At 43.8% G+C, this 288,358-nt stretch overlaps 5 protein-coding genes and 1 long non-coding RNA gene across 11 annotated transcripts; 2 read left to right on the top strand and 4 right to left on the bottom strand.

The window, feature by feature from the left end:
• Positions 1-55,735: 55,735 nt before the first annotated feature.
• On the bottom strand, positions 55,736-105,865 carry sec13 (SEC13 homolog, nuclear pore and COPII coat complex component). 4 transcript variants are annotated; one of them, XM_069939897.1, is made up of 10 exons: positions 105,765-105,856; positions 98,593-98,728; positions 86,866-86,910; positions 78,649-78,764; positions 76,801-76,952; positions 66,917-67,050; positions 65,851-65,984; positions 63,906-64,026; positions 57,827-57,973; positions 55,736-55,918 (listed from the first exon to the last, which is right to left on the bottom strand). In XM_069939897.1, the coding sequence occupies exons 2-10, from the start codon at positions 98,683-98,685 to the stop codon at positions 55,808-55,810; spliced, it is 1,053 nt and encodes a 350-aa protein (XP_069795998.1). In that variant the 5' UTR covers positions 98,686-98,728; positions 105,765-105,856; the 3' UTR covers positions 55,736-55,807. The 4 variants fall into 4 exon arrangements, with proteins under 4 accessions (XP_069795998.1, XP_069796000.1, XP_069795999.1 ...); XM_069939899.1 differs by lacking the exon at positions 98,593-98,728 and adding an exon at positions 83,090-83,232 and having other exon boundaries at positions 105,765-105,783; XM_069939898.1 differs by lacking the exon at positions 105,765-105,856 and adding an exon at positions 83,090-83,232 and having other exon boundaries at positions 98,593-98,611.
• Positions 105,866-126,079: 20,214 nt separating this feature from the next.
• On the top strand, positions 126,080-203,402 carry LOC138764243 (cullin-associated NEDD8-dissociated protein 1-like). Its single transcript, XM_069939894.1, has 15 exons — positions 126,080-126,265; positions 142,242-142,385; positions 148,725-148,879; positions 156,679-156,802; positions 163,188-163,444; positions 166,488-166,593; positions 167,592-167,740; positions 169,222-169,514; positions 173,015-173,156; positions 182,727-184,232; positions 188,943-189,038; positions 195,719-195,888; positions 197,984-198,148; positions 198,409-198,516; positions 201,189-203,402. Exons 1-15 carry the CDS (start codon positions 126,198-126,200, stop codon positions 201,414-201,416), a joined length of 3,711 nt encoding a protein of 1,236 aa, XP_069795995.1. The 5' UTR covers positions 126,080-126,197; the 3' UTR covers positions 201,417-203,402.
• On the top strand, positions 126,272-138,728 carry LOC138764245 (uncharacterized). The gene is made up of 2 exons (XR_011358085.1): positions 126,272-131,678; positions 136,721-138,728. It is a non-coding gene; the product is annotated as an uncharacterized lncRNA (long non-coding RNA).
• Positions 203,403-211,250: 7,848 nt separating the features above from the next.
• Positions 211,251-241,377, bottom strand: ccdc174 (coiled-coil domain containing 174). Its single transcript, XM_069939895.1, has 11 exons — positions 241,218-241,377; positions 238,574-238,678; positions 235,369-235,469; positions 234,658-234,716; positions 233,652-233,820; positions 232,893-232,988; positions 223,746-223,882; positions 217,364-217,458; positions 214,234-214,378; positions 213,165-213,329; positions 211,251-212,288 (listed from the first exon to the last, which is right to left on the bottom strand). The coding sequence occupies exons 1-11, from the start codon at positions 241,257-241,259 to the stop codon at positions 212,032-212,034; spliced, it is 1,371 nt and encodes a 456-aa protein (XP_069795996.1). The 5' UTR covers positions 241,260-241,377; the 3' UTR covers positions 211,251-212,031.
• Positions 241,378-261,066: 19,689 nt separating this feature from the next.
• tatdn2 (TatD DNase domain containing 2) lies at positions 261,067-285,133 on the bottom strand. Of its 3 annotated transcripts, none has more exons than XM_069939891.1 (7): positions 284,975-285,133; positions 277,949-278,330; positions 275,104-275,625; positions 272,667-273,545; positions 268,068-268,195; positions 266,975-267,158; positions 261,067-261,339 (listed from the first exon to the last, which is right to left on the bottom strand). In XM_069939891.1, the coding sequence occupies exons 1-7, from the start codon at positions 284,977-284,979 to the stop codon at positions 261,199-261,201; spliced, it is 2,241 nt and encodes a 746-aa protein (XP_069795992.1). In that variant the 5' UTR covers positions 284,980-285,133; the 3' UTR covers positions 261,067-261,198. The 3 variants fall into 3 exon arrangements, with proteins under 3 accessions (XP_069795992.1, XP_069795994.1, XP_069795993.1); XM_069939893.1 differs by having other exon boundaries at positions 261,067-261,305; XM_069939892.1 differs by having other exon boundaries at positions 275,104-275,619.
• On the bottom strand, positions 285,022-287,571 carry LOC138765368 (uncharacterized). The gene is made up of 3 exons (XM_069942409.1): positions 287,461-287,571; positions 285,173-286,639; positions 285,022-285,123 (listed from the first exon to the last, which is right to left on the bottom strand). Exons 1-3 carry the CDS (start codon positions 287,569-287,571, stop codon positions 285,022-285,024), a joined length of 1,680 nt encoding a protein of 559 aa, XP_069798510.1.
• Positions 287,572-288,358: the final 787 nt, after the last annotated feature.

The following is a 288,358-nucleotide window of genomic DNA, read 5'->3' as shown; positions in this document are numbered from 1 at the left end:
GCCAATGCACAGGACCTGGAAAGGCTACAGAGAGTTGTGAACTCAGCCAGCGTAATCGAGGGCATCAGTCTTCATTTCATTAAGGACATCTATACAAGAGGCGCTATCTCAAGAAAGCCTTCTTCCCAGTCCTACCATAAGTAAGGAGGTACAGGAACCTGAAGACGAACACCTATTAGCACAAAAACAGCTTCTTCCCCCTCTGCCATCAGATTTCTGAATAGACAATGAACCACAGACACTACCTCACTTTTTCAAGTTTTTTACACTTTTTTTTAAACTGTTTATTTATAGCAATGTTGTACCTGTAATACCGCTGCAAAGCAACAAATTCAGCGGCACGTCATTGTCAGTAAGTTCTGATTCTACATTAAATATGTAAATATAATAATTTTATGCAGAAATTCAACTGTGGTTGGAACGATGGGCCATCCCCATGACGAGTTGCCAGCTGGGTTTCTGACAGCGTGGTTGGTCTGGAAGCCAGCGAAATGCAGTGAGAGCAATCAACATCTGGCAGTGCAGCAAAATAAACAACAACTGGCAGACACCACAGAAACTATCCAACATCTGGGAGCATAGTGCACTGAGTAGCTTACCGCCAACTACCCTCAGTGTAAAACACTCCCAGTGTTGAGGTTCTCTAATTCACGTCCTTGGTTTTGACTCTCCCTGCTATTTGCAGGCTATCCCCTTCTCATTGCAAAATCCTGAAAAGACTTCCATAGAATAAAGAGCAAGGTCATTATGCAGGTGAATGGACCTGCAATGGCAGAACCACCCAGGTGTGAAATTACACAGATTGAATCACAACACACACGGTGCAGACCAATGGAATTCTCCTCAAACTCTGCTGTGATACAGCAGATTACTTTAAAGCACTGGAACCCCATACTTGGGATAGAACTCGATTGGGTCTCTGGAACTGAATACACAGTGAAGAAGTTTTTAATGCTCACTTAAAATAAATCTAAAAAATAAAACAAAAAATAAAGTCACGTTGCAGCTTTTTTGTCCCAGAAATGATCCTTCCCAACAGAAACTTCCCAAGCAAGCAATTGGTGGCCTTCACTTGGAATCTGGAGTTTAGAAGAGTTGGAAAGGAAAGTAAAACATAGCTGAGATCCAATGGAGATGATCAGGGTGGTGACCAGGGCAGTGAACCAGCGAGGGGCTGAAGAACCCATACAGGCTGCAACCGGTGGCGAAGTGAGGTCGAAGGAGCCACCCACGGTGTGGGCTGCTGGGGACCTGCTCGTGGGAACCAGATATCGGAACCAATATTCGAGAGGCAGCTGAGGGCCTTGGGTGCTGAAGGCTTCCTGATCGTATCGGGAGTTTGGATCTGGAGCTCGGGTGGCAGATAGTTTGAACAGGGGTCCGTGCAGCTGTTGAGGCTGCGGAAGCGCTGGAGGCAAATCCACGGGCACTCAGTGTCTCTGAAGGGACTCTCCATCTCCTATTGTTAGGTGTGCCGGGCAATGCTCATGGCGACTCTTAGTTTGCATTACAAAAGTTGAAGTATATAATGTATATTTCATTTTTGAATATTATTACATGACAATAAAAGGAACCTTTGAGATACGCAGAATCACCAGGACATTATGTTACTTACCATGCGTAACACTACCAGTCTGCTGTCGTAAAAAATAAAGAATTAAAATGCGTGCTCCAGCCAAGTAGTACTCCATTTGTGTCAAATCATTCCTTTCCCCAAAGCCCTGAATAATTAAAACTTCATCGGAAAATTATGCAGACAGTCAGTGCCCTGGAGAACATGATAACCTAATCCTGACCTGTTATCTGTCTGATCTACTTAACAAGGTAACTTCCGCATTAAGAATACCAAGGAAAGAATACTGACATAATCAAATCTGCAGTTTTCATTGTATTTTGATAAAATGTGAAGACATTTTGGAAAACAGTCGCGATGCCTTCGAGAGATTTTGCATGGAGACAGGCCCTTCAACCTGGTGAGTCTGCACTGACTACCAGCCGTTCAATTCAACGAGAATGCCATTTTATTCTTCCCACATGTCCATCAGTTGCATCCACACCCACGCACATTGGGGACAATTTAAGTGGCCAGTTAACTCACCAATGCCTTTGGGATAAGCAATCAACAGCTGGCAGGTACCACAGAAACTATCCATCATCTGGGAGCAAAGCACAGTGAGTGGCTTACTGCCAATTACCCTCAGTGTAAAACACTCCCAGTATTGAGATTCTCCATCTTACACTTCATGTCCTGGATTCTGATTCACCCTGCTATTTGCAGGCTGCACCCTTCCCATCCCAAATTCCTGAAAAGACTTCCATAGACTAGCAAGATCATTATGCAGGTGAATGGGCCTGCCATGGCAGAACCACCCAGGTGTGGAATTCCACACCTGAGTGTTAAAATGGCAGATGGAATTTAATGCCGACAAGTGTCAGCTGTTGCATTTTGGAAGGACAAGGTAAGACATACACAGTAAGTGGTAGGACATTGAGGAGTGCAGAGGGATCTAGGAATACAGATACAGAATTCCCTGGAAGTGGCATCATGGGTGGAATAGGGTTGTAAAGAGAGCTTTTGGCACATTAACCTTCATGAATTAAAGTATTGAGAATCGGATTTGGGACATTATAGTAAAGTTGAATATAACATTGTTGAGGCCAAATTTAGAGTATTGTGTGCTGCTATGGACACTTAACTACATGAAAGAGACCAATAAATTTGAAAGAGTGAAGAGGTTTACTAGGATGTTGCCAGGACTTGAGGAATTGAGTTACATTTGAACAAGTTAGGACTTTATTCCCTGCAGCACAGAAAAATGAGAGGAGATCTGATAGAGGTTGACAAAATTTTGAAGGGTATAGACATAAATGTAGATGGGCTTTTTCCACTGAGGTTTGGTGAGATACAAACCAGAGGACATGGGTTAAAGGTGAAAGGTGAGAAGTTTAGGGGGAACATGAGGGGAATTTTTTTCACACAGAGAAATGTAGGAATGTGGAGCAAGCTGTCAGCAAAAGTGGTGAATGAGGGATAATTTTTACATTTCAGAAACATTTGGACGGGTACATGGATGGGAGGGGTTTGGACTGAGTGCAGGTCAATGGGATGACCTGAATAATAATTCGGCACAGACTAGAATGCCCGAAGGGCCTGTTTTTCTATGCTGTAATGTTCTATATGGAAACCCAGGAACCTGGAGGAAACCCATGTGGTCACAGGGAGAACATGCAAACTCCACACAGACAGCGCTGCTGGTCAGGATTGTACCCAGTTGGATAAAGCTGTGAAGCACCAGCTCTACTAAGTGATGACATTCTTGCACTGGGGACTGATCATCTAGAAATCAGAAACTGATGTAATGAATAAACTGCCCATAATCTACCAGGACCTAAACACATACCTGCATCTCGGTTCTGAAGTCCAGCACTGCTGCAGGCCCTTCCTACACTGCTGCTTTCGCTGGTGTCTGCACCATGTAGAACCCACCAGGGCCACGTGAGCTTCCACAAGTTTCCCACCGGTCTGCCTGCTGAGCCCACACTGGGCAAAACCTGGTGCAAATATAGCAGCCCTACTCAAATAAATGGGATGAAAAGACTGACAGAAAAATGGTAAGCAGAGCTTTAGATGAGATTTAATTCAACTCGTTTGAAGGTATGCATGCAAGGTTTTTTTTGAAGTCTGAGTCCAGTCCCTTTCACGTAGAAAAGACCACAACAGCATTAGTAGATGACCCCTGCAGACTCACATGCGAAGTGTTGCTTCCCTTGGAAGGAGTGTTTGGGGCTCTGAATGGAGGTGAGGAAGGAGGTGTGTGCGTAAGTGGAGCAAATGGCGAGTTCTTTGTTTCCGGGGAGTTTAAAAGTGAAGCGGAGCGGAGCCAGGACTCAGCAGCCAGTGAGCGTTGGGAGCTTTGAATCGGCTCGTGTGCGAGTGGCCCAGTGGAGAGTTCAAGGCTTTGGCGCAAGAGGCTTCAGCAAGCAGAGGCTGAGGAATTGCTAAAGGGAAAGGTAGGATCATACAGTACCTTAGCGATGGTAGTAGAGACGAAAGTTAGGGCAGCATAATGCTCCTCCTGTCGGATCTTGAAATTCCAGGAATTTGATGATTGAGTCCACCTGAGGGAAGAGCAGTCAACACCAGCTCCTGAGAGTCCATATTAAGGACCTGGAGATGGATGAATTGAGGATGATGCAGGAGGCCAAGCAAGTCATAGGTAAGACTTTTGAGCAGAGTGCAAGATTCACTTGGTAGATGGGTGAAGACAGAGAGGTAAGGGGAGAAAGAAGTCAGTGCGGGGTCCCCCAGTGGCCGTTTCCCTCAGCAACAAGTATACCCATATTTATATTGCTGTGGGGGAGGACCTATCTGGACAAGGTACCTGCACAGTGTTCGGCCCTGAGCATCAGAAGGAAAGGGTGAAGTCAGGTAAAGCCATAGTTGTGGGGGAATCAATAATTAGGGGTAAGGTTAGGACAGTGGTTCCCAACCTTTTACTTTCCACTCACATCCCACTTTAAGTAATCCCTATGCCATAAGTGCTCTGTGATTAGTCAGGGATTGCTTAAGGTGGGATGTGAGTGGGAAGGGAAGGTTGAGAATCACTGCTCTAGACCCAATTGTTACTGAAATATTTTGCTGGAGAAAAATTGTCGTTGGCCCATTTCCTTTGGAGTTATGAAACTGTGCACTTAACTAATCAATTTGGAATGATTAAAACAGTGGTTTTCAAACTTTTTCTTTCCACCCACATACCACCTTAAGCAATCCCTTATTAATCTCTGTTGGCATGGGGAATACTTAAAAATGGTATGTGAGTGAAAAGTAAAAGGTTCAGCCCCACTGGGTTAGGAGATTCTGTGGCCACAAAAGAGACGCCAGGAAAGTATGTTGCCTCTTGGGTGCTTGGGTCCAGGGTTGCAAAACTCTCTTAATGGGGATGATGTGCGACTTGAACCATGGGTACAAACGATATAGGCAGGAATGGGGTAGAAGTCCTGCAAAGTAAGTTTAGGGAGTTCTTAAAGAAGCTGAAGAACAGGACCTCCAAGATGGTAATGTCTGGATTATTCCCGGCGCCATAACTAGGGAGGGTCAGAACAGGAAGATCGTGCAAATGTGTGGACGAGGAGGTGGTGCAGGGGGCAGGGTCTCAAGTTCTTGGATCATTGAAACCTTTTCTGGGGAAGGGGGGGTTACCATTATCAGTGGGATGGGTTGCACCTGAACTAGAAGGGAACCAATATCTTGGCAGGGAGGCCTGCTAATTCTATTGGGGGGGGGGGGGGGGGTGTTTAAACTTGACTCGCAGTGGGGTGAGAACCAAAGTGAAGAGGCAGTTGCTGCACAAGCGCAGACAACTGATAGATAAATCTGTGTGGAAGGACAGGCAAATAGGGTAAAATTGCAGCCATGGGGTGAGTTGCAATGCAACAGGGACGCAGAGCCATAAATGGAACAAAATACAGGGTTAAAGGTTCTGCATTTAAACACACGCAGCATGAGAAATAAAGTGAATGACCTTGTACAGCTACAGATTGGCAGGTATGGATGTCATTGGGAGCTGATACGCAGTGTTTTGAAAAGATAGGCAGGTAAACAAGGTTTCCGTAACTGCTGGTAAGGAACAACATTAAATCTTTAGAAAGAGTTGACATAGGATCTGAAGATACAAAATCATCGTGGGTGGAGTTAAGAAATAGCAAGGGTAAAAGGACACTGTTGGCAGTTATATACAGACCTACAAACAGTGGCCTTTATGTGGACCACAAATTACAAGAGTCAATCGAAAAGGCGAGTCAGTAGGGCAGTAGGGTAGTTATACGGGACTTTAACATGCAAGTGGATTGGGAAAACCAGGTTGGGACTGGATCCCAAGAGTGATAATTTGTCGAAAGCCTATAAGATGGCATTTTCAGAACTTGCTGATGAGTCCCCTGGGGGATCAGCTGCACTGGACTGGGGCTGTGTAATGCACCAGTGGTAATTCGAGAGCTACAGTGAAGGAGCCATTAGGAGGCAATGATGACAATACGACAGAGTTCAGTTTTATATTTAACAAGGAGAAACAGATGTTGGTATTTCAGTGAGTAACCTAAATTACAGTGGGACGAGAGAGGAACTGGCCAAAGTAGACAGGAAGGGGGCACGAATGGGGAAGATGGCAGAGCAGCAATGGATGGAGTTTCTGCAAGAAATGATGAAGGTGCAGGATAAATACAGACTAAAAAAAAGAGGAAATACTCAAATGGAAAAATGTAACAAGGGAAGTCACAACCAAAAGGGAAGGCATTCAAGGAAGCAAAAAAAAATAGTGGAAAGATAGAGGACTGGGAAGTCTTAAAACACTTGCTGAACTAAAAAAAAAATGAGAAAAACTGAAGTATGAAAGTAGACTAGAAAATTATATCAAAAAAAGGATAAAAGAGCTTCTTCAAGTATATAAAGAGAGGTGAGTGTAGGTGTAGGACCACTAGGAACTGACGCTGGAGAAATAATAATGGGAGATGAGGAGAGGGCAGAGAATCTAAATGAGTATTTTGCACCAGTCTTCACTGTGGAAGACACTAGTAGTGTACCAGACGTCCAAGGGTATCAGAGAAGGGACTTGAATGCAGTTACTGTTTCAAGAGAGAAGGTGCTCAGAAAGCTGAGTAGCTAAGAATCCCGGACCAAACAGATTTCACCCTCGGTAGCAGTAGAGATTGTGGAAACATTGGAAGTCATCTTTTAGGAATCAATCGGTTCTGGCATGGTCCAGGAGGACTGGGTGGGGGGAAAATCACATATATCACTCTACTGTTCAAGAAAGGAGGAAGGCAGCAGAAGGGAAATTGTAGACCGGTCAGCCTGACATCAGTGGTTGGGAGACAATTGTCAAGGAGTTTACAGAGGCCTTGGAGGCATGTGACAAGGGATAATCTTGTTTGATAAACCGGTTGGAATTGTTTGAGGAAGTGACAAGCAGCAAGATAAGAGAGATGCAGTGGATGTGGTGCATTTGGATCTTCAGAAGGCCTTTGACAAGGCGCCACACATGAGGAGCAGAGCCTGTGCTATAGCGGGAAATATACTTGTATCATTATAGCATGGACTGATGGCAGGAAGCAGAGAATCAGAATGCAGGGATCATATTCTGGTTGGCTGCCATTTGCTCATGGTGTCCCACAGGGGTCGGTGTTGGGGCCGCTTCTTTTTATGTTGCATATTAATAATTTAGATTATGGAATGAATGGCTTTGTGGCCAAATTTCCAAGTGATACACAGCAGGTAGTATTAAGGAAACAGGGAGGCCGCAGAAAGACTTAGACAGTTTAAGAACATGGTCAGAGAGGTGGCAAATGAAATACAATGTCGGAAAGTGTACGGTCATGCACTTTGGCAGAAGTAAATAGGCAGATTATTTTTTTTTAAATGGGGAGAGAATGGAAAATTCCCAGATGCAAAGGGACCTGAGTGTCGTCTGAAGGCAACCCTACAGGATGAATTCGTGGTGAAGAAGGCAAATACCATTCATTTCAAGAGGAATTGAATACAAGAACAGGAATGTAATGCTGAGGATTATGGATCTAAAGGCTACTGAAACCGTTCTGTGAGTTCAACCAGCCGGCTGCCTGAAACAAAAGTGCCCTCCAATGTGCTCCAGTCCACATGGAAAAGTTCAAGGATGTCCAGTAGCGTCCAAGTGTGTAACCAGCAATGGCCGCTGGCTCGAAATGCAGTGTGACATTTGCACACTATGTCGCAAATAGCAATGGAGAGAGAAAGAAATCACAGGCCAAGCACGCAGATGTAATATGAAATGTAAATATTAAAGCCTTAAGATGTTTTTGAGGTTTCTTTTTAATGAATGAACACCTGGTACTCTGTGAGAGAGACCTTTGCACGTGAGCTGCTAATAAATCCCAACTTTTCACTTGAATGCAACAATGATAACCAACTTGACAGAGAGAAGATTCCACATCTTTCTCGTTAAAACAAAAACCAAGGTCAAGATAATGATTATCTCCAGATGGGTAAGGGGGAGGGAAAAAATCCTTTCCTCTCCAACAAGTCACCAACTTTTAAAAAATTTTAATTTGGACATATCGTGCGGTAACAGAACCTTCCAGCCCATGAGCCCATGCCACCCAAAGACCCCAATTAACCCAAAGGAAACCCACGCAGACAAAGGGAGAACGGACAAACTCCCTATAGACAGCACTGGATTCAGACCCACGTTGCTGGAGCTGTATTAGCGTCGCATTCAGACTTGAATGCTCAAAAAATCCATCCAGCACAAAGTTGACCACTCGATTTATACTCTCTGCTTCCTTGAACATTCCCTCTTCCGGCCACCGTGACACTGTGGCTCCTGTCTGCACAGTATGTACAATCAGATGATGATGAACTTAAAAGCAGATGGTTCTCTCCAATCTCACCAAGACCCACAAAACAAGAACAACCTCAAAAGTGAATGCCAGGCCAATAATTTTAGAGAGAATAATGATGATGGACCAGTTCCATTTCACTCTCAAATTCTTTATATCAACTGCAGAATTTTAGGTAGGGACCAACTTTTGTGGGCCTGGTTGAATTTCTTCTAGAGTTAATCCCATCACCCACTGGTTGGTTACATGACTGGTGGATCGGAATGTTCCTTTTGCAATTCTGAACACAAGAGAGATTTGCAACGATGCTGCTGGTTTTGGACACATCAGTATAACAAGCCAATGACATCTTCATTCTCCATCACGAGATCAATTTTGGCCTGTCTTGGCGAAGGGTTTCGTGGACAATTCCCACTACCATCCCGATGCTGTTGAACCCACTGAGCCCCTCTGAGAGATTGTTATTAGCTCACGATTCCACCATCCTCAGTCCCTTGTGTCTCCTAAAATTTGACCCAGATGTTCTACTTTACCCCAGAAGCAGATCAGTAGCTCAGCAGTGGAAGATTTGATTGTTGTATTGATTGGTCCTTGGTGTTTGGCTTCCAGGTTCCCTGCACAGGCCAGGAATGCAGAGGGATGTGCCAAGATGAAACCTCAACCTGGCAATCCTGAAATTCACCAAGTAACCCCATCACAACACCGAAGCTCATTCATCAGAATGAGGGGCAGTTTCTGGCCATCTGGCCCGTTGAGCCTGCTCTGCCATCCAATGAGATCCTGGCTGTGGACTCGGCTCCACTTACCTGCCTGTTCTCCATAACTCCCCCGCTGTTCAAAAATCTATCTGCATCTTAAATACATTTCATAAGTCAGCTTCCTTAGGCAGAGAATTCACAGATCCATACTCTCTGAGAATCCTGAAATCTGAGGATGTGATCAGAGTTGTAACCTCACCTACCAGGAGAAACAACCTCCCAGTTTTGATCTTATCTATTCCTTTCATAATTTTATAGTTTCTGTAAAATTCCCCTTATCCTAAACTCCAACGGGTATCGTCCCAGCCCTGACTAAGTGCACCCACTCCAACGCTTGGAAGGCAGGTGCATACATCTGCCTCCCTCTAAAAGTTCCTAAATCGCTCATTTCCCAGCCCAGGAGATCTACCACCAATGGTAGCAGCCGCATCATTCTGGCCCAACATGCTACTGGGTCAAAGTCCTCGCGCCCACTTTAAATGCCGGGCATATCTTCAGCACAAGGAGGCAAATCCCCACCCACTTACCATCCATGTAAACAAAAGCAATACACTCCTTGTCAGTGCATCCCATCTGAATATAGCCTCAAACTCTGTCCTCAAACCAAACAGGAACAGTATAAGCTCACGTTAGACCTGACCAAAGCCTGTTAATCAAATAAGCGATTTGAAAAGGCAGTTACTGCATTTTGCTGGATTGAAAGATACTAGATCACAAACTTGTCCCTGACAACGTGGGTCCAAATCCAGCGCTATCTATCGGGAGTTTGTGCATTCTCCCTTTGTCCCCAACATCCTGAAGCTGACCAAACAGTAAACTCAAGAAATTGGATCTGCCATTGGAGTTACTGAACCCAATTTTAGCTCCAGATTCCAGCTCCTATATCTCCAGTTTCCTGCTTCACTGCAAAGTCTCTTCTTTCTTTTTAGAATTTTTTTTATATTTTAATAGAGCTTATAATACAATAAATGAGAGAATATAGTTGCGCATAATTAATAAAACAATCAGTATATCAAAAACAAATGCAAATTGTAAAACATCCATAATTTGTAATCCAGCTAGTATTTTTTTATAAAACTAATAATGAAAAAGATTAAAAATGAAAATAATAAAAAAGACGAGAAAACAAAAAGAAAAACCTCAGTACCCTCCACAACCACGTTGCCAGGTGTTATATATGATCAGTATTAAAAGAAAAACAAAGGGAGAAAAAAAATGAAAAAGAATATGGAAGAGACACAAATCAGACAATTCAATTACATTGAAATAAAATTATAATAAGATAGTGAGTCATAAGTCTGAATTATTAACTGAATAATGAATCTTTTCCATATTCAAACAGGACATGATGTCACGCAACCACTGATCATGAGTAGGTGGGGCGGCATCCTTCCATTTAAGTAAAATCTTAAATAGCGTGACTCTGAACCAGAACAAAGAAGGATCATTCCTTCCCGTTGTACCAATGGGAGCCAGCAAAAGATATGGTACCAAATCTATGTTAAAAATTGTCAACAAAGTGCGTAAAGCCATTCTCCAGTATTTTTCTCAACTCGGACATTCAGAACTTATGAATTAATGGTGCTTCACTGCTCTTACTCCTGTCTTACCAGGGAGTCATATCAGAGTAAAAGTGAGACAATTTAACGTTAGACAAATGGGCACTATGTGCCACCTTAAATTGTAATGAACAACGACGGGCACATAACGAAGAGCTATTAACCAACTTAAGAACTGTATCCCAATCCACATCTGATACAGTCAAATTTAAATCCTGTTTCCAAGCATTTTTCATTTTAAATAATGACGTCTAATTTAAACATAACCATTTCTTATAAATAATAGATTTTAAACCTTTACAGGAGGCATTATGCTTAAAAAAAAAACTCATCCACAAAATTTGATTCAGATTCACTTGGGAAATCAGAAAACTGTGATTCAAGAAAATGCCGAACTTGCAAATATCTAAAAAAAAATTAAGATTTGGCAGGTTAAATTTAGCAAGAAGCTTCTCAAGTGATAAAAAATATCCATCAATGAACAGATCCTTGAAACTTTGAATACCCTCTCTGGACCATCTCTGAAAAATAGCATTGTGTAAAGAAGGTCGAAGATTAGGGCTTGAAAGAGAGAAATGATGAAATGCAAAATGTTTTCTAAACTGCCCAAGTTCTCACTGAAAGTTTAGCAATGGGATTCTCTATGAATTTAGTTGAAAGTGGAAGTGAAGCACCGAGAAGCACGACACTGGAAAAATCTGGAGGGATTTCAGCTTCATTGAATCGTACAATGGGCAGTCAGAAAGATTATAACTGTGAAGAGAAGACCAAATCGTAAGACTTCTTGTAATGATTGCCCAATAATAAAATTTAAAGTTAGGCAGAGCCATTCCACCATCTCTCTTAGATCTCTGCAGAAGAACTTTATTAAGGCGACGATGTAAGATGATATGGCCGAATCAAGTCAAAAAATGATTTAGGAACAAAACTTGGAACAGATTGAAAGAGATAAAAATTTAGGTAAGATATTCATTTTAATAGAATTTATACGGCCAACTAAGATTGTTGACAAAGGTGACCACTGAATCAGGGAATGCTTCACTTGTTTGAAATATCACAAGATAATTCTCCTTAAACAGATATTTATGATTCTTTACCAAAATAGGTAAATTGATTTTTTAACGATCTTAAAAGGAAAACCACCTTATATTGGTGAAGGAGAATTAAACGGAAGAAGTTCACTTTAATGCAAATTCAATTTATATCCTGAAATTGGACTGAATTGAGATCCCCCAGCGATTGTTTTTCATTGCTTAAAACTTTAGTGCCACGTCACTGCTCAGCTGCATGCAAGTTCCACTGCATCACTTCAGATAATATCAGGCAGTACAAGATTAATGTAGCAACCAGATGAATATACAACTGGAATTATTCACAGAGACAAGAGATGAGCATCAAATGCCGACGTAGTATGAGAGCTCTAGAAATAGATGGACCAACAGACCTCAACCTCTCCAATTAAATGGATGCGTTCTTGTTGATGATGTGAATAGAATGATCTGCAATCGATAAATCACTCATACTGGCTTAAAATATAATTTCAAGGATGTTGCCATGGCTGGAACATTAGGAATGGAGACGAGGCCATTAAGAAGACAGGGGTAGGCAAAACTATGAGGGGCAAATAACTGTTATTTTCAGAGCCAAGGTGGCACCCCATTGTGAAACTTTGAGAAGGGACACCTTAGACCAGAGACTAGGAGGAGAAGTAGGCCATTCAGCCTGTTGAGTCCGGTCTACCATTCTATCATGAGCTGATTGATCCATTCTCCCACTCAGCCCTCCTCACTTGCCTTCTCCCCATAACCTTTGACTATTCAGAGACCTATCAATCTCTGCCTTAAATACACCCTATGACCTGGACTCCACAGCACCTGTGGAGGAAAATAGAGGCAAATTCCAGAGGTTCACCACTCTCAGGCTAAAGAATTTCCTCTTCCTCTCTGTTTTAAATGGGCACGCTTCAATCCTGAAGTTGTGCCTCTTGTCCGAGAATGCCCTCCCATGGGAAACAACTTTGTCACATCTACTTTGTCCAGGTCTTTCAACATTCAAAATGCGTCTATAACACTTCCCCACCCACCCTGCCCCCCCCCCCCAAATTCTTCCAAACTCCAAGGAGAACAGTCCAAGAGCCATTAAACATTCCACAAATGCTAATCCCTTCATTCTGTTTCAAAGAGTTTAAACAGAGAGATAAAATCAGAAACAAAATGTATTATTTTTCTAACCCTCTGACAGCTTTTGAAATGGAGTGTATAAACAGCCCCTGTCACCAACCAACCAGACAAACCATTCAACCCTGGAAATGAGATAACGTGGTCCATTCCTTAGGATTCCATTTTTCCCCCAATTATACTGGAAAGAGTTGGCTTGCCATATGATAATGAGAGATACGGAGAGCCTGGACAAAATGAATGATCAAGTTATTAGAGCAAATTAATAATTTTGCAATACTGAATTCATAATGATTCCAAAACTAACGAAAGATACAAATTCCAAGAAATTTTCTATTTCTGCAAAAGCTCCAGAATTAGTCTGTAGTTAAGGTAGTTGGTTTCTAATTTTGTTTTAGACAAATATTGCTTTTAAATATTCCATGGGATTTGCCAGTCAAGAAAACATATATCATTTCCTCTATGCTGATTTACATTGGCTTCAATCAGAACCATCCGCAGACCTCCTTCATGGACTAGCTGCCTCCTTCTGTATATAAAGGAGAGACAAATATACATTTGAAGCATCGTCCTCAAACTGCTTGTAACTGGTGCACAGTGAGGCCCATAATGGGAAATGCACACAACTTTATCCATCATTTAATCCTGGGCAGAGTGAACACCAAGGAAGAGCATAGCAAAGCAGGAGTTATTTGAAAAAAACTGCAGACCAGGTTAAGCGCTCACTTCAACGCAAGGTGGTGCCCAAAGTGCAAAAAATAATGGGTTCTCACAATGCAAATTGACAAATCATTACCAGAAGCCACACATATAACAATTCAAAATAATCCAAAGGGAATGTTATCACATGGAATTCAGAAGTCATAAAGTTATATTTGGGACCCTTGGACAGGCCCTAGTTAATAAGTATATTTCTGGATTCCAGGAATTAAAAGACAATGAAGAAAGGGTGGTTCAGAACCAAATGTTTAGAACTATCAATAGATGAGATGTTTTTTCTATATTATTTGGCATAAAGTCAAATGAGCAGAGAGTTCTCACAATCTCCCAACACTTTACTCATTTTTAATCAGTCCAGGATTCACCACCTCAAAATAGGCACTCATTCACCAATCTCTGACAAAATAAACTACCCATCCCCAATTCTGTTTCCATTAGCTAATGTCAGAAGTGGGAGAAAGTCAAATGTGGGATTGTCTAATAATTCTTTTAACAGGATTTTTCCTGCACCAACTGGATGCATCTAGACAGATCAATTAGTCATAGGGTCTCTGAGACACCAGGCTTTGTAGGAAAGCGAATATTCCGACTGCACACAATTAGTTTGCTCAGGCTTGTGACAGACATGTTGTCCGAGCACATCCTTCAGTTAAAGGCTGCTTGTAAACTACCAAGAAAACTTTCAAGCTCCTGTCAGTGGCGGGCTAATCCCCCCTGAACTGTAAGAAATTGGTCTTGGTTATATGGACAAAGCAATCCGAACTGCCTGGTGTGACATAATGGACTGCCGGAGGCAGAGAGAAAGAAAAACGTGTGTATGACTAGGTTAACTTGGATGAGGTTAGGTTGCGTTCAGGTTTGCTTCTAATTTATACTTGATTTCAGCAATAATGGAAGTCATAAATGACAGTGCAGCCAACATCTAGAGTGCTGGTTCCTTTTTTCAGGTCTTACCACAATTACTTTATTTAATTTCCAGTTCAAACTCAGACAAATAAGGTGAATTCTTATAAGGTGAGGTGGGTGTGACATGAGAACACTCCCCCCCACTCCAACCAGCGAGCATGCTATTGGCTGAGCCAAGTTAATACCAGTGAACCTTTGCACAGGTTGCACCCAACGAGAAGACAGCTTGCCACCATTCGTCGACAGAAGTTTATTCCATTCCTGAATTAAATTTCATCAAAGTCTGGCTGTGATCAAATAAGCACTTGTCGAGATCAGAATGTAATTTTTCTTCTGGCCAACTGAAGCCCTAACTTGTCCACATCAATGTGCTTTCTATCATTATTCGGAAGTTTGCCAAGCATCCATACTCCACGTCTGCTGGTAGTGAGGTGCTGTAGACACACTGGCTCCTGCATTTAACCATAGCCTCCCACATACTGCACCCTGCTTCAATTTGTGACCAAAGAAACGAATGACAAAGTGGCAATCACCCAGTGCTAAATATTCTTGATTCAACTCACCGTTGTTAGCCTCCCAGATACTTAGAGAATATTTCTCTTCTCCAATTCTGCTGTAGTGTGAAGTTTCAACCTCGCTCCACTTAGACCTGTTCCATTCACTTTAATGGGAATGACATTTCCATTCACCACACGAAGATTAATAGGATAAAAGTTACATATTAAAATACAACAATAATGGAGAGCAGCTTCTGGCCAGTGAGCAACTTTCCACCAGACTCCCAGCCCATCCTGCTGTCAGCCTGCGGAAATCTCCACCGATCTGACCTCCGAGGATCTCAGAAGAAGAGCCAGGAGAGGTCAGCAGAGGAGGAATGTGGACGGACCCACAGGCCTCCGAGGCTCGGCGGGGAGCCAGAAGGAGGAGGAGAACTTAGAACTTGCGGTGCCAATGCAGTCAGGACGTGAATGGACCACTGGCTCTTCGCAGGTGTGGCCTGAACGGGGCAACGGGGGTGGGGTGGGCGGAGATGCTCCTGAGCATCCCCTGGTGGCGAGCTCTGGGGGGGGGGGTGGGGTGCAGGGTGGGAGCCATTTATTCTACTGCAGCAGTCAGAGTGGGAGAGATTCAGAAAGGGATGTGGAGGAGATCATACAAAATTCTACAACCCCCCCCCCCAAAAAAAAGTAAGGTCCTAGGAACAGCAAAAAAAATAAGTATTGGAATAATGATTAATTAGCACATGATTATGGTTCTCTCCATTTGGAAGGATCAAAGGGGCTGGACGGGGGACACGGTGCTGCAGTCACCTCTGTCCTTGCCACCGGCTCCCAGCTACTCCGGTGCGCGGATTGGAAGTTTGCACTGAACTGGGGGAACGAGCCCTCAACGGCGCCCACCCAGCAGCCCCCCTCTCTCCCGGTCCGGGATGGGGGGGACACTTTAATCAGATTGGCTGCAACTGATCCCAGTTCCGTCCCCGGGAGCATGTCTAGCGTGGCTTCCCCATCCAGCCGGGTCCCCTGCGAAACTCCGAGGAGACGGGCGCACACGTGTGTGCGAGACCTGGCCCCCCAACAACACGGCGGCTCGCTGCGTGCAATGACCGGGAGCGTCCTCGCCCATTCCCGGGCTCGTTGGCCGCGGGAACAGGGCTGACTCCAGATGCCACCTCGTTGTATGATGAAAAGAGAACAATGCACCCAAAATAAAGGGAAGGGGGAGAAAAATTCCAGCGAGAGCCCTGCCAGAATCGCTCACTGGCCAGAGCCTGACCGCAAGATGCGTGCACAGAGCTCCGACAGCCTAGTGCCATGACAGACAGCTTGAGATCGGTCCATCCCGACGGATGCATGAAAACGCAGCCTTGCTTTACCTTCGTCGTGCAGTTTCTGCAGGCAGGCAGCAAGGTTCTTCCTCCAGCCCGGCATCTCCGCTCGGTGCCCCGATGGTTCGCTGGGGAGGAGCGACTGGCTCGCCGAGCTCTCGCTGCAGCCCAGGGCGGCCGTGGAGTCAGCGCCGCTCGCCGATTACCATCCTCTGTGCTGATCCTCGCTGTCCCCCTCGGCTCGTCATCAGGCACCGCGCCGGTCAGCTTCCCACCTGCAGTTTTCAACTCCCCCCACCCCCCCCCCCCCCACGCCGCCTGTTCACAGATATCAGAGAGGGACCCCCCACCACCACCCCTCCCTCCCCGAGCCCAAAATTACCCTCCTGCACTCAACAAACCACGAACCCCCCCCTTCCAAAAAAATACAGACGCCAGTCCCCCCTCCCATCCCATTATGGGTGAGGAGCGACCCTCCCCTCATCAAGGGAGGCCCTCTCTGTCCACCGTGGCAGAACTTCCCAGTCGCCTTTAACCTCCTGCTGGGGAGAATCCCTAGATTCTGCAGGGATGACCTTCCCCATAAGAATGATAGGAGGACCTCTTACTCCCTCCCAAGTCATGGGAGATCCTCTGCTACCCACCATCATACATCACAAGTGGGGGATTAACCAAGAGGCTGAGTAGGCAGAAACCTGGGGGAAGGTCAAGGGAGGGGAGGCAGGACCACTGGTGAACCAATGTAACCCCTTGTCAATAGGGGCTCTGGTTAGTCCTATCAATCAAGGCTCCAAGAGACCCAACCAGACTCCGGAAACCTGGGGCGCTTGGTCTTTTAAAAAGTGACTGGGGCGAACATCTCAGAACACCAAAGAGTGGAGCGGCCAGTTGCATGGCTGCCAGAAATACCCAGAAACCCCGTGGCGAGACTGCACTTCTTCTCTGCTGAAGGAGCCGAGGGCACAATTGCGACTTGGAAGTGACTTCAGGAGTGGGCACGGTGTTCTCCAGTGCCCCGATTGGCAGTGGTGGGAGCAGAGCTCCACTTTTGTGGGGGGGAGGGGGTTGCGCTGGCCTCATCAACGCAGAGGTGAGGATCTGCATCCCAAAGAGCAGCCGCCAGCTTGTGGGGGGGGGGGGCGGGGAGGGGAAACTGGGGTGAGCTCTGGGGAATTCCACGGGTGGATGCATGGGGGCCCTGCCCTTCATCCATGCAAAATTTTGCACCAAAGCTTAGCCTGCAGGTGGGTGGGGGGCAGAATAACTCATTTGGGGGGGAGCATGGCCCATGGATTCCCCCCCCCCCCATAACACCGGCCATGAACTGGTGTATTCCCAGCACATACCCATGGATAAATTTAGATTATGTGAGGGCATCACACCCAAAGGTTAATCAATGGAACAATTTCATTTTATTCTATTTAACGAAGGGTGGAGACTTGGGCCGGGGGTAGTAGATCGGTGGGGGGCTCAAGGGCTCAGGTGGCAGTTAACCCCCGTAGATCATCCTATTCCCTGACAATGACTTCCCCATCCCCGTCCTCGGTGAGAGACCCACTGCCTAACTCTCTACCAATTGTAAATAACTAACAATGCAGGGGTTAGAACCTGAAACAAGGAAATTCAGCCTCTGGCCCAAAACTGGGTTCTCCTTCCACAGATGCTGCTTGCCTGGCTGAGTTCTTCCAGCAGTGTCTGTTTTTCTAATACTTCTCCAAAACCATTGGAGTCCTCCAAATCTTTGCCACAGCACCTTTCCCCCTCTCCAAGCCAACCATCTCAGGGGATTAGCCCATCGGTTGAGGGAGATTTTCCTGTACTCCATCCCATCCACTAAGAAAGACCTTCCATTGTTCCAACCTATCTCTTCCTCACTTTCTCAATCTACCCCACTGTGGCCAGTGATCCCCTCCCATCCTGCGACCAAACCATGGGAACAGTTCTTCCCCTTGTCCTGTTATGGAAGGCCATCCAATCCTTCGTCAAGCCCACAAGAGATTCTCTCAGCCACATCCGTTCTCCGCGTACTGCACAAGGTACAAGATTCATACCTCTGCTGAGCACAGCTGCATAAATGTATTAGGGCATAATGAACCTTTGTGCCTGCATTAACAACATCTCTCCTGGCTTCCTAGTTGGGGGTGTTTCTCCACTTTGTCCCAACCCCGTTGCTTGTAAATGTTAACATGTTCCAGATTAAGTTTTATCGCATGGGATCACTGGATCTGGATTTATATTACTCCCAAATTAAATCATTCTAATGAGTCGCAGATCTGGAAGTTTGTTTTCCCTGTCTGACCTGCTGAGATCCCCAGTTATTTTATCCTTTTTTTTTTAATTTTGATTCATGTGACTGGCAAAGGGAGTCAAGACATTTTGTTGGGGTCTTCTCTGGAGTCACCTTAAACAAGAGGCTATTACAGCAGATGAGATTCATGTTTGTTGCCATAAAATAGACAACATGAATCTCATCTGCTGTAGTAACCTCTTGATATATTGTCAAAATAGACAATATCCTATTCATTATATCAGCAGTTATTATGTTAGGTACTTTAAATGCATTTAATATCCAATTAAGCATATTGTATCACAACATCCAGAAATGAAGCTCTTTTTGCAATGATGCTATACATATTGTACAAAACAACACTATTGCTGAGATGTGTGACAATCTAAATAGAAGAGGGAAATTAAATAGACTTTGGCAATTCCTAAAATGAACACCATGCCATCAAATGTCGCAAGTCTGCAGCAGTAGGGAGTTAAAGCCATGGTTCTGTAAGACTGGATCCAGCTTAGACAGGAGAACTGATGAGCTGAGGGTTTCGACGGTGACCTGCTGAAACACGAGTTGTCGAAAAGCATAATTCCCCTGAATTTAAAAAAAAATTAGCTTGTTGTTGCCCACAAGGCTAGCAAATGATGAACATCCAGGTAATAATTGTTCAGGGTTGGTGAAAACACGGCCCAACCTTCAGGAAGGGAAGGGGAGAAATGTGAAGTGGAGTTCTCAGCTCCTGACGTAACTCCATCATTCAACTTGGTACATGCAGGTTGTTGATCCCGTAATATCCTGAATTTACAAAAATGAGCCGGTCTAATTTATTTTTCCTTCAGTTGACTCCTTTGGGAGATTAGTTGCAAATGTGCTCCCGGCCTTCCTTTGAAAGGTTTGACTCTAATTTAAGATTCTTTCCCAATATCCCCACCCCTCCCGCAAAGCTCTGCTCAAAGTTTACTGGCTCCCTCTTTTGTGAAACAAGCAAGTTATGAATTCTTCCATATTTCTCTCCAACCGACTACATAAAAAAACATAGGCAGTATTTATGAAGTGAAAAGTAAACAAGTGCGGTAGACCATGGAGACCCTGTTGAGAATGGACACTGCAACAGAGAAGTTACGTTATTGCTTCCTTTAATCCCCTTAAATGCCTCAGGAAAGATGTTGAAACCTGTTGGAGACAGACAAGTGTTTGAGATTTGAAAGAACGGGTTAAAGAAAAATCAACTGGATTCACAGTGGCAGGCGTTACAAGAGTTGAAAAAAAACAAGATGAAGCACTTGGACAGGAAGCTTGGAATAAATCAGCTGTTGTCACTCACAGAACAAATACACAACTGTAATCCTATGCAGAATTAAAAAGGATTTAACAAAAAAGGGAACCTGAGAAGGAGATTTTGATAGTAAATTCATACCGTAGTCAATATTTTCAACTTTTTTCTTCAGAAAGAACTAAATTGTGTGATGGCATGCCAATTTCTCAGCCTGGTTTCTGCTGCCCTTTGTAATACTGTATTATTGTTGCTTTAATGATATTTAATACACTTCCTATTCTGCCTTGCTGTCCTACATATGCTGGCTTGGTTGGTCAGTACAAAGCTCTGGAGTTGATTGACTTGAGTGGCTATCTACCACATGCTATCTCAGAGAAGCACGCAGCTTTGAGAGGGATCTTCACTTCTTTCTGTGATCCCACCCTCAGTCGACAGAAATATTTCTAACTTGAAAGCATGGAAAAAGCCCCACTGAGACCTATTGACCGTCAATTACTAATCTATACTGTGATGCACCATCAATAAAAGACAGACATTATGTAAAACTAATAGGCCTTTATTCATAATAGAATGGAGGGATGCCCATGATGGTCGACTGTCCTGAACTGGGGAGGGGGCTGTGGAACAATCACCTTTATTCAGGAGTCTGTGGGAGGGGCCACAGGTACAATCAGCCAATGGGCATGCCCGACAGATAAAGGTACAGTGTGTAGTGCAAATAAAAGCTCTCACGACTGGAGAGAGGACAAGCATTTTTATTAGCTTATAACTATAGGTAGAGCCTCATAGTGGTCTCTGGAAGGGTTCTGGGTTGAGGCAGGAAACCAGGGTTACATGTGAGCAGATGGGGGTGGAGTCAACCGTCAGCACAACATATTACCAGTGAATCCCAGTTCACTGCATTTACCCCTCCCTGTAAAATTTAAGGTCTGTGAATGAAGACAGAGAACATGGGTTCAGAAATAAAGTTGAAAAATATACAGTTATTTACAAATTCACAGATTTAAGCTGTCTGGGGATCTGGAGATCCTGGTGGAGTGCCTTAGCACTCCTTGGGTCTCCTGGTCCCCTTGAGAGGGAGGAGAGGAGGGCTGGGTCTCCAGTTCAATGGTGGGGGGGGATGGACCTTCCTCCTGAACCGGATCCCGTGAGGCCCTGACTGGGGGTGGCGAGAATGAGCTCTGTGGCTCGCAGGGCACTTGAGGCAACAGACCCTCTGTTCCGGCAGGTGCCAGGTCCCTGATGGAGATGGTGTCCTCTCTGCCATTCGGGTACTCCACATAGGTGTAGGTGGGATTGGCATGGAGCAGTTTCACCCTTTCCACCAGGGGGTTGGTCTTGCTTCTCCTCACGCGCTTCCTGAGAAGGACTGGACCAGGAGTGGCGAGCCAGGTTGGGAATGTAGTTCCCGATGCCGACTTTCTTTTGAAATTGAATAGTGCTCATAAGGAGTAACAATGGTCTCAGTACATAGTAGTGACCGGATGGAACGGAGCACCATGGGGAGGACATCCTGCCAGCATGAGTCTGGAAGGTCCTTTGACTTCAATCAAGAGGGGGAAATTAGTGGCTTTTAAGAGGGGGAGAATCTAATCAGCGTATTGAGGGATCCACTGGGCATGATCTGAGAAAAACTCCAGGCATCCCCTCGAAGCATATGTGGTCCTGGGAATAGGGAGCTCTAACAGGAGGCACATCCTATCAGGGTCAGGGCCATTGATGCCATTTTCCACCAGATAGCCAAGGATAGGCAGTCGTTTAGTCCTAAACACGCACTTGTCAGAGTTATAAGTGAGGTTCAGGGCTCTTGCCGTATGGAAAAAACTCTGGAGGTTGGCGTCATGGTCTTCCAAGGTGTGGCCACAGATGGTGACGTTATTGAGGTAGGAGAAGGTAGCCTTCAACCCATACTCGTCCACCATTCTGTCCTTCTGCCTCTGGAAGATAGAAATCCCCATTAGTGATACTGAATGGGACTCTCCAGAATTGATAGATACAACCGTTAGCCTCAAATGCCGTATATGGATGGTCCTCGGATCAGATTGGCAGCTGGTGATAAGCAGCTTTCAAATCGATGGTCGAATCAACCTGATACTGTGCAATATCATTCACCATGTCTGCAATTCAAGGGAAGGTGTATGCATTCAGGAGTGTGTACCGATTAATAGTTTGGCTATAGTATACTAGCCTGGACTTGTTTGCCCCTTTTACCACTACCACTTGCACAGTCCATGGGCTGGTGTTAGGTTCAATGATACCTTCATCGAGCAGACATTGTGTCTCAGACTTTATGAAATCTTGGTCTGCTGTGCTGTACCTTCTGCCCTTGGTAGCAATAGGTTTGCAGTCCAAGGACAGATTTGGGAAGAGAGGAGGGAAGTCAATATTCAGTGTGGAGAGGCTGCATGTGGGTTCTGATTTTAGGGGCCCTCCATTCCAAATCATTACAGGGGGGAGGGGAACCAGAATACTCCAAGGTCACGCTTTTAAGGTAACACAGGAAGTCCAGACCCAACAACACCGGACGGAGCACACAATTTTCAAGTACATACAGGCGAATCTTACAGAATTCCCCCTCTTCAAATGACAGATGTACTAGACAACGTTGTTGAACATACGTAGAGTGCGAAAGAGACATGAGAAATATGAAGTAATTGGAAGGATAAGTCTTCAGGTTGTATTTTTGTACAGTCCGTGAGTCTAAGAAGCTTTCAGTAGAGCCTGTCTCGATTAGGCATTTAAATGTCTGATTACCTTCACAGTCACTAGAGTTGCTGAGCTGGTGAGGTCTGTCCTGATTTAGGACCATCAAGGCTAGGTCCCCAGAGACTCTATACTCCTCACTCAAGTGGCCCCCACCATCCTGGGTTGCCCTGCATGGGTAAGATGGCATCAAGCTGTGGTACGGCAAGATGGCTGCCCTCCTTTCTCTGACGATTACAGCACTGTTTGAATTTGAGTCGCAGCAAGATGGCTGCCAAACCATTTCATGCTCTTTCCTCACTGCCACCCTCCATCAGTGTGTAGTGTAGCAAGTGGGCTCGGTTGAATTCGGGAAAGACGAGTTGGAGCTGGAATCAGATCTGGGAGCGGTGCAGGCCGCGGACTTCCCCTCGCCCAATGTCCTTTCTTGCCACAGTTGGAACACACCGTGTCTTTAGCTGGCCAACGAGATTGGGGATGCTGGCTATTGCCACAGAAAAAGCACTCCCTAGCATGGGACGCGGCAGCTATTAGGACTGGGGTAGCGGGAGCAGCTGGTGCTTGGAAGGGGTCACCTGGGTGAGTGAGCTCGCTGACTTCGAGGTCTTCATTCTCGAGCTTGGCCTGTTCAGCTTGACATGGCTAGCCAGGTCCTTCTTTCCTGACTCAAGCGGTCGCTGCCTCATGTACCTCGAGCGGACCCCCGTGACTAGAGTGTCCCGGATCTGTTCTGCCTCACGAACGTGACTCATAGCTACTTCGTACCTGCACTTCTTGACAAGTGTCCACAGATCCAATAGGACGTTATCGATAGTCTCTCCTGGCCGTTGGTGATGTAGAGCGAGTCATTGCCTCACTAGGAACTCGTTTTGCGACTTCAGTTACCGAGTCTTCAATGCCTTGATGGCAGCGTCATATGTAGTGCAGTCTCTGATGGCTGTGTACCCTCTCATTCCTACACTCGAAATTAGTGTGGACTTCCTGAGTTCATCGGTGTGGAAGACGTCTCTGGTTGCATTCAGGTAGGCCTGGAAGCAATCTAGCCAGTACCTGAACTCCTCAGTCATGGCGGGGGACAGAGGGTCTAACAGCACCAAACCAGGCTTGAGTAGAGCTTCCATCTTCTTGGGAATAAGGTAATAAAATTGTAGCACAAATAAAATCTCTCATGACTGGAGGGAGAACAGAAACACTTTTATTAGCTTTTAACTATGGGTAGGGTTTCACAGTGATCTTCAGAAAGGTTCTAGGTTTTGGCTGGAAACCAGGATTATATGTGAGCAGATGGGGTCGGAACCAGCCATCAGCGCAACATCCTACCAGTGAATCCCAGTTGACTGCACACTGGTTTACCACATACTGATTTCAAAGTTCATATTGATTGTCAGAGTACATGCATGACATCACATATGGGCCAGGCAGAATTTCTACAATGCAAAAAAAAACTGTACTCAAGAAAAAAATATGTATTCAAAAGAGAGAAATATAAACAAGAAGGAAGTGCAAGCAAACTGTGTGATACAGAAAATAACTATTCAGTAATAAATTATGTGCAGAGTCCTTAAATGAATCTCTGAGTCTGTTATTTAGGAGTCTGATGGTGGAGGACTGTTCCTAAACCTAGTACAAGTCTTGTGGAACCTATACCTCTTTTGTGACGGCAGCAGCAAGAACAGGGTGGTGTGGATCCTTAATGATTGCTGCTGCTCCCCGACGGCAGCAGTCCATGCACATTTTCCCAACGGTGGGTAGCGTTTTGCCTGCAATGGACTGGGCTGTATCCACTACCTTTTGCGGGGCTTTCTGTTCAGAGGTATTGGTGCCCCCTGTACCAGGCCACCGCACATCTGCTGAAGATTGCCAAGGTTTTATTATTGAACTGTGCTGGAGAGTGAGGCTCGAGGTGGCAGGATTGTCATCGGGTGTCAGTCTGACATATCCTGAGAGTTTTACAGTTCCTGTGGTGCTTATGGGCTATTAAGCAGAACTGAAATGAAATAATAAAATCATTGCATTTATGCAATTGCTTAATAAACCAAATAATGAAATTCTTGCATTTATCTAATTGCCCAATGAGTCTTTGAAAAGTCATAACATGCTTTGCAGTTTTCTTAATTCATCCTTTGAAAAACATGCTGTGTGCCTGAGGATCATTTTTAATTCTTCATTTAATCCCATGTGTGGATGAACTGGTAGGATGCTGAAATGAACCTTACCTACCAGAAATAACCTTTATTTAATGCTCACGTCGTACTTGGCAAGTTCATTGCCCTTCAAGTGCTGAGTGCTGCAAAGAAACTACAAGCAACCTCCATGACTGATGACTGGAGAAGGGAAAAACTCAGCCATGCTTTCAATTAATGATTTCTGTTCAATGACCCCAAACTTCTCTGTTGGAAGAAAATGCATAAGCCAATGGCGCTCAAGGTCCATTCTGAACAACTGAGGTAAAGGATTCTCTGGAAAATATTTGTCAGAGGTATTGTCACACCTACATCTGCACAAACATACCGTGTAAAATGGTGAATAAATGAACACCAACAAACAGCTTTTTTGGAAGGAATATGACGGTAGCAGTGAGCCTACCTCACTGACAAAAGGCAAAGGAGGAAAAACCCAACACCCAACCCCATCCCACCAATTTTCCCCTGCAACCGCTGCAATCGTGTCTGCCTGTCCCGCATCGGACTTGTCAGCCACAAACGAGCCTGCAGCTGACGTGGACTTTTTACCCCCTCCATAAATCTTCGTCCGCGAAGCCAAGCCAAAGAAAGATGACGGTAGCAAAGAAAACCGGCTCAACATTTTTTTTATAACACTGCAAACAGAGCTGACTATTTATCACATTGGTGGTTTGTGATGAGTTTTCAGTGTTTTACAGTTGTAAACAAAAATGCAAAGATTTCCCATTTTAGTTTTATTGGGATAACATTACAAAGCCCAGAGAAACTGATAAACTGTGATCCAGTTGTATGGAAATCTTGATGGTTTGTCACCAGATTCGAGAGGGCCCCAGATGCTGAAGGCTGCCTGAATGTGTTGGAGGTTTGTATCCAGGGCCAGTGCTACCATTAGGCCAACTAGACAGCCACCTCGGGTGCAGACCTCAGAGGGGCGTTTTTGAAGAGAGCATATTGTGGCCCACACTTCAAGTAGGCCAAGGGGAGTATTCGGAGTCAGCGTCAGGAGCTCCAGTGAAGGCCAAGGGGAGGATTCAGAGTCAGCATCAGGAACTCCGGTTCAGGCTGAGGGGAGGGTTCAGAGTCGGGTGTCGGGAGCTCCAGTGTAGGCCGAGGGGAGGGTTCGGAGTTGAGCGTCGGGATCTCCGGTCCCTGGAGCCAGGAGCTCCCAACACCCAACTCCAAACCCTCCCCTCAGCTTCAAGGGCTCTGTTGTATGCCTGTAGGCCAACTGTCAAGGGGAAGGTTTGGCCTTTGGAGTAGGGCATCTGGAGCTCAGAACAGGTACTGGCTGGTTTCTAATAGAAGAATTATAATCAATATTCATAGATGAGAAATAAAAATAAATAAATTTTTAAAAGAAATCAACTCAGCAATTACTCCATACTATTTTTTCATTATTTTAATGATTTTGTTTATCCTAGCTGTCAAAGTTTAATCAAACATGAGAACTTTGAACTTCTGTGTGTAAAGCTATGCTGAAATTATCTAGTTCCATTTTGCTCAGGGTTCTCTCTGAATGAATTGTAAGTTCACTGTTGTTGTTGTGTACTATGGAGATACTATTCTTCCAGGCAGTTCTTAGACACATAATCAGATTTATTATTGCTACAATAATCTCTAGTTGATGCTGCCTCACTGTGGTACCATTAATAGAGCGACTACCTCCCAACTCCAGAGACCTGGCTTCTGCCCTGAACTCTGGCCCCATCTGTGTGCAGTTTGCACATTCTCCCTGTGACCACGTGACTGTCCTCTGGAGGCTTCAATTTCCTCTCGAATCTCAAAGATGTGGGCAGGTAGATTATTGGCCATTGCTGAGATGTGTAAGTGAGTTGTAGAATCTGAGAGGAAATTATAGGAATGTGGGAAAATTTTAAAAAAAGGGAATAGCATAGATTTGTAAAAATGTTTACAGGAAAGTCAGAGCAAACTTGATGGCCCAAGGGGCCATTTTCAAACTACATCGTTCTTGTGGAAGAAAAGGGACACTGGAAGCTATTTCGACTTAAAGGTGTTGAAGTTAAAGGTTTTATGTAGTGTTGCCCTTGGCAGAGGAATGCATTCTATTGAGTGCCCTTTAGTTCAAAATAATTTGTGTACCAAAGTGGTCTCTTTAGTAGTAGAGAAAGATAATCAAAGATTGATGTATTACTTATTCTTACAAATTAAAATAAATTTAGCAGTTTCTAGTTTTGTGCTTTTCATTTTTTCTACAAAACATCTGTATTTGAAAATCAATGTTGGCTATTTTTTTGGGGGGTGTAAGTAGTTGGCCTTGCCTAGGGCACAAAAATAGTATGGCTCCGGCCCTGTTTGTACCTGGAACTTGGGTTGACAATGGGATTGAACAGGTGCAGCTGCAGAGGCTTCAGGAGAGCTGGAGGCGAACCCATGGACACACGATGTCTCTGAAGGGACCCTCTTCTGCTTCTCTTTATCTTGTACTTTAGGGGGCGCCAGGTGACTCCGATGGCGACTCTTTGCCTTCTGGCAGTGCAGTGAACTGGGATTCACTGGTAGGGTGTTGTGGTGATGGCTGGCTCCACACCCATCTGCCCACCTGTAACCTGGCTCCCAGCTCCGCCCCCATCAGTTCACATCACCCTGATTTCCCGCCGAAACCCAGAACCCTTCCGCAGACTATGAGGAAACCTTACCCATAGTTGTAAGCTAATAAAAGCTTATGTTCTCCTTCCAGTCGTGAGAGCTTTTATTAACGCTACAATTTTATTAGCTTCTTCCCTAAATGATGGAAGTGCTACTCAAGCCTGGTTAGCTGCTGTTAGACCCTCTGTCCCCCGACGTGGCTGACGAGTTCACGTACTGGCGAGACTGCTTCCAGGCCTACCTGAACGCGACCAGAGACGTCTTCCACACCGATGAACTCAGGAGGTCCTCACTCGTTTCTAGGTTAGGAACAAAAGGGTATGCAGTCATCAGGGACTGCTCTACATATGACGCTGCTCTCAAGGCATTGAAGGATTGGTACCTGAAAAACAAGGTCCTAGCGAGGCACCGACTCCCTCTATATCGCCAACAACCAGAAGAGATCATCAATGACAACCTGCTGGATCTGTGGACACTTTCATGAGGAAGAACAGATCCAGGACACTCTAGTCGCGGGGGTCCGCTCGAGGTACAGGAAGCAGCCACTGCTCGAGTCGGGAAAGAAGGACCTGGCTAGCCACATCAAGCTGTCCAAATCGCTGGAACAGGCTAGTCTCAAGAACGACATACTCGAAGCTAGAGAGCTCGCTCACCAAGGTGACCCCTTCCAAGGACCGGCTGCTCCCGCTACCCCAGTCCTAATGGCTGCCACTCCATGTGCTAGTAGCACTCCTATGCTAGAGAGGGCTTTTTTTGAACCAGGAGCCAGCATGCCTGATCTCGTTGCCCAGCTAAAGACTCAGAGTGTTCCAGCTGTGGCAAGAAAGGATATTGGTCGAGGGTTTGCAGCGCGAGGGGAACCCTGGAGAAGTCTGCAGCCTGCACCACTCCCGGATCTGATTCCAGCCCCAAGCTATCTGCCCCAAGTTCACCCGTACTCACTTGCTGCACTGCACACCGACGGACGGTGGCTCAGTAGCCATCTTGCCGCGACCCAAATTCAAACTTGGCGCCATTGTCATCAGAGAAAGGAGGGTGGTCATCTTGTTGCACCACGAGGTCGATGCCATCTTACCCACACAGGGCAATACAGGATGGTGGGGATCACTCGAGTGAGGAGCATGGAATCTCTGGGGACTTAGCCCCGATGGTCCGAGATCAGGACAGACCTTACCAGCTCAGCAACTTCATAGTGACTGTGAAGGCAAATAGACATTCCACTAAATGCCTAATCGACACAGGCTCTACTGTAAGCTTCGTAGACTCACAGACTGTGCAAGAGTACAATCTAAAGGGGTATCCTTCCAATTATCGCGTATTTCTCGCATCTTATTCGCATTCTATGCATGTTCAACAACATCGTATAGCACATTTGTCGTTTGAAGGGGGGGAATTCTGTAAGATTCGCCTGTATGTACTTGATGAACTGTGTGCTCCGGTGTTGTTGGGTCTAGACTTCTTGTGTCACCTTAATAGTGTGACCTTGGTGTATTCTGGTCCCCTCCCCGCTGTAACAGTTCAGAACAGAAGGCCCCTATAATCAGAACACACATGCAGCCTCTCCACACTGAATATCAACCCCCCCCCACCTCTCTTCCCAAATCCGTCCTCAGACAGAAAACCCATTGCTACCAAGAGCAGGAGGTACAGTGCCGAGAGTTTATAAAGTCTGAGACACAATGTCTGCTCGACGAAGGTATCATTGAACCTAGCACAAGCCCGTGGAGAGTGCAAGTGGTAGTGGTAAAGGGGGAAAACAAGTCCAGGTTAATAATGGACTATAGCCAAGCTATTAATTGGTACACACTCCCTCAAATTTCGGACATGATGAATGATATGGAACAGTATTGGGTCTATCACTGCCTATCACCAGCTGCCAATCTTTTCTGAGGACCGTCCATAAATGGCATTTGAGGCTAACGGACATCTCTATCAATTCCGGAGGATCCCTTTCAGTATCACTAATGGGGTTTCTATCTTCCAGAGGCAGATGGACAGAATGATGGACAAGTATGGGTTGAAGGCTACCTTCCCCAAGCTCGATCATGTCACCATCTGTGACCACACCTTGGAACCCCATGACACCAACCTCCAGAGTTTTCTCCACGTGGCGAAAGCCCTGAACCTCACTTGTAACTCAGACAAGTGCATGTTCAGGACTAAACATCTGGCTATCCTTGGCTACTTGGTGGACAATGGCGTCATTGGCCTCGATCCTGATAGGATGCGCCCTCTGTTGCCAGGATCATGAAGGCTTTGAGGAGATGCCTGGGGTTTTTCTCATATTATACTCAGTGGATCCCACAATATACTGATAATGTTCACCTTCTCTTAAAAGCCACTAACTTCTGAGCTGAAGCCCAAACAACTTTTAACTACCTCCGAAATAACATTGCGAAAGCTGCCATGCACACGGTGGATGAGAATGTACTTTTCCAAGTGTAAAGCGTCAATCAGGTGGGCAGGCCAGTTCCATTCTTCTCTCAGCTATTACAAGGCCACGAGCTCTGGAACCCATGTGTGGAAAAGGAGGCTCAAGACATTGTAGAAGCCGTGAGGCTGGTAGGAAATTTATGCTCCTCACTGACCAGTGCTCGGTCGCACTCATGTTTAATAATGCCAAGAGGGGAAAAATCAAGAATGACAAGATTGCTAGGTGGAGGATTGAGCTCTCCACCTACAATTATGACATTCCCTATCAGCCAGGAGCTCGTAATGACCCTCCAGATGCCTTATCCAGAGGAAGCTGTGCCTCTGCACACACTGGCCAACTGTGGTCTCTGTATAATGAGCTCTGCCATCCAGGGGTCATCTGCATGGCTCATTATGTCAAGGCGCGCAATCTGCCCTACTCCATGGAAGACATCAGGGAAATGACCAGGCTTTGCCAGGTGTGTGTGGAGTGCAAGCCGCACTTCTACCGCCCCCCCGCAAAGGCACACCTGATCAAGTCATCCAGGCCCTTCGAACGGCTCAGTGTTGATTTTAAGGGACCTCTCCCCTCCATGAAAGGGAACATTTTCTTCCTCTCTATCTTTGATGAGTACTCCCACTTCCTGTTTGCCATTCCATGTTCAGACACGTCCACCGTCAGTCATAAAGGTCCTAGACTCCATTTTCGCCCTGTTCGGGTATCCCAGTCATATTCATAGTGACCAGGGCTCATCCTTTATGAGTGATGAGCTAGGTCACTACCTGCTGGTGAGGGGCTACAAATCCCGGGGGAATGGGCAGGTTGAAAAGGAGAACACCATGGTCTAGAACCCTGTCAAACTGGGCCTGAATTCAAAAGACCTTCCAGACTCACTCTGGTAGGAAGTCCTCCCCATGGCACTCCGTTCTATGTACTCACTATGTACCATGATCATCACTACTCCTCATGAGCTCCTATTCAATTTCGAAAGAAGGTCAGCGTCGGGAACTACACTCCCAACCTGGCTCGCCAGTCCTGGTCCAGTCCTTCTCAGGAAGCACGTGAGGAAAAGCAAGACCAACCCCCTGGTGGAAAGGGTGAAACTGCTCCACACCAATCCCATGTACACTTACGTGGAGTACCCAGATGACAGGGAGGACACCATCTCCATCAGGGACCTGGCACCTGCCGGAACAGAGGGTCCATTGCCCCAAGTGCCCTGCAAGCCACAGAGCTCATTCTCACCACCATCAGTCAGGGCCTCACAGGATCCGGTTCAGGAGCTAAGTGCATCCCCTTCCACCTTTGAGCTGGAGACCCAGCCCGCCTCTTCTCCCTCACAAGGGGACCAGGAGACCCAAGGAGCCCAAGGTGCTAAGGTGCTCCACCAGGATCTCCAAACCCCCAGACCACTTAAATCTGTAAATTTGTAAATAACTGTATATTTTTCATATTTTTTTCTGAACCCATGTTTTCTGTCTTCATTCACCGACCCTAAATTCTACAGGAAGGGGTAAATGCAGTGAACTAGGATTCACCGATTGTGTGTTGGGCTGAAGGCTGGCCCCGCCTCCCAGCTCTGCCCCATCTGCTCACTTGTAACCCTGGTTTCCCACCTCAACTCAGAACCCTTACGAAGACCACTGTGAAACCCTACCCATAGTTATAAGCTAATAAAAGTGCTTGTTCTCCCTCCAGTTGTGAGAGCTTTTATTCGTGCTATAGGCAGGCAAAAGTTAAATATATAATGTACCTTACTTTATTAATGTATCATTATGTGTCAATAAAAGGAACCTTCAGACATGTTGTGTTCCCTTTAACACAATAGAACTCTTTAAACTCACCTGTTTAAATGGAAAATTTATAATACTACTGTGTAAAATCTAAAAAAAAAGTTAAAATTGTGTTGGAACATCAACAGGAATAGTGTGGAGAAGTTGCAGTCCCATTACCACCCAAGTCCCAAGCGAGTGGGATGATTAGGTATCAGTTGTCGTGCAGGATCCTGCTGGTAGGTGCCTCTATGATACAAGTTCCCAATCTATCAACTGGCCTAAATATATCCAAAGACATTTTAGTTTCTTTGACTTTTGTAGGCCTACATTCATGAAAAGAATCTTGCTCTTTAACACCTGTTGGTTAATTAAACCTGACAGCAACACTCTGTGGGTCCAAACTGGAGCTTCCCGAAGCCAATTATTTGCACTCTCCCAAACATTCCTAGAGTGACATCTTTTCTTTGGCTTGGCTTCGCAGACGAAGATTTATGGAGGGGTAGAATTGCCACGTCAGTTGCAGGGTCGTTTGTGGCTGACAAGTCCGATTAGGGACAGGCAGACACGGTTGCAGCGGTTGCAGGGGAAAATTGGTGGGTTGGGGTTGGGTGTTGGGTTTTTTCTCCTTTGTCTTTTGTCAGTGAGGTGGGCTCTGCGGTGTTCTACAAAGGAGGTTGCTGCCCGCCAAACTGTGAGGCGCCAAGATGCACGGTTTGAGGCGATATCAGCCCACTGGCGGTGGTCAATGTGGCAGACACCAAGAGATTTCTTTAGGCAGTCCTTGTACCTCTTCTTTGGTGCACCTCTGTCGCCATATAACACGATCTTGGGAAGGCGATGGTCCTCCATTCTGGAGACGTGACCTACCCAGCGCAGTTGGATCTTCAACAGCGTGGATTCGATGCTGTCGGCCTCTGCCATCTCGAGTACTTCGATGTTAGGGATGAAGTCGCTCCAATGAATGTTGAGGATGGAGCGGAGACAACGCTGGTGGAAGCGTTCTAGGAGCCGTAGGTGATGCCGGTAGAGGACCCATGATTCGGAGCCGAACAGGAGTGTGGGTATGACAATGGCTCTGTATACACTTATCTTTGTGAGGTTTTTCAGTTGGTTGTTTTTCCAGACTCTTTCGTGTAGTCTTCCAAAGGCGCTATTGGCCTTGGCGAGTCTGTTGTCTATCTCATTGTCGATCCTTGCATCCGATGAAATGGTGCAGCCGAGATAGGTAAACTGGTTGACCAGTTTACCTAGAGTGACATGATGTTTTTTTAAATCACAACAATGTAGCAGGATTCAAGCCCATTCAGCCAATGAATCCAATGAATGGCCAATTACACCTCATTAACTTACCAACCCTCTATGTGCCTTCAGCGTTATCCATTGTCTAAGGCACCCAGGGGGCCACACACATTTAAGTAAAAGCTTTGGGTTTTTTTTCACCTCTCATTACTTAAATATGTTTCACATGTGGTCGGTAGGAGAGAAGTTCAGAAGAAGCCCAAAACCTGATCAAGAAAGGGGGCCTTTAAAGTTTGAGCAAAGTCCTAAGGTGGCCATAGCCAAAAAGAAAAGTTGAGAATGGCTGGTCTAAGGTGCGGCTAAACATAAACGAGAAACAACACATCATATTCCTCTAGTTTAGCCTGAATCTAACGTTGCATTTTGTGATTTTATGTTACCCCTCCCCCAACTGCTTCCATCTCTTCTTCACCACCTCCTGAACTTCTTTTCTCTCTAAGTTTGCTATCTTCCCCTTGTGGTGGAACATGGTATTGCGCGCACGTTCCCCACGGAGCTGGGCAGGCTGACCCACCTGCGGAACCGGTAGCCCTTACCCCAAGACGCCTAATAAAGGCCGAGAGCCCTAGCCTCTTCCATTATACCTGCCCTTGGGCTTGAGCCAGCAGCATGGTGAGGCAGGCTTGGACCTTTAGATCAATAAAGCCTTTGGCCCTTACTTCGTGTCTGTGAGTGGTCATTGTCACATTTGTGGCCCGAAATGTGAAGTTAAGGAAACATTAAACACAAGTTTATCAGGTAAACTTCTGAGTGTCTTTATTCTCCCGTTTCCTTTGTTCTCCTGCTTGTGTTCTTATCTCTCTCTCATACCACGTGACTTCCGGTACATCTCATACATATTCATTATCATGACATCCCTCCTTTAATCAGAAATAAACTTTACCTTCACTTACCAATATCCCTCGGAAACATACAAACATCGTAACTAATAGTAATACTATAACTCAACTACATAAAATTTACTTCCTACAGCATTCATACATGCACTTTATGATATAAGATTAAATACTGTCCCAAAGTTCTTATTAAAACTATGGCACAAAGTCTTCGTATCGTTTGGGCACTTTCCGGTTTCGTTTCGGCCTGTCTGCGATATTGTCGTCGCTTCTCGGTTGTTCACTCTCGGCGTCGGAAATACTGCTCGCCACGGCTTCGGGTGTTTCTGGCGCTCTAGTCACTTCATCAGGAGTGCTGGTAACTGCCTCTGGAACATCATCAGGTCTCTCAGTTTCAACATCTCGTATTGGCCTTTCAACCTCTTCGCTCGATGTATCCCTGGACTGGTACCTTTTTACACCTGATACATTTCTCTTATACAGGACTCCAGTCAGAGACTTGACTGTCACCATACTGCCACTTCTGGATACGACAGTATAGGGTTGATGGTAATAAGGTGTGTCTAGCTTACCACCAGTTTCATGCCTCACTAGAACATTATCTCCTGGCATGATGTCTGAGTACTTGGCTCCACGTTTCGAATCTGTGTACAGCTTTGCTGCACCTTTCTTTTCAGCATCGTGGTCCCTCATCTCCTGGTCGTCTCGGATTTCCTTTATTTCTGGCATTTTTGTGCGGATTTTTCTCCCAAAAAATGCTTCTGCAGGACTTTTTCCAGTGGTTGCATGAGGCGTTGCTCGATAGACAGCCACATAAGATAGCAGTGCTTCTCGCCAATTTTCTCCTTCTGCGTGTGCAATCCTCAATCGTTTTTCAATGGACTGATTTTGTCTCTCTACTTCTCCATTGGCTTGCGGCCATTTCGGAGTTACTTTATGATGGTGGATACCTGTGGTCCTCATGTATTCCGCAAATGTCTCTGAAATGAATTGTGGACCATTGTCAGAGTATAATGTAACAGGTAATCCACATCTTGCGAATATCTCTGCTAACGCTTGTATTGTTTTTTCAGTGGTTGTGGACTTCAACACCACGTACTCATAGCATCTGCTGTAGTAATCTATCACTACCATAATTGATTCACCCGTCGGTAAAAGTCCAAGAAAATCAACAGCTACGTCGATCCATGGTCCTGTCGGAAGTTGCGTACTCCGGATCGGTTCTGGCGGATTACTCCTACTTGTGATTTGACATCCGTGACAAGTTTTAACAAATTTCTCGGCGCCTTTATCACAACCTGGCCACCATACCTTGGTTCTGAGGTTTTGCTTGGTACCAACAATACCTAGGTGTCCTTCATGCGCTAAGGATACGATCCTCGGTCTCAATCTTTGCGGTATCACCAATCTGCAACCTCTTAATACACACTGTCCGATGCAACAAAGTTCATCTCTAATGGGAATGTAAGCCTTGTGAGTACACTTGTCCCATTGTCCACTGTATGCATTCTCTTACTTCCATGAGTTTTGGATCACGTTCGGATTCTCTTTCGACATCCTTCGTAGTCACAGCTTTCGGTGTCGCCTGAATAGCTACGAAGCGTACAAAACTCTCTGTTTCTGTTCCCAATTCTGACTTGGATTGTGGACATCCATCCTTCACCAATCTGGACAGCGGATCTGCAATGTTTGCTTTCCCTGCAATGTGGATTACTTTATATTTGTAGGGTTGTAGTCTGAGTACCCATCTCTCTATTCTGGCACATGGTTTGGATCTAGGTGCATAGATCACCTCTAATGGCTTATGATCTGTGATGAGTTCAAATTCAATGCCGTATAAATATGCATGGAACCTCTCACAGGCCCATACAAGTCCGAGTGCTTCTTTCTCTGTCTGAGAGTATCTTCTTTCCACATCAGATAACGATCTGCTGGCATAGGCAATGATTCTTGGTCCTCCATCATGCATCTGGACCAACACGGCTCCTAAACCAACCGGGCTGGCATCCGCTATGACTTTGGTTGATGCCGCCGGATCGTAATATCCAAGAGTTTTTGCATCTGTCAGGCTTTGCTTTAGCGCTGTGAACGCTTTCTTCTGCTCAGATCCAAAATGAAATGGTACACCTTTCCTGGTTAGTTTCCTTAGTGGTTCTGCCACTGTAGCGAAATTAGGAATGAACTTTGCACAAAAATTGACCAATCCCAGGAAACTCCTCACCTCTGTTGCGTTCTGAGGTGCACGTGCCTCTTCAATAGCTTTCACCTTGGCCTCTGCAGGGTTTAGTCCTTCCCGTGTAAGTCTACGTCCCATGAAGTCCATTTCTGACACACCGAACTGGCACTTGTTTCCATTCACGGTAAGGCCTGCCTCCTGTAGCCTAGATAGTACACACCTCAACCGTTTGTCATGCTCTTCCTTCGTTGGTGCATGGACTATGATGTCGTCAGAAATGTTGGCAACTCCAGGAATGCCTTGAATCACTCGATGGATTTCATACTGGTAGATCTCCAAAGCTGCATTAATTCCAAATGATAGTCTCTTGTAACGATACAATCCACAGTGAGTCACAAATGTTGTCACATCTCGGGAACCTGGATCCAGCTCTAATTGATGATAGCCCCATTTCAGATCAATTTTTGAGAATACCTTGCTGGTAGTTAGTTCTTGAAGTATTTCCTCCACTGTTGGTATAGGGTGTCGTTCTCTAATTATAGCTTCATTGGCCATTCTCATGTCAACACATAGTCTTATGTCACCCTTTGGTTTGGGCACAATCACTACGGGACTGACCCATTGTGTCGAATGTTCCACCGGTTCAATAATGTCTTGTTCGATCAATTCTTTAATTTTGGCTTCGACTTTCCCACGAAGTCCAAACGGAGTTCGGCGCATTGGTTGTGCCTTGGGTTTGACCGTTTTGTCTACCGCTAGCTTCAATTGTTGACCTTTCAGCTTTCCTACTCCTTGGAAGACTGCGGGGAATTCTTGCTTCATATCCTCGTATGACTGAATTGAATTGACACAAGCTCCAATATGAAGTATTGCCAGGTCTTGCGCTGTGCTTCTACTCAGCAATGGTTCTCCCCTCTCTTCTATGACCATAAACTCTGCTTCGGTGTACTTATCCCCAGCTTCAACAGTTGCAGTAAAACGTCCAATGGTCTGCAATGGCTTGGTTGCTGTGTATGGATACAGTTTCTTGGAACACTTCTTTGAGGTACAGATGATCTTTTTCCTTTTCAACTTCTCCCATAAATGTCGATCAATCACATTACTGTCACTGCCTGAGTCTACAATGACCTGAAATGTCACTCCACCAATGATCACTGGGACCTTCTCATGACGTACTTCATTCAACGTAAATTGGTAACAACTCTGTTCCTCCTGGGTATCATCATCGTCACCGTCTATCTGGCGAATGGTATCTTTCTTTCCAGGATACTTTCCTTTCCCCCAGACTTGGCCTTTGGAAGTTGTACTCTTCCTCTTCTGGTCTGCATTGGACTTGCTTTTGCATTTCTTTGCAAAGTGGTCCTTACCTCCACACTTTCTGCAAACTTTGCCTTTGGCCGGGCAATATGGGTCTTTTTCAAAGTGACCTCGGTTTCCACATCTATAACACTCCACGTCATGTGTCGACGTATATCTTGGCTGGTTATGGCGATGTGAGAGCCTCTTAATTTGCTGGCTTGAGTTGTCTTTCAGGGTCATGGTATGAAATTGCCCTTCAACAGCCTCTAATGCAGCAGCAATGGTTAAAGCATCGGTGAGTTCCAACTCACTCCCTCTTTCCAGTAGACGTCTTCTGAGTTTATCTGATCTGCAGTGCTGTACGACTTGATCCAATAATTGGTTGTCCAAATCAGCTGGCATGTAATTGCATCCAACAGCTAGCTGGCGTAGTCTCGTCACGTACTGAGCAATTGTCTGGCCATCTTCTTGTCTCGTTCTCCGAAACAACTGGCGTTGAAATGTAGCATTCGGTGTCACTACATAGTGTGCATTTAATGCATCTACCGCTTTCTGGTACTCATCCTTTCTTCCAGTATTCAAAAGTGTCTTAAATGTTTCCCGAACTGAGGGTCCTGCAGTGAAAAGAAGTAACGCCCTTCTCTGTGCTTTTTGTTCAACTGTACCGGTATCTAGAAATAGGCCACGACTGTTGGCGTAGGATTCAAATTCTTCCAGCCATGCCTTCCACTTCACACTTACAGTACTTGCATCACCAGTCGGGTCAAAATGAGCAATTCCACTATGTGTTAAAAAGTCACTGACTGCACCAGCCATGAGGAAATATTCCAGCCCCAAAAGTACTAAGCAAAGAGAAAATTCTTATCACCTTGAAGTTGTCTGTAAACCTCTGTAATCTTGTTTAGTCTTTAATTTTCTTCAAGCTTCTTTCATCCTCGTCGCCAATGTCACATTTGTGGCCCGAAATGTGAAGTTAAGGAAACATTAAACACAAGTTTATCAGGTAAACTTCTCCGTAGTCTTTTTATTTTCCCGTTTCCTTTGTTCTCCTGCTTGTGCTCTTATCTCTCTCTCATACCATGTGACTTCCGGTACATCTCATACATATTCATTATCATGACAGTCATTGACGGCACTACACCCCTCACCCCCTTCATAATGGTTTCACCTCCCACACCTTCTGCCCTATATATCCTCTGGGGCCCTCGGCCAGCTTCTTTCCCTCTTTACACATGTAGGTTATTTCATCTTTGTATCTTATTCTTGATAGAGGGTTTTGTCTCGAAATATTGACTGACCATTTCTACCCACAAATGCTGTCTGACCTTTTAAGTTCCTCCAGCAATTCTTAGTTCAAGATTCCAGCATCTGCAGATTTTATTTCTCTTTACTGATATGAGAAGATAAGGACCTGCAATAAAATTATACCTTCAAAATAAAAGTATGCAAATAATAAGGAAAATCATTTGGCATGGAACTTACCAAAAGGAATGGCAAGGGTCCTGCCTCATGGTTAAGGTGACTGAGGACAGATCGCCATGGACACCTGCATACCTGTAACACCTCACAGCTGAAGAGTGAATGAGTGAGAACCAATCCTCAGGGGTTTCAAGTGAACAAATCAGAGCTTTGGAGATTCAGAGGGGAATAAATACAATACAATAAGAAGAAAAAATCCGTAACCACAGGAAATAAGGTTATTGATATCAAACAACTCTTCAAATGTTTGAATTAAACCAGGATATAATAAAATGTTTGTGCAAAACCTTCTCTCCCTGTCCATTTCTTCATCCATGCCCATCTTGATGAATCTTCCTCATCTTCACTACCTGATGGGACCCGAAATTGACAAAGTTTTGTCAGGGTTCATAGGACTCAGAACTCAGACTCAGTTACCCAAGATAAGGGATTCAAGAACAAGAGGGCACAACTTCAGGATTGAAGGGTGCCCATTTAAAACAGAGATGGAAGGAATTTCTATAGTCAGAGAGTGGAGACGTAGAGTTAAAGAGAAACACCTCTTGTGGTTAGAATATCCTGTGACTCTACTTGGGTGTGCTCAGATTCGCAGACCAGATCAGAAGCTGCGAGTGAACTATTTAAGAAGGGAGTTCTCGCAGGACAGGAGGAGGGCTGAAAATCATTCCCATCACTCTTCGCTGATTAAAATTTGGGTTGAATTTCCCTTTTAAAAAAGTTAAAAGACAGTGAACTGCAGCACGTTCTGGAATATACAAACATACACAATGTGGTTCCAGGCTGCAAGGTCACAACATCTGCTTTGCATCCAGCTTTCCCAGTGGATAAACAGTTGTGTCCCTGACATGGTGATTGTTCAGTGATTGTACGGTGTTGGTTGGCAAAAAGAGATAAGTGGCCATAAGATGAGGCTGCTCCCCACAGTGTTCCACCGTGTCAGAGGAGTGTCTCTTGGTTCAGAATACACTGCAGTACCAAGAGGGGTCTTCAACCCAAATGGACTTTTTGCATCACATTATCCCATCCTTTTTCCAAACATACTCTTCGCGCCTCTCTCACTGGGAAGTTCATAGTTCAGATTTATTGTCACAGGACATACATGACTCTGACATGGACAGAGTAGATGGAGAAAGGTTGTTTCCCCATGGTGGGAGAGTCTAGGGCAAGAGGGCACAACTTCAGGATTGAAGGGTGTCCACTCAGGACAGAGATGCAGAGGAATTTCTTAATTCAGAGGGTGTTAAGTCTATGGAATTTGTTGAGAAAGCCAAGACATAAAGGCAGAGATTGATAGGTTCTTGATGAGTCAGGGCATGAAAGGTAATGGGGATACAGCTGGTCTGTGGGGCTGAATTGGAAAATGGATCATCTGGTGATGAAATGGTGGGAGACTTGATGGGCTGAATAGCCAATTTCTGCTCCTATACCTTATGGTCTTATGGTTATATAACATCACATGCAACCCTGAGGTTCTTTTTCCTGTGGAACAGGCAAAATTTATACTTCTCAGTAGTGAAAAATGCAAAAAAAAACTGTTTGCACGGCTAGTGTAGCGGTTAGCATGACACTGTTACAGCTCCAGCAACCGGGAACAGAGTTCAAATCCTGCTGGTCTGTAAGGAGTTGGTACGTTCTCTCTGTGTCTGCGTGGATTTCCTCCGGGGGCTCCAGTTTCCTCCCATCAATCAAAACGTACCGGGGGGTTGTAGGTCAATTGGGTGGCATGGGTTTGTAGGCCAGAAGGGCCTGATACCATGCTGTTTGCCTAAATTTAACATTTTTTTCAATTGAAAAGATACATATGCAAAAGAGAGAAATGTAAACAATGAAGGAAGTGCCAACAAACTGACCATGCAATACAGAAATTAAATATTCAGTCATAAATAATGTGCAAAGTCAGAGCGTGAGATCACACACTCCAGATTCAAGGACAATTTCTCTCCCACCATTATTCGACTCCTGAATGGACCTCACAACAAGAGTAAAATAATGTTGCCATTGTTCTGTCTCTGTAACTCTGCACTTCTATCTGGTCTCTTACTTGTCTGCAATGTCTAGTTCAACTGCTTGCAAAACAAATTTATCACTGCATCTTGGCAAATGAGAGTAACAATTTGAACTTAAATTTAATACCATCAGTGATTCATCGATTCTTTTCCTTGTGTGCTTACTCTCAAAGGCATCTAAGTATTTCACCACAGTTATTCCCCATAGCAGAAAATCCCACGACACCATGGACAAAAAAGGTTCTCAGGATTCCATGTAAGATGTTATGACAGAGTTATAAGAGATATACAGCACAGAACTGCCTTTCAGCCCACAATGTCTGACCCAAACCTTTCCCTGCCATGGAGCCACAACCATCTATTTTTCCTATATGTTGGTCATGATTAGGAGGCAAGAGGATTTAGAGACTGTGGCATCTAGGGGTAGGAAGAAGGGATAAGGAAAGGAAACCATCTATCCAAAAGGAGATAACTGGCAATCTCCTATGCCGACTGAACAATGGGCTGTCAGATGGAAAGGCCATCAGACCAGGACTGCGCAATAGCATGGTAGCAGGGAGCGAATACTGAAAGAACAAGATTATTATCACCAGAAATTAAGATTTGCTATTTGCAATGAGAAAGGTAGACATACTTTCTCCCTTTTAGCTTCTGAATGAAGGGATAAGGAGGAATATGCCTTCTTAATATTGAGGGCTTGTGCATTTCTGTTTCTTTATTAGAGATTTCCAGCACTTACGGTGTTTTTGAATTTCATTCCTCGGCACATCTCTCCGTGTCAGGCTCTTTCTGGGAGTAGGACGGGGGCTGCGGCCTACGACTTGAGCATGTTGATGCCAATCTTGTTCTTCACCTGAGGATAACCTTAAGGACTGACAGGCAAAACTAATGGTGACTCTTTCTGTGCTTACCGGCAGACAGAAGAAATGTTTTTGTAATATTACACTTTCTGTTTTATTACATGACAATAAAAGGATCTTGAATACCTTAAATAAGCCTTGACTGTGGACCACCAATGATGAGAGGGACTGTTGGTGGGCTCAAGCCCTTTCCTAGACCACCAATAATATTTTCAGAATTTTTTTTGTGGTCAAATTTACAACCTTAATTTACGTATTACTTGCTTATTATATTGGTAGTATTTGCCCTTGCTGAGGACAACCTGTAACAACCTGCAGACCACCAGAACCCTGCAAATTACAGGTTTTTTAAAATATTTTTTTATTTTTCACACTATAAACTATATCAACCAAATATATGTACAAACATTTCTCATTAAATTTACACAGTGGTCTTTTCTCCCTTTTTTCCCCCCTTTCCCTTCCTCCCCTCCAAAACCCATAAATATTCAACATATACAATACAATAAAACCATATCCTCACACAAAGGAAAATAAACCAGAAAAATGCGTCATCTATTTATTACACACTGGATCTAGTCGTTTTCTCTTCTTATCATTTTCATTCTCATTTTAGGGGATGGAGGTCACAGGCAAGCTCTCTCTGATATGTTCCATGTACGGTTCCCAAATTTGTTCAAACATTGTAACTTTATTTTTTAAATTATATGTTATTTTTCCCAATGGAATACATTTATTCATTTTCAGGCTCTCTTCCATTTTCCAAGTTGACATTATACATTTTTTTGCTATTGCTAAGGCTATCATAATGAATTTTTTTGCACTTTATCCAATTTGAGGCCTAATTCTCTACTTCTTATGTTACTTAAAAGAAATATCTCTGTTTTTTTTGGTATGTTATTTTTGTGATTTTATTTAGTATCTGATTTAATTCTTCCCAAAACGTATTTACGTTCGTACATGCCCAAGTTGCATGTAATATTGTTCCCATTTCCTTCTTACAGTGAAAACATCTATCCGATAATGTTGGATCCCATTCTTTTAACTTTTGAGGCGTGATATATAACCTGTGTAACCAATTATACTGTATCATACATAACCGTGTGCTTATTGCATTCTTCATAGTTCCAGAACATAACTTTTCCCATATTTAATTTTTTATCGTTTATGTTTAGATCCTTTTCCCATTTCTGCTTAGGTTTATAGTTTATTTCATTTTCCTTCTCTTGCAGCTTAATGTACATGTTGGTTATAAATCTTTTGATTATCATTGTGTCTGTAATCACGTATTCAAAGCTGCTTCCTTCAGGTAATCTCAAGCTGTTTCCCAATTTATCCTTTAAATAAGCTTTCAGTTGATGATATGCAAACATTGTACCATGAGTTATTCCATATTTGTACTTCAACTGTTCAAATGTTAATAAATTATTTCCCAAAAAAACAGTTTTCTATTCTTTTGATTCCTTTTCTCTCCCATTCTCTAAAGGGAAGGTTATCTATTGTAAAAGGGATTAACGGATTTTGCGTCAATAGTAATTTTGATATTTGATCATTCGTTTTTTTCCTTTCTAAATGGATATTCTTCCATGTATTAAGTAAATGATGCAATACTGGTGAGTTTTTATATTGCACCAGCTCTCTTCTTTTTTTCCCCTTTACTCCCTTCCTTCCCTTCTCTTTTCCCTCTTTAGTTCTTTACATGTACATTATTTTTACATCTTTATCGCCTGTATACATCTGTATACTTTATCGCCGTTCTTCATTCTTGTTACATCTCTTCATCTCTTCTCTTGTCCTGCAAACGTTCTGCGAATTCTTGAGCTTTCTCTGGATCCGAGAACAATCTGTTTTGCTCCCTGGGTATAAATATTTTAAGCACGGCTGGATATCTTAATATGAATTTGTAACCTTTTTTCCATAAAGATGATTTCGCTGCATTAAATTCCTTCCTCCTCTTTAACAGTTCAAAACTTATGTCTTGGTAAAAAAATATTTTTTGACCCTTGTATTCCAATGGTTTATTATCTTCTCTAATTTTATTCCTTGCCCGTTCCAGTATATTTTCTCTTGTCGTATATCTCAAAACTTTTACGAAGGTGGATTTTGGTTTTTGATGTGTCTGTGGTTTCAGAGCTAATGCTCTGTATGCCCTTTCTATTTCCATTTCTTCCTTCAGGATCCATCCTTTTATAAATTCCTTCATGTCTGTGCCTTCTTCACCCTCCCTTTTTATGTTGTTTCGCCTACTATAATTTTCTAACATATCAATTTTCTGAGATAACAACTCTTGTGTCTCTTTAATTTTTTTTGTCACTTTCTTCCAATTTTTCTCTTAAGTCATTTACTTCCATTTCTACCGCCGTTTCCCACTCTTCCACATTCTCTACTCTTTTCCCTATTTCTGCCATTACCAGTTCTAACCTTTACATTTTATCTTCTGTCCTTTTTATTTTCTTTTTAATTGCATTAAATTCTAATGACAACCATTCTTTTACTGATCTCATTTGTTCTTCAAAAAAATACTTTATCTATATTCTGTTCATCAGTTTTACCTTTTATTTCTCTTTGTCCATCAGTTTTACCTTCTATTTCTCTCTGAAGATCTTGGTTTTCTTCTTCCTCTTCTTCTGTGTCTGTAACTGTGTTTGTGTCTTTTTCTTCTCTTTTTTGTCTGTGTCTCTTCTGTTTTTCCTGATGAGCTGCTTGTATCTCTTTGTCGGGCCTCTTCTTGCCGGGCCTCTTGTTACTGGACCGCCCCTCCTGGGATGCTTGTCTGTTGTGCTTCCTGACATTGGCCTTCTTGTCAGTCTTCCCTCCGTCTTATCTTCCACGTCTGTTTCATCACTCCCTCTTCTGCTGTCTTCCTTATCCTCCAGCTGAGAGTCCTGGTGTCGGGCGTCCCTCAGCTGCTTGCTCTGTTACAGCCCACTCCTCTGCTGGGCCCCCCTCCCGCCGGTGTCCTCTTTCTCTTTTGATTGCGCACTTTTGTTTGGCTCCGAGAGCCATTTTTGTAGTGCACCGGTTGGTGGGTTGCGACTCCGTAGGGCAGGCACTGTCCTCAAGGGTCGGGCACTCCTCATCACCACAACGTGCTGTTCCTTCATAAGGCCTTCTTCTTTCTTCTCCGGTGACTTTTTTTACTTCTTTTTCCCAATTGTTCTTACTTTCTCCTTCTTGGAAGCCATCTTCTTTCTCTTCTCTGTATCTTTATCTTCTATTTCTTATATTCTATTTTTGTTATGCTTTGCTTTTTCCTAACTTTTTTCCTATTTTCCCAGAGAGGGCTGGTTTTCCCGACCGACCACTACTCCATCACGTGACTCCTCGCAGATTACAGGTTGAGGAATACTTCTACGTGACATTTCAGTTTAATTTGAGGTCATTCGATTCTTCTGCCACAATCTAAAAGCTCAGCTGCTTTGACAACTCACTTTGTCAGGTGTATGAGCTTGAGCTCAACAAGCTTGGATCCGTGTCCTGCTGCACCACCTGAAAGCCCTGTTCCGCTGCCTGAAATGGGAACACTTCATGTCAATGAGTTCTGGACCTTCTTCCTCCTGGATACTCGAGTTGATGGGAATGGGAAATCACTGCCACTGTCAGGAAATGATGAGAATGGGAAATCACTGCCATTGTTGGGAAGTGATAGGAATGGGAAGTTACTGCCACCATCGGGAAGTGATGGGAATGGAAAATCACTGCCACCGTTGGGAAGTGATGGGAATGGGAAATCACTGCAACCATCGGGAAGTGATGGGAATGGGAAATCACTGCCACCGTTGGGAAGGAGGGCGATGAGCCTGAAGATACCCACTCAACGTTGCAAAAACATTGTTTTCCTCCGCCATCTGATTTCAGAATGAACCATAAACCTGAGACCAACTGTTACCTCACCTTTTCTCTTTTTGGCACTAGTAATTTATTTTTTTTTTCAATCTTGTATTTACAGAATTATAAATTATAGTAATTTTGCTCCTTGTTCTGCACAATACTGCTACTGCAAAACAAATTTCATGACACATCAGACAATCAGATATAATAAACCTGATTCTGATCTATTGTAGCACCTAATTGGCTAATTGGTCCAAAACCTATTGGAAAAATAACATGGATTAACAACTCACTCCCTTATTAATGCACAACTGGCAAATGAATTACATTATAAATATGGATTATTGATAAGTTTACGCCATCCTCTGCATGATGTGTAAAGTAAGATCATCGTTGATGTAATAAATAGTAGTTACAACACCAAACCTTCTGGCCTTCATGTAGATGCAATCACGAAGAAGGCTCACCAGCACCTACACCACGTGAGGAGTTTGAGGGCTTTTGGTATGTCACCAAAGACCCTTGCAAATTTCTACAGGTGTACCATGGAGAATATTCTTCCTGGTTCCATCACTGTCTGGTATGGAGGTGTCAAAGCACGGGACAGGAAAAGGCTTCAGAAACTTGTGAACTCGGCCAGTGCCATCATGGGCATCACTCCATTAATGACATCTCCAAGAGGCGGTGTCTTAAAAAAGCAGCCTCTGTCCTCAAGGACCCTCACCACCCAGGCTGTGCCCTCTTCTCACTGCTACCATCAGAAAGGAGCTACGGGAGCCAAAGTCAAACATCCATCAGTACAACAACAGCCTCCTCCCCTCTCTGCCCTCAGATTTCTAAATGGACAATGAACCACAGATACGACCTCGCTTTCTCTTCTTTTGCACTCATTTATGTGTTGTTAAATGTAATTTATGGCCATAGGAGCACCTGGGATTCTGCCACAGAACAAGGAATTTCGTGACATATTCATAACAATAAATTCTGAAATTCTGGGAAGGGAAATATTGCACTGCTCCCTCAATCCTGCGAGCAACAACTTGACAGAGTTTTGAAAATTAAATATTTGACAATTTTACTGTTTCATAATTCAATCTTTTCCTCCCTTTTTATTCCCCTTCCTCTGTCTAATTTGATTCTAATTCACTCTCATCGTTCTTCATCATTCTCTAAGACCCATTGTTCAAGGAGATAGCTGTTGCTTTCACTATTTACCCTTCTATTTGCTACTTATAGGCAGAAAGGGCAGAAGCCTCAAGTCGGGCACATCTAGGCTCAAGACCTTAGATGGCTATCAGGTTCTTGAACCTCTCCTAACTACTCTAACCACAAAAGACTTTCTGAACTATTGCATTATTTAATTTTAATTTAGATACAGCACAGTAACAGGCTCTTCTGGCCATGAGCCTGATAACATCTACATGAGCAATTAATTTACTAACCCAGTACGTCTTTGGGATGTGGGAGGAAACTGGAGAACCCGGGGGAAACCCACGCAGACATGGGGAGAACGTACAAACTCCTTATAGACAGCACCAAATTTGAACCCTGGTCGTGCACTACAACTCCCAGATTTGGAGGGTATGGAGGGCTATGACTGGGTGCAGTCACTGGACAAGGCAGAAAAATGGTTCGGCACAGACTAGAAGAGCCAAAGCGTCCTGTTTCTGTGGTGTAATGTTCTATGGTTGGCGCTGTAATAGCAGGGTACCAGTCATTCTCAACCCCCCCACCAGGACTCTGCTCAAAGTTCATGGGCCCCCTTCCCTGTAAAGTAGTCATTTTGGTTTCTTCTGTACTTCTCGTCTATCGACTACATAAAATACAAAAAGATATTTGTGTTAAGTGAGGTTAAAAGAAAACAAGGCTTTTATTTAAATGTTCGCCCCCAAGGGTCCATTGGGCTCCCTTTGGGAATGGCTGGGTTACATGAACCATGCCAGCCTCATACTGAACATTTTTTCTTGCACTAACTATAATTATTATTAATCTTTTAGAGATATATTCACTTTCTGTACTGGGGTTTTTGGGGTATTTATACTAGTTTTAACAGAAGTATTTGGGCTGCATCAGTGCAATATGGACATTATACTGACGGGGAAGGGACCAATAAACTTTGAGCAGAGACTTAAGGTTGGAGGGGGATATAGCCAATAAAAGATTGAGAATGGCTGGTCTAGAGACACTCAACAGGTTTGACAGCAGCAGCAGTGAAAGGAAAAATAGATAATGTTTCAGGCAGAGGCTCAGTCAGAACTGGGAAAGATTCAGAAGAATTAATTTTAAGATAGTGAAAAGGTGGAGAAATTAGAGGAAACATCTGAGAGAGAGAGAGAGAGAGAGAGAGAGAGAGAGAGAGAGAGAGCATTGTTGCTTTGGCGAAGAGCCATCTACTCTAATAGGCTAGTTAGAAGGTGATGACACAAAGAAATGAGTGGCCAATAGCACAGGAGTAAGGCACGTCAGGCAGATGATGTAGTGTTAACGGAGAGATCAAAAGATCAAGATTCCTTTATTGTCATGTAATAGCACAGAACATGTAATATTACACTTCTGCCTTCCTTAAGGCAAATTGTTGCCCTTCGTGTTGCCCAGCACCCCTTACAGTAAGAGAGAAAGAGAAGCAAAAGAGAGTCTATTCAGAGTCATTTATGTTTCTTTTACACATAAATGATGTTATTTTTCTCGTAGTAAATTTTCACACTTACCTTCCAGAGTGGCTGGTCACACAGAATGACCTGTGTATGGATATTGCCACGTGTTTAGACAAAGTACTGTAGGTGTGGTACTTATGTAGGCTGGACGTGGGCTGACGTTGTCAGTGACGTCATTCAGCTGCGCTCCAGACTGAAGAGAAAAATGGCTCTAGATCCACAGATCACTCCAAAGATTCAACATAGTGGTTGACTGCTGCTGGTAAGTAAATGTCTCCTTGCTTCACAGTTAAATTACCCGCGTTGCAATGTCGCGAGCCAAACCTGTTATCGCACGTCATCGTTGTGTTGTATACATTTAGCCCATTATTAGCGGACCACCTGCAGTTCAGTTTATTCTGCAGGCAGACCACAAAAATGTCGCGGGGTGCTGCGGGTAAAACTTTGGAACGGGACTAGGTCACTCATTTCCATTCCGATCTTCTTACACAGACTGCGTTCTGGAAATTTGGGAATAAGTTCCCAGAACGCAGTGGCTGTGTTAAAAAACATAACTGAGCGTCCGTGGATTCACCTCCAGCGCTCCCACAGCCTTTGCAGCTGTGCTTACCCCTGCTCATCGGCAATCCAGATCCAACCTCTGACGTGATCAGAAAACCTTCAGCGCCCCAAGCCCTGCAGGAACCCTTCTTGCCTTCAGCGCCCTCTCGAATTCAGCTCCGATATCTGGTTCCCATGAGCGAGTCTCCAGCAGCCTGTGTAGGTCCTCAGCCACTGAGCCCATTGCTGGTCCATTGCCGTGGTCACTTTCCCTGAGCCAACAACACGAATAGATGATTTCCAGCAACAGTGGGCAGGTGTGATGCAGGCAGAGAGAGCAAGAAACTTCCATTTAAACAATTCGATTTTGAGCCTGGAAGTTTTCAATGTGCCCAGTTGGTAAGGCACTGCCCTTTCAGCTGTCATTGGGCATTGATGTAACTGTGCAGGGGGGCACAGTCAGAAAGGTCGGGGGGGGGGGGGGCTCCCACATTGAATACAGGAGCTCCGAGAAACACCTGGAACAGAAGGGCTGATGAAAATGAAAGGCTATCAAGCTGAAACATTTCTCTTTTGGTTGTTTCTGTAATTCCTTTAATACATAATGTTGATGGTTTCCCCTATCGTGCAGTATCTTATACAAATTCATAAATAATTCATCAACCTTATCTGTACTTTGATACTCAATTGGTAAAAACAATCATTCATGTGACAACTAAGTCAACAAAAATGAGGATAATTAATCAAGTGAATTGCGTCTGTCAAACTATAATCGTATATAACATAACATAACAATTACAGCACGGAAACAGGCCATTAGGCCCTTCTAGTCCGCACCGAACCAAACACCCCTTTCTAGTCCCACCTCCCTGCACAATGCCCATAACCCTCCATCTTCTTCTCATCCATATACCTGTCCAACCTTTTCTTAAATAATACAATTGACTCTGCCGCCACTATTTCTCTCGGAAGATCATTCCACACGGCTACCACTCTCTGAGTAAAGAAGTTCCCCCTCATGTTACCTCTAAACCTCTGCCCCTTAATTCTTAACTCATGTCCTCTTGTTTTAATCTTTCCTCCTCTTAACGGAAATAGTCTATCCACATTCATTCTGTCTATCCCTTTCATAATCTTAAATACTTCTATCAAATCCCCTCTCAACCTTCTACGCTCCAAAGAATAAAGACCCAATCTGTCCAATCTCTCCCCATACTCCAGATGCTTAAACCCAGGCAACATTCTGGTAAACCTTCTCTGCACTCTCTCCACTCTGTTTATATCCTTCCTATAATTAGGCGACCAGAACTGCACACAGAACTCCAAATTAGGCCGCACCAACGTCTTATACAATCTCAACATCACCTCCCAACTCCTATATTCCATGCAATGATTGATAAAGGCCAGCATACTAAAAGCCTTCTTCACCACCCTATTCACGTGAGTTTCTATCTTCAGGGAACGATGTACCGTTACTCCTAAATCTTTCTGCTCTTCTGTATTCCTCAATGCTCTCCCATTTACCACGTATGTCCTATTCTGATTCTTCTTACCAAAATGAAGCACCTCACACTTATCAGCATTAAATTCCATCTGCCATTTTTCAGCCCACTTTTCTAAGCAGTCCAAATCCCTCTGCAATCCTTGAAAACCTTCTTCATTTCCTTTAAAGAATTCCATTTCAGTTGTAATGTGGATTAAACATCTAAACATTGTAAAACCTGAAGGCAAACACATTTTACATCTATTCACACCATCATTTAGCACCTTATATTTCCTTCCTGTATTGTATAATTCATGCCTGCTTTTAGCCAAATCTCAATTTGTTTTGAAGTACTTTTTTCCAAGGTAGTGTGTCAAAGGGTATAGATAAACTCTCATGTTCTCACCTTCTCTTTTCGGATCTAATTCTGACATTAAATTCTTGATTGAATCAAAAACACAATCATTTCCGTCAAATGTATTCACCCAGACACTGCACATTGGGGAAACATTCCCCCTGGTATGTATGTTACTTAGGACTAAATGTTAATATCCCTTATTGCACTCCTGAGATTTGCTGCCTAGACCCTGCCGGGTAACCAAGTGAGTGGTGGCATCTTCTGGGTTATCAAGTGGGCTCCCTCCTACCTCAGTGTTTCACTGTTCGACTCATGACACCTCCGGAGGGTGCAGCAGTGAATTCCAGGCTCACCCCCTCGATGCCCCTCACTCACTTGGGTGTCAAGGTGAAAGTCTTTCTCCTCATCCAGAGTCACTGACTACACTTTTCAGCAGCTCTGGAGAGATATTGGACTGCTTAGTTTTCCTCGCCCTCCCAACTCCTGGAGTGGCCTTGATGTCGATGTGGCTACAAATCCTCTGCAGCCGACTTCAACCGGTCAGACCCGTGACTTCCGGCCTTGACTTCTGGAATGAAACACAGACACTATCCTTGCGGTAACAACAGAAATGATGGAGGAACTCAGCCAGGTTTGTTGCATCCATAGGAGGTAAAGATATATTACCAACGCTTGAGTTCTGAGTCCTCCCTCAAAGTATGGCAAGAGACCGGCTTCTGTGTTAAAGATTGGGGGAAGAGTGCAGACCAAGAAAAAACAGGATGTCAATTGGATACGAAAATGGGATGGGACAGGACAGGAAAGAGGAAAGGTGACAATTGATTTTGAATCTGTGAAAGGAGTCAAAGGGAAGAGAGAGAGCAAGCACTCTAGAAGAAAGGGGACATGATTTCTTATGGAAACTGGAAATGTCGTTGTTAATGCCATCTGGAATATGAGGTGTTGTTCTTCCAATGTGTGGGTGGCCTCAGTCTGGCAGTGCATGAGACCATGGACAGACTTGTCAGCAAGGGAATGGGGCCATGAATCGAAATGGGTGACCACAGGGAGATCCACGCCATTGCCACAGAGAGATCTGAGGTTCTCAACAATGTGATGTTTTTCTGATACAATGTGTTTGTCTTTACTTTTACATTCATGTTAAGACCTCTCAACCAGCTTCCAGAATTCCAGGGTTCATGAATGATCCCATCCCACTCTCTCGAACAACCCATTCTCTATCTTTTTTTTTGGCTATGGCTCTCTGACAACTTTGCTCAAAGTTTATAGGCCCCCTCCCCGGGAAGCATTCAAGTTTAGTTGGTTTCTTCCATAATTCTCTCTCACTGATGCAAAAGAAAATTATGATATTAGTCCTGGTCCCGTGAAATGTGCTGTGGCCCCCAGGGAAGCCCATATGGTCCCTGTTGAGAATGGCTGCTTTAAATAGCAATCTTTCCTAAATCATAGTTGTAGACTCATATTAATTGATGCATCTGGGAACTATATGTAAATCAGCTATGGCAGCTGAGCACTTCCACAACCACTTCAAGGCCATCCTGAAGTTACCCCGTTGTTTGTTCAACCTCCGCATCACTTAACCAAAGTATCTTGTACTTCTGTGAAATCAGTACAACTTAAGGTACAGGAACAGGGCTCATCTACAGTTCAGAACAGGTAGCTTCCTGAAGCAGCCTGGTGCTCAATGAGACATAATATTTGGACCTGCTCATTAGAGAGTTAATAAGATTCAGAGGGGTAACATTTTTCACAGTGGGAGTTGAGTATATGGAACAGGATGCTGAAGGAGATGGTTGAAGCAGGTACGATTATAACATTAAAGAATCGTTTGGACAGAAACATGGAGCAGATGTTCTAAACCCTTTTTATTTGGCTATAGCCTCTCTCCCCCGCCCCCCCCTCTCGGTTTACAGGTCCCCTTCCCTGTGAAGCAGTCCAGTTTAGTTGATTTCTTCTGCATTTCCTTTAAAATATTTTATGCTTTCAGTCTGTGTCACCCACACCCCCCCCCCACCCCACCCTCCGACATTGTTAAGCAATGAGCACAAATAAGAAAATATAGAGGAAGACCAGATTAAATAATGACACCTAGAGGGTTCAGAGGAGATGATTCCCAGAATGAAAGGGCTGTCATATGAGGTACATTTAACAGCTCTTGGCCTGTACTTGTTGGAATTTAGAATGAGGGAGGAATCACATTGCTGTGGCTCCGGGGGGGGGCATATGGCCCCCAATGAGAATAGCTGGTGTAGAGGGAAATGGGGCAAATGGAGTCAGGTGGGACCAGTGCTGCTGGGCCATTTATGGCTGGCATGGGAAAGTTAGGCCAAAGGGCCTGTTTCAACGTTCTATGACTATGTTAATAGACATGCAGCTATTCCATGCAAATTCAGCAACTGGAAGATGGATGCTTGTGTAATTAGTGACATTCTGCTGCTGTTAGTTTTCCAGAGTGAATAAGTTGACCAATTTGGCATTCAATAAATTATTAAATTCCACACATTGTGAAGCAATGAGCACAAATAGGAAGAGAAAGTACAGAGATTAAATAACACCACCTAGACGGTTCAGAAGAGGTTCACAAAGATGATTCCTGGAATGAAAGGGCTATTATATAAGGAGGCATTTGACAGCTCTTGGCCTGTACTCGGAATTTAGGAGAATGAGGGAGGAATCGCATTGAAACACTTTGAAGGTTGAAAGGCGTGGTCAGAGTAGATGTAGAAATGTTGTTTCTCATGGTGGGAGGGTCTTGGACAAGAGGGCACAACTTTAGGATTGAAGGGTGTCTACTTAGAACAGAGACGTGGAAGAATATCTTTAGCCGGAGGGTGGTAAATCTGTAGAATATGTTGCCACAGGCGATTGTGTAGGTCAAGTCATTGGGTGTATTTAAGGCAGAGATTGATAGGCTCCAGATTAGCCAGGGCAGTGGAGGGTGAGTGGGAAAATGGATCAGCTCATTATCAAATGGCAGGGCTGAATAGTCTATTTTCTGCTCCTTTGGCTTGTGTACAATACCCAGTCTTTGCCCCAAGTACAGTACAGAAGAGTCAGGGGCATGCCCAAGATTGTTATGAAGAAAACTGCAAAAACTTGTCTTTTCAGTCTTGAAATCGGCATTTTCTCACCAAATTTTAATAAATTAAGCTACAGTCATCAAACTTGTAAAACTCTTTAAAGAGCAGGCAAAATATGGAATAGAAGAGATAACTGAAGCCCGTACTTCAGCCCGTATATGGCAGTTGTTGCATACACCCATATTATCTACTCTATAAAGAAAGCACAGGACAGAGACTGATTTAAAGGGTACCAAAGGGCAACTTTTTCCCCACTCAGAGGCCGATAGATTATGTAGAAGAGTTGCCTGAGAAAGTGGGAGAAGTTAGCACAATTCCAACATTGGATGTGGGTGGAATCCAAACTGTTGGGACTAGCCAAGGTGGGCAATGTGACCAGCACAAAGGAATTGAGAAAGGTCCGATTTCTGTGCTGTACAAATTCGGGGCTCTTTATAAAAAAAAACACATTCTGGGAGAATTTTGAAATGTACACAATAGGAGCAAAGGTAAGCAGGCTTTTTCCACTGAGGTTAGGAGCGATAACAACCGGAGGACTCGGGTTAAATGTGAAAGAGGAACATTAGGGAGAATTTCTTCACACAGAGTGGTGGGAATGTAGAACGGGCTGCCAGCTGCAGTGGTTTAATTTTACTTTTTAAGAAAAATTTGGATGGGAGGGGCGCGGATAAATATGAAACAAGACCAGGTCGGGGGGGGGGGGGGGGGGTGGTTAGACAGAGTAACAGTTTGCACAGACATGTTCTTTAGTTCTGTTTACACTCGCAACTTGGTGTGTCCAACTTTCACCTTCCTTCAATCAGCCCTTACTCCTGCAGGAACTCACCCCCCCCCCCGCCCCCGCAAGCAGAGAACTTTCTGTTAAAATCTATTTTTGCTCCAACTTTATTCCAACAGTTAGTGCTGGTTTGCATTCCGATGGGCCACAATCCAGCATATAATAAAACTTAAAATGTTACCTACTCATAAGGAGTAACAGTTGTTTCACAATTACAAGTTTCCAGAGCATCTTAGGATAGATCATCAAACTGAAAAGGAAAAGCAAGAAAAACGCAACATCAAGCAATAATATTGTATCATTTTATTCAACACTTCTCTGTAAATCAAAGTGCCACAGGAAACAAGTAGTAAGAATTTAAAACAAATGGCTTAATTTCTAGTCTTTGTAATGAGTTTTATTTTTCTAAATCATCCCATACTATACAACCCCTGTAGTTTACAGTCTGAATTGCATTTAGCAAAAATATTTATGAAAATGGGCCTCAGCCAATTCACACAGAGACTTAAATACTGTGTTCAGGCCAGTCTGCAGGGGACAAATGGGCTTTGAAATGGAAGTGTTGCAGTGACAGCTGGAGTGCATGTTAATCCAAACAGGATGAGAAAGGGTGAATTCCCTTCTGTGGGACTGCCTGCATAAAAGGCGAGGAAACTTGGAAGGCTTCATCAGCCACTCGTCCCACTAAATCCGGAGTTTCAATCCTGGGACAGAATCAAAACCATTTTGAAATGCAACAATGGGGAAGAGGTTTGGCTGAAAGGCAGCTTTTCGAGCAGCCATTCTCTGTTATGGCCTCCCTCTCAAATTTTCGGCACCCCTTTCCCTGTGAAGCAGTTATGTTTTAGTTTCTTCTCACCTACCCACGACATTTAAAACAAAAAGAAAGATATTTATGTTACCTGAGCTGAAAACAAGGCTTTTACCCCCCCACCACGAGGTTGTTGGGCCCCCGTGGAGAATGGCATTTTTAGAAGATAATGTGTCAATGCAAGGAGTCTCCTCCTCCACGCTTTTAAAGAAGACATTCACAACTCTACAAATGCTGCTCTGAAATTAGTTGGCAGATTGTGGACTGAATAATTTGATGAAAAGTACTTGCTCTCCCAGCAAGTTTGTTGGAAAAGAGATAGCTTGCACAGTTCCATTCTGCTGTCCAAGAGCATTTCTTTAAATTCCTCCAACGTTCTGTGGCTGAAGGAATGCTATCACACGATCATAGCATTCTGTGCCTATCCTCATGTCTGCACCGATAACATCTTTTATTTGAGCACTTCAGACACAGCATTCATTGCACAACACCTTATGATCATTCCAAGTGCCACCAGTTGGCCAAAGAGCACTTCCTTTTAAAAGCCTTCATGACTACCCCGAGAATCGCCCTTAACTTTGCAATTTTAAAGGGTCCTCCTTGCCCACTGAGGACAATAGTCCTTGGAGCAGTATAGTTTTCCCCCACCCATAATCAGTACAAAGATCCGGACATGAAACACTTGTTCCCAGTTTTCTTGGAATCCATTTTATTTTGTCAAATATACAACATGGGATCCTACTCCTGCAGTGCAGCTTTGCCATTCACTGCTCATTCTGTTGGCCCTCTGTGACACCTGACACTGACCCTTGACCCTTGTTCACGTCACTGATGCAAACCCACTGGCCTTCCACGGATTCCTTCCAGAGACTGACCTGCAAAAACAAATTGGGAAAGGCAAAGCTTAAAATGTTGGCTCACTATGCCTGCCAGCTTTTAACTCCTACTTTGAAGGGCTCAGGACCTAAACGTTGGTTAAATATCTTTATCTCTTATGGACGCTGCGAGACCTGCTAAGTTCCTCCAGCATTTCTGTGTTTTTACTAACAACTCATCATTGCCTAGTTTGGGAAAAGGTTACTGCTACCCACAAAAGTAGAAAGAACCACTACCTTTGAGAGCCAAAAATTGAAATAAACATAAATATAGACAAATATTGGGCAGTACGGTTAGCACCCTGCTATTACTGATCCAGCGACCCAGGTTTGAATCCAGTGCTGCCTGCAAGGAGTTTGGATGTTCTCCCCATGTCGCATGGATTTCCTGTTTCTCCCCACCCTCCAAACCATACGTGAGTTGTAGGATAATTGGGGCATTTGGGTGGCACAGGCTTGTGGGCTGGAAGGGTCCGTATGCTGTTTGTTTAAATTAAAATTAAAAGTAAAACATCAAATAGACAGAAGAGGCGCATGATGTGAAAGAGAAGACAGTGAGGTGTCTCCCTGGTCAGTGCTTATCATCTATTCTTCAAAATGTGGTTAACAAGCAATTTCCTTACCTACCCCATCTTTACTTATACATAAACCGGATTTTTTTTCATCTGTGAAAGACTAAAGTAGTTACAATGCTCTATGGAAAGCCTTCAATACAGAGCAGGAAAAATGTTTTTGTGAAGAGGTAGAAAGCTAAATATAGCACACATTTTACAGATGAAAAGGTCCCCAATAACAAAAAAATGTGTATTTTTGGAGTAGATCGCAGGTCTAATTGTCATTGAGTACTCAAAAGTATCCCAATTCGATGAATTGTAGAGTTATAGACTGTCAAGAATAAATATCAGAGTTGAGTTTCAATTCAGGCACTAAAGATATATATGATACATAAAAATGTCAGGTCACTCAGGCAGACACATTATGTACTTGTAATCTAAGATCAAAGAAACAATTTAGTTTGGATCATGAACCACAATCTTCAAATTGGATTCCAAAAGTCAAATCAGTTCACAGTCCAATTTTAAAGCATACACAATCAATCCATAAATTCTCAGAGATGCACCAGCAGTGAATCCAAAGGACAAACATTCTGGATAAATCGTGACACTATTCTCTGAAGGGAATGATAACGAGATGAGCATACAAAATTCTGAAAGCTTAACAGGTTAGATGTCTATCCAAGTTCCAGGTGACAGTTCGAGAATAGGGGTAGGCCATTTAAGATGAAGATGAGGAGAAATTTCTTCATGCTTACTGAACTGTTGGAATACACCATTTGAAGGGTTGAGGAGGCTATATTATTCATTCAAAGCAGAGATTGAGAGATTTACGGACATTAAAGGAGTCAAAGGGTGTGAGGATAAAAATGGCTCCGAGAAAGGTCAGGGTGAAAGGGGCCATTCCTGTTTTTTTTTTAATATACAGATACATGATCCTTTATCTGGAACCCTTGGGGGACAGTGTGTTCCGGATTTCGGAAAGCCAGATTTAACCCCACCCCCTTCCACTCACGCTGCCGGTCTTTCTCCCTCCACCCTTGCCCGCCCGATACGCACTTCTGGTCTCTTCCGCCCCCTCACCCACCCGACTCGAGCTGCCAGACTCCCCCCCCCCCCCCTCGACCAACGCTACCGGTCACCCCTCCCCGACAGCCCGATTCGCGCTGCTGGTCTCCCCTCCCCGACCACCCGACTCGCGCTGCCGGTCTCTCCCCCCACCCCTCCTCGTCCGCCCGATTCGCGCTGCCGGTCCCTCTTGCAGTTTCCGGATTTTAGATGTCCGGAAAGAGGATCGTGTGCCTGTATCAAAATCCATTTGGTTAAATGCACGTCAAATCCAAGCAACTGTTACCTTGTTGTCACCTCCAGAGACAGCCAAGATGTTCCCAGTGATGGACCAGCTGACGTGCCACACGACGTCATTGAATTTGTGCAACAATTTGTGTGTCCAAGCGTTCCCAGCAGGGTCGTCACAAATCCAGATAAAAACTCTACCATCCTGCGAGAATTAGAATAGTAATAATGGAACCATGGAGATAGATGGAGGCTATTCAGCCAACCCTGACTGTGCTGACGATGAAAGAGCTTGCCTCCTTCCTCTTCCCACAAGCCACACAAATTTAAGTACACATCCAGTTACTTTTCACACACAGGGAGAATGTTGCACCTCAAAGCTATTTAACGTTTAAAAGAAAAATTCCACCTCCCATCACTTACTTTTGGCAATTATGCTTTATCTATAACTTTCCAGACCCCCATACTGGGAATATATTAATTCAGGCATCAAACCATTTACTCTCTCAGTCAAAAATTTGAACATATAAATCTAAATCCACCACAATGATCTTATTTCAATACCCCTGCTGGCAAATTATTAAGTACATGAAAGACAAATCGACATGAGTAAAAATTAGTATGAAGTAACAGCTCCAAGATTTAAAGTACAACATTAATATTTGAGACTAAAACCTGACTATCTCAGTATTGATGCATGGAATCCAATTCCAAATTATTACTTATGCATTCGTCTCTCTAACCAAAGGTACAAATCACATGTTGATAAATACATTCTGGTCAGTAACTACAAAAAGTGTCATGATACAAGTGTTATCTATCTGTGGGTGTGTTTATAAAATATGGCAAAGACCATAGAATGCAAGTGATTTTTAGATAACTGAGCACTTCATTGGTAACTAACAATCGACTAATTACTGTACACAATAAAGCTACTCATCCTATCAGGTCCATGCTGTCTCCCAGAGCAATCCCATCATTCCCATTCCCCCTCTCCTGCTTAGGCCTTGAATTTATTCTCTCTCAATTTCCCCAAGGGTGTTTCAGAATCAGGATTTATTGTCATGAACACGTCACAAAATTTGTTGTTTTGCGGCAGCGTCACAGGTACAAATAAATTACTTTTAGAAATAAATAAATCAGCGCAAAAAAAAAGAGAAAATGAGGGTGTGTTTCTTGTCCATTCAGAAATCTGATGCCAAAGGGGATGAAGCAGTCCTTGTGCGGGTGGGTGTTCATTCTCAGGTTCCTGCATCTTCTTCCCGATGGTAGCAGTTTGAAAAGGGCATAGCCTGGGTGGTGAGGGTCCTTGAGGATAAAGGCTCCTTTCTTGCAGAAACTATCTATTGTAGATGTTCTTAATGGAGTAAAGACTGGTGCCCATGATGGCAATAGCCAAGTTCCAAACTCACTGTAGGTTTTCCCTGTCCTGTGCATTGCCACCTCCATACCAAACAGTGATGAAACCAGTCAGAATGGCCTCCACAGTACACCTGTAGAAATTTGAGTCTTTGGTGACATCCTCAAACTCCTCATGAAATATAGCCGATGCCAAGCCTTCGTCGTGATTGCATTGACGTGGAGGCTCCAGGACACATCTTCAGAGATGTTGACCACAGAACTTGAAGTTCTTAACCCTTTCCACTTCTGCCCCCTTAATGAGAATTGGTTCACATTCTTCTGATTTCCACAATCAGCTCCTTAGTTTTGTTCATGTTAAGTGCAAGGTTGTTGTGGCATCACTCTACTAGCTGATCTATCTCACTCCTTAACTTTTTCTCATTGCTATCTGTGATTCTGCTGAAGACTATGGTGTCATAGGCAAATTTGGAGATAGCATTTGAATTAAATTGTGTCTAGCTACAGAGTTATGGGTGTATTGCGAGTAGATCAGTGGGCTAAGCACAGATCCTTGAGGAGAGCCTGTGCGGCTTGTCAGTGAGGAGACGTTTGTGACTATGGTCTTCTATGAGGAAGTCCAGAATCCAGTTGCAGAGGGGAGTGCGTAGGCCTAGCTATTGGACCTTGCTGAGAGTATGATGGTGTTGAAAGCGGAGCTGTTGTCGATAAAGAGTAGCCTGATGCATGTGTTGCTGTTGTCTAGGTGGTCCACAGATGACTGGAGAGCTAGTGCAATTGGATCTGCTGTGGAGCGATTCTGACAGAAGGTGAATTGCTTTCAACCAGAAGCCTTGGATGAATCAGAAGATCCGCAACCTGCTGAGGGCGAGATCGAAGCTGTTCCAGAGATCCACAAGAAGACCAGATTCGACCTGCTGAAGGCCATCTTAGAAACAAAGAGGTAATTCTGAGGGAAGCTGGAGACAGAGTCAGGTACTCGCACTGGCAGGCCTACAGGCTATTACATCCTACAAGGCGAGGCCAAGCACCATAAATGGCTGTGATGCTTCACTATCCGATGATCTGAACACCTTTTATGTTTGCTTTGAGAAGGATAACTCAATATTACCTATGAGAATCCCTGCAGAAGCTGACAACCCTCTGATATCAGTTTCTGAGGCCCCCCCCCAGTTACAGGTCCTGACGACGTACCAGGCAGGGTACTGAAAATCTGTGCCGCTTTAGTTGCCCATTCAGAGCCAGCTCTTCAGCGCTTGACGTCCTGTTTTGCGGAAACTGCCAAAATGTCTGGCCTGGAAGTCAGCCTGAAGAAAACTGAGGTCCTCCATCAGCCAGCTCCCCACCATGACTACCAGCCCCCCCCCCCCACATCTCCATCGGGCACACAAAACTCAAAACGGTCAACCAGTTTACCTATCTCGGCTGCACCATTTCATCAGATGCAAGGATCGACAACGAGATAGACAACAGACTCGCCAAGGCAAATAGCGTCTTTGGAAGACTACACAAAAGAGTCTGGAAAAACAACCAACTGAAAAACCTCACCAAGATAAGCGTATACAGAGCCGTTGTCATACCCACACTCCTGTTCGGCTCCAAATCATGGGTCCTCTACCGGCATCACCTACGGCTCCTAGAACGCTTCCACCAGCGTTGTCTCCGCTCCATCCTCAACATTCATTGGAGCGCTTTCATCCCTAACGTCAAAGTACTCGAGATGGCAGAGGTCGACAGCATCGAGTCCACGCTGGTGAAGATCCAGCTGCACTGGGTGGGTCACGTCTCCAGAATGGAGGACCATCGCCTTCCCAAGATCGTGTTATATGGCGAGCTCTCCACTGGCCACCGTGACAGAGGTGCACCAAAGAAGAGGTACAAGGACTGCCTAAAGAAATCTCTTGGTGCCTGCCCCATTGACCACCGCCAGTGGGCTGATCTCGCCTCCAACCGTGCATCTTGGCGCCTCACAGTTTGGCGGGCAGCAACCTCCTTTGAAGAAGACTGCAGAGCCCACCTCACTGACAAAAGGCAAAGGAGGAAAAACCCAACACCCAACCCCAACCCACCAATTTTCCCCTGCAACCGCTGCAACCGTGTCTGCCTATCCCGCATCGGACTTGTCAGCCACAAACGAGCCTGCAGCTGACGTGGACATTTACCCCCTCCATAAATCTTCGTCCGCGAAGCCAAGCCAAAGAAAGAACTAGAGGGAGTGTTCATGGACATTTTCAATCTCTCACTGCTGCAGTCGGAGGTTCCCACCTGCTTCAAAAGGGCATCTACCATTCCGGTGCCCAAGGAGAGTAGAGCGAGCTTCCTCAATGACTATCACTCAGTAGCACTAACATCCACTGTGATGAAATGATTTGAGAGGTTGATCGTGACCAGAATTAACTCGTAGCTATGAAAAGATCTGGACCCACTGTTTCAGCAGGCCAATTAACATGCCAGCATGTCTTTGTGTTGTGAAAGTAAACCAGAGCACTGAGTCATTCATGACTAGTCACTTAGATCAGCTAGTTAAATGGTATCACAACAACTTTGTACTTAACATCAGTAAAACGATTGTGGATTTCAGGAGGGGGAAAGCCAGAACACAAACTAGCCCCTTATCGAGGGATCAGCAGTGGAGAGAGTAAGAAACTTCAGATTCCTGAGTGTTAACTTCTCTGGAAGCCTATCCTGGGGCCAACATGTTATAAAAAAAATTATTTTTCACACTATGAACCATATTGACCAAAATACACATAAACATTTCCCTCTTGAATATGCGCAGTGTCATTTTCCCCCCTCCCTTCCCTCCCTCTTTCACCCCACCCACTCAACGTTCAACGTATACAATACAATAAACCCATCAAACAATGTCATCACACAATGAAAATAAACAAGAAATTTGTGTCGTCTACTTTTACACACTGGGTCAGTTCATTTCGTCTTCTTCTCCTTCTGTCCTTTTAGGTGGTGGAGGTCCGCGGTAGGACCTCTCTATTGTGTTCCATGTACGGTTCCCAAATTTGTTCGAATACTGTGATGTTATTTCTTAAATTATATGTTATTTTTTCCAATGGAATACATTTATCCATTTCTATGTACCATGGGGGCCAACATGTTGATGAAATGATGAAGAAAGCTCGCCAGCAACTATACTTCATGAGGGGGTTGAGGACATTTGCTATGTCACCAAAGACTCAAGCAAATTTCTACAGGTGAACCATGGAGAGCATTCTGACCAGTTCCATCACTATGGAGATCCCAATGCACAGGAAAGGAACAGGCTACAGAGAGTTGTGAACTCGGCATTAGTCTCTCCTTTCAGGACATCTATAAGAGGCAGTGCCTCAAGGAAGCAGCATCTATCATCAAGGACCCTCTCCACCCACCCAGGTCATGTCCTTTTCCTCATTACTACCATCAGAAAGGAGATACAGGAGCATGAAGAATCACACATTCAATGTTACAAAAACAGCCTCTTCTCCTCCGCCATTAGATTTCTGACTAGCCATTAACCTATGGACACTAAATCTTTTTTCCACTACTTTTTAAAAAAATCTTTTATTTATGTAATTGCAATTTTATAATAATTTTTGCACCTTGTTCTGCACCAGACTGCTGCTACAAAACAACACATTTCATGACACAAGTTCATGAAAATAAACCTGATCCTGATTCATCTATGCTCAGTAAATATTCAAACAAGGACATACAATTACTTGCGTGATCAATATACTCATGGGATTTTAATTAAGCATATGGATCTAAATATTTTACTGGAGCACACACTGCCTTCACAGCATGAACTGGTATCCTGCAAAGAAGCACATTTTGTTTCACAGGCTCTTTCATATCTGATTTGCCTCAAGTTGTGAAAGTACACCTTTCCATTGAAAACCTCCCAGATACTGTGGCCTCAGCAGTGTTTGTTCATCGAATTATCACCGGTCTGGATCTCATACTGTTTGAAGAGAGATTCACGATTCCTTTATTGCCATGTGATACTACAGAAAATGTAATATTACACATTTTCCTTCAGCCAAGAGTTGCCATTAGTATTGCCTGCTGCCCCTTGCAGTAAGGGAGAAGGAGTAGCAAAGGACAGTTCCTACGGAGACACTGAGTATCCAAGGACACACCTTTCAATGTGGCTATACCTCCAGCTCCAAACATAAAATATCCTGCAGTAGATGCTATCTTATCAAACAGGCAAGCAGAGCACTTAGCATGCTTGTTTTCATCTGTCAAACCACGGAGAAGAGGAGTTAGGACTGTACAAAAGGTTGGCAAGATTGCACTTGAAGGATTCTCTACAGTTCTGGTTTCTGGCTGCAGGGTGGTAGATACGTGGAATTAGCTGCCAGGGGAAATACAGAGGTGGGTATAATTACAATGTTTAAAAGATATTTGGAATGTTCGTGAAGAAGAATGGTTCAGAGGGATATGGGCCAAGTGATGGCAAATGGGACCAACAGTTAGGCACCTTGGTTTGAAGGGCCTGTTTCCATGCTGTATAAAACTCTGTATAGTGTCTAGCTAAGGGGTGGCCAACCTTTTAATTTTTAAGTTAGACATACAGCACAGGAACAGGCCATTTTGGCCCATGAGTATGTACCGGGGGTGTAGGTTAATTGGGTGGCACAGATTCGTGGGCTGAAATGGCCTGTTATCGTGCTTTATGTCTAAATTAAAAATTTGGCCACCTCTGGTCTAGCTGTTCTCGGACAGTCCAAGTGGAATTGATTCACCATTATGCTTGTACATCTCAGATATGCTGTGCTTACCTGGGAGCAACTGGCAATTGTACTCGTGGGAAGCCCAATAGATGGAGCCCAGGCAACATCTCGAACCCAGTCGCTGTGGGCTTCAAGCTTTTGATCCTCTTTCCACTGACCTTCCTCCTCTCTGTGATAGACAAGCAGTACATTTTAAAATATTACCGGAGGCACAAGTTCAGAGAGAAAATATGTTGCATTAAATTTTCTGGGAGAATTCATGGATGTACACACTGCATCAAAGAGCCCAACATGCTTCACTTGGTGAAATGAGGACTGGGAAACATTCACAGGGGATCAAAACATTGTCACGGAGGTTGGTTTTCAGGAGGGGTTTAAGGGGGTAAGGAAGCAAGGGTTCAGGTCTAGATGATTGAAAACATAGCTTCCAATGTCGAGCAATGAATGGGATAACAAATAGATGCAATTTAATGCTCCATTTAACCAGCTAAACTGCTCTGAGAAAAGAATGTAACTAGGTGCATTTATCACAATATACAAGTTATGCTAAAGGGAAATATTACACAAGGCCAGCACACTTTGACAGAGTATGATTCACTGCTGGTTGGGGACACTAAATCTATCACTGATGTACCGAGATACTTTAGGATGCAACTCCATAGCTCACTGAAAATGTATACACAATTGGATAGGGGAGTGAAGAGTCATTTGGTACGTTTGCCTTCATAGACCATGGGATTCAACACAAGTGTTGGGACATTATGTTGTAGCTGTACAAAGCACCGGTTCCACTGCAGTTAGAGTATTGTGCACAGTTCTGGTGGTCACACCACAGAAAGGTTTTGATTGCATCAGAGAGCATGCAGAAGAGACTCACCATGACATTGCTTGAATATTAACTGCAATTATAAAGGGAGATTGCAAAGAATGGGGTTATTTTCATCAGAACAAAGGAGGCTGAACGACTTATAAGTGACATAAATAGGAGAGATAGTCAAGTTTGTTTTCACCCAGGGAAGGGCAGTAGTGGTTAGCTATTACAATGCTAACAAACCAGATTCTAATTTTGTGCTGTTTGTAAGGAGTTTGTACATTTTCCCTGTGACTGTGTGAGTTATCCCCCGGGTACTTCGCTTCCTCCCACCCTCCAAAATGTAAGGGGTTGTAGGCTAATTTGGGTGTAATTGGGCAGCATGGATGTAAATGGCCAGAATCAGCTTCTACCTTACTGTCAATAAAATTTAAAAACATTTAACATTTAAGGGCCCCAGGTTCACGGTGAGAGTAGAGATACTTAAAGGAGGGCAGAAGGGTAGGTTTTACACCAGAGGGTTGTGCTTATTTAGAACAAACTGCCAGAGGAGGTGGTGGTGATGCAATGACCAAGTTTAACAAGTATTTGGAGAAGAAAAAGTCAAGGGATGCGTTAAAATGGGATTGTATACAGTCATCATAATTTGCATAGACGGATTGAAGGACCCTTTACTGTGCTCTACAGTTCAATAACAGGCAAAGTAGCTGAAAATCCACTTATGAGATGGTGCTCTCAGTCGATCGGATCCCATGCACAATAATTTCTTTTGCCTTTAGTCACTGTAAAAAAAACATTAAACTGCAGACTACAAAACCTGGACACTTTTCCAACATGGCTTAGGAAGTGACAGTGCCCTGATGGCCTGAATCACACTGATCAGTGGTTCTGAGGTTTGATCTCTGCTTGTGCCAAGTCAGATTGCTTCTCCAGTCCTCACAAAACAAAATTAAGGAACGCTTCATCCTTTTAATTTGCTCTGAATTCTTAATTTTAATAATTACCCAGTGTTGGCAGTTTATATATTCTGAGCACATTCTCCTCTCCCTCCCCCCCCCCACCCCCAACCACACAACTCTCTGTTGCCCTCTAACAGAACAAATTCCACATTGTGCAAGGCTCCATCGAGACAACCAGAAAGGAGTTCATTCGCGGATGATGCAAATTTGCAAGACAACTTACTTCCAAATTTTGACTAGATTGTCGCAGCCTCCTGACACAAATCTCTTGACGTAGTTTGGCTTCTGTCCCGAGGGTTGGTCTATAAGACTCCCTGGTAAAACTGCAGGGGCCCAACTGACAGCATTGCAACCGATCTACAGGAGGAGAAAAGCAAAGAGCCATATACCAAATCAGGGTCTTACTGCTCACTGAAACTTAAACCAGAGCTCAGAACCAAAATGACATGCAGAATAATTAACTAAGTGATAATACCACTAAACATGGCCTGAACAGAGATCGGAGACAAATGTACACCCACCCAAAACAAATACCAAAGAACATCTGTTTACGGTGGATGGAGGGAAGTTTAGGGGAGATGTCAGAGGCAAGGTTTATATTTTTATAAATGCAGAGAGTGGTGGGTGTTTGGATAGTGGTGGAGGCTAGTACAATAGTAACATTCAAAAGACCCTTACATGGATTTAAGAAAAATGGAGGGCTATGGGTGTGAGGTCAGGAAAATTAGATTGTTGTGGAGTAGGTTCTGAAAGAGAAAATGGCGGTACTGCCACTGATGCAGACCTGGGAGAGTGGAGACACAACGTTGCACCAAAGGTTCATTCGCCTGGACCTGATGCCAATGGCTCTGCACAGGCTTTAAATGGCCTGTGATAGGAGCCAACGGTGTTTGTAAGTAAAATTCTGCAACTGTGGGCAAAACCACAGACACTGGGTGACTCTGAAGGGAATCTCATTTGCTTCTCTTTCTCTCATACTGTCTGTTTTCCAACAGGCAGAAGGCAATTTTATGTTATATGTTCTATACTATTACATGACAATAAAGGAATCTTGAATCCTGGATGGGCACAGAATCGTGGGCTGGGTGCTATAATGTTCTAATTATATCTGGGCACCTTAATGCTGCAGATATATGATGCATTGCATTTAGGTGTAGAAATGATCATATTGTACTTTCCTGTGGTTGGGTCATGGGTTTGCTCGCAAGAGGAATAGAGTCAATAGATTTCTCCAACATTGATTTTTAGATCAGTCAGTCAAATGGGAAAATAAGGAATATGTTTCTTACCGTGTGTGCATTGCTAATTTTCTTCATTTCCCATTGACCATCTCCTGTGTACGAAAGCACTGAGATTGCACCGTCTGAGCTACCACATGCAAGAATCAACCCAAACTCCTGGGGTGCCCAGCATAAGGAGTTGACTGCAACAAGAAAGCCTGACTTAGCTCTGGATGATACGCAAGAAAATACGAGCAGGAAGACACTTGGCTCCTCAGCCTGCCCTGCCATTCAATAGGATCATGGCTAATTTGCCCAGGTATTTCCCTTTCTGGATGTCCTCTTTAAGAGATTTATAGAGATTCTGCATGAATATATGCACTGCACTCACATGAGTTGTTTTGATTACAAATTTAAAACTGTGGCACACAGGGACAAATAAACGAAAAAAGGTGTCTTTGTCCCAAACATATGGAGGGCACTTTAGATCATGTAGCTGAGTGGTGTCACAACAACAACCTCGCACCCAACATTAGCAAAACCGGGGAGCTGATGTTGACTTCAGAAGGAGGAAGTTAGGAGAACTTGAACCAGTCCTCATCGAGGGGTCAGCAGTGGAAAGGCGAAAGATCTTCAAATTCCTTTGTGTCAACATCAATGAAGATCTATCCTTGGCCATCGTGTCAATGTAATCACGAAGAAGGCTTGACAGTGTTTGAGGAGATTTGGTATATCACCAAATACTCTTGAAAATTTCTACAGGTTTACTGTGGAGAGCATTCTGACTGGTTACATCACTGTCTGGTATGGAGGTGCCAATGCACAGACAGGAAGAGCCTACAGAGGGTTGCAAACTCAGCCAGTGCCATCATGGGCATTAGCCTTCACTCCATTAAGGACAACTTTGAGAGTCAGTATCTCAAGGAATCAGCCTCTATCAGCAAGGCCCTCTTCTCACTGCTACCATCAGGAAGGAGGTAAAAGAGCCTATAGATGCACACCCAATGGTATAAAAACAGCATCTTCCCCTTCACCATCAGATTTCTGAATGGACAATGAAACCAGCCCCTATCTCACTTTTTTTCTCTTTTCACACTAATTATTTATTTTTAAATATTGCATTTACTGAACTGTAATTTATAGCAATTGAGAATGGCATTGAGAATGGCTGATCCACACAACAATGTGTAAAACTGTCACGATATGTCTGGTTTACAAATGCAGGGATGAAAATATGTTTATGTAATGGCTGAGCAAGTATCTGGTACTGAATGTATGTGGATTTTCAAATCAACAACTTATTGAGCCTTTGTAATCCATTCATCAAAATAATTTTAGAGTTCACTTTGAATTTGCGCCCTCCGCCCACCCACCCTGCCAGAAACTAATAGGATATTAACAGAAATCCTTCATGGAAGTATTGCAATACATGTGCAGCCGTTTGATAAAGTTGAGAAGCATTATTTTTTAATTTGAAAATATTAAGTAAGGAAGAAGCAGCAATTGGAATTCATTGGAATGTTGATGCAGGAGTAGCAACATTAGAGAAGGACCATCAGCTTTTCAAGTCGCTTCTACCATTCAATTACGCCATGCTGATCTGAAACCCTTATCTGATAGGGTTTACAAGAATCTGATTCAAGAGTTCGGTTACAGATCAGCATCGAAGATTTCTGGCTTGATGAGATTAATAGCAGCACTGACGTAGACCAGGGAGGGCAGAGACATAGCGCAGCTCCGAAGGTTTCAACTGCCCTGTCCCAATGCAGCTGGGTCTGTACGGAATTTAAACAACCTGTTAAGGGAGCTGATGATATGGAGGAGCGGAGCAGAGCAGCGCACCAGAAATGGGGAGAACCTGCTGAGAAGGAGAAACAGAGGAAACAACCGTAAAGGATGGTGACCATGGCACCAAACCACTGTGGGGCTCAGCAGCTGGAGGGCCCCGTAGGGAAGATGACCACAGCAACAGAACAATGAGGATTTCAGCAGTTGAGAGACCCTACACAGGCTGCAGGTGACGCAGTTGGAGGACCCGTTCGGGCTGCTGGCGACTGGCTCATGGGAACCAGATATCGGAGCTGGGATTCAAGAGTGTGCTGAGGGCAAGAAGGGTCTCGGGCACTGAAGGCTCTCTGATTGTGTCGGAGGTTTGGATCTGGAGCTCGAGTTGCTAATGGATTGAACTGAGTAGCTGCAGAGATGGCAGAATGCTGGTGTCCAGAGACATCAGTGATTCTGATGGGACTCTTTATAGCTTCTCTTTCGCTCGTACCATAAGAGGCACCAGGCGACATAGCAGGCAGGGAATTTCATGTAATATTACATGTTCTGCACTATTACATAACAATAAAGGAATTTTGAGTATTGAAATCGCTGAAAAATCCAAATCCTTTCAGCGAAAGAATCCTGAACCTCTATTACTTTTGTGTAAAGAAAGGCTTCCAATCACAGCTCTGAGTGCACTTTTAAAAGGGTGCCACTTAGCTCTGGATCACAGCAAGTAGGAAAACTTGTATTCCCCAGCCTAGCTGAATCATTTTGGAACAGATATGTACAGAATTATGACTGCTAAGTCAGAGCTGCAAAGACACAAGGATAGAATTGTGCCCATTCCAATGTGGAATAATTTCCTGCAGTCCGAACATCATTCACTCACACAGTTTAGTGACAACAGAACATGTACAAAGCATAAAGACAGATTCATCTATTAATGAAACAAAAATATTTTTTTTGCTACACCCTTCAGTGTCACACTTTATATCAAAATGGGATACAAATCCACATTATGAAGGTATATTCTTGTAACTACCCAATGGTTTCTTAAATTTAAAGCAGAATGTCCTTTGTCAGCTGAAACTCTTGTAATTACTTTTCCAAAGAGGTCTTGATTGCTTTTTTTGAACACCCCGTGGTCAGTACATTAGATATTGGGTTCATGCCTGGTGTCAGTTTTTCCCCCACCCATTTTGGGAATGATTAAAGAGCATAATGTGCTTTGCATATAGACACATTAATACTTTACAAAGGGCTTAGTGACCTGTACACTGAGAACTTCTTCTCTGTTGGAACAAGGAAGTAAAACTTTGATAATGAGTTTATTGATAGAAACATTATGCAGTGCAATGTACAAATGCACCAAAATTCTTACTTGCTGCAGCTAAACATGTATTCATTAAAAATCACTTTCTGCAAAAGTATATCTTAAATTGAAAAGAGATCATCGATATCAAAGATGGATAGATAATCAATATTCACAGTTACTATATTGCAAGAAAGTGCATAGTCCCTAATTTAGTGTAATGGTGGGGGAGGGGGGGGGTTTCAAGAGCCTGATAACTGTTAGAGAGAAACTGTCCTTGATACTGGTCTTCAGGCTTCTGCCCCTTCTACCCGAAGGTAGGATTATGAAGAGGTTGTGATGGGGGTCCTTCGGGAGGTTGAGGATCAGGTGATGCCACTTTGCTACCTTCAGCAGGTTTTTGCATTCCTGAGCATCTCAAATGATGAAGAACCTAGACACTGCAAACAAAAAGAACCTCATTTCTTTAGCAGCTGAGTCAGGGAGGGCAAGAAGGATCAATGGGGAGTGGAGGAAAAAAAAATTCACACAATGAGTGGGAATGGAACCCAATATCTGAAAAGGTATTGAAGGCAGAAACTCTCATTACTCCAAATACCTGAGTGAGCACTTGAACAATAATATCCTAGACTTAGGGACCAACAGCAGGAAAATGGATTAATAGAAACTGCATTTTTTGCCATTTTGGACTGAACAGCCATCAATTTCTATGACTGTGATACCTTTGACAATTCAACAGGATTCCTAAAAAGGGAGATGTTATTAAGATGGGTAACCAGGAAGGAAAAACCACATTTCAATTACTTTTAAATTACTGCAGCTTTAATGAAATGCATGAATACGATTTAAGATGGAAGTGATATCCTTTATAAAGTGAATGTGAGGAATTGCAATGCACATAAATGAAATTAAGCCTCAGGTTGTTAAATATAGATTTAATTATCCTTAAAATCTCACTTAGACCCTCATTCAACAAAGTGCAAGAATTTGGGGACAATTTACAATGAGATTAGCTTGAAATCGTGACAAATGAAGAAATTTCTCTTGGTTCAACTGGAAATGACTGCAAACGGCACAATTTGTGAAGGAGCGTTGAAACAGCAATTTCAGGATTTTGCAAAAGTTCTAAGCTCCTGTCAATTTCAGAATTGTTATGGTGAAAACTGACATTTTCCACCTTCAGCTCTGAGAAAGTCTAGGCCAATGGATCATCTGAAACATTCAAAACACTTTTCATTCATTTGGATCAATGATTTACATATCGATCAGGAGCTTCGTTATCCACAAGCAGTAGAGCTGTACTCTGTATGCATGTGAGTATGACTCTGTGTGTGTGTGTGTGTGTGTGTGTGTGTGTGTGTGTGTGTGTGTGTGTGTGTGTGTGTGTGTGTGTGGCGCAGGCACGCTATTTCACACCCTATCTCCAAAACAATTAATCCATTGTCCATAGTGATTTAGAAAAGGAAATTGTATACTGCGTACCGAAACTGATGCCACTGCTCCACTCTCTCCCCACAGCGCTCCTCTGCAGGGCTCTAGCGCCCATTCCTGCAACCAATGGCTACATACAGGCTTTAAAAGGCCTTTAAAGGAGCGGACAATGGTTTATTTTAAAACTCTGCGATGGGGGCACTTGATTTCAGTAGGCAGCTTCAAGGGGCTGCAAACTCCTCCAGGGAAAGCAGAGGTCAGGTGCAGGGCACAAAAAAACAGAGACCACCTCTGTTTGAGAAGGATAATCAGAGGAGACAACCCCTATGGGACAGTGGCCATGGTGGCGGTGATGACCACTTAGGTGGCGGGCTGTTGGCAACTTGAGGCGAAGAACCCAAGCAGGCTGCGAGGAACTACGGTCAAAGGACTCACACGAAGCTGTGGACTGTTGGAGAATGGCTAAAGGAGTACCCAGTATCAGAATTGGGATGCAAGAGGGTGCCGAAGGTCCTGAAAGCTTTCTGATCATGTCGTAGGTTTGGATCTGGTTCTTGGGTTGCTGGAGGTTTGGACTGGTCTGTGTGGCTATGGAGTCTGCAGGAGCACTGGAGGCTAATCCATGGACGCTCGGTGATTCGGGGGGGGGGGGGGGGTGACGGGACATTATTTTGATTCTCTTTCTCTGACAGAAAGCAGTGCTGGACAATTTCAGAAGATCGCGTATCTTTGTCTAGACTAAAGTCAATTTTGTGTAACATTCTTTGGCTTGGCTTCGCGGACGAAGATTTATGGAGGGGGTAAAAAGTCCACGTCAGCTGCAGACTCGTTTGTGACTGACAAGTCCGATGCGGGACAGGCAGACACGATTGCAGTGGTTGCAGGGGAAAATTGGTTGGTTGGGGATGGGTGTTGGGTTTTTCCTCCTTTGCCTTTTGTCAGTGAGGTAGGCTCTGCGGTCTTCTTCAAAGGAGGTTGCTGCCCGCCAAACTGTGAGGCGCCAAGATGCACGGTTTGAGGCGATATCAGCCCACTGGCGGTGGTCAATGTGGCAGGCACCAAGAGATTTCTTTAGGCAGTCCTTGTACCTTTTCTTTGGTGCACCTCTGTCACGGTGGCCAGTGGAGAGCTCGCCATATAACACGATCTTGGGAAGGCGATGGTCCTCCATTCTGGAGACGTGACCCATCCAGCGCAGCTGGATCTTCAGCAGCGTGGACTCGATGCTGTCGACCTCTGCCATCTCGAGTACTTCGACGTTAGGGATGTAAGCACTCCAATGGATGTTGAGGATGGAGCGGAGACAACGCTGGTGGAAGCGTTCTAGGAGCCGTAGGTGGTGCCGGTAGAGGACCCATGATTCGGAGCCGAACAGGAGTGTGGGTATGACAACGGCTCTGTATACGCTTATCTTTGTGAGTTCTTTTAATTACATGATAATAAAGGAATCTTGATCATTTATTAATTTACAAAATAATCCAACTGATGGATGAATTTTGAAATACTCAGAGGGCAGAGATTGAAAATGAGTGAGCGATAATAAAGAGAAAGTGGAAATTATGACATTTAATTGTACATTAAATGACCTCCTTTGAAGAAGGAGCAACCTCCTTTGAAGAAGACCGCAGAGCCCACCTCACTGACAAAAGGCAAAGGAGGAAAAACCCAACACCCAACCCCAACCAACCAATTTTCCCCTGCAACCGCTGCAATCGTGTCTGCCTGTCCCGCATCGGACTTGTCAGCCACAAACGAGCCTGCAGCTGACGTGGACTTTTTACCCCCTCCATAAATCTTCGTCCGCGAAGCCAAGCCAAAGAAAAGAAATGACATCACCTCTGAGATCATTGACGTGAGAGCAGAAATGGTTTAGAGACAATGGATGATTTTGTTTGGAGATAAGGTGTGAAATAGCTTGGATACAAGGGACCACAGATCTTGGAAAATGGAGTAAAAGTCAAACTGCTGGAGAAACTCAGTGGGTCAAGCAGCATATGTGGGGGGGGGGTAGGTCAGTTTCGAGTCGAGACCCTGTGTCAAGAGTGTAGAGAGGATACAGCCAGTATAAAAAGGTGAGGAAGGAGCAAGGATATAGATTGTTGGCTGATTTAGGTGGATAGCAAGATTTATTCTCCAAAAGTAACATGGTTGCTGGATCCTTAATTTTTTTTGTTCTGAAACATCTCTTCAGTTGTGTCAACAACTGCTTTCAAAATCAGATCCCTTCATCCATCTTCAGCACATACGTTGCATAACCATGCTGTGCCATAGCCTAAATCATCCATTTTTAACCTTTCTTTGGCTAAGGACTCCCTCCCCCCACCTCCCCAGGAGCCTGCTCAAAATTTATAGCCACCCCCACCCCCTCTTCCCTGTGAAGCAGTCATATACTTCATCTCCCACTACATTAAAAAAAAATTTAAGTTACACCACGTGAGAAGAAAACAATGCTTTTTCTTAAATGTGCTATGGCTCAGGGGTGGGCGATAAGGCCCACGAGAATGGCTGGCCTAGATTATAAAAGCCCTTCAAGACCAATTTGCAGCAGGTTAATCTGGCCACAGTTATTTTAGGACATAAACTCCCAATTTTGGTTAATGTTTAATGGAGCTTCCAATCTCTCTCTCTCCAGAGACGCTGCCTGGCGTGCTGTGAATTTTCCCATAATTTTTCAAAATCCCACAAGACTTTGCTTTTGTGTCACATATACAACGTAACAGAGAATTTTAACATTGCAGCTAGACTCCATCAGCAGGAGTAGGAAATAATGATTCTTGGTGACTTGAAAGATGAAAATGGAGACTGGGATGGAAAACAGCAAATGAACAATGACAGACCTTCAGAAAGGAGAGAATACATGTGAGCAGAGCATGCTCTCTTTAGAGGAAATATCAAAAGCTACAGCTTTTGATATATAAAGAAAATATTATATTAGAAAGGACAAAGCAGATTTACGTCAAATGTCAGGTGCAGATTTCCACAGAGAAAATATTAAAAAGTCAAGGTGGGGTTAAATGAGTAGGAATTAAAAAAAATATTTGTTAGCTAAAAAAAGAAAGGTAATTAATGGGATATGCTGCTAATTGGGGGCAAATCAAAAAAGCGACAAGTTAGGGAATGAGTCCTTTAACCTCAGCGTGAATTCAAATACAATGTCACAAAGAACGAGCAAATAGATTTTATGAGTGGATAAAAATAGGAAGGAGTTTCCAAATAAACTGCCACTCAAAGCTAATGCCTTTTGGTGCAGATGCACCCAAGGTTAGCATCTCTCAAACCTGCTCAAAAAATAAAGTTGGTGCAAGATGCAAGGTTCCAAATATGAAGGGAACAGAGGGATATGTGACTAGTGTAATAAGCGGTAGAAGAAACGCAGTGGGACAGCTGGGCCTGCGCCTGTTCCTATCTATGCTTTCATGTACATTATATTTCAAAAGAGGAGCGAAGGATCAACTTGCCAATCACAAGCCATATATCCTATTATTAATAGGGACAAGAAAAAACCTTCCCTGTAGAGGATTGGATTAAAATAAGGTACCTTTGCCTGTAATTGAACGATAAAATAATAGTGGATTGATAAAGTGCAGCTGGTATTGCAAATAATGACTTCTGAAAAGGCATTTTAAAGTATTATATAGGAAATATTCAGAAAGTAGAAGCTACTGCTGAGCAGATTCTACTTTTCAGGTATCAAATATAACGGGGAGAAGGCAGGGGAGTAGGACTGAGTGGGAGAGTGGATCAGCTTGATGGAATGGTGGAGCAGTCTCAATGGGCCAAATGTCCTATTTCCGCTCCTATATAATATGGTCTTATATACCCTGCAGCCCAACACGACAGTAATGGAGTTGCAGAAGATTGGAGTGAACGTGGGAAGCAGGCTGGACTAAGGGAGACATCCATTTGCCCTTCTCTACTCTTTGATTTTGTATTGATGAGGAGAAATTTCTTCAGCCAGAGGGTGACGAATCAGTGGAATTCATTGCCACAACAGCTGTGGATACCATTAGTGGATATATTTAAAATATAGGTTGATTAGCAAGGGAGACAAAGATTATGGAGAGAAGGCAGGAGAATGGGGTTGAGAGGAAGAAATGATTTGAAGGGCAGAGCAGACTTGATGGGCCAAATGGCCTAAATGGATATATTTAAGACAGAGATTGATTGGCTCTTGATTAGCCAGACCATCAAAGGTTATGGACAAAAGGTCATGCAGTGGGGGTGCATGGGAAAATCCATCAGCTCATGAAAAAATGGTGGGGCAAACTTGATGGGCTGAACAGCCTATTTCTGCTCCTATGCCTTTTTGTCTGTAAATAAATTACAATGTTAGATATGTACTTGTGTTGCTAATAGGAAACAGAGTTACGATGATCGGATTATATTTCTAAATGGAGGAAATATGCACATGGATCATTATCAGGACTAATTCTTTTCCTGAGAGACCTGGACACTGAAATAGGGTGAACGATTTGCAAAATATGTGGATAATGCAAATGGAATGAATTAAAACATGATCGGCACAGGAGCTGACTTTAGAATCACAGGCAAATTAGTTAAATGGATAGAAGCTCAGAAAAGTTAAGGGTTAAATCATGCATTCTGGGTGGAATAACATGAAGAAGTGGTACGCTGGGAAAGGCAGAGGAAGTAAAGGTGTGCAAGCTTGATGGTGGCAGGGCAAATTGATAAGGTTAAACAAATCGTGAGGAAGTCATCCTAACCCCAAACAAATCACTGGTTAAGCTTCAAATGGAATACTGCGTACAGTTTTGAACACCATAATTTCAGGCAGATATCAAAGCCTTGGCCACTGTATAGAAGAGATTTATTTGGGAAGAAAGGGAAGAAATATAATTGGGTCTCCCACAGCAAAGATTAACAAGACACTTAACAGAAGCAATCAATGTCATAAAGCATTTTTGATAGTTTATTTTTGTTTGCTCAGTTTCCCCTGAAAAGTGGGTTGATAACCAGAAGTCATAGCATTAAAGTAATAGGGAGAAGACGAATGAAAATGAAAGAATATTGTTTCACACACAGGTAGATCAGTATGTCAGATCCAAATTCAAAGTCATTCTGATGAGATCATGGTATGCTTTACCTTGCTTCTAGTTATAAATATTCCTGTGAAACAGAACAGACAAGATGAAGATGCAAATATAGCAGAATCTATCAGATATTTACCAGAGTAAGGAACATATCTACAAAAACCCAATAGGAATTTCAATTTATATTTAATATCTGAGAAACTCTGTGTGGAAAATTTAGTAAGCTTACTGAATAGTTTATGTTTAACTGAAGACAGCTAAAAAAAACCCAATCAATTGGAATAAATTTTGGTCCAAAAGAGAATGTCCTCTTTCCTGTTAGAAAAAAGAAATCCAGAAAAGATTTCTGTAAAATACATAACTGTAAATAAGCAAAGGGAAATCCTTACCAGAAGAATCGTGTCCTGTGTATTCATACATCTTGTCCCAAGTCCCATTCTCTTCCTTCCAGATGATGATCTTCCGGTCATAGGAACAAGACGCCAAGATGTTTCCATACATTGGATGAGCCCAGCCCACCTGCCACACAGGTCCTTCATGGCTGAACAAGGATTTGTTTTGCTTTAGTATGCAATGAACTATTTATTTCTTCCCTATAATGTGGCTGTATAAGTTAACCGTTTCATGCCAAACCTCAGCTAGTACATAGATTGAGGCCTTGAAAGTAGCATTCATATTGGAAGCTTAGGATCTTCCTCAGGAAAGGGAGGCTCTGCAAATAGCTGTTACCCTGGGTACTTGTAGCAATTATTATGTCACCTTAAGCCAGATCAGGTAAGAATGGTAGATTTGCTTTCCTGAAGGATATGAATAACCCAGAAGTTTTCATGTCAATTAGGTAGTTTCACAGTCATGATTACTGAGACCAGTTTTTCTCCTGTAGATATAACTTCTTTGAATTACATCCCCCCCGCTGTCAGATGCACAGACACTAACCCAGTAGGTCACCACTGTGCAATTATACCCCCATGGCAATTTTCTGACTTCAAAGTGAACCAAATCCAATCATATTGCACTAGTGCAAGCATTTTCATAGTTTTGGGGTTGTTGTATCTTGAGGCATTCAGCTGTACAGTTACCTGGTTGGAAAGAAAGTACACTGCTCAGGGTCACTGAAGAGGGTCCCTGTTGAGTGCAAGGGAGGGTGGAAATTCTGAGTGGGTACAAAAAATGTTTTTTTAAGCACGGAGAGATAGAAAAATATACTAATCATAAAGCCGTGGGCTGAAAACTCAGCATTTGGAATCTAGTGGGAAATACCTTCTCAGCAGGAATATTTGTTTAGATTTATTTAATGATGACACATTACCCACTTAAGAATTATATTCTCTCAGAGATCCTGGGTTTTTGGAAAACTCCTTCTTAAAAGGCAATGGAAACAAAGACCTTGAATATTCTTCGGAGTTTGATAGATTCTTGATAAGCAAGAAGACGAAATGCTGTCAGGTGTTGATGCGAAGAGGAATTGGGGTTATAATTAGATCAGTTATGATCATACTAAGTGGAAGAGTAGGTTTGAGGAGCCAAGGTGTCCTAAAATGCATCTAAACACACACTGCTAGAGGTACTCAGGGTGCATTTGGCTTCAGTAGTCTCCATTATGTCTCAGTATGTATGTACATACATACGATCAACAGCGAGCCACTCAAATTGGAATGAGGCTGACGCAATGTGAGCCAAATGGCAACTTCTTCAGTTAGTTTGCCAGTTTATGCTACATTGCTTCACCTGACATTTAAGCAGAACTGAGCTAATGCAGATATCCCTGGAGGCAATGTATGGTAGTCTGGCTCAATTTAATTTCTTTTGTGGAATAAATGTTTGCTGCTATCCAGAAGTCTTACTAAAACAATGTGATGCAAACTGTAGCGGTTTAGTTTTTGAAAGAGGATTAAAATGCAGCACTGGTCATGCGGAGGCAGCAAGAAGAATGCTCTTTTTTTAAAATAAAAACTTCTGAACCAGGGAAGCCAAGCCAAGAAAAGTATATTTCTCTTTCTTAATCAAGTTTATTGTCACATGTACCAAAGTAAAGTGAGAATGTTCATTTTGCGAGCATTCTGGCTAGTCAATCCATACATAGTACAGCAGTTAAAAAGCTGTACAAAGTAGAGTTACAGACAGATCAGTTAGAACATTATTTCACTAGTGAGAGGTTTGTTCGATAAAACTTAACAGTAAAACTTCAAGCTTTTCCAATCCTTCACATGATAATATTGAAATAAAATACCTCTTACCCCCTCAAATCAGCAACAAGAATTTGACCTCCATTTTTAACATCAAATATCTTTACCGATCGATCAGAGGAGCAGGTTGCAAGTCGAGTGCCATAGTAATCCATCTGAGCATCATGCTGGACATAAACAGGTGGAGAAAGCTTTTACTGTATCTACACAGCGTGCGGCAATTGCTCAGCTTTGAATTCATTTGTTGTCAAAACACATATCTAGTAACGGTCAAACATACACCACCTCCACACCTGGCTGTTTCAAAAAGGGAGCTGAGGAAAAGGTTAATGTTGAGAATTTATAGGGTTGTGGGAGAGGGTAGGGGCTCGGGACCAGATGGATTCCTCTTACAAAAAGGCCTGATGAACTTGATGGGCTCCTAGACTCCAATCATAGAATTAACCAAACTGATTTGAAGTGATTGTGACAAATCAGAAACATACAAGTTAAATATAAGGAAATGTCTCCAGCTAGAGAGTGTAACAGTGAAGCAAGTGTCTAATTTCCTTGGTTTCATTTATTAAATTTGAAAGATTAGAGCAACAGAAGTTACCTGTTCTTCAAAAGAAACTTGGACACTTCATGGCTTGTATACTATTGCACTCTCCCCAATATCCTAGTTTCCTTACAGAGGGAGGCCACATTGTGTCATATATTCAACACCATCATACCCTCAGTTAAGTTCAACAAGCCCCAAAACCTGGGCCTCTGCACTCCCCTCTGTAACTGGATCCTCGACCTCCTCATTGGAAGACCAGTCAGTACAAACCAGCAACATCTCCTCATTGACGATCAACACAGACGCACCTCAAGGACTCCCTATATTCCCTATACACCCATTACTGTGTGGCTAGGCACTATTCAAATGCAGCCTACAAATTTGCCGATGACATCAGGGTCGTCGGCAGAATCACAGACAGCAATGAAGAGGCTACAGGAGGGAGATAAATCAGCTAATCGAGTGGTGCCACAACAACAATCTTGCACTCAATGTTAACAAAACCAAGAAGCTGATTGTGGAGTTCCATGAAGGGAAAATCAGGAGAACACAAACCAGTCCTAATCAAGGGATAAGAACTGGAAGGGTTAAGAACTAGACATTCCTGGATGTCAACATCCCTGAGGATATACAGTATCTTGGGGCATCCATGTCAAAGGCTTGCCAGTGGCAAGTTTGGTATGTCACCAAAGACTCTTGCAAATTTCCACATGTCAGAGCATTCCGACTGGTTGCATCGCTGTCAGGTATGGAGGAGCTAATGCACAAGCCAGGAAAAAACTAGTTTCATTCATCAAGTTCTAACTGGCTCCTTTACAAGTTGCAGTCACTACATCTACCTTGAATATTGAACAGTTAGTTACAAGTATCGATCAATAAATTTCAGATTTGAGTGCGAAACACAAAACTCCAACCAGTCTAGCTAGGTTTTGAGTAATACCAATAAATGGATCCTGGAAATGTTGGAAAGGAGTTCTTGACTGCCTCAGAGGTGATGGCTAAAGTCTTCCCAATGTTTAGTTGGAACAAATTTGTACTCATCCAGTCGGCGATGTTGGGAACATTTGATAAGTTGAAAGGCTACATCGTTTTCGTGCACGTGGTAACTGATCCAGTGAATTTGGCCATTACCATCACAGGCATTAGTCTCCACTCCATCAAGGACATCTACAAGAGCCAGTGTCTTAAGAAAACAACGTCTATCCTCAAAGACCCCCACCACCCTCTTCTTACAGAAGAGGTACAGGAAGAAGGTACAGGAGCCTGAAGAAGAATACCCAGCAGCACAAGGATAGCTTCTTCCCCTCTACCATCAGATTTCTGAATGGATAATAAGCCGCAGACACTCTCTCTTATTTTTGGGCTAATTTATTTCAATTAAAATGTAATTTTATAGTAATATTTGCACTGTAAGCTGTCGCAAAATCAACTAATTTCCAGACATGTTCATGACATTAAGTTATGATTCGGATTCTATAATTTTGGTTCCATCATATACAAGATCTTGTCGAGGAATCCTGCGATATCTCTCTGAGCATAGGTGGGGCATAGTTAGTGCCACTGTCTGCGCAATGCCACTACAGCACCTGCAACCCAGGTTCGAATCTGGCGATTTCTGTGAGGAGGTTGTACATTCTCCCAGTATCTGCATGGGTCTTCAGGGTGCTTCGGTTTCCTCCTATGTTCCAAAGACGGACAGGATCGGTCAGTTAATTGGTCACACAAGTATATTTGGGTGGTGCGGGCTCATGAGCCAAAAGGGCCTGCTACTGTGCTGTATCTCTAAATTTAAAAATTGATAGGCCCCCAGTTCTGATGAAGATTCTGGACTCAGTTTTTCCTTCCACAGATGTTGCCTGGTTTGAATTTACTGGGGTTTTCTTTTGTGTTCCAGACTGTGGTAAAAATTTATTTCAGCCTTTGACAAAATTGACCACTCCATCATCTCCCAAAGCCACGAGAAATGGTTTCTCTTTTCCCATCTGCATGGTTATCCATTACTATAGTTAAGAAAGAGCAGACCAAGCCTACTCTTGGCATCAGAATCAGGAAACACTGGATCAGTTATCACGTGCACGAAAACGATGTAGCCTTTCAACTTATCAGGTGTTCCCAACATCGCCGACAGGATGAGTACAAATTTGTTCCAACTAAACATTGGGAAGACTTTAGCCATCACCTCTGAGGCAGTCAAGAACTCCTTTCCAACATTTCCAGGATCCATTTATTGGTATTATTCAAAACCTAGCTAGACTGTTTGGAGCTTTGTGTTTCTCACTCAAATCTGAAATTTATTGATCGAATACTTGTAACTAACTGATCAACATTCAAGGTCGATGTAGTGTCTGCAACTTGTAAAGGAGCCAGTTAGAACTTGATGAATGAAACTGGTGGAGATGGGGAACATCACACAGATGATATGCATACCAATGCGACCAAACAGGTGATTGAGCAAGGAACAATTTTGAAGACTGAGGATATAATCCATCTCTGCATCACGATGGCTCTCGACATTACTTTGAATTGAATACAGTATTCCAAGTGCAGGCAACATTTACCGAACAATGATGAAACCACCAAATAAATTTATATTCTCCTTCAATTTTGTCAGGGTTCACGAACACATTTCATAATCAGTGAACCGGTGCGGACTCGAAAGGCCAACATGGCCTGTTTCCGCTCCGTAAATGGTTATAAGCAAAGAAATCTCGATTGCAAGATCTGACTGACAGTGTTTGACTGTTCATCTGATCAACACTGCCATCCTCTGGTCTCTGTCTGTCACAAAGAAAAGCACCCCAGTTGCTCCCATACCTGCTTAAGGATTCCTCTTCCTCAGCAGCCTCTGCACAATCCAACAGCACCCCCCCCCCCCCGGCCCTTTGCTATTAATCACTCCACAACCCTCCCCCATCCCTTGCTCTCAGGGCTGCTCACCAAGCCTGTGGGTGGCATCTAACCTCTGTACTTCCTTTCTGCACTAACCCCAAATCCTTTGACTCCCTAAATGTGCATTCTTTGAATTTTTGTCTTGGATATTACTCAGCAACTGAGTATATTCTGCACTGCCGTCTAGCTCCTCCTGCCAAGCCAATTCGTATTCAGGTCCCATGTGATCTAGCCCTCAATGCAAAGAATTAAACACATCTAAAATACAAAAATGGACTATCTCATCATTTTCCGTTTTATTACTTTTTATTACTGATGCCAAAGATCTCTTTACAATGGGGTGACATCTCTGACCAGCCGAAGGTGACAGGTCTGAAATATTAACTGAAAATCTCAAAGAATGTTGAAAATCTGAAATAAAAATAGAAAATGGTGGAAATAATTAGCAAATCTGTACAGAGAGAAACAGTCAACGCTTCAGGTCACCAATCCATCACCAGAACTACCTGATCTGCTGAATCCTTGTTGCATTATTCTATTTTAATATCAGCCTGAAATGTTCAATCTGTTTCTCTGTCCACAATTATGTTTTAATCTGCTGAACATTCCCATAATTTTCTGCTTTATTTTAGTTTTCCAGGATATGCAGTATTTTGCTTTTGGCCTCATCACTAATGATGACCACAAAAACCCATTCGGTTTTCTAATATTCTTCACGATAGTTGCTCTGACTCCATGCGACTCCAAACCCACCAATCTGCTTGCTTCAGAACTGGCCCAGCAAGGTCCTCAAAGGTAATTGAGAACCTTGCCAGCCATATCCCCAAAGGTAATTGAGAACCTTGCCAGCCATATCCCCATGAGCAAGTTAGAAAAGATGCAAAGGGAGCAGGTTTCTTTCTAATGAGATTGCACCAGTTTAAATAAAATTTGCATGACAATGGATAAATATTAAAATCAAATAATAATTTATAAGATTACATCCTGCAACTAATTCCCAAGACTTCAGTGTCCTTTGTGGATACATCATTACAAAAATATCCAATTAATTTCATTTTGTACCTTGTACATGGACTTCTTTCTGCACTTAGATCTCACAGGAATGCACAGGCAACTGGACATACTTGTTTTCACTTGTTCATAATTAGAGAGCATTGTTATGTTTCTCTTTCTCTCTGTCCCTATCTCTCTCTTCCCAATTCTATCTGTAATATCAAATTAAATTTGTGATCATTTGATTTCCCTTGTTGCATTGATCTAGCTAAGATTATCTTGTTGGTGGAACAAAGAAAATAATTGCTTTATTAATTTTGTTTTGCATAATGGGATTCTATACTGTGAGGCAGAGAAATGAGAAACTGCATTGCAGTATCTAGGAAATACAGTAAATGGCCTGCTGCAAGAAATAATTGCTTTGAAGGTTGATGTGTATTTGGGAATAAGTGAATTTGCAGTATAGGCTCTCCATCTCTTACCCTGACGTGCCAGTCAGAAGAGAACACATTTCTCTGTCATGCTCAGAATTGCCTTTTGGGAAATGGTAAACAGTCACTGGGATTCAGCCATTATCAGTCTTTTATTTTTTGGCTATGGCCCCCTCTCCTGTGAAGCAGTCAAGTTTAGTTGTTTTCTTCCATACTTCTCTCCTACCGACTACATAAAAAAACATAAAATATTTCATGATTTCAGTCCGTGACCCTCCTTAAACGTGCTGTGGCCTCTGGGTGAGGGTGAGGAAATGGCTGTATAATGGACACCTTGGGGCATTTACCCTAAAGTATTCATGACACTAGGAATGTCCAAACTTTATCCATGATTTTTAAAATCAAAATAGAGCCTTATCCTATAATTTCTCTGCTTGGCTTTTGCGTGAACCAGATATAGCTCTGTCCGCAACTCAAGGAAAAGTTTTAGCTTTTACTACACTGATGGCCAGATGAGCAATTTTACTGAAATAGAAGGATGATTCTTCACCTACCCAGGCAGAGTGATTACATGATGTAATCCCTTACTTAAGCTAGGAGAAAATTAGATACAATATTAAAGATTGAAAATTTCAATTTGTAAAATTGTAGAGCCCATTCTTGGAATACTATTACAATTGGAAGAATTAAGAACTCTGAATAACCTGGGTGTTGCTGTCAGATGCCTGGAGGTCACTATCTGATTCCAAACTTCCCTTTGTATAACTAATGGTAACCTTAATTAGAGGGAGAGGGTAGGTTTGGTTTAGTTTTATAGGTTTTTTATCTTCTCTCTTTGTTTTATTTTTTTTAAAACCCAAATAATTTGGTAAATGGGTTTAATTATGTACATTAATATGTTAATTGTTTTGTTTTTCATACGAATGGGCGCTGTTATATTATTCTTTCTGATTTTCTTTATTGTATATGAGGTGACTAGTTATATATCTCATTGAATTTTGTATGCAAGTTTATATATTAAACTCAATAAAAATATTTTAAAAAGTATTCATTATAACAAAGTATTCAACTATAACAAGTTTAAACAGAAAGGTAAAACTGCAATTAAACAGCAAGGATGACGTCAACGCTTGAAAGGTACAATCAACACTCTCCAAGGATGTATAAAATTATTGTCTAAACTTATTTCCAGAATCCATTTTGATGGCTTTCCCTGGAAAATTATACAGTATCATCATGGTAGAAGGCAAGGAACATTTTTCTCACTTCCTATTTTCTGATCACGATTAGCAAAATAAAATGAAACTAAAACAAAACGGCAGCACTGCTGCTGTTACAGTCCCGGGAGAACAGTGACACAGGGCTGCTCAGAAAGGTTCAACCGCCAACGGAGCAGTGCACCAGAAGCAGAGAGAACACCCCCACCTCCCGTGAAAAGGAGAAGAGGAGACAACCCTACAGGATGGTGACCACAGCAACAGACCAGCAAGGGAATCAGCGGCTGAGGGACACCCACACATGCTGCGGGCAACTTGTGTTCGGGAGACTCCATGGGCTGTGGCCTACGAGTAGTGGGATCACACAGTAGGTGTCAGAAATAGTGGAGGAGGATGTGTTAGATGCAGAGGTTGGTGGGGTGGTAGGTGAAGACAAGAGGAATCCTGTCCTTGTTATGTGTGGGGTCAGAGGAGGCCAAGACGGATGTACAGGTAATGGGGGATATGTGAGTGAGTGCCAAGTTGATGGTGGTAGAGGGGAAGCCACATTGTTTGAAGAAGGTGGACATCTCTAATGATCTGGCTTGGATGTCCTCACCCTGGGTGCAGATGCGACGGAGACAGAGGAACTGTGAGAATGGAATGGAATCCTTACAGGGGACAAAGTGGGAAGAGGTGTAGTCGAGGTAGCTGTGGGAGTTGGTGGGTTTTTAGAAGATGCCTATCGAGAGTTTGTCTCCCAAGATGGAGACAGAGAGATCAAGGAGAGTGTTGCTAGAAATGGACCAAGTGAATATGAGGTCGGGTTGGAAGTTGGCAGCAAACTGGATGAAGTCAATGAGCTCATCATAAGTACATGGGGCAGCACCAAAATGGTCATTGACATAGCAGAAGAGTTGAGGGGCCTTGCCTGTGGATTGCTCCACGTAAACAATAAAAAAGATAGGCATAGCTGGAGTCCATGCAGGTACCCCTTTGAAATTATTGGGGGTGAGGACATTCTGCCAGCTGGAGGAGGAGGGCAGTGGAGGAGGAGGACTGGTTAGGTCTATTGTCCAGAAAGAAACAAAAGGCTTTGAAGCCATCTTTTGCTCCACTTGCGCCCACACTTCCTCCCTCACCACCCACAGTCCTTCCAAGTAAAGCAACATTTTACTTGTGAATCTATTGCATCGGTGCTCCTGTTGTCTCCTTTACATCAGAGAGACTGGATGCAGACTGGGAGATTGCTTTGTTGAGCACCTTAGCTTGTCCGCCACAATACCGTGAATCTCCCAGTGGCCATCCCTTTCAATTCCCCATCCCATTTCCTTGCTGACATGTCTGTCGATGGTCTCAAACTACCAGACTGAGACAACCCCCAAATTGGAGGAACAACACCTCATCTTCCAACTGGGCACCCTCCAAATGGATGGCATTAACATCAACTTCTCTGACTTCCGCAAAAACTCCCCCACTTCCCTCCCCCCCCCAGTTCTGTCTCACCCTTCCCTGTCTCTTTTCACACAGACATGATAAATTCTCACCTCTCCTCTTATCCAATTAACTCCTTTTGTTGGTCTGGATTCCCCTCTAGCCAGCATTGTCTGAATTCTGAGATTTCCTGCTTCTGCCTCATTTCTTGAAGGGTTCAGGCCCAAAGCGTTGGCAGTATATCTGCTTTGTATAAATACTGAAAGACTGGCTGAGTTCCTCCATCAATTCAGTGAGTTTTTACTGCAATCACAGTGTCTGCACAATTTCATATTTCATTCAGTATGCAAGCCGAGGTGGGGAGCTTGAGTAGATTATGGTCTCATTAAACGTGGCTTGTCATTTTAAAATGGTGGGTGTGTTGTGGGTGGAACAAAGACATTGTGAGTGCAGTTCAATGTTGGCAGAGTCTTGCCCAATGCTGCATTCAGCCACACTGAAGTGTCCAAACAGGGCCTGAGGCCAGCAGTTTTGGGGCAACAGATGTATATGCTATAAAGTTCTATGTTTCCATTAAACCAGCCCACAACTACACTTCATCTCTATTCCCCATAGATTTATCTCCATTCCTCACAGATTCAAACATTCAAACTTGCATAGTCTTTGATGGAAATTTCAGTCCAAAAACTGAATGATATTCTCTTCAAATTTAATCAATCGCCAGTAGTAATTAAGAAAGTTTCTGTACTTTGGGAGTTAACATATGAATGAGCAATCCACTTACAATCATATCCTCATGGGATGTATCCACTGTGTTAATCACGGAAACCTGCAAATAGATCAGAAAACCATAACAGTACTTAAAAATGTGACCACTTCAGCTTATGTTTACAAAAAAAGCTTTGGCCCGTTCTCAGTGCCATTATCAAATAATTCCAGAAATGTGGCTCTGCCCCATTTTCAAGAACGATTTTAATGCCAGGGAGATGGTAGTCTCGCCAATAAGGCTCCCCCCAATCTCAACTGATTTTACATGCATCTTTATAATCTGCAGAAGAAAAAACTCATCCCCATGTCAAATTGAACCCAGATCCTCTTGATGAAAGTACCCCTACTTTGTATCTGAAGCTACCTGCAATGCAAAAATAACCACAAAATAAGGTTTACCAAAATCTCTTCAACAATAATTGTTCCCCACAGATACAAACTGATCAACTTTTCTTTTAAAATACATTTACTCCTCCCATTGAACTGGACATCGCTGGGAAAAAAATCAGCATTTGTTGCTTTTGTCCAACTGTCCTTAAAAAAAAACTGGAGATGAGTCACATTTCTAATGCAGTAATGCTTCTCATCCCCTTGACGGGCAGGAACTTGGACTCGGTGGTAAATTCGCAAGCCAGGATGGATGTGACTTTGAGTGGGGGTGGGGGAGAGATCTTTAAGTGATGGAGCTTCCATGAACTTGCTACTCTTAGCAGCAGTAGCAACATTGGGGAAATACGTCAGAGGGGCCTAGGTGAGCAAAGGTAGTGGATTTTGTAGGACCACACACTATAGCAATAATGCACCAATGATGGAGAGAGAACATATAGTGGATGATATGCCAATCAACCAGGCTGATGGGGAAAGATCACAGAAGCCAAGGAACGGAAGGAAAAGCGTGGTGATACCCTGGATCACATTAGCATGGAAGTCTTGGCAGCCTTGGAGAGTATTAAAGTGGACATTTGCCTAGCACCTAATGAAGTGCCACCTTGCAAGAAGCAAGGAGAGAAATGCCCTTAACTGAGATATTTACATAATCTTTGGCCTCAGGTGAGGTGCCAGAAGAATGGAGGGTGATTAATGTTGCGCGTTATTTAAAAGGGGCAGCAAGAACAAGTCAGCCAACTATAGGCCAGCGAGTTCTTGAGGAGTCACGTGATGGAGTAGTGGCCGGTCAGGGAATTCCAGCCCTCTCCGGAAAAAAAAACGCACAAAACACAAAGGTACAAGAATAAAAATTAAAACAAAGTAAAAGTAAAGGTGAGAAGAAAATGGCAGCGAAGAGAGAAAAGTCGAAAGCAACGGGAAGAAAAGGTGAAAGAACGTCAGAAGAAGAAGGTGAAGGCCTTACCTGTCCGAGGAGGCCCGCCGCGGAGAGAGAAGCCCGCTCCCTAAGGTCAGTGGAAGTCCCGAGCTCGGGACTACAAAAATGGCTCGCGGAGCCGAGTAAAAGTGCGCAACCGCACATGAAAAAAAAACACACTGACGGGAGGGGGGAACAGCTGCGGAGTCGATCTCCACAGCTGAGAGTGGCAGCTGCAACACAGCAACAGGAAGAGAACATAGAAAACAACGAGAACAAGAAAGAAGAGAGCAAAAAGAAAACAAGGAAACAACAGATGGCTAACCCAGAGGAAGAAGAAGAAGAAGAACATAGAGAAATGGAAGAAGAAGGGAAAGGCAGGACAATGGATATATCTTTTTTTAAAGAATATATGGAATCAGTGAAAGAGTGGCAATTACAAGAATTTAATGAGATAAAAAGTGCAGAAGAAAAAATGAATAAAATAGAAATGGTCATATCAGAGATAGGAAAAAGAGTGGATAATGTGGAAGAACGAGAAATAATTGTAGAAATGGAAGTAGAGGACTTAAAAGAGAAATTAGAAGAATCTAATAAAAAGGTTAAAGAGGCACATGAGCTGTTAGCTCAGAAGATAGATATAATGGAAAACTATAATAGAAGAAATAATATAAAGATAGTGGGCCTTAAGGAAGATGAAGAAGGCAAGAATATGAGAGAATTTATAAAAGATTGGATCCCCAGGGTCCTAGGAAGACCAGAATTACAGGAAGAAATGGAAATAGAGAGGGCACATAGAACACTAGCCCCGAAACCACAACCGCAGCAAAAACCAAGATTCATTTTAGTAAAATTCTTAAGATATACAACAAGAGAAAATATATTGGAGAAAGCAATGAAGAAAATAAGAGAAGACAAAAAGCCACTGGAATACAAAGGTCAAAAATTTTTTTTCTATCCAGACATAAGTTTTGAACTCCTGAAGAAGAGGAAGGAGTTCAATACAGCAAAAACGATCCTATGGAAAAAAGGATATAAATTTATGTTAAAGTACCCAGCGGTACTTAAAATAGTTATCCAGGGCAACAAAACAGACTATTCTCGGATCCAGAGGAAGCACGAAAATTTGCAGAACAACTACAAAACAAGCAGAGAGATGAAGACATGTAATGAGAGTAAAAATGACCTCGAACTATATGTATGTGTGTATATGGGTATATATAAAAAGTTTATGCAAGATATTTTTTTGAAGATAGCAGACACGCAAGGGAACATATTAATAGGAGGGGATTTCAACCTTAATTTGGATTTAAATATGGATAAAACTGGGAAAAAAATTAACAGAAAGAACAAAGTCACTAAATTTATAATTAAATTGATGCAAGAAATGCAACTTTTGGATATCTTCTTTGGCTTGGCTTCGCGGACAAAGATTTATGGAGGAGGTAAAAAGTCCACGTCAGCTGCAGGCTCGTTTGTGGCTGACAAGTCCGATGCGGGACAGGCAGACACGGTTGCAGCGGTTGCAGGGGAAAATTGGTTGGTTGGGAAACAACACCCAAAGGAAAAGGAATATTCATATTATTCGGGTAGACATAAAACATACTCAAGAATAGACCTATTCCTGTTATCAGCTCGTATGCAAGACAGAGTAAGAAAAACAGAATATAAAGCTACAATATTATCGGACCACTCACCCCTGATATTGACAATAGAGTTAGAGGACATCCCTCCAAGAATGTATAGATGGAGATTAAACTCCATGCTACTTAAAAGGCAGGATTTTAGAGGATTCATTGAAAGACAAATTAAAATGTACTTTGAAATAAATACGGCCAGCGAGTTCTTAACACCAGTGGTAGGAAAATTACTGGAGGTGATTCAGAGGGGATCTATCAGCATTTGGATTACCAGGGACTGATTGGAGGTAGCATGGATTTGTGTGAAACAGATCATGTCTTACAAATCTGATGAGTATTTTGAACAGGTGGCAAAGAGAATTAATGAGGCAGGACAGTGAATGATGAGCCTATGGACTTTGGCAAGACCTTTGACAAGGTTCCACATGGCACGTTAGTCTAGAAGGTTAAATCATGGGATCCAAAGTGAGCAGACCCATTAGATTAAAAATCGGGCTCAGTAGAAGGAGGCAGATGGTAGTAGATAGATGTTTCTGATTGGAGGACTGCAACAATGGTGTGTCACAGGGAAGCATACTGGGTCCACAACTGAGTTGCAGTTGATATCCACTGAAAGGCTGTCTCCCCCTGATCATCCACACTGCGATCTAAATTTGTAACATTATCAAACCTGGATATATCATTTATCATTGATATAACTGATCCCTGCACCGCTCCCCAGCCCCCCCCCCCCCCCCCACCGATTGTCAGCCAAAGTGCCCAAATCCAAAAATGTTTATTTTTACTTACCAATTTCTGTCCATTAACTGGATAGTATTGGGGAGGATGATCTGCCAGAGGACAACTATATGGACCAGGTCGCTAGTACTGAGCATGGCTCTGTGTAGCAGAGAGGCTGAAGAGGCACGCAACAGCGATAGGAGATTCCATTGTGAGGAGAATAGACAAGAGATTTTGTGAGCCTGATAAAGATGATGTGTTGCTTCCCTGGTGCCAGGGTACAGGATGTCACAAACTGAATCAAGAACATTCTGAGGGGAGAGAGCAAACATCCAGAAAGAAGTCTTGGGGAAATGTTGGTACCAATGACAGAGGTAAGATAAGTCAGGAGGTCCTGAAGAGGTAATACAGGGAATGAGGAAGGAAGCTGAGAAGCAAGTCCTCCAAGGTGGTCATCTCAGGATTACTGCCTGTGCCATGTGTTAGTGAGGGCAAAAATTGTGAGATCAGGCAGATAAATGCATGGCTGAGAAACTAGTGCCGGGGACAGGGCTTCAGATTCTTGGATCTTTGGGGTATTTTTTGGGGAAGGGGGGGAAACAGCAGAGAAGATAGTGTGCAGCCAGAATGACAGGCAGGTGACGAGTCAAAATAATAGCCGAGGGATACAGAGACACAGTACATTCAAAAATTGGTGTAAAGGTATTCTACTTAAATGCACGCAGCATTAGAAACAAGGTGGATGATCTTGCTGTACAGCTACAAAGTTGGAGGGTACGATGTTGTGGTCATTACTGAGTCATGGCTAAAGGATGGGTGTCATTGGGAGCTTAATGTCAAAGGATACACAGTGCATCTCAAGGATAGGTAGAGCGAGTGGTGTGACTCTGCAGGTAAGCACCAATCATTAGAAAGAAGGGACATAGGATCAGAAGAGGCAAAGTCCTTATTGGTTGAGTGAAGGAATGGTGAAGGTAAAAGGTCACCAATGGCAGTTATATAAAGACCCCCCCAACAGGACCGGGATGCTGATTACAAAATATAACTGGAAATAGATAAGACACATCAGAAGGAAAGTGTTATGATAAATTATGGGGGATTTTAACATGAAAGTAGATTGGGAAAGTCAGGTCGGTACGGGATCTCAGGAGAGGGAGTTTGTGCAATGGCTGTGGGATGGCTTTTTGGAGCAGCTTGTTGATGAGCCCACCAGGGGATCAGCTGTACTGGATTGGGTGCTGTGTATTGAACCTGAGGTGATGAGAGAGCTTAAGGTAAAGGAACCCTTAGGAGGCAGTGACCACAACACGATTGAGTTCACTGTGAAATTTGAAAAGGAGAAGGTGTGGCGCTATTTCAGTGAAGAAAAGGAAATTAGAGTTGATGAGAGAGGAACTGACCAAAGTCGAGTGGAGAAACACACGAATGGGGAAAACTGCAGATCAGCAATAGCTGGAGTTTATGCACAAATGAGAAAAATGCAGGACAGGCACATTCCAAAAAGAAAGAAAATTGGGAATGGAGAAATGAGACAAATGTGGCTGATGAGCCAAAGCAAAAGAGAGGGAATACAAGGAAGCAAAAATTAGTGGGAAGGTAGAGGACTGGGAAACTTTTAAAAACTTGGAGACAAGGTGATTGGGAAGGAAAAGATGAAATATGAAAGGAGGTTTGCAAGTAGTATCAAAGAGGATACAGAAAGTTTTTTTATAGAGTAAAAGAGTGACTAAACCAGGCATAGAACCAATAGAAAAATTATGCTGGAGAAATTGTAATGGGAGTCAACAAGATGGCAGAGGAAATGAATGAATATTATGGATCTGTCTTCATTCACTGTTGAAGATAATTAGTAGCATACCAAAATATCATGGCTCTCTTGGAAGTGTGTGCAGTCAAGATCATGAGAGATAAGGCATTTGGGAAGTGAAATGGACTAAGGGTAGACAAGTTTCCCTTACCGGTTAAAATGTACCCTTGGGTTCGAAAGGAGGGAGCTGTAAAGATTGTGCAGGCATTGATAACGATCTTCCAGTAATCAATGGAGTCTGGCATGCTTCTGAACTGGAGGATCGCGAATGTAGCTCCACTGTTTAAAAAGGGAGCGAGGCAACAAAAGGGAAATTATAGTCCTATTGGGTTGGGAAGCTGTTGGAGACGATCAATCAAGGATGAGATGACGGAATATCTGGCAGTGCATGAAAAGATAGGCCCAAGTCAGCATGGTTTCCTGAAAGGAAAATCATGCCTGACAAACCTTTTGAGGAGATCGTAAGTAGGATACACAGGGAAGATGCAGTCAATGTTGGGTATCTGGGCTTTCAAAAGATCTTCAACAAGGTGCCACACATAAGGCTGATAAACAAGATGAGAGCTCATGGAATTACAGGAAGGATACCAGCATGGGTAGAGCATTGACTGATCAGCAAGAAATAGAGAGTAGGAATAAAGGGATCCTATTCTGGTTGGCTACCAGTTACTAGTGGTACTCAGCAGGGGTCAGTGTTGGGGACACTTCTTTTTATGTTGTATTTGGATTTTGGAATAGATCGCTTGTGTCTAAATTTACAGATGATACCAAAATAGATGGTAGGGGAGGTAATGCTGAGGATATCAAATGACTGCAGACTTGGATAGATTAGGGGAACAGGCAAAGCGGTGGCAGATAAAATACACTGCCGGAAAGTTTACGGACATGCACTTTATTATAACAAATAGATGGGTAGACTATTATTTAGATGAGAGGAAAATTCAACATTCTGGAGCACAAAGGGCTACCCTAAAGGTTGACTTCCAGGTTAATTTGGTGGTGAATAAGGCAAATGCAATGCTGGCATTCATTTCAAGAGTGATGGTGTAGTTGGCCAAGCAACCACACGGTTATTTGGGCCAAATCACTGCCCCAGTCATCCGACTCAAAATAGCGCACATGTCACTTCTGAAAGCTGGTGCAGAGTCACTGGAAGTGGGTGTTCCCCTGCGCATAGTGTGAGGAATTCAAATAATAAAATCAGTTACTGGTTTACCCTCACACCATTTGGATGTCCCTTTATTCCGTAGCTCTACCGTGGTGACCCCGATGGTTCCAACGTTTTTGGAACCCAATTTGAACACAACAGAATGGAGAATACTGCTACCACTCCAGTTGCAACGGCTGCAACCAACGCTGTGGGTGAGCATTTGCCGTCCTTCTGGGAAAATCAGCCTAGGAACTGGTTGCAACTGGCCGAGTCATAGTTCTACATCAGAGGCATTGTCTCAGACGACACCAAGTTCTGGAATGTCTTCAGCGCCTTGGATCCCGCCATAACAGCCAAAGTAAACTCCTTCGTGGAGAATGCTCCCATGGAGCGCAAATATGAACAATTCCAGCGTTTCCTATTCGATTCCCTGGAATGCAGCCAGCATGAGCGCACCATTCACATCCTAAATATGCAGGGCCTGGTCGATAGAAACCCTACCGAGCTCATGGGCAATATGATGGCCTTAGCGGACAGACACACACATTGCTTCCTCTTGGAAGCCCTGTTCCTTTCCAAACTGCCGGTACATTTCCTTGGTGGCTTCCGACATGGATTTCAGCGCCCCACACCTGATACCCAAGGAGGCAGACAGGCTTTTCTGTACCCCATAACAGAGCTCCATCCATGTGCAGCCTGTCTATGCCATCTCAGCAACTCCACCAGGCCCCCCAGCAATAACCATGGCCCAACCACAGCGCGAAGGACACCCACAAACAGAACAAATACTGTTTCTATCACTGTAGATGAGGACGAAACGCCTGGCAGTGCAACCCCTGCCCCCCCACCACGTGCTCCTAACCCACCACAAACCAAACACGGCGAAGGGAAACGGGCAGGCCGGCCACCGATAATGGCCTCAGCAATTGGCGCTCATGAAGGCCTACTGTACCTCAGGGACCAACGAACAAAGAGGAACTTTCTAGTCAACACAAGCGCAGAGATAAACCTCATCCCACCAATGTATTTTGAGACCAAACACAACCCTAATGACCTCCCACTGCAAGCAGCCAGTGGCTCCTCCAGCCCGAGCTACAGCACCCACCTGGTCACAATCCACACAGCGGACACGGTTTTCCAGTGGAAGTGCACAATCGCGGCCATGGGACAAGCCTTACTCCAAGCAGATTTCCTCCGGGCACATGAACGTTTGGTGGACATGACAGGATGCTGGTTGGTGAACACTACCACTTTTCAGTGTACCCCTCACCCTGCGGCAGCGCCCTTTTCTGCCGTTAGGAATCCACACTTTGGACCAAAATGACTATGCCTACCTATTGGCCAAGTACCTGGCCCTACTGGCACCCAATTTCCACGACTCAAACCGCCACATGGCATGGAGCACCACAGTGAGACTGCCAGGCCTCCAGTGCACGCACAGGCTCAGCATCTCCCACAAGACAAACTCCAGCAAGCCAAGATTGAGTTCACAACCATGGAGGAGCTGGGTATCATCTGCTTTCAAACAGCCCCTGGGCCTCCCGACTCCATATGGTACAGAAGAGCTTGGTGGCTGTTGCTCGTGCAGTGACTACAGGCAGATGAACACAACTGTCCCAGAGAGATACCCTGTCCCACATGTCCAGAACTTCGCCATGAGGCTCCAAGGCTCCTACGTCTTTTCGAAGGTAGACCCTGTCAAAGGGTAACACCAGATCCCAGCGCATTCCAGTGACGTCCCGAAAACTGCCATCATCACACCCTTCGGCCTTTTCTAGTTCCTCCAGATGCCCTTCAGACTGAAGACCACAGCCAGATATTCAGGCGGCTGATGGACATGGTCAGTGGGGACTTCAACTTCATCTTCATCTACCTGGATGACACCCTCATCACCAGCCCTGATGCCAGTACACACCTGACTTGCCTTTTCGACAGGTTGCAGCAGTTTGGACTCAGTGAACCCAGCCAAGAGCTAATTCGGCCTTGAGACAATAGATTTCCTGGGATACCATATCACCCCAGAGGGAGCCACACCGCTGCCGGACAAGGTAGAGGCCATCCAGAACTTTCCCAAGCTGAACACAATCAAAAGCCTGAAGGAGTTCCTGGGGATGGTGAACTTTTATCATTGCTTCCTGCCAGGAGTGGCCACCCTCATGCAGTCCCTGTTTGACCTCATCAAGCTCAGCGACAAGACGCTCCAGTGGAAACCGAACACCACAGAAGCATTCCATACCACGAAAGTGGCACTAGCGCAGGCCACAGTCCTGGCCCATCCAGACTCAATCTCCACCCGGCCCTTACAATGGACGCGTCAAGACAGTGAAGTCGGCGCGGTCTGGAGTAATGGGTCGATGAGCAGTGGCACCCCTTGGTAAACACCTCCTGAAGGCATTTCCACCACCACCTGAAGGCAGCACTGAAAGCTCGACTCCAAGGCCCGAAATGGATGGACGATCTCCCATGGGAGCTCTTAGGCATCCGCACAGCACCAAAGGAAGATCTACCAGTCTCGTCTGCTGAAATGGTGTACGGATTTCCACTTACCACTCCCAGCGACATTCACTTCAACCCCCTCAGCCCACAGTCCAGCGCCCGAGACATCCTCCAGAGTTGAGGGTGCAAGCGGGTAAACAGGCACCTCCAACACGGCTCTCCACCCTGCCACATCCCGCAGACCTACAGTCCACTATGTCTTCAGCATTCAACCACGAGCTGTTGGCCCTGTACCTGGTGATACACTTCCAGTATGTTAGAAGGAAGGGTCTTCACCGCCTACACACAGACCACAAACCACTCACCTATGCACTCAGCAAGGTCTCAGACCCATAGTCGCCGAGTCAACAGTGTCACCTCTCCTACATTTCAGAGTACACAACGGACATATGCCACACCGCAAGTTGTTCCAATTTGGTGGCCACAATCTCCGCCACCTCAGGAGGGCTCGATGTCACCCATCTGCCAAGGACCTGATGGAGGAAGCAGACGTCCAGGCCTACCAGATGGCCATCACCACTCTGAATGTCAGCGATTTCTGCCACTCACCAGGAGGCCCGTCTCTACTGTGTGACATATCCGCCAGTTTCCCCAGACCCATCCTACCCACAACCTGGCGACGGCGGGTTTTCGACTAGATCCACATTCTGTCCCACCCCCCCGCAAGGTCCACAGTCCACCTGAAAGCTCAACTCCAAGGCCCGAATTGATGGTCAAACTCCCATGGGAGCTCTTAGGCATCTGCACAGCACCAAAGGAAGATCTACCAGTCTCGTCTGCTGAAATGGTGTACGGATTTCCACTTACCACTCCCAGCGACATTCACTTCAACCCCCTCGGCCCACAGGCCAGTGCCCTAGACATCTTCCAGAGATTGAGGGTGCAAGCGGGTAAACAAGCGCGGTTCTCCAGCCTACCACATCCTGCAGATCTACAGTCCACCAACTACGTCTTCGTGCAAAGAGGACAGCAAGGAACACCCTACAGTATCCCTACGAAGGCCCATTCAAAGTGTTGCAATGGGACGGCGTCGTTTTTACACTGGACTTTGGCGGGTGACAGGACAGGTTCATTGTCAACCAACTCAAGGCAGCACACCTGGACTTAGGCCTGCCGGCCCCGGACCCCCAGGTCAAACGCAGAGGCTGTCCGCCCAGAGACTGAACGGTAACCTGCTCAGAGGGCAGCAACAATTCTGAGGGTGGGGGGAAATGGTGTAGCGGGCCGAGCAACTGTGAAGTTAGATGGGCTGAATCGCCACCCCAGTTGTCCAACTCAAAATGGTGTGGGTCCCCCTTCACTCCTGAGGAGAAGCCCACAGTTGATGCTATGTGTTTCCCAGGGGAACTCCCCGCTTCCAGGTGGCGCACCGCTGGCCAGGGAGTGACGTCACTTCCAGAAGCCGGCGCACACATCATCGGAAGTGGGTATTCCCCTGCGCGCAGCACAAGGAATTCAAATAATAAAGTCAGTTACTGGTTCACCCTCGCACCATATGGACGTCTCTTTATTCCGTAGCAGACAATACAATAACAACAAAGACGCAGTGGCATTGGAGAGGGTTCAGAGATGATTTACTAGAATGATTCTAAGAACGAAAGGGTTAGTACATGAGAAAGGATTATCAGCACTTTGACTGTACTTGTGGAGTACAGAAGGAAGGGGGGGGTGGTGGGGGGAGGAACCTCAGAGGAAGTTTGATTGCTGAAAGGCCTGGACAGAGTAGGTGTGGCAAGGATGTTTCTAGGGGATTCTAGGACAAGGGGGCATCATTTCAGGATAAAAGTGCATCGATTCAAAAATGCAGATGTGGGTAAATGTCTTTAGTTAGAGAGTTGTGTGTCTGTGGAACTTGTTGCCACAGGTGGCTGTGGAAATGAGGTTGTTTGGTGCATTAAAGGCAGAGATTGACAGATATTTGATTAGCCAGGGCATCAAGGATTTTGGAGAGAAAGGCAGGAAATGGGGCTGAGTGGGTGGACAGATCAGCTCATGATTCGAATGGCAGAGCAGACTCAATGGACCAACTTCTGCTCCTATATCTTGTGAACTAACCCTCAATTCCTATCAGTATACTAATTTTGTTTAATAACCTCGTGTAGCTTTCTGAACATCCCATTATGTAACTGATTCAACCATTTCTATTCTGCTGGTGTAACCACACCAAAAAAAAGCCAGGGTGGGGTAGTGTGAGAGCTTGAGAGTGGGACTCAGAATTGAAATGGTTAGCTAAAGGGAGGTCACTTTTGTTGTGGACAGAGAGGAGGTGCTGGGTGATGCGATCTCCTAATCTGCGACCGGTCTCTCCGATGTCACGGAGGGAGTGGTCCCTATGAAAAGCTGAGAGGGGAGGAGTAGGAAGGAACACCACCTCATTTTTTGTCTGGGCACCCTCCAACCCAAAGGCATGAACATTGAGTTCACTGCATTCCCCTAATCAGCTTGCCTTTTCCACCCTCCCCCCCCCCTTCACTATTTATTCCAGTTCCTACTTCCTTTCTCTCTCTCCGCCCAGCCTAGACTCCTCCCCCCTTCCTGCAGTGACCCCCCCTCCCACCGCCATCATCTCCCACCCTCACCACCCCTCCCACCACTTCCCTTCGGACACCTCTCATGTTCCCTCACACCTTGATGAAGGGCTCAAGCCCAAAAGTTTGGTGATGTTTCTTCAGCTTTGCGACAAAAAAGGCACTGTTTGATCTGTTGAGTTTCTCTAGCATTTGTGTGTTTTTTCAGTAATTCTTGGAAGTTTTTGTCTTCTTTCTTGAAGACAAATATTTAAAAATTGTTAAATTTCCCAAAAAAATTCCTTCATCTCTAATATAATTTCCCGTCCAGTTTGAAACAGATTCACATGAATGTTAATTCATTTGAAACCCTGCACATTTAATTTCCTATTACACTAAACCCAGCATTTTGTTTTATTATTATACTATCTGCTGCACTTGTCTGGATAGCATGAAAAACTCTACCTTGGTTTGTGATAATAAACAATTCACTTCAAAACTCATTTTTGATATTTCTAAGACAGCCATACAACTTGTCTTTATGTTTTTCTTAACAACTCTTTTTAAAATGTAAACATACAGCACAGTAACAGGTACTTCCAGACCACAAGCTCATACCATCCAAATACACCAACTGACAAACCCCATACGTTTTGGAAGGTAGGAGGAAACCAGAGAAGACTGAGGGAACCCATGCAGGTCACTGGGAGAACATGTGACTTCTTTATACATAGCTGAGATTTTAACCCAGATTCCTGGCTCTGTAAAACATTGTGAGCTGCTAAAAAAAATTAGACATACAGCACGGAAAACAGGCCATTTCGGCCCACAAGTCCATGCTGTCCAATTTACATCCAATTAACCTACACCCCCAGTACATTTTGAACACTGAGAGGAGCCCCCAGGGAAAACCCATGCAGACATGGGAGAAAGTACAAACTCCTTACACACAGCATGGGATTTGAACCTCATTCCCGATCGCTGGTGCAGTAAAGGCACTGTACTAACTGCTAACTGTGACACCCCGTATGCTAACCGTTCAATGGATGAACCTGCTTTTGTACCTTTTCCAGCTTAATTACATCAATTCCATTGCTGGGCAACCAGAACTGCACACAATAGTCTTGGTGTACTCTCAACAACATCTTATACAGTTGTAACATGATGACCTAACTCTTGCACTCATTAGCTTGACCAACATGCACCCACATTCTTCACCATGCTATCTACCTGTGTTCACGTTCAGAGAACTATGTAATTTCTCACCAACATCCCTGTGTTCTATAATACTCTCCGGGATTTCTACAATTCACTGTGCAAGTCCTGGTCAGGATCAATTTACCAAATTGCATACTTTGCACTGGTGAAAGTTCCACCTGACATTTCTTGGCCCAGTTTCCCCAATTGATCTAGATCCTGTTGCAATCTTACATAGTCCTCATCACAGACCTGCTGAGTTTTGCCAGCATCTGTTTTTACTTCGATCTGCAGACTTTCCTGATCACTGTCTGCTATACCACTAATTCTGGAGTCACCCGCAAACTTACATTCTCATCCATATCTTTAATATGCATGACAAAGAGTGGACCCAGCACTGATCCCTAAAGTACACCAATAAACAGAAGACTCCAATCTAAAAAAGCAATCCTCTGTGACCACCCTGACACCTACCAAACAAATTACATATCCAACTGAATGGAGTGAAACATACATCTCTATTTCTTCTTGTCCCTAGCCCTGTCTGTCTCTTTCCCTTTTCTGGTCTCCTTCCGCTAGCATGCATTCACAGAGCTGCCTTTTCCCCCAATCAATTCTCACCTTTCCGCTCCTGTTCTCCTATCTGCTGGTCTGTGTTCTTCCCCCTTTCTCCCCAGCCTTTTAATCAGGCCTGCTTTTTGTTCATACCTTGAAGGGCTTCGGCCCAAAATGTTGGTTATGTGTCTTTACATCTTATGGACGATGCAGGACCTGCTGAGTTCCTCTGGCGTTTGTCTTTTTGCTAAATGTATCCAACTGACCTAACCCAACCTACCATATGTCAAGGGACTTTCAAAGTCAAAGTGGACAATGGTTCACCTTGGTCACCTCTTAAAAAAAAATTCATGAGACCATAAGACACAGGAGCAGAAATAGGCTATTCAAGTCCGCCCTGCCATTTAATCGTGAGCTGATCTATTTTCCCCACTCAGTCCTGCTGCCTGACCTTCTGCCCATGACCTTTGATACCTTGGCTAATCAAGAAGCCAATCAATCTCTGCCTTAAATACACCCAATGATGTGGCCTCTACAACTGCCCGTGGCAACAAATACCACAGATGCACCACCCTCTGATTAAAGATACAATTTCCTACAGTACAAGAGATCATTCTGCTTTTTGAGCCTGTGCCAGATCCTGAAGAGAACTATTCAACTATGGTCTTTCCCCCACCAGCATGCAAAATTTTTACTTTTCTTGTGCATGATCTTGCCTTTAAAGTAAATCTAGCAGAGAGGGGTTAAATCCCTTTTACCTAGTACTCTGATTCTATAACCAGTTTGCACTAGACTGAGTTGTGCTTAGTAAGGGTCTACACAGAAGTTAGCAGTTTGATCCTGAGCATCAATGCTTTCTGTGTAAAGTTTATTTGGCCCCCTGTAACTGTGAGCTTCCTGTATGCTCCAATTACCGAATTCCCCTCTCCCCACTTCATCCCAAAGGGGTAATTGCTTGACTGGCTAGATGGTCATTGTAAATTGCTCAGATTGTAAATCGAGGACAAAAACAGGATGAGTGTAGGATAGGTTCTTGGAGACAGCAGACACTGGAGTCCGAAGCCAAAAACAATCTACTGGAGGGACTCAGCACGAGAAAAAGAATGGTCAATGTTTTGAGCTGAAACTGGTTTCACCAGATTACAGAGCCAACAATTGGGACTGGGCTTTGAATCCTGCACTGTATGTAAGGAGTTTGTATGTTCTCCCAATATCTGCATGGGTTTCCTCCCACAATCAAAAATGTACTAGGAGTTGTAGGTCAATTGCTGTATGTCAAAAAAAATTTTAATTAAAATTTTAAAAATTTAAAATGGCAACATTTTTTTTCTTTCACTGATGCTATTCAACCTGCTGAGTTGCCCCAGCAAATTGTATTTGGTTAACAATTAGTACACTTGGCTCAGGAGCCAGTTTCTCCCCTGTACACCCAAATAGTTTAGCATGTACTTAGATACTCCATATATAAAAATAAGTCTTCAAACAGCCAAGAATCTGTGTATATGGTGAAAAACTTAACAGTTTGCTTGAAATCCTTTCTTGAAAAAGCCAATTGACAGAAATGTTTCTTTTAAAAAAAAATCTGAGATTGACAAATTAGCATAGCAAAACTATTACAGCTACTGGGGTTAGAATCTCGCACTGCTTGGAAGCAGTTTGTACATTCTCCCGTGTCTGCATGGGTTTTCCCTGGGGCTCCGGTTTTCTCCCACCATTCAAAACATATAGGGGTTGTAGGTCAATTGGGTGGCAAGGGCTTGTGGGCCAAAAGGGCCCCTTACCATGCTGTATGTCTAATTTAAAAAAAAATTTAAATTAAATGGCATCAAATTACAGATCTTGGGCAAAAGCAGGCAATTGGTCAAGCATGAACTGCATCCAAAATATTACACTCCCTTGACTTCACCTACCACCTGACCAGTCACCACATCCAACATAGTACCCTCTGTGTTGTCACCTACCACCTGACCAGTCTCCAGAACCAACATATTACCTCCTTGTCCTTATCTACTACCCAACCAGCCTTGACAGTCAACATATTACCCTCCGTCTCCTCACCTACCACCTGACCAGTCTCCACAGCCAACATATTACTTTCCATGTCCTCACCTACCACCCCACAGTCTCCACATTCAACATATTACCCCCATGTCCTCACCTACCACCTGACCAGTCTCCACAGCCAACATATTACCTCCTTTTCCTCACCTACCACCCTACAGTCTCCACAGCTAACATATTACCCTCATGCCCTTACCTACCACCTGACCAGTCTCCACAGCCAACATATTATCTCCTTGTCCTCACCTACCACCTGACCAGTCTCCACAGCCAACATATTACCCTCATGCCCTCACCTACCACCCTACAGTCTCCACAGCCAACATATTACCTCCTTGTCCTCACCTACCACCCCATAGTCTCCACAGCTAACATATTACCCTCATGTCCTCACCTACCACCTGACCAGTCTCCACAGCCAACATATTACCCTCATGCCCTCACCTACCACCTGACCAGTCTCCACAGCCAACATATTACCCTCATGCCCTCACCTACCACCCTACAGTCTCCATAGCTAACATATTACCCTCATGCTCTCACCTACCACCTGACCAGTCTCCACAGACAACATATTACCTCCTTGTCCTCACCTACCACCCCACAGTCTCCACTGCCAACATATTACCCTCATGCCCTCACCTACCACCCTACAGTCTCCACAGCCAACATATTACCTCCTTGTCCTCACCTACCACCCCACGGTCTCCACAGCTAACATATTACCCTCATGTCCTCACCTACCACCTGACCAGTCTCCACAGCCAACATATTACCCTCATGCCCTCACCTACCACCTGACCAGTCTCCACAGCCAACATATTACCCTCATGCCCTCACCTACCACCCTACAGTCTCCATAGCTAACATATTACCCTCATGCTCTCACCTACCACCTGACCAGTCTCCACAGACAACATATTACCTCCTTGTCCTCACCTACCACCCCACAGTCTCCACTGCCAACATATTACCCTCATGCCCTCACCTACCACCCTACAGTCTCCACAGCCAACATATTACCTCCTTGTCCTCACCTACCACCCCACGGTCTCCACAGCTAACATATTACCCTCATGTCCTCACCTACCACCTGACCAGTCTCCACAGCCAACATATTACCCTCATGCCCTCACCTACCACCTGACCAGTCTCCACAGCCAACATATTACCCTCATGCCCTCACCTACCACCCTACAGTCTCCATAGCTAACATATTACCCTCATGCTCTCACCTACCACCTGACCAGTCTCCACAGACAACATATTACCTCCTTGTCCTCACCTACCACCCCACAGTCTCCACTGCCAACATATTACCCTCATGCCCTCACCTACCACCCTACAGTCTCCACAGCCAACATATTACCTCCTTGTCCTCACCTACCACCCCACGGTCTCCACAGCTAACATATTACCCTCATGTCCTCACCTACCACCTGACCAGTCTCCACAGCCAACATATTACCCTCATGCCCTCACCTACCACCTGACCAGTCTCCACAGCCAACATATTACCCTCATGCCCTCACCTACCACCCTACAGTCTCCATAGCTAACATATTACCCTCATGCTCTCACCTACCACCTGACCAGTCTCCACAGACAACATATTACCTCCTTGTCCTCACCTACCACCCCACAGTCTCCACTGCCAACATATTACCCTCATGCCCTCACCTACCACCCTACAGTCTCCACAGCCAACATATTACCTCCTTGTCCTCACCTACCACCCCACGGTCTCCACAGCTAACATATTACCCTCATGTCCTCACCTACCACCTGACCAGTCTCCACAGCCAACATATTACCCTCATGCCCTCACCTACCACCTGACCAGTCTCCACAGCCAACATATTACCCTCATGCCCTCACCTACCACCCTACAGTCTCCACAGCTAACATATTACCCTCATGCCCTTACCTACCACCTGACCAGTCTCCACAGCCAACATATTATCTCCTTGTCCTCACCTACCACCTGACCAGTCTCCACAGCCAACATATTACCCTCATGCCCTCACCTACCACCCTACAGTCTCCACAGCCAACATATTACCTCCTTGTCCTCACCTACCACCCCATAGTCTCCACAGCTAACATATTACCCTCATGTCCTCACCTACCACCTGACCAGTCTCCACAGCCAACATATTACCCTCATGCCCTCACCTACCACCTGACCAGTCTCCACAGCCAACATATTACCCTCATGCCCTCACCTACCACCCTACAGTCTCCATAGCTAACATATTACCCTCATGCTCTCACCTACCACCTGACCAGTCTCCACAGACAACATATTACCTCCTTGTCCTCACCTACCACCCCACAGTCTCCACTGCCAACATATTACCCTCATGCCCTCACCTACCACCCTACAGTCTCCACAGCCAACATATTACCTCCTTGTCCTCACCTACCACCCCACGGTCTCCACAGCTAACATATTACCCTCATGTCCTCACCTACCACCTGACCAGTCTCCACAGCCAACATATTACCCTCATGCCCTCACCTACCACCTGACCAGTCTCCACAGCCAACATATTACCCTCATGCCCTCACCTACCACCCTACAGTCTCCATAGCTAACATATTACCCTCATGCTCTCACCTACCACCTGACCAGTCTCCACAGACAACATATTACCTCCTTGTCCTCACCTACCACCCCACAGTCTCCACTGCCAACATATTACCCTCATGCCCTCACCTACCACCCTACAGTCTCCACAGCCAACATATTACCTCCTTGTCCTCACCTACCACCCCACGGTCTCCACAGCTAACATATTACCCTCATGTCCTCACCTACCACCTGACCAGTCTCCACAGCCAACATATTACCCTCATGCCCTCACCTACCACCTGACCAGTCTCCACAGCCAACATATTACCCTCATGCCCTCACCTACCACCCTACAGTCTCCATAGCTAACATATTACCCTCATGCTCTCACCTACCACCTGACCAGTCTCCACAGACAACATATTACCTCCTTGTCCTCACCTACCACCCCACAGTCTCCACTGCCAACATATTACCCTCATGCCCTCACCTACCACCCTACAGTCTCCACAGCCAACATATTACCTCCTTGTCCTCACCTACCACCCCACGGTCTCCACAGCTAACATATTACCCTCATGCCCTCACCTACCACCTGACCAGTCTCCACAGCCAACAAATCATCGTCCTTTGCTCTCAAGCTCTGAACAAGCATGAAGCTGAGCGACCAATCCGTTAGGAGTCAGACGTGTGTGTGAGAGTTGAATCCCAGATTTGAAGGAGCCCCGATGGGCGGCCCCGCTCCACTGCCCTTTCGACGTCCACAACCCAGTGCCTGGTTGGGGCCTTCCCCGCCAGAGCCGGGGCTCGCCTGTCCCTCCTCCACTGGGCACGAATCGCATGCGGCGCCCGCTGCACTCCTGAGCCCCTCCATCGGATGATCGGAGCGCCCGGACCCACTCACCATGTCTCCCGGTGGCGCTCCGTTCAGACGTGGCAAGCCCGTCACCAACGTCCCGCGCTAAACCTGGCCGACTCCGAACAAAGGCCCGGGACAAAGGTTCCGGGGGAGGGGAGGGGGGAAGGGCTGCAGCGCACCAGGAACACCAGTGCTTGGGGAACACACCCCACCCCTTACACCTGGAGCACACCCCATCCCCCAACCCGCTCTGAGAGGACACCAGTTACTCAGAACCCCAGGATAACATCAGCCCCGAATTCTCTTCACCCATGCTCACCCCACACCTGGACAGCCAAAGGGAACATCACTTCTTCCTTTATTTAAGAGGACCAAACATCTTCCTTCTAAAAAAGCAGCCTCTATCCTCAAAGACCCCCACCAGCCAGGCCATGCCCTCTTCACGCTGCTACCACCCGGAAGGAGCTACAGGAACCTGAAGACTCAGTGGCTCAAGGACAGCTTCTTCGCCGCTGCCATCAGATTCCTGAATGATCAATGAACTAAAGACGCTGCCTTACTTTTTGGCAACCTGTGGTGATATGTTTCTGTAGTTACTGGTTATTGCCCTGCAGCACCATTATTTCTTTATATATATATCATTCTTGTAAAATGGTTCATAATATGAATGTTTACACTGTAATGTTGCTGCAAAACACAGAATTTTATGACTTGTTTGTCAGAAACACAAATTCTCACAAATGAGTCTCTTTAAGATCGGTGACACGACAAGCTTTATTCACAAGTCTGCAGAGTTGGACTCAACCGGCTTCTCGCCAAGCCAAGCCCCGATACATACAGTGCGTTGTTTTTTATACAATTTGCTTGTCCTTCGGCATCTCCACTACACTGCTTTAATTGGTTAGTTTTTGCAGAATCATCCTGATTACTGTTAGTCACGCACACCACGATCATTCATGACCTCTGCTCACACCAAATTCTGTTTTTCACTCTTTATCAATCTTTGGCTCCTGCATGTCTCTCTGTAGTTAAATCTGTTGCAAGTCTGTTGTAACATTTTCCAGCTAAACTCTAGTGGTTAGCCCCCTTTTATGACTAATCATCACATTTTAACTTAAACCCTTTTTAACCCAAATTCTCTATCTATAACAATCCACCCCTTTCTTTCTTTAAAATGTGTGTACTATTGCTGAATGGGGATCTTAACCCAGGGAAGAGAACCATCTTCTGATAGATCAATCTCGTGCTGGACTAAAATCCTCACCGGGTCTCCCGGGGCCCCTGGCTGCATGGTCTGCTGGACCATCGAAGTCACGAGGCTGCGCAGACAGGGAATGAGGCAGGGCAAAACAAGCAGGAGGAACAAAACACCCCCGATGACCCACAACAAGCTGCGCCACCAGGTTCCTCCAAACCAATTGTCCAGCCAAGTCAATTTTGTGAGAGGATGCCAGGTCTGGACTGGTACATGGGACAAAGTGCGAATATTATCAGCAATCCTGCGAACGGCCTGGCCATTATCAAAGCAGCAGTTTGTCAAATTAAGCTTCCCACACACACCCCCTTCTGTGGCCAGCAAATAGTTCAGGGCCAGACGGTTCTGATAGATGGCAGAGCACATCTGACCCTGCTGGAATGCGAGCAATTGCAGGGCCAAGGCCGTCTGGTTTGTAACAATCTCAAGGACCGCCTGCAAGCGAATAATGCGATTCAGCATATAAATAGGAGTACGGTAGCCCCAGGATCCATCTTGGGCCAATGTAGCGGGACCGTAATACTTAATTATCTGTTCCGGAGGCCAATCATCTCCCCACTGTCCCAAGTGCACCGTGCTGGAGCGGGGCCGACGGTGCAGTGCATCAAAAACCTTCACCCCCAATCTATGACCGTGATCGTGGGGTAGAAGGAAAAACTCTGGGCGGATTATTCCCAGGAAACAAGTTCCACTCCACTGCTGGGGGAGGTGGGTATACGCCTTATCACCACACATCCAGAATAACCCATTGGGGGAGACTCCATATCCTCGTTCCCAAACCCTTTTAAGGGTGGGGTTTGACTGGTATGGACCTGTGATGGTGGGGCTGCTGCAATTCCAAAGCTGAGAACTGCCATTGGACAGGGGCAGGCAATCGGTTTTAGAAACAGTGGATAGGAACCAGGTCAGGGGTTTAGGAAACCAAGTGAAATTACTGGGCGAATGGCGGATCCGTACAGCCTTGCAGGGACTTTTTCCTACCGGGTACTTGCCAGCTCGTGAGAGGCAATAAAAACCAGAGGGGATGTTGGAAAGAGACCAACTCTCCCTTGGCCTTATTCGGTCAGTGGTCCAAATCCGGGAGATCATGGTCCATGAGTCGAGGGACTCTCCCCACCAAGGCCATTGCTCGGACATCCAGGGCCCTCCGCAGACCCAACAATTGGTTACATTAAAAGTTCCTGCAATTCTAGTTGCAAGATCTACAAAAAGGTTGTCTCCCCCAACTGCGTGGCCGGATCTTTCATGGCCAGCTGGATGGACCCGAACCAAGTCCGGAGGCCCCAAAGGGGCAGGCACTCCCGAGGGTGGGGTGGGACTCTCTGCCGGAACAGTGCGCTGGTGTATGCAGAACCAGAGTCCATCAGGGCATGGTGGGCCGGACTCACCCTCCCAGGGCCAACCGTTAAGAGGGAAAGGAGTGCGATTAGGAATCTGTATATAATAACTCACACTACTTCCCTCGTGCTCCGTACAAGGGGTATATGGATGTTGGGTGTTGTTGTCTGCCTAGCATTTCTTAGAAACTGAGGTATGGGAAATGAAACTACCCTCCTGTCTTTCCCAAGTGCGGTCCTGAAAAAGGACTACTGTGTCTCTGCACCTCTTACACTTCAGACCTGACAAAGACAGAGGCAAACCAAGAAAAACCAAAGCATATAACAATAACATTGTCAATCAAGTCCTCCTGCGAAGTCGCAAAGTAAGAGGACTGTCCCCAGGAACACGTCCAATCTGAGTCCGTGTCAGGGTCCTGAGGCGCCTCTACAGGTCCCTTAAATCTGGATGCGTGCGTCCACCCCCTCTTGTTTGTACTGCAGCCTCTGTAGTCAAGAGAACTTGGAATGGACCTTCCCACTGTGGCTGGAGTCTTTCAGTTTTCCAGGTCTTGATGAGGATCCAGTCTCCCGGTTCCACCTTGTGTAGAGAGAAGTCTAAGGGCAGTGTTTGTGTCAATAGTCCCCTCTTCCGTAAATCTGTAAGAGAGCGTGACAGTGCCTGTAAATAGTTCCTAACAAAAATATCCCCTTCCCCCAAGGTGGGACACCCCTCAACTTTACTCCAGAAGGGAAGCCCAAACATCATCTCATGAGGGGACACCCCCACATCCCTGCATGGGACAGTACAAATTTTCAATAAGGCCAGGGGCAGACACTTCATCCAAGGCATTTTAGTCTCCACCATTAATTTTGTCAATTGCGTCTTTAGGGTTCCATTCATACGCTCAACCCTCCCTGAGCTTTGCGGATGCCAAGGGGTATGCAGTTTCCAAGAGACTTGCAGGGCATCACAAATCAATTGGTGAACTTTGGAGCAAAAGTGTGGACACCTGTCCGAGTCTATAGAATCCATTATGCCATATCTGGGGATCACATGCTCTAGGAGGAGGCGAGCTACCGTGGAGGCAGTAGCATTCACTGTTGGGAAGGCTTCCACCCATTGGGTAAAGTGATCTACCATCACCAACAGATACTTCCACCTTTGGACCTGAGGTAACTCCGTGAAGTCGATCTGGATTCTTTGGAAGGGGCGTATTGCCAACGGTTGACCTCCCACGGTGCCCGTCCTCATTACCTTCTTATTAATTCTTGTGCAGATGTGGCAGTTCTGCACCTCCCCTTATGTGTAGATCCCCTTACACACATAGTCTCGAAGCACTGTGTCGCACAAGGCCTGGGTGCCCCAGTGGCTCTGATGATGCAGGTGTTTTAAAATATTGCGAGTTATTTCCTTATTTAGAACCATTCTTCCATCTGGGGTCTTCCATGTTCCATCCGGCAGTCGGCATGCGCCCAGCTGAGCCATGTCCGTTTCTTCCTTAGCAGTGAAAATAGGAGCCTTTTCTATACCTGGTCTTACTGGGATTAAGGTCAGCAAGCGGACTTCCCGTTGCATGGCCGCCCTTTTGGCCTCTTCATCAGCCCGTCTGTTCCCAATCGCGGTCGGGGTATCTCCTCTCTGATGGCCTGGTATGTAGACCACTGCTATTTCCTGGGGTAATGTCAGGGCTTCCAGGGTCAGAGTAATCATCTGTTCGTGTGCCAACTCCTTCCCTCTTGATGTAATCAGACCGCGCTCCTTCCAGATCTTACCAAAGGTATGCACTACCCCGTATGCGTATTTGGAATCAGTGTAAATTGTCCCAGTTTTCTCTGCCAGTACTCTGAGGGCCCTCTGCAAGGCATATAGTTCATAGGACTGTGCCGACCAGCTTCCGGGTAGCCTCGCAGATTCTACCACTTCCCAAGCATCTCCTTCTATTATGGCATACCCGCTTCTCCTCATTCCGTCAACATATCTGGCGGAGCCGTCAATGTAGAATTCATATCCCTCTCCCAGGGGGGTATCGAGAAGATCCTCTCGGGTCTTGGTCTGGAGATCTGTCAACTCGACACAGTCGTGCTCCACTTCTTCCCCTGTTTCACCGCCGTATAAAAACTGAGCTGGGTTGCAACTATTATTCTTAGCAAACTGTAGGTCTTCTCCGACTATTAAAATGGTCTCGTACTTTAATATGCGGGAATCAGTCAGCCATCGATGGGCGGTTTGTGCTAATAGAACACTCACAGAGTGGGGGGTGTACACAGTCATCCTTCCTCCAAAGGTGAGTTTGCGTGCCTCCTCCACCAACAGAGCAGCAGCCGCTACTCCCTGGATGCACGTCGGCCATCCACGAGACACTGGGTCCATCATTTTGAACAGGAAGGCCACTGGGTGTCGCTGGCCGCCTTTTTCCTGCGTCAGAACCCCCACAGCTGTTCCTTGATTATGGGTGACGAATAGCTGGAAGGGTTGCTTCAAAGAGGGCAGAGTGAGTACCGGGGTCCGCGTCAGGCGACACTTCAGGTCCTCAAACCATCCCTTCTCCTCCTGGGTCCATTTCAATGGATGTTCATCCTCATTTGTCAGCTTTTCATACATAAACTTCACCAACGCCGAGTAGTCCTCTATCCATAACCTGCAGTAACCTAAGAGCCCCAGGAATTGTCTTATTTCCTTCTTATTACGGGGTAACAGCATTCTGGTGATTCCCGCAATCCTTTCAGGGGTAATCCGTTTCTGTCCTTTACTTATCTGGTGCCCCAGGTACACCACAGTCCTCTCAACGAACTGCAACTTGTTCCTGGATACTCGCAGACCCTTTTTCCCTAGATAGTTCAAGAGTCTAATTGTATCTCCCCTCATTTCTTGTTCCTTGGGCCATGATAACAACAGATCATCCACATACTGCATCAATTGGGAGTCATCGGATCCTGGATAGTCCGCCAAGATCTGTTCTAGCATTTGTCCAAACAGGTTCGGAGATTCAGTGAACCCTTGGGGCAATACGGTCCACTGAAGCTGCCTCCGTCTACCTGTCCATGGATTCTCCAATTCAAACGCGAACATATCTCTACTTCCCTCTTCTAGTGGGCATGTCCAGAAGGCATCCTTCTGGTCAATAACACTAAACCACTCATGGTCCGGGAGAATCCGACTCATGATGGTATAGGGATTTGGCACCACCGGGTGGCGGGTCTGAACAATAGCATTCAAACTTCTCAGATCCTGAACTAGACGATAGGATCCATCCGGTTTCTTCACTGGGAGTATGGGGGTGTTATAGGGTGACATACATTCCTCCAATAGTCCGTCCCGTATCAGGGTCTCGATTACCGACTGTAGCCCCTTCCTCCCTTCCAAAGAAATAGGATACTGACGTTTCCTTACCGGCTGATGACCTGGTATTAATGTGACATGTAAAGGTGGGATGTCCAGACCTCCTCGATTTCCCTTCTTATACCAGACTCTCTCGTCAATCTGCCGTTCGTCTTCCTCCTTCAGAACACAGAGGTGGACCCGCACTTCTCTGTCCACGGGGAGAGCACCCAGACCTAGGAGAGCCTATATATCTCTTCCTAAGAGGTTAAATCCGGCCGACGGTAACAACAAGAGGTCCTGTACCCCTTCTCTCCCTTCCAGCCTTACTGTCACTTGGGGAATTATCGATACAGTCCTGGGAGCCCCTTCTATCCCAGAAATTTTCAAATTGCTTTTTACAGGCTCGGTCCCAGTTGGCACAGTTATTACACTACTTCGTTCTGCTCCCGTGTTCATCATAAACACCACCTCTTCTCCCTGGGGCCCAATTTTCAGTTTTACCAAGGGTTCCCTCTTATACTTGGTCCCCAACACCCAGAACCCCTGACCCCCCTAATCTTCTTCCATGAGTTCGAGGGTCCGCACTTCCCTCCTATATCGGGGGCATTCCCTCTTGAAGTGTCCTTCCTCAGTACAGTAATAGCACTTAGCGGGTCTCCTGGGTCTCCCCTCTCTTGGATTTCTTGGGTTGCTTAGAGGGGGGTTTTGTCTCCTTTCCTCTCTGGACCCGGCATTTACCTATCGGATAGTCTGTACCATATTCTTCGCTGCCCTCTTTTGACCTTCCTCTTCCCTCCGCACATATACCCTTTGTGCCTTTTTTTAACAGGTCGCTCAAGGGTTTTTCATTCCAGTCCTCCTCCTTTTCTAATTTCTTCCTAATGTCCTGCCATGATTTGGACACAAATTCGATTCGAATAAGCTGTTCACCCATTGGTGTACTAGGGTCCACACCCGCATACTGTTGGACATTCTTTCTCACCCTCTCCAAGAAATCAGTAGGGGACTCATCTTTCCCCTGGTGGTTCCCAAATGCCTTGGCGAAATTGTGACCCTTTGGCACAGCCTCCCGTATCCCTTTAATCGTCCACTCTCTGTAGTGTCTCATATTTGTCAATCCCTCGGGTGTTCGTTTGTCCCACCTGGGTTCATTCAGGTTAGTTTTTGCAGAATCATCCTGATTACTGTTAGTCACGCACACCACGATCATTCATGACCTCTGCTCACACCAAATTCTGTTTTTCACTCTTTATCAATCTTTGGCTCCTGCATGTCTCTCTGTAGTTAAATCTGTTGCAAGTCTGTTGTAACATTTTCCAGCTAAACTCTAGTGGTTAGCCCCCTTTTATGACTAATCATCACATTTTAACTTAAACCCTTTTTAACCCAAATTCTCTATCTATAACATTGTTCATGACAATAAATTCCAATTCTTCCACCTGCCTGAATGTTAGAAGATTGAACACTACAGTACAGGCCCTTCAGCCATCGATGTTCTGTCAACACATACATTTCTTTTAAAAAGTGCTAAACGCTCTCTACCTCTTTACCCTCTAATTTTCTTCCATCCATGTCCCTGTCTAAGCCTGGTCAATGACACATCCTTGCAGTGAACTGGGATTCACTGGTAGGGTGTTGTGATGACTGGCCCCACCTTCCGGCTCTGCCCCCATCTGCCCCACATCTAACCCTGGTTTCCCTCCTAAACCCAGAACCCTTCTGAACACTACTGTTGAACCCTACCCTTAGTTATAAGCTAATAAAAGCATTTGTTCTCCATCCAGTCATGAGAATTTTTATTCATGCTACAATATTATTAGCTTATTCCCTAAACAAAGGAAGTGCTACTCAAGCCAGGTATGCTACTGATAGATCCTCTGTTCCCTGATGCAGATGAGGAGTTCTCGTACTGGCTGGACTGCTTCCACGCCTACCTGATCGCGACCAGAGACATCTTCCATACCAACGAACTCAGGAGGTCCACACTCATTTCAAGGGTAGGAACGAAAGGGTATGCACTCATCAGGGACTGCTCTACATATGACACTGCTATCGAGGCGTTGAAGGCTCTGTACATGAAGTCGTAAAACGAGGAAGCACCAGGAAAGGAGGCGCTGGGAACCCCCATTAAAATAGAAAGAGCCTTTAAAGCCCCAATCCCTAAACTGGGACAAGGATCCCGGTTGATCCTTATAAAGTTAAAATATTTTCAAGATCGTAAAAATATATTAGGGGCTGCAGCAAAAGGGGCAATTCAGAGGGGAGCTCCCTTGGAGAACAGGGGTTCGAAAATGTTCTTTTATCCAGATATTAGTGCAGCTCTGTTCAAGAAGCGGAAAGACCTTGAACCAGTTTAGCAATCAGCAAAGCAAAGGTGCTATGCTTGTGTTCTATGTCATCCCACTACCCTGAAAATTATGTTGCCGGGGGGGAAAGGAAACTTTTTACAGAAAAAGAGAAAGTGCATCCGTTTATAAGTCTCCTGCCGAAACTAAATGGAGGACCAAGTGGAAAAGAATAAAAGGAGCAATAAAACTTTAAAAAATTATTAAAACTGATAGACTGGGAGGACTGGATTTCTGTGTTATATAAAGAATGGGCTTTTGGCTGCTTTCTGATTTTTTAAAAAATGATGATAAAAGATGTTATATGTAACAGTCTGGAGGAGGGTTCTGGGACTTGACGGGTGGAGGGTACTGAGGGTGAGAATGGAGAGTCAAGGTGACCACATGGTAAGGGGTTATGGTGGCAAGAGGAGGAGAGTGACCACCAGAGGTGTGAGCGGAGGGCAGCTGAGACTCGTGTATGATGTGTATGAGTTATGTGTTCCTTTTTATTATTTGGAGGGATATTGTTATGAGTGGGGGTGTATGTTGTGGGCAAATGGGTTTGTGGCTTCCTTTTTGTTTCCCCAGGGCCTATCGCGGCTTAGATGGAGTGGAGCAATGGGAAGATAGTAAGAGATTTGGTCTGCGGGTGGGTGGGGGGGGGTGCGGGGTGCGGGGTGGAGATGGAGGGAAAACATGTAGGGAGGGAGCCCCGGTGTAATGGCTAAAAGTGTAAAGTATGCTACTTTTAACGTTAACAGCTGAAACAGACAGGTGAAACAAAAAAGGGTCTTGGCACACATTAAAAAGATGGGAATAGATCTGGTCTTCTTCTAAGAGGCACATTTAATTGAGCGGTAGCATCAGAAGCTAAAAAGGAGATGGGTGGGTCAGGACATATCCTTCTCGTTTGGATCCAAGACAAGGGGGGGAGAGTGCAGGTGCAGAGGGTGATTACTGACAAAACGGGAAGATTCGTTATGGTACACGGTCAGATATATTCAGAACCCTGGACCCTAGTGAATATCTTTGCCCCCAATTCTAGTGGGGAAGAGTGTTCCAGTGCAGGTGCAGAGGGTGATTACTGACAAAACGGGAAGATTCGTTATGGTACACGGTCAGATATATTCAGAATCCTGGACCCTAGTGAATGTCTATGCCCCCAATTCTAGTGGGGAAGAGTGTTCCAGTGCAGGTAGAGAGGGTGATTACTGACAAAACGGGAAGATTCGTTATGGTACATGGTCAGATATATTCAGAACCCTGGACCCAAGTGAATGTCTATGCCCCCAATTCTAGTGGGGAAGCGTGTTCCAGTGCAGGTGCAGAGGGTGATTACTGACAAAACGGGAAGATTCGTTATGGTACACGGTCAGATATATTCAGAACCCTGGACCCTAGTGAATGTCTATGCCCCCATTTCTAGTGGGGAAGCGTGTTCCAGTGCAGGTGCAGAGGGTGATTACTGACAAAACGGGAAGATTCGTTATGGTACACGGTCAGATATATTCAGAACCCTGGACCCTAGTGAATGTCTATGCCCCCATTTCTAGTGGGGAAGCGTGTTCCAGTGCAGGTGCAGAGGATGATTACTGACAAAACGGGAAGATTCGTTATGGTACACTGTCAGATATATTCAGAACCCTGGACCCTAGTGAATGTCTATGCCCCCAATTCTAGTGGGGAAGAGTGTTCCAGTGCAGGTGCAGAGGGTGATTATTGACAAAACGGGAAGATTCGTTTTGGTACACGGTCAGATATATTCAGAACCCTGGACCCTAGTGAATGTCTATGCCCCCAATTCTAGTGGGGAAGAGTGTTCCAGTGCAGGTGCAGAGGGTGATTACTGACAAAACGGGAAGATTCATTATGGTGCACTGTCAGATATATTCAGAACCCTGGACCCTAGTGAATGTCTATGCCCCCAATTCTAGTGGGGAAGAGTGTTCCAGTGCAGGTGCAGAGGGTGATTACTGACAAAACGGGAAGATTCGTTATGGTACACGGTCAGATATATTCAGAACCCTGGACCCGAGTGAATGTCTATGCCCCCAATTCTAGTGGGGAAGAGTGTTCCAGTGCAGGTGCAGAGGGTGATTACAGACAAAACAGGAAGATTCATTATGGTGCACTGTCAAATATATTCAGAACCCTGGACCCTAGTGAATGTCTATGCCCCCAATTCTAGTGGGGAAGCGTGTTCCAGTGCAGGTGCAGAGGGTGATTACTGACAAAACAGGAAGATTCATTATGGTGCACTGTCAAATATATTCAGAACCCTGGACCCTAGTGAATGTCTATGCCCCCAATTCTAGTGGGGAAGCGTGTTCCAGTGCAGGTGCAGAGGGTGATTACAGACAAAACGGGAAGATTCGTTATGGTACACGGTCAGATATATTCAGAACCCTGGACCCTAGTGAATGTCTATGCCCCCATTTCTAGTGGGGAAGCGTGTTCCAGTGCAGGTGCAGAGGGTGATTACTGACAAAATGGGAAGATTCGTTATGGTACATGGTCAGATATATTCAGAACCCTGGACCCTAGTGAATGTCTATGCCCCCAATTCTAGTGGGGAAGCGTGTTCCAGTGCAGGTGCAGAGGGTGATTACTGACAAAACGGGAAGATTCGTTATGGTACACGGTCAGATATATTCAGAACCCTGGACCCTAGTGAATGTCTATGCCCCCATTTCTAGTGGGGAAGCGTGTTCCAGTGCAGGTGCAGAGGGTGATTACTGACAAAACGGGAAGATTCGTTATGGTACACGGTCAGATATATTCAGAATCCTGGACCCTATTGAATGTCTATGCCCCCAATTCTAGTGGGGAAGTGTGTTCCAGTGCAGGTGCAGAGGGTGATTACTGACAAAACGGGAAGATTCGTTATGGTACACGGTCAGATATATTCAGAACCCTGGACCCTAGTGAATGTCTATGCCCCCAATTGTAGTGGGGAAGCGTGTTCCAGTGCAGGTGCAGAGGGTGATTACAGACAAAACGGGAAGATTCGTTATGGTACACGGTCAGATATATTCAGGACCCTGGACCCTAGTGAATGTCTATGCCCCCAATTCTAGTGGGGAAGAGTGTTCCAGTGCAGGTACAGAGGGTGATTACTGACAAAACGGGAAGATTCGTTATGGTACATGGTCAGATATATTCAGAACCCTGGACCCTAGTGAATGTCTATACCCCCAATTCTAGTGGGGAAGAGTGTTCCAGTGCAGGTGCAGAGGATGATTACTGACAAAACGGGAAGATCCGTTATGGTACACGGTCAGATATATTCAGAATCCTGGACCCTAGTGAATGTCTATGCCCCAATTCTAGTGGGGAAGAGTGTTCCAGTGCAGGTACAGAGGGTGATTACTGACAAAACGGGAAGATTCGTTATGGTACACGGTCAGATATATTCAGAACCCTGGACCCTAGTGAATGTCTTTTCCCCCAATTCTAGTGGGGAAGAGTGTTCCAGTGCAGGTGCAGAGGGAGATTACAGACACAACAGGAAGATTCATTATGGCGCACTGTCAAATATATTCAGAACCCTGGACCCTAGTGAATGTCTTTTCCCCCAATTCTAGTGGGGAAGAGTGTTCCACTGCAGGTGCAGAGGGTGATTACTGATAAAACGGGAAGATTCGTTATGGTACACTGTCAGATATATTCAGAACCCTGGACCCTAGTGAATGTCTTTTCCCCCAGTTATGATGCTGAACAATTTATACAGGACATTTCCCTACGATTGGCAAAGGGGTCCGAAAATATTCTAATAATGGGGGGGTCAACTTTAATCTATGTCTGAATCTGGTGCTGGATAAATCCACAAAACGAATAACTAGGACTAGAGCGGCAAACGCCACCATTGACTGCATGAGAGAGTTGAATTTGATAGATGCATGGCAGGGAAAGCATCCAAGAGAGAGGGATTACTCATTTTACTCAAAGCAACATGATTCCTACTCTTGAATAGACCATTTTCTCTTCAGCCCATATAGAGAGTTGGATCATGGAAGCTGAGTATGGGGCAAGGCTTCTCTTGGACCACTCGCCCCTGGTTTTGACTATAGAAATGCCAGATAAGCAGGACACAGCATGCAGGTGGTGTCTTAACACTATTGTTGAAAAAGCTAGAGTTTTGTAGTTTCATAAGAGCCAAAATAAGCTTGTTTTGTGAGGCCAACTGCCCCTCTATTCCAGATAAATTCCTTCTGTGGGACACCCTTAAGGTATACTTGAGGGGCCAGGTAATTGGGTACACAAAGAGAGTCAAGAAAAGTTAAGAAGGAGGTGGAGGGATTTGAAAAGGACATTACCCAATAAGAGAAAGATTTTCAGAAATCAATGCAATACAAACAGTGAATGGCCAGATCTCGTATAAACCAAAGGAAATTAATGAGACCTTCAGAGAATTTTATGAAGGACTGTATAAATCTGAATTGACTGTGGATTCTAATCAAATGTATGAGTTTCTGGCCAGATTAGATCTCCCAAATTTAAGCCTGGAGGAGCAGGAGGGATTAGACATTCCTCTTACAGAGGAAGAGCTGGGGAAAGCACTGAGTGCTGGCAAACTGACAAGTCTCTGGGGGAGGTTGGATTCCCACCTGAGTTCTATTGAGAATTTAAATATTTACTAATGCCTCTGTATATGGAGGTGATAGACCAGGAAAAGGAAATATGGACCCTCCCAGAATCTTTCACAATGGCAATTGTTATGGCGATCTTAAAGAATGGTAAAAATTCAGTTTTGCCTTCTTCTTATAGACCAATTTCCCTGCTGAATACTGATTATAATATCCTTGCCAAGGCCCTAGCAAACAAATTGGCATTGCCTTTACCAAAATTAATAAACAAAGACCAGACAGGCTTTGTGCTGGAGAGGCAAGCAGCGGATAATGTTGGCAGACTGTTGGTGTAATGCATCTGGCACAAATCAGAAATGAGAAGGGTTGGCTATTTCCTTGTATGCAGAGAAGGCTTTTGATAGACTGGATTGGGAATTTTTATTTAAAGTGCTGAATAAAATGAGGTTATGGCCAACTTTTCAAAATTGGATTAGGGCGCTCTACCATGCGCCCAAGGCAAAGGTTCCAACCAATGGACAAATCTCTTCAGCTTTCCCACTTACTAGATCTAGTAAACAAGGGTGCCTGCTGTCACTGGCTCTCCTTGTGCTAGTGATGGAACCACTGGCTGAGGCCATTTGCCAGGATCCAGACATTAAAGGTTATAGAGTTGGCCAGGAGGAGCACAAAATCAACTTATTTGTTGATGACGTATTGATATATCTGACAGACCCTGCAACTTTTTTGCCTCGACTGCACATGGTATTGGAGGACTGTTACAAGCAGGGGAAATTAATGTCATTTGAGCAACTCAAAAATAAATATGATTTGCCAGTTCAGACATTCCATTGCTATCTTCAAATAAGATCTTTTTTACAGGATGTATTGGGACTGAGTATGTCCCTACCTCGAAGGGGGAGTGGAAATAAATTCATTTCTGCAATGTATTTTCTGCTCCAGTCGATGGACCCAAACCGGGCCTGCATAGATTGAGAGAAAGATGGGAGTCGGACTTGGGTATTGTAATTAATGAGGGATGCTGGTCTGACTTATGCCGAGATAGCATGACCACGGTGATCAATCCAAGGTACAGGTTGGTGCAATATAATTTCTTGCACCCGCTGTATTTAATGCCGCAGAAAATAAACAGGTCAAAACCAGAAGTCTTGGACCAATGTTTCAGATGTGCCATGGCGATTGGGACATTCGTGCACGCAACCTGGTCATGTGCCAAGGTGAGGCCCTTTTGGGAAGAACTAGGCCAAGTCCTAGAGAAAATCATAGGTAAACGATTCCCACAGGACCCAGAATTGTCCCTGTTGGGAAACATAATGGACATAAGGCCTACAATGAAGCTGTCCAAATTTCAAATCCAATTTGCATTAATCATATTGGCAGTGGCCAGGAAGTGCATTGCGGCGACTGGGAAGTCTGACTCTAGTCTTAGTATCAAATGATGGAAAAAGGAAATGAAGAACTGCATTCCCCTGGAGAAAATAACATAACAGTAGGATCTGGCACCCATATATGCACTCTATAGGTGATTGGTTTCCCCATTCCTTGCTGCAGCTTCCTCTCCTTTGCACTGATCCCAAGGAAAGTCAGGAATGAATATCAGCCCAGAGGTTGCCCCTACAAACCCTGCCCCTTATTTATTATTTATTTTCCTGGTGTTAAAGTTTTGTTGTTGTTGGTTGAAGTTTGAGTGAGTCATCTTGTATTATATGTGGGAGGAGGTCGGTTGGTAGAAATATGGGCTTGTATATATAGTCATAAAGAGAATGAATATATGTATATTTCAATGTGAACTGCCATTGTTGGCAGGACACTGTATATGGTTGTACAAGCTTGTGTGAAAATATAAATAAAATATTTTTAAAAAGCTATAATCAAACCTAGCACCAGACTGTGGAGAGCACAAGTGGTAGTGGTAAAGGGGGAAAAAAAGTCCAGGCTAGTAATTGACTATAGCCAAACTATTAATTGATACACACTCCTGGAAGCATACCCCCTCCATCGTATTTTAGACACGGTGAATTATATTGTGCAGTATCGAGTCTATTCAACCATTAATTTGAAAGCTGCTTATCACCAGTTGCCAATCTGTTCCGAGGACCATCCATATACGCTATTTGAGGTTAATGGTCGCCTCTATCAATTCCAGAGGGTCCCTTTCAGTATCACAAATGAGGTTTCTATTTTCCGGAGGCAGATGGACAGAATGGTGGACAAGTATGGGTTGAAGGCGACCTTCCCCTACCTCGATAACATCACCATCTGTGGCCACACCTTGGAAGACCATGATGCCAACCTCCAGAGTTTTCGCCACGTGGCGAAAGCCCTGAACCTCACTTGTAACTCAGACAAGTGCATGTTCAGGACTAAACACCTGTCTATCCTTGGCTACATGGTGGAGAATGACATCATTGGCCTCGATCCTGAAAGGATGCGCCTCCTGTTAGAGCTCCCCATCCCCAGGACCACAAAAGCATTGAGGAGATGCCTGGGGTTTTTCTCATATTACGCCCAGTGGATCCCTCAATACACTGATATGGTTCGCCCTCTCTTAAAAGCCATTAATTTTCCCCTCTTGTCTGAAGCCCAAAAGGCTTTTAACTACCTCTGGAACCACACTGCGAAAGCCGCCATGGTCGAGAATGTACTTTTCCAAGTGGAAAGCAATGCTTTGGACATAACCTTGGCTGCTACCCTCAACCAGGTGGGCAGGACCGTTGCATTTTTTTCACGGATATTACAAGGCCATGAGCTCTGGAACCCATCAGTGGAAAAGGAGGATCAAGCCATTGTAGAAGCCATGAGGCACTGGAGACACTACCTGGCTGGTAGAAGATTTATGCTCCTCACTGATCAATAATGTCAAGAGGGGAAAAATCAAAAATGACAGGTTTGCTAGGTGGAGGATTGAGCTCTCCATCTACAATTATGACATTCCCTATCAGCCAGGAGCCCTTAATGACCCTCCAGATGCCTTATCCAGAGGAAGCTGTGCCTCTGCACACATGGACCAACTTTGGTCTCTATAATGAGCTCTGCCATGCAGGAGTTACCCGCATGGCTCATTTTGTCAAGGCACACAATCTGCCCTATTCTATGGGATGGCTCAGTGTTGATGTTAAGGGACCTCTCCCCTCCATGAACAGGAACACCTTCTTCCTCTCTGACATTGACAAGTACTCCCACTTCCTGTTCACCATTCCATGCCCAGACAAATGCACCTTATCAGTTATGAAGGCCCTAGACTTCATTTTTACTCTGTTTGGGTATCCCAGCTATATTCATAGCGACCAGGGCTCATCCTTTATGAATGACGGGCTATGTCAATACCTGCTGGTGAGGGGCATTGCATCAAGCAGGACTATTAGCTACAACCCCCAGGGAATGGGCAGGTTGAAAAGGAGAACGCCATGGTCTGGAAGGCTGACAAACTGGCCCTGAAGTAAAAAAGGCCTTCCAGACTCACGCTGGCAGGATGTCCTTCCCGTCATGCTCCACTCTATCCGGTCACTACTATGTATCACGACCAATGCTACTCCTCATGTGCTTCTATTCACTTTCGAAAGAAGGTCAGCGTCGGGAACTACACTCCCAACCTGGCTTACCACTCCTGGTCCAGTCCTTCTCAGGAAGCACATGAGGAGAAGCAAGACCGACCCCCTGGTGGAAAGGGTGAAACTGCAACATGCCAATCTCACATACACCTATGTGGAGTACCCGAAGAGCAGGGAGGACACCATCTCCATCAGGGACCTGGCACCCGCCAAAACAGAGGGTCTGTTGCCTCAGGTGCCCCGTAAGCAACAGAGCTCATTCTTGCCACCCCTAGTCAGAGCCTCGGGCAATCCGGTTCAGGAGGGAAATGCATCCCCCTCCACCATTGAGCCGGAGATCCAGCCCACCTCTCCTCCCTCATAAGGGGACCAGGAGACCCAAGGAATCTAAGGCCTCCCCCGGTGCTAAGGCGCTCTACCACAATCTCTTGACCACCAGACTGCATAAATCTGTAAATTTGTAAATAGCTGTATATTTTTTGACATTTTTTTCTGAACCCATGTTCTCTGTCTTCATTCACAGACCCTAAATTCTACAGGAAGGGGTAAATGCAGTGAAATGGGATTCAGAGGTAGTGTGATGTGCTGTGGCTGACCCCGCCTCCTGGTTCCGCCTACATCTACTCACATGTAACCCTGGTTTCCCGGCTCTGCCCCTATCTATGCATATATAATCCAGCTCCCGGCTCTGCCCCCATCTCCCCATCTATAACAGGGGTGGCCAAACCGTGGCTCGCGAGCCACATGCGGCTCTTTGACCTTTAACATGCGGCTCGTTGCCGGTCTCCCCTCCTCGCCTGTCCGACTCATGCTGCCAGTCTCCCACCCTCGCCTGCCCGACTTGCGCTGCCGGTCTCCCCCCCTCACCCGTCTGACTCGCGCTGCCGGTCTCCCACCCTCGCCTGCCCGACTTACGCTGCTGGTCTCTTCCCCTCGCCCGCCCGACTTGTGTCTTTAATAGCCTGATATTTGTAGCATTGTATTTTAGTCATAAAAAAAGTGATTATAATAAGACTAATTTTGTAAGGTGAAAATCTGATTAAAATCTCTCTTTTTTTTGGTTTACTTTTATTACCTATTTGTGTCTTTGTGATAACTGAAACTAATACAAATTAACAGTTTAAAAACTGCATGCATGAATAAATATTATTGCATTTAATATGCATTTCTTAACATTTATATATTTTTGTTACAAAATGTATATGTAACAATAAAAACGTATGTGTGAATTTTGTTCTTGTCCTGCGGCTCTCAAGCATCTGAGCTTTATCGTTTGTGGCTCTTACATTAAGCAAGTTTCGCCACCTGTATAGAATCTATAACATGGTTTCCCAGCTCTGCCCCATCTGCTCACATATCACCCTGGTTTCCCGGCTCCGCCCCCAACTGCCCACATATCACCTGGCTCCCAGCTCCATTTGCCCACATATTACCCGGCTCCTAGCTCCGCCCCCATATACCCTGGCTCCCGGCTCCGCCCCCATCTGCCCACCTATAACCTGGCTCTCAGCTCCACCCCCATCTGCCCACCTATAACGTGGCTCCCGGCTCCACCACCACCTGCCCACATATAACCCGGCTCCCAGCTCTGCCCCCACCTGTCCATATATAACCCGGCTACCAGCTCTGCCCCCATCTGGCCACATATAACCTGGCTTCTCCCCAATCTGCGCACGTATAACCCGCCTCCGCCCCCATCTGCCCATCTATAACCTGGTTTCCTGGCTCTGCCCCCATCTCCCCACTTATAACCTGGCTCCCAGCTCCACCCCCATCTACCCACATACAACCTGGCTCCCAGCTCTGCCCCCGTCTGCCCACCTATAACCCGGCTCCACCCCCATCTAAGCACATATAACCCGCCTCCACCCCCTTCTGCCCATCTATAACCTGTATCCCCCATCTGCCTCCTATAACCCAGCTCTGCCCCCATCTGCGTACCTATAACCTGGCTCCAACCTCATCTATAATCTGTTTCCCGGCTCCGCCCCCCCATCTGCTCACCTATAGCCTGGCTCCCAGCTCTGCCCCCCATCTGCCCACCTATAACCTGGTTCCCAGCTCTGCCCCCATCTGCCCACCTATAACCCGGCTCCACCCCCAACTGCGCACATATAAACCACCTCCGCCCCATCTGCCCACCTCTAACCCTGGTCTCCCGCTGAAGCCCCGAACCCTTCTGAAGGCTGCTGTGAGACCCTACCCATAGTTCTTTATCTTCTTCTTTGGCTTGGCTTCGCGGACGAAGATTTATGGAGGGGGTAAAGGTCCACGTCAGCTGCAGGCTCGATTGTGGCTGACAAGTCCGATGCGGGACAGGCAGACATGGTTGCAGCGGTTGCAGGGGAAAATTGGTTGGTTGGGGTTGGGTTTTTTCTCCTTTGTCTTTTGTCAGTGAGGTGGGCTCTGCAGTCTTCTTCAAAGGAGGTTGCTGCCCGCCGAACTGTGAGGCGCCAAGATGCACGGTTTGAGGCGATATCATCCCACTGGCGGTGGTCAATGTGGCAGGCACCAAGAGATTTCTTTAGGCAGTCCTTGTTCCTCTTCTTTGGTGCACCTCTGTCACGGTGGCCAGTGGAGAGCTCGCCATATATCACGATCTTGGGAAGGCGATGGTCTTCCATTCTGGAGACGTGACCCACCCAGCGCAGCTGGATCTTCAGCAGCGTGGATTCGATGCTGTCGGCCTCTGCCATCTCGAGTACTTCGATGTTAGGGATGAAGTCGCTCCAATGAATGTTGATGATGGAGCGGAGACAACGCTGGTGGAAGCGTTCTAGGAGCCGTAGGTGATGCCGGTAGAGGACCCATGATTCGGAGCCGAACAGGAGTGTGGGTATGACAACGGCTCTGTATACGCTAATCTTTGTGAGGTTTTTCAGTTGGTTGTTTTTCCAGACTCTTTTGTGTAGTCTTCCAAAGGCGCTATTTGCCTTGGAGAGTCTGTTGTCTATCTCGTTGTCAATCCTTTCATCTGATTAAATGGTGCAGCCGAGATAGGTAAACTGGTTGACCGTTTTGAGTTTTGTGTGCCCGATGGAGATGTGGGGGTGCTGGTAGTCATGGTGGGGAGCTGGCTGATGGAGGACCTCCGTTTTCTTCAGGCTGACTTCCAGGCCAAACATTTTGGCAGTTTCCGCAAAACAGGACATCAAGCGCTGAAGAGCTGGCTCTGAATGGGCAACTAAAGTGGCATCGTCTGCAAAGAGTAGTTCACGGACAAGTTTCTCTTGTGTCTTGGTGTGAGCTTGCAGGCGCCTCAGATTGAAGAGACTGCCATCCGTGCGGTACCGGATGTAAACAGCGTTTTCATTGTTGAGGTCTTTCATGGCTTGGTTCAGCATCATGCTGAAGAAGATTGAAAAGAGGGTTGGTGCGAGAACACAGCCTTGCTTCACGCCATTGTTAATGGAGAAGGGTTCAGAGAGCTCATTGCTGTATCTGACCCGACCTTGTGAGGAACTTTGGGGGGCATCCAAGGCGCTCTAGTATTTGCCAAAGCCCTTTCCTGCTCACGGTGTCGAAGGCTTTGGTGAGGTCAACAAAGGTGATGTAGAGTCCTTTGTTTTGTTCTCTGCACTTTTCTTGGAGCTGTCTGAGGGCAAAGACCATGTCAGTGGTTCCTCTGTTTGCGCGAAAGCCGCACTGTGATTCTGGGAGAATATTCTCGGCGACACTAGGTATTAGTCTATTTAGGAGAATCCTAGGGAAGATTTTGCCTGCTACCCATAGTTATAAGCCAATAAAAGCGCTTGTTCTCCCTCCAGTCGTGAGAGTTTTGATTCGCGCTCCAATGCTTCACCTGCACTCCCCTTAAGCTGTCGGTATGGGAGGCCGTGCAGCGTGTGTTATTTACACACGAAACGCCCTCACGCACTTCTCAACCTCCCGTTACCCCGCCGTGGGGCGGCTCTCCCCGCGCCTGCGCAGGGATCTCGGAAGCCACCAGCAGAGGCCGCTGTGGCCTGTCAGAGAGAGAGAGAGAGAGAGAGAGAGGCCAAGGGTCAGGAGACGTCACGCGGAGCGCGGCCGAGAGCGAGCGCCATCTTTTCCCATGGAAGAGCGGCGAGGGGCGGCCAGTGCAGCAGCCCAGAGCCAAGGCCCGTACACCAGCAACTATGACCAACGTGTCCTACCACATCTCCAACCTGCTGGAGAAGATGACCTCCAGCGACAAGGACTTCAGGTGAGGCCCCCCAAGAGATGGGGCTGGATGCCCGGGCCTTGCCGGCGTGGAGCCCCCCGCCCCAAACGGCCCCTGGCCTCGGGCTGTTCTACCTCGCTCCTCCCCTAGCGTGGCGGTCCTGGGCTGCCCGTGGTTGGGGGGAAGGGGGGGGGGTGGTAGAGAAGAGCCGGCACCCCGCCACCAGCGTGCGGCGGCCGGGCAGCTGGTGCCCAGCAAGACCCCACGGTGCTGCCGAGGAGGGGGATAAGATGACCTACAGCCATGGGATTCTTTCCCCTGCCCAGGCAGGAGTTCTGCTCATCACTAGGGAAAAACATTCAAGAAAGGGTACGAAAAGAGACATTTAAACCAAGCATAACATGTAAACCAACTGCAATACAGAAAAAATACTTAATCATGTGTAAAGTATGAATCTCTTCTATAAGACCCAGCTATTCCTGAACCTGGTCTTGCGGCCTATACATCAGGATATACAGCACCTATACCCCTCATTGGCAGCAGTGAGAACAGAGCATTTCCTGAGTAGGTCCTTGATTGCTGCTGCTCGCTGACGGCAGATGTTCTTGATGGTGGGGAGAGGCTTTGGCTGTGATGTACTGGACTGTGCCCACCAGCTTTTGCAGGTCCTTCCACTCATGTATTGGTGCCTTCCCCCCTCCCTCCCCGTGATGCAGCCAGCCAGCAGACTTTCCACCACACATCCATGGAAGTTTATCAAGGTTTTCGACAATGGGGTGGAGAACACACAGAGAGGCACTTTAATGTTTCATGTGGACGATTTTTTTGTGGGGCCCAGCTCTTGTCTTTTTCATCACTGTAGAATTTCAACTGTAAGGTGATGGTTTGGGCTGCTCATTCTTTGCACTGGGTTGCGGTCCCAGACCAGTTGTTTATTAGGCACATGGGACTTACTCTCCATTTTTTTTGGCTTTGAATAAATGATACTGGTCACAACATCACTGATATACAGTCCAACACAACATCACTGGAGGCCATTAATTGCTGGATTAATTCAGATTGTCCAAAGAATCAAATGACTGGTTTTGCTTGCACAATTCCTGGTATTTGGCTGGAAGGTAATAATCAAGGTACTCCCTGACTTGCAACCATAATTGGGACCAAAGGATCAGTCATATCCTGAAATGGACATGTCAGAATTTTGCCCACCGAAGTCTTAAAGCAAACTTTTAATTAAATATTGTATTTGACAAACTACAACAGGAATATAGCCATGTAAGAGCCAAAATGTGCAAATTTACTTTGTTAATCAGCGCCATAGGCTGGTTGTGGCCCTCTTGATTTTTTGTACACGCGTGAATCTTTGGTTGGCGCATGCGCAGTGGGTTTGCGTATTCGAGTTCAGTTAACACATGCACGAGAGTTAAGCGCCCTGATGATATTGAATTTGCACCTCTTAGTCCTATTTCTTGAGTTCAGACAGTATACTCTATAGTCCTGTAAAATGTCAAGATGGAAGCCAGTCGTTTTGGCCTCCTTAGCAAGTATAGGCACTGCTGCACCTTCCTGACTAATGAGATGTTGTGGGTCCATCAAAGGTCATTGTTATATGCAAACCAAAGAATTTTGTGTTCTCCATGGAGGAAAACATTAATATTCAATGAGGAGTGGTTGACATTCATCTTCCTGAAGTCCACAATCCTTTCCTTTGTCTTGTCTGTGTTGAGGCATGGGCAGTTCTCACACCTATTTGACAAGCCTCCCAAACTCCTCTCTGTAAGGGATGATTGTGAATCTGGCGGTGCAGCCGTGAGTCAGGAGTATGAACAGTAGTGGGCTGAGCACACAGCCCTGAGGTGCATTAGTGCTCAGAGTGATGTCATTTTACATTTTATTGAAAGATAATGGAAGAAAAAAACCTGGGGTTCTCGGGTGTCTTGTGAATCAAAGAATTACAAACTCAATTCTCTCTTGATCTTTACTGTTCCATTGATCAGTTTTGATATTTTTTACATTTGAGCTATATTCATTTGGCCCAAATTGCTTTCTCTAACAAATTAAACTTGGAATTTAATTTGAAAAAAAGTTCATGGCTTTAGAATGGCACCAAAAGCTTCATTATTAATTTTGAAGTGTAATTATTGTGGTGAGAAAGTCTGATAGTAAATTTTCGTAGTTTTTTCCCCCCCTGTCTTTGAAAGATGGCCTTGCCACTTACATTCTTGATTTGAAATTGAGAAGATGGTTGTGAGTCGCCAGCTTGAATTGCTTGTTACCTTGTGGTAAATTCCATGGGTTTATTGAATATGGATACGAGAATTTGGAGTCGGTGACAAGGTGAAGGTGGGATAAAATGTGGTGGCTTCCCCATATATCTGCTCCTGGTAGAAGTAGTCATGTGGATGGTGCTATTGAAGGAATCTTGGAAGGTAACTAATGTGAGTATTTTGTCTGAGATGATGTTGACCTTTCGAAGTCTTAGACTTGTTCTCATCCAGGTAGGTGGAAAGTCTTCAGTCACATTCCAAACATGCCTTGAAGACGATGGAATGGTTTGGAGAATTGACTGTTGAGTAAAATTGTGGACTACCTATCCTCTCATGCAACTTGTATTCACAAAATTTATCTTGCACAGCTCGCCCAGAGACCTTGCAAGCCCGGCTGGTAATCATGTGGTCCCATACCTGCCATGAGCGCCCCCCCCCCTCCCCATTGGCCATCCACAATGGGGAGATTGCCAATAATGTTTAGGGTCTGAGCGAATGGGTGAGGGGTCAGTATGAGGTCATAGAGACCCAAGAATACTCTGCCAAGGGGTTGGCTGGGCTGGCGGGCAGCTACCGCCATTGGTCGGGGGAGTATTTAACTGCACAGTTACTCAGGCTGTGGGACGAGGGGGACTCTATATTTGCCTTTTCCACCTAAAGGCTGGCATTCTGGGCAGCTTGTCCACATAGGATTCAGTTAACAAGTCCCTCCATTTTGGCCGAATCCCTGTCCTGGCCACACTCCAGTTGCATTACCTGGGCATCGGTTCCCTGCAGGAGCATAATTTTCAACAGCTGTACAAGCTGAGAGAGCTGGCCACGCTGGAAGAGAGCGCACTGCTGCCGACGCGCAGCCTGGCCATACTGCACCTGGACAACAACCCGCTGTGCTGCGACTGATGCCTGTGATGGCAGGTGCCGCAGACCAGCCTGGCTCTCAGCTTCGACCAGCAGCCGCTGGTGTGCGCATCGCCGGCTGACCTGTGGCACCGTGCTCCACCGTTCGCTGACCTGCCACAAACCCTGGATCTGGGAGTGATTGCTGCAGTGGGTTTCGGAAGCCGGTGTACTTCAGGTGCCAGGTGGATGGGGCAGGCTGATCATGTTATATCCAGATTCAAGTTAAATTGGAGTTTCACTGTACTCTTAGCAAAACTATATGGGATACTGAAGTTATGATAAATTAAAGTTTAATTTTTTTCCACTTTTAAACATTTATGTAAACACTTTTTAGCCTATATCACATATAATTTATTAGAGGATCAGGGTCATCCACGTCACTGTTCTCAACTTGCTCGTAGTGTTCTACTGGAAGAGTTTCAGGTCGAATCGCCTCCATTGATGAACTGTCACTCTGTAATGCCTGAAGGACCTGGCTGAGGCTCTTCTTGGGAAGGTGATGGCTTCTTCAAGAATATGTCCAGTGTTGTTTACCTAGTTTACTTTGACTTTTCTTTGTAAATTTCTTTATATGTAGCAAACACTGCATGAGCATTTCTCTATCAGTTTAAAGCATTCAGCAAGCTGTTGCGGTCTGCAAAGAATTTGGCTAACCCCTTAACAGTGAACCTCTTCTGCACCTGTTCTTTTCCTTCTGCAGTTTCCTTTCCCCTTCCTGCTGCTTCAGTTCTGGTTATGTCTCGTTCTCCAATCGGGATTTCTGACTGAACTCCATTATAACCCTATCAGAATTTAAAACTACTAATTTGGCCAACTCGGACCTGATTCCTTCTGGCTATCATTACAGGGAATCAACACAGGCATTTATGACATTTGTTTAAAGGGACTGCAAGCAAGCATGACATCTTGGTGTCAGACAACAGCCCAGATAAACGGGACTCTCCCAGAAGATACAGGTACACACTGGATGTGTGCTTGTCCCCTACCTCACCATGGGTTAGCATGGTGACAGGCATCCTGGACTTTGTGCTTAGGGACCGCCCAAATGTGCAAGCCAAGAGAGGGCTCTGGCACCGCTTGGATGGCCTTGCTCTGCCTGCTTGCAGTGGTAAAAGTACACATATTTGCCAGCTAAGCCAGAGAAACCAGACGATTTTCTTTCTCTTCTCTCCCCTCTAATATTGGGGAGCAGCTTCCACAGCACCCAATTCCATTGGGAACAAAATGACTCTGTTTAGTGGGGGTGGGGAACGGCTGGTGAGGCATTGTCATTGAGTTTGATTTTGTGCTTGTCCATCATAAGGAAGGCATTTGACTATATTGATCCACTTTGTTGCATTATTTTAAAACATTTTTTCTCTTTTTTTATATCTATATCTCTCTCTAGTTAGAACATGTACATAGAGTTTACTGTATGGAAACCAGTTATTGATTGCAGAGTGATGTGACTTTCGATGGGTGGAAAGTTGTATGTAGATTGTGGAGAAATACGTGGCCTCTCTGCCTGTCTGGAATATTGTGGGTGGTCATGCTGAAACTTATTCGGAAGTCATGTCACCTGTCGATCAAGGTTGGACTCCAGACACCCATTAGTGCACACCTTGTGGTTGTGATATAGAGAATTTAGGTTAAAAAGACTTAAGTTAAAATGTGATGATTAATCATAAACAGGGAAGCCAGAACGGACAGAGAGTTTACTAGCAGTCAAGGACAGAAGGAGCTGCTGAATATGTTTTTTTTAAACCTATCTTTTCATGGTCATAGTGAGAGACATGCAGGAGACAAAGGATTGATAAGAAGTGTGAGAAACAGAATTCAGTGAATGTAGAGTTCACAGCGTATGTAACGAACGTGATAATTAATAATGCAGTTATACTTAGAATGTTTTTGTAATACTAACCAATTAAAACAGTATTAATAAGAAGGGGAAGGGCAAATAATAAAGGTATAAAAATCAATGCACTGTATGTATCGGGGCTTAACTGGTGAGAAACCAGTTGAGTCCAACTCTGCAGACTTGTAAATAAAGCTTGTCGTGTCATCAGTTTTAAAGAGACTCATGTGTGAGAAGTTTTATTTCTGACAAATGGGGGCTCGTCCGGGATCTACACTCCGGCCGTGAGGGGAGGCGAGAAGAGGGACATCGGAGGCGGTGCACCCCGCTGAGTTCAGCGGCTCCTAGTCCCTTGCTCGTCGCTTCGGGCGGCTTGAGCGAGTGGTATCCGGACAGGGTGACACGACAAGACGGAGAGGAGAAGGGTGACGGTTCAATCCCCGGGAAGACACCGGTAAGTGACGACTTACGATTGTGGTGTGGGGATTGGGTAACAGGATACACCTGTTTGGATAAAAACCTAACGGAATAGATTAAGTATAGATCTTTTGTCGTTGTGTGAGGACCCTGTCGCGGGACTCTAGGATAGACCCCAGGGAAACCTCGGCGGTAACCGAAGGAGGGACAGCACCTCCGACGAAGTGCCGAGAAGAGAGGGGTCAACCCCAGGAAAACCTCAGCGGTAACCGAAGGAGGGACAGCACCTCCGACGAGGCGTCTGAGAGGAAGGGAGTAGGGTCCAGAGCGAGAGGGTCCTCAGCAACGATAAACAGATCTAGGTGGGAAAATGGGAGGATCAAAATCTAAGGGCTCGTCTGAAAATTCAGGACAATTCCTGGGAGTACCCCTTGACAGCCCTTTGGGGAGAATGTTTGAAAATTGGGATAGTAATAGATATCGGGACAAAAACAAGAAAAAGATGGTCCAATATTGTCTCCTTTGGTCAAAACAACCTATTAAAGGTTCCTCGGTCTGGTGGCCGAAATTTGGATCTGATGAGGATTGGGTTAGACAAGCATTAAACATATATGTAAATTCGAGACCAAAGGTGAATCAAGGAGAGTCAGCATATGCATTTTGTTGGGTTCCCTGGCCAGGATCCTTAACAGAATGTTTTAAATTGAGAGTGGCAGGAGAAAAGAAATGGGAACCTCTGGACAACCTTCCCCCTCCTTATATTCCCCCGGTGCCTACTGCGCCCGAGGAAAGCTTATTACCGGAGGGGAAAGGTGATGAATCTGATTGCCCCGAAGGGGGCCGGGATAAAAAGGATGAATTAAGGGAGTCGGACCCTAAACTTCCACCGGTAAACCGACCCTGGACAAGATCCCAGACTGGTCCAGGACCATCAAAGTTTTCAATAAACCTAAATCCCCTGAGAGAAGTTCCTATGGGAGGACCGGGAGGGGGAACGGGATATGTGAATGTTCCCCTAACTAGTACAGAGGTGCGGGGATTTAAGAAAGAAATGAAAAAGTTATTGGAAGATCCTATAGGACTGGCTGAACAGCTTGACCAATTCTTGGGACCAAACACATATACGTGGGAAGAGATGCAGGCAATAATGGGAACATTATTTTCACCCCAGGAGAGGCAGATGATTCGACGGGCTGCCCTCCTCATGTGGGAATATGAACAACCTGGGGACCCTAGACCCCATGAACAAAAATATCCCCTAAATGAACCCAGGTGGGACAAACGAACACCCGAGGGATTGGCAAGTATGAGACAATATAGAGAGTGGACAATTAAAGGGATACGGGAGGCTGTGCCAAAGGGTCACAATTTTACCAAGGCATTTGGGAACCACCAGGGGAAAGACGAGTCCCCTACTGATTTTTTGGAGAGGGTGAGAAAGAATGTCCAACAGTATGCTGGTGTGGACCCTAGTACACCAATGGGTGAACAGCTTATTCGAATTGAATTTGTTTCCAAATCATGGCAAGACATTAGAAAGAAACTAGAAAAGGAGGAGGACTGGAGTGAAAAACCCCTAAGTGAACTGTTAAAAAAGGCACAAAAAGTATATGTGCAGAGAGAAGAAGATCAAAAGAAGGTGACAAAGGTTATGGTACAGACTATCCGACAGATGAATGCTGAATCCAGAGGGGAAAGAAAACAAAACCTTCCTCTAAACAATCCAAAATATCCAAGAGAGGGAAGACCCCGGAGATTCGTTAAGTGCTATTACTGCAATGAGGAAGGACACTTTAAGAGGGAATGCCCCCGATACAAGAGGGAATTGCGTGCCCTCGAACTTATGGAAGAAGATTAGGGGTGTCAGGGGTTCCAAATGTTAGGGACCAAATATAAGAGGGAACCCCTGGTAAAACTAAAAATTGGTCCCAAGGGAGAAGAGGTGGTGTTTATGGTGGACACAGGAGCGGAACGAAGTAGTGTAATAACTGTGCCAATCGGAACTGAGCCTATAAAAAGTAATTTGACAATTTCTGGGATAGAAGGAGCTCCCAGAATGGTATCAATAATTCCCCAAGTAACAGTGAAACTGGAAGAAAGAGAAGGGGTACAAGACCTCTTGTTATTACCTTCGGCTGGATTTAACCTCCTAGGAAGGGACTTACAGGCTCTCCTAGGTTTGGGTGCTCTCCCTGTGGACGGAGAAGTGCGAGTCCACCTCTGCGCTTTAAAGGAAGAGGATGAACGGCAGATTGACGAGAGAGTCTGGTATAAGGAGGGAAATCGAGGAGGTCTGGACATCCCACCTTTACATGTCACATTAATACCAGGTCATCAGCCGGTAAGGAAACGTCAGTATCCTATTTCTTTGGAAGGGAGAAAAGGGCTACAGCCGGTAATTGAGACTTTAATACGAGACGGACTATTAGAAGAATGCATGTCACCTTATAACACCCCTATACTCCCAGTAAAAAAGTCAGATGGATCCTATCGCCTAGTTCAGGATCTAAGAAGTTTGAATGCTATTGTTCAAACCCGCCACCCAGTGGTGCCTAATCCCTATACTATTATGAGTCGGATTCCCCCAGACCATGAGTGGTTTAGTGTTATCGACTTGAAGGATGCCTTCTGGACTTGTCCGTTAGAAGAGGAAAGTAGAGATATGTTTGCGTTTGAATGGGAAAATCCATGGACAGGTAGACGGAGACAGTTTCGGTGGACTGTATTGCCCCAAGGGTTCACTGAATCTCCAAACCTGTTTGGACAAATGCTAGAACAAATCCTGATGGACTATCCACAATCTGATGATTCCCAACTAATGCAGTATGTGGATGATTTACTATTATCAGGACCCAAGGAACAAGAAATGAGGAGAGAGACCATTAGACTCTTGAATTATCTGGGGAAAAAGGGTCTACGAGTGTCCAGAAACAAGTTACAGTTTGTTGAGAAAACTGTGATATATCTGGGACACCAGATAAGTAAAGGACAGAAACGGATTACCCCTGAACGAATTGCGGGAATCACTAGAATGCCTTTACCCCGTAATAAGAAGGAAATAAGACAATTCCTGGGACTCTTAGGATACTGTAGGTTATGGATAGAGGACTACTCAGTTTTGGTGAAGTTTATGTATGATAAACTGACAAATGAAAATGACTATCCATTGAAATGGACCCAGGAGGAGGAGGGATGGTTCGAGGACTTGAAACATCGCCTAACACGAGCCCCAGTGCTCACTCTGCCCTCTTTAAAACAGCCCTTCCAGCTATTTGTCACTCATAACCAAGGAACAGCTGTGGGAGTTTTAACACAAGAAAAAGGCGGTCAGCGACACCCAGTAGCTTTCCTTTCCAAAATGATGGACCCAGTGTCTCGCGGATGGCCGACGTGTATCCAGGGAGTAGCGGCTGCTGCTCTGTTGGTAGAGGAAGCACGTAAACTTACTTTTGGAGGAAAGATGACTGTGTACACCTCCCATTCTGTGAGTTTTATTAACACAAACTGCCCATCGATGGCTGACTGATTCTCGCATATTAAAGTATGAAACCATTTTAATGGTTGGAGAAGATTTACAGTTTGCAAAAATTAATAGCTGCAACCCAGCTCAATTTTTATACGGCAGTGAAACAGAGAAAGAGGTGGAGCATGACTGTGTCGAGTTGACAGATCTTCAGACCAAGACCCGAGAAGACCTTTGCGATACTCCGCTGGGAGAAGGATATGAATTCTCCATTGATGGCTCCGCCAGATGTGTTGACGGAATGAGAAGAAATGGGTATGCTATAATAGAAGGAAATACTTGGAAAGTAGTAGAATCCACGAGACTACCCGGAAGCTGGTCAGCACAATCCTGTGAACTATATGCCTTGCAGAGAGCCCTCAAAATACTGGCAAAGAAAATTGGAACGATTTACACAGATTCCAAATACGCATACGGAGTAGTGCATACCTTTGGTAAGATCTGGAAGGAGCGTGGTCTAATTACATCAAGAGGAAAGGAATTGGCACACGAACAGATGATTACTCTGACTCTAGAAGCCTTAACATTACCCCAAGAAATAGCAGTGGTCTACATACCAAGCCATCAAAGGGGAGATAACCCGACAGCAATTGGAAACAGACTGGCTGATGAAGAAGCCAAAAGAGCAGCCATGCAACAAGAAGTCCGTTTGCTGACTTTAATCCCAATAAGGCAAGGCATAAAGACAGCTCCCATTTTCACTGCTAAAGAAGAAAAGAACATGGATCAGCTGGGCGCAAGCCAGTTACCTGATGGAACATGGAAAACACCAGATGGAAGAATTGTTCTAAATAAAGAAATAACTCGCAATATTTTAAAACACCTGCATCAACAGAGCCACTGGGGCACCCAAGCCTTATGTGACACAGTGCTTCGAGAATATGTGTGTAAGGGAATCTACACCTTGGCCCAACAAGAGGTGCAAAATTGTTACCTATGCACAAAAATTAATAAGAAGATAATGAGGACAGGGACCATGGGAGGTCAACCATTAACCATACGCCCTTTTCAACGTATCCAGATCGACTTCACAGAGTTACCTCAAGTTCAAAGATGGAAATATCTGTTGGTGATAATGGATCACTTTACCCGATGGGTAGAAGCCTTCCCAACAATAAATACTACAGCCTCTACAGTAGCTCGCCTCCTCCTAGAGCAGATAATCCCCAGATATGGTATAATGGATTCTATAGACTCAGACAGGGGTCCACATTTTTCTTCAAAAATCCAACAATTGATTTGTGATGCATTACAGGTCTCTTGGAAATTACATACCCCTTGGCATCCACAGAGCTCAGGGAAGGTCGAGCGTATGAATGGAACACTAAAAATCCAATTGACAAAGTTAATGGTGGAAACTAAAATGCCTTGGATAAAGTGACTGCCCCTAGCCTTATTGAGAATTCGTACTGCCCCACGAAAAGATGTAGGGCTGTCCCCTTATGAAATGATGTTTGGGCTTCCCTTCTGGAGTACAGTTGAGGGGTGTCCCACCTTGGGGGAAGGGGATATATTTGTTAGGAACTATTTACAGGCACTGTCACGCTCTCTTACAGATTTACGAAAGAGAGGACTATTGGCACAAACACCGCCTCTAGACTTTTCTTTACACAAAGTGGAACCAGGAGACTGGATTCTTATCAAGACCTGGAAGACTGAAAAACTCCAGCCCCAGTGGGAAGGTCCATACCAAGTTCTCTTAACTACAGAAGCTGCAGCACGAACAAGAGAGAAGGGGTGGACACACGCATCCAGATTTAAGGGACCTGTAGAGGCGCCACAGGACCCTGATACGAACTCAGATTGGACTTGTATTCCTGGAGAAAAACCTCTTACCTTACGATTTCGCAAAGAGACTTAATTCACAATGTTATTGTTATGTTCTTTGATTTTTCTTAGTTTGCCTATGTCTTTATCAGGTGTGAGATGTAAGAAATGCAGAGATACAGTGGTCCTGTTTTAGGACCACATTTGGGGAAGAAAGGAAGGTAATTTCATTTCCCATACCTCAGTTCCTGAGAAATGTTGGGCAGAAAATACCACCCAACATCCATATACCCCTTGTGTGGAAAAAGAAGGAAATAATATGGGTCATTATATACAGATTCCTAATACCACTCCTTTCCCTCTTAACGGTTGGAAAGGTGACTCAAGCCCACCATGCCCTGATGGACTCTGGTTTTGCATACACCAACGTACTGTTCCAATGAGAAGTTACACTCCACACTCGAAATTGCCTGTCCCTTTAAGACAGCCGGACTTAGTTCGAGTCCATCCAAATAACCATGTAAGTTTCGGTAATGTAATTGAGGGAGATAACCTTTTTGTAGATCTGGCAACTAAAATTGCAGGAACTTTTAATGTAACTAATTGTTGGGTCTGCGGGGGTCCACGGATGTCAGAACAATGGCCTTGGTGGGGAGAACCTCTCAATTCATTGACCATGATTTCCCGCATTTGGACAACTAACCGAACGAGATCAAGAGAAACCTGGTCTCTCTCTAATGTCCCCTCTGGTTTTTATTGTCTCTCACGAGCCGGCAAATACCCAGTAGGAGAAAGTCCCTGCAAGGCTGTATGGATTCGCATTTCGCCTGGTGTTTTCACTTGGTTTCCTAAACCTCAGACTTGGTTCTTATCCACTGTTTTTAAAACCGTCTAGCCCTAGACTATCTCCTAGCCACGGAAGGATGTGTATGTGGCAAACTTAATTTGACTAACTGCTGCTTACAGATTGATGATAATGGAAAAGCCATTCGTAAAATCGCTGATAATATTCGTACATTGTCCCATGTACCGGTTCAAACCTGGCATCCTTTCCCACAATTTAATTGGATGGACAAATGGTTTGGAGGAACCTGGTGGCGTACCTTCTTGTGGGTCATCGGAGGTATTTTATTCCTCCTACTTATTTTGCCCTGTATTATTCCCTGTCTACGCAGCCTGGTGATTTCCATGGTCGAACAAGCTATGCAACCAGGGGGGATGGGAGACCCTGTAAGACTTTTATTTCAACGTGAGATTAATGTATCATAAAACATTTCTCTTCCCTAGCTTAGAATCCCCATTCATATCTATACATATATTCAACACATTTTAAAGAGAGAAAGGGGTGGATTGTGATATAGAGAATTTAGGTTAAAAAGACTTAAGTTAAAATGTGATGATTAATCATAAACAGGGAAGCCAGAACGGACAGAGAGTTTACTAGCAGTCAAGGACAGAAGGAGCTGCTGAATATGTTTTTTTTAAACCTATCTTTTCATGGTCATAGTGAGAGACATGCAGGAGACAAAGGATTGATAAGAAGTGTGAGAAACAGAATTCAGTGAATGTAGAGTTCACAGCGTACGTAACGAACGTGATAATTAATAATGCAGTTATACTTAGAATGTTTTTGTAATACTAACCAATTAAAACAGTATTAATAAGAAGGGGAAGGGCAAATAATAAAGGTATAAAAATCAATGCACTGTATGTATCGGGGCTTAACTGGTGAGAAACCAGTTGAGTCCAACTCTGCAGACTTGTAAATAAAGCTTGTCGTGTCATCAGTTTTAAAGAGACTCATGTGTGAGAAGTTTTATTTCTGACAGTGGTTGGCTTGTTTAAATTACCTAGGGTGATTATTGGCTAGGCATCCAGATCAGAGCACATTCTTTCTCTCTGCCTTGTGGTCCAGACCCTGGACCTCGCTCCACGCCAGTAGACTACTATGGACATTGCTGGGAAGCTATAGGTAAGGTGTGCACTACATTTAGGCTGAGCTGTAGTACTGCGATTGTGCCTTCAGAGAGCCATACCCCGATGGTAAAAGGAATCAGGAGTGTTTGAAAGTGTGTCTGTCGAGTGTGTACATGTGCGTGAGCGAGTAGAAGATAGGCAGCCACTGGTATCGGAGTCCAACCTGCATCCGATGTGAATGTCTTTATACTTGTTTAGTAGTAATTAAATATTATTTGATATTTTTCCCTGTTTGTCTCCTATGTGTTCGATTAAAATTATCTGTAGTTTTAACACTTGTGTCCAGACTCATCTCTCTTTGAACCCACCAAAGCTGATACTCTTCCAAACACAACAATGTCCAGTTGGTTAATTTGGTGCTGTGTTTCTGCATTGTTTATAAACCTGTCCTAAATCTTTGCAATGGGTTGTGAACCCACAATGGTATGATTTGGTGGCATTTTAGCCATTGGCGATTTCTCATGGTATCCCCCTTAATGTTCCAAAATGGTTTCCAAGCAGTCATTTTTTAAAGAAGCAGTGATTTGCATAGATGAGAGTGGCAATCATGTTGCCCACTCAAAAATATTTTCAGTTACCTGTGATGATTGAAGGAGAAATGTTGACTGTGATAGAAATAGACTTCCTCTTGCAGCAGAGCCATGTGATTCTTTTATGGAGTTATGTACCTGAACTCCATTTAATATTTTGCCGAAGGGAATTGGTCATTAATACATTGCTGTTTGTGTTTCCTACAAGCAAATTAGCTTGTTGGGTTTTCAACATTCAATTATGTATCAAAAGTAACTAGGATGCTGTGAAAGCCATTGTGTGGATGGAATGCTTCTGTTCCCATTCCAATGTAGTTATGTCTGAACTGTCTAAAATTTCCCACAAAGCTACTCAAGAATCAGACTGCAATTTGAAGAACTGGGTTGGTCAATAAAACTGGCTATACCAAAGATACGCACATGCTGATAGTGGATTTTAAAAAGTATCTTGCTGGCTTTTGCATTAGCAGATCATATTTGAGGACTGAATGCAGCTTGAGTGTAGAGGTAGACACAGCACTTGCCCCTATTCCATAATTGGACCTTTGGTCTAAAGAGTCTGGATATGACTTGGGTGCTTTTGATACAGGCAAGAGGGTGTCATTCACTCCTTGTGTTAAGTGTAAATAGTTCAATTTTCCAATTATAGATAACAGTGAAAATTCAATTTTCATTGTTAGTTTTCAATCAGCTCATCAGGACAAGCTCTGTTCTTACTGCTGCCATCAGGAAAGAGGTATAGATGCCACAAGACTCACCACCAGGATCAGGAAAAGTTGCTTCCCTTCCACCATTAGACTCCCAAACTACAAACTCAATCAGAGACTCATTTAAGGACTTAGCACATTATTTATTATTGAATATGTTTTGTATTGCACAGTCAGTTTCTTTGCTCTTTCTTAGTTTAGATTTATCTCAAGTACAATTTTTTGAACTACTGAGAAGTTGAAATTCTGCCTGACCCACAGGAATAAGAATATCCAGGTTGAATGTGAGGTCATGTATGTACCTCTGACAATAAATCTGAACTTTGAATTTACAGCCTATTGAACATGCTGTACTAGTGCATTGTTTGCTATGCTGTGGTGCATTAAAGTTAATTCATTCTGATAATTGAATTTAATTCAGCATTAAGCTCCCTGACAATGAAGTTTTGCTTGAATTGAAACACATCCTCAATGAATTATTGCCAGAAGAACTTGGCATTTTGTACTTTAATGTGTCTTATTTTTGAATGTAAGTTGAATCTCTGGTTTGGTTTGATTAAAATTGTTGATGTTGTGAATAAAAGTTGTCTGTTAAATGCAGCAGGTTTTGGATCTTTAGTATAATGTTAAAACTATATTTTATCTAGATGTGGTTTAATAAGTTAGTTGTGAGCTGTTTCACAGTCACACACAGGTCTCAGCACATTTACAGATACTGTACTCAGAGGAGTGGTCATTCTCAGAGTCACAGCATCTTAAACAGACAGCTAATGGATTTCAAATGGGTCTTAATTATTCAAGAATTGCTGAAGGAAGCCATCTTTTTTACTGAAAGCCACTTAAGCCTCTTGAACAGAGATGAAGTCAGAGGTTGTTATGGATGTGGAATGGTTTTGAAAAAGGAACAGAATTTTGATAGAAATAAAACTGATGGTCATGCGGTTTCCAAGAATTGAGACTCACCTTGGTGATGATGTAACAGTCACATGATTTGGAGAAATATATTACCGAATGTAGAGATTTTGAGTTTAGTTTAGCGAGTACAGAAGTCAAAACCCCTGTGACACGGGGGTTGAAACTTTGTGAAAGACAGGGTTGAGTTACAGTAACCAGAATTGGTGATGTGTATTACTCCTGGGAAAGGGGGACATACACAGAATCAGTGGCTTTTGAAATAAGATCATTTTGCTGCTCTTCAGAAAAGAGGACAGATTTCTACCGGGTCTTTTTTGTATGGCCACTTCGTTTAACCCTTGACTGGTTTTTAACTTCATCGTGGAAGAAGATAACCACATTTTCTTAACCCTTGTCTGGGTTTGTGAATTCAATGTGGAAGAAAATAGCCACGTTGTGAGTAAAGAGGCCTGAAGATATAATGTTTAAAAGTGCTTTATAATTATTTCTGAACTGAGAAGCGGAACTTTAGTTATATACACGCACTCCCCAACACATTTACATTTGTACATAGTGGGATTAAATTTAGAATTAAGTAAGTTTAGCAGTAAGTAAGAAATGTTATTTTGTTAAGTTTAATTAAAAAAACTTATTTTGAATTTACCATTGCTGTTTCTGTGTTAGTGCTAACAAAATCCCTTTCATCCCAAAAATAATTAAAAGGGTTGTTAGTTCATAACATTAACAACAATATGTGGCTAATGTTCCTTGCAGGATTTTTTTCTCCTGCAAAGGAAACAGTCTGGGGCTTTTGACCCATCCATAATTCTTGGATATAGAGGAAATATTCACCCAAAAATGCTATACAAACTCAGTTTGCATGTAGCTTCCTATTGTAGAATTATTTTGTAGGGTTGTTTTGATAAAATAGCAGTAAATGGCAGCAGGCTTGAAGCCATTTATGATATGAATATTAAAGGTATTTTTGTCAGCGATCTGTGGATTTGTAAACTTGTTGTTTTGGCCTCTGTTAATAAAATGTGTTTCTTTCTATCATGGTAGAAGTGGGATCTCTGTGCTGGAGGCCATTCAATTTTATTAAAAAGTCAACATCGACTCCTTATCCATACAATCAATGCTGCATAATTCCTTTTCAACCATATTGTGTTTTTCTAATATGTTGCCTGCTTTTTGTCTTTCAGGTTCATGGCCACCAATGACCTGATGGTAGAGTTACAGAAAGACTCCATCAAGTTGGATGATGACAGCGAGAAGAAGGTGGTTAAGATGCTGCTTAAGCTGTTAGAAGATAAAAATGGAGAGGTGCAAAACCTAGCTGTGAAGTGGTAAGAACAGTCGCATAATAATTTTTACATTTGTTACGTGTATCACCTTCACCTCATTTCCTTTTCCTGCTCATATTGTGTGGAAAGGTGCACTTTTGTATAACACAATTAAAATGTTACAGAGCAGCCATGGCCTTTCCCCTCAGAGACTAGAGTGATATTGAAACAAGTTAAGCAATAATGAAGTTAAATGAACGTAGCCAAGCGGCAAGTATTGTTGCTGACATTAAATTATTGCACCACTGTTGGTAATGCAATATTAATAAAATTTAACAATTTTTGGTTATTACTATATTAAAATTCTAAAGAACATTATATCAAAACCTGTGCTGTTCAAAGCCGTGTTATACAAAGTAACACATTTCTGCAGTGCTTCATGGATATTTTTCACAGCACTATGAGCTAGAAGCTTCAAGGAAGCAGGCATATATTTATAAATCTGATTTTAATTATAGCCTTATTATCTTATCTAAGAGTGTGGTTCTAAATAAGACCAATTTCCAAATAGTAAATTGAGCCACACAGCTATTGGATCAAACCACAGAAAAACTGTCTTCTCAGACAAGATTATACCCCTAAGGGTCTATGAATATTCCTGACTTTATCATTCAGGAGTGATGGAACTTTGGTCCAAATGCTGTGTTGACTTAATGATTAAAATAAACAAAAGAATGGGCTCATTGGAGAAACAGTTTATTACTCTGCACCCTCTCCATTGCAATCACTTCTTTCAGGTAGTGTGGTGACCCAGAACTGCATGCAGTTTTCTGGCTGGAGGCCTGACTGATATTTGTATCATAACCTCTCTGTTCTTTATGAGCAATGTTAATGAAGGCAGGTATCCATCCATATGCCTACTTAACCACTTCAAATATCCTGGAACACATTATAGCAAGCTTCCTCTTCCTTAGTATTTCTTGCGGTCGTACCGTTTATTGTATGAATCCTATCCTTAAGGCTATCCCTCGTAGTCGAGGATGATGGCCTTCGTTCCGTTGATCCACCGAGCGAAGACGCCGTTGCGTGTATTTGTTTAACGTGGACTTAATGTTGCATTCCAAAAAGCACGTGATACTTCACAAACCAACCAACGAAATCCAATGGCATGGAAGCTGCGACGATAGGAGCTGATGGATTTGTGGCAGCCTTCGTCTGTCTTCACAGCTGTTGAGTTCAGAGTAACTTCATCCACCTGTTCCACCGTTGAGGTCTTGGTTGGATTGTTCTTTGTCAGGAACCTTACCGCCATGGGTGACCCTACTAGGAACATAGCTCCAGACAGCATCGCTCTTGGGATCCCAGGACAAGCTTCGGCACCACAGCAAGGTGACAATCCATGGAGAAGCAAAGTATATCACCTTGCACTTAACAGGAATAAATTCTATTTGTTTTTTTTCTGCCAATCTTACTAACTGGTCAATATTGAGAACCTGAAAGCTGCTGTCACTATCCACAGCACTGAAATCTTTGTCATGTACAAGTTTAATCATCTTACTACTTGCATTCATTTCCAAACTGTTGATGTGCACAACAAACAAGAAGAGTGCCAGCACCCTTCCCTGCAATACACCACTGGCCATGAGCTTCCAATCCCAAAGTCGATCCTTGACCATTATGTGTACCTCATCGTTAAGCCGATTTTTACATCTGATTTGTCAGATTGCCTTTAATACCCTGGAATCATGCCTCTTGAATCAATCTTATACTGGTCCTTCTCAATTACATTTTTGAAGACCATTGCATTGCCACTCATTGACATACTCCCCTCTTTGAAGGATCAAGTCTGGTTTCTCAGTTCCTCCCCAAAACAAGGCTAGGTTAACTGTCCCTGATCAGTCCCTGCCTCTCCTTATCCCGTCGTTTTGAATTTTGTCCGATATTTCCCTACATGATGTTAGACTTACAGGCCTGTAATTCCCTGGCTTATTCACAGTGTTCTTGAAGATATCACATTTGTTGTTTCAGCCATTTAGCATTGCTTCTGTGGCCATAAGACGTGAAAATTGAACATTTCTGTTGGAAAGCTCAGGACTCAGCTGTCTCTGAAGGCAGACTTCTGGTGAAATTCACTGTTGTCTTTAATATGCAAGCATTGCTTTTGGCTATTTGAGAAAAAAAGTTTTTGAATATCAAGACCTTAGACCTGAAATAAAACTCATAATCTACCATCCAGCAGTGACATTAATCTCATCTGTGTCTGAGACTTGTTCTTTCTGCAGCAGGTACCTCAATGAACTGGAGAGTTACCACCAAATCTCTTTGTTGGCAGGCCATGATGTCCTGAGTCATGGGGGGGGGGGGGGGTTCAAATGGTCATGCAACGCAGAAAAAGGCTCTTCAACCCGCCATGACCTTTTTGCCCATTTTTTAAAAATTCTATATACCTGCCTAAAAATTGCCTGTTTAAGTTCTGTCTAAATGTCTCTTAAATTTAGTGATTTTCTCTGATTCCACTGCTACTTCTGGCATTGAGTTCCAGATATCAAACACTGTGCTTTTAAAATAAAATATTGTATTCCCTTCAAAATTCTTTCCTCGTGTTCAAGTCGAGTCACCTTTATTTGTTGTTTATACCATACACACACAGTAAAGACGATAGTGTTTCTCCAGGACCACAGAGCATATTTACTTAAATATAGGTTGTAATAGAAGTTCAACACATTTAAAATATTAAGGCTTGTACATTAACATTCCATGGTACCCAATCCCCAAATGTTCTGGGAGTTCAGGAGTCTGATGGCTTGGGTGGGAGGGGGGGGTGGGGGAGAGAGAAGCTCTTGCCCAATTTGGAAGTAAGGGCCCGAGTGCTGCAGTATCTCCAACCAGATGGCAGAAGGGAAAAGAGTTTACTTGAGGGGTGTGTGTATCAATGTTTATTGCCTTTTCATGCAACAAGTGTTGTAGATGTCCTTCATGGTAAGAAGAGAGCCCCAGATGATCTTCTTTGCTGATTTCACTATCCTCTGCCTTAGACCTGTACCGAGGAGGTACAGCTTCCAAACCAGGTGGTGATGCAGTTGCATAGGATGCATTCGATACATTCGCCATAGAATGTGGTGAGGATGGAGGGTGGGAGATGATCTTTCCTCAGTCTTCACAGGAAGTAGAGGCGCTGCTGGGCTTTCTTGATTAAGAAGCTTGTTAGGGGACCAGGTGACGTTCTCCACTAAGTGCACTCCAAGGAACTTGATACTCTTGATGACCTCACGGGTGGAGCCGTCAATGGTCAGCAGAACATAGTTTCTTTCCCCCCTCCCCCCCTGCCCTCTTGAAGTCAGCAACTCTCTTTTTTTGACGTTCAGATACAGGTTGTTGGCTGTGTATTTTCTCATTAGCGACTGCACTTCATCTCTGTATGCAGACTCGTCATTCTTACCGATCAGGCCCACCATGGTTGTGTCATCAATGAACTGTGTTTAGCTGCACAGTTGTGGGTCAGCAGAGTGGAGAGCAGTGGATTCAACACACATGCTCAATGTGATAACCTTGGAGATGCTGTTACCAATCTGGACTGCCTGAGGTCTGCCTGACAGGAAGTCAAGAATCCAATTGCAGAGGAAGGTGTTTAGACCCAGTAGGCTCAACTTCCTTATCAGGTACTGTGGTATGATTGTGTTGAATGCTGAGCTGAAGTCGATGAACAGGATTCAAACATACAAATCCTTGTTTTCCATGTGGGTGAAGGCAAGATGGAGGGCAGTGGCGATGGCATTGTCTGAAGAGCGATTGGGTATGTAGGCAAATTGCAGGGGGTCTTGAGACGGGCAGCAGATGCTTGATGAGCCCTCTGACGAGCCTCTCATAGCACTTCATGACGATGGGTGTGAGTGCGACAGAGCGGTAGTCATTGAGGTAGGACACAGGTGTCTTCTTTGGCAAGGGGACAATGATGGTGGCTTTGAAGCACATTGGGACCACGGCGCTTCTAAGGGAGATGTTAAAGTTGTCAGTGAGGACATCTGCGAGCTGAGTCTCACGACCCCTGAGCATTCTGCCAGGAATCTTAGCCGGTCTAGCAGCTTTCTGTGGATTGACCTTGCTTAGCTCTCTTTTCATGTTGGCTGCTGCAAGACACAGCACCTGGTCATTTGGAGGAAGCAGTCTTCTTTGATGCAATATCGTTTTTTCGCCTCAAAGTGTGTGTAGAAGTTGTTCATTGTGTCTGGGAGGGAGGCATCACCAGCACAGGCAGATGGTGTAGTCCTGTTGTTGATGTCTTGGATGTCTTTCCACATGCGTTGCTTGTCTTTGCTGTCCAGGAAGTGACTGTGAATGCACACACTTTGCTTCCCTAATAGCCTTGGACAGCTTGGCGTGGCTTTCGCAAATACTACCTTGTCATCTGCTCTGAAGGCTGCGTCTTGGTTCCTGAGCAGCACGTGTACCTCTGTTGTCATCCATGGCTTCTGATTGGAGTGAATTATGATGGTCTTGGGCACAGTGATGTCATCCAAACACTTACTGATGTAGCTGTTCTTGATATATTTACCAGAGGAAAAAAAGATTCTGATTCTCTACCGTATCTCTGTCTCTTGTAATCTCCAGCAGCTCACCCCTCTTCCTTCGCTCCAGGAAAAATAGCTTCACCTGTCCAATCTCTCCTTTTAAAGTCCTTCAATCCTGGTGAATCCCCTTTGCATTCTCTTTAATGCAGCTATACCCTTCCTACAGTATATCAATTAGAACTGACCTTAGTGCAGCCTAACCAGTGTTTTGTGAAATTGCAAAATGATATCCCAAATTTTATATTCTCTGCCCCAAACCGAAGTTAACTTGTATGTCTAGTGCCAGATGTCCTAAATATTCTATTCCAAACTCTATCATGGGAGATAATCACTAGGTGTCTGAGAGGGAAAGGTTCAAGGATGTTCTCAAAGCCTTCTTGAGGTGGTGGGGGGTGGGGAGGGGGTTGTGAGAGAAAGGGGAAATGCAACTGCCCACTGGTTTCTGGAAATATCTAACACAGTTGTTCAAAGTGGAGAACAAATGTTCAGGATTACACTGAGAACCTTAACTCTGTGTTGACAATGGAAAGAAAGCATCACCTCACATTCTGCCCACTGGCCTAACCTATCAGGCACCTCCTGTCTCATCTGCACTCTACGATTGCCAAAAATAAGAGTAAGGGTCATGGCAAAACTGGAGTTCCATTTAAAAACTTCCTAACACTTGCTACAGAAGGGATGTAATGATCTTTAAAAGAATGAGTCAAGATTTACCGGTTTGAGGCCTTCAATTATGAGAAGGTTAAACTTGTATTATTTCCTTTTGAAAGTAAAGTAACAGATGTTTTGTTGACACTTTTTTTGCCATTTTGGAAGTCTGTGACAAGGGTTTGTTGTCAGGTGATAGCCAATGGTGTAGTGCTAGGATGTGGGGGCATGTTTTAAAAATTAAGAGCCGGATGCAATGGAGACGGGTCACATTAGCCAGTGAATAACATAAGTTTGTGGGACTAAATATTTTCTTGTTCTGAACTTTCTTTGCTATTGAACACTATTGTTGCCATGTCTGGTAGTTAACAGTGATAATTTAGTCTAGACGTGAGGACATTTGGAAGATGTTCAAATTTTTTGGCAGAGAAGAGGCAGAGAAAGTAACAATGTCAGGATAAAAAGATCATAGGATTTTCAGTACAATTCCAATTATCCAAAATGGTTGGGTCTGGGCCCATGTCAGATAAACATTCTTTTCAGAGAACTGGTCATTTTTTTAAAACAGCCTAGTAACAGCAAATCAATGTTTAAACAAGATCAAATAACAAGGGAATCTTTTTAAGCCTTAAAGTAATGCTTAATTCTTACCAAAAAAACACTGGCCGCAACACTGATCCCCAGGGAGGGTTCCTGGGCCAGCAGGTTTTGTCTCCCTGGTCACCGTAGCTCCTGATGCCAGGGTGTGGGTGTGGAGTAGTAGGCCAAGGGGAGGGTTTGGCATCAGGAGCTCCATTGTGCAAAGGAGTGAGGAAGGGGATAGGAGGGAATGCCACTGAGCCAGAGGTCCCGCTCCTGCCCGAGAGGCTACTGTCCTTGATCACGCCAGGGACTGGTAGACAGTGGCACGCAGTTTGAGAGGGAGAGTTGGAGAGAAAAGTCAACAGGGGAAGGTGAAGAAGAAATGAAAAGAGAGAGGGGAGGGAGTTACCTGAAACGAGGGCAATTGTCATACTAATTTCATGTCAGGTGAATTTTTTTCAACCTGTGAGGACGGTTCAGCTCTGAAAAAAATATGGATAAATGAGGATTTCTGATTTGTTTTAAAATTTTCAGATAAATGAGGATTTTGGAGAATCCAATTTTGGATAGTCAGAGTTGTACTGTATTTTATTTGTTCCCACAGTTTGGGCCCTCTTGTCAGCAAGGTTAAGGAGTACCAGGTAGAAACGATTGTGGACACATTGTGTACCAACATGCTGTCTGACAAAGAGCAGCTACGGGACATATCCAGCATTGGCCTGAAGACTGTCATTGCAGAGCTACCTCCTGCTTCAAGTGGTAAGAGGATTCTTTATATCTCCTAAACCTTGTTCTTACTTTGTGCTTTTATTGTTATCATGTTGAGAGAAGCAGAGGTGCCTTCACAGATTTCACTCAAGACAAAAATTGAGAACAAAGAACATTTATTTTACAACAGTGCAAAGTTGGGTGCTTCCCCTTTACCCTGGGAATACACACACATACTGGGGCTTACCTAACTTTTTATACATTCCATTTCAGTATAGAGGTACCCTCCCCCTTAACATTCTTCTGCCTCCTGGATTGGTTTGGCATTAGGTAATTCTGCCTACGTGCAGTTATTTGTTTTCCAGGGAGTATCATGTCTTTGTCCTTATTCATAAATCTCAACCCCCAGGAACTTACTAATTCTCTATTCAGGACTTGCTAATTCTATCTATTTGCTATATATAAGACCCTTATTCTATTATACTTGCGTAACCCTTCCTCACACTCCATTCTTACTCCACCCTTACTCAACCCATTCCTACTTAGCACTTGCTTAATTTCCTATATTCCATTATCCCTTTGCCCCATCCTAATTCATTCCTATTTAACACTTGCTTAACTTGTATTCCATTATCTCTCACAATGTCGTGGTGAAATTTTGGGCTCTTGTGGGATTGTTTGAGCCTATATTGGAGTTATGATGATAAATTACTTTGGCAAGCTCAAGGCATAAAATTCCTGTGGATTTAAGAACCAGTTTATGAATAGTTTTAACATGTTTTGTTGCCTGATGTGAGTTGTTGAGTGGGGGAGTTGTCCAGAATAGGGGCTGTGGTTTTGGTTTATTAAGGCACAAACCATGGTTTGGTACTTCTGAGAGCATACTTGTTATAAATGGGCCTTGTCATTGAATATCAACTTGAACATAAACAGGATTGCTGCAAAATTCAATCCTTTTGACATGGATGACCATCGAGCATAGGAATTGTGCCCTCCCTGTAACTTCCCTTTGGCCTCTTTATTGAGTTTTGTCATTAAGTGGTTGATCTGGAATTATCCTGAGCCCCACTTTCTGTATGTTTCTCCTCTGAACAAAATGTTCACTTCAGCCTTGAAAATATTTAATCATTCAATGTTCCTTTATTGTCATGTAATAATACAAAAAAATGTATTATACACGACGTACATCAACTTTTGCCTGCTGTAAAGGGAAGCAGAGTCGCCATGAGCATCGCCTGAGGCCCCAACAATAAGAGAAATTGAAGCCAGTGAAAGTCCCTTCAGAGGTAATGAGTATGGATTCACCTCCAGCACCTCCTATTTATAGATTTCTCTATTTTAAAAAAAATTAAGCATAGTGATTTTAAAAAAAACTTTCCATTTCCCCCTCCCCCCAACAACCCGATAGAAAAAAGAAAGAAAACATCTGGATAATATTTATGAAAACATAAAACTATCAAATAAAATCTAACATAGCTTAATTTTGTTAATTTTAGAGGTTAAAACCTTGTGTTTATGATTTATGGTTTGTTTGTACTTTCCCTTTAAGGATTAATTGTTTTTGTAGAGTTACCATATGTCGTAATATCCGAGCAGACCGGGAGTTCTCTTCTCATTCTTGGAATGACCATAGAAGAGACGAGAACTCTCGAGAAACTTTTCTTTGAGTTTATCATTATTATTCATTATTAATCATTTATTATCATTTTAATTCATTTATATTTGAAGTTGAGTATCGTTATCATTTAAATATTCTTTGTTTTACTCGTCGTTATGAAGTGTGAAGGTATGAAAATGTTTATTTGCTTTTATCAATGGAAAATCAAAGCTATTTACAGCTGTAATTATGAAGTTTGATTTATTTGGATAAATAAGATACAATTCGGAATATCGAGGCTTACCTCTCTTGGAAGGTGACATTGAGATTGATAAATATTAGAAGCTGGGAAGTGTCACCTACAATTATTATTCATGTAACCATTTTACAATTACAGTGCGGAAACAGGCCATCTCGGCTCCTCTAATTTGGCTGGAAGAAAGAAGTTAAGATTTAAAGAAAGCCTTAGAAAATTCTGGAAGCTTCTATGAGAACATCTCTGGAATTGTACAGTTAGAGCATGTCTGTCTGACTTCAGGCACCTGTGACCTTGAGATAAAACAGAGCCAGAAATTGGCAGGAAGCCTAGATTCTGTGTTCCATAAAACAACTGATATCGCAGCCAGTTTGTGAATACTACAGAACTAAGGAATACTCTTAAAGGGACCATGCAAAATAAAAACGTGTTTACCGTTCCAAGAAGACAGGAGGCTGCAGTGTGAAGAATTCAAGATGGAAAAGTCTCGTCGGGCTAGAGATCTCCAGCAAACAACTCCTCTCACAGAGCTGTCTGATGGTGAGTTGAGCCAGCAAGGCGGACTGACAACACTTGACAGAAGGTTGGGGTCAGTGACCAGAGAAGAAGTGGCTTCAACTACCAAGCAGGAAGGAGACTCCATTCAAGTACTACAGACCTCAATGGCTGGTTTAGAGGTTAGTGGAACTGGAACAGATGAATGTACATTGGAAAACCCCATTGGTGCTGTACTGAATGAAATGCTAAAGATAGAGACATAATCAGTAGTATCTGAATGTTCAGATATGAATCCTGATGATAGTATTTCCAGGTTATGAGTGTAGGAAGGTCTTCAAAGACATCTAGAGTAAGCACAGCTTTGCATGCTTCAAGCATATCGGCTCTCCATGCTAAAGTGCAAGAAGACTTGGCTACTGTCTGTGCGCAACACGAGTTGTTTGTGAAAAAACATGCTTTAGAAGATATGGAAGCTGAAATTAAAAATCAGCAACTAATGAAAGAAGCTGAAATGAAGATTCAGCAAGAAGAACAAAAAAAGATAATTGAAGAGAGAAAAGAAAAGGCGAGAGCTTGAGGAACAACATACTATGAAGATGGCCAGAGTAAAACCATTAGCTCAGGCTTCTGCAAGATCTATCACTCAGCCTGAAGTACCCAGGTCAATGGGTACTGTAACCACAAGAAACAAGTATACTTGAGCAAGGAGCCACGGGTGGCCCTGCTTGTGCTCGAATGTCAATGAGCTACACTGTGGAAAGGGCTAGTGACATTCAATCTTTTCCGAGCACACAATTTATTGATTTTCCTGAAAGTAGAGCATTTCAACCAGGTTCAACCATGCAAGTTGAACATATTCAACAACTGACATCTCAACCACGTGCTGCTAAAGAGCCAGCGATAAGTCAAGGAACCCGATCAGTGTGATCACTTGCATATCAAGGTCCAACACCAATGGCACCAGTTAAGTTCAGCAAACTCCACTGACAACAAGACAACCAGTCACAAGCCATGGTGGACGAGACAATATATTCTAATTCATAACGAAACAAAATGAAATTTCTGATATGTTAGTGCAGCAACAAGCTTCATATGGTTTACCCAAGAAAGAAATTCCAATTTTTAATGGTGATCCATTACAATATCTGATGTTCATTGTTACAAGATCAAACCAGCAACCACAAAGAAGGCACATCACACAGGGGTAAAGATGAACAATTACTTTATTAACAAAAATTCACCTTCAAAAATCTCTATAACTGTATAAAACTAATAAATTCCCCAGCCTAAATATAACATATGGAATTAAAGTCTAAGTTATATTTACAACCAGCCCACAGAAAAACTTAGACACAAAACACACAAGACTCACAAAATTTCGATCTCAACTGAAGCAAAGATCATAAACAAAATTAGACAAAAAAGATCTTTGAGAGGGAAAGAACACAAAATTCGAAGTTGTGTTGCTGCAGAGAGAGGAACCACTGGCTTGGTCCGGATCCTTCTGGCTGCCTTCAGAATGTTCATCCTTTTTGAAATCCCAACATTCTAAACTGTCCTCCAGACCATGACTCATGCTCTGGGCCTCGTTCCCCTCCACACCACCACCCAGTGGTAGTTTGTCTTCCAAGTCCAGAAATTTCTAGATCATTTTCTGCACATGCTCAGTCCGTCTCCCACTCTGCCAGCAGTTCACCTTCACCATGGCTCTCTAAGGCAAAGTCATTTTTTAACATAAAACCACACAACACATAGGCCAATACACAACACAGAACTCTAACATCATGATTTCCTTTGAATATCACATTAAAAATAATACTAGAAATGCTAAAGGAGTAGTATACTGGAGGACAGGTGAAGGAATTAGTCAAAAATTGCCAATATATGGATCCAGACCAAGGTTTCAAAAGAATGATTGCATTATCATTATGGCAATGAGCAGAAAATTTCAACAAGATTCTTTCTTTGTCAGCAATAAATTCAGGGCACAAAGGCTTTACCTTTGTAGCATATGCATTCATTCTGAGAGAATGTTGTAATGCAGTGGGAAGTGTATATTTGCAAGAGCTGAATTTGCTTGCTAATATGATGATTATTGTCAATAAATTACCTTACAAGTTGAAAGACTTATGGAGAACTAAAGTTGCAGAGCTTAAGATGCTTTCCGGAAGGAATGCTACCTTTGAGGATGTTGTACAATTTTTAGAATGGCATTTGCATGTTTACATCATACCAGGATTTGGAAATATTAAGGATACTTCAATAATTCCTAAGGATGTAAAGAAGTCTAAATCATCATTTCAACAAAGCAAAGGGAAGTACCTTTGTTACTGCTGTGTCAGATACAACCACAAGAAAGAATAAGGAAACAGTGAAAAAAGAGGATCAGATTGCTCAGGAAAGCTGTTGGTATTGCAAAGAACAACATGCTTTAGAAAAATGTTCACACATGGAGAAAAAAATCGTATGATGAGAAATTAATCTTTTTAAAGAAGAATGGAATATGTTTTGGTTGCTTGTGCAAAGGACGCATCAGCAAAACTTGTAACAAGCGACTTAAAGCATCCCGAGTTATTGCATATTCAACGAAGTAAAGTTAAGAAGAATGTCAAACAATCTGAATCCAAAACTAAAAGACACAGTCACAGAGAGAGCTTCAGCTTTGGTTCAGACAAACAGGTACTGGGACCAGTGACATGTTTTGAGATTGAGAAATATTAGAAGCTAGGAAGTGTCACCTACAGTCGGAAGGTTGGGCGATTACAACTTAATTCCTGCAATTTTTAAATATGATTCCTAATTTTTTTTTAAATTTCAAATTTGTTACATAAATTATGTAATCTTTTCAGTCTGCCATCAACCCATTCCCAAATACACATCTGATTTCCAAGTTATTGCCGCACATTTTCGGTATTTATTTAACTTCAATTTCAATTCTGCGTCAAAATATTTGCAAATTAAAAAAATTTGGATCTTGAGGAAACTTCTGTGTCCCTTTCCAAAAATAAACCCAGTTCTGTCCAAAAGGGTCTTAATTTTGAAAATTCCCACGTAGAATGTAGAAAAGTGCCTATTTCTTTATTGCATCTAAAACATTTATCAGAAAAATTAAAATTGAATCCATTTAATTTCTGTGGAGTTAAGATATAGTTGATGTAAAAAATTATATTGTACCATTCTATACCAGACATTAAATTGTATTAAGTCAATACTATCCTGATAAAGTTCTAACCACATTTTCTCTTGAGTATTTATTTTTAAATCTTTCTCCCATCTTTGTCATGACTCATGGTTTATAACATTCCTTTTTACAAAATTGTATACTTAATTGAAATAAACTTTTTTAATATTTATATCTGTGATTAATTGTTCCAAATAACTTTGTTCAGGTAATCTCATATCTGGACCTAAATTTTCTCCTAAATATACCTTTAACTGGTAGTCAGAGAATATTGTATTGTTTTGTATTCCATACTTACTTTTCAATTGCTCAAATGTCATTGAAGTTGAACCTTGAAAACTATCTTTTATGGTCTTAATTCCTTTGATAAACCAAATATCAAAAAGTCTTAATATTTATTGTAAAAAGAATAAGTTGATTCTAACTAAATATCATTCCTGGTATTTGAAAATTTCTTATTCCCATGTCTAAATGTATTTTATTCCATATTTTAAAAAGATGTTTTAACAAAGGAATATCTCTATTTCCAATAAAAAGCTTGTCATTCCATTTATATATAAAATTCTCTGATTTTTTTTTTGTCCCCTATTTTATTCATTTCTTTATAAATCCATGCTGGCTCCTCTCCCTCTTGGAAAAAAAGTAGAGAGAAATCTCAATTGTGCTGCGTTGTAATAATTTTTAAAATGTGGTCATTGTCGTCCTCCTAATTCAAATTTCCATGTTAATTTTTCTAATGCAACTCTTGCCATTTTTCCTTTCCAAATAAATTCCCTTACATAGTTATTTAGTTCTTGAAAAAAGTTTGATTGTATAAACATAGGTAGCGTTTGAAATAAATACTATACTCTGGGGAATATATTCATTTTTATACAATTAACCCTTCCTATTAATGTTATAGGTAGTTCCTTTCATTTCTGGAAATCTACTTTCTTAGCAATGGTGTACAATTCAATTTAAATAAATTATTTAAATGCTACACCATATTCTTTTAATCTTAAATGCATTTACTTAACGATTTCACTATTTTAAAATGGAGATTAATGTTTCCTTTACCATCCTAATTACTTTCTCATTCTGCGATCTAAAATTGATTCACAAGCAAGAAGATCCAGCTCCTTCTCTGATGCAGCATTATTTCATTATTCTCCATTAATATTTTCCTTTTCTATTTCATCTCGCAAAGTGGAGGTAATTTTGTTTCCTTGTGTAATAGTCCATATACTAATTTTTAGTCTATTCACTTAACCCATCAATATTCGAGCTCAAAATTTGTATAACCACTTATCCTTGTATCGTTAGCAAATTTGGCTACAATGGAGCAAAATCATTCAACTGCTTTACTGAGAATAAGGTTGAGGCCCCATTAGTATGTTCCTGTGACACCCTCCAATATAACAACATAAAAATGGCCCACTTGGTTTCCAATAAACGTAGAACATTACAACACAGTACAGGCCCTTCAGCCCATGATGTGCTGACTGACAGAAACCTCTCAAGAAGTTAAGCCTTCTCTAATTTACACCCACAACCTTCTATTTTTCTTGCATCCATGTGCCTGTCAAAGAGTATTTTAAAATTTCCTGTTGTACCAGCCGAAGGATGGGAAAATTAATCTGGTTTAGTTGTTGTTGAAGGACACCAGCTGAGACCTTGTCACTGTCATGTGCTTACCTTTGTTGGAGGCTGCCGCTGATAACGTAAGCGATGTGACGGGTGGGGATAATAGCGTGCATGCGCAGATGCATTAAGCGTCAGAATAAGGATGATGAATCTTAGATGTGGAGGAGAGCGAGAGTGTCAGGATCACCTGTGTGGCAGTGAGCCAATGAGAAGGTCATCGGAGTTTAGCTGAGTGGGGTGTTGTGTCTAGTGAATAATAAAGAAAGTTGACTTCATGGTGTGCTGAAGGAAACGTGTGAGTGTATTCTTTATTTGTAAGCTGTGTGTATCAGTGCTGTTACACCCTTCATCCTTTGCAAGTAACATGTGGTACTTGCTGAGGGCAAAGAGCTTAGAGCTATTATTACTATTATTACTGGCCAATGCTTGTGATGCTGGGAGGAATTTCAAGCCTGCCAACAAAAAAACTGATATAACTGGCAGACTGAAAACAGAGAGAGAGAAAAGTGTTAATTGATCACTTTGTTGTTTTATTGCTATGTCTATGAGAAGTGGGAAGTTGCACAAAAATTGTTCAATTACAGATAAGATGCCTTCTTGCTTTGTAGCTCCCTGACCAGGGAAAAGAGTGAAATTGAATCAACCACTTGTGTTCAGCTGTATGCCACAGACAATGTGCATTTACTTTATTCTAGGTTTAGCTCTATCTGCCAATGTGTGCAAGAAGATCACTGGGCGCCTAACGAGTGCTATTGCGAAGCAGGAAGATGTATCTGTCCAGCTGGAAGCCTTGGATATCCTATCTGATATGTTGAGCAGGTAAAGTTGTTGGCACGATGAACAAATGAGCTCAAGTTAGTGTGAAAGAATAATTGAATGGTTTTGCATTGGAGGAGGTGTTCTCCTACTTATGGGCTAGCAAAATTATTTTCCTTTGCCTATCCTTTTCAAAGTCCAGCATGACTGATTTCACCAAATGTACAGTGCCAAACCATATTTGAAAGGAAGCTTTCTCTCTTCCCAGTAAATTTTATATCTGTCTCTCTTGGACTTTGTACCATTTGCTAACTGCTCCCCTGTTGTTAATTTAAGCATGTATGATTTTATGCACCTCTATCACATCATAGAATAACTAAAGCCTCAACATTGTAGCTCAAATCCCTCATCACTAGAGCTAATCCAATAACTTTTCTTTGGCACCCTCTCTACGTCCTTAAATTAGAGAACAGAATTGGACGCAATCCTCCTAGCCTTATTTTATCAATGTTCAACTTAATCTTCCCTTTATGAAGCTCAAGACCCCAACATTGCTTCATTTCATGCCCTAACACTTTCAAAGATGTATATCCTGGGTCCCTCTTCTGCCCCTTGTTATTTATTCCATATTGTCTCTTGGTCTTTCTGCCAAAGTAGATCATTTCACAAGTACCATTTTGTCTGCCAGTCTGTCCATGTCCTCTTTGTAGCCTATTACTACCACCTTGGCTCTTCACACCTCTTAGATGGTTCAAGACAATGGGTCTTTAACAAATCCCTGCTGGCTGGTCATGTTTCAGTACAAACTTTTCCATGCATCCTTTTAATTTTAAGAACATAAAATGTGACAATAAACTTAAGCCATTTGATTTTATGTGATCATTGTTTCCAAATTCGTTGGGTTAAATTGACAATCCTGTGAACACCCTTTTTGAATTAGAATATCAGGTGTGTCATTTTCCAGTCATATATGTTCCAGGTGACTCATTTTTACTACCATACAACTTGCATTTCTTTGCACTGCTTCATATCCATTTTTTAAACTCCATCCATTTTTCTCCATTACCTTGACTTCTAATGAGATATTGGTGGAATCCTCAGCCTTGGTAAAATCACTCAAGAGCCTGACCTTTGCCTCTATACATTGATCGGTCTCTTGGTCTTTAACTGGGCACACCTCCTTTACTTTCTGCTTACTATTCAACCACAGAGAGCAGATTTGAAACTGCCATTCTCTTCTGTTCCCTCTTATTTTTCCCTTTACCTCCACTCTTGACTTGGTTTATTAAGCATGATTATCCTTTAAATTATTGACTGGCATACATCATGCATCTTTTGCTTGGCCTCTGTCTTTTCTCCAATCTGTTTTGCACATCAGATACTGCATGGTAGAGCATGCCCTATGCAAAACGTTAGGAGTATCAGACTTATTGTGAGTAATGCTTTGTCTGTCGATGTCATTGCAATGATATATTTTATAATAGCAAACAGTGACACTAGATGTCATGTTTTGTTGTAACAATTAGTAAAATAATGCAGTGATACAAGATTGTTGCTATTAGGAATAATGTATTTACCAGAATGCACCAATCTTGGAGATGTAATCAAAGCATGGATATCAGGATTAATTTTCTTTCTGATACATGGCATGTAAAATATTCTGCAAAGAATATTAGTCTGAATAATGTATGGCTTATGTATTGTATATTGTACATACGGGTGAGCTATTCCAAGGCTTAGTTCTATAATTACCTATTGGAGCTCAGGATACAAAAGAAAGCAGTAACTATGGTTATTATATCGACAGAGATAATAAAGAAACAGTGAGAAACAATGAGGTTGATTAACATTTTAATTTGCCTGTGATATATTCCTTTGTGGATGAGACATCAGGCACTAGTACTTTTTGGAATGTTTCCAGTGACGAAGGTGGGGAATAGTTAACTGGTTCGAACAAGAATTATATCTTTTTGTCCTGTCTTGGAAGTGATACAACAAGACAAGGCTTGGGTGGTATGGACCTTCTGAACCAGTAGGTCATAGATATAATCCTCATGTACTAAGAATTAGAAATTATATGAATATATAGTTTATTTTTAATTATTAAATGGAATTAAGGACTGCCCATATAATTTGGAACATGCATAATTTTCTTTTGGGGTCACTTTCTGACGTATCAATGCACATTAATGCTGCAAATTGTATCTGCTGTTTTGAAATATTAAATTACATATTTGGATCTGCCGAAGAGTCCAGTTCACGTATCCACGGGCCCTGGAGCAAAGAACTGGTCTCGGGCAAATTGATTTGCACCTGCTCTCTCAGATTTTTCCCCCCTTTCCCTAAATTAATCTCTATTTCAATCACTCTAATGCTGGATTGCATCCCTACTTTTCCCTCATTTCTCTTTCCCTCGGACAGTTAATCACATTGGCTGAATGAACCAAGGAAGAGATTTTGAGTGCAATAATCTTACAAGATCTCGCCGAATGAACACATAAAATGCAATTTGGTACCAGTGACCCCTCCATGCAGCCGCATCCACTTCTCCAAAATGCCAAACAAATGGGTCCAATTTTCTTATTTCACAAACTCAAATTTATATAACTTGGGGAAAAGTGATCAAAAAATTGTCTGTCTGAGATGTCCATGTTTTAGGGGTGAAATTACACTTTTAAGTGAAGGCATCTTGAAATCTGGAAACCAATGGTGAAGGGAATCAGGATACACAGGAGGCCAAAATTGAAGAAATGTTGGATTCATGGCGGGTTATGTGGCTAGAGCAGCTGCCATAAAAATTAGGAGCAGGATTAGGCCATTCAGCCCATCAGTTCTCTTCACCATTGAAATCCTGGCTGATGTATTTTTCTTCCTCAACACAACCTGCTCCTCCTCCTATCTTCATGCAGAGGAAGAGTTGGGGCCATGGAGTGCAAATCTCGTTATCAGTGGTATATGGTCAGAGGAAGTTGGTCTGAAATAGCTGTAATAAAAACATTGATGAGCTATGTCAAGTGGGGCTGTGACAGGGCATGTTATTTAGATGGAAGTAGGTGCTCATCTAGCTGGTCATATGCATATCATGGCTCAGGTTACGTTTAACTAATTTTCTGGAGTTCTTTGAGGATATAATGAGTGCAGCAGATGGAGGGAAACAGATGAATGTGGTATAATTAGATTTACTGAGGATGTTCAATAAGCCTGCTGCAGAAAGATGCACTGAGTTGGAGGTAATGTTTGGACATGCATTAGTGGAGCCGACATCTGCTCCCGTTTCTTGTATTACATCTTTGTGATGGAGCGGATACAGACGTGGAAAAAAGCTGCGTGGAAATAGGCGAAGGCTGAAGTCTGTAGTCTTTCAAGTGTTTAATTGTAGGAATTTTCTGCTCCCTGCATAGTAAATGTCCGATAAGTATAAATACAGTAAAACTCCTGTTATCCTGAATTCAAGCAATTGGCAAAAAAGCTGCAGTAAAAAAAATGGAAGTTTAAAATTGGTGTGCCTTGCAGTTAGTTCGCCAATCCACTCACACACAATCTCAAGTCAATGGAATATTCACTTACCTGACATCTACCGATCCCCATAGGTGCTGGATACCAGGGGTTTTTACTGTAATTACTAATTATGCCTTATTTCTGTGACATTTTTAACGTCAACACAGGGCCCTCTTGGACATGGATTAGACACAAAATGTCCAAAAAAGATAAAGGCGAAGTTGAATTGATACCTTGGTTATGAAGCAGCCTGCAAAAGGTGCCCATGGAGCCAAATATATCAGCTATAATTCAAAAAAAGTTGTTGAAGATCTAACAAAGTTAATAGTTTGGAATTGCGGTTCACAAGCTAACAGAAGAGCTTACTTTCACTGGCAAGGCCCACTAATTCTTTACTCGAGAGATCATTTTTCTTCGGGGGAGAGGAGGGAAGTTGGTGAGTTCTTTGTAGGGTCATGAGTTGTGCCCATTCTACGTCGAGTCAGCAGTGGAAAGTTTATCTATCTGAATGAGATTGAGTCCGAGGACCATCTTAAATAATTTTGGATCTAATGTTTTCTGATTACTTTTCAAGGCTTCAAAGTTGCTGCAGTTTTGTCCGTATTGGGTCAGCTAGGGAAAGCGAGAGTGAGCAGAAGTTTCTACCAGCTGAGATAAACGCAGTGAAGAATTCTGAGATGAACCTCTCTCATTCTGCTGCAGGTGATGGTCGTGAGAGTCAGTCTTAGAGCTTCCATCCACTCAGTGGAAAGAATGGGTAGCCCAGGTCGCATTTCCAGTAGACGTGTAAGTTTTCTATGTGTTGTGGTACAGTAGTAGATGCCAGTGATTGGAGAACGTACTTACAGGGCAGGGCTTTCTTTATTGTTATGATATGAATATTGTACAGAGTTAGCCCCCTTCTCTACTCACTTCACACCGATGACTGTGTAGCTCAGTACAGCAAGAATACCATTTACAAACTTAGTGACAAAGGGGAGACGAGTCAACATACAGGAGGGGAATTGAAAACTTAGCTGAATGGTGCACCAACAACAACCTCACATTCCATATCGAAAACCGGAGGTGTGATCCCTGGGGAATCAGAGGTGGAGAGGGTGAGCAAATTCAAATTCCTGGGAGTTATTATCTCTGAACCCAAGCAATAATGTTATCGTGAAGAAAGCACGTCACTGCTTCTACTTTAATTTGCAGAGGTTTTGTATGACATCAAAAACCTTGGCCAACTTTTGCAGAGTTGGAAAGTGTGCTGACCGGCTGCATGAAGGCCTGATATGGTGGCACCAATACTTCTGAGTGGAAAGCCCTGTAAGGGATAGTACATCACAGGCAAAATTCTCCCCACTGTCGAGAAAGTCTACATGGAACGCTGCTGTCGGAGAGCACCAGGAATCATTAAGGATCCACACCACCCAGAAGATTTTTTATTCCCACCACAAGACTCGTACCACCAGGTTCAGGAACATTTGCTACTCCTTCATCAGATTTCTTTAATAACAGATTCAATCAGAGACTCGTTTAAGGGCTATTACTTTGCACATTTATTTATTCCTGAATATTTGTTATTTTCTGTATTGCCCAGTCAGTTTGTTTACATTTTTTTATTGTTTAAATTTCTCTCTTTTGTGTATGTATCTTGTCTTGAGTAGGTTTTTTTGCACTCCTCATAAGTCGAAATTTTGCCTGGCCTGCAGGATAAAGAATCTCACAGTTGTATGTGATGTCATGTATGTACTCTGACAATAAATCTGAACTTTGAATCTGGTCTTGTCTTCTGTGAGGTTGTTGCTGTGTCACCTAATGTGTTTTTTTTTAATGGCTTTCGTATTTTGTTGTGCTTTTTCAGGGAGTGTTAAAAATTCTCATTTATTGCAGTCATTGTGTTTCCCCTGAATCTGTCCACCTTTAATCAGGAACATCGGATTTAATCAAATCAACTTTGACCTCATTCCACAGCACCAGTCTCAATGGGTTTCTAATACTGTTAAGAAATCCTGTTATCCATTCTTTTGATGTGCCTGGATTTCCTCTATTTTGTTCTGACAGTCAGAGAGTCTTCTGGTGGTGCTTTCAATCACATTTTTCCAGTTGCCACTATTTTGTGAGCAAAATCTGTCCGTGTTATCGAGCTTTTCCAAACTTCAAAGTATCCAAAAGTACCTTCCAACCAATTTAGTACTCCCTACTTTTCATTGCAAGTGATGTGTAATGTAGGAAATGTGGCTGTCAGATTTCAAACAAATTTATTCAATTTTAACAATTCAGTAGCAAAACAAAAGTGCCAGATGCTGTATATTTGAAATCAATGCAGGATAAATATTTAAGTCAGGCATGAGGGTTTTGATGAAGTAAGCTTCTTCCACTGGTAGGAGGGTCAGCCATCATATATGTGCCTAATTTCCTGCATGATTCAGTTTATAATGTTTTTATTAATCATTAAAATCGTGTTTGTGTGTATTTTGATTGATATGGTTCATAGTGTAAAAAATAAATGTTTAAAAAAAAAATTTTAAACCCCCCCCAAAAAATCATTAAAATCGTTAGATAAGTTTTACTTGTGCAGTATTCAAGACAATAGTGAGGGTTGGAATAGCTCAAGACTGACCTTTCACTCTTTACCTTTCTCTTCTCTCTCACCCCCCGCCAGTCTCCAGGAACGACAGTGAAACTCCAATATGATTTCTGTATCTGATCATTCACTGTAGTTGTAATTTTACACTGAAGTGATTTTAATTTTGACCTCTTCTAGTTTAGACTCATTTGCAATCCAAATGGACTTAGTTTGGCAGTAACTGGCTATACCACTGAAGGTGTCACATTTGAGGTGCAAATTGAATGTTGGAGTTATGATGATTCATAGTCAAAGCAGAACAAAATGGACATATTTACTATGTGTTTCACTCTGGAGAACTAATGCTTTCCGATTACCTCTTCACACCTGTCATTACAGGTTAGGTGGAACCCTAATCACATTTCATTCTTCCATTCTGAGTTGTCTGCTGCCCCAACTGTCGAGCCCAAGGCTAGCTGTTCGCAAGAGAGCCATTATTTCTCTGGGACACCTGGTCATGAGCTGCAGCAGCTGCCTCTTCTCTGAACTGATGGATCATCTGATGGTGGAACTGTCAAAGAATGAATCCACCTCCATGACGAGAACCTACATCCAGTGCATTGGTGCCATCAGCCGTCAGGCCGGACACAGAGTGGGTGAGTGACTGCCAGCAAGATTCTCTATTATATTAGCAAATGTGACTTTTTTTCTCTCTCCTCCCTTGATCATGGGTGCCACCAGAATGATGAGTTCCATTCCTGCTTGATACAAAATCTCAGGGGATGGTATCTTGCACAGACAGTAAAAATTATTGATTTGTCAAAACGTGGGTTTCTCATTGACAACTTGTTGGAGCAATAGAACAGGATTTTACAGCAAACCCTATGTCTGAGAGGATATAGGATAGTGTAAGGCAGGCCTTAAATATTGCCTATTATCCATGTACAATGAACAAACGTTTGTCCTGCATTAATTGAATTTGTGCCTGATGTATTATAAGTCCATCTGTCTGCTATGGTTCTATTATCCATATGGACTTGTGAGTGACTAGGTTTCCACTATCCTTGTGTAAAATATCCTCTATGTTTATCCTGATTAAATTTAATCACCCCTTTGCAGTCAAAAGTGGAAATTCCAGATTTGCTCCGTTCTGAAGTCATGGAAATGAAGATTAACCCAGGACAACAAAGGCTCTGAATCTACTCAGTTAGGTGGCATGATACTCAATAAAGCTGTAAGCATAGCACATGAAAAATTTTACTTTTACTTTCTGCATTATCAGGACGGCACTAATTTGCTTAGCGGTTAATACAATGCCAGCGACCCAGGATCGAATCCAGAGCTGTTTGAAAGGAGTTTGTACATTCTTCTGTATCTGTGTGGGTTTTCTCCAGGTGCTTCACCTTCCTCCCACCCTTCAAAGTGTACAGAGATTGTAGGTTTATCAGGGTATTTGGGCAGCAAGGGCTCGTGGGCCAGAAGGGCCTGTTTCTGTGCTGTATGTCTAAATTTAAATGTGATCATTTTTGTTAATACGCACTGCACATCCTCCAAGACTCCTGAGGTCCAGTGCCGAGAAATGCAGAACTAAGTGTTGTGTAACCAGAGCTTTAGTTCATTGACTAAACTTGCAGCCCTCAAGTGTTCCAGCCACATTTAAATTATGCCAGAGGTCCATTAATTGTTGGTCATTGGCTTCCAAAGGATGAATAAACAGTTTAATTAGCCTCTCAACATTTTATAATTCTGTATCTCTTTCAGTGTCCTTGAATGTGTACATTCACTAATGCTGTCGCAATTTTCCCCTGGTGAGGTTATAGCATTTTAGAGTCACAGGGTTAGATAGCATGGAAACAGGCCCGTTGGCCCAACTGGTCTGTGCCATTCAAATTACCTTCCTGGGCTAATCCTATTTTGCCTACTTTTGATCCATATGTCTTTTAAACTTTGTATTGTACCTGCCTCTACTATTTCCCCTAGCAGCTCATTCCACACAGCCAAACCTGCTATTCAGGTCTGCCCTTACCCCTCTCACCTTAAACCTACCCTCTTCAAGTTATGGCCTCCCCTACCTTAGGACAAAAAGCCTTAGACCAGGGGTGTCAAACTCAAATTCACAGAGGGCCAAAATTAAAAACTTGGACTAAGTCGAGGGCTGAACTGAATATTTATTGAAAATTTTCAACAACATCTGCATGTTTTCTCTTTTTTTCAACATGTGTAATGTTAAACTTTTTCTTATTAAAATAAATGTTTAATAATAGTTTTGGATAAACTCTTTCCAGAAGCATTAACAAATGAGAAATAAAATATTCAATAAATAATATTTCTCTATAGAGGATTTGTCAAATGTTGCTAGTGTGCTGTCGAGTAGTAAAATCTGAGGGCTATTGAGAATGTGGGAGAATAACATGATTCCTGAAACAATCAAATGGGTGACTGATTGTGGGCATGAACCCTAGCAGGGTTATTTGCCATGCCCTTTTTCCATTGGTACAGATATCCTTTGATTTACACACTTTTCAAGTTTTATGCCTAATGAGCTTGTATCCAGGTGCAGGACCATTTTTAACCAGGAATATATTTATCACTGTGACATGAAACTATTGGAAGATCGTTTTATCCTGAGATTAAAGTTCATAATCTTTACTCAGGCCTGTGTGCGGGAGGGCGGGGTTTGTGGGCGATCGGGTTGGACAACGACAGTGCGGGGGCATCGGCTCTCGCTGCAGGGCGGCATCTCGGCGGATCAGCGGCCCCGTCACCGTGAGTCGCGGGTCGGCCTGCGGCGGGGGGGAGTGGGCAACGGTCCTGGCGAGGTCAGGCCCGAGGCCTCTGGTTCCGGGCGCTGGGAAGCGGCCTTGGCTTCCCCTGACACCGGCCAGGCCCGAAAACCAGAGTCCACGGTGAGACCCTGCAGTAAACAGAGGTGGTGGGGGCGATTAGTGGGCTGACGCCAATGCATTCTGGGATTTGTAGTATTAGCTGTGCACGCGCTATACTGGCGCGGTGGCCAGCGGGCCACCTCTAATACATTTTTGAAATGATCTTGCGGGCAAATTTGGCCCGCGGGCCAGAGTTTGACATGTGTGCCTTAGACCATTCATCTTATCTTAGGGCCATCATGATTTGATAATAATAAAAAACATAATTTTGTTGCTATACTCCCCTTGATTGCATGAAGCAAGAGAATGGATGTGAAATATAATTCTAGAAAAAAGGTTAATTGCGTGCCAGTCAATGCTAAAAATCGAACGATGATCAAGTTGATGACCAAAACTGTGACTCTACAGATTTTTGGTTCTTATTGTTTGTTTAATTTTTCATAATCTTTTTCTTGTGGTCTTAGGGTATGGGAGGGAAGGGAGAGGGGTGGATGGGGAGAAAAATGGACTCTGAATGTAATATATCATTGTTGATAAAGATTGTTTGGGATTTGTGAGAGTCTTGGAAAATCAAAAATAATATATTCCAAAAAGAAAGTTGATGAGCAAAAAATTGAGATCTTTGATTCTCATGAGAGCTGGAATTAAAAGTTAGGGTCAAGTATATGAGGCATGTTGAAGGTACGCAATTGTAGGGGGTGAATGACTATTTTAAATTCCTGTTTGAATTTTGCTAAAATAAATTTTGCCCAAGCCCTTTATTTCCCAACACATCTCTCTAATGGTCTCCTGCGTGTATCTATTTTCTTTTAAGGAGAACATTTGGAGAAGATTATTCCACTGGTTGTAAAGTATTGCAATGAGGATGATGATGAGCTCCGAGAGTACTGTTTCCAGGCATTTGAGTCATTTGTGAGAAGGTATGTTTCTTTGCTTATTTCTGAGCTCCTTCACCATGGTCATGGCATGGTCACAGCCAGGAGGCCTGTTTCTGGACCAGCGCTGCTCTGTACTCTCCCACATTTTTGTCCTCTACCTTTTCCTTGATTTAATCCCTTTTTTCTTTCATTTGGTTCTCATGAAGGATTTGTTTCTTACAATAAGCCAGCTCTGCTTTTCAGTGTATTAATAAATTTAGATGGGCCTATGCAGAACTCACACTCGTCATTGACCAAAAATTGGTGTAATGTAACTGGGTGAAAGTGGTAGAGCAGTGAGAGGGTGATGGGGAGGGGATGAGCAGTTAGAAGGAACAAGGATTAAAATGACATCCTTTCACAATGCTTGGTGCTGAAAGTATAAACACAATGCCTGAGAAACTCATCAGGTCGAACTGTGTATGTTATGTAGAAAAGATACTTGATGCTTCATGGTGTGTGTGATGTCAGTGCCAAATTGTTGTGACCACTTTCATTATTTACTCATTTTTCTCTCACTGTATTTGGGTGCTTTATATTATACTGGTAGGACCAATTGCTGGGGATGGCAGCTCAGTGAAAGACCTGGGGAATTATTTCCATTAACTCCAGTGATCCCTTATGACATCAAGTCAAGCCATAGCAAGGAGACCTCAACCAGTTACAGTCCAGCTGATGAACCCTTGCTGAACCACACTTAGAAGACCACTAAGAACTGAAACCGTACAAATTGGACAGTTAGACAGTCTTGGGCTTGGAATTGATCAAATTTTTGTTCCGCTGACATTACCTCAGTACAGGTGTATCAAAGCCAACTGTTGACATTTCTCATAATTCAACTTGATTCTGATTTGGATGAAGCCAAGGATTTCAACATCCAAATGTTGGATTTAAAAAAAAACCAAATCTGACATTGAGATGCATGGTTGAACAATGAAGTTCAAAGTAAGCTGTGGTAATTTAAAAGGTCTACCATAACATTTTGCTTGTGTACCTTTAAGGTGTCCAAAGGAGATGTCAGTTCACATTCCTGCCATGATTGGACTGTGCCTAAAATACATCACATATGATCCTAATTACAACTATGACCAAGACGAGGCTGATGAAGATGCTATGGAAACCGACAAGGGTGAAGAAGAAGATGATCAAGGTCAGTACTTCATGCTCAATAATATGGGTTTTTTACTTCTTTATGAAATTTGTAAACCAGCTGCATGGTTAGCAATGCTAGATTTAAATCTGGCGCTATCTGTGCATTCTCCCTGTATCTGAGTACATTTCACTCCAGTATCCCCCCATCTTTCAAAATGTACAGGGGTTGTCAGTTCATTTATTTTTAATTTTAATTATAGATCCAAAAGAAACAAAACTTTCTCTTCTCACCAAGTATTAAGATAAAGTACCAAGAAGCAAAGGTGGGCCATTCAACATTCCCTGATCACTCAAGAGAGACGAACTATTCTCTATTTATGTATTTTGGGTGGCACAGGCTTGTGGGCTGGTAGGGCCAGTTACTGTACTGTATGCCTAAATTTAAATGTAAGAAAATGCAATAATGTTGAAATCTGTGGGACTTGCAACACAAATAAGAGGAGTGGAGAGGAGGGAAATGCTTTGAGGTGTGTTCTGTGATGGCCTGAGATCTTATCAACATCAACTTCTCCATTGGCAAATGTGCATAGTAAATTAGTTAACGAGAGGACCCTACGTTTGGTACTGGTCTGACAGAATTAACTGATTTTATTGCTGGCTGGTTTCAATATTCTTAGCTGGACAGAAGAAAATCAGCCAGGCCAATTGTGACATTGAACCCAATACTAATGTGCATCTAGATGTCAGATGAGTAGAGTATCAGGATTAACCATGCTATGTTCTCAAACAAAAATGCATATTTGCATTGACCATAGAAATAAAAACCGAGAATGCTGGAAATAGTCAGCTGGTCAGGCAGCTACAGTGGAGAGGAAGGGTCAATGTTTCAGGCCGGTGATCTTCCATCAGAGCATTGTTTTGCATTTGTGAGGGGTGATTTGGATTGACTGCAGCATCATGAAGAGTGTATATAATAGGTTGAACTAGAGAATAGTTCGTTTCTCTTTTGAGTGATCAGGGAATGTTGAATGGCCCACCTTTGCTTCTTGGTACTTTATCTTAATACTTGGCGAGAAGAGAAAGTTTTGTTTCTTTTGGATCTATAATTAAAATTAAAAATAAATGAAGGGAAACCTACGGCTGGTTATTTGGCTGGTTTGTATGCTTTGGCTATTTAAATTCTATGTACAATACCTTGTTTTATTTTGTGTCTCAACATTGTGCACTTGGTTGTTTCTATTGGCCAGATATTAAAAAAAATATGTACAAGTTCCTAACATCAGTCACTATCTTGTTTGCAGCTTTTTATTTCTGCAATTCTGTTTCAATAGTGATGGTTAATGGATGAATATTGGCCAGGTGGGCAAAAGCATCGTATTTCATGCGCATGGCTATATTGACTTTCAAGTAAAACTTAAAACTTTCCAGAAATGTTTTGAAGCCTTTAGGTGAAATGAATGATAGGTAGGCATCAAAGAAATGGATTTGATGGCTCATAGGACCTGGATTTATTGTGTTTTTATTTAACATACCGATCAGACAGCGAAGAGGAGTACACAGATGATGACGACATGAGCTGGAAGGTGCGCCGAGCTTCTACCAAGTGTTTGGATGCCATTATAAGCACCAGACACGAAATGCTGCAGGAGTTTTATAAAACAGTTTCGCCAGCACTGATCAGCAGATTCAAGGAAAGAGAAGAAAATGTGAAGGCTGATATATTTCACGCCTATGTGTCTCTCCTGAAGCAGACCAAACCAGTCCAGAGCTGGTTGCAGCCTGCAGATGTGCTCAATCAGGGAGACATGCCCCTTGTAATGCTGCAAAACCAAGTGAGTTTTTTGTTCTATTTGTATGCATTGTAGTTTATTTGCTTGTGAATCCTTATCTGCTCTCAGAAAACATCTTTATTATCTCATTCCTCCCTTTCCAATGCCAACTGCCTCAACCAAGAGGATCAATCCTGGGTAGTTGCATAGACTAATGGCATATGTGAAAGCATAACATAACATAACATAACAATTACAGCACAGAAACAGGCCATTAGGCCCTTCTAGTCCACACCGAACCAAACACCCCTTTCTAGTCCCACCTCCCTGCACAATGCCCATAACCCTCCATCTTCTTCTCATCCATATACCTGTCCAACCTTTTCTTAAATAATACAATCGACTCCGCCGCCACTATTTCTCCTGGAAGATCATTCCACACGGCTACCACTCTGAGTAAAGAAGTTCCCCCTCATGTTACCTCTAAACCTCTGCCCCTTAATTCTTAACTCATGTCCTCTTGTTTTAATCTTTCCTCCTCTTAATGGAAATAGTCTATCCACATCCACTCTGTCTATCCCTTTCATAATCTTAAATACTTCTATCAAATCCCCTCTCAACCTTCTACGCTCCAAAGAATAAAGACCTAATCTGTCCAATCTCTCCCTATACTCTAGATGCTTAAACCCAGGTAACATTCTGGTAAACCTTCTCTGCACTCTCTCCACTCTGTTTATATCCTTCCTATAATTAGGCGACCAGAACTGCACACAGAACTCCAAATTAGGCCGCACCAACGTCTTATACAATCTCAACCTCACTTCCCAACTCCTATATTCCATGCAATGATTGATAAAGGCCAGCATACTAAAAGCCTTCTTCACCACCCTATTCACGTGAGTTTCTACCTTCAGGGAACGATGTACCGTCACTCCTAAATCTTTCTGCTCTTCTGTATTCCTCAATGCTCTCCCATTTACCACGTATGTCCTATGCAGTCACTGTTTTAAATATACAAAACTACATTCACTAGTCTAAAAAATTGAGAGGTGATCTTGCAGAATTTACAGGGTAGGTGACAAGAGGCTGCTTCCTCTTCCTGAAAAGCCTGGAAACAGGGATCATGATCTGAGGATTGGATGATCGCAAGATAGAGTTGAGATGAGAAGAAATTAATTCATTCAGGGTTGGGCTTTTGGGATTCTCGATCTAAAGGGTTATCGATGCTCATTCATGATTATATTCCAGGTGAGATCTGTGGAAGTTGGGAATAAGAGGCGAGCAAAGAAAGTTTAGTAATGAGTAATTATAAGTGAGCTAATGTGTATGTAAAAGCAATAAGCAGTAAGCTACAATTATAGATTATAAATGTGTGACATAACCAGGGTTTTATATATATGGTTTGGAACAGGATACATATGCCCACGGTGGAGCAGAAGTAGGCCCATCAGCCCATCAAATCTGCTCTGTCATTGTAACCATGAGCTGATCCACTCAGCTCCACTCCCTGACTTTCTCCCTGTAACCTTTGATGCCCTGACTAATCAAATACCTGTCAGTCTCTGTCTTAAATACACCCAATGACCTCGCTTTCACAGACACTTGTGGCAACAAGTTTCACAAACTCACATCCCTCTGACTAAAAACATTTTTCTGCATCCCTGTTTTAAATTGATGCCCTTTTATCTTGAAAACATGCCCTCTTGTCCTAGAATCCCCTACCATGGGAAACATCCTTGCCACGTTCTACTCTGTCCAAGCCTTTCAGCATCCAATATGCCTCAATGAGGTCCCTCCCCATCCTTCTGTACTCCAACAAGTACAGTTCAGGAGTTGAGAATTGTTCCTCATATACTAACCCTTTCATTCGTGGTATCTTTCTATCTTTGCGGCCTCTCCAATGCTAACGTGCCTTTTCTCAAATATGGTGCCCAAAACTGTACACAGTACTCCAAGTGAGGCCTCACCAGTCCTTTACGGAGTGTCAACATTACAACCCTGCTCTTGCATGCTATCCCTCTCGAAATGAATACCAACTTGCCATTCGCCGCCTTCACCACCAACTTAAACGGAAAGTCGACCTTTAGGGTATCCAGCATGAGGTTCTCAAGTCCCCATGTGCTCTGGAATTTTGAATTTTCTCCCCATCTAAAAAATAATAAGCCTATATTTCTTCTACCAAAATGCGTGATCATACACTTTCCAACGTTGTATTTCATCTGCCTCCTCTTTGTCCATTTTCCTAATTTATCCGTCTCCAGTCATTCAATATCCTCAGCACCACCTCCCCTACCACCTATTTTGGTATCATCTGCAAATTTAGACACAAAGCCATCTATTCTATAATCCAAATCATTTATATACATTGTAAAATGAGGCAGCCTTAACACCGACCCCTGCGAAACACCACTGGTTTACCAGTAGCCAACCAGAATAGGATCCCTTTATTCTTGCTGACCAGTCAATGCTCGACCCATGCTGGTATCCTTCCTGTAATTCCATGGGCTCTCATTTTGTTCAGCAGCTTTATGTATGGTACCTTGACGAAGGCCTTTTCAAAGTCCACTGCATTTCCCTTGTCTATCCTCTTCAAAGAATTGCAATAGGTTTATCAGGCATGATTTTCCTTTAAGGAAACCATGCTGACTCTGGCCTATCTTTTCATGTTCCTCCAGGTATTCTGTAATCTCATCCTTGACAATCAACTCCCAACAGCTTCCCAACCACTGATGTCAGGTTAATGGGTCTATATTTTCCTTTCTGTTGCCTCACTCCCTTCTTAAACAGCAGAATGATATTTGTGATCCTCCAAGTCCACCACAGCCATGCCAGACTCTGTTGATTCTGGAAGATTATTACCAGTGTTTCCACAATCTTTATACCTACCTTGTTCAGAATCTGAAGGTCCTGGAGTCTTATCTACCCTTCTCTGGACCATTTAGCCTCACAAGTACCTTCTCTTTTGTGATCTTGACTGCACTCGCTTCTCTTCCAAGTGAAGACTGATACAAATATTTATTCAGTTCCTCTATCTCCCATCTATGATATTATGAGGGATTGGGTAGGAAATGGGTTACCAGACAATGGGTTGTTTCCAAGTTACCAAGAGAGTAGCAGTTCTATAGGATATTTAAGTTTGGGTCTGAGTAGCACAAGATGGTTGCTTAACGATCGCTCAGATGTAACCTGGAAATGCAATAAGTGTAATTTGCAGGAGTTGCACAGGAAAGTCGCTTGATGTAATTGCATGTGAAAAATCATGGACATTCACATGCCTCTCATAGCTTCCATTCAACTGGGCTTGTGATTAAAAAATGCAGTTATTTCACCAGAATAGAGTTTGTCTCTAATCCTCATTATTTGTTGCTTTGGGTTTTTTGATTTTTGACAGACGAGTTACTCACATAATTTCCAAAATGTTTTTTTTCCCCACTTCCCATCCTTCAGTCTCCCTCCTTCATTTGCTTTCCTCCCTTTTCTAATTTCTTTGCCCTCTCTGTGCTTTTTCTTGCTCCTCTCACTTTTGCCCCATTTACTCATGTTTTGCATTCCTGCTCTTGAAGGTACCAAGCATAGTGAAAGCTTTACATAAGCAGCTTAAGGAAAAGAGTATGAAGACACGACAAGGCTGCTTCACCCTTCTGACTGAACTGGCTGGTGTCCTGCCTGGAGGGTTGTCAGAACATATACCAGCCTTGGTTCCAGGTATGAATGAGTGCTGATAATGGCAATGTGCCATGTTCTTATCTAAATAGATAAATCTTAGAGACTCCATATTTAAGGTGCTGTGAATTTGTTGCAGGAGAATATCAATATGTGGAGTGTGCTCCCTTCCATCAGTTAGATTTATTGATCTTGTGTGCTTGGCCCTCTTGTAGTTCCAAGAGCGAGGCCTGTCAATATCACAAGTCTAGCTGTCACCAGACACTCCCAATAATTGACAGCACATTAGTCTCTGATCTGTTCTCTTGTACCTCGGTTGTGCTTGGTATTGCAAAGGTTTAAAAAGTACCTATTTTTTCTCATAATAACGCATAGAAAATCATAAATTGTATAAAAATATTTACGTATAATGCGCACACCAATACCATGCGGGTGTAGGATTCTAAATTCCAACTGGCGAAGCTGATTTACATTTAAATAGGACATGAGACCAAGCACATAGTATATGCCACAGTTAATCTCTCCCAATCAACTTCCCCCAGAGGCATCAATCGCCCATTACACATTAACACGCTTTGGAGAGGAATCAATTAAATAAATCGAAGACTAGCTTCAGAGTTGAGCAGGATTTTAATTCTAATGTCTCAAATTAGAGGCACTTGATATGTTTATCTCCCCTTTTCAGGGACAAATCTGGGCAATTAACAATGATAAGGTACAGTGCCCGAGCCGGAATGTCCTGTTGATAGGAATACCATGGCATTCAGTATATCAGAATTTCCCATGCCCGCTATAAATTGTCCATTCTTTCATTGCCACTATTACATTCTCTTGCTTGCTATAACATATCCTTCTTCCTTCTTTGGCTTGGCTTCGCGGATGAAGATTTATGGAGGGGGTAAAAGTCCACGTCAGCTGCAGGCTCGATTGCGGCTGACAAGTCCGATGCGGGACAGGCAGACACGGTTGCAGCGGAAAATTGGTTGGTTGGGGTTGGGTGTTGGGGTTTATCCACACTCACTATAAATTGTGTCTTTCCCGCAGCTGCTATAAATTGTGTGTGTTCTTTCAATGCTGCTATTATATTCCTACGCTTGCTATAACTTCCCAGACTCGCTATAAATTGCTGACATGTCTTTCCCATGATCGCTATAAATTGTGTCCATTCTTTAATTGCCGCTATTACATTCTCATTCTTGCTATAATCCCACGCTCGCTATAAATTGCTAGTGTGTCCTTCCCATGGCCATTATAAATCGTGTGCGTTCTTTCAATGCCACTATTATATTCCCATACCCACGTAAATTGCTGGTTTGTCTTTCCCATGCTTGCTGTTAATTGTGTGCATTCTTTCAACATGTAAAAATATTCTTGGATAATGCGCGGGGAGGGGGTGGGGTGCCTGGTTTGTAGAATTAGTAGCAGCATAACGATTTTTTTTTCTTTAAAAATTGTGTTTGCTTTCTTCTCTTAGCTGATTTGTACACCTAGTCCTTGTTAAATCTCCTAATTGGGGAGGTTTGTATAAATACTGCAAAATATACAAAGATTATGTTCCATCCTCCGTTGACAATCACACCCACCACAATACCATCGTTTTTAGAAATACCTAAGATCATTGATCATAATCCCAACCAGATAATGACCGGGCATTTATGTTAGGAGCTTCACATCTTGTTCTGTCAATGTGAATCTTGTCATAGAGCTGAAAAAATTCCCCTGGTATAGAAGACTGAGTAGTCACACTTGACATGAATTTTACTTAATGTGTAACAAAGCCCTTTCATACAGTCAAAAAACCAAGTGTAAAGACGTCCTTAAATCGGGAGACTTACCTCCATGAATGCACCTGGCCAGTTCCAAAGTACCAACTGCAATCCCTCGTGGTGGAGGGGTCAGCGGTGGAGGGTTCCGCTCTGCCACCCTGCATGAGTATACTGCCTCTGCAAGCAGCGGGCTGATTATGTCACGGTGATGTCATCAGCCTGTGATCCATCTCACTTGCTCCTCTCCCTCCATGATGGATGGCCTGCAGGGGCTGTCAGGCAGGGGTGGCCAGTGCAGACTGTGACCCCTCTTCCCCCCCACCAGCCACTCTGGCAGCTCATCAGGCTGCTTTGGCCTTCGGGGCTGCTCATCAGCGCCAGTGGCTTAATGCACGACTGAGCAATGGCTGTCTTCCCCACCCATAATCCCCTACACAGGTGAAATTGTTGGGGGAAATGCAGAGCAGTTTCAGCTGCATGGGGGATTATGGGTAAGGAAGATGGCCATTGCTCTGCCATGTATTTATGATGAGTGACAACATTTGCCCTGCCTACAGCAACTCTGGACAATGCACCAAGGTTCTGCTCTGCATAAAAGCAGCACTGGATTAGCCTTTTAGGGCTGCTCCACGAACAGATAAATTTAAAATTTTTATCTGTCTCTGCAGCTGGCCTTGAAGCCACCCAGCATGAAAGCACCTACAGTTAACCAGTGAGATCACATGTTCTGTTGAATAAGCTACTCTCAGGGAAATGCCTTTTGTCTCCCAACCATAGTTACATGAGAATAAATACAATTATTCCATTCAGCTTCTGGGGAATCCTGGGGATTGGCAGCCTCACCCCTAGTACAATCCCCTGCATCTGCAGATGCCGGCGTTGCAATGAGGCAAGTACGAAACAGGTAATTCCATTATGGTATTGAAATTACCCAAATTTTTGCATGAGTGCAGGAATGTGAAAGAAGAAAAGATTAAAATGAAGGTATAAAAGTCACAGTGGGAGAGAGAGGGGAAATAAATAGCAATAGCGGACAATTTTTAAACCACATGGGAAAGTTGGTAGTGTTATAGTGTACAATTTATTAAGGCCATGGGAAAAACCAATGGCAGACCTCACTTCCCAGAATGCTATGCGGTAGAGAAACCTCTCCGTGGATGCTTAGGGCATACAGTCCTTTCTCTGCCACATGGAATTCTGGGAGGGAAGGACCACCATTGTTTTCTCCCTACACAATAGTGCTACCAATTTTCCCACACTGTATAGATTGTGCGCTATAGCCCTACCAACTTTCCCACCCTTATTTAAAATTGTCCGCTATTGCTATTTATTGCTAGCACTTTCCCACAGTCCCTTTTAAAGGTTTATATAGGTCGGCACAACAACTGTGGCTGAAGGGCTCATACTGTACTGTATATAAAGCTTAATTATGTTATAATTAGGCATGATTAATTTTATTCAAATACGAGATCATAATGCATCGATTAGGATTTAGGGTAAATCCACTGTCGCTCGATGCGTCATCGGTGGAAGGTAGAACAGTCCTAACCCCGGGGATGGCTCCTTGGAATTTTTTTTTGCAAACTTTATTTAAAAGAGAACAAAAACAACATACAATAAAGAAATAGTCATAGAAATTTTTTTTCATTAACACCCATCCCACCCTCCCACCCCTACAGCCAACTCCCTTAAGGGGAGCAAAAAAATATGTAGATTATATTTAAAAAAAATTGTAAATGTTAACATATCAAAGTATATCTAAATGCATGTATATCAAATACGGAGACCACTTACTAACAAAAGAAGAATAATTATCATGTAAATTATAAGTAATTTTTTCCATAACAATACATACTTTCAATTCATTATTCCAACGTGCTATATTAATCTCAGTATCATCTTTCCAAGTACTAGCAACACATTTATGCGCTACTGATAACACCAACCATACAAAAACACTTTGAATTTTGTCCAATCCCATTCCCCTTAACGAATACAAATTTCCTAACAAGAAAATCGTTGGATCTAGCAGTAATATAAAATTATATAATTTCTCCAAAACTACTTTAATTCCTTGCCAAAATGATTGAACTTTAACACAATTCCATACAGCATGTAAAAAAGTTCCAATACATGAACCACATCTAAAACAAGAATCCGAATTACTAAACCCATATTTTAAAAACTTTTCTGGGGTCAAATATAATTGATGTAAAAAATTATAATTCACCATTCCATATCTTACATTAGTCAATTTTATTACATTGTCTTGACACATATTCGCCCAATCATCTTCAGGAAAAATAAATACTAAATCACTCTCCCATTTGAGTTTAGATTTCTCCCAATCTGGTTTATCTTGTAACAAATTATACATAACTGAAATATAACCCTTTTTCGGCATAGAGGAAATCAAAGAATCAAATCTCGACAAAGTAGGTAAAATCATCTCTTTACCATATTATCTTTTATCAAAGCCCTAAGTTGATAATACGCAAACAAAGAATTTACAGGTATATCAAATCTTTCTCTCAATTGATTAAAAGAAAGAAATTGCCCCTCCACAAAACAATCTTGTTTTGTCTTTATACCTTTAGAATCCCAAATCTTTAAATGATTATTAAACATTGAGAAGGGAATAAGCTGATTGTTGTACAATGGAGTCAAAATAGATAATTTATCTTTCGACCTTAACACCCTGTGTTTTTTTAAACCAAATCTTTAATAAATGCTTCAATATCGGCATATCATATTGCTGTAACAAAATCAAATTCCAACGAAATATAAATTCATGTATTTCAACCCTAGGAATACACACCATCTCCACTTTAGCCCAGCTAGGAGTCTGATCTAAATCCATCAATCTACTAATAAACTTCAACTGGGCCGCTTCATAATAATTTTGAAAATGTGGTAGTTGTAATCCGCCCAGCGTATACTTCCATGTAAGTCTATGCAACACCATTCGAGCTAGTTTACCTTTCCATAAAAACTCTCGCACTGCTTTATTCAAATCTTGAAAAAAAGCCCTTAGAAAGTAAACAAGGTAGTGACTGAAATAAATATTGAATTCGAGGAAAAATATTCATTTTAATACAATTAACCCGAACAATCAAAGTTAATGGCAGATCTTTCCACTTAAATCTGCTTTAATCCATCTTAATATAGCTACATAATTGATGTAATAATTGATATTCGTATCCATAAGCACACCTAGATATTTAATTTTATTTGTCCACCTTAATTTTATAATTGTTTTAAATTCAGAATAATCTCCCTCTCCAACTGGTAAAATTTAACTTTTATCCCAATTAACTTTATATCCCGATAATTCTCCAAATTTCAAAAAACACTCTTGCAATTGTTTCAACGACCGTTCCGGTTCCGTCAAATATACCAACACATCGTCCGCAAACAAATTAATTTTATATTCTTCATTCTTAACCCTCATCCCTCTAATTTCGTCATTTTGTCTAATAACCTGAGCTAACGGTTCAATAACCAACATAAATAGGGCTGGTGACAATGGGCATCATTGAAATAGGTCTATACGAAGACACTTTTAATGGATCTCTATCTTTTTTTGGAATGACAGTTATTAAAGCACTTGAATATGATTCTGATAACTTCTGATCTTCAGTAATTTGATTCAACATCCAAATTCATTAGAAAAATCATCATAAAAAAGTTTACAATATTTCACAGGGAATCCATCATCCCCTGGGGACTTTCCATTAGGTGTTTCCTGAATAGCTTCCTTAATTTCAAAATCCATAAATGGTGATTCCAGTTCCTGAACATCATTTCCATCTAATGCCGGTAACTTTAATTTAGATAAGTAAGAATCAATAGAGCCCTTATCCTGTTACCCCTCAGAAGAAATTTTGATAAAATGAATAAAACTGGTCATTAATTTCCTAAGGCTTAAGTTATTATTGAATTCTTCTTAACAGCATTAATAGTCTGAGACGTTCGGCTTTCAATTGCCAGGCAAGTATCTTATGAGCTCTTTCCCCCAACTCAGAATAATGTTGTTTAAATCTATTAATTAAGCGCTCAAACTGATAAGTTTATAAAGTATTATAACGTAATTTCAACCTCTCTAATGCAACTTTTTTTGATCTTCTGTTACCCCTTTCTGAAAATCCTTCTCTAACTCAGCAATCTTATTTTCTAACTCTAAACTTTCTGCCATATATTGTTTCTTAACTTTCGTAGAATAACTAATGATCTGCCCTCTCAAATAAGCTTTTAAAGCATCCCATATTACAAAATGACTATCCACAGAATTAACATTTTCAGTCAAAAATAAAGAAATCTGCTCTTTAACAAAAGTAACAAATTCTGGTTTCTTCAATCTTTCTCTGTAGGATTAACTTTTCTCCAACTATCCACCAAATTTAAATTTTTCATTAACGCATTAATTTGATTTCCGTATACTTTTTGGATTTCTGTCCAATAAAGGGTTGAGAACACAATTAAAATCACCACCAACTAAAACATTTTCATTAGTTTGGGTTAACAATAAAAAAGCTTCTGAAATAAACCGCTCATCATCTATATTAGGGGCATAAAGATTCAACAAAGTCCAGGATTCAGCAAAAATTTTACAATTCACTCTTAATACTCTGCCAGTATACCCCTCTACCCCTCTGAAGATTCCAACTCAAAGGGTAAATTTTTATGAATCAAAATTACTGGAATTAAAAGATGAAAAAAAAACATGACCAACCCAATATCTTTTCAATTTCAGATGTTCTTTCTCAGTCAAATGGCTTTCTTGTAAAAAAGCAATATCAATTTTCATTTTTTTTTAATGCCAATATTCTCTTTCTCTTAATTGGATTATTTAACCCCTGCACATTAAAAGTTGCAAAATTCAATTTAGACATCTTTTTTAACTACTAATATATTTGCACACTATAAAATAATGCTCCCCTCTGTAATTCTTCCAAAAAAGAAAAACCCCCTCAAAATATTTTTTTAAAAACAAAAAAAATACCCACCCAAAGGTAGTAATACCCTAAAAATCTGGGTGTGGTCAACCCACTAGTGGCAGATGACTATCAAAGTTTTCAGTGTCATCCACCCCCCCCACCCTAGCCACATACATATTTATTATTTAATCAAACACAATCGAATATAATCCATATATTCAGCCCAATGATTCCAAGCCCAACTACTGTTCCAGATCTTCAACATCAAGAAGACTTTGTGTCATCTCTTCTTTCTTCCCATACTTTCCATTTCCATTTCAGTTTATTCTCCTCTTAGGAGACAACGGAGGAGAAGACCCATTTCTTCGCAATTCCGGCAAAGAATTAGCAAAAATCATGATCATTCTCGAACATTTCCATAAAAAACCTTCAAAATTGCAGGATAACGAAAAGTAAATTTGTAGCCTTTTCGCCACAAAACATCTTTAGCCGTATTAAATTCTCATCATCTTCTAATAACCTCTTGACTCAAATAGCATAAAAAAACACCCTATTATGTTGAACCATTAATGGAGATCAATTCTGCCGTGCGTTCTGCACTGCCATATGTAAAATCATTTCTCGATCTTGATATTTTAAACAACGAATCAAGACTGCTCTCGGTGTTTGTCACGGAAGTGGTCTTCTTCTCAGAGCTCTGTGAGCTCTATCCAATTCCAAACCTTCAGGGAAAAGCTCTTTACCCAGCTCCTCTCGGATCTAGTGCTTAAAATTTTTTATAGGGTCAGCACCTTCAATGTCCTCTGGGAGACCAACTATTTTCACATTATTCCTTCGACTTTGATTTTCCATCAAATCAATCTTCTTCATTAAATCTCTTTTCTGAATCCCCCAATCTACAAAAGAACCTTCCACTTTTTCCATTTTTTCTCTAATACGTTCTACCTGAGTTTGGCACTCAGAAAAAGCTGTTTCAATTTTCTTAAAATTATCTTGCAGTGTCTACTGATTTTATACATTTATTAATATCACTTTTAACTAATCATTTCCTGTTTCACAGTTGACATTTCATCACACAAAGTATTCATTTTTATTTTCATCTCCATAAATGCTTGATTCATTTAAGTTGATATTTGTTTTGACATATGCATTTGCTGCATTTGACAAGCAATCCCGTCCAAAACATTAAGCACTGAATCCAGTCCAGATTCCACTTCCACTTTTTGAGATCCACCTTCTTTAACTGCAAGCTCCTCCTCCTGTACATATTCCAATAAGGTAAGTTCCTCTTCTTCCTCAGTCAACTTAGGTTCTTTGACTGAACGACTGCAGGTCTGGACACCCGACGCCAGCACCCCGACCTCTTCGGGACACCAGTGTTCAGGCACCCCTCACAGCCCCGACTTTTTCCAGCAGCTCTCGGACCCGCAATGCCACACGCAGGCCAGGCAAGGCCGTCGGACGCGCAGAAGCGTCCTGCGACTCTACACTGCGCGCCACTGGGCCACCCAGCAAGTTCGCGAGTTTCCTTATTGGCTGTGCTGCCTGCGCGCACGGCTTCACGTGAACACAGGTCGGTAACGGCCGAGCTCACCGATGTGCCGGCGCCATCTTGCAGATGCAGGATCGGCGCCGGAGTCAAACTCGAATGGGCTGGAGTCCTCTGAGGCTTAGAGACTTCCACCAACGACTCTGTGGATTCAGCTCTCAATTCTTCCACACTTTTATATGGTAGTTTTTTTCTGAAGTTAAGGTTTAAATTTTTTCACATTGGATGCCATCATAAAGCACTGTTATTTAAAAAACTGTAAATCTTATTTTTAACCACTTTTATACTATTAAAAAACTGGGTATTTAATGATCCAGCTGGGGCGAGGTGGAATACAGGTCTTTCTTCTACGCCATCTTGCTACACCCCCGCTCCTTGCAAGTGTGAAAGCGTTCGGTGTCCCAGTTAGGAGTGGTCAAGTGTGAAAAGCCAAACTTCCATTCCTATCCCGAAACTCTGAACGGCCAATTTAGTGGGATGCAAGTGTGAAAGGGACTTAAGAAAGGTTTAAGTTCCAGGAAAGGAAAAGCTTTTTGCAAGAGATTAATCTCTTTAGTGCAGGGGTTCCCAACCTGGGGTACATGTACCCCCAGTGATACATTTACACTTTTCAGGGGGTACATTGGGTCTGAGAGAATAACCACTACTGTACAATACATGATGTTGGAATCTGCAGTCAGATTGGACAATGTCGTGTTTCTTTTATCCTTAAATTTTAGGAGTACACAGGAACCTATAAAAATGCCAAAGGGGTACAGAGGAACAAAATGGTTGGGAACCCCTGCTTTAGTGCAAATGGAGCAATAGGGATTGGGATAGAAAAGCAATTAATTCAGGCCATTTAGCTAGTTTCTGCAGTCAATTGAGCCATGGTTGATTTGCACCTCTCTGAATCTTGCTGGTTACTTGTCCCCTGTAACTTAGCCAAGCAAAATTCTGAATTCAACATATGAAATTATCAACACCCACCCAGTTTAAACACATTTTGTTTTGGGTACAGCTCTGAAATGTCAGTGTTTTTGTGAAGTCAGGCTTCCAGATGTCATCCTGAATGGCTTGGGTTTATCCTCAAAGTCATGCCTACTGAATTCCACCCCAGAGAAAATGGAAAAAGCAAAAATGTAATCATGGTCTCAAAGATGTTGTGACATAATATGTTGGTTTCCGTGAGGGAGAAGGTTCCAGTGCTTTTTGTTCACTCTTGGTAAGGTCCTGTTTGGCAAAGTCCTGTACAGTGGTCAGGGCCTGGTCAGGGATTAAGAATGACCTAGGATGGACTGTCATTTTGTAGAGAGACTTACTCCATCATATTTTGAATATTCAGTGTTATTAAAGTTATCCCACTTTCTTTATTTTACAGGCATTATTTACTCCCTTACTGACAAATCAAGTACCTCAAACATGAAGATTGATGCTTTGACCTTCTTCCACGTAATACTCTGCAATCATCCACCAGAAGTGTTCCACCCCCACGTGAAGACTTTGTTGCCTCCAACAGTGGCCTGCATCAGTGACCCTTTCTACAAAATCACCTCAGAGGCTTTGCTTGTGACTCAGCAACTTATCGAGGTGATCCGCCCACTGGGCAAACCTTGTTCGTTTGATGCTCAGCCATATGTGAAAGATTTGTTTAGTAGCACTTTGAAGAGATTAAAAGCAGCTGATATTGACCAGGAGGTGAAGGAGCGAGCTATTGCCTGTATGGGGCAAATCATCTGTAACCTTGGAGACAGTCTGGGTGCTGACTTGAATCCTACATTGCAAATTTTCCTGGAACGACTGAAGAATGAGATCACACGATTAACCACAGTCAAAACCTTGACCCTGATTGCAAGTTCTCCTTTAAAAATTGATCTGCGCCCAATTCTTGGTGAGGCTGTTCCTATCCTGGCCTCTTTTCTAAGGAAGAATCAGCGGGCATTAAAACTAAGCACACTTGCTGCTCTGGATATCCTGATTAAGAATTACAGTGACAGTCTAAAGTCAATGATGATCGAGTCTGTCTTGAAGGAGCTTCAATCCCTTATTGGGGAGAGTGACATGCATGTCTCTCAGATGGCCATCACCTTCCTGACATCTCTTGCCAAAGTCTACCCGTCATCTGTCTCCAAGATTGGTGGGTCCATATTAATTGAGCTTTTCAACCTGGTTCGTTCACCACTGCTACAGGGAGGGGCTCTGAATGCGATTTTGGACTTCTTCCAGGCATTGGTCATATCCAAGACTCCCAACATGGGCTACTTGGAGCTGCTCAAACAATTGACAGGAACTATCTATTCATCAACTCAATCGGGTGGTCCTGTGCTTTTGCATAAACAGGCATACTACTCTGTGGCAAAATGTGTGGCTGCGCTTACTTCAGCTTGCCCAAAGGAGGCCAGTTCAGTAGTGAACCAGTTTGTGCAAGAGGTGAAGAATCCCAAGTCCTCTGACTCGGTACGCTTACTGGCTCTACTTTCTTTAGGTGAGATAGGCCGGACCATGAACTTGGGCGCACAAAAGGAGCTCAAGGTGGTCATCCTTGAAGCGTTTTCTTCACCTAGTGAAGAGGTAAAGTCGGCAGCCTCCTACGCATTGGGGAACATCAGCGTGGGAAACCTTAGTGACTATCTTCCTTTCATACTCAAGGAGATCAGCAGTCAGCCCAAGCGTCAGTACTTACTGCTGCACTCGTTGAAAGAGGTGATTAGTTCTTCCTCGGCAGACAGCTTAAAGCCTTACATTCAAGACATTTGGGCCCTGCTATTCCAGAACTGTGAGTGTGTTGAAGAAGGAACTCGGAATGTGGTTGCTGAATGTTTAGGAAAGTTGACCCTCATTGACCCATCCCATTTGCTACCCAGGCTAAAGAAGCAACTCCCATCTGGTAAGTATAGAGATAACTTGAATCGCAGCATCAAGTCATTGGGGTGTTAGCCATTTGTGGGGTGAAAGGCAAATCATTCGGGTGTCAGCCATTTGTGGGGTGAAAGGCAAGCCATTAGGGTGTCAGCCATTTGTGGGGTGAAAGGCAAGTCATTGGGGTGTCAGCCATTTGTGGGATGAAAGGCAAGCCATTGGGGTGTCAACCATTTGTGAGGTGAAGGACAAGCCATTGGGGTGTCAACCATTTGTGGGGTGAAAGGCAAGCCATTGGGGTGTCAACCATTTGTGAGGTGAAGGACAAGCCATTGGGGTGAAAGGCAAGCCATTGGGGTGTCAACCATTTGTGAGGTGAAGGACAAGCCATTGGGGTGTCAACCATTTGTGGGGTGAAAGGCAAGCCATTGGGGTGTCAACCATTTGTGAGGTGAAGGACAAGTCATTGGGGTGTCAACCATTTGTGGGGTGAAGGACAAGCCATTGGGGTGTCAGCCATTTGTGAGGTGAAGGACAAGCCATTGGGGTGTTAGCCATTTGTGAGGTGAAGGACAAGCCATTGGGGTGTCAACCATTTGTGAGGTGAAGGACAAGCCATTGGGGTGTCAACCATTTGTGAGGTGAAGGACAAGCCATTGGGGTGTCAGCCATTTGTGGGGTGAAAGGCAAGCCATTGGGGTGTCAGCCATTTGTGGGGTGAAAGGCAAGTCATTGGGGTGTCAGCCATTTGTGGGATGAAAGGCAAGCCATTGGGGTGTCAACCATTTGTGAGGTGAAGGACAAGCCATTGGGGTGTCAACCATTTGTGGGGTGAAAGGCAAGCCATTGGGGTGTCAACCATTTGTGAGGTGAAGGACAAGCCATTGGGGTGAAAGGCAAGCCATTGGGGTGTCAACCATTTGTGAGGTGAAGGACAAGCCATTGGGGTGTCAACCATTTGTGGGGTGAAAGGCAAGCCATTGGGGTGTCAACCATTTGTGAGGTGAAGGACAAGTCATTGGGGTGTCAACCATTTGTGGGGTGAAGGACAAGCCATTGGGGTGTCAGCCATTTGTGAGGTGAAGGACAAGCCATTGGGGTGTCAGCCATTTGTGAGGTGAAGGACAAGCCATTGGGGTGTCAACCATTTGTTAGATGAAGGACAAGCCATTGGGGTGTCAGCCATTTGTGGGGTGAAAGGCAAGCCATTGGGGTGTCAGCCATTTGTGGGGTGAAAGGCAAGCCATGCTTTTCATGGTGTCTAGATAGCCAAACATTAGTGTAATCAATTACATCCACATACAATCTTTGTTGTAATGTAAGAAATGCACAACATGCCCAAAAATACCAAAGTTACCACACAATGTGTTTTTAAACTTCGGGTAATGTCAATGATTTGATGTTACTTGAATGTAAGTAATTGGATAAGAAACCGGGTGTGGAGGGGGGTGGGGTGGGGGGGGTGGAGAGAGACACATGGTCTTGAAATAATGCCTTTGTTTCCTGTATTAGCTAGAGAGACTGTATCAAGGTTCTGTTCAATGCATCATTTGAAAGACTGCACACGGACAATGAAGTCATAGTCACACCATGTAACGCTGGTCGAGGTTAAGTGGTGTGGACGATTGAATTCAGGGTTGAGAATGCTGCTGCTAAACACATACCTCATTTTGAATCGTTCATCTGACTTCTCTGCCCTTCGGTGCTAACCTAAAAGGGCCAACGTCTATCCATCATCTGACTTCTCTGCCCTTCAGTGCTAACCTAAAAGGGCCAACGTCTATCCATCATCTGACATCTCTGTCCTTCAGTGTTAACCTAAAAGGGCCAACATCTATCCATCATCTGACATCTCTGCCCTTCAGTGCTAACCTAAAAGGGCCAACGTCTATCCATCATCTGACTTCTCTGCCCTTCAGTGTTAACCTAAAAGGGCCAACGTCTATCCATCATCTGAGTTCTCTGCCCTTGAGTGCTAACCTAAAAGGGCCAACGTCTATCCATCATCTGACTTCTCTGCCCTTCAGTGTTAACCTAAAAGGACCAACGTCTATCCATCATCTGACATCTCTGCCCTTCAGTGCTAACCTAAAAAGGGCCATCGTCCATCCATTAGCCAGATATAGGAAGTAGATTGGAATGTTCTTTGCTATGAAACTCTAATGGAATATAGCAGGTGCTGAGGTCAGAAATAGGTTAATTTGTCAGTGGCCGCACCTTTCATTCTCTGTCCCATTCCTTTACTGACATGTCTGTCCATGGACTCGTGCACTGCCAGACTGAGCCCATACACACACTGGAGGAACAACACCTCATCTTCTGGACACTCTCCAGTGAATGGCATTAACATTGACCTCTCTTTTCTGTTAAACCCTTCTCCTTTCTCTCCCCCCCCCCTCCCAAAAAAGTCTTTTAGGTTTGTCTCTCCTGTGTCTCCTTTCCCCACCTCTGCATTCACAGAATCAACCCCTCCCCTTTCCTCTCGCCTGTATCCTATCCAATTCACACCTTTTGTATGTTGTTCTGTGCTTCCCAGCCTTTTACTTCAGGTGCCTGTCTGCTTTTACTTATACCTTGAAAAAAGAGCTCAGGCTTGAAACATTGATTACATATCTTTAACTCCAATGGACCCTGCGAGATCTGCTGAGTTCTTCCAGCATTTCTGTTTTCCCTGCATCTGCAGACTTTTGTGTTCCACTGAAACAGTGAAACCAGACTCAAATCTTTGGCCTCAACTGGCAAAAAGGGCAAGGGACCCCCTTGCAGGTTCCCCTTCAAAGACAAGGGTATCAGGTGCAGGGGACGGCACACCTGCAGGTTTCCCTTCAAGTTACACACCATCCTGTCTTGGAAGTTTATTGCTGGTCCTTCATTGTTAAATGTGAATCTTGAAACCCCTCCCCAACAGTACCCTTGGTGCACTTTCACCACACGGACTACAGCAGTTCAAGAAAGTGCTTTGTCACCAGCAGCCTCTCAAGGGCAGTTAGAGATCGGCAGTAAATCATGGCCATGCATCTCAGAAAAATATGTATATTTTGGGGTTTCCAAATTATAAAACTCAGATTTACTGGATCATTGTCTCTCATCTTTTTATAAATATCTCAGCTCAGCTTTCCTGGTTTAAAGAGAAATAAATCCAAATTTTAAATTGGGTCACTTGTTTGAGTTGACGGAAGGTAGTTCTTTAGTAAAGGCCATTATGTCCCATTAACCCTGAGTAAGCAAGTCAAAGTTCAGGTTGGGCAAAAGACATTTTCCTGTCATCTGATCGCTCACCGACCTGCCACCTCCACTCTCTGACCTCCTCAACCCGCCACCTCCTCCCTCTGACTTCCCCATCCCTCCATTTCTCCCCTCCTTGATTTTTTTTTCCCCATCCTCTCCAGAGAGCTACCTCCTCTCCCCCATTACCTCAGCTGTTTTCTCGTGCCCTCCATCCACCTATACCTGTCCTCACCCTGCCCCTCCCCGCTCCCGCCATTTTATTCAGACACCTCCCTGCACTTTGCTCGTATCTTGAAGAAGGGCTCAGGCTCAAAACGTTGGTTATATATCTTTACCTCCTGTGGGGACTGCGAGGCCTGCTGAGTTCCTCCGGCATCTGAGTTTTTACTACAATCACTCTGTCTGCAGACTCTCGTATTTCACTCTTTGTGTATCTTTATTCTTGCTACACAAAGAATACTGCATGACTTGCTGAATTTCTCCAGCATTTTTGTGTAAACTCACTGTCCGTGTATGATATTGGATTTGGATTTCCCCTGCCTCGGTGAAATGCCATGATTAACATTCATTTGTTCATCATTCTCTGCCTACAGTGAATATTCTTCATGGCGCAACTTTAAAAAGGTTTTGCCTCAATCAAAATCAGCTAATCAACTTAACATGAAGTCTTATGCCTCCTATCCTGGGGTAATTTTAAAATCTAAAACATTTTTCGTGTCTGTTTTGTCCTAAACATTGTACTAAAATTGCTTCAGTAGATAACTTGGAGACTTTTAAAAAAAAAAAAATCCTTGTAGCCTGCAAGGTTGAGAGAGAGCACAGTTTTTTTATGGTCCCAAGTGACAGAAATGCACACTGAGAATGTATATTACAGCTGCAGTTTGGAGGATGTCAAACCCAGTGTCGCTAAATTGTTACAGTACCACAAACAGGCCAACTTCCCTTCAATTTTGTTATGCTATTTGGTGCTGCAAGCCTAAATTTGCACCTACACTTTATGGGACTTTATAATATTCATAAAATTATGATTCAGCAAGGATTGGTAGCAGAGAGCACTACCTTTTGCCTTCTCTTGGAAATTGCTTTCTTAAATGTATTTATCTCCTGTCGGACAGTTACTTTATCCTCTGGTTCCTCTTCACAGCTGGTTAATCTTCTCAGCACCATCATTTGCACTTTCCTTTGAATATCATTGTTCAATGAATTCGTGTTCGCTTAATTATCTTTGTCGTCAGTAGAGAAATGTGTAAACTTGGCCCCAAACCATTGTAGAAAGGCTGACTACATTTGGTGTAGTTAGATCAATAGCAATTTGTTCTTGTATGATCCTTAACTCGCCACTTATGACTTTTATACCTTTATCCAAATGTGTAGTCTAAGTGAAATTCTTATGAAGAGAAGTATTTCTACCCTGTTTCTGCTGGGGAAAAAAATCACAAGTGTTTTGTAAAAAGAAATGTTGAGTGTTTCATATTTTTATTTTATTTTTTTACCCACATGGCATCCCCAGGTTCTGCCTATGCACGAAGCACAGTAGTGACTGCTGTCAAGTTTACCATTTCAGACCATCCACAACCAATTGACCCACTACTAAAAGGCTGCATCGGTGAGTTTTCTGAATATGCCTCCTGATGCATTAATTGCAATGCATTCCTCCCTTACCATGTTTCTTTGTTATTTTGTACAGTTGCCATAAACTGTGAGGTTTAGTGAAACATCTAATATTTGATAAATGCGTGGCGCCACCTGAGATTATTGCGATAGGTGCATCTGCCAATGTCAGCAAATACCTTGGCCTTCAGGGAGACTGAGGATTTGTGCTTCTCTGTACATATTGGTGTATCGTGTATAGTGGTCAGGATCCCTTAAAATGTTCATTGCTAATATTCTCTCAAGGACATGAACAACTTTTCTTAACTCCACATTTGAAGCAGAGATTGATAGGTTATTGATTAGCCAGGGCATCAAAGGTTAGGGGGAGATGGCCAGGCAGTGGGGCTGAGTGGGGAAAATGGATCACCTCATGATTAAATGGCAGGGTGGACTCAGTGGGCTGAATGGCCTTATTTCTGCTCCTACATCTTATGCTCTAAATTTAATATCACCTCCTGTAAATTTTGCCCAAGTAATCCAATACAAAAAAAAATAAAAATCAATTTGCTAGTGTAATTTTTCTGTTTGTGATTGAGGATGTGTGAATGAAATTGTCGTCTTATTTGTGGCAGCTGCAGAAAAAACTACTTTCTAATAGGTTATATTTGCATGATATCTTTTAAAATATTGAATTGGGTTTCCTACTAGGTTGCAATTACTTCCACAGTCTACTTAAATTATTTAAATCCTAGAAATGTCCTCAATAATGTTACAAATTTATCCATTTTTCCCTATTTCTAAAAACACAAATCTTGGACTCGTGGAATGTTGACACCTATTTCAAGGAGGTCGGAATAAAAAAAAAGCAGAGAAGTCTTGCTGTATCTGCATGAGGCACGAGTTAGCAAATCCACATCTAGAATTGCCACAGACAATTCTCTTCCCCCTTTTGAGGAAAGGTCTTTAATCGAAGATGGAATGGGTTTACTGAAATTATGTCAGAGATGGACAGATTGCTATGAGGAAAGATTAAATAGATTTGTAGTCTGTTCATTAGACTTCAGGAGAATGAGAGGTAAGGTGCAAACAGGATTCTTTGTGACAGTGAATGTGGAATGCATCCCTTTTGTGAAAATTCAGATCCAGAGGATTGGCCCAATAATGGGGTGCCCATTTAAGATTGCAATGAAGAAAAGATTCTTCACTTAAGGAGTATTTAAAATCCGATTGATGTGACGTAGAATTTGCATTAGGTATTTTGTAAGATGCCTCGTAATCGGTATCATCAAGATCTAAGGACATGGAATAAAAAGTCCTGGCACACCATGGATAGAAAATGGACCACAAAGCACTAATGGACTAGACTTAAGTATACAGTGAAATGTTCTAGGGTCAGCATGAGGAACTGTGGCTTTTCTTAACATTTGTCACTGATTTGGACTTGGGCATAATTTCCAAATTTGTGAATTATACAAAATTTAGATATGTAGTGAAATTTGAGGAAGGTTGTAAAAGATGTTAGGAAATACCTTCTGGGGGAATGGGTAAATCCTTGGGTACTGATGTGGTTTACATTTTGGTAGAGACAGGATAAACTAGGGGTATATTTCTGAATGGTTGTTTTAAATAAAAAAGATTTCAGTGTTTTCTACATAATTCATTGAAGTGTCAGGGTAGATTGAGAAAGTGGTCAGAAAAGTGCATAGGATCCTGGAAGTTCTGAGTAAAAGAATAGAATGTAAGAGTGGATAATTTGGACAAATGTTTACAAGCATTGGTGATGCCACAGAAATGGAATATCTCTGGACATTGTAGGAAAGACGTGAAGATTTGGCAGAAGAAATTTGCCAAAATGGTTTTTGGGTCTTTGAACATTGAGACACAGGTTGCAAAAAGAAAAAAGTCTAATAGAGTAACTAAAACTTATGAAAGGCTCGGGCATAGAAGAGAGGGAACCATTTACGTTGACCATGGGTCAAGAGTCTGAGATGATACAAAATCGGAATTTATTGACACGAACAAGTCATGAAATTCTGGGTTTTGTGGCAGCGTCAGAGAGCAAACGTTCATATTATAACCATCTTACAACATTACTATAAAAAAGAGTAAAAATACTAGTCACAAAAAGTAAGGATGTGTCTGTGGTTCATTGATTATTCAGGAATCTGATCGCAGCAGGGAGTGCTCGCCTTTAGGCTCCTGTGCCTTTTTCTTAATGGTAGCAGAGTGACGAGGGCATGGCCTGGGTGGTGGGGGTCTTTGGGGAGGGAGGTTGGGTTTTTTAAGACCACTTCATGTGGATGTCCTTGATGGAGTGATGTCATAGGCCGAGTTGTCCCTCTGGAGTTGTCCCTCTGGAGTTGTCCCTCTGGAGTTGTCCCTCTGGAGTTGTCCCTCTGGAGTTGTCCCTCTGGAGTTGTCCCTCTGGAGTTGTCCCTCTGGAGTTGTCCCTCTGGAGTTGTCCCTCTGGAGTTGTCCCTCTGGAGTTGTCCCTCTGGAGTTGTCCCTCTGGAGTTGTCCCTCTGGAGTTGTCCCTCTGGAGTTGTCCCCCTGGAGTTGTCCCCCTGGAGCTGTCCCCCTGGAGCTGTCCCCCTGGAGCTGTCCCCCTGGAGCTGTCCCCCTGGAGCTGTCCCCCTGGAGCTGTCCCCCTGGAGCTGTCCCCCTGGAGCTGTCCCCCTGGAGCTGTCCCCCTGGAGCTGTCCCCCTGGAGCTGTCCCCCTGGAGCTGTCCCCCTGGAGCTGTCCCCCTGGAGCTGTCCCCCTGGAGCTGTCCCCCTGGAGCTGTCCCCCTGGAGCTGTCCCCCTGGAGCTGTCCCCCTGGAGCTGTCCCCCTGGAGCTGTCCCCCTGGAGCTGTCCCCCTGGAGCTGTCCCCCTGGAGCTGTCCCCCTGGAGCTGTCCCCCTGGAGCTGTCCCCCTGGAGCTGTCCCCCTGGAGCTGTCCCCCTGGAGCTGTCCCCCTGGAGCTGTCCCCCTGGAGCTGTCCCCCTGGAGCTGTCCCCCTGGAGCTGTCCCCCTGGAGCTGTCCCCCTGGAGCTGTCCCCCTGGAGCTGTCCCCCTGGAGCTGACCCCCTGGAGCTGACCCCCTGGAGCTCCTCAAACACCTCACAAAGTATAGCCGCTGGCGAGCTTTCTTTGTGATTGCATCAATGTGGAGGCTCCGGGACAGATCCCAGGAATTTGAAGTTCTTGACCCTTTCCACTACTGAGTCCTCGATGAGGATGGGGTCGTGTTCCCCTGACTTCCTCCTGAAGTCCACAATCAAAATCCTTGGTTTTGCTGATGTTGAGCACAAAGTTGTTGGTATACCATTCAACAAACTGATCTTTCCCCCTCCTGTATACTTGCTCATTTCCGTTTGTGATTCTACTGACAACTGTGATGTCATCGGCAAACTTGTAGATGGCATTGGAATTGTGCCCTGCCACATGGTCATGGGTGTATAATAAGTAGAGCAGAGGGCTAAGCACGCATCCTTGGGGTGCGCCTGTGTTGATGATCAATGAGGAGGAGGTGTTATTTCCAATTCGTATTGACTGTGGTCTTCTGATTAGTAAGTCAAGGATCCAGTTGGTGGTGGGGGAGGGGGTAGAGAGGCTGTAAGTTTGTAGCTTCTTGACCAATGCTGAGGAAATAATGGTATCGAAGGCCAAGCTATAGTCGATGAAGAGCAGCTGTATGTATGAATTGCTGTTTGAGTTGATCCAGAGCTGAGTGGAGAGCCAGGGATATTGCATCTGCTGTGAAGCGATTGTGATGACAGTCAAATTGCAGTGAGTCCAGATCTGTGTTAATTCTAGCCATGAACAGCTTCCCAAAGCATGAAATACATGAAGGTAATCGACATAGGTACATGAGGAAATTTTTATTATAAGCACAGAGTGCTTAGGGTCTTGATTTCCCCACCAGAGGTTCCAATGGGGGCAGTGATGGAGGCAGGTACAATTGTAAAATTAAAGAGGGAGTTAGATCAGCTCTTGCGAAGAGCTGATTTAAATTGGGTTAACTGATGCCTTCTGGATTGTAATCATTATGGGTTTGGAACTCCAAAATTAACACACTCCCAGACCTGCACACCCACACCCTGATTATTTTGGGAAATAACAACCCTCCAGAGGAGCTGAGTGCAAAACCCCTGTCAGCCAAATTCTCAAATTCAAGTTGTCACCAAGCCCCCTCATTTCAGATAGACAGGAAATTTCCCACATTTCTTCAAACTGATGACGTGGGTTTGCCCCTTCATGATATCAAAACATGAAATGGCATTTGATTTTTTTTTAACTGCACTCATTATGTATTTGCTTCTGAAGCAAAAGGTTAATTTATTAGTAGTGAAGCTAAATCTAAAATTAAATAACTTGAGCAAAGGGAGCTATCAATGGAAAGAATTCCCTGAACTTATCCACATAGGCACCATTTGAAACTGGGAGAGTGACATTTATAGTAGATTTATTCTTCCTCTTTTTCAAACTTTTAAGCCAACCTTAAAGATTTAAAATCATCCTCAATGAAGAAAATGAGAAATTGTGTCAATATTTTCCAGTTCAAAATTTACTGTTGCCAATTTTTAATGGTGGTCATCTCTTAATTGCAGAATCTCATATAATTCTCAACTTTCATATGAATTGTACATGGACTTTTATGTCTTCATTTCTTTCAATGTTCTGAGAAATATTAACTGAAAGCAGCAGATGAAAGAAAGGATGGAACAATGTTGTTGTTCTTCGAAATGTAATTATCATCTATTTCATCTTTAATTTAAACTGGAAAACTAGCAGCTCTTTCCACAATCCAGTTGTTCCAAACCCACACCAATGAAAGCTTCAGGTTTCAACTAATTAAGCTCATTGAACATTTATAGAGGTTAAATTGCTTTCAAATCAAATGCATCTTGTGAGTCACGGTGGAGACAAGAACAACACAATTTTTAAAGTACTGTATACACTCGTGTAATAGTCGAGTTTTGGGGACCAATTTTTCAGGTCAAATTTGCGGGGAATCGACTTTTACACAGATACTACATTTGACCGCGGTAAGTACCTACTTTGTTCCAGGTGTCATAAGCTCCTATGGTCAGTACTGGGTGGTAAGTGTGCGTCCACGGCGTCAGGAGCTTGAATGGGCAGGCGGCGGGGCGATGATTCGTGGTAGGGGCATTGGGAGCTCTGGTGGGCAGGCAGCCGAGGCAAGAGACCATGGTCGCAGCATTGGGAGCTCGATGGGTGGGCGTCGAGGTGTCAGGAGCTTGGATGGGTGGGGGGGGGCAGGGTTTACTTTTACACAAGTTGTATGGAAAACACATGATTTTTGGGCCAAAAAAGGTGGGGTCGACTATTACATGGGATGGACTATTACACAAGTATATATGGTATATACCGCAGAGCCCACCTCACTGACAAAAGGCAAAGGAGGAAAAACCCAACACCCAACCCCAACCAACCAATTTTCCCTTGCAACCGCTGCAATCGTGTCTGCCTGTCCCGCATCGGACTTGTCAGCCACAAACGAGCCTGCAGCTGACGTGGACTTTTTACCCCCTCCATAAATCTTCGTCCGCGAAGCCAAGCCAAAGAAGAAGATATGGTATTATTTTCAATTCGGAAAGCCCAGCCAAACTTTTCGATGGACTTAAACTGAATCTGGATTCCCCTTTCACAGACTATCGAATGTTAACTCTTTGATACGTTAGTACTACGTCGGCTGGTTTTAAAAAAAATTGGACTTGACATTCACTGTGAAATGCCCCTTCTCTCCACAAAAACACCAGAAACTTTCTTACACTGCCAGTGTTGGTAACTGTAGGCTAGTTAGTGTAATGTCTGTAGGTGGGAAAATGTTTGAAGCTATCATTAAAGAAGAAATAGCAATTCATCTAGAAAAAAATTGTTCCGTCCCACTAATGCAAACTTACTGGGGTCCTTTGAGGATATAACAAGCACATTGGATAAAGGGGAACAGATGGATGTTGTACACTTGAATTCCCAGAAGGTGTTCAATAAAATGCAGCATGAAAGATTCTTCCATAAGTTAAGGATACATGGAGTTGGGGATAGGGGATTGTTTAGTCAATAGAAGGACGAGAATGGGGAAAGAAGTGTTTGTTTGGCAATCGGGGAGTGCCGCAGGGGTTGGTGCTGGGCTCATGACCGTTCACAATGTACATTAGGGATCTGGAACAAGATAAAATGTGCTGTATCCAAATTTATTGATGACACTCAACTGGAAAATCAAATGTGGCAGGGGATGTGGCAGGTCTGCACAGAGATATAGGTGGAAAATGAGTGGACCATGGTCTGGTAGATGGAGTACAATGAAGGGCAATTTGAGGACATCCACTTTGGAAGGGAAGATGGATCAGATTATTATTAAAGGGTGAAAGGATACTGTTTTGCAGAGAGGTTTAGGAAGTGCGTGAGCATGAATTACTGAAGATGCAAGTAATCAAGAAGGCCCTCCATTGTTAGAGAGATTGAATTTAAAAGCAAGCAGGTTCTTTTGTTACTCTACAGGGTCCTCTTAATTCCCAGCCAAAGGGATGTTTTAGTAACTGTTCAGTTGTTTGCCATATGCTGGTGCTCTGTCCCACACTAAACACTGCGCGAATCATTTCTCTTTGAGAGGCAATTTCTTTATTTTTAGTGGGGTAATGTTTTAACATGCTGAGCTGCATTGCTTATTATCCATTTTATTTTTCAGGTGACTTTTTGCGAACTTTGGAGGACCCAGATCTCAATGTCAGGCGTGTGGCTTTGGTCATGTTCAACTGTGCAGCTCACAATAAGCCCTCATTGATCAGGGACTTGTTGGAGACTGTGTTGCCACAGTTGTACAAGGAAACCAAGGTTAGAAAGGACCTCATCAGAGAGGTAAGCACATCACATGGAAGATTTGTTCCTTGCTGGTAAAGGTACTAGAGCAATGCCTCTGCACGATCTTGCAGCGTCTAAAATGTGGCATTTGTAAGAACCCATGAGCAATTATTTGTAATGACCAGATGATCTGTTCCAGTGATTCTGGAGACCAATATTAGCCAGGACTAAACAAGTTTAAGTTATCATCCAATTATACAAGTACAACCCGATGAAACAGTGTTTTCTGGTCCTTGGAGCATGATTGTGCAAAACACACAGACCAGCAATATAGGCAGAACATATATAAAAAAATAAGTTAATATTTTGATCAAACCGTCTTGGAGGGGTTGTATGGGCAGTTTAGGTTATTCAGCATTCTTGCTACCAATGGGAAGAAGCTGTTTCTCAACCTTTTTCTCTTTTCCAATGGGGTAGTTGAAAGATGTTATGGCAGGGTGGTTGGGGTCCTCTATGATTTTGCGAGCTTTCTTTAAAGAACGATTCCAGTCAATCACATCAGTGGGGTGGGTGGGGAAAGAAATAGGGAGACCTCAGTGATCCTCTCTGGCCCTCTTGTGGTACTGTGGATATACTTCCGATCCGATTCTCTACGGCAACCATACCACGCTGTGATGCTGACGCTCTCATTAGAGCTCCTATAGATAGTTGATAGGGTGGTGGCCAGTAGCCTGGCCGCCTGAATCTTCTCAGGAAGTGCAGTTGCTGATGCACCTTCTTGACAAGTGAGATGAGAGTCCAGGATAGGTAATTTGCTAATTGTCTCCGAGGAACTTGGTGCTCTCTACTTTCTGCACTACCGAGTTATTAATGTGTAGTTGAAGTGGTTATTCCTGGTACTCCTAAAGTCCACGATCATCTCCTTTGTCTTGTCCACATTGAGCCTCAGATTGTTATTCTCGCACCATTTCGTGAGATTTTCTAGATCTTCTCTGCAGTGCAACTCATCTACCTACTGTCGTGACATCTACGAACTTGCTGACTCTGTGAGTGGGCCTGGTGTTGCAGTTGTGGGTCGGGAGGGCTGAGAACACAGCCCTGAAGTGCACCAGTGCTCAGCGTGACAGTGCTCGGTTCATTTGCTTTTCAATCATGGATAGTTTTTATGCCCCTGTGGTAGATCAGTCTGCTTATTGTTTGAAAGATAGCATTCTACACCCTCTCTGTCCTCCACCAAGGTATCAGCCTGAATTATGAGTTGAAATGCCTCGAGTGGGAGTTGAAGCCAGAACTGATTCTGAAGCAATAATCCTATCCATTGATCCACCGGTTTCCTTTGGGCTGCTATCTGGTGAATCCAAGCTTGGGAAGAGGATGTTATTCTGAAAAGACGAACTGTCTCTATCTGCACACAGGTCCTCTACGTATAGTCACATGCTCTTCCTTTGCACAGAGAACTGGAACAGGAGAGCTTTTCCCCTCCTGTCCTTGTTAACTTGACTGTGTAATGTCAGAGCAGGCTTCCCTTCCCTTAGAGCAGTGGTTTTCAAACTTTTTCTTTTCCACTGACCTACCACTTAAAGTAATCCCTGTACTATAGGTGCTCTGTGATTAGTAAGGTATGTGAGGTGGGGGGGGGGGGGGTGGAGGGGAGGGCAGGGCAGAAAGAAGGTTGAGATCCACGGCTCTGGACCCAATTGTCACTGAAATATTGTGCTTGAGAAAAATTGTCATTGGCCCATTTCCTTTGGAGTTCTGAAACCGTGCACATGACGCGTCAATTGGGTACGATGAAAACAGTGGTTTTTAAACTTTTTCTTTCCACTCACACACCACGTTAAATAATCCCTGACTAATCACAGACCACCTATGGCATAAGGATTGCTTAAGGTGGCATGTGAGTGGAAAGAAAAGTTTGAGAACCATGGCCTAGAAGGTCCCAGGAAGTCAATTTACAATGTAAAAGAGGTGTAACTGGCCTCTTTTTAATGCTGCAAAATTGTGTGTGAGAGAGTTCAAAGTTTGGGACTGTAATTCTCAACTATCTATTTTGTTCCTTTCCAAATAACTGATAAGGCAGGAATAATGAGTTCTGTGTTTTTTAACCTCTACTCTCATATGTTTTGGGTAAATTGTCTATTTAAATCTCCAGGTAGAAATGGGACCTTTCAAACACACGGTGGACGATGGACTTGATATTAGAAAAGCGGCCTTTGAATGCATGTACACTTTGTTGGATAGCTGTCTAGATAGATTGGACATTTTTGAGTTTCTGAACCATGTGGAAGATGGATTAAAAGATCATTATGACATCAAGGTAAATGGACTATTCCGTGATTGACAAGTATGCTCCCACCTATGCAGGACGGTCACTCAACAAGGGGCTGGGTTTAGAACTGTTGTTGGCAAGGTTAGAACCATATGCAAAAGAAAGCTGATGATTTGCCCTCTAGTCTATAGCAGTGCAAGTTGGATGCTTATGCCGAAGCCACTCGAGTAATATGGCATTTAATTTGGACTCTGCATTACTAATTAGCCTGTAAATCTGAATTTCTTTCTCTTTTTTGTTTCTTGCAGATGCTGACTTTCATCATGTTAGCACGACTGTCGACTGTCAGTCCAAGTGCAGTTCTTCAGAGGTTGGACAGACTAGTGGAACCACTACGTGCAACATGCACCACAAAGGTGAGCCCTTCACTGGATTACTGATGGTTAATATCGTCCAAGATTGTAGTTGGCCAGCTGCGTGCTATTGAATGAGATCTTTATAACTTGACGCACCACCACTGGATTGAAAATCCTTAAATGATAAGTGGAGAGAAGTAGCAAAACCGCTCATGTATAGAACTGTAGAACATAACAGCACAGAAAACAGCCTGTGCCAAACTATTATTCTGCCGAGTCCCACTGACCTGCATCCAGTCCATAGCCTTCCCATCCACGTACCTGTCCAAATTTTTCTTAAATTTTAAAATTGGCCCCACTTCAGTTGGTATATTGAACAATTATCACTCCTCCTTTCCCACCCTGCCTTACTGAAGTGAAATGATCATAAGCCACTAAATACAGTTAAGACTAGAAAACATCGGAACAAAAATAGGCTATTCAGCCCATCAAATCTGCCTCACCATTCAATTTTCCGCACTCGGCTCCACTTCTTGAACTTCTCCCCGTAACCTTTGATGCTCTGAATAATGAATCAAGAACCTATCAATCTCTGCCCTAAATACACCCAATGGCTCGGTCTCCACGACTGTGGCAACAAATTCCACAGATTCATCACCCCTCTGGCAAAAGAGACTCCTCCGCTTCTCTGTTGTAAGCGGATGCCCTTCAATCCTGAACTTGTGCCCGCTTTTCCTAGACTCTCCCACCATGGGAAGATAGGAAGGAACCTTTCTACGTCTACTCTGTCCATGCCTTTCAATATTCAAAATGTTTCATTGGGATCCTCCTCATTCTCGTAAACTCCCAACAAGTACAGGCCACGAGCCGTCAAATGTTCCTCATATAATAACACTTTTATTCCCAAAATCAACCTCCTGAATCTCTTCTGAACCCTCTCTGATGTCAGCACATCCTTTCTTAAATGAGAAACCCAAAACTGCTCACAATTCTCCAAGTGAGGACTCACCAGTACCTGATGGGAGTTTCAAAGCTCTTGCTCTCACTTTGAAATTCGGTCCACTTTTGCACAGTCAACAGTTTGTAGTCAATCATTAGTAGCCCTCACACTGCTTCTATACATCACTTTCTTCTCTGGTCTGTCCACCCCAAATTTCAGCCCTTAAAAACCTGAACTCCTCAAGGCGACATCATTTCTGCTTGTTTTTTTTGCAAGCCGAACTCTGCACCTACTCGGGCTCAGACAATTTTAGATATCCCAGGAATGTCCAGTCCCTTGACATCCTTCTGTTTACTGAGCTGACTCTATAATTGAACATATCCAATTTTTAAAATGTTATAAAACCTTTCCTGATTGTGGCATATTCCTGGTTCTAAACACTATCTTTTCTGCTCTTGCCTTGGTCTGGTAAGTTTCATCACTTTGCCATCACTTGACCATCTCCCACTCTTCTGCTCTTTCCACCTCTGGGGCTAATAAATGACCCAGTCTCTACTAAGTGCCCACTCACTCCTGCCATGCCAACTGGTAGCACACTGGTCATTCCCCCTATTTCTAGTGTTATATATTCTGATACTGGTTTTTTTCTTCAGCCATGTGGTTGTCTTTCAGTGTGGTCGACCTGCCCAATTTCCGTCATTTCTCCTCTCACTTTCCCCAAACCTTCCTAGAATAATGGAGTTGATTTTATATTCATGCAATCCATGAACAGTATCCTCAATCACCTCCTGCATTTCCTTTTCAACTTTAGAGAGAGACGGTATCCTCCTTCTTTCAGGCTCAATTAATAACCTCCCTGCCAATCTTCCAAGGCTTCATACAATCCTAGAACATGTAGCAATGACATTAGCATGTGGTATTTGATGGCCAACTGGATTTCCCTTTGTACCTAACCTGCAAAGCTACATTGAAATGCCTGATTGGCATTTGATACTGGGTTTATGCAGATTTTAAGCCAAGGCCTAATATTTAAAGCCTGCATGCCCATTTCATGCCTAACACAGATTTAGCTCTAATTTCCAGTGCTATTCTTAACTTCATACCATAGATTTAGCTTCAACAACCCATCCCCCATAAGACATCTTATACCTTGTCAATCTCCAGTAAAAGAGTTTAAAACAAAAATCTCTCAACTTTACTTTAGTCTTAATTACATGCCCATGATTTACTGACACACTCGTGGTGGAGTAGGTAATAATCAAAAATCTTCGTGCCTTGGACACCTGTCACGCCTTCCCATAGACAACTCAATTCCAAGAAAAAGAAATTAATTTTCTTTTATCTCTCATTTAAATATCTCATCCCTGGTGTCAGCTGAATGAATCTCGTGTACCTTTGCCATCAGGCAGCCTGGTTGGCGTAGCACAACGCCTTTGTAGCATCAGCAATCAGGACCAAGCTTTGAATCTTGTGCTGTCTGTAAGGAGTTTATGCGTTCTTCCTGTGACTTCATGGGTTTTTTCCAGGGGCTACGGTTTCCTCCCACCATTCAAAACGTACCGGGGGTATAGGTTAATGAGGTATATAAATTGGGCGATGCGGACTCTCGGGCCAAAATGGCCTGTAACCATATGTCTAAATTTAAATGCCCTTGGTATCATTCCTAAAGGTTCAGAACTGATCTCAACAAGAGTTTGGATTGGTTTTCAAGACCAACGTTTGACCCCCATTTTACTGTTACTGCTGCACTTGGTTGAGGGGGGGGACATAATCCTGTTTCCCTTTCCTTAAGGTAAAGGCTAACTCGGTGAAACAAGAATTTGAGAAGCAGGATGAGCTGAAGCGCTCAGCAATGAGGGCAGTAGCAGCTTTGCTCACCATCCCAGAAGCTGAGAAGAGTGCACTGATGGCGGAGTTCCAGTCGCAGATCCGGTCCAACCCCGAGATGGCATCCATTTTTGAAAGCATTCAGAAAGACAACACATCAGTGACTAGTACAGAAATAATGGACCTCAGCTAGAAAAGAAAGTAAACCAAAAGGATCTGAACAAGATGCCTTGCCTTCATAACTACCTTCTGTGTGAAATGTTATTCATGTTGCCATTTGAGTTCTAATTTTCTGTTACAGCACCTCCTCTGAGTACTCTGGCAGGCATTCCTGGGCCAGTTACCTCGGTTATTTTTGCATGACTTTTCTTATATTTCTGCTGGTTGTGCAGCTTAGGCATTGTCCCACCCCCACAGCTATTATGTGGGATGCACAGCGAAGACTAATTGATGGTCATACTCTGATTCCTTACTGTTTGGAAAGGGAAGTGAATGTCTTTCTTTGCACCACTTAAGAGTAGGTTTACTGACCTAGCCCCTGTTAGTATGTCTTTCCACTAAATAGCTAACGTAAACTATTTATTGGTTCTGCTCTTTAAAATTGCATGCCCACCCTAGGTATTTTCTGGATTGCACCATTTTAATGACTAAGCTCATTCAGTGCATTTCTTTTCTGGATATAGTTCCTATGAAGGTTCCTCTTCTACCATGTGAGAAGTATGTTTTTTGAACAAACAGGAGGTGAAACTGAATGTTGGGCAAGAGGTATGTGAAGTTAGATTTGCAGGGAGAAAAACTGACACGAAAGACCGGGTTATCAGACTTGTCAATCTTAGTAATCTCAAGTGTGTGGGTAAATGTGATGATGTTACTTGACCTTTGCATTGGATTAACAATTGGGTTTTTGATACCAACCTTACTGTGAGCTTTGTTTTGCAGTTGTGCCTCCTCCTGCAGTGTTAACAGATCTATTAAATTTTCTATATGATCCAACTGAGATCAGGAATCAGTCTTGTGATCCTAGGTCTCATTGAGGGTCTCAGCATTACACAACCCATTGTTGGTGTATACATCATCCTACACTGTTGCTTTGCTTACCTCTTGTAAAATACAGGTGCACAAGCCTTGAGCATGATTACTGTGGATGCCCAAGCCAGGTGTAATCTCTCTTGCTGCCTCTGCTATAATTAAAAGGGTGACCTACTTTTCTCAGTCTCTTCCGTGCCCTGTCTTGAACCAGGTGACTTCCCAAAATCTTGATCCTCTTTCAGCAAGTAAAATGAAGAGATCACTGGCCTAAGCCTTGTCACTTCTGCTAAACATGTTTTGGTCATACCATTGGAGTTTTGTAGCTCTATTCAGTGCCGCTTGCTTATATTTTCAATTGAATAACAGCCTTTTTTTTTCTGTGAGGATTCTTTCCCTGCAGAATAGGTAACAAAAAGCATGTGGTACTTGCGCTCTTTCTGGGGGAAAGTTTTTTTTGTTCCGTGGGAATATATATTGGGAATGAAAATTTTGGAATTATATTGTTATGAAATGGACCACCTGCAATGAAGTTAAATTCAGTGCCAATATAGATTTTTGCTTCCTTGTTCCTAAGTACAACTACTCAGGACACAAGAGTCTGTATTTTAAAAGTCTACATGTATTTAAAAAGACAGCAAATCGGATTAAATGCACTAAAATCTCGGATCCCGAGGTGAAACAGGCACATTGTTCCTTGTGGTATTTTTTCAGGTAGTTATCAGTATTTGATTTAAATTACAAGGTATGTGAGAGACTAAAAATCAATCCTGGATGGCTCAAACATGACATGTAAATATAGTTCTTTTGGTATCTACTGTCACATCCAGAGGAGGCAGATTGCTTGGTATTTACACTGTTTGATCTCTATGCCTAGTTAGATGGTCTGCTGCCTCACGAGTACTGGGTCTGAGGGAGTGATGTTTAGGTACCTTGGCTTGTAAACTTTGAAATTCATGATTTTGAACTGTTTGCATGGTAAATGTTTCTTTTTTAAAACATTATCAGCTACAGGATGCAATGGGGAATGATTCATTTGCATTTTTTAAAAGGCAACTGGACAATATGGAGTGTTCTGGCAAAAGTTCAAAAATAATTTGGAGAGTGATGCAGAAATAAAGGTTGAAGCACAGTATTTTGTGCAACTTGTTGCCTTTGTGTCATGCGTGCCTCAATGCAAGAGTAGCAGAAGCTCCAGCCTACCTCTGATGCAGGTTGATTTTGTTTGGCAAGGCACATAGAGGTTCCCAGTATAAAACATTGGTATCTCTCCTGAGGATTAAAGCCTGACAAGTGCATCAGGCTGTAGAATCACAAGCCAAAAACTGTTTTGCTTCAGAAGATGATACTTGTCCTTTTAATCCTCTTTTTTGAGGCTAATAATTGGCTTGTGTATTCAAGCAATGCTAAACATTCCATTAAAATGTTAAGGGGCCAATTTATACATTTTAAGAAACACTTCTCCAATGGCTTTTCAGTCATTCTCAATGGGGGCCAAGGACTGAAATAATTTTTTTAGTTTTTATGTAGTCAGTACTCGAGATGGCAGAGGTCAGCAGCATCGAGTCCACGCTGGTGAAGATCCAACTGCGCTGGGTGGGTCACGTCTCCAGAATGGAGGACCATCGCCTTCCCAAGATCGTGTTCTATGGCGAGCTCTCCACTGGCCACCGTGACAGAGGTGCACCAAAGAAAAGGTACAAGGACTGCCTAAAGAAATCTCTTGGTGCCTGCCACATTGACCACCGCCAGTGGGCTGATCTCGCCTCAAACCGTGCATCTTGGCGCCTCACAGTTCGGCGGGCAGCAACCTCCTTTGAAGAAGACCGCAGAGCCCACCTCACTGACAAAAGGCAAAGGAGGAAAAACCCAACACCGAACCCCAACCCACCAATTTTCCCCTGCAACCGTGTCTGCCTGTCCCGCATCGGACTTGTCAGCCACAAACGAGCCTGCAGCTGACGTGGACATTTACCCCCTCCATAAATCTTCGTCCGCGAAACCAAGCCAAAGAAGGAGAAGTACTGAAAAAAAACAACTAAACTTGACTGCTTCACATATAAGAGGGCCATAGCCAAAAAAAAGGTTGAAAATAGCTGGTTTCCCCCCCACCCCCACCTGAATGAAATGCTTGAGGATACCGAGTAGTTCTTTACAGGACAGGTTGGCTGCTGTGGAACAGCAGTTAAAATCCATTTTTTTTTAGAAATCCTGTTGATCCCGTACATCACCCATTCCTTAACATGTTTTGGTCATACCATTGGAGTTTTGTAGCTCTATTCAGTGCCGCTTGCTTATATTTTCAATTGAATAACAGCCTTTTTTTTTCTGTGAGGATTCTTTCCCTGCAGAATAGGTAACAAAAAGCATGTGGTACTTGCGCTCTTTCTGGGGGAAAGTTTTTTTTGTTCCGTGGGAAGATATATTGGGAATGAAAATTTTGGAATTATATTGTTATGAAATGGACCACCTGCAATGAAGTTAAATTCAGTGCCAATATAGATTTTTGCTTCCTTGTTCCTAAGTACAACTTCAAAGGAGCCTGTGGGCTCGGTGATGATCCAGGGCAAAGCATGTGATCTGAACTGGGTCTGAACTGCTTCACGTGGCTGTTCATAACTCACTGGCTTCAATAAAACAATCATTATACAACATAGGGAGGATATGTTAAATAAATGTTGACATTAATGAGTAACATCTAATTATTCTCAAGCATTACCAAAATCCCATGGGTACTGTGGATCATTGGGGGTTTTACAGCATACGCAGGTAACAACTTTGTACATTCAGCCCAAAAGGAAACATGGCCAACCCTAATGCATGTATGTAATTTAGCACTACAGGAAAGCTATTTGGTTGTCACAGCCTTGTTTTTGCTATATTTTCAGCTTAAACTGAATGTTGATTCTCTTAGATGTTTTACAACTGTTGAATTTTGCAACAATCATGGTGCAACTGATTAAGAGGTTACTAACTTTAGTTGTCATTGCATGCTAAAGTATTAAATCACTGAAGCTCTCATACTGTTATTGTGGAATTGACAATTGGAATATGCAGACTGAGGTCTGTCAAAGCAGAAGTCTTGTGGACAAAGTTTTAATCCAACCAATCACCATTCTGGTCTTATCACGTGGCTCATTCCAAGTTCTTTTTTAATGTTGCAATAGTTTGCTTCATCCACCATCTTTTGTGTAAAAGAAAATTAAGTTAAATCTCTCACCAGAAACTTGTGTTTTCTGATTTCCCCTACAAAAGGTTGCATTGGGAGCATTTTGCTTTCATTTGACAAAGTACCGTCAAATCAAATTTGTTTAAAGCCAACGTGAAAAATGTGGAGAACTTCACTCTGTTATCTGTAAGAAAACCCCTGTACGGTCCTTTAAACAAAGTGACCCAGGACCGTATGAAACATTTGTATCCGGTTATTAAACTGGATAGATAAGTGGCTGATAGGCAGGAAGCAAAAGGTTTAAGGGTTCTCGTTCTGGATGGCTGCCTGTAACTAGTGATGTTCTGCAGGGTTCAGTATTGGGGCCACTGCTGTTTACAATTTATATTAATGATTTGGATTGTGGTATGAATGGTTTTGCGGATGACACCAAGACAGGTGGCGGAGTAGGAAGTGTAGTAGAAACCGTGAAGTTGCAGAAGGATTTAGAGAGATTAGGAGACTGGGCAAAATTATGGCAGATGAGATTCAACATAAAGAAATGTACAGTTGTACATTTTGGCAGTGGGAACAAACAGGCAGATTACTATTTGGATGGGGTGAAAATTCAGACCTCGGATGTGCAAAAGGACCTGGGTGTCCTCGTTACAAGGAAACCTAAAAGTTAATGACCAGGTGAAATAAGTAGTTGGCATTCATTTCAAGAGGAATAGAGTACAAGAGTAAAGAGGTGTTGATGAGGCTCTATGGGACACATTTGGAGTAGTGTGTGCAGTTTGGGCCCCCTATCTTAGAAAGGATGTGATGTTGTTGGAGAGGGTACAGAGAAGATTTGCTCGGATAATTCCCAGAATGCAGGGGCTAACGTACCAGGAGCTTTTGGCAGCTCTTGGGTTGTATTCATTGGAGTCTAGAAGAATGAGAGGAGATCTCATAGAGGCGTTTCGTATTCTGAAAGGTTTAGATTGGGTGGATGCAGGTAAGATGTTTCCCTTGGTGGGTGAATCGAGGACAAGGAGTTATAGTCTGAAAAGAGGTTATCCATGTAAAACAGAGATTAGGAAGAACTTTTTTAGCCAAAGAATCGTGGATCTGGCTCCCGCATACAGCAGTGGAAGTATTTAAACAAGAAATAGACAAGTATCTCATTAGTGAGGGCATCAAGGGATATGGGGAAGAGGCTGGAAATTGGAACTAGTGTAGAATAGCTTAGTGAAGTTGTACAGAACAGACTCGATGGGCCTAGTGGCCTCCTTCGTCTTGTGAAAAAGCAAGTGAAAGAAAAAGGTAGGAAAGATCAGTGGACTGATGAGAAGACCAAGCTACCAATAGAGCTGTAGGAGATATTTAAAGGGGGGAGAAAAAAAACTGAAGGCCAGTAAGCATATTTCTGACAGGCAGAGGGTGTGACTGAAAACCATTCCAAAGAGTGTGGTTGAGTTAAAGAACAAGAGAGACCCTGAAGTCACAATAAAAATCAGGTAAAAAGTTAAAAGGAAGATAAATCTTGACTAGATCCTTCAAGATTTTATTGAGAATCTGGACTACTTTTGGGAAGAATAAAATCAATTCCGTCTCTGATGTCAGCTTACTTGAATAAACACAAAGTCTGCTTGAAAGAGGCCTGGAGAAAACTGAAAGAATATAATGCTGGAACCAACATACCAAGGAGAAACATCAGTAACAGAATGGACAGCTCAGAAGAAAGTCACCAATAAGGCAATCCAAATCCTGTAAGATCCAAGACTGTTGGCTAGCCAGTCTTAAGGCTTCAATAAAAATATTACTATCCTTAGAAACATCATTCAAGGGTTGAAAAGAAACGACAAAGCTATTCTGTTTATGGACCATGCCAGATAGGTCATAAATTGGTTCAGATTCTGTTAAAGAGTGGGTGTGGCTTAAAGATCTTGGAATAGAATTAACAAAGTAAATATAAAAAAGCAAGGATGGATTCCTCTTGCAAGTACTTTTTGAAATCAAGGAAATGATTGAAATTATTAATCAGAAAAAACCTGATGCACTGGTATATGTGGCAAGTGATTTCTATAATGGAATGGTGTCAAATATATTACACTTTTGACGTTTTGTAAATGAACAAAACTAAAGACCACTTTATCAGTATAAAGAAAATGTACATGTGTGAAAAATGAATGGAGTTCTGACCATAGAACATCAAGAAGTACCTGGGTGCAGGATTTCTGGTGAAAACCAAATTGACCTGAAAACATATTTCCATCTAATTCAGACTGAGGTCTGTCAGAGCTAGAACAGCTAATTAAGAGAACTGTTTAGGAGATCCTCCATGACACAACTGATGGGAACTTATATATGTCTACAAAAGGGATGGAGCCCTGACTATCTAAACTGGAAGTACAAACCTCAATTGCTACAAGGAAGAGAGACTAGCACGTGAATATGCTGAAAATCGTATATGGGCCCAAAAGAACAACCAGACTACAAGTGATAGATTACTGCTTAAGTTTAGAAATCTTGAAAGATCACAATCTGTGAGTTACCTTCTGATAGCCTGTTTGGGATAGAGGACCACCCAAATTCAAAGTCGATTGGCAGTTATGGGAATTTAAAGTTGGATGAAACATGGAAGGGACATCCTTTTGAAACGTCGGCAATAGGAAATACCAATAACGCATGAACTTTGCAGGAACTGGGAGGAGTCATGTAATGGAGTAGTGGCCGGTAGGGGAACTCCAGCCCTCTCCAGAAAAGTTTAAAAAAAGGTAGAGAAAAAACAAAGTCACTAACACAGAAACCATAACAAATTGAAAGTGTGGAGAAAATGGCAGCAAAGAAAGAAAAACCACGGGAAGAAAAGAAGGAAGGACGTTGGAAGAGGAAGGTGAAGGCCTTACCTGTACAAGGAGGCCCACCGTGGAGAAAGAAGCCTGCTCCCTGAGCTTAGTCGAAGCCCCGAACTTGGGACTACAAAAATGGCTCACGGAGCCAAACAAAAGTGCGCAACCGTGCATACGCGAGGATTCACGCATGCGCGATGCGCAAGACAAAAATAACACTGACGGGAGGGGGGACCAGCTGAGGAGTAGATCTCCACAGCTGAAACAGACAAGTACAACACAACAGCAAGACTCGCAACAGGAAAACAGAAAATAATGAGAAGGAAGAGAATAAAAATAAAGAAACAACAGATGATCAACCCAGAGGAAGAAGACCAATACCAAGACTTCTAATAAAAATGAGAAGACCAAAAATACCCAACAAAATAAAACAAACAACCCAATAAGAAAACCAGAAGAGACAGAGGTAAAGGACACAGATCCTGGAGTGGACTCAGAAGAGGAGGGAGAACACAGAGAAATGGAAGATGAAGGGAAGGGCAAGTACATGGATATATATTTTTTTTAAAGAATATATGGAAACGGTAAAAGAATGGCAGTCACAAGAATTCAGTGAAATAAAAAGTACAGAAGAAAAAGTGAATAAATTAGAGATGATCATGTCAGATATAGGAAAAAGAGTGGACAAGGTGGAAGAACAAGAAACAGCCATAGAAATGGAAGTAGATGACTTAAAAAAGAAATTAGAAGAATCTGATAAAAAAGTTAAAGAAACACAGGAGCTGTTAGCTCAGAAGATAGATATAACGGAAAATTATAATAGAAGAAACAATATAAAGATAGTGGGCCTTAAGGAAGATGAAGAAGGCAAAAATATGAAAGAATTTATAGAAGAAATGGAAATAGAAAGGGCACACAGAACATTAGCCCCTAAACCACAACAAAAACCAAGATCCATTCTAGTAAAATTCCTAAGATATACAACAAGAGAAAATATATTGGAGAAGGCAATAAAAGAGTAGAATGGAATTATTTATTCAAAGTACTACAAAAATTCAGCCCACCAGAGCAATATATTAATTGGATTAAAGCATTATATAAGGGGCCATTGGCGAAAGTGACAGTAAATGGATATGTATCAAAACAATTTAACTTGAGTAGATCAACAAGGCAGGGATGTCCACCATCTCCCTCACTGTTCGCGTTAGCTATAGAACCACTAGCAGAACTGATAAGAACAAAAATAAGAGGGATAAAAATAAAAGAAGGAATATAAAATCAGTCTATTTGCAGATGACGTTATAATATACTTAACAGAACCAGAAATATCAATAAAAGAATTACATAAGAAATTGAAGGAATATGGAGAAGTATTGGGGTACAAGATCAATGCAAATAAAAGTGAAGCAATGCCAATGAATAATGTGGATTTCACAAAGTTTAAGAAAGAATCGCCATTTAGATGGCAAACACAAGCAATTCGATACCTAGGTATACAACTAAATAAAAATCTTGGCCATCTATATTAACTAAATTATCATCCATTAATTAAAAAAATTATAAGACGACTTAGAGCATTGGAAAGACTTACCACTAACACTGAAAGGAAGGATAAACTATTAAAATGAACATTTTCCCAAGGATACAATACCTATTTCAGTCATTACCAATTCACCTAACTGAGAAATTCTTCAAGGAGCTAAAGAAAATAATAAGGAAATTCTTATGGAAAGGGTGGAAACCAAGGATAGCACTAGATAAATTAACATAATGGTACAAACAAGGAGGCTTACAACTACCAAACTTTAAGAATTATTATAGAGCCACACAATTAAGATACCTATCAGATTTTTATCAAACAAGGGAAAAACCAGATTGGACCAGATTAGAACTAGATAAAATAGGGGAGAAGATACCTGAACATATATAAATGGGATGAAAAATTGGTGCAACTTAGGAATTCACCGGTATTGCATCATCTGCTCAACATTTGGAAGAAGATTCACGTAGAAAGGAATAAAACAAATTACCAACTACCAAAACTAATATTGACGCAAAATCAACTAATCCCTTTCACAATAGATAACCTTTCCTTCAGAGAATGGGAGAGAAAAGGGATCAAAAGAATAGAAAATTGTTTTTCGGGAAATAAATTATTATCCTTTGGACAAATGAAGGATAAATGTATAACTCAGAATACAATGTTTGCATACCACCAACTGAAAACCTACTTGAAGGACAAATTGGGAAACAGTCTGAGGTTACCAGAAGGAAGCAATTTTGAATATGTGATTACAGACACAATGATAATTAAAAAAATTGTAACAAACATGTACATCAAACTGCAAGAAAAGGACAATGAGGAAACAAACGGTAAATCTAAACAAAAATGGGAACAAGATCTAAACAAAGATAAAGAATGAAACATGGGAAAAGCTATGCTCCAGAACTATGAGAAATACAATAAACACGAGGTTACGCATGATACAATACAACTGGATACACAGGCTATACATCACACCTCAAAAGTTAAATAAATGGGACCCAACAGTATCAGACAAATGTTTTCGCTGTAAAAAGGAAACGGGAACAACAATTCATGCAATTTGGACATGTGAGAAAGTGAAAAAATTTTGGGAAGATGTAAACCAGATATTAAATAAAATCACAAAAAGCAAAATACCAAAAAACCCAGAGATCTTCCTTCTAAGTAATATTAAAAAATAAAGAATTTGGACTCGATTTGGGTGGAGCACAAAAAAGATTTGTTATGATAGCCCTAGCTGTAGCAAAAAAATGTATTATGTCAACCTGGAAATTAGAAGACAACTTGAGAATACAACAATGGTACATAGAAATAAATAAATGTATTCCATTAGAAAAAATAACATATAATTTAAGAAATAACATCACAAATTCAAACAAATATGGGAGCCATACATGAAATACAATAGAGAAATCCTACCGTAGACATCTACCACCTAAAATGACAGAAGGAGAAGACAACGAAAAGAACTGACTCAGTAAAATTTCTTGTTTATTTTTATTAAGTGACAACATTGTTTAACGGGTTTAATGTATCTTATAGATTGAACTTCGGGTGAATGGGAAAGTGGGTGAGGGAGGGAGGGAGGGAGGGGGAAAAGGGGGAGAAAATGACACTATATATTCAAGAGAAAAAATGTCTGTATGTATCTTGGTCAATATGGTTTATAGTGTGAAAAATTAAAAAATTGAAAAAAAACCTTGCAGGAACTGTGGCTTAGCTCACGAGATTCTTCCACACTTCTGGAAGGTGTTGGTCTGCTAAGAACGCAAGGATAAGATCTAGGGCTGGGAACTTGATGTCCAACCTCATGAGCTAAGGATGCCACTCTGGAAACCTGATCTTGTATTTGTAAAGGGAAACAGCAGTGGATCAGATATGAAGACAACTGTCTGTTTAAAAAAACATGATAGTGACATGTGGCCCAGAAAAGTAAAGAGCTCACTGGAGCTTGTTGATTTCTTCAGATGTGTCATCGAAGCAGGATGCCTATGGGTCAAGGAAAATAACAGGCTCGTGAATGCCTTGAGATTAAAAGGTTTAAGGTATTTTCAGAGTGTCTGGTTTTACAATCAGATTGATTTCATACATCTTGTAGGTATTTATAGACGAATAAACTGAATTGATCCCACTGAGTAACATCAGGTCCAATTGAACCCAGGTGGCAGGGTAGGGACCCAGTCTTCCTCTGGACTTAACATTTGCGTACGTAGCGCTTTAAACTGCAAAAAAGTACATTCAGGTAGAATGCTTAATAATACGACAGCCTCTCATCCAGAGTATTACCATGGAGTTTTGAATTGCTTTGCAACTTCACACCACTCGGATGATGCTGTCCCTCAAACAGTGCAGTCTGTTGGAAGGGAGGTGCGAGCCTACCCTTCTTCCAGCCTCCAGCATTATGTGATCTGTTGGAGTCACTGTAATATTCTGCAGGAGGTGCAAATTCAGCCAGTCTCTCATCCTGAGAATCCACGTGGTTTTTGGACCAGTGTTCAAACAGTAGCTCTGCAATGATACAAAATAAAAAAGATTAGTTCTTCAAAACTCATGGAACAGAATTCCCTTTTTTTAAATACACTCACACTGGACCAAAGCAGTACAGAATTATAGACCACAAAATATTTATCACATTCATATCCACCTTTTCAATTTATTATTATTAGCTCCAAATTCTTAAAAACAATTCAAGCATCCTGTCATCAGAATCTAATTTGCTTTTGAAGTGGCTGAAATCCTTTCTGGGAGTTGTGGCCAATATCAAATTTTGGCGGGGGGGGGGGGGGGGGAACCACCATTTATTCTGAAAGTGATTGTTCATGCCAAGAAACTCCGCACAGTGTCTGTGATTAAATTTTGTATGTGGATCTTAAGGTGCTTGCGAGGGCAAAGAGCCCAGAAACCAGCCGAGGGGGCAGGGCCATTGGCCAGCTCTAATGTTCGCAACACTGCACATCCCATAAACCCTTACTTTCCCTGCAGTTTCAGAACCTCTCAGCCTTGAATAAACTCCACTGTACCCAGTTCTAATTGGTCAACATATCATATTAGCCCACTCCCCAAATTCTAGATTTCCTCCACTGAGGAACCATTCTCCCAACCTGGACTCGGATTTGTACATATAAAGGTAACTCCTTCATGCCAGGAAAGTATGTACATCTCATCTTTAGTAAAGAGATTTAAAAACTTCAGAGGATTCCAGTAGTGGCCTCAGCAAGCCCCTTCCTCTGTAAATCCTCCAAGCCACACAGAGCATGCAGACGTCAAATTACTACACTGGACATGTTTGTACTGTTGAGGGAAAGTTAGTTGCTATATTTTAACAATGATAGAGATGAAACAAAACATCTAAATACCAACTGGCCTTGGACTTTTCTCCATTACCTTTTCCTCTGTCCCACTCTCGGACATGTGGCACACCAGTTTTTGTGTCCTTCCGCTCCTGTATTACAATCTCCACCTTTTTATTCCTTGGACAGATAGCTTCATTCGGGTTTGCATCCACTTCTGGAGTTGTTGACCCGAGTGCTCGTTCCTCTGTCTCGTCATCTATGCATGAAACAAGATCATGCAGCAAAATGTTAGTTTAAATTTCTGATCACTCTCCAGGCGGCAAAGTTTGTGAAGAGTTTAGCACAATACTATGACAGCAACCCAGGTTCCAAACCACCAGTACTGTCTGTCGGGAGGTTGAACATGGGTTTCCTCCCGCCCTTCAAAATGTACAAAGGTGGTAGGTGAGTTAACCGGCACATGCTTGTGGGCCAGGTGGGCTTGTTACTGCGCTGCACAACTACATTTTTTTTTAAATTCCTTGAGATAGAATTTTTTTTTAACCTTGCAAGGTTGTTTTGCTATGAGTGGGAACCATCTGGGCACCAGGAAGTGTCTAAACAGCTCATTTTAGGAAGGTTGAGTTTGAATGTGAACAGAATGCAGGTTTCTGACCTAGAGCTATTAAACATGAAACTGCTCCTTTCTCAACGGTCCCATCATAACTGGCAGTTTTCCAAAAGGGGAAGAGGATGAAAAGTGTTAAAAGATGATGTTAGTCAGACACTGCCACATGCTCAGGAAACTATTTACTATCGGGGTCTGAAGGATAACAGTCCAATCTCCACAGATAGACTTGAGTTGCGGAAGCCCATGGTGAAAATGGCAGTAAACTCATAGCCATCACCATGGTGGTATATTCGAAAGGAATCTTTTTCAGGTTTCATTGCTTTTTCTATTTTTCAAACTAACATTTAGTCAGACAAGTTTCTAACAGTGCAGGCCCCAAACTCACAGCAGCAAGCCTCCTCCTTTCTAATTGCTCCTTGGGAACTTTGGAAGAAAACACATTCTGCCAGTCTTTGGTGTGTAGGGCTACATCCATTTATGGAAATGGCTGTATGACAGATACCTAATCCACATATCCCACACCCAAGTCATCTAAAAGTTTGGATTGTACCTTCAACTTGCGGCTCTGCAGCAACTTCAATTCCATCAGCTTTCAGTTTCTTCATCTTCCTCTCACGAACCTTTGCCAGTCTGGCATTCAGCATGGCTTTGCGCTTCTCCTTCAACTTCTCTCGTTTGGTCCTCTGATCCATCGTCTATAAAGGAAGGCAAGGTTCAGCTATCATAACCATATCTCGCAAGTCGAAAAACAACAGTAAGAGAGATGGGTTAGAACTGAGGTACAATCCTGGGTTATTGGCTTGCCCTTTCGTCACCAGTATCTTCCAAACACCTGCTGAGGAATTCTCGAGCTGTGCCAGGAATTTTGAATGAGCAAATTAACTGCTGTATGAACATGAACTGTTACCTTTGATTCCCTGGACAATACTATTGCTTATCCTAGTGTTCACTCATTTGGTCTTGCAGTATTTATGGTTGAACTTTAACAGTAGCAAAGAAATTCAGTTGCTACCAATGCACCAAGGAGATATCTAGTGGCGATACGTATAAAGGTCTTGGAAAGGGATGGGTTAGATCACTGTATAGATACTTGCGACTGTAATTCAGACCAAAAGATCGGTCGTATCTCGAAATGGACGCATGTGGAGTACCGAAGTCTTAAAGCAAACTTTTTTCATCTTAGATTTGATGACGAATTTTGGTCCATGGTTACTTTGTTAGTCAGTGTCCTGGGGTCTGTAGCAAGGCCATCTTGATTCCACATGTGCACAGGAATCAAAATGGCTGCATCCAGCCGACAGACCCCAACTTAGTAAGTATGTACATCTTGGCTTTTACATGCCCTGTATCCCTGTTATAATTTGCCAAATACAACATAATTTTTTTTTTAAAAAAAATGTTGGTTGTATGTGCAGATGGGCGCAAGTTGGGGAAGACCTAGATCTTCAATAAATTATTTTGTCCAACTTTATCACACAATACTAAAGCACGTCTATTTATTTCCCCTCCACCTTGGCTCGCTAGATCACTTAAAATTTGCCATGCTAGTGTGGGACCATTAAAAAGGTCACTGCGAGTACAAGACCTGTTTAAAAAGACATTGGATTTTTACAATAAAATTTGACTCAGATTTTTAAAATTTTTTCCCAATTCTAATTGTCAAGAACAACTTGATCTTAAGTTCTCTGCCAGGTGTCTGGTTGGTTGTTCAAGTAACATAACTGTTACACCACCAGGATTTGTGCACAAAACAGTTCCCCAAGTACTTCATCACCAGTGATCTTTTGCAGTTGGTTCTGAGCTCAGTCACACCCTGACATCCCTATCACTTAATAACATTGAAGAGTGGAAAACTTCCATTAGCAGGTCTGACCCACCATTCCCATCATGAGGTGCAATTAAGCCAACTTGCTGCAACAGCTAGAATCTGAGCAAAACAGAACCTGAGCATGCAACACAGGATTTTCCTTTATCATAAATTTTCAATCTACTTCTATTGTGGCAAGTCATCCTGCAATTATTTGTTTAAAAGTACACCAACTAGTCTCACCATGAGCTAACTAAGCCCCATGGTGAGAGAGTCTAGGACAAGAGGGCACAACTTCAGGACTGAAGGGCATCCACTTAGAACTGTGATACAAAAAGAGATAAATCTGTGGAATTTTGGAGGCTAAATCACGGCACATTTAAGGCAGCGATGGCTAGGATCTTGGTTAGCCAGGGCATCAAAGGAAAATGGATCAACTAATGGTTAAATGGCAGGGCAGTCTCAATGGCCTAGTTCTACACCTTTGCTTTATGGACCTAAAATGGTGCAGCACCTAGCATTTGAGATTCATATCTACCCACACGACTCACTTTTAAAATCCAGGTATCCACTGCCTGCCTCCTCTGAGAAGAACCTCATGGTTCAGGGTCTAATCTGAAGCTGCTCGCGCCCAAACTGTATCTGCAGCCCACTTGGCCCATTACTCTGACCCCACCCCACCAAAAACAATCCAATTTACTATAATCAAAATGGTACCAACAACTTTAACACCCATATGTTCAATGCATTTCCTATTTATTTTCATCAATTCCCTCTAATTCTCCTGTCACCCACCTACTCCAGGGTTACTTTAGAAAATCTAGCAAGAAACACATCAAGATTCCTTTACTGTAATGTATAATATAGAAAATGTAATATTAAACAAAATTTCCTTCTGCCTGCCGGAAGGCAATCTAAGAGTCTCCTTGGAGCAATGCCTGGCACCCCCAACAATGAGAGAAGCCAGAGTCTCTTCGGAGATAGTGGCTGTGGATTCGCTGCCAGTGCACCTGTAGCCTCTCCTGCCGCACAAAACTCCTATTCAAAAATCCAAAAAATCCAGATCCAAAAATCTAGCATGATCAGGAAGCCTTCACCACCCAAGGCCCTTTGAGAACCCTTCTTGCCCTCAGCACCTCACGAATCCCAGTTCCAAGCCACTCGACTGCAAGTCACTGACCACCTGCAGCCTGTGTGGGTCCTTCAGCCACTGAGTCCCTTGCTGGTCTGCTGCTGTGGTCACCATCCTGTAGAATCATCTTTGCTTCTCTTTCTCAACAGTGGGGTGGGAGGATGTTCTCCCAGTTTCTGGTGCCCTGCAGGTTTGCTCTCGCCTGGAATCTGCAAACCCTCTTGGGCGCAGAGGTTGCAGGATTTTAGTGAAAAAACACCGTCAGCCTCTTTCACAGGCCATTTAACACCTGTACAGAGCTGCCGGCATCAGGACCAGTCATTTGGACCTTGCGAAGCAGCACAGTCTCCCCACCCCTGTGGGTCCACACCAGTGGCAGATGATTTCAGAAGAAACTGAAGCACCCAGGGAAGCCCACACAGTTCCAGCAAGAACATGCAGATTTTCAATAGACAGCACAGCTCGCTGAAGTTCCATTTCTGAGCTACACGTAATAGGGACAGCATACCCTGGCCTTTGTAACCATCTTTTTTAAAAAAATTTTATTTTTCACACTATAAACCACATTGATCAAGATACATACATTTTCCTTTTCAAATATATACAGTGTTGTTTTCTCCCCCCCCCCTCTTCCCATCCCACCCTCCCTACCTACCTCCCCTCCCATTCATTTAAAGTTCAGAATCTAAGATACATTAGCCTTTGTAACCATCTTGATTAAAAGGAACACAGGGAGCATACCTGTTCTCTCAGCATGTCCAGGGTTTCAATCTGTTTCTTCCTGGTGCTTTCATCACGAGCAAAAGCGAAATATCCGACACCCAGCTCTCGAGCCTCTGTAATAGTAATCAACAAATTAAATGGATCGGAGAGAGGTGTGGAGGGTTTATGGGCTGGGTGCAGGTCAATTGGACTAGGTGGGAGAAGGTGTTCGGCATGGGGTAGAAGGGCCGAACTGGCCTGTTTCTGTGATGTAATTGTTATATGGTTATATCGTTAAATGTTTAAGGGGAACACTTTCCACTCGGAGGATGGAATGAGCTGCCAGCAGAGGTGGTGGGTGCATGTTTGATTTTGATGTTTAAGAGAAACTGGACAGGTTCGTGGATGGGAATGGTATGGTGAGATATGTCCTGGGCAGGTTGATGGGACTTTGCTAAATAAATAGGACAGCACAGGCTAGAAGGGGCAAAGAGCCGGTTTCTATGGAAAAGGTTTCACGATGTACAGACATATAAATCTGCTCCCAGATCTAAGCATCTCATCATCTTTTCTCATTTCAATTTTGTGATTATGGAAATTAACATGATAATTGAATTTTGATAAAGATCTACTGGGACCAATGCCTGAGGAGGGTGCACAAAATCAGTGAACCGGTGCGGACTCGAAAGGCCAACATGGCCTGTTTCCGCTCCGTAAATGGTTATATGGATGCCAGTTTACAGGGCATTTTCTCACATCATTACTTTTTCTTTAAAATATTTTTATTGATGCTTATATTATGCAAAATTCAACAGTACAGATATACATTGTATTGTACAATTCAAAAGAAAATAAAATTTGAAAACCTTACAATTCAGAACCCCTAACCACCAAGCAAGGTTAAAAGCTGACATGTTGGAATCAAGTGACAACCACCTGGAGATGGACAGCACAGCACCGGAGCTTCAGAGCAACCCCAATTCTTTAGATGATAAAAGTCCATAAATGGACCCCATGTCTTTTGAAAGTTAATATTTGACTGAATGGCATATCTTCTTTTTTCTAAACAAACAAGACATAATATCCCTAAGCCATTGTGTATGTGCAGGTAGAGTATTAGCTTTCCATTTAATCAAAATGGCATGTAGGGCAGTCAAGAGGATTATGGAAGTGTAACAAAAGAAGAAAATTATGTATATTGACTACCCAATAATAAGATCCAAAATAAGGAAACACCAGTCCGCCATTCCTTTAACTTCTTGAAGACGACCTTTATTTCAACAGGAACTAACAATCCACAGCCAGTTATCTGAAGATTCTGATTTACAGCTAGGTGCCAAAGCAGCTCAAACTGTCTATATCTAGGGCTCTGCAGGTAGAGAGAAAGATTCAAGGATAATTTCTCGTGTCCATGACATCCTAAGGGAGGAGGGTAATGAGTCAGAGGTCGTGGTACATGTTGGTACCAATGTTAAGAGTGAAATGGTCCTAAAAAAATGAATATAGGGAGTTAGGTTGGGAGCTAAAGGAAGGACCGCATACGAGGTGATCTCTGGATTATTTCCTGTACCACATGATAGTGAGGGCAAGAACAGTATCAGGTGAAGGATGAATGCGTGGCTAAAGGGGTGGATCAAGGGTCAGAGGTTCGAGTTCTTGGATCACTGGGACCTATTTTGGGGAGGTGGGACCTGTACCAAACAGACAGGTTGTATCCAAATCCCAGAGGGGCCAGGATACTGGCAGGGGCAAGGGGGCTTTAAACTGGTAAAGTTGGGGGAAGGGGTCCATATAAAGGAGAACAGCAAAGAGAATGTTTGTCCACAAATAGAGAAGGCTTGCAGACAAAGTTTGGGGGTAGAAAGACAGGTGATCGAGAAGGAAAATGATCAGTGCCGTGGTTGGGGGGGCGGGGGGGGGGGGGGAATGATGGTAATAAATAATGGAGTTGTCCATAAAGATGGGGACAAACAGAGGGAAAGATGTGGGAAATCTCTGAAATGCATTTACTTTAATGCTAGGAGTATTGTAAGGAAGGTGGACGAGCTGAATATATGGATATACACTTGGCAATATGACGTGGTGGCAATTAGTGAGACATGGTTGCAGGAGGGATGTGACTGGCAGTTAAATATTCTGGGATTTCGCTGCTTTAGGTGTGATAGAATTGGAGAGGTAAGGGGAGGAGGGGGGTGACATTGCTTGCCAGGGAAAATATTACAGCGGTGCTGATGCAAGATAGATTGGAGGGCTCGTCAAGGGAGGCAGTATGGATGGAATTAAAAAATGGAAAAGGTGAGGTTACAGTTACATGGGTGTATTATAGACCACCTAGTGGGGAGCGAGAAATGTGTCAGGAAATAGCTGAGAATTGTAATAAGCACAGGGTTGTGTTTGTGGAAGATTTTAATTTTCCTAATATGGATTGGGAAACATTCTGTGAAGGGGCTGGATGGATTAGAATTTGTAAAATGTGTGCAGGATAGTTTTTTCGTTGAGGTACCCACTAGAGAAGGGACAGTGTTGGATTTACTGTTAGGGAAATAAGATAGGGCAGGTGACTGAGGTGTGTATTGGGGAGCACTTTGGATCCAGTAATCATGGTACCATTAGTTTCAATATAATTATAGAAAGGGATAAGTCTGGTCCGACGATGAAGTTTTTGAGTGGGGGAAAGCCAGATTTGATGAAATGAGAAGGGACTTGCAAGGAGTGGTTTTGGCTGATTTGCTTTATGGGAAGGAGGTAGAGGAGAATTGGAGGTCATTTAAAGGTGAGATTTTGAGGGTACAGAATCTTTAAGCTCCTGTTAGGATAAAAGCAAGGGGCCAAAAGTTCAAGAGAGTCGTGGTTTTCAAGGGAGATTAGAAAGTTGGTTCAAATTAAAAGGGAGGCCTACATTAAATAGACGAGATGCTTGGAAAATACATGGATTGTAAAAAGAAGCTTAAGAAATAAATTAGGATAGAGAAAAGAAGGTATGAGGTGACTATAGCGAACAGGGTGAAAGTAAATCCGAAGAGTGTTTACAAATATGTAAATAGCAAAAGGAGAGTGAAAGATAAAATTGGTCCCTTAAAGAATCAGAGCGGAGCTGAATGAAATGGGGGGAAGATATTGAATGAGTTCTTTTTGGTATTCACTCGGGAAAAGGAATATGGAATCGTGTAGGATAAGAGAAGCAAAAGGGGTGATTATGGAATATTTAGGAATTGGGAAAGAAGGGGTGTTAGAACTTTTGAGGCATATAAAGGTGGACAAGTCTCCGGGTCCCGACGGGATTTTCCTCAGGACCTTGAGGGAAGTTGGAGGAAATAGGAGAGGCTCAGACAGTAGTTTTTTTCAACAGTCACTAGAGGGGGGTGTGGTGCCGCAGGCTTGGCGTGTTGCAAACTTGGTTCCTCTGTTTAAAAAGGGCTCCAGGTGTAGGCCCAGGAATTATAGGCCAGTAAGTTTGATGTCAGTGCTTGGTAAACTAATGGAAAATAATCTTAGAGATAATATGTATAAGTATCTAGAGAGGCAGGGACTGATCAGGGACACCCAACATGGGTTTGTACAGGGAAGGTCATGTTTGACAAATCTTGTTGAATTTTTTGAGGAGGTGACTAGGAAGGTTGATGAGGGTTGAGCAGTAGATGTTTTCTATATGAATTTCAGTAAGGCCTTCGATAAGGTTCCACATGAAAGGTTGGTCAGGAAGGTTCAGGCGCTAGGTATTAATGTTGAGATAGTCAGATAGGTTCAATGGTGGCTAGAAGGTAGATGCCAGAGAGTCAAGGTGGATAACTGTCTGTCAGGACGGAGGCCAGTGATGAGCAGTGTTCCTCAGAGATCGGAGTTGGGTTCCTTGTTGTTTGTCATTCATATTAATGATTTGGATGATGGGAGTAGTAAAGTGGGTTAGTAAATATGTGGACGATACCAAAATAGGGGGAGTTGTGGATAGTGAAGTTGGTTTTCAGGGACTGCAGAAGGATTTGGACTGCTTAGAAGAGTGGGCTGAAAGATGGCAGATGGAGTTTAATACCGATAAGTGTGAAGTACTTCATTTTGGGAAAAATAATCAAAACAGGACATATGCAGTGAAGGGGAGGGCATTGTGGAATGCTGAGGAACAGAGAGATCTTGGAATAACGGTTCATTGTTCTTTGAAAGTGGATTCTCATGTGGTAAAGAAGGCTTTTGGTATGCTGGCCTTTATAAATCAAAGCATAGAATATAGGAGCTGGGAGGTGATGTTGAAACTGTTCAAGGCATTGGTGAGGCTGAATTTGGTATACTGTCTGCAATTCTGCTCCCCAAATTATAGGAAGGATATCAATAAGGTAGAGAGGGTGTAGAGAAGATTTACTAAAATGTTACCTGGATTGAAGTATCTAGAATACAAAGAAAGATTGAGTAGACTTGGTCTTTATTCATTGGAGTGTAGAAGGTTGAGGGGGTATTTAAAATTATGAGGGGAATAGATAGAGTAGATGTGAATAGGCTCTTCCCTTTGAGGGTAGGTGAGATTGGAATGAGGGGTCATAAGTTAAAGGTTAGGGGGCAAAACTTTAGAAGTAACATGAGAGGGAGCTTCTTCACTCAGAGAGTGGTGGCTGATTGGAATGACCTTCCAGAAGAGGTGGTTGCAGCACGATTGTGTTATTTAAGGGAAGGTTGGATAAGTGCATGGATGTGAGGGGATTGGAGGGTTATGGACATGGAGCGGGTAGGTGGGACTAGAGGAGATCACTTAAATCGGTGTGGACTAGAGGGGCCGAGATGGCCTGTTTCCATAATGTAATTGTTATATGGTTACATATGTTAAAAACTTCCTTGAAGTACATCTCCTCGGACTCTTGGGAATCTTTAGCTCAGATCTCAAAGTGCAGGATCATTCAAGATGGTGTTCAGAGTTTCAATGCCATCAGAGGTCACACAGAAAGAGCTACCTAATCTTTGACCTGCCCCATTTGTGTCCTCATTATCCAGGCTTTCCTGAATCTCATGAGACTACCCAAGGAAGCAGAAGAATTATCTAAGCACCCATTTTAATTGGGAGAGCACTTTCCCGAACAACATTTGAGAGAACAATGCCCCAATGGATCAAATAAAGTTTTCCATATCCACCATCATCAGTGATCACCTTTGGGAATGGCCAGGTGCTTCTACTCCCTTGCCCTCCCTTCCAGCCATTTTTGGTGGCTTGCTAATCATGGAGCTCTGGGTCTGCATCTGAACAGCTTTAGAATCAAAATAATATCTCCAAAACAATAAGCAGCTCTGGTGTTTTGGCTCTGGGTTCAGTGACTGAAATTAGCAGACATCGGGTAAGTTGATATCATCTGAAGCACGTTTTATTCATGACATAAAACATTACTGCACAATACAGGCCCTTCACCTCATGATGTTGTGCCCTCCTACTCAACAATCTAATTTTGTTCCTACTGAACACCCTTAATGCTTTTTCTCTTTTATCCGTGTGCCTAAGAGTCCTTTGAATATCCCTATTTATTGTACTAACCTCCAGCAATACATTCCAGGCATCCACTGCTCTCTGACATCTCCTCTAAAAGGAGACATGGGGGAACCTGCTGGAACGTTTTCATATCACAGATCATATATCCAGGTCCAAGTATCTGACCAAAAATCTGACAGGATGCCAAGTGGGTGAAAGCTAAATTTCAAATTCACCTTTTAAGGCAGTAATTGATAGGTTCTTGATTACTTACCCAGGGTATCAAAGGTTATGAGAAGGCCAAATAGTGGGGCTGAGTGGGAAAATGGTTGAATGGTGGTGCAGATTCAATGGGCTGAATGCTCCTGTGTCTTATGGCTTTTGTTGCTGCCTCAACCAAGGGGCAATGCAAGAGTGCTAATTCACCTTCTGCAACAGGTAGTCCTGATGCAAGTTACCACATCTGCGTCTGTTGGAAGACTAGTGGGTTTAGTCAGTGGGCAAGGTCAGACCAGGACAATGCACTGCTGTGATGTTGACAGTGAAATAGCCTGTGAGTAAGGGTTACACCACAAGATCAGCCACTGCGAAAGAGTTGCAGGCGATTCCCTTGGAACCATGATGAAGAAAAAAGCAAAAAGAGGGAAAAACTTTGGGGCAGCACGGTGAGTGTAGAGTCAGCACAACATTGTTACAGCGCCAGCGATCAGGACCAGGGTTCGAATCCCGTGCTATCTGTAAGGAGTTTGTACGTTTTCTCCACATCTGGCGTTTCCTCCCACTGTTCAAAACGTACCTGGAGCTGCAGGTTAATGGGGTGTAAATTGGGCACCATGGGCTGAGGTGACCTGTTACCGTGCCGTATGTCTAAATTTACGTTTTAAAACACTGAGAGGACAATGGGAATCTGTGAGTCAACATAACTCAAGACACGCTACCTTATCTTAATAAAATTCTTCTGCAGATTCAAGTTCATACCATTTTGACGGATGTCCTCATAGTGCACTGGTCCAATGGGCCTGCTCAGTGCTTTCTCTTCCTCTTGCTCCCACTGCTGCCGCTGAAGCTCCCTTCTCATGTCTTCCGAAAGCAGTGTCTTTTTATCCCCCTCCTGCCTGTGAATGGTTCAAGAGAAGCATTACATAGAGATCTCGTCACAGCACCCCAGGATAGTTCTAATAGCTTGCAGACTGCTTCTTTTATTAAAGGTAGAAACATTAACAGTGAACATCTGAGGATGGTGAAATTACCAAACAATGCATCAAAGAATAAGCGGCCAATCATGAAAATCTGAAATCGAGACAAAGTGTACAGAGCACAGATGAAGCAGAAGATAGTGGGGGCAGGGGTCGCAAGTTCAAAAAAATAAATTTGTAACAAACTGTAGAGAAGGGAGAGGAGTGGAGAGAAAGGGAATGTCTGGAGTCCAAAGATATCCAGGTAAGTCAAGAGATGAAGGCAGGATTCGGAGAGAGAGAGAGAATTACAAACAAAAGAGCAAGCTGAAACTGCTAGAGGCAAAGCAAAAGATAATGCTGGAGATTCATAGCAAGCCATGTGGCTGCTGAGGAGAAAGAACAAATTAAAGTGAAATGGTTAGCCTTAACTCAGAGGGAAAATTATTGATATCAATGCTCAATTCCAAGGGCTACAACCTGTCTTGACAGAAGGCAAGGAACTGTTCTTGAGCTTAAATTGAGATTTGCAATACTTGGAACTCAACACTGAATTCAAAAATCTCAGATAACTGGCCTGCTCTGAGGGAAGGTCATCTATTAGAGTGATTTCTCTCTGCACAGATGCAGCCAGATTTGCTGGGTGTTATTTATTTGCTGGGTCAGATGTCCAGAATCTGCAGTACTGTATTCCCTGATCCCTCTGTCTACCACACTCTCAGTCCCCTACTATTTACCATGCATGTCCTTTCTTGGTTTCTCCTTCCAAAATGCATCTCCTCTACATTAAATTCAATCTGCCATTTTTCAGCCCATTTTTACAGCTGGTCCAGATCCCTCCGCAAGCCGTCCTCACTGCCCATGCCTCCAGTATTTGTGTCATCTGCAAACTTGCTGATCCAATTTACCACATTATCATCCAGATCATTGATGTAGACAACAAATGATAATGGTCCCAGCACCGCTCACTGAGGCCCACCACTAATCACAGGCCTCCATCATCACTCTCTGGGTTCTCTGGGTTTTCTCGCACAGCCAATGTTGCATCCAGTTGACTACCTCACCATGAATATTAAGCGTCTGAACCTTCCTGACTATCCTCCCTTGTGGGACCTTGTCAAAGGCCTTACTAAAGTCTATGTAGACAATATCCACAGCCTTTCCTTCATCAACTTTCCTGGTAACCTCCTCAAAATAACTAACAGATTGGTGAAACCCAACCTACTATGCACAAAACCATGTTGACTATCCCTAACCAGTCTCTGACTATCCAAATACTTGTATATCTGATCTTAGAACACCTTCCTATAATTTACCTACTACTGACGTCGGGCTCAATGGTCTATAATTTTCAGGGTTACTTTTGCAGCCTTTTTTAAACAAGGAACAATGTGAGCTACCCTCTAATCCTCTGGCACCACACCCGAGGCTAAGGACTTTTTAAATATTTCTGCCAGGGCCCCTGCAATTTCTACACCAACCTCTCTCAAGATTCAAGTGAATATCTTGTCCAGGACCTGAGGATTTATCTACCCCTTATTTGCTTTAAGGCAGCAAGCACTTCCACCTCTTTAATCTGTACAAGTTCCATGATCTCACTGCATGTTTTCCTTACTTCCCTAACTCTGTGCCAGTTTTTTGAGTAAATACTGATGCAAATAAAAAAATTTAAGAATTCCCGCTCCATACGGTCAACCACTATGATCCTCAAGGGGACCATTTTTGTCCCTTACTATCCTTTTGCTCTTAATATACCTGTAAAAATTCTTAGGATTTTCCTTCATTGTCTGCCAAAGCAACCTCATGTCTTCTTTTAGCCTTCCTGATTTCTATCTTGAGGTTTTTATGCATTTTTATACTCCTCCTGTACCTCATTGCTTCGTGTTGCCTATACCTGCTATAGACTTCTCTCTTCTTCTGAGCCAGATCCCCAATATCACAACATCAGTGACTACTCGATGCTACCTTTTTTTTTTTATTTTTTATTTTTCACACCATAAATCACATTAACCATGGTACACACTTTTTCCTTTTCACACATATACAGTGCCATTTTCTCCCCCCCACTCCCTCCTCCCATCCCACCCTCCCTACCTCCCCCCTCCCATCCATTTAAGGTATAAAATCTAGGATACATTAAACCAGTCAGACAATGTTGTCATTCAATAAAAATACACCAGAAATTCTACTGAGTCCATTCTTTTCATTTCCTTTTCCTTCCGTTAACTTAGGTAATGATTGTCCCCGGTAGGTTTTCGCTATTGTATTTAATGTAAGGCTCCCATATTTGTTCGAATATTTCAATATTATTTCTTAAACTAGATGTTATTTTTTCTAATGGAATACATTTATTCATTTCTATATACCATTGTTGTATTTTCAAATTATCTTCCAATTTCCAGGTTGACATAATACATTTTTTTGCTACGGCTAGAGCTATCTTAACAAATCTTTTTTGTGCATCCTCCAAATCAATTCCAAATTCTTTGTTTTTTATGTTACTTAGGAGGAAGATCTCTGGATTCTTTGGTATATTGTTTTCTGTTATTTTATGTAATATCTGATTTAGATCTTCCCAAAATTTTTCTACTTTCTCACATGTCCAGATTGCATGAATTGTTGTTCCCATTTCTTTTTTACATCGAAAACATCTATCAGATACTGTTGGGACCCATTTATTTAACTTTTGAGGTGTAATGTATAGCCTGTGTATCCAGTTATATTGTATCATACGTAACCTCGTATTTATTGTATTTCTCATCGTTCCGGAGCATAACTTCTCCCATGTTTCCTTTTTTATCTTTATATTTAAATCTTGTTCCCACTTTTGTTTAGTTTTACCATTTGTTTCCTCATTCTCCTTTTCTTGCAGTTTAATATACATATTTGTTAAAAATCTTTTGATTATCATTGTATCTGTAATCACATATTCAAGGTTACTTCCCTCTGGCAAACTCAAACTGCTTCCTAATTTATCCTTCAAGTAGGATCTCAATTGGTAATATGCCAGCGCTGTATCTTGAGTTATATTGTACTTATCTTTCATTTGTTCAAAGGATAAGAATCTATTTCCTGAAAAACAATTTTCTATTCTTTTAATCCCTTTTTTTCCCCCATTCTCTAAAGGAAAGGTTATCTATTGTAAAAGGGAGTAACTTGTTTTGCGTCAATATTAGTTTTGGTAATTGATAATTTGTTTTATTTCTTTCTACATGAATCTTCTTCCAAATATTGAGGAGATGATGTAATACTGGAGAACTTCTATGTTGTACCAATTTTTCATCCCATTTATATAATATGTGTTCAGGTATCTTTTCCCCTATTTTATCTAATTCTAATCTGGTCCAATCTGGCTTTTCCCTTGTTTGATAAAAATCTGATAGGTATCTTAATTGTGCGGCTCTATAATAATTTTTAAAGTTTGGCAGTTGTAAGCCTCCTTGTTTATACCATTCTGTTAATTTATCTAGTGCTATCCTCGGTTTCCCCCCTCTCCATAAAAATTTCCTTATTATTTTCTTTAACTCCTTGAAGAATTTCTCTGTCAGTTGTATTGGCAATGCCTGAAATAAGTATAATATCCTTGGAAAAATTTTCATTTTAATACAGTTTATCCTTCCTATTAGTGTTAGTGATAAATCTTTCCAATGCTCTAAATCGTCCTGTAATTTTTTCATTAGTGGATAATAATTGAGTTTATATAGTTGGCCGAGATTTTTGTTTATTTGTACACCTAGGTATCGTATTGCTTGCATTTGCCATCTAAATGGTGATTCCTTCTTAAATTTTGAGAAATCCGCATTATTCATAGGCATTGCTTCACTTTTATTTACGTTGATCTTGTAACCCGACACTTCTCCATATTCCTTCAATTTCTTATATAATTCTTTTATTGATAGTTCTGGTTCTGTTAAGTACACTATAACATCATCCGCAAATAAACTGATTTTATATTCCTTGTCTTTTATTTTTATTCCTTTTATATTATTTTCTGTTCTTATCAATTCTGCTAGTGGTTCTATAGCTAACGCAAACAATAAAGGTGATAGTGGGCATCCCTGCCGTGTTGACCTGCTTAAGTTAAATTGCTTTCATACATGTCCATTTACTGTCACTTTCGCTAACGGTCCCTTATATAATGCTTTAATCCAATTAATATACTTCTCCGGTAAACTGAATTTTTGCAATACTTTGAACAAATAATTCCATTCTACTCTGTCAAAGGCCTTCTCTGCGTCTAAAGCAACTGCTACTGTAGGTGCTTTATTCCCTTCTACTGCATGAATTAAGTTAATAAATTTACAAATATTGTCTGTTGTGCGTCTTTTTTTGATAAATCCAGTTTGGTCTAAATTTACCATTTTCGGTACATACTCTGCTAATCTGTTTGCTAATAGTTTAGCTATTATCTTATAATCTGTGTTAAGTAAAGATATTGGTCTATATGACGCTGGTGAGAGTGGATCTTTCCCTTGCTTTAGTATTACTGTAATTATTGTTGTTTTACATGAATCTGGTAAGCTTTGTGTTTTATCAATCTGGTTGATTACTTCCAGGAGGGGCGGAATTAATAAGTCTTTAAATGTTTTGTAGAATTCTATTGGGAATCCATCCTCTCCTGGTGTCTTATTATTTGGTAATTTTTTTTATTATCTCTTGTATTTCTACTATTCCAAATGGCTCTGTTAAATTATTTTGTTCCTCTATTTGTAGTTTTGGTAGTTCAATTTTAGTCAGAAATTCATCTATTTTCCCTTCTTTTTCAGTTCGGTATAATTGTTCATAGAATTCTCTAAAGTTTTCCTTAATTTCTTTTTGATTATATGTAATTTGTTTGTCTTTTTTCCTTGATGCCAATACCATTTTCTTAGCTTGTTCTGTCTTAAGCGGCCATGCTAGGATTTTGTGCGTTTTTTCACCTAGTTCATAATATTTCTGTTTTGTCTTCATTTTATTCTTCTCCACCTTATATGTTTGTAGTGTTTCATATTTTATTTTTTTATCCGCCAATTCTCTTCTTTTAGTTGTATCTTCCTTCATTACTAATTCTTTTTCTATATTTACTATTTCCCTTTCCAACTGCTCTGTTTCCTGATTATAGTCCTTCTTCATCTTGGTTACATAACTTATTATTTGCCCTCTAATGAATGCTTTCATTGCATCCCATAGTATAAACTTATCTTCCACTGATTCCGTATTTATTTCAAAATACATTTTTATTTGTTTTTCAATAAATTCTCTAAAATCCTGCCTTTTAAGTAACATGGGGTTTAATCTCCATCTATACATTCTTGGAGGGATGTCCTCTAACTTTACTGTCAATATTAAGGGTGAATGGTCCGATAGTATTCTAGCTTTATATTGTTTTTCTTACTCTATCTTGCATACGAGCTGATAACAAAAATAGGTCTATTCTTGAGTATGTTTTATGTCTAGCCGAGTAATATGAATATTCCTTTTCCTTTGGGTGTTGTTTCCTCCATATATCCAAAAGTTGCATTTCTTCCATCGATTTAATTATAAATTTGGTTACTTTGTTCTTTCTGTTAATTTTTTTGCCAGTTTTGTCCATATTTGAATCCAAATTCAGGTTGAAATCCCCTCCTATTAATATGTTCCCTTGCGTATCTGCTACCTTCAAAAAGATATCTTGCATAAACTTTTGATCTTTTTCGTTAGGTGAATATATATTGAGTAGATTCCAAAACTCCGAATATATCTGACATTTTATCATTACATATCTCCCTGCTGGATCTATTATTTCCTCTTCTATTTTAAATGGCACATTTTTACTAATTAATATAGCTATTCCTCTTGCTTTTGAATTATACGATGCTGCTGTTACGTGTCCTACCCAATCTCTCTTTAATTTCTTGTGCTCCAATTCAGTTAAATGTGTTTCTTGCACAAATGTAATATCAATTTTTTCTTTTTTCAGTAAATTTAGCAGTTTCTTCCTTTTAATTTGGTTATGCATTCCATTAATATTTAAAGTCATATAGTTCAACGTAGCCATTTTATACTTTGTTTATCTTCCCTTTCCGTTTCTCCATCATTACCTTTCCTTCTTATCCATTTCTGTTTTCTTGTTTTGAACCCTTTATAAGACAACATTCCTAAAATATCAAACATTTTCCTTATTCTCCTATTTAAAACTTCTTTAGCCCCAATCTCCCCTTCCCCTCCTGAGTTGTCCTTTATCCCTTGTCGGACAACCACATCTCCCCTCTCCATTTGGATTTGCGAATTCACTCGCAAGCATCAGCTGATTTTGCAGTGACCGCAACTCCTCCCCACACAGCCCCCCCAGAAAAGATTTCACTTTTCATATGTAACAAAGGTCACTCTTTTAGTTCCCTCCTTATTCCCTCTATTCCATTTCCTTCCCTTATTAATTCTTGTCTATACTATCTATATTTTCCTCTAAATACGGATACATTCATGTATGCACATTATACATATACACACATATACCTCTTTACCCACATTCATATAAATCGTGGTCATTTTTACTCTTATTACATATCTTCATCTCTCTGGTTGTTTTGTAGTTGTTCTGCAAATTTCCTTGCTTCCTCTGGATCCGAGAATAGTTTTTTTTCCATAAGATCGTTTTCGATGTATTGAACTCCTTTCTCTTCTTCAGGAGTTCAAAACTTATATCTGGATAAATGAAGATTTTTTGCCCTTTGTACTCCAGTGGCTTGTTGCCCTCTCTTACTTTTTCCATTGTCTTCTCCAGTACCTTTTCTCTTGTAGTATATCTTAGGAATTTTACTAAAATAGATCTTGGCTTTTGTTGTGGTTGTGGTTTTAAGGCCAATGCTCTATGTGCCCTTTCTATTTCCATTTCTTGCTGTAGTTCTGGACATCCTAGGATCCTGGGGATCCAATCTTTTATAAACTCTCTCATATTCTTGCCTTCTTCATCTTCCTCAAGGCCCACTATCTTTATGTTATTTCTTCTGTTATAATTTTCCATTATATCTATTTTCTGAGCTAACAGTTCTTGTGTCTCTATAACATTTTTATTAGATTCCTCTAATTTCTTTTTTAAGTCCTCTACCTCCATTTCTACTGCTGCTTCCCGCTCTTCCATCTTGTCCATTCTCTTTCCCATTTCTGTTAAGGTCATATCTATTTTATTCACTTTCTCTTCTGTATTGTTTATTCTTCTTCTTAAATCATTAAATTCTTGCGCTTGCCATTCTTTAAATGACTCCATGTATTCTTTAATAAGAGAAAGTATATCCTTTATCTTGCCTTTCCCTTCTTCTTCTATTTCACTGTACTCTTCCTCTTCCTCTTCTTCTTCCTCTGGGTTGGCCATCTGTTGTTTCTTTGTTGCCCTTTTCTTCTCTTCTTTCTTGTTTTCGTTGTCTTCTATGTTCTCCTCTTGCTGCAGGTGTTCTGCAGCTGTCATTGCCGGCTGTGGAGATCGACTCCCCAGCTGGTCACCCCTCTCGTCGGTGTGTTTTTTTGCATGCACGGTTGCGCACTTTTACTCGGCTCAGCGAGCCATTTTTGTAGTCCACTTTCTACTGACCTGAGGGAGCGGGTTTCTCTCTCCACCGCGGGCCTCTTCGAACAGGTAAGGCCTTCTCCTTCTTCTTCCGTTGTCTTCTCTTCCTCTCTTCTTACCGTTGATTTCGATTTTTCTTTTTTCGTCGCCATCTTCTTTCCACCTTTATACTCACTTTTCTTTAATTTTTATTTTTGTGCCTTTGTGTTTTCCTTTGTTTTTTCCGACTTTTCTGGAGAGGGCTGGAGTTCACCGTCCGGCCACTACTCCATCACGTGACTCCCCCCACTACTCGATGCTACCTCATGCATCCATAATGAGCTTGTTGACTTCATCCACTTTGTCTATCAAGAGTTTGTTTCCCGAGATGGACAAAGGGAAAGTTGCAAGAGTGAATTTGAGGCCAGGGAGGAAGTTGGCAGAAGGGAAGCGCCATTGTCCTTAATTTGCAAGGTTGACTTGTGAACATTAATAGTCTTGATTCCTTGCCACATGTGCCTTGTGTCGCACAGCCGGCTGTGGATCTTCTGTGCGTACGCCCGCTTTGCCTTCCCAATCACACGGGAGAGTTCAGACCTGACTGATCGTCATGCCATCCTACACCCTGTCCTGAAGTCAGCATCACATGCTCTGAGAAGGGCCAGCGTCTCTGCATCAAACCATGGTTTCCGATTAGCCCTTGCTGGGAAGCACTGGTGACATCCTCAATACATTTGCTGATGTAGCCAGTCACTGAGCTCGTGTACTCAGATGCAATTCTGAGATGAGGATAAATTTTAGAGCAGGAAAAAAAAACAAATCTGTACTGCATCATTCCAAGATGTGCAACATTGTGAATTTAGCATGCACCTCTGCAAGAACCTGCGTGGCATCTGTTCTGTATTGCAATATCCCGCAAACACCAGAGAGTTGAATGACGACTTCACGTTTCTGGTGATAGTGATTTGAGGAGGAATTTTGAGCAGGATGCAGTAACATCTAACATCTCCGTATCCTCAGCATTATAGTCAACCAGACTGGAGGAAGCAGACACTGTTACTGGTCGTACTGCAACAGTTGAACACCGCACAAACAAAAGTACTAGCAACTGCCACGGTCTGTAAGGAATTCTCCTTATCTCTGCGTTTTTCCCGGTTTCCTTCCACCCTTCAGAACGTACACGGATGTAGGTTAATTTGGGTGGAATCGGGCCACATGGGTTTAAATGGCTGGAATCGGTTTCTACCATACTGTAAATAAAATTGAAATTTAGAATATCTAGTTGTACACCCAATCATTTTTGGGCCTATTGAAGCATTTGTGTACGAAAAAGTAAAGTACGTGAAAATTTTGCAAGTTAATCTGGATAGTCAAAACACTCAGCTGTGACTAATTTCTGCAGCTCCCGTAACCAATTCTTGCTCAAACAAGGACTTTATGTACTATTACCTTGAGTCCCTCAGATCTCTATCCAGAGCGAGCAGTCCCGACAAGTCTTTTTTCATGCATCTTCGGGATCGGCCTAAAGTGTCCACGTAGTCCACCCTGAGAGCCAAGTACAGAAAAGGCACAGCTCTTAGTTTCATTACCCTACACACCCGCAAGTGTAAAGTCCTTATGTCTACATTATGAGGGGAGGAGACCGTCCCATCAGCAGGAAGCAAGAGTGCATTTTAAGTCAGGATTTCAGATGATAACATTAAACAGAAAGTGTCAATTTTTTGAACCATTGCCCAAAGCCGATAGAAAATACCTTTAAGTGTTCTAAAATTGTTCTCTACACTAAGGGTACATTACCTTATCCTTAACACGTGTCTGCTGTTAACAATCAACTCAAAAAGTGCATTTTGATTTGAATTTTTTTTTAAATTCACAATCAAACAGATCTGCCCGTGACTGTACTGGTCGAAATTATCGGCATAGAACTCGTGGAGTTGAAGTCATGCCTTCACCCAGAGGCATGCTAAATGCATCAGAATGGAACAGATCCATCAGCTGACTCAGTGAGGCGTTCAGAAGCTCATACTGGCAGAAGCATCGGGTAATTAATATTGGGGCATCAACCTGGCAAAGCTGAAACACAGGATTACTGTATGGAGCATTGTTACAAAGCTGACCAATCCAGGTAACACAGATTGTTTTTGCAGCTTGAAGCAGTCATTTTAGAATTGTATAATACCATGGAGCTACCCTCCGAGTGCACCTCACCATTCTTCGTTGGGGTCCTTGGCTGGCGCAACATCAGAAGCAGGTACTGCATCCTCATCTCTCTCAGTCTCTGGTACCTGCGACGTCTGACTCTCACTGTACAGCTCTTTCTGCTTGTCGAAGATCTTCTGCGTGAAATCAACCAGATACATGCTTTCTGTTTCTTCATCTGCCACAGCATTACAAGATGTTGGTTTATATTAGAGACAGAAAAACAGAAAGAAGAAAAATAATAACTTGCATTGGAATCCAAACCATCTCAGTTAACTCCATAGAGTTGACAATTCTATTTCCCTCACTTCTGTTCCCACATTGAACTTGAATAGGGGCTCCTCTCGTCTTCTCCTCCCATCCAACTAGCCTTCGCATTCAACTGATCATCCTCTTGTAATTCCTGCCACGTTCCACGAGACTGGACCACTTGATGCTCCCTTGCCTCGCCTTCACCACAGTGAAGGTGCTTTCTCTCTCGGCCTCCTTTCCCACTCTTACATCGTCACCAAACGCTGCTCTTCATAAAGTTCTTTCCCATGGAGCTTCACAGAATGAGAAAGCGAAAAATGAGGCGGTCCAGTTGATGGCAGAGTCCCACCATACCACATGCAGTAAAAGATGAGCAGTCTGGATACTGCCTTTAAAATCAATTTACGAGACTTGGTTGTAATTTTGTAGTCTCTTGCATATGTATCTTTTCTTGAGGGCCATACAGTTTTTTTTTTTGCACTATCTAAAAGTAGAAATTCTGCCTCACCTGCAGGAAAAATAACCTCATGATTGTATAGGATGTCATGCACGTTCTCTGACAATAAATCTCAACTTTGGCCTGACTTTGATTAAAAGATAACAGATCATATTGGGACAGATGACACTCTCTTTGACACCACTATGATCATTACACAGCTCAAGGTGAGATGGAAACAGCCAACTTCACTTCATGATTACTCTACAATTGATATTGCTTTCAACATTTCTCCAGAATGAAAGTTTAAAACATTATCCAACTGACCTGGAAAATCTCCTTTGGTCATCTGATCATAAAGTTTTGCTTTTTCCTCCAACCTCTGTCTAAAGTAAACACAAATTAATTAAACCTGGACTAATTCACGCCAAGCATAAACATGGCTTTTTTTTTATATAAAAAAGCAGATCACAAATATTCTCCTGTAAGTGGCCCTTTTAAATATCTCTTTTTTAAAATCTGAGCAAAGGCAAAAGTAGACAATGGTCAGACTGGAGCAGTGAGTACAGATGGTTCAGGTTCAAGGAGGTGGACTAGCCCATAATCAAGTTGCTTCCCTTCCATCTCAGTCTCTGTGAACAAATGAGTTGCAATGGCTGTTTTCCATTTTAGTGCTTCTGAGGCCATTTTAGAAAGTTAAATCTTCTGAGCCACTTTGTTTCAGACCCAAGGATGAAGTCCATCACAACCTTGAGACTCATGAGCCCACAGATCCAACAATTTGGGAATCAAAAGTTCTGCAGATGCCGAAAACATGAAACAAACCCAAAAAGTTCTTGCAATAATCAATACATTTGGCACATTGATGCAAACAATTCTTTGAACCAAAATAGTAATTTGTTTCATTTTCCACAAATGCAGTCTGACATGCTGAGCATTTCCAGGATTTAATGTTTTAATCAAGTTTGCTGAGCTCCACATGGCCCTTCTCATGAAGGTACCAGAGAGTTACTGGCACCATGCCTTCAAAACTCTTACCTGGATTTATCAAGTGCATGTTCTTCCTCAAACCTTTCTTCAACATCCTTCTCAGAACGATCAGACACTCCAATATTTTGTTTACTCCAGATTCCAGGCTTCTATGAAATTTATCCATAAATATTTCATTAATCTGCATCTCAGAGGATTAGAAAATATTGACTAAAAAAAATGAGCAGCACAGTTAGCGTAGTGGGGTCACACAACGTGAGCCCTCCCTTCAAAACGTACCGGGGGGGGGGGTTGTTGGTTAATTGGGGTGGCACGAGCTCGTAGGTCAGAAGGGTCTGTTACCGTGCTGCACGACTACCTTTAATTTGATGGACAGTGCACGAGCAAACATTACAGCTCAAACTTGTACACAAAGAACTAATTACTTTAGTAAAAGCAAGGAATAATCACAGAAGAACAGAAATTTTCATAATGTGACACCAACCAACCTTCTTTCAAATACCACTGAATTAAAATGCAGGCACAAATCTGGAAACAAGATACTTTGCCAGCTGAGAATCATAATATTCAGCATTAAATAATCTTTAAAGGCACCATAAATAACAGCAAACCTAGAACCATACACTACAGCACAGAAAACAGGCTATTTGGCCCTTCTAGTCTATACCAACCATCATTCTGCTAGTCCCAATGACCTGCTCCCATTCCATAACTCTCCCATCCATGTATTTATCCAATTTATTCTTAAAACTTATGATCAAGCCCACATTCACCACATCAGATGGCAGCTCATTCCACACTCCCACCACTCTGAGTGAAGAACTTTCCCCTAATGTTCCCTATAAACCTTTCCCCTTTCAGTTTAAAACTATGTCCTCTCATATTTGTCTCCCCCAATCTAAGTGGAAAAAGTCTACTCGCATCCACTCTGTCTACACCTCTCATAATCTTGTAAACCTCTATCAAATCTCCCCTCAGTCTTCTTCGCTCCAAGGAATAAAGTCCTAACCTGCTTAATCTTTCCCTGTAACTCAACTCCTGAACACCCAGTAACATCCTAGTAAATCTTCTCTGCACTCTTTCAATCTTACTGATATCCTTCCTGTAGTTAGGTGACCAGAACTGCACACAGTATTCCAAATTTGGCCTCACCAATGTCTTAAGCAACTTCAATCTAACATCCCAAAATCTATACTCCATATTTTGATTTATAAAAAAGCTAAGATGCCAAAAGTTTTCTTTACAACCCTGTGCACTTGCGACACCACCTTTAGGAAACAATGCATCTGTATTCCCAGATCTCTTTGTTCCTCCGCACTCCTCAGTGCCTGACCATTTACTGTGCATGCCCTACCTTGGCTTGCTCTTCCAAAATGTAACACCCCACACTTGTCTGCATTAAACTCCATCTGCCATTTTTTGGCCCATCCTCCCAGTTGGTCCAGATCCCTCTGCAAGCTTTGAAAATCTTCCTCACTGTCCACAACATCTCCTATCTTTGTCTCATCAGCAAACTTGCTGATCCAATTTACCATGTTGTCATCCAGATCATTGGTATAGACAACAAACAACAATGGTCCCAGCACTGATCCCTGAGGCATACCACTAGTCTGAGAAGCAACCATCCAATACCACTCTCTGTCTTCTCCCACACAACCAATTTCATATCCAGTTTACAACCTCTCCATGGATACCTAGTGTCTTAACGTTCTGAACTAACTTCCCATGTGGGACCTTGTCAAAGGCCTTACTAAAGGCCATGTAGACAACATTCACAGCCTTTGCTTCATCTACCTTCTTGGTAACCTCCTCAAAAAACTCTACAAGATTCATTAAACATGCACAAAGCTATGCTGACTGTCCTTAATCAGCCCATGGCTGTCCAAATATCTATATATCCGATCTCTCAGAATTCCTTCCAATAATTTACCTACTACTGAAGTCAGGCTCACCAGCCTACAATTACCTGGTTTATTTTTGGAGCCCTTTTTTAAACAACTGGGTGACAACATGAGCTACACTCCAATCCTCCGGCACCACACCACACCCATGGCTAAGGACAGTTTGAATATATCTGCCAGGATCCCAGCAATTTCGATACTCGTCTCCCTCAATGACCAAGGGAATATAGAATCCAGCCTGGTGGATTTATCAACCTTTATTCACTGTAATGCAGCAAACTCCTCCTCCTCCTCAATCTCCATATATTCCGTGGCACTACTGCTCGTTTCCCTTCCTTCCTTATACACCATGCCATTTTCCTGAGTAAATACTGATGCAAAAAAAACTGTTTACAATTTCCCCCATTACATGAGGCTCCACACATAGTTGACCACTCTATTCTCAATTTTGTCACTTACTATCTTTTTACTCTTAATATACTTGTAGAATCCCTTCAGGTTTACTTTCCCATTATCTGCCAAAGCAACCTCATGTCTTGCTTATGCCTTCCTGATTTTCTTCTTGAGTATTCTCTTGCATTTGTTGTACTCTTCAACGATCTTATTGTTGCCTATACTTGCTACACATCTCCCTCTTCTTAACCAGATCACCAATATCCCTTGAAATCCAGGGTTCCCTATGCCTGTTAACTTTACCTTCAATCCTAACAGGAACATACAGACTGCACTCAAAATGTCACCTTTGAAGGCCATCCACGTACTTAACAGACCCTTGATGGAAAACAAGATATCCCAATTCACTCTTCCTAGATCCTTTCTCATTTCCACAAAATTTGTTTGCCTCCAATTTAGAATCCCAACATGAGGACCAGATTTATCTTTTACCATAATTAATTTGAAGTTAATGACATTATGGTCAATGGACTCAAATTGTTTGCCTACACATACATCTATCACCTGACCTGTCTTGTTTCCTAATAGGAGATTAAGTACTGTATCCACTCTCGTTGGTACCTTTGTATATTGATTTAGAAAACTTTCCTGAACACATTTCACAAACTCCAAGCCACCCAGCCCTTTCACAGTATGGGAATCACATTTTTGAACAGATTACTTTCTCGTGCAAGGAAATTAAGAAATAAATCCACTAGCCAATGCATCCCAATGTGCTAGAACATCATTCAATCATGTCATGATCTCACCAAACACAAATAAAATTTCAAGGGTGAACTTCTGTATTTGGGGTGTTGAAAGTTTTCCTTACTTCATAATCTTGAAAAATTCACAATAATAAATAAAACCACAAGGAGCCTGACAAAAAATGACAATAGCAATGGCTAGAGCTTTCATACCTTGTTGGGAAGCTTTACTTTATACGGAACCCCTGCAGCTTTCAGAAGTTTATCCTGTTTGAACTCTTCTTGTTTCCGATAAAGTTCTGCCTTCAGATCGACCAACTACAATACAAATTTTTTTTTTAAAAAGAGAGGTATTTAGAACACTTAAAAATTATAGACCCCAATAAATCAGACACAAAATACAAGTAGTTATAGACAGATCTTGTTTTTACCCTCAGAGATAATCTTTTAATTCCAACACTGCTGTTTCAATATCAAACATTATAATAGGTTTATTAAAAATGCAATTATATTTTGTAGAGATACAAGCAAACAATTCTACTATCTGCAAATTTTAATAAAGGCTAATTAAGGCTTGTTCCACAGGGCCTGTGCCCAAGATGGGTGCACTTGTGCTTGGCAGCAGCCGCAAAGGGGAGAGGGGGGGGCAGACCCGGGCGGGGGGAGGGGGGGGCAGACCCGGGCGGGGGGAGGGGGGGGCAGACCCGGGCGGGGGGAGGGGGGGGCAGACCCGGGCGGGGGGAGGGGGGGGCAGACCCGGGCGGGGGGAGGGGGGGGCAGACCCGGGCGGGGGGAGGGGGGGGCAGACCCGGGCGGGGGGAGGGGGGGGCAGACCCGGGCGGGGGGAGGTGGGGGCAGACCCGGGCGGGGGGAGGGGGGGGCAGACCCGGGCGGGGGGAGGGGGGGGCAGACCCGGGCGGGGGGAGGGGGGGGCAGACCCGGGCGGGGGGAGGGGGGGGCAGACCCGGGCGGGGGGAGGGGGGGGCAGACCCGGGCGGGGGGAGGGGGGGCAGACCCGGGCGGGGGGAGGGGTGGGCAGACCCGGGCGGGGGGAGGGGGGGGCAGACCCGGGCGGGGGGAGGGGGGGCAGACCCGGGCGGGGGGAGGGGGGGCAGACCCGGGCGGGGGGAGGGGGGGCAGACCCGGGCGGGGGGAGGGGGGGCAGACCCGGGCGGGGGGAGGGGGGGGCAGACCCGGGCGGGGGGAGGGGGGGCAGACCCGGGCGGGGGGAGGGGGGGCAGACCCGGGCGGGGGGAGGGGGGGCAGACCCGGGCGGGGGGAGGGGGGGCAGACCCGGGCGGGGGGAGGGGGGGCAGACCCGGGCGGGGGGAGGGGGGGCAGACCCGGGCGGGGGGAGGGGGGGCAGACCCGGGCGGGGGGAGGGGGGGGCAGACCCGGGCGGGGGGAGGGGGGGGCAGACCCGGGCGGGGGGAGGGGGGGGCAGACCCGGGCGGGGGGAGGGGGGGGCAGACCCGGGCGGGGGGAGGGGGGGGCAGACCCGGGCGGGGGGAGGGGGGGCAGACCCGGGCGGGGGGAGGGGGGGGCAGACCCGGGCGGGGGGAGGGGGGGCAGACCCGGGCGGGGGGAGGGGGGGGCAGACCCGGGCGGGGGGAGGGGGGGGCAGACCCGGGCGGGGGGAGGGGGGCAGACCCGGGCGGGGGGAGGGGGGGCAGACCCGGGCGGGGGGAGGGGGGGGCAGACCCGGGCGGGGGGAGGGGGGGGCAGACCCGGGCGGGGGGAGGGGGGGCAGACCCGGGCGGGGGGAGGGGGGGGCAGACCCGGGTGGGGGGAGGGGGGCAGACCCGGGCGGGGGGAGGGGGGGCAGACCCGGGCGGGGGGAGGGGGGGGCAGACCCGGGCGGGGGGAGGGGGGGGCAGACCCGGGCGGGGGGAGGGGGGGGCAGACCCGGGCGGGGGGAGGGGGGGGCAGACCCGGGCGGGGGGAGGGGGGGCAGACCCGGGCGGGGGGAGGGGGGGGCAGACCCGGGCGGGGGGAGGGGGGGGCAGACCCGGGCGGGGGGAGGGGGGGGCAGACCCGGGCGGGGGGAGGGGGGGCAGACCCGGGCGGGGGGAGGGGGGGGCAGACCCGGGCGGGGGGAGGGGGGGGCAGACCCGGGCGGGGGGAGGGGGGGCAGACCCGGGCGGGGGGAGGGGGGGCAGACCCGGGCGGGGGGAGGGGGGGCAGACCCGGGCGGGGGGAGGGGGGGCAGACCCGGGCGGGGGGAGGGGGGGCAGACCCGGGCGGGGGGAGGGGGGGCAGACCCGGGCGGGGGGAGGGGGGGGGCAGACCCGGGCGGGGGGAGGGGGGGGCAGACCCGGGCGGGGGGAGGGGGGGGCAGACCCGGGCGGGGGGAGGGGGGGGCAGACCCGGGCGGGGGGAGGGGGGGGCAGACCCGGGCGGGGGGAGGGGGGGGCAGACCCGGGCGGGGGGAGGGGGGGCAGACCCGGGCGGGGGGAGGGGGGGGCAGACCCGGGCGGGGGGAGGGGGGGCAGACCCGGGCGGGGGGAGGGGGGGGCAGACCCGGGCGGGGGGAGGGGGGGGCAGACCCGGGCGGGGGGAGGGGGGGGCAGACCCGGGCGGGGGGGGGGGGCAGACCCGGGCGGGGGGGGGGGGCAGACCCGGGCGGGGGGAGGGGGGCAGACCCGGGCGGGGGGGGCAGACCCGGGCCCGGGCGAGGGGGGGGGGCAGACCCGGGCCCGGGCGAGGGGGGGGGGAAGACCCGGTGGTGGGGGCCGGTGGGGGACCCGAGGACGGGGGGAACCGGGACCATTTAGGCCACAATCCGCCCAGCAGCTCCGGCCGCAGTTGGCCCTCAGCCCGATCCTCGCTTGCACGAGCGTTTTGCTCGGTGACTCACCGATGACGCCGTCACGTCGAAAGTTTTCTTTTTTCTATCCATCGAGACACGAACTGGTTTAATTTACGACGTTATCCTCGATACTCCACATATAACTCCAGTACCATCTTAGTGAGGTCACGTTGCATTTACGCATACGCCGAGCCGCCATGTTAGTAAGGTCAGGTGTTTGCGGTCACAGGCAATGCTCATCCCCGATCGCCATGTTAGTAAGGTCAGGTGTTTGCGGTCACAGGCAATGCTCATCCCCGAGCCGCCATGTTAATAAGGTCAGGTGTTTGCGGTCACCAGTCGCTGCTGATGCCCGAGCCTCCATCTTTGTTAAGGTCAAAGACCACGACCAGGCCAAAAGCTCGAAGATTTAGTAATATCTACTTTATTCCGTGTGGGTTCCGGGTTTTCATCGTAAACTCTTGCTGATTTGCCATGATTTCACCAGTTGTAATGTTTATCTTGGTATAATTACCCAACATCAAATGGTTCAAAACTCTTTTATGATAATATAATATTCAAGGCTTCTGTTATAGTCACATAATAATACATTAAAAATGTAGCATACTTGATATACTTTAACTTTTAACATTAACAAAGGTGATGATCCGATCAAATTCTTGCTTTGTAATCAACTTGATTAATTCTCCCTTGGAGATGTGCCAATATTAAAAATAAATCTATCCTTGTATAAGAATCGTGTAAATTTGAATAAAAAGAATAATCTCTCTCTCTCTCTCTCTCTCTCACTCACTCTCTCTCTCTCGATTGAATTCTTCTGCATATGTCTATTAAATTCAGGTCCTTCATTAATGTCAAGATGGCTTTTGCTGCCTTTGTCCTTGTTACTGCTCAAGTTGATCTATCTAAAATTGTATATAAACAAAAATTGAAATTCCCAGCTGTTAAAATATTTTGATGTGCTCCTGACAAATTAAGAAATGTTTTTTGTAAGTTTTTCCTCATCTGTGTTTGGCACAGAAGAGTGCAGAATTCTGAAAAAAATTAACAATGTACTATAACACATCTTCCTGCAGGGTATGGACACAAGTCAGCAAGGGAATGGGATGCGAATTCATTATTGTGGTGGACAGCTCAACGAAACGATCTCCCAGTCTGTGCCCAGTCTCTCCAATGGGAGCACCGGATGCAGTAGGCGACCCCTGCAGATTCACATGGAAGAAAAGTTTGGGGCCCTGAATGGTGGTGAGGGAGGAGATGTAGGCACAAGTGGTGCTTCTCCTACTATCACAGGGGTCGGTACCAAGGGGGTGATTGTAATGACAGTGATCATGGTTGCAATCAACGAGCAATGCCTTACTGTTTGATTAGGCTTGGGTGCCACCAGCGGACTGACACAGAGAAAGAGAAACACAAGATGCAGATCTTTAATGGAGTCTTGCAGCCTTATGGTGCTGTTTACAATAACTTTAAAGTAAAGAACATTTTCCTTCATCCATGTGTTGTCTTAAGAACTCACATATACAAATACAAGATGAAACATGGTGTCAGAAGTGGGATGAAAGAAATTAAAAGGAATACTTTAAAAGGTAAAATCTAAAGTCAGCAACTGATCAGTGAAGATGACCTAGCACAGTAAAAAATGGAAGGATTACATCCACCAGTGAAGCTTCAGCTGACAGGTAATGTGGCTGAAAATTGGAACAGATTTAAACAGCATTTTGGATTGTATTTAGTGACAGTTGGAGCTGATGAGAAAAGTGATAAAGTGAAAGCATCAGTTTTCTTACATGTCGTGGATGATGAAGCCCTGGATGTGTATATTAACTTCACATTTGCTGCTGAAGGAGACAAAATGAAACTGGAAAAAATAATGGGAACAGTTTGAAGCATACTGCATGCCTAAACGTACCGTGACATTTGAGAGGCACAGATTTTTCATGTGTACAGAAAACAGTAGAAAGTATTGATCAGTATGTGATTGAATTGAGAAACAGAAGCAAAACACGTGAATTTGGTGGACTGACTGACTTGCTGATAAAAGACAGACTTCTGTGTGGTATTCCAGATAATAGTCTAAGGGAAAGACTGCTAAGAGAACAACATTTAGACCTGGAAAAATCCATAGCACTCTGTAGGGCTACAGAAACTGTAAAATTGCAGGCAAAAGAGCTGTTCAGTGAATCTAGCTGCAACGTGAATGCAGTGTGCAAGAATGGACAAAAACTGATTAACAAAAAGCACGCCAAAGTGGAAAGAGAGGCGTGGCCAGCGAACAAAAATGAAAGGGACAATTGAAAGCCATGTCATTGATGCGGTACATAACACCTTCCAAAAAAGTGTCCAACATATGGTAAAACATGAAATATGTGCAACAAAAGCAACCATTATGCCTATTGCTGTAGGAACCAAGTGTAACATGGTTCATGCAGTAGATGAAAGGGAGATAGAGGAATTCTATGTAGATATTGTGACTGAAAACAAGAACAAAAACAGAGACTGAATGTTGAAATTAAAAGTGAATGACATATACATTTCAGTTAAATGGGATACTGGAGCACAAATTAATGTAATATCAGAGACTGATTTTAAGAAGATTAGACCCAGACCAAAGATGTATGGAACAAAAGTGAAGGTGACAGGATATTTAGGTACCGATATACCAGTGCAAGGAGAATGCATGGTCAAAGTGAAACACAAGGACAAAGAGCACATGCTAGCATTCATCGTGGTACCAAAGGATGTACAGGCCATACTAGGTTTAACAGCCTGTGAGAAACTGAACCCGGTAAAAAAGAGTTCTCATGGTGTGGAAAGTTCATCTATGATGAACTCATGAAAGTGTACAAGGACCTATTTTAGGGTCTAGGCTGCCTTCCAGGAGAACACATGATCAGTGTGGATAAACGTGCCAGCGATAATACATTCATGCAGAAAAGTTCCATTTGCACTTAAAAAACAATTAAAAGCAGAGTTGGACAGGATGGAAAGCCTGAACATGATTCAGAAGATACATAAGCCAAAGGAGTGGGTGAGTTCACTCGTCATTTTGGACAGAAAAAATGGAAAGCTTAGAATTTGCCTGGATCTAAGAGATCTAAACAGAGCAATAAAGAGAGAACACCTTAAGCTTCCGATGTGTGAAGAAAATTATGTCACAGTTTGCAAATGCAACGTTCTTCAGCAAGTTAGATGCATCATCAGGATTTTGGCAGTTAAAATTGGATGAAGCAGGTTCAAGACTGTGCATGTTCATTAGTCCATTTGACAGATACAGATTCCTCAGGTTACCATTTGGAATTGCCTCAATGTATCACAAAACTATCCAATTGGTCTATGAGCACCTGGACGGAGTTGATACCTCAATGGATGGCATCATAGTCTGGGGAACCATGAGAATGGAGTATAATAAGAGACTGAGGAAAGTACTGGAAGCAACAAGGAAAGCAAACCCGAAACTGAATAGAGTGAAATGCCAGCTCGGGGTGACAGAACTAGCATTTTTAGGAGATATTATTGGCAGTGAGGGCATCAGACCAGATTCCAGAAAGGTGTCCGCCATTGGGAACACACCAAGGCCACAATGCAAAAAGGACGTACAGAGCTTTAATGGAATGGTCAACTATGTGGGTAAATTAATATCCAACCTCTCAGAAAAAGATGGCTCCATTGAGAAGACTAACAGAAAAGAACATTGAATGGGAGTAGAAACATGAGCATGAAAAGTCATGAAGTGAACTAAAGAAACTGTTCACAGAGGAACCAGTTCTGAGGTTTTACAACCCAACGAGACCCATCAAGATATCATCAGATGCATCACATAGTGGGCTCAGTGCAGTTCTTCTGCAAAAATATGATGACTGGCAACCCATTGCATATGGCCTCATGCTCAATGACTGACACAGAGACATGATACGTTCAAATTGTAAAGGAGCTGCTCAGCATCACATGCGCCTGTGAAAGATTTCATCAGTTTGTGTCAGGACAAGCAATCAGTGTAGAGACTGACCATAAGCCCTTGATTGCATTGTTCCAAAAGCCATTAAATGAATGTCCACTGAGAATACAAAGAATGATCATTCGGCTGCAACGTTATACACTGAATGTAGCATATACTCCAGGTAAGCTAATGTACACAGCAGACATGTTGTCTACAGCTGTTGACATGAGAGAGCCCGCAAACACCAAAATGGATGAAGAAGTGAATGCCTTCGTGGACATGATCACAAGTGCACTGCCCATATCAGATGCAAAAATGGAGTTCATAAAGTCAGAGACAAACAAAGATGAAACACTGAGACAACTGAGAAAAACAATCTTGGATGGATGGCCCAATATGAAGCAGGACTGCTCACCTGATGTTTCAGAGTACTGGACCTGCAGGGCAGAACTATCAGTGGTTGAGGACCGTCTACAAAAGAAGTAAAATCCTTATCCCAAAGAGTCTGAGTAAAGAGATGCTAAAAAGGATCCATGGAGGACATCTCGGTATCGAAAAGAGCATGAGAGGTGATGTACTGGCCAAGAATCAACAATGACATAACAAATGAAGTGTCAAACTGTACAATATGCCGGAAATATCAAGCAAGCAATCCTGCAGAACCACTAAAGCCACCGGCAGCACCATACAGACCTTACTAGAAGGCAGGCGCTGACCTATTCGAATGTCAAGGGAAGGACTATCTGGTAGTCACAGACTATTACTCCCTGTATCCAGAGGTATGTAACTGAACACCACCACTACAGATGCTGTAATAACAGGTTTGAAAGCATATTCTCCAGACATGGCATGGCAAGCAAGTTCTTCGCAGACAATGGACCCCAGTTTTGGAATTTAAAGTTCTGACAGTTTGCCAAAGAATGGGACTTTGTACACACCACGTCAAGTCCTCATTTGCCACAGTCCAATGCTCTAGTGGAAAAATCAGTATAGACAGTGAAAAGACTGATGAACAAGGCAAAAGACAGTGCAACGGACTTCTACCAGAGCATGCTAGTATACTGGACAATGCTGCTCGAGTGTGGCATGTCACCAGCACAACTTCTTATGGGACATAAGCTAAGATCAAACCTACTCATTCAGGAGAACTTCCTAAAGACAAATGAGGGGGAGAAAGTGAGGAAGTTCAAAGAACAACAGAAAGAAAAGCAAAAGTATTACTTTGACAGAGGAACAAAAATCCTCCTGGATCTCCACATTGGTGCCCAAGTAAGGCTAAAAGAAAAAACAAACTCAGAAGGGAACTGTCCTCGGTGAAGTCCAACCAAGATCATACACCATTCAGACAGATGAAGGTACTGTTCTGCAAAGAAATTGTCGAGATCTTCAAATGAGACCAGACACAGTAGATGAAAAGACTAATACTGCTGAACAACCTGAATGAACATCTGAGAAGACATCGTTTGAGGCAACAACTCAGATTCAAGGACAATCAATCAGGAGATCGTCAAGACACGCGAATCCTCCCAAGAGGCTCATTGAGCAAATTTAAAGACTCCTGTTCTAGAATGAAGTAGGTGCTATCTTATTCACTCTTCAAGTTTTAGTGTCTGTAAATGTTAACAATGTTGATAATAATGAAAATGTAAGTTCCTGATGTTAAAGTTAAAATTGCAGAGTTATTCAAAGAAAACATGTTAGTTAAAAGTAAGCTACTTTTGTTTGAAAAAAGGGAGATGCAATGATAGTGATCATGTTTGCATGGCCATTAGCAATGCCTTACTGATTGATTAGACTTGGCTGCCGGCAGGGGGCTGACACACAGTATGCAATATCTGTAATGGAGACTTGCTGCCTCATGGTGCTGTTTTCAACAACTTTATCCATACATCCTTTTCCTTCATCCATACATTGTCCATACATTGCCTCACAAAGATAAGCGTATACAGAGCCGTTGTCATACCCACACTCCTGTTCGGCTCCGAATCATGGGTCCTCTACCGGCACCACCTACGGCTCCTAGAACGCTTCCACCAGCGTTGTCTCCGCTCCATCCTCAACATCCATTGGAGCGCTTTCATCCCTAACGTCGAAGTACTCAAGATGGCAGAGGTCGACAGCATCGAGTCCACGCTGCTGAAGATCCAGCTGCACTGGATGGGTCACATCTCCAGAATGGAGGACCATCGCCTTCCCAAGATCGTGTTATATGGCGAGCTCTCCACTGGCCACCGTGACAGAGGTGCACCAAAGAAAAGGTACAAGGACTGCCTAAAGAAATCTCTTGGTGCCTGCCACATTGACCACCGCCAGTGGGCTGATAACGCCTCAAACCGTGCATCTTGGCGCCTCACAGTTTGGCGGGCAGCAACCTCCTTTGAAGAAGACCGCAGAGCCCACCTCACTGACAAAAGGCAAAGGAGGAAAAACCCAACACCCAACCCCAACCAACCAATTTTCCCCTGCAACTGGTGCAACCGTGTCTGCCTGTCCCGCATCGGACTTGTCAGCCACAAACGAGCCTGCAGCTGACGTGGACCTTTTTACCCCCTCCATAAATCTTCGTCCGCGAAGCCAAGCCAAAGAAGACATTGTCTTAGGAACTCACACATATGAATACAAGATGAAACAACAATGGTGGGGAGGGAGGAGTGAACAAGGGAGTCACAGAGGGAGTGGTCCCTGCGGAAGGTGGAGAGGAGGAGGGAAATATATGTTTAGTGGTGGGATCATGTAGGAGGTGGTAGAAATAGAACCACAGATCCATAGAATGTTACAGCACAAAACAGGCCATTTGGCCCTTCTAGTCTATGCCAACCACTATTTTGCTTGTCCCACTGACCTGCTCCAATCCATCACCCTCCAGACCTCACCCATCCATTAATCTATCCATCTATTTTTAAAACTCAAGATTGAGTCCACATTCACCACATCAGATGGCAGCTCGTTCTTCATCTCCCCGAATGTTCCCCCTAAATCTTTCCCCTTTCACCTTAAAACTATGACCTGTCATATTTATCTCCCCCAATCTAAGTGGAAAAGGCCTACTTGCATCCACTCTGAAAACAGTTCTCATAATCTTGTCTTCTTTGGCTTGGCTTCGCGGACGAAGATTTATGGAGGGGGTAAAAGTCCACGTCAGCTGCAGGCTCGTTTGTGGCTGACAAGTCCGATGCGGGACAGGCAAACACGGTTGCAGCGGCTGCAGGGGAAAATTGGTGGGTTGGGGTTGGGTGTTGGGTTTTTCCTCCTTTGTCTTTTGTCAGTGAGGTGGGCTCTGCAGTCTTCTTCAAAGGAGGTTGCTGCCCGCCAAACTGTGAGGCGCCAAGATGCACGGTTTGAGGCGAGATCAGCCCACTGGCGGTGGTCAATGTAGCAGGCACCAAGAGATTTCTTTAGGCAGTCCTTGTACCTTTTCTTTGGTGCACTTATGTCACGGTGGCCAGTGGAGAGCTCGCCATATAACACGATCTTGGGAAGGCGATGGTCCTCCATTCTGGAGACGTGACCCACCCAGCGCAGCTGGATCTTCAGCAGCGTGGACTCGATGCTGTCGACCTCTGCCATCTCGAGTACTTCGACGTTAGGGATGAAAGGGCTCCAATGGATGTTGAGGATGAGCGGAGACAACGCTGGTGGAAGCGTTCTAGGAGCCGTAGGTGATGCCAGTAGAGGACCCATGATTCGGAGTCGAACAGGAGTGTGGGTATGACAACGGCTCTGTATACGCTTATCTTTGTGAGGTTTTTCAGTTGGTTGTTTTTCCAGACTCTTTTGTGTAGTCTTCCAAAGGCGCTATTTGCCTTGGCGAGTCTGTTGTCTATCTCATTGTTGATCCTTGCATCTGATGAAATGGTGCAGCCGAGATAGGTAAACTGGTTGACCGTTTTGAGTTTTGTGTGCCCAATGGAGATGTGGGGGGGCTGGTAGTCATGGTGGGGAGCTGGCTGATGGAGGACCTCAGTTTTCTTCAGGCTGACTTCCAGGCCAAACATTTTGGCAGTCTCTGCAAAGCAGGACGTCAAGCGCTGAAGAGCTGGCTCTGAATGGGCAACTAAAGCGGCATCGTCTGCAAAGAGTAGTTCACGGACAAGTTTCTCTTGTGTCTTGGTGTGAGCTTGCAGGCGCCTCAGATTGAAGAGACTGCCATCCATGCGGTACCAGATGTAAACAGCGTCTTCATTGTTGAGGTCTTTCATGGCTTGGTTCAGCATCATGCTGAAGAAGATTGAAAAGAGGGTTGGTGCGAGAACGCAGCCTTGCTTCACGCCATTGTTAATGGAGAAGGGTTCAGAGAGCTCATTGCTGTATCTGACCCGACCTTGTTGGTTTTCGTGCAGTTGGATAATCATGTTGAGGAACTTTGGGGGACATCCGATGCGCTCTATTATTTGCCAAAGCCCTTTCCTGCTCACGGTGTCGAAGGCTTTGGTGAGGTCAACAAAGGTGATGTAGAGTCCTTTGTTTTGTTCTCTGCACTTTTCTTGGAGCTGTCTGAGGGCAAAGACCATGTCAGTAGTTCCTCTGTTTGCGCGAAAGCCGCACTGTGATTCTGGGAGAATATTCTCGGCGACACTAGGTATTATTCTATTTAGTAGAATCCTAGCGAAGATTTTGCCTGCAATGGAGAGCAGCGTGATTCCCCTGTAGTTTGATCAGTCTGATTTCTCGCCTTTGTTTTTGTACAGGGTGATGATGGTGGCATCACGAAGGTCCTGAGGCAGTTTTCCTTGGTCCCAACAAAGCTTGAAAAACTCATGCAGTTTGGCATGCAGAGTTTTGCCGCCAGCCTTCCAGACCTCTGGGGGGATTCCATCCATACCTGCTGCTTTGTCACTTTTCAGTTGTTCGATTGCCTTATATGTCTCATCCTGGGTGAGGACCTCATCCAGCTCTAGCCTTAGGGGCTGTTGAGGGAGCTGGAGCAGGGCGGAATCTTGGACTGAGCGGTTGGCACTGAAAAGAGATTGGAAGTGTTCTGACCATCGGTAGAGGATGGAGATCTTGTCGCTGAGGAGGACCCTGCCGTCTGAGCTGCGCAGCGGGCTTTGGACTTGGGGTGAGGGTCCGTACACAGCCCTTAGAGCCTCGTAGAAACCCCTGAAGTCGCCAATGTCCACGCTGAGCTGGGTTCGTTTGGCGAGGCTAGTCCACCACTCATTTTGGATATCCCGGAGTTTGCGCTGAAGATGGCTGCATGCACGATGGAAGGCGCGTTTCTTCTCTGGACAGGACGGCCCTGTAAGGTAAGCCTGGTGGGCAGCTCGCTTCTTTGCCAGCAGCTCCTGGATTTCCTGGTTGTTTTCGTCGAACCAGTCCTTGTTTTTCCTGGAGGAGAAGCCCAGTACCTCTTCAGTGGATTGCAGTATGGTAATCTTCAACTGATCCCAGAAGGTTTCAGGGGACGGGTCCGTGAGGCGGGTTGCATCGTCGAGCTTTGCTTTGAGGTTTGCCTGGAAGTTTCCTCTCGCTTCGTCTGACTGCAGGTTTCCAACATTGAACCTCTTTCTGGGGGCTTTACTGTTCCTGGGCTTTGGCTTGAAGTGAAGGTTGAGCTTGCAGCGAACCAGCCGGTGGTCAGTGTGGCATTCCGCGCTGGGCATGACCCTGGTGTGGAGCACATCTCGTTTGTCACTTTCTCGCACCAGGATGTAGTCCAGGAGGTGCCAGTGTTTGGATCGGGGATGCAACCAGGTAGTCTTAAGGCTGTCCCTCTGCTGAAAGAGGGTGTTTGTAATGACAAGCCGCTGTTCTGCGCAGAGCTCCAACAGGAGGCGCCCATTGTCGTTGCACTTGCCGACGCCATGCTTGCCCAGGATTCCTGGCCAGGTTTCTGAGTCTTTGCCGACACGAGCGTTGAAGTCGCCAAGGATGACAACCTTGTCGGCTGTAGGGGTGCGTTGGATGAGGTTGCGCAGGTCAGTGTAGAACTTGTCCTTTTCTGCTGGTTCCACCTGAAGGTATGGAGCATAGACACTGATGAGGGTGATGCAACGCTTGTTTTGAAGGGGGAGTCGCATGGACATGATTCGGTCCGAGTGGCCTGTCAGAAGGTTTTCGAGTTTGGAGGCAATGTAGTTCTTGACCGTGAAGCCTACACCAGTTAGGCGTCGTTCATCCGAAGGCTTGCCAGACCAGTAGAGTGTGTAGCCCGCGCCGCGTTCTTGGAGGCTGCCTACATCTGCCAGGCGGACTTCACTGAGAGCGGCTATGTCGATGTCAAGTCTGAAGAGTTCATGTGCAATGAGGGCAGACCGACGTTCAGGTCGGTGGCTGTCAGCCTTCTCTAGCATGGTTCTGATGTTCCAGCATGCTAGCTTGAGTTTGTGAGCATCTTTTGAGGGGGAGGACGTGGAGGGGGAGGACGTGGAAGGGGAGGACGTGGACCTGTCCTCGGGCCTGTGCAAAGGAGCTTTTAGGTGGAGTGCAGTGCGCGCAGTACTGGCCCCACCCTTTACACCCATGGTTCGTGTGCCGTGGCCAAGCAAGCTGGGACGTGGCAGCGAGGTCCTTGGGTCATAGGTTTTGTATCGGAGTGGCCTTCTCCTATGCAGGTTTCTTACCCGGGTTGGAGGGGTCTGCCTCCCCTCCTAGGTCGGTCCATACTGCCCGGATGGGGCCTCCGCCTCCCACTCTCTGCCCGGATCGGGGCCTCCACCTGCCTCACTCAACCGAGGCTGGGGCCGCCGTCTCCCCCTTGCTCCTGCCCGGATCGGGGCCGCCACCGCCTACCCTTCGCCCGGACCGGGGCTGGGGCCGCCGCTGGTCTCTCTGTGCCCGGACTGGGGCCGCCGCCGCCTCCCACTCTCTGCATGGATCGGGGCCTCCGCCTGCCTCACTCGACCGAGGCCAGGGCCGCCGTCTCCCCCTTGCTCCTGCCCGGAGCTCTATTAAATCTCCCTCATTCTTATTCACTCCAAGGAATAAAGTCCTAACTTGTTTAATCTGTCCCTGTAACTCAAGGGAGGCTGGTGGGGTGGAAGGTGAGGACAAGAGGAATCCTGCCCTTGTTGCCCCTGGGATCAGGGCAGATGTGCAGGTAAAGGACAATATGCAGTTGAAGGCTAAGTTGATGATGGTAGAGAGAAAGCCACATTGTTTGAAGGACATCTCTGATGGTCTGGCTAAAGGCAGATGTCAACTCTCAGTCACCTCTTCTTATTTACCACCAACCGGACCCCGCCAAATCTAATCAAACCACTGTATCACACACCATCTTTGAACTCATCATTTCTGGTCGCCTACCTGGCACAGCCTCCAACTTATTGTTTCCCAACCCTGCACCACCCATTTATACCTCCTACCTAAGATACACAAATCCATTTGTCCTGGCAGTCCCATCGTGTCCTGCCCCACTGAATTGGTCTCCACTTACCTTGACTCTGCCCCCTGGTCCAGTCCCTCCCTACCTACATCTGGGACACTTCACACACTCTCCATCACTTCAACAGCTTCCAGTTCCCTGAACACGATCACCTCATGTTTACTATGGATATCCAATCCCTATATACCTCCATTCCCTATACCAATAGCCTCAAAGCCCTTCATTTCTTTCTGGACAATAGACCCAACCATTCCCCCTTCACCACCACCCTCCTCCAGCTGGCAGAACTTGTCCTCACCCTCAATACTTTCTCCTTTGACTCATCCCACATTCTCCAGGTTAAAGGAGTAACCATGAGTATTTATTGGCTACATGGAGCAATCCATGCTACAAGCCAACACAGGAAAGGCCCTCAACTCTTCCTCTGCTACATCGATAACTACTTTGGTGCTGCCTCGTGTACCCATGATGAGCTCGTTGACTTCATCCACTCTGCAAACTTCCATCCCGAACTCAAATTCATTTGGTTCATCTCTCGCAATACTCTTCCTTTCCTTGACCTGTCTTCATCTCGGGATACAAACTCTCTACAGACATTTTCTATAAGCCCACCAACTCCCACAGCTACCAAGACTACATCTCTTCATCCTGTCCCCTGCAAGGATTCCATTCCATTCTCTCAATTCCTCCAACTCCATCTTATCTGCACCCAGGATGAGGACTTTCATGCCAGATCATCCTTCTTCAAACAACATGGCTTTCCCTCTACTACCATCAACTCAGGCCTCACCTGCATCTCCTCCATTACCCACATATCTGCCCTGACCCCCTCCACTCCCATGTGCAACAAGGACATGATACCTCTTGTCCTCATCTACCAACCCCCCCCCCCCAGCCTCTGCATCCAACACATCCTCATCCATTTCCCCCACCTACTACACGAGCCCATCACTTGTCATATATTCCCCTCTCCTCCCCTTCTGCAGGGACCATTCCCTCCCCACCAATTGTCCCCTTGGTCCCTACTGCTGTGACCACAGGAGATGCTCCACTTGCACCCACACCTCCTCCCTCACCACCATTTGGAGTCCCAAATGCTCCTTCCAAGTGAAGCAACATTTCACTTGTGAGTCTGCGGAGGTCATCTACTGCATCCAGTACTCCCACTGCGGTTTCCTCTACACCAGAGACTGGACGCAGACTGGGAGATCAATTTGCTGAGCACCTCGGCTCAGTCCGCTGCAATAGCGTGGATCTCCCAATGGCCACCCACTTCAATACTCCATTCCATTCCCTTGCTGACATGTCTGTCCATGGTCTCATGCACTGCCAGATTGAGACCACCTGCAAATTGGAAGAACAACACCTCATCTTCCGACTGGGTACCCTCCAACCAGATGGCATTAATATCAACTTATCTTGGCTTTTGTTAGCCCTCCCCCCCCCTCCTTTTCTTCCTCTGTCTCTTCCCTATCACCTTTCACACAGACATAATCAATTCTCATCTCTTCCCTTATCATATCAAGTCTTTTGTTGGTCTGGATTCTTTCCCCAGCAGCATCGTCTGAATTCTGAGATTCCCTGTCTTTTGCTCATTCTGCATATTTCTTGAAGAAAGGCTCAGGCCCGAAACATCGGCAATAGTTCTTCCAGCGTTTTGCTGTGTTTTTACTTAGTGAAAATAAGCCCCTACAATTACAGACATTAAATTCAATTTTAAAAAAGATAATAAATACAAAAATAAATATTCTCTTCATATAGACTGTCTTTCAGCATCCAGGATGCATTGCTTCCCCTCCAGGTCTTCTGGTTTTTAGGTGGCTGAAGTGTCTTGATGTGAATGCAGTGGGGAAGTTTGAAGCTGAAAGGATGAATGGATGTGTTGTTTCCTGCATTATCCACTCTTCTTTGCAGATGGTCTCTGCACTTCCTGCAGATTTAATGTGTGTGGTACCTTCATAAGACCATAGGAGCAGAAATCAGCCATTCAGGCCATCCAATCTGCACTGCCATTTAATCATGAGATGATCCATTTTTCCACTAGGACGCACTGTCCGGCCTTCTCCCCATCTCTGCCTTAAATGCACCGAATGACTTGGCCTCCATAACCACCTGTGGCAATGAATTCCATAGATTTCCCACCCTCTGGCTGAAGAAATTCCTCTGCATCTTCTGTTCTAAGCAGATGCTCTTCAATTCTGAAGTTGTGCCCTCTTGTCCTAGACTCTCCTGCCACGGAAATAACCTTTCCTCATCTACTCTGTCCATGCCTTTCCACATTCAAAATGTTTCAGTGAGATCTGCATCATTTTCCTAAATAGGACAGGGCAAGAGCTGTTAAAGGATCCTCATATAACCCTTTTATTCCCAGAATCCTCGATATCCCTTATTTATTTTGAACATGGGACAGCAACTTTGGTGAGGACAATTTTTCAGGTACACTTCAAGCATTTCCACAAAACTCTTTATTCTTCTTGGAAGCCTCTTATTACAGGGTAGAAGGTTTGTCATGCATATTGATAAATAGGCAGCCCACCAAAGCTCGATTATGCATGATCAGAGCTTTCACATTGGCCAAGAAAAGTTAATAGGTTCGCCTCTCCTGCCAATGAATAAGAAAAAAACATTTGTGGTCCTTCTGTAATGTTCTATGGTCCCACTCTCGGCTGTACCTGTGTCTGAAACATAAAGTAGGCAAATGCTCATTGTTGCTCAGTGGACAAAAAATTTGGTGCCAAGTTTGGCATCTTGCTCTTCAAGCACATTTTACTCAGTCATATTTTCTATGGTCTTAGCATGAATTTAGGGATGGGAAAAGGACGTTCTGTGGCAAGGGCAAGTTTGTAAAGGCCTTCCAAATATTTCATTCAAGGCCCATCCCCTCGTATACGCCAGTGAAGGTATCAGTTCAAGATTCCTTTAATGTCATAATAATGTAATATTATACCATTTATTAAAAACCTGCCATTAGGCAGAGTCTCTATTAGTATTGTCCATTGCCCCAAACAGTAGAAGAAAGAGAAACAAAAATGAATCCCCTTCAGCACTTCCACAGCCTCAGCGACTCCACTTCAAACCATCGGCCACCTAAGCTCACGTTGAAACTCCGACACGATCAGGGGGCTTTCAGTGTTCGAGGCCCTTCAAGAGCTCTATTTGCCCTCAGTACCCTTTCGAGTCCCATTTCCGATACCTAGTTCTCACGAGCTGGTTTCTAGCAGCCTGCTGCCATCGGGAATCCTTCGGCTGCTGAGCTCCTCGGTAATCCGCTGCCTTTCTTTGAGTCATCTCCCAGGCTTCTCGTTCTCAACGGGTGTGTTCTCCCAGTTTCTGGCTCACTGTGCCTGACCGCTGCTCCCCAGAAATCTGCAACCTCAAGTGGTATGCTGCCCAGCACAGGTGTTACTGTCTCGGGCACAGATCCCCAATAGTTGCAGGATTTTAATTAAAATTGTGTGGCGGTACACCATTAGGCAGGCGAACCAGCCCCGCTTGTCACGCACACAGCAGGACAGCCGGCCAAAATGATGCCATCAGGGGTTTCTTCCCAACCTCAGCACTGGGCTCCAAAGCCCACGGTTGGGGACCCACATGATGCCCCGGTGACGTCGGGGGCCCCCATCACGGTTCTCAGCCAGGACCGGGCTGTGAGTATAAGAACAGCCAGATAGCCTGCAATAAATCAGTTGTTGCTCACTGAACTCAACCCATCTGGTTGTGCGATCCTTCAGTTAGCAGTGTAGCCACCGCTACAATAGGACATTTAGAGCCTATAGAGCCATAGGCTTCAGGACCAGGTGGTAGGACCCAGTGAAGCAGCCATGTCTCTGATCCCTGCTCTCCCAGGTCGCTGTTCCCAGCATGCACTATGATTGGGTGTGCTTTGCACATCATCATGTAGAGTTGTAAAATCACAATACATTTCTGGAGAGGGACAAATTTGAACAGATTTTTCCTCTCAGTTGACAGAGTTAAAGACATAGTAAGGTAGTAAGGCACTCTCTGCAAATGTATACCATGGATGAAATCAAGGACACTCTTGTGGAGTTGATCTATAGTATCAGGGATGGGCAACTTTTTAATTTAGACATACAGCATGTCCCAGACCATTTCGGCCCATGAGTCCGTGCTGCCCAATTAACCTGCACTCCCAGTATGTACTCGTGGGCTGAAATGGCCTGTATGTCTAAATTCAAAGATTTCCCACCCCTGCGTGACGAGCTGCTAAGTACCTTTCAGTGCTTTGTAAGTTCTTCTTCATTCTAGCTTCTCAGTGAGGTGGGTTCTCAATCAATGAATTGAATCCAAGGCTGAGCAGGTTGGAGACCGGAAAAGCAGCCAGTCAGGGCAGTGACGTATTTTTAGCAGCTACTATTTGAACAATTAATTACACACATTCTCCACAACTGGATAGCTTCAAGTTTGGACAATGGAGCAGAAGGCAGCCTTTCAGCCCATCGAGTCCACCCGCCATTCCATCTTGAGGTGATCCATTCTCTCACTCAGCCCTTCTCCCTTGCTTTCTCCCATAATCTTTGATACCCTGACTATTCAGATACCTATCAATCTCTGCCTTAAAAACACTCAACAACCCAGCCTTCATCACCACCTATGAAAGCAAAATCCACAGGTTGATCATTCTCTGTCTACATGCCTACATAACCTTTGAAGTGATATTCTTCAATCCTGAAGTTATGCCTTCTTATGCTGGAGTCTCCTCGCATGGGAAACAACTTTGCCACATATACTCTGTCCAGGCTTTTCAACATTCAAAATGCTTCTATGAGGTCCCCCCTTCATTCTTCTGAACTCCAAGGAGTACAGTCCAAAAGCTGCTTCTAGGCTAATCTCTTCATTCCAAGAATAATTCTCGTAAATCATCTCTGAACCCTCTCCAATGCCAACAGATAAAGTCTGCACTGCCATTTTTCCACTTAGCCACACTGTCCAGCCTTCTCCCCATCTCTGCCTTAAATGCACCTAATGACGACCTCCACCACCACCTGTGGCAACAAATTCCACTTTTACCACCACACCCCCCTCCCTCATTAACATTCTAGTTCCTCTCTGCCTTCAAATCTAGGTGTTCTTCTACCCGAATCTCCGCACTCCAATTCTGATTCCCATCCCTCCCTGCCAAACTAGTTTAAAATTTGCTCAACAGCTCTAGCAAACCTGCCCGCCAGGATATTGGTCCCCCTCCAGTTCACGTGCAGCCCGTCCTTTTGATACAGGTCAGACCTTCCCCATGAGATCCCAATGATCCACAACGGTGAACCTTTGCCCCCTGCACCAACTCTTTAGCCACACATTCATCTGCCACGTCTTCGTATTCCTACACTCTCTGGCACGTGACACAGGTAGCAATCCCGAGATTACCACCCTTCAGGTCCCGCTTTTTAACCTAGCTCCAAATATTCATTCTTCAGGACCTCATCCCCACTTCTATCTATGTCCTTGGTCCCCATGTGGACCACAACATCTGGCTGCTCACCCTCCCCCTCCAGAATGCTGTGTGCTCGATCAGACATCCCCAACCCTGGCACCTGGGAGGCAACATACCAGTCGGGAGCCCCAATTTTATCCAACAAATCTATCTGGTCCCCTAACCAGCGAGTCCCCAATTACAAGAGCTCTCCTCTTTCTCCCCCCTTCCCTTCTGAGCCAAGGGGTCTTCCCACCCCCCTCCACCCCCGTGCCAGAAACTTGACCAGCATATCTTGTCCCTAGCAGGTCATCCTCCCAACAGTATCTAAGACTGTATCCTTATTATTGAGGGGAACGGGCATAGGGGTACTCTGCACTGTCTGTCTCTCCCCCCCACCCCCCTTTCCTCAGTCACTGCCTCCCTTTTGATCCGAAGCTCATCCAGCTGCAACTCCAGCTCCCAAGAGCTGCATCTGGACACACCTCTTTGCAGGTGTAGTCATCAGGGACATTTGCACAGTCCCTGACTTTCCACATCCTGCAATCGGAGCACAGGACTAACCCAACTACCTCCATAATCTACTCTTAAATTAATTAATTAAAATTACCATACCAACCTTCCCTCCTTGGGAGTGCTTCCTCAGCCTATCCTTGCTGAAGCCAACCTGCAACCAGCCACAAAGCCATTTATTCTGCAATCCAAATCATTAACATCCAATGTAAATAGAAGCCCCAACACTGACCTTGCCGGTCATATCATTGGTAACGGACAGCCAACCAGCATAGTATCCCTTTCTTCCCACTTTCTGCCAATCAGCCATGGGCTCTCATGTGCGGAACCTTGCAAAAGGCCTTTTTAAAGTCCAAGTATACAACATCCACTACATGTCCTTTGACAAGCCTGCTTGTGGTTCTTTCAAAACTTGCAGGCAGTTTGTCAGAAAACCAGCCAAATGTGGCCAATCTTGTCGTGCCTCTCCAGAGAGTCCGTAACCTCACCCCAAACAACTTTCCAACCACCGACATTAGGCTAAGAGGCCTATAATTTCCTTTCTGCTGCTTCCCTCCCTTTTTAAATAGCAGAGCGATATTTGCAATTTTCCTCTCTTCCAGAACTGTGCCAGAATCTATCGATTCTTTGAAGATCATTATGAGAGCCTCCACAATCTCTTGAGCTACTTCGTTCAGAACCGGAGGGCAAATTCCATCTCGTCCAGGAAACCCATCTATTCTTCCCAAGCACCTATCTGGTGACTGGAGTCACCCTCTTCCCTATCACCCTTGAAAGCTCACCAGACTGAGGTTTTCCACAGTGAAGACTGATGCAAAATACTCTGCCATCTCCTTGTCTCCCATTATAATTTCTCCAGTGTCATTTTCTATCAGTTCTTTCTCTTCTCCTACTTCTCTTTTCCTTACTATACGTAAAAAAAAGCTTTCTTTTTTGATATTTTATAGCCTCCTTTCAAAGCTTATCTTTTCCATCCCAACCTTCTGTATGCTTTGAAAAGCTTCCCACCCAACATCACACTGCTTTAGTACACATCAGGCGCTTGCATGAGGCATACAGCGGGGGTCAAGGGGGCACAGTGCCCCCCCATCCCCCATACACACAAAATTACCAGTTTCAAGTCACTAAAAAAAGTTAAAAGAAAAAATTGATTTTTTTAAAAATGAAAGTGAGCACAGTATATCAGACAGACACTACCATCTGTACCCAGACTCCTAGCCCCTTCCAGATCACCAGGCAGTACCTGTTTGACCTACACTCAAACCAGAGTGTCTGGTTCTCCTGACCCCAAGCAGTACTTGCCCATAATGAGCACCTAGCATGCCAAGCAGTGCCCTTGACCAACTTGCATCCAATCTCCAAGCAGTAACTACTACCCAATCCTCAGGCTGCATCCCTGCCCAACCTGTCCTCAATCACCTGGCAGCATCTCTGTCCAATCTTCCCCCAATCCCCAGGCAGCACCCGCGCCCAACCTACCCTCAATCCCCAGGCAGTGCTCGTGTCCAATCCGTAAACATTTCTTTCCATTGATGTTCATCTATTGCTCAGGGTTTTTCTTCAGTTAACCTTAAAAGCAATTAGTTTTCACAAGTGATTTTCAAGACGTGGGTAAAAACAGAAGGGAGCGCCGCTGGCATAAATGGCATGGCATCGCCACACATCGGAAATGCTTTGCCACTGAGGGGAGTGCATGGGGATGCACCGTCGCTGCTAGACTGCGGGAAACGTGACAGCCAGAGTCAGCAGAGCAACACATTAGCACAGCACAGAACGAGCAGAGGGAGTCAGAGCGGGCCGGGAGGGAACTGATAAAACACGGAGGTGGATTTAAAAAAAATGCAGAACTGGATTTGAAAAATGTGGAAATCTGCAGAAACGTGTTAAATTCACATGCCCGACACATGGATTTTATTGAGACTCTTTAGCATCACACTCCAGGATTCTATTCACAATCACAAGGAGCATAACTTCTGAAGTATGGCTAAAGTGGGGATGTCCTCTAACCCACAGAAGGTTCCCCAAACTTTTGCTTAACTTTGCTCTCCGACAGCCTTCTCTCTGCCAACAGAACTACCTCACCTCCCACTCCATTCCCTCTCCTCTTCCATTTCCACCCCAAACCCATTCTTACCCCTCCTCTCAATTTCTTTTCACACAGAACCCTCTACCTTCTTCCAACCCCAGAGTCCAATCTCTCCTCTGTTTCCCATCCTGTCCTCAATCTTCCTCATGCCGCAACCCCCAGTCCACACCCCCACGTATCTGGTTGGGTTGGGTGGGCCGATGTTGTAGCCCACCAGTCATAAACAGGAAAACTCCCTTTTAAAATTCCAGAATACATTCTGATCACTGACTTCTTACCAGTAGATCTGTTCAACTCTTGAGGCCAAGTATTTGGCCAGTTGTGAAACTAACAATAATGAATAGATAAACTCGTTCTTCAGCAGATTCTTAACATCAAATCTAAAACAAGCTGATACTTCAAAAATGTAATTTTATTTTAAGAAATCAGCTATTCAAGAGAAAATGGGTGGCCATATCTCCTACAAACATCTTGTTTGAATTGAAAATTAGCAAAGCTAGTGAGAGATTCAAGTATTCCATGATCGTTTTAACAAAGTATTTACAATTTTAATTGCAGCATCTCTACTCAATGATTAGAAATATGCAGTTAAAAATAAAAGAGCTAAAATTATGTAAACTCAAGGCTGTATTGTTGGAAAAATAATGAAGTGACCATTTTTGTCATACAAATAATTCTTTGGGCTCGTATGTTCAAAAGGTAAGTAACTGGGATTACATTTTCTGATACTTTGTCAGTAGTTTATATCCCATATAGATCACGGGTATTTTTTCTCAATTCATTAAGAACCGTGGACAATCTCATAGTTTTCAGCCTCGCAATTTCCTTTACAGTATACAAGCCAAGTCCTGGATGGGAATGGGAACAAACACTTTTAGAGACCTGAAAGCAAAGGAAACATGCATTATATTCATGTTAAACAGTGACCATTTTGAGCATTGCAAAGAGAACCAGATAAAAATATCAAGTGGAAAAAAGGAGGAATTTGCACAAAGCAATTTTTTAAATTCTGCTGCATTCTCTCTCTTTTCTAAAATGGTAAATTAGGTTCCTGGCCCTGGTCTGTATTTCACCCATTTCCTTTTCCAGCACATATCAAGAGCACGAGGAGTGGCTAAATATCTAAATAAAGATTAATTAATGTGGGATATTCACTGCTGCCTGTTATTGTATCTTTACACAATGGTCCCAGTTAGTAAACTGACAGTTCAGGACATTTGGAATAGTATTGGCAGGGGATAAAGTCTATAATATCCTAGATTTGGTGCTCAGCCTGCTTGCTTTTAACCTGAGCACAGACAGTGCATCTTGGCCTCAAGTGGGGCTCCTTCAGAATAATCATATTATTCGAGAAGGCATAAAACATACTCAAGGATTGATATGTTTTTGTTGTCGGCCCATATTCAAGGGAGAGTTAGGAAAACTGAATATAAAGCTAGATTGCTATCTGATCATTCACCCCTGTTATTAGCAATAGAACTGGAGGACATCCCACCAAGAACATATAGATGGAGGTTAAGCTCCATGCTACTTAAAAGGCAAGAATTTAGAGAATTTATCGAATGCCAAATTAAAATGTACTTTGAAATAGATATGGAATCAGTGAAAGACAAATTTATATTATGGGATGCAATGAATGCCTTCATCAGAGGGCAGATAATGTTATGTAACTAAGATGAAAAAGGACTAGAATCGGGAAATAGAGTAATTGGAAAGGGAAATAGTAAGTACAGAAAAGGAACTAGCAACAAGGGATGATATAACAAAAAGAAGAGAATTTGCGGAAAAAAAAATACAAAACATTACAAACGTACAAGGTGGAGAAGAACATAATGAAAATAAAGCAGAAGTATTATGAGCTAGGAGAAAAAACATACAAAATATTAGCCTGGCAACTTAAAGCAGAACAAGCTAAAAGAACTGTATTGGCATCAAGGAAAAAGGACAAACAAATTACATATAATCCAATGAACAATTATACCAAACTGAGAACAAAGGGAAAGATGATAAAATAGAAGAGTTTTTAGCTAAAATTGAACTGCCGAAATTGCAAGAAGAGGAACAAAACAAACTGATAAAACCATTTGAAATAGAAGTACAGGATATATTAAAAAAGCTGCCGAACAATAAAACGCCTGGAAGGATGGATTCCCAATAGAATTCTATAAAACATTTAAAGAGTTATTAATTCCTCCTCTCCTGGAAGTAATGAACCAGATAGAAGAAACACAAAACTTGCCAGATTCATGTAAGACAGCAATAATTACAGTAATACCAAAGACGGGGAAGGATCCACTAACACCAGCATCATTTTGACCAATATCTCTACTTAATTCAGATTATAAGATAATAGCGAAATTATTAGCAAACAGATTGGCCGATGTGTACCAAAAATAGTAAAACAAGATCAAACTGGATTTATTAAGAAAAAACAAACAGCAGATAATGTCTGTAAATTTATTTATCTAATTCATGCAGTTCAAAGAAATAAGAAGCCAACAGTGGCTGTAGATTTAGATGCAGAAAAAGCCTTTGACAGGGTAGAATGGAATTATTTATTCAAAGTATTACAGAGGCTTAATCTACCAGAAAAATATATTAATTGGATTAAAGCATTATATAATGGACCATTGGTGAAGGTAACAGTAAATGGATATGTATCGAACCAATTTAAATTAAGTAGGTCAATTAGGCAGGGATCTCCACTATCTCCCTCGCTGTTCGCTTTAGCAATAGAACCATTGGCAGAACTGATAAGAACAGATAATAAAATAAAAGGGATAAAAATAAAGGAGAAGGAGTATAAAATCAGTTTATTTGCAGATGACATCATAGTATACTTAACAGAACCAGAAATATCAAGAACTACATAAGGAATTGAAGGAATATGGAGAAATATCGGGGTCAAAGATCAACGCAAATAAAAGTGAAGTGATGCCAATGAGTAATGTGGATTATACAGAATTTAAAAAAGAATCACCATTTAAATGGAAAACACAAGCAATCCGATACCTAGGTATTAGATTAGTTAATAATTTAAACTACTTGTATAAATTAAGTTATCAGCCACTAATAAAGAAATTGCAGGAAGACTTAGAACATTGGAAAGAATTACCGCTAACGTTGATAGAGAGGGTAAATTGCATTAAAATGAATGTCTTCCCAAGGATACAATACTTATTTCAATTGTTACCAATTCCCTTAACAGAGAAATTCTTTAATGAACTAAAGAGAATAATAAGGAAATTTATATGGAAAGGGGGAAACCGAGGATAGCGTTACATAAATTAACAGAGAGGTACAACCATGGTGGTTTGCAGTTACCAAACTTTAAAAATTATTATAGAGCAGCACAATTAAGGTATTTATCAGATAAGGGCAAAAACAGTTTGGATTAAGACAGAGCTTGATAAAAAAGGGGAGAAGGTACCAGAACATATACTTTATAAGTGGGATGAAAAGCTGGTACGATATAAAAGCTCACCAGTATTGCATCATTTACTCAATATATGGAAGAAGATTCATATGAAAGGAAAAAAACAAATTACCAACTACCAAAATTATTATTGACGCAAAATCAACTAATCCCTTTCACAATAGATAACCTTTCCTTTAGAGAATGGGAGAGAAAAGGGATTAAAAGAATAGAAAATTGTTTTTTGGGAAATAATTTATTATCATCTGAACAAATGAAGTACAAATATGGAATAACTCATGGTACAATGTTTGCATACCACCAACTGAATACCTAATTAAAGGATAAATTGGGAAGCAGACTGAGGTTACCAGAAGGAAGCAGCTTTGAATATGTGATTACAGAAATAACGATAATAAAAAGATTTATAACAAATATGTACATCAAGCTGCAAGAGAAAGAAAATGATGAAAGAGCTTTAAACCCAAACAAAAGTGGGAACAAGATCGAAACATAAAGATAAAAAATGAAATATGGGAAAAGCTATGCTCCGGAACTATGAGAAATATAATAAACATGAGGTTACGCATGATACAATATAATTGGTAACACAGGCTATATATCATGCCCCAAAAGTTAAATAAATGGGATCCAACATTATCAGATAGATGTTTTCGCTGTAAGAAGGAAACAGGAACAACAGTACATGCAATTTGGGCATGTGAGAAAGTGGAAAAGTTTTGGGAAGATCTAAATCAGGTATTAGATAAAACAAAAAGCAACATATCAAAAAATCCAGAGATCTTTCTTCTAAGTAATAAGTAGTAAAGAATTAGGCCTCAAACTGGATGAAGTGCAAAAACTATTTATTAAGATAGCCTTAGCTGTAGCAAAACAATGTATAATGTCAACTTGGAAATCAGAAGAGAGCCTGAGGGTACAGCAATGGGAAATGAATAAATATATTCCATTGGAAAAAATAACATATAATTTAAAAATTAAAGTCACATTATTTGAACAAATTTGGGAACTGTACATGGATCATAACAGAGAGAGCCTATCGCGGACCTCCACCCCCTAAAATGATAAAATGAGAAGACGACAAAATGAACTGACCCAGTGTGTAAAAGTAGATGACACAATTTCCTTGTTTATTTTCATTGTGTGATGACATTGTTTAATGGGTTTATTGTATTGTATATGTTGAATGATTAATGGGTTTGGAGGGGGGTGGGAAGGAGGGAGGGAAGGTAAGGGGAAAAAAATGGGAGAAAATGCCACTGTGTATATTTAAGAGGGAAATGTTTGCATGTATTTTGATATGGTTCACAGTGTGAAAAATAAAAAAATTATTAAAAAAAAAATTAAAAGATGGTGTACTAAATACCTCTTTCCAGTAGATACAGAGAGGGACGTACCAAAACATACGGCATGAAGTTCCTGCCTGAGTTGTACATTTATCACATTTAGAGAATATATTGGGATAAAATTTAACTAATTGAACTTTGGAGAAGAGGGCCCTGTGGACCTCTTTAAATTGTAATAAGGAATGTCTAGCACAGAGAGAGGATGTTTCAAATTAAAGCCTCATGAATCTTTAACAAACAGCAGCTGAAAGTCATGTTCCCAAACTTTCTTAATGTTAGATAAATCTTAAAAGTAGTTCATAAAGGGCTGAAACAGTCCTTTCTGATTAAGTCTAAAATTATATACTTCGCAGATAAGATTAAAATCTAAATCTTAGGGAAGCCTCAATGTTAAGGAGTTTAAGAAACTCCTAATCTGTACATAGCGGGAAAAAAAGTTGATTAGGTAATTTAAATTTGGCAGATAATTGCTCAAAGGAAGCAAAGTTTTGGTCTGTATAGAGGTCCAAGAAGGAATGAATATCTAACCTGGACCAATATCCAATGTCTTGAACCTAAGGTTTTTTTTTAAAAAAAAAGGAATTATGTAAAATTAGACTTAATTAATAAAAATCTATGATAACCAAATTGCTTTCTAAATTGGAACCAAATGCGCAAAGTATGCCTAACTACCAAATTATCAGTTAATTTGGAGAGCGAAAAAGACAAATGTACTCCCAAGTATTGAGATAAGAGAATGCCTTTTAATGGATTTCATCTCTAAGTCAATCCATCTTGTGCACCTGAATATTCATTACGATGTATCCAAATAATGATATACCTAATGTTTGCTGCAGTAATAAAGTCTCAAATTAGGTAATACCAAGCCCCCCTTGCTTTTAGTATTTTGAAGGAAACAATTTTGGAATGAGTGAACCAATGGACTTAATTTTGACTCCATCACAATCCCATGTGGTCGTTTTTGCTTCCCTGATTGTCAGAGGCTCATTTTACTGCGATGGAAAGATGTCGTTCCTCCCACACAAATACAATGGTTATTGGGTTTGATGGCCTCCCTCTCTAGAGAAAGTTAGGTGTTCATCTACTAAAACAAGTATTTTTCCCCCTCTCTTTGGGTTTATTTTTTAAAAATTATTTTCAAAATTTATAAATCAATTATTTTTTGGTCTTTTTTTTCCCCACTTTTTCATTTTTTTTCTGAACCTAATAGTTTTGAAATTAGTAGTTGATGCCTGACTTTGATAGTTACTCACTCATATAATAGATTGGGGTTAGAAATTAATTAAATAGTCTTGGATTTTTTTATTTTCCTTTTTTAAAAATCAGTAACATGGATCATACGTATCTTGTTTACTGTTCCTAACTATTTGTAATTTTATTTTATTGTTACCTGAACATTATATCATATGCATCTATGTATCTGATTTGTTTTTTCAAAAACCAATAAAAAAAATTGAAAAATAAGGTGTTTGGACAGGTACTTGGATAGGAAATCAGTAGAGGGATTCCAGTTTCAATGCAGGCAAATGGAATTAACATAAATGGCACCAATGACAGCAGGAAACAGTTGGACATGATTCTCTATGAACTTTCAGTATTGCCATTTTAAAATAGACAGATTTTCAAAGGGGCACCAGAATTCTATAGCTTATATATATTGCAATGGAAGACCTGCCTTTTGTTTTTATCCTTGAAGCAACAGTTTAAGCAATGATATAAACAAAATATAACTGACCCCTCTAGGTAAGAAGTACGGTGCATCGGTCTCTACGATGATCCGTTCTATTGGGATTTTCCTGACTGCATCCTTGGTTACACCAGCAGTTAGGTAGGTGATCAGGGCTGTGAATCCAACTGATAAATTTGAAAATTCCTGCAGAAATGGTTCAATCACCTCATAAGAGCCCATGAAACAATGCCTGCAAGGTGAAAACCATACATAAAAGCAAACACAGCTTGCTGAAGTTTTTTTACATTTAAAAAAAACTTTATAATTTTGGTCCATGGCCCTCCTAAACGTACTGAGGTCCCAGGGAGGCCAGGGTGGGGGTGGCCCTTATTGAGAAGGGCTGTTCTAGGATATGGCAATATACACATGGTAATAGTTATCCAAGTGCTGGAGGGGGGGGGGGGGGGAAATTCTCTTGAGCAAACTCGCCAAGATGTTACAGGTCAAATTCACTTCATTGCAAGATCTGCCCATTTGCTGAGGTTTTCCTAGACTTGTTTTATAAGAGGTTTACTGCAACACTGCAGTCTTCCAAGAGGGAGTGGAACCACTTCCAAGCCTAGGACAAACATTACACCCAAGAAATAGCAAATAGTCGCCCAAATACCCCAATGAATCTACATCGCACAGTTTGGAGGATGGGTATAAACCAGAGAACCCAGATGAAACTTGTGCGGATACGAGGAGAATAGACAAACTCATTGTCGGATTGAAACCCGGGTCACTGGTGCTGTAATACCATCGCACTTACCACCACACTAACCGTGTCACCCCAAGCAAGTATAGATAATCAATCTGACCACGATGTGGAATGGCTCAGACTTTTTGTTATATTTTCATTTCCACTAGGACCTACTTATTCTTTCTAAGCTTGCACAATGAGGAACAAGTCATGTCTGTGGAATCTTTTTACTCTGGAACCAGTTCCTTTACAGCCAACCAAGATCAAAAATCACCACCTACAAGTTCTGTGTATAACCTACCCCACAAGAGCAAAGACTCAAGATTATTCTGTGGGACCTTCATCATCTTGAGTCACAGCCGAATCATGATTTTATACAAAAAAAAAAGCCAAAGCATAATTAGAATGACATTTTACCTGTGAATTCTGTAGTCCTTTGGCACATTGCATTTCATTATCTCAAGAAGGTCTTGGTCTGCATCCCTGCAGTGGATGACAAGTGGCTTCTTTAATGCTACCGCAAGTTTTAACTGTCTCTCAAAGACCTGGAATGAAGAAGAATCTAATTATTGAAAAATATTTAGCTCCCATATCTATTTACCCTTCCTGACCATCACACCCTCTCTCACAATCCTAGATATTCTCCTGGCCCACATGCACCAACTGAGGAAATAGGCATGTGTTAGCTACTCAGACAATAGAAAAGATGCCAGATGATATTCAAAGATCGTTTTTCAGGTCAGTTTTAGCTCAAAAGTATCAATTAATCATCAACACTAAAGACCTGCAAAATGCTTGCATTTGTGGGACTTGTTCGTAAACTTGTCAGGCAATTTCTATACAAGCAAAACTATCCAACTCTTATAACATAATGAAAACATGAAATGCACTATCTAAACTCAAGTTAAAATTTAAATGTAGACATACAGCACAGGAACAGGCTCTTCTGGCCCGTGAGCCCGTGCCGCCCAAATAACCAATGACCCCCATATGGTTTGAATGGTGGGAGAAAACTGGAGCACCTGTAGGAAACCCATGCAGGCACAGGGAGAATGTAGAAGCTCCTTACAGATAGTGCCTGATCCGAACCTGGATTGCTGATGTTGTAATAGGTGTTGCGATATCTGCTAGTTGAAATGTAAATCTGGAGAAAGCAGCATATAAAATTTGTCACCTGCATCTGGATCTAAAAGGTGGTCTGCTTCCTATCAGTCTTGCAGTTAGATTTGCTGTAATTGCCTGTCTGTTCATCAAAGAGTCCCAAGATGAGAGGTAAAGAAAAAAAAGCATTCAATGATTTGGAAAGCTTTCCGGGATGGGACAATCACGGCAGAAACAGTGTTTTCCATAGTTAGGTAAGGGTGGAGGGTTGGGGAGAAATAATAAAATGAAAAGTTAAATATGCAAGCCCATTCTTAACTTTCTTAGATCTTGTAAGGTCCCAAGTATAAACCACTGGAGTTGATAATTGTCCACGTTAAGCAAATCTAGCTCTCTTATGCCTGCATCAATGAAGCAATTAAACATACCCGAGTATTCACAAATAACTGTGAAGCCAAATATCCCAAACATTATGGTGCCCTTAAATGAGGGGACTACATGGCCAAACCAAAAAGTATACAAATAACTGATTAAAATCTGGAATGTGCACTTTAATTACATGTGAATTGTTTGATTACAAAGTTAAAAACTGTTGAGTACAGGGTAAATAAAGGAAAAGAGTATCCTTGTCCCAAACATTATGGGTGGCGCAGTATTTGTAGAGTAATTACTATTTAATATTTATTGGGCTGATTGTTTTTAAATTTAGATATCCATAACAGTAACAGGCCCTTCTGGCCCATCAGCCCATGCTGCCCAACTAACCTGCAACCTCCATATGTATTAAAGGGTGGGAGGAAACTGGAGCACTCAGAGGAAACGCATGTAGACACGGGGAGAACGTACAAACAGCACTGGATTCAAACCAAAGTCACTGGCGCTCTAATGACATTGCGCTAACTTCTATGCTAACTGTGCTGCTCAGTGATTTAAAAAAGTTCCAGGAACTGTTTGGTCAAAATTTTTAGCTTTAAGGCTTAATTATCAGAAAACTTCACAATGCTTCTTGCACAGTACATGACCAGAAATTCCTAGACTGAAAAGCTATGGTGAAATTTGCAAATTCCATCATATTCAGTTAACACCAAGGAATTTCTAAACTGAGATGACCATTTTAATGGACAAACGTAGATGCAAGTGAGCTGCAGCTTTATACTTAAAAGTTTGAAACATTTAAAAAAATTTTTTTAATCATTTAAAAAACATTTTTAAATGTAATCTTATTCATGTTATAAAATCTTAAATAAAGTTTAAAAAAAAGTTTGAAACACATAATTTGCTTTAATTACATAAATCAACTGGACATTTTGTTCCAGGAGTAGTCCCAGTTCTGAGGTTAAATACTGCCGAATTGCTGAGTGAAAAGAAACCACAAGTGAGGCAGGTTTGGGGATACTGAAAGTGGCTTTGGAAAAACCTCATTATTCTAGCAGCGGTTTGAATGAGAGCAAAGACTGCATAGAGGATGAGCAAACTCACCACAGCAGGGGGCATTCAAGCCAGGAAGAATAGAGGACAGCAAAGTGAGAACAGATATTGTTTTCTGCATCCTCCAATTGTGTGGTCTTCCTGATGCCAGAGTTGAGAACACTTCCTCAAGGCTGGAGTGGATACTGGAGTGAAAGGCACAATGACAAAGGAGGAAGTTCCACTGCAGGAGCCATTAGGATCCAAATTGGTGGGTGTCGGGGAACTAGCTTTCAATTCCGAGCACAGTGGCATCAATACTGGGGAAAGGAGGATCTGGTCTGTAATGGCAGATTTCGCTTCAGTCTCATTGGTGACAAGCAAGACTGCAGCTAAGGTTTTAAACAAATTATTGAGCATAAGATGGAGGGAAAGGGTTCTAGTGAGGGGGAAATCTAGCCTTTTAGTACCGAGTCAACACTAACCATCAAGCGCCCATTTTAGAAAGTTAAAGTTTGTGTTAACTGTGCAGGCGGGAAAATATGAAAGGGCAACCAGAGTCAATCAGAAAGGGACAGGGTAAACTCACACAAGTACAACTCCAAGCTTTGTCAAAACAGGGAAAAATGAGAATAGGCAGTGATGGCTCTTAATTTGAATGCAGGCAAGAATAGATGAATTTATGGAATAAATCGAAATGAATGATTTTGAGCTGATAGTTGTTAGATGCATGTGATTAAGGCTGGGAAATATTTTTTATTTTAAATTTACACCAACAGGCCATTTCAGCCCTTGATCTGTGCTGCCCAATTGCACCTGGGGTAAACTAACAGGGAGAATGTACAGACAGCACAGGACCCAAACCCCAATCGCTGGCGCTGTAATGCCATTGCTGTGCCAACCATAGCTATTTCAGGATATCTAACTTATACAAGTGAAAAGCAAAATGATGCTCTAAAGACTGAATATTAGTTTGGGACAAAGAAAGAGGATTGGTTCAGTGGAGTCTGAGAAGCAATATTGGGCAGAAACCTTAGCTGGGAGTTATCAATCAATCATATCGGACAGACACAAAATAACAAATCACCCAAGTTAAATGAAAATTGCCCTTACAAACTCCAGATTAAATAGACAAAATTTGTTTCTGAAAATCAAACTGATGATAGTGTACTTCCCAATATTTATAAAGAAAAACAATTGGTCAATTTAAATGATCACAAACAATACAGGTACCAAACCTTTTATCTGGAATTCGGAAAATTGGCACTTTTTTCGGAAGATGACATCTGATCAATAAAGATGAAATCACGCCCCGAAACGCCATATACTGATGGCTGTCCAACGTCATGGCACTTTCAGTCAGCTCAGCGGAGGCTCAGTGGCCATTGTTGCTATGCATAATCCCCATTGCAGCTGAAACAGCTGTACTAGTGCCAGCACCAGGGGAACTGAGAAGGGGGCCATTCCCCTGATGCTGGTACAGCCGGTGGGGGGGGGGGGAAGAAGAGACAGCAGCGTGGCTCAGTGGGGGGAGAGACGGCAGCGCGGCTCGGGGGGGGAGGCGGCAGCGCGGCTTGGGGGGGGAGGCGGCAGCGCGGCTCGGGGGGGAGGCGGCAGCGCGGCTCGGGGGGGAGGCGGCAGCGCGGCTCGGGGGGGGAGGCGGCAGCGCGGCTCGGGGGGGAGGCGGCAGCGCGGCTCGGGGGGGAGGCGGCAGCGCGGCTCGGGGGGGGAGGCGGCAGCGCGGCTCCGGGGGAGGCGGCAGCGCGGCTCGGGGGGGGAGGCGGCAGCGCGGCTCGGGGGGGGAGGCGGCAGCGCGGCTCGGGGGGGAGGCGGCAGCGCGGCTCGGTGGGGGAGGCGGCAGCGCGGCTTGGGGGGGAGGCGGCAGCGCGGCTCGGGGGGGGAGGCGGCAGCGCGGCTCAGGGGGGGAGGCGGCAGCGCGGCTCGGGGGGGGAGGCGGCAGCGCGGCTCGGGGGGGGAGGCGGCAGCGCGGCTCGGGGGGGGGGGAGAGAGACTGCAACTCAGCTCGGGCAGGCGAGGAAGGGGGAAGAGCCGGCAGTGTAACTCTGGCGGGCAAGCTTAAATGGACCAAAATAAAAATTATTCTGAAATCCAGAAGATTCCAAATAATGACACGTGTCTGGTTCCAAGTTAGGTACCTACATTTAGCAAATACACAAAAATACTGGAGGAACTCAGCAGGTCCCCCAATGTCCATAAGAGGTAAATACTGTATATATAAATGATATTTTAGACACGGATAACTTGAAGAAGGGTTCAGGCCCAAAATATTGATTATACATCTGCTATGGAGTTATGAGGCCTGCTGAGTTTCTCCAGTATTTTTGCATTTTAACTGCAATCACAGCATCTGCAGACTTGTTTCACTTCAATATATACACACACAATTTTGCAATTTTTTGGCAAAGTCTCATTACCTTCCTTCCACACTTTCCAAGTCAAATCATTTCATTTGTCAGTGAGCAAATTGTCCCACCAGCTCTTCCTTACCTGCTTTTGTTTAGGGATGTCTGTAGAACATTTATAGGAGTAGTCCAAACCCATTTCTCCAAAAGCAACAGCTTTCGGATGCCTCAGCGCTTGGATAATTGTGCCTTCCTGTGAATTTGTGTAGTAGCGAGCAAAATGCGGATGGCAACCAAAAGCACCCCAGACGAGTGGTTCTTCCAGCAAGTTTTCCCACAGGTTCCCAAGAACCAGACTGCGAGGGTCACAGAAATCTGTGATACACCCATGAAACTCAGTTGGAAACGTGCTGTTATAAACTTGCATAAACTTTGAAAAAGATCCTTTAAAGGATAATTTAGAGTATAAAAAGTCCAGATGGCAATGTGTGTCCACAAAACCCTCCCTTTGGTAATTCAATTCCCAGCTTTGTTCACCCAGAGCCTCTGAATAATTGCCCAAAACTTTTGAATTTTCCAGTGACGAGTTGAAGGAACCTTTACTAACATTCATATTATTGCTCGAATTGAACTGATGTCGAGAGTAGCCTAATGACTCAAAAGACAACCTATTGCAAAGACCAGACTGTGAACCTCTTGAAAAATGTCTTGAATGGCTTGGGAGAGATTCTGTTCCATCTTCATGAAAACTATCGTAACAGAAGCCATCCTTAAAACTGCTGGACAGCAAAGATCGCTGAGGAGTTTGTGGGCTTGACCAACTTTTTGAATATGGATGGGAAGGAGTAGAGTACATTAGAGCTGGTTGTGCAATACATTTGGTGTTGAATGGAGTACCAAGTTTGGAACTTTCCAGGTCATCCGTTGGACTGGAATCTTCTTGTGAAAAAGTAGCTATTATAGAGGTGTCTTTGATATCAGACCAGTCACTTCCAAAGGATGCATCCTCGTCAGAGTCCAATGTCTGTTTAAAAAAATGCAAGTTAGGTCAAAAACTTGATTTGATCAAGTCCAAAACAAAATAGTGAGGTGTACGTTACAGTCAGAGAGTTCATGAAGGTCTCCCCACCCCCCCCCCCGCCCACAACTTTTAATTCCTCAATTAGGTAGAATTCTATTTAATTTTTTTTGCATCCGCAGTATGTCTTCAGCCTTCATATTTACTTTGGAAATCGAATCTAGAACTATTGTCTCACTGAGATTTATTTAAAATCACCATTAAAATTCAACATAATTTATATTTCATCAAACTAATATTCTATTAAAATGTAGAAAGCTTTTTCCTTATTCACTTGGAATATCATATGAACTCTACTCATCCTCTTCATTCAGGTTTTCTTAAACGATGATTACTGGTCAAAAAATGCAAAACCCCAAAATTGTATCAGGAAGTGGCGAATTTAAAATGTTAGGTTTAAAAAAAATGTATATTCAAAACAGAAGGACACATCCAAAGAGTGGAAAACTGAGTAATCCCCGTCACATTTAAAAGTACCGAGGAAGTGCTAAATGTGTTTTCGCTAGACAAATATCTGTAAACTAGGATCGATCCAAATTACTTTTTTTAATGGTCAGCATAGACATAAATGGCAGTACATATCTACAGAATCACCTCCCAGTTACAGACATTGTGTTTAATTCATGATTATTTTTGGCCCGTCAACCATCACGTCGATATTCCCTCACAACTTTCTGTCATCAGAAAGTCACAATGCCTCTTGTAATCCATCCATTTGAACACCACTTCCTCCTGCTTTGTTTCCAATTCATCACATAAAAACAGCAGTACCTTCACATCCTTCCAAACATGATGAAACTACTCTAAAGCTCTGTTTTATCCCTTTGAACAAACTATTACAGTTGAATTTCTCCTTTCTAATTCTCCATTAGGTGTATGTTTTGGAATATGTCAGACAATGTTTATCTAAACCAGCCATTCTCAACCTCTTTTTGGCTATGGCCCCCCTGAGGACTCTGCTCAAATGGGCCCCCTTCCCTGTGAAGTAGACAAGTTTAGTTGGTTCCATTCTGCTCTCCTACCTACTACAGGTACACAATCCTTTATCCAGAACCCTTGGGGGACAGTGTGTTCCGAATTTCAGATTTTTCTGGATTTCAGAACAAAAGCCACCTGGCCCAGATTTAAGCCCACCCGAATTGTGCTGCTGTATCCACCCCCACCGAGTCGCGCTGCCATCTCTCTCCCCCTACCCCTGCCCACCCAAGTTGCACTGCTGTTTCCCCCCCTCCCTCCCCCAACCTAGTCGTGCTGCTGTCTCTCTCTTTCCTCAATTATCTGCTGTATCAGCACCAGGAAAAAAATGCCAATTTTTGGAGCTTTCCAGATTTTAGACGTCCGGATAAAGGATTGTGTACCTGTACATAAAAATATTGAGGATTTCAGTCTGTTACCCCCGCCCCCACCCCTTCTTAAAATGTATGGCCTCCGTTGAGAATGGCTGATCTAAATATCCATCTGTAGAATGAGTAAAATTGTGTTATTTTATATAAACTGTGAATACCTTGCAGCCAACACTCTCATTTTCTGGTAGGAGATTATAACTTCTTTCTTTCAGATTTGCCTCAACTACAGTAGCAGACACTAGCTTGGCGTTCCACCTTTTTTCTCCGTCTTCTTCACTGGCCTTCAATCCACTATTCCACATTTGCTCCACAGAATTATTTTCAACAGTAGTTTCTTGTTGTTGACTGCTTGACGGAGACCAACCAACACAAGTTGCTTCTTTACTCTGCCTGTCACCTTTTGTTAGAGATTTGGCTGGTACCAACCTAGCCGATGTCTCTTCCACATGCTCAGCATCTCTGGCAGGGCAGTGCAGCCGCTTTTTCCAGAGATCTTGGCCAAAAGCATCTGCTAAGGCTTTAACGTAGAGAACTTTGGCACCCCGTGTTGGCGCAGCCCTTTGAGTCCTTTGCTGAGTGATAACGTTGTCATTTCTTGCCTGGAATGTGGATTGTGAACTTCGTTTTGTGGAACTGCTTAATGCTGCAGATGGACTTCTTTCAGTTTCCACTTTCTGCAACTTGTACAAACAGTGAAATAAATAATATTGTTAAAACTAAAGAGCAACTTACAGTGATTTTGTTGTTAAAATGTAGGGATTTTGTTTATATACATTCAACCAAAATAATCATTTTTTTTTAAACATTGTAAACTTTGGAACTCAGAGTAATATCAGTCTTTATGGCAATTCCTTTAGAATCCCCAAATTTAAATAATTTTTTTTGTTACCTGATTAGGTTTGAAGTAGATTTCATTTACATTTTAATTCCATACAGTTATCAATTTTAAAAAAGCAGGCTGCAATTTCATGGCAGACTTTTGTTAGAGTGCAGCATTTTTAAGATCACTATTTTAAAACATTCATTTTGATTTCTCACATTCTTTGATCCAACAGAAGTTCTCTGGGGGCAAATTAGAGCATCTCTTAAAAATTGGTGCTGGAATCACAATGTGCCACGATCAGATCCCCTTGGAGTTCGGGGAAGAAAGGTGCGAGAAAATGTAAAATGGAGCGCCATTTGAAATTGTTTGAATTTGAGACCAATGTGACAAATGATGCCAGCACAAAGAAAACTGTGTAGATCTTCTAAGAAGTTCACCAGGATGTTGCAGGAGTATTAACTATCAGGAGAAGTGTACAAACTTAAGATTCTTTTCTCTGGAGCATCAGAAGCTGAGAAATTACCTAATAGAAGTATTTACATTTATGAAGCATAAATAGGGTAAAGAGTCAGAGTGTGTTTCCCAGGGTCACTGACAAAAGGCAAAGGAGGAAAAACCAAACACCCAACCCCAACCAACCAATTTTCCCCTGCAGCCGCTGCAACCGTGTCTGCCTGTCCCGCATCGGACTTGTCAGCCACAAACGAGCCTGCAGCTGACGTGGACTTTTACCCCCTCCATAAATCTTCGTCCGCGAAGCCAAGCCAAAGAAATAATAAATACTAGAGGGCATAGGTAGGTAAAGAGTCAGAGAGTGTTTCCCAGGGTAGTAATAACAAATACTAGAGGGTGTAGGTAGAGTAAAGAGTCAGAGTGGGTTTCCCAGGGAAGAAATAACAAATACTAGAGGGCATAGGTGAGAGAGGAAAAATTTAAAGAAGAGTATTAAGTGCCTGAACCACACTTCCAAGTGTGATGATTAAAAATATCAATAGCAAATTTTAAGAAACGTTAAGACAAACACATGAACAGGCAAGGAGATAGTGGAATAATGCCCAGAGGGGAGTAGTTAGGCTGACATAATGGGACAAATGGTTTATTGCTGTGTTACCCAAGGGTCTTTACTTCATATTTGCGGTACAGATCACGTCCCAATACACACAACACTTGTACAGCGCCCAGGTTTGAATCCAGTGTGGTCTGTAAGGAGTTTGTATCTTCTCCCATTGTCTGTGTGGGTTTCGTCCTGGTGCTCCAGTTTCTTCCCATCCATCAAAACATATTGGCGATTGTAGGTTAATTGGGGTATTTGGATGGCATGGGCTCGTGGGACGGAAGGGCACGTACCCATGCTGTACGTCTAAATAAACTTTAAAATTCTCTTGCATTATCTCTGCAAGACTAAATCTGCACCATCCGATTCATGAACTATTCACCTCCACAAAAAGCTCCCCTTTATTTCCTATTTTAAATTTCTTTTAAACACTCACATTATAGAGTTTAACATTTAAGAAAAATTTAGACAGGTACATGGATGGGAGGGTTTGGAGGGATACGGACTGGGTGCAGTTTAGTGGGACTCAGCAGAATAATTGTCCAGCACAGACAAGAAGCGCCATATCTGTGCTGTACTATTCCCTACTTCTTTAGTTCTATTTGTACACTACAGAAATAGACTCATTGATCCACCACGTCCACCCTGACCATTTTCCCCATTTACACTAATCCCATTCATATTCTTCTATGTATGCCACGCGTGTTTATTAAAGACAGTATAACAGGCCCTTCGGTCCACGAGCCCGTGCCACTCAATGACACCCAACTGACCAACTGTATGGAATCCCATGCAGACAAGAGAAGAACATACAAACTCCTCACAGACAGTGCAGGATCCGAACACCGGTCCCGATCGCTGGCGCTGTAACAGCGTTGCGCTAACAGCTATGCTAGCCCGTTGCAGGTTAATTTGGGTGCAAATGTTCAGAATGGCTTCTACAGTGCTGCAAATAAATTTAAATTTAAGAAATACTGCATTTTTTGAGCAGCTAATTCTTTTGCACATTATGTTGAGTCAGGATAAATGCAATCATCAAATTAATATAGAAAGGATTCAGTAAGTTCAGCTACAAATATATGTCACTTTCACACTAGTTGATGGAGTAAATACTGTGATAAAATACCTTTTCAGTCTCTGTCCTCACAAATCTATGCGGGTGAGCATTTTCACCAGACAAAGTTTTCTTACGTGAATAACTCTTATTCTGTGGATCTGCACTGCAGAAACTGAAGATTTGTGAAGTAGTAAAATTTTCTGAAGAAATTATATTTGACATGGCATTCATTTCTTCACTGCCATCAACTGACTCACATCTTTTGGAAATTCTCTGAACAATTTTCCTGGTGGGATTTGTGTGACCACGTACTGAGCCACTGTTAAATACTGCACCACGATTGCCTGCTTGGTCCAATGGCAGCTCAGTTGCACATCTACTGTACTTTGATGGAGAGGCATCCCATCTGGACATCTTATGCTTCTGACCACTTGGTTTTATCATTGGCTTGCTGCAACGAAAAATATCTCAATCGTCAAGCATTCAAAGACCCTCAATTCAATAAATGATAAAGCAAATAATTCCACGGAATGAAAAGCAACAATCACGTGCATATTGCTAATATTTCAATGATAAATATGAACAGTTGAGTCATTATTAGCTGTTGAATTCAATGCTGAAGACACATGAGAGCCTGCAGATGTTGGAATCTGGAGTAACACACGATTTGCTAGACTCAGAATGAAGAACTCAGCAGGTCAGGCAGCACTAGAAACAAAAGGGATCATCAACATTGTGAGCCAGAACTTTCAGCCAGTCCATATCCCCACGTCCCGTTCTCCCCCCACCCCCCCCCAACCCCTCCCATCCATTTCCTTCTCCCAGCAAATTCAATGCTGAGTCTTTAGACTTTGTTGTAACTGTACAAGAGACAAGTCAGATGTCAGAATGAAAGTGGATGGAAAATTAAAGTGACAGGCTTCCAGCTCAGTCTTGCAGACTCAATGCAGAGGGAAAATCTTGCTGGGGGCCAAGTACATTGAAATAAAGGCCTTGTTTTCTTTTCACCTCATGTAACACATTTTTTTTTAATGTAGTCAGTAGAAGCATGGAAGAAACCAAAACTTGACTGCTTCACAGGGAAATGGGCCCATTAACTGAGCAGTATCCTGGGGGGGGGGGGGGGGGGGGATCCATAGCTAAAAGAAGGTTGAGAATGGCTGCTGCACTAGATTATAAGAAGAGCAAGAGAATTGCAAGATCTGTTTGGAATCTGAATGTGGGAAAGTAAAATGCAAGGTGTTGCAAGTGCTGTCAGGTGAATGGCTGGCAGAGGAGTCAACCAAGAGGTTATAAAAGGAACAATTCCTTTAAATACCGAGGGATAGATGCGTCTGGTTGTGACATTGTATTGATGGTGGGGAAATTATTGAAGTACAATCTGCTGAAATGTAGACACTAGTGAGGTGGAAAGCAACAAGGAAAACACTATCTTTCACTCTCTGAGGAGTTGAGAGGTGTATGAAACTGTCAATATGTGATTTCAGGTTCCATCAACAGATGTATTCAGGAAACCACAGTTCAGGGAGGACTAGGCCCAACTGTGGGTGCTTGATGGTCAGTGTGGACTTGTTGGACTGTTTCCCTGTGGTATCTGTCCATGACTATCACTCTTTCAATTATCACACACAAAAAAAAAGATGATTTGGGCCCATGCAAATTCCCAGAAATACACCTTTGATTTGGGAAAAAAATGAGATTCGAAAAAGCTGTTCAATGCAAGAGAATATACTGGCAAGAAAAATGTGCTGTAGAGATGAACAGGATGAAGTTCCTCAAATCATCTCCAAATGGGATTGAAGGAAGTTGAAAGGCTTGTACAAGTGGTCAAAACAAAAGAGAGGATTGTGGCTTCAGGAGGAGGAAGGATACCCCACAACACCTCCTTATTAGTCAAGAAGTTGCAGGAGTGCCTACACTTCTAAAGGCAGTTGAGGAGGCCACCATCCTAACATTGTCTACAATAAAGAGGGTTCTGGCTGGATGCATCATCATGTGGTATGGTAGCTGCAAAGGATCAGATCAGAGGTCAGCGTAGAAGGTGATTAAAACTGTTTAGAAGATCACTGGGGTTTCCTTCCCTTTATCTACAGGGAGCAGTGCTTAAAGAGGGCTCAGAGAATCATTGAGGACCCTTACCATCCAGCCCACAGTAGCTTTGGGACACTACCATCAAGGAAGAGGCACAGTAGCATAAAAACCAGGACTGCCAGACTGGGAAACAGCTTCTTCCCACAAGTATAAAGTGTACAAAGAGAGAGAAAATGCATATATACATGTGTGTGTTTACATACGTATATATGGATATATGTATACATGTGTGTATAGATGTGTACATATGTTCGCGTGTGTATGTATATATACACAAACACACACACAATATTGTAGCGAACAAGACGACCTTCAGATAAGATGGGTCCCCAGTCTCAGCCTGAATTTCATGGTTTTATCATTCATTGGGTGTATTAAGATGACCCCCTCCCACCAATGTTGGCATGGCGAGAAGGTGGATGTTATCGTAGTTTCCAGCAGAAAAAAGAATGAAGCAAGTTTCAAGTTAAAAGTCATTGAAGTGACCAAGGAATCTCCCAACTGTGCTGCTACAAGGACATTTGCCATAACTGAGAAGTTGAGAAAGAATGACGATGTTTTAAGAAAAATTCCAAAGAAACAATGTTCATTGAGAGTTGAAAAATCACGTCGCGGAAAGGGTACTTGAAGAGAGGCAAGATCGCTACATGGTCACAAGAAATAAAATCAGAACATATAGTGGGCAAGGTCAAGCCCAGAACACAGTAAAGGTTTGAAAGGTAGAGTCGGCTGGAGCAACCGTTTCATGAACAGGAAAAATCTGGTAATACGACACAAAACAACAATGTGTGGAACAGGCAATCGGGTAGTTTACGCAAAGAACGGAGTTTGTAGGTCTGGGATTTGTTTTGCAGATAACACTAAAAATGTTAGCACAAAATAATACTGCGATTGCTGATACACCGGGTAGTTCGACTTCTTCATTGCAACCACTGGATGTCAGCTTGAACAAGTCATTTAAAGATCGTATTTCTGAAAAATGGAATGATTGGACAAGTGACAAAATATCATTAACCAAAGCCGGGGTAATGCATCACTTGATATGCTGTGTGATTTTGTGATCAAACCACAGGATAAAGTGAAAGTGAAAGTAGAGACTGTAATAAAATATTTCCAAAAAAAATGGAGCATCTCTCGTGCAATGGATAATACGAAGGATGATTTATAACAATGAAGCTGAAGCCGATTCGTCGCATTCAGACTGAAGCTGAAGCCAATTCGTTGCCTTCAGACTGGGACCCAAATGATGACAGTGTAAGGGACTCATTTGGTTCTTTCTCCATTTGTTAGGGGTGTTGAGCTCACGGCAAACTTTTTGTTGGCCTTGCGGCAGACAAGACTTAAAAGGCTAACATGCATGCCACATTTTTTAATGCATTATTATGAGACAAAAGGAATCTTAAACCTTTTTTCTCATACCTTGATGAAGGGCTCAGGTCTGAAACATTGGCTACCTGTTACTTCATGTAGCTACTACTCAAACTGCTGAGTTCCCTGGCACTTTTCTGGATTGCTCACCCCTTTCACCAGTGTTCCAGAATCCTCTAAATTCACCAACTCGCCCTGTTCGACTCACTGCAGTTCTTCAATTCATTTTCACTGCCTATCCACCAGAACACACTCAACGCTCACCAATACAAAATTGGCAAACACACATTTACCTTCAGTCTTATTTGAACTTCATTTAAACTCAAGCCTGCCATAGAACTCATGCGGTCTCTTACCAAGCCACTATCTTGAACTCACATTCACGATTTCCTCCTCTTGAGATCACCGTCACTCCCTCACACAAACTTTCACATCACTCCTTTCACCTCCGTCTCTCCCCCATGGTCACTTCCCCTGTTAACTCTTCCCATCACGACCACACAGTCTGCATATCATTCTTCACCAGACACCAGGTTCGAACTCTCCAACATCCCCATTATCCCACATTTATCAACCAATAAGCAGAAGTCCCACCAACCCGGGCTCGAATACGGCTCTGAATGGAAGGAGTTTGCACCTTTTCTCTGTGTCTGCGGGGGTTTCCTCCCACCAATTAAAATACACGGAGTTTGGAGATTAATTGGGGCATTTGGATGGCACAGGGTTGTGGGCCAGTAGGACATGCTACCATGCTGTAGGTCGAAATCTAAAATTTAAATACCATCGTTCCCCATGTCCCCTCCTTGCATACCCCCACGGTTCCTGTGATCCCTCCTCGTGCACCTCCTCGCTCCCCACATCGCCTCCTTGCGTGCTCCCTCGCTTGCTGTGACCACTCCTCGCTCTCACCCTCACCCTCTGACCTCTCCTCTCATGCTCCCTCTCCCCATGGCCTTTCATCCCGTACTTGCCATGTCCCCTTGCTGACCGTGTTCCCTCCTCGTTCGCTGTGATCCCTCCTCTCTCACTCCAAGTAACCTTCCACACACCCCCACTTTCTCCGTGTCCCTTCAGTGCGCTCCCCCTCGCTGCCCATGAACCCTCACTCCCCATGACCCTTCCACGCGCTCCTACTCACTCCCCATGTCCCCTCACTCTGTTACTTCAGTGCACTCCCCCTAGCACCCCGTCCCCTCCAGACACGCTCCCTCGCACCCCGTGACCCCTCCAGACGCGCTCCCTCGCTCCCCGTGTCCCCTCCAGACGCGCTCGCTCACTCCCCGTGACCCCTACAGACATGCTCGCTCACTCCCGTGTCACCTCCAGACGCGCTCCCTCGCTCCCCGTGTCCCCTCCAGACACGCACCCTCGCTCCCTGTGTCCCCTCCAGACGCGCTCCCTCGCTCCCCGTCCCCTCCAGACGCGCTCCCTCGCTCCCCGTGTCCCCTACAGACATGCTCCCTCACTCCCGTGTCACCTCCAGACGCGCTCCCTCGCTCCCCGTGGCCCCTCCAGACGCGCTCCCTCGCTCCCCGTGGCCCCTCCAGACGCGCTCCCTCGCTCCCCGTGGCCCCTCCAGACGCGCTCCCTCGCTCCCCGTGGCCCCTCCTCGCGCGCTCCCTCGCTCCCCGTGGCCCCTCCAGACGCGCTCCCTCGCTCCCCGTGGCCCCTCCAGACGCGCTCCCTCGCTCCCCGTGGCCCCTCCTCGCGCGCTCCCTCGCTCCCCGTGGCCCCTCCTCGCGCGCTCCCTCGCTCCCCGTGGCCCCTCCAGACGCGCTCCCTCGCTCCCCGTGGCCCCTCCAGACGCGCTCCCTCGCTCCCCGTGGCCCCTCCAGACGCGCTCCCTCGCTCCCCGTGGCCCCTCCAGACGCGCTCCCTCGCTCCCCGTGGCCCCTCCAGACGCGCTCCCTCGCTCCCCGTGGCCCCTCCTCGCGCGCTCCCTCGCTCCCCGTGGCCCCTCCAGACGCGCTCCCTCGCTCCCCGTGGCCCCTCCAGACGCGCTCCCTCGCTCCCCGTAGCCCCTCCAGACGCGCTCCCTCGCTCCCCGTGGCCCCTCCTCGCGCGCTCCCTCGCTCCCCGTGGCCCCTCCAGACGCGCTCCCTCGCTCCCCGTGGCCCCTCCAGACGCGCTCCCTCGCTCCCCGTGGCCCCTCCAGACGCGCTCCCTCGCTACCCGTGGCCCCTCCTCGCGCGCTCCTTGCTCCCCGTGGCCCCTCCAGACGCGCTCCCTCGCTCCCCGTGGCCCCTCCAGACGCGCTCCCTCGCTCCCCGTGGCCCCTCCAGACGTGCTCCCTCGCTCCCCGTGGCCCCTCTTCGCGCGCTCCCTCGCTCCCCGTGGCCCCTCCAGACGCGCTCCCTCGCTCCCCGTGGCCCCTCCAGACGCGCTCCCTCGCTCCCCGTGGCCCCTCCAGACGCGCTCCCTCGCTCCCCGTGGCCCCTCCTCGCGCGCTCCCTCGCTCCCCGTGGCCCCTCCAGACGCGCTCCCTCGCTCCCCGTGGCCCCTCCAGACGCGCTCCCTCGCTCCCCGTGGCCCCTCCAGACGCGCTCCCTCGCTCCCCGTGGCCCCTCCTCGCGCGCTCCCTCGCTCCCCATGGCCCCTCCAGACGCGCTCCCTCGCTCCCCGTGGCCCCTCCAGACGCGCTCCCTCGCTCCCCGTGGCCCCTCCAGACGCGCTCCCTCGCTCCCCGTGGCCCCTCCTCGCGCGCTCCCTCGTTCCCCGTGGCCCCTCCAGACGCGCTCCCTCGCTCCCCGTGGCCCCTCCAGACGCGCTCCCTCGCTCCCCGTGGCCCCTCCTCGCGCGCTCCCTCGCTCCCCGTGGCCCCTCCAGACGCGCTCCCTCGCTCCCCGTGGCCCCTCCAGACGCGCTCCCTCGCTCCCCGTGGCCCCTCCAGACGCGCTCCCTCGCTCCCCGTGGCCCCTCCAGACGCGCTCCCTCGCTCCCCGTGGCCCCTCCTCGCGCGCTCCCTCGCTCCCCGTGGCCCCTCCAGACGCGCTCCCTCGCTCCCCGTGGCCCCTCCAGACGCGCTCCCTCGCTCCCCGTGGCCCCTCCAGACGCGCTCCCTCGCTCCCCGTGGCCCCTCCTCGCGCGCTCCCTCGCTCCCCGTGGCCCCTCCAGACGCGCTCCCTCGCTCCCCGTGGCCCCTCCAGACGCGCTCCCTCGCTCCCCGTGGCCCCTCCAGACGCGCTCCCTCGCTCCCCGTGGCCCCTCCTCGCGCGCTCCCTCGCTCCCCGTGGCCCCTCCAGACGCGCTCCCTCGCTCCCCGTGGCCCCTCCAGACGCGCTCCCTCGCTCCCCGTGGCCCCTCCTCGCGCGCTCCCTCGCTCCCCGTGGCCCCTCCAGAGGCGCTCCCTCGCTCCCCGTGGCCCCTCCTCGCGCGCTCCCTCGCTCCCCGTGGCCCCTCCAGACGCGCTCCCTCGCTCCCCGTGGCCCCTCCAGACGCGCTCCCTCGCTCCCCGTGGCCCCTCCTCGCGCGCTCCCTCGCTCCCCGTGGCCCCTCCAGACGCGCTCCCTCGCTCCCCGTGGCCCCTCCAGACGCGCTCCCTCGCTCCCCGTGGCCCCTCCAGACGCGCTCCCTCGCTCCCCGTGGCCCCTCCAGACGCGCTCCCTCGCTCCCCGTGGCCCCTCCTCGCGCGCTCACCTCATGACCCCTGCCGTGGCGGACTCGGCCTTGTCCTCGCCGCTCGGTCAATCCCGCGGCCACTCGTCCACTGTCTCGCTGCAGGCGGGACACGCACTCCCTGCCAATGGAGAACCTGATCGAAACGGAACTGGCAGAGAGGGGCGGGGCTGGGAGGGGCGGGGCGGGAGGAGAGGGGGCGGGGCCAAGTGTGCTCACGCCGGACCCATCACAAGGGACGGGAGGTGGAGGGAGGAGGTGCAGCGGCAGCAGCGGGAGGGATGAGGAGGACTCGGGTTGAGTGGGGGGTGCGTGAGGGGGATGAGGGGGAGTGGAGGGATGGGTGGATAGTCGGGGGATTGGGGATAGTCGGGGGATTGGGGGGGGAATGGTGTGGTGAGAGGGATGAGGGGGAGTGGGATGTGGGGGTAGTCGGGGGAATGGGGTGGTGAGAGGGATGAGGGGGAGTGGGATGTGGGGGTAGTCGGGGGAGTGGGATGTGGGGGTAGTCGGGGGAATGGGGTGGTGAGAGGGATGAGGGGGAGTGGGATGTGGGGGTAGTCGGGGGATTGGGGGGAATGGGGTGGTGAGAGGGATGTGGGGGAGTGGGATGTGGGGGTAGTCGGGGGAATGGGGTGGTGAGAGGGATGAGGGGGAGTCGGATGTGGGGGTAGTCGGGGGAATGGGGTGGTGAGAGGGATGAGGGGGAGTGGGATGTGGGGGTAGTCGGGGGAATGGGGTGGTGAGAGGGATGAGGGGGAGTCGGATGTGGGGGTAGTCGGGGGAATGGGGTGGTGAGAGGGATGAGGGGGAGTGGGATGTGGGGGTAGTCGGGGGAATGGGGTGGTGAGAGGGATGAGGGGGAGTGGGATGTGGGGGTAGTCGGGGGAGTGGGGTGGTGAGAGGGATGAGGGGGAGTGGGATGTGGGGGTAGTCGGGGGAGTGGGGTGGTGAGAGGGATGAGGGGGAGTGGGATGTGGGAGTAGTCGGGGGAGTGGGATGTGGGGGTAGTCGGGGGAATGGGGTGGTGAGAGGGATGAGGGGAGTGGGATGTGGGGGTAGTCGGGGGATTGGGGGGAATGGGGTGGTGAGAGGGATGTGGGGGAGTGGGATGTGGGGGTAGTCGGGGGAGTGGGGTGGTGAGAGGGATGAGGGGGAGTCGGATGTGGGGGTAGTTGGGGGAATGGGGTGGTGAGAGGGATGAGGGGGAGTGGGATGTGGGGGTAGTCGGGGGAATGGGGTGGTGAGAGGGATGAGGGGTGTGGGATGTGGGGGTAGTCGGGGGAGTGGGGTGGTGAGAGGGATGAGGGGGGGGAGTGGGATGTGGGGGTAGTCGGGGGAGTGGGGTGGTGAGAGGGATGAGGGGGAGTGGGATGTGGGGGTAGTCGGGGGATTGGGATGGTGAGAGGGATGAGGGGGAGTGGGATGTGGGGGTAGTCGGGGGAGTGGGATGTGGGGGTAGTCGGGGGAATGGGGTGGTGAGAGGGATGAGGGGGAGTGGGATGTGGGGGTAGTAGGGATGAGGGGGAGTGGGGAGGATGGGGATGAGGGAGTTGGGGGATGGTAGATGAGGGGGTGTGGGGAGGATGGTGGATATGGGGGGATGGGGGTGTGGTGGGGGGAGTGGGGAGGATGGGGTAATGAGTGGGATGACGGGGAGTGGGGAGGTTGAGGGGGAGTGGGTTGCTGAGGGGAGTGGAGGATGAGGCGGAGTGGGGAGGATGGGGTTGGGGAATGTTGGATGAGGGGGGATGGGGAATGGTGGATGAGGGGGGATGGGGGTGTGGTGGGGTAGTGGGGAGGATGGGGGTAATGAGTGGGATGACGGGGAGTGGGGAGGTTGAGGGGGAGTGGGGATGACGGGGAGTGGGGAGGTTGAGGGGGAGTGGGGAGGTTGAGGGGGAGTGGGGAGGTTGTGGGGGAGTGGGGAGGATGGGAGAGTGGTGGGGATGAGTGGGGAGGATGGGGGGATGAGGGGGAGTGGGGGATGAAGGGGAGTGGGGGGGATAAAGGGGAGTGGGGGGGGATAAAGGGGAGTGGGGGGGGGATAAAGGGGAGTGGGGGGGATAAAGGGGAGTGGGGGGGATAAAGGGGAGTGGGGGGGATAAAGGGGAGTGGGGGGGATGAAGGGGAGTGGAGGGATGAGGTGTGGTGGGGGGATGAGGGGGAGTGGGGGATAAAGTGGAGTGGGGGGATGAGGTGGAGTGGGGAGATGCAGGTGAAGGGATGGGAAATTGTGGGGAGTGGGGTCAAGGGAGGTGGTGGGAATTACATATTGAAAATGGATTCAGGAGGAGTCACGTGATGGAGTAGTGGCCGGTGGGGGAACTCCAGCCCTCTCCAGAAAAGTTAAAAAAAGATAGAGAAAAAACAAAGGCACAAACATAATAACCATAACAAAGTGAAAGTAAAAGTGTGGAGAAAATGGCAGCGAAGAAAGAATAACCAAAAACAACGGGAAGAAAAGAAGAAGGAAAGACGTCGGAAGAAGAAGGTGAAGGCCTTACCTGTACGAGGAGGCCTGCCGTGGAGAAAGAAGTCCCGAACTCGGGACTACAAAAATGGCTCACGGAGCCAAACAAAAGTGTGCAACCATGCATGCGCGAGGATTTGCGCATGCGCGATGCGCAAGACAAAAATAACACTGACGGGAGGGGAGACCAGCTGAGGAGTAGATCTCCACAGCTGAAACAGGCAACTACAACACAACAGCAAGAGAAACACATAGAAAATAACGAGAACAAGAAGGAAGAGAATAAAAATAAGAAATCAAAGAAACAACAGATGACCAACCCAGAGAAAGAAGCCCAGCATCAAGACACTTCTAGTAAAAATAAGAAGACCAAAAATACCCAACAAAATAAAACAAACTGTAGAGCTCGTCGAAAGAACCAAAGACTTGTTGATCCAAACCAAGGCTTTTATTAGCAAAAGACCGGAGCTCTTCACAGGTGGCCGACCAGTCCGGAATGATCCGACCTGGCTAGGGACACAACCCTTTAAGGCCCAGACAATAGGTGTGGCTTAGCTCTCAGCCAATCGCTGTAAGCACAGTCTAGATACAGTAACTATATACATTATGTACATTGGTGATAGACCTGTACTATCACATTCACCCCTTCTTGGAGAATTGACCCTGGGAAAAAAAAACAAAAACGAGGGAGAGAATGAAAGGAAGGGGTAGGTCAAGGACTGTAGCGGTCAGGGGGTCTGACCATCCGGCGTGACCGCCGTGGTGCCGGGATTGGGGTCGCTGGAGTGGTGTTGCCAGCGGGCTCGTCGGGTGCGACTGCTCCGTCGCTCAATTCCCCAGTCGTTTTGTCGGCAGGGTGGCCCGGGTCATTGGGGTGCTGTTGGTCCTTCTGTTGCGGCACGGGGCCTGGAGAAGGAGTTGGGGGGTTTGCT

Source organism: Narcine bancroftii, chromosome 5 (assembly GCF_036971445.1).
Source record: "Narcine bancroftii isolate sNarBan1 chromosome 5, sNarBan1.hap1, whole genome shotgun sequence".
Taxonomy (NCBI): domain Eukaryota; kingdom Metazoa; phylum Chordata; class Chondrichthyes; order Torpediniformes; family Narcinidae; genus Narcine; species Narcine bancroftii.
The sequence above is the reverse complement of the archived record's forward strand: the minus strand, read 5'-3'. Positions and strand labels throughout refer to the sequence as shown.

What these genes read in the sequence shown, in the direction of transcription:
- tatdn2 (XM_069939891.1), bottom strand. An exon ending in ATGAGAGTGTTGGCTGCAAG is followed by an intron (nt 273,546 to 275,103) that starts GTATTCACAGTT and finishes TTTTTTAAACAG; the next exon opens with ACATTGGACTCTGACGAGGA. An exon ending in ACATCCCTAAACAAAAGCAG is followed by an intron (nt 268,196 to 272,666) that starts GTAAGGAAGAGC and finishes TCTTCATTCCAG; the next exon opens with GTCTTTGAGAGACAGTTAAA.
- LOC138764243 (XM_069939894.1), top strand. Translation starts at nt 126,198, where the DNA reads ATGACCAACGTGTCCTACCACATCTCCAACCTGCTGGAGAAGATGACC. An exon ending in GCTACCTCCTGCTTCAAGTG is followed by an intron (nt 148,880 to 156,678) that starts GTAAGAGGATTC and finishes ACTTTATTCTAG; the next exon opens with GTTTAGCTCTATCTGCCAAT. An exon ending in TCAGGCCGGACACAGAGTGG is followed by an intron (nt 163,445 to 166,487) that starts GTGAGTGACTGC and finishes TTTTCTTTTAAG; the next exon opens with GAGAACATTTGGAGAAGATT.
- LOC138765368 (XM_069942409.1), bottom strand. Translation starts at nt 287,571, where the DNA reads ATGCGCAAATCCTCGCGCATGCATGGTTGCACACTTTTGTTTGGCTCC. An exon ending in CGGCAGGCCTCCTCGTACAG is followed by an intron (nt 286,640 to 287,460) that starts GTAAGGCCTTCA and finishes CACTCCCCTCAG; the next exon opens with CAACCCACTCCCCCTCAACC. An exon ending in TCCCTTGTGATGGGTCCGGC is followed by an intron (nt 285,124 to 285,172) that starts GTGAGCACACTT and finishes CGCCCCTCCCAG; the next exon opens with CCCCGCCCCTCTCTGCCAGT.
- ccdc174 (XM_069939895.1), bottom strand. Translation starts at nt 241,259, where the DNA reads ATGGATAGAAAAAAGAAAACTTTCGACGTGACGGCGTCATCG. An exon ending in TGAGGACATCCGTCAAAATG is followed by an intron (nt 217,459 to 223,745) that starts GTATGAACTTGA and finishes TTACTATTACAG; the next exon opens with AGGCTCGAGAGCTGGGTGTC. An exon ending in AGAGTGGGACAGAGGAAAAG is followed by an intron (nt 212,289 to 213,164) that starts GTAATGGAGAAA and finishes GTATCATTGCAG; the next exon opens with AGCTACTGTTTGAACACTGG.
- sec13 (XM_069939897.1), bottom strand. Translation starts at nt 98,685, where the DNA reads ATGCTAGAGAAACTCAACAGATCAAACAGTGCCTTTTTTGTCGCAAAG. An exon ending in CTTGTTGCTGATTTGAGGGG is followed by an intron (nt 76,953 to 78,648) that starts GTAAGAGGTATT and finishes ATCCTTGTTCAG; the next exon opens with CCATGAAGGACCTGTGTGGC. An exon ending in CACAGGACACGATTCTTCTG is followed by an intron (nt 67,051 to 76,800) that starts GTAAGGATTTCC and finishes TTCTTGTTGCAG; the next exon opens with TCAACTCCTTATGCTGGGCA.